General features: G+C 37.9%; 6 protein-coding genes across 11 annotated transcripts in view; 2 read left to right on the top strand and 4 right to left on the bottom strand.

The window, feature by feature from the left end:
• The first annotated feature begins 16,291 nt into the window (after positions 1 to 16,291).
• On the top strand, positions 16,292 to 62,202 carry gabra2b (gamma-aminobutyric acid type A receptor subunit alpha2b). Its single transcript, XM_042493382.2, has 10 exons — positions 16,292 to 16,643; positions 17,070 to 17,175; positions 21,295 to 21,410; positions 33,716 to 33,783; positions 37,373 to 37,593; positions 39,279 to 39,361; positions 40,251 to 40,394; positions 53,892 to 54,044; positions 56,144 to 56,346; positions 58,283 to 62,202. Exons 2-10 carry the CDS (start codon positions 17,105 to 17,107, stop codon positions 58,589 to 58,591), a joined length of 1,368 nt encoding a protein of 455 aa, XP_042349316.1. The 5' UTR covers positions 16,292 to 16,643; positions 17,070 to 17,104; the 3' UTR covers positions 58,592 to 62,202.
• Positions 62,203 to 66,232: 4,030 nt separating this feature from the next.
• On the top strand, positions 66,233 to 84,845 carry guf1 (GTP binding elongation factor GUF1). Its single transcript, XM_042493945.2, has 17 exons — positions 66,233 to 66,692; positions 68,915 to 69,026; positions 70,950 to 71,098; positions 72,350 to 72,430; positions 72,523 to 72,600; positions 72,692 to 72,775; positions 72,872 to 72,936; positions 73,023 to 73,226; positions 73,704 to 73,843; positions 74,136 to 74,259; positions 76,045 to 76,177; positions 80,347 to 80,490; positions 80,955 to 81,088; positions 81,676 to 81,777; positions 84,207 to 84,326; positions 84,463 to 84,499; positions 84,594 to 84,845. The coding sequence occupies exons 1-17, from the start codon at positions 66,507 to 66,509 to the stop codon at positions 84,726 to 84,728; spliced, it is 2,028 nt and encodes a 675-aa protein (XP_042349879.1). The 5' UTR covers positions 66,233 to 66,506; the 3' UTR covers positions 84,729 to 84,845.
• Positions 84,846 to 118,904: 34,059 nt separating this feature from the next.
• Positions 118,905 to 152,128, bottom strand: myot (myotilin). 2 transcript variants are annotated; one of them, XM_042493755.2, is made up of 18 exons: positions 151,970 to 152,128; positions 143,791 to 143,840; positions 142,828 to 142,999; positions 141,646 to 141,708; positions 141,331 to 141,472; positions 139,847 to 139,870; positions 139,091 to 139,210; positions 138,771 to 138,975; positions 131,484 to 131,703; positions 129,949 to 130,967; positions 129,573 to 129,723; positions 129,220 to 129,321; positions 128,387 to 128,424; positions 126,903 to 127,038; positions 125,724 to 125,931; positions 125,394 to 125,559; positions 123,926 to 124,059; positions 118,905 to 120,982 (listed from the first exon to the last, which is right to left on the bottom strand). In XM_042493755.2, the coding sequence occupies exons 2-18, from the start codon at positions 143,796 to 143,798 to the stop codon at positions 120,840 to 120,842; spliced, it is 3,051 nt and encodes a 1,016-aa protein (XP_042349689.2). In that variant the 5' UTR covers positions 143,799 to 143,840; positions 151,970 to 152,128; the 3' UTR covers positions 118,905 to 120,839. The 2 variants fall into 2 exon arrangements, with proteins under 2 accessions (XP_042349689.2, XP_042349691.2); XM_042493757.2 differs by lacking the exon at positions 129,220 to 129,321.
• Positions 152,129 to 154,227: 2,099 nt separating this feature from the next.
• On the bottom strand, positions 154,228 to 241,298 carry LOC121947856 (mitogen-activated protein kinase kinase kinase kinase 4). 2 transcript variants are annotated; one of them, XM_042493011.2, is made up of 33 exons: positions 241,101 to 241,298; positions 239,436 to 239,501; positions 225,668 to 225,724; positions 219,852 to 219,977; positions 215,796 to 215,906; positions 214,531 to 214,621; positions 214,225 to 214,355; positions 211,213 to 211,267; positions 210,922 to 211,000; positions 207,908 to 208,080; positions 202,311 to 202,383; positions 200,519 to 200,642; positions 199,182 to 199,298; positions 198,111 to 198,245; positions 193,278 to 193,346; positions 186,281 to 186,604; positions 184,193 to 184,327; positions 183,866 to 184,000; positions 181,292 to 181,362; positions 179,198 to 179,277; positions 176,495 to 176,577; positions 176,047 to 176,141; positions 174,260 to 174,344; positions 173,796 to 173,963; positions 172,622 to 172,730; positions 171,574 to 171,729; positions 171,175 to 171,318; positions 169,965 to 170,099; positions 169,694 to 169,794; positions 168,721 to 168,870; positions 162,222 to 162,381; positions 161,445 to 161,584; positions 154,228 to 161,311 (listed from the first exon to the last, which is right to left on the bottom strand). In XM_042493011.2, the coding sequence occupies exons 1-33, from the start codon at positions 241,155 to 241,157 to the stop codon at positions 161,228 to 161,230; spliced, it is 3,819 nt and encodes a 1,272-aa protein (XP_042348945.2). In that variant the 5' UTR covers positions 241,158 to 241,298; the 3' UTR covers positions 154,228 to 161,227. The 2 variants fall into 2 exon arrangements, with proteins under 2 accessions (XP_042348945.2, XP_042348946.2); XM_042493012.2 differs by lacking the exon at positions 186,281 to 186,604 and having other exon boundaries at positions 241,101 to 241,297.
• A 9,512-nt stretch (positions 241,299 to 250,810) lies between these two features.
• Positions 250,811 to 258,226, bottom strand: LOC121948453 (beta-1,3-galactosyltransferase 2-like). Its single transcript, XM_042493849.2, has 5 exons — positions 258,130 to 258,226; positions 257,364 to 257,574; positions 255,127 to 255,295; positions 254,138 to 254,407; positions 250,811 to 253,207 (listed from the first exon to the last, which is right to left on the bottom strand). The coding sequence occupies exons 2-5, from the start codon at positions 257,387 to 257,389 to the stop codon at positions 252,602 to 252,604; spliced, it is 1,071 nt and encodes a 356-aa protein (XP_042349783.2). The 5' UTR covers positions 257,390 to 257,574; positions 258,130 to 258,226; the 3' UTR covers positions 250,811 to 252,601.
• Positions 258,227 to 261,729: 3,503 nt separating this feature from the next.
• The window catches only part of il1rapl2 (interleukin 1 receptor accessory protein-like 2), a 487,999-nt gene continuing 474,989 nt past the window's right edge, over positions 261,730 to 274,739 (bottom strand). For 3 of the 4 annotated variants that reach the window (XM_088081369.1, XM_088081370.1, XM_088081372.1), the window contains 7 exons: positions 270,119 to 270,264; positions 269,425 to 269,502; positions 269,216 to 269,332; positions 266,056 to 266,178; positions 264,442 to 264,681; positions 264,253 to 264,283; positions 261,730 to 264,003 (listed from right to left, as the gene is read on the bottom strand). In XM_088081369.1, coding sequence (XP_087937495.1) covers positions 263,915 to 264,003; positions 264,253 to 264,283; positions 264,442 to 264,681; positions 266,056 to 266,178; positions 269,216 to 269,332; positions 269,425 to 269,502; positions 270,119 to 270,264 — 824 coding nt within the window. In that variant the 3' untranslated portion in view covers positions 261,730 to 263,914. The remainder of the gene's footprint in view (positions 264,004 to 264,252; positions 264,284 to 264,441; positions 264,682 to 266,055; positions 266,179 to 269,215; positions 269,333 to 269,424; positions 269,503 to 270,118; positions 270,265 to 274,739) is intronic. The other variant, XM_088081371.1, reaches the window with a different exon arrangement.

The following is a 274,739-nucleotide window of genomic DNA, read 5'->3' as shown; positions in this document are numbered from 1 at the left end:
ATAGACTACTTAACAAATATAAACATGACTTTAGACATATTAAACAGATACAAAAAACGGAAATAACAGTATTGTCTATAAAAAAAAGTAATGTATGTAAAAGTCATGCCTGATCAAACTATAAATCGCAATAACGTAAATATAGGGTTTCAAGAAACATTAAAGTTTCACAAAGACATACCTAAGCTGTTAGCACGGACATAACGTTATGTGTATTTACTTGCTATGACTGTCTGATCCACGTGAGAGCAGCTGAAGACGTGAATACTGGGCGATACAGCTTTAACAGGCTGCGCGCGCTCCCGCGCACGGTAATCAGTTACTGGCAGACCACTTTTTTGGCACGACACCGGTACCGATACCTATTATTAGTACTTAATGAGACCTATAACCGATATTTGGAATCCATGTGCATTTGCAATAAAAATGAAAACATTTCTGTCGAAATTTAGAATTTGGACTATAACAAACTCCAACACAAAACTTTGTTTAAATGCCTTTAGTAAATGTCTAATCCATACTTACACTTTCAACATCATACACAGCAAGTTCCCTATAGCTTTTTTTGTCAAGTTCAGTGAAAATTTGCATAAAAAAAATGAATAAACAAAAATTGCTCCTTAAAGATTTTTGAAGTAAAAATCCTCCAATGTTGACACTTTCTTTGCATGTATTGCAGACTGCCTTCCCTGGTGCTGTTGAGTGTAATATGAAATAATGTTTTCTTTTTATGATCAAATTATTTTTTATTGTTTTATGTTTACACAAAAAAGTAACAGACAGAAAATAAAACATATAAACATATTCATCCACAGTATAACAAAACTAAAAAGGAGCAAAACAGCCAAAACAAACAATAATGCACAGACCACATACCACATAAATCAACAAGAAAAGAGAAAAAAAAAAGACAGATAATACGCAAAATATATGTTAACTTCAGTACAATAATAATACACAGTTACTGGAAAGCTTAGTTGTCTACTATTGTTAAATGCCACTAAAGTGAAAAAATGAATCAATTGTGGTCCATATGCACACTTTTTCATTAATTAATTTTATCAGCAGTCATTAAAATAAACGCACTGGGGTCCATCCTCACTAACTTACACCTCTACAATAGCAGTATTTTTCTAAGACTGTTAGCCTATAGAATTATGAAGAAAAACTATAAAACCAAAATTACAAAATATTACCATCATAACGTTGGAGCTTTCCAGAAATTTCCACTTACAAGGTTGTGAATGTAACAACGGGCGAACTCTTATCGTGAATACAGTAAACACAACTTTTTGATGCTTTCGTCTTTGCGGTTTCGTCACTTGAAGCAGCACCTTCAACATTAGGCCTGCATAATGACACAATGTTTCTATACATTTATTGCTTTGTTCAGCTTTAAAGTTGAGCACCTGAGCTAGTTTCATAACAGGTCATCATTAAAAACTATTTTTCAATAAGCTTGACAGAAATACAGCAAATATCGACCCTATAAGTCTCTGTTCTGCTGCTTTCAAAACTTACAGTAATGTCTCAGCAGAAAAGTAGCCATGTTGTCGGTAAATGTGGCAGCAAAGTAGCAGAGACAGCTGGAAGCTCCATGTCATGATATAGTGATTACATTAAACTATTTTCTGGCAAAGAACGTCGGATAAGCTGCGTGCTGCATTTAGCTAAAAGCATGCGGGCTCGATAGAGGGCTGATCTGATAAGCGTGTGTAGGGAAGACCAAGTGCAGATGTTGACCGAGTTAACAGGAAATACATTTAAAAAAATTGATTGCCTGACTCAGGTCTTGTTAGCGTTAACAGGGGAGGCTTGAGCCTGTAAGCAAGACATGTATTATGCAATTCAGAGGTTGATTGTGGACTTCTCCATTCAAAAATAATGATTGCTTTATGTTGGAAAAATGTAGAACCACCATCACTTGGAATATGGAAAAAGGCGTTGATTATGTGTCTTGGGCTGGAGAGGTTGACTTATATAGCTGAAGGTAAACAGAAGGAGTTTGTTTGTGTTTGGGACTCATTCTCAAGAAAGTTTTTTTTTTAAATCTCATTTTATTTAATTAATTTGATGTTTGTTACATTACTTACTATTCTTTTTTAAAATTAAATGTATTTTTATTTCTATTTAATTATTATTTTATTTATTTATCATAATATATAATCCAATTCATTTATGCATTTCAGATGATTTATAATCTTATTATTATTGTAATTATTGTCATTGTCATTGTTTATTTTATTTTATTTTATTTTATTTTATTGTCTGAGGGTGTGGCTGAGAGGGGATGTATAGTTGTACATTGATGTGCATATTTTTCTTTTATGTGCATTTGAAACCAATAAAAAATATTGTTATAAAATTCAGAGGTTGGACATATAGGGGCTAAATTTCACTGGACTGCAGGTATTTTGCCTGTTTTCTCAGTTTATCAACAGAGGTCTAAGAAATAACAGTTTTCTGTAGTATTAAGTTGTTCATAATGTCACTGCAAACTGCAAAAGTGGATAACAAGACCAGTAGAGGAGACAGAGCCAAAAGCCTCGCGTTCCCCTCCCCGTGTCCATGGAAAAGAGCAGCTGGTGGGATCGCTTGCCAGTTTTTTGTCACAGCTCATCACATGTGAGGCTGGTGACTACTTCTGGCATCCTGCCACCAAAAACTGAGGAAAAATGGCATAATGACAAAGCTCGCTTTATCTCTTGACAAATGGTCATGCTAATTATAGATCCACTTAATATACATATTAGACTCAAAGTGCAGGTCCATCTCTCTGTCCACTGATTCACACAGACAATTAAAGCTAAACTAATCAATATATTTATATTAGAACTGGATTTTGAAATGCCACCGCTTTGACAGTGCTTTCAGTGTACAATCCCAACGCCAAAACACTTCTGTCGCTTGCACTTAATACGCCACAAGACAGCATCAGGTTGAAATGCTGCCGGCAACAATGTAATATAAGGAGCGACAGGGCACCAATAAGGCAGGAGGGGAGGTTGAAGGTTAAAAAAGAACGGACTTTCACGCAGGAGTCTACTGCTTTTTGTCTGAATATGATGCTTTTTTCCCCCACACTTTACCATGCGCCTTCTTCCCCAAATCCTAACCATCCGAGCCAGCATGTGCGTTTGTTGACGTTCTGGTGTTGGTTGCCATGAGCCTTTGTTGCCTAAATAAAAACACAGGCCATGTCATCCCATGTCAACATCACGGTAGCGGCATCCTGGAACATAAACAGCAGATGCAGAAGGATACTTTAAACATAATATGTAGACACGGAAGTGCAGTGCAGAGCGGCAACATGTGAGAACGTGTCACATGTGAAGGAGAGGAAAAATGTAATCTTACTGTTTTAGTTTACTCCGAGTCCTCTTATTAACTTCTGGCAGCAGTTTTTTAGTGAAACATTTCTGATAAACCTACTGTGCACTACTGGCTAATCATCAAACAGCAGACAGACAAAGTTAGTGACTAGCTGGTGAACATAGAGGAGCATTTGGCATTGGGTGGAGACCAAGCCAGAGTTAAAAGAAGTATGATATTGGGCGCACATTGCAGCCTAAATAAGCAACTGCTTGTACGTTGATGAGTAAGATGCAGTCTAAAGTGGCTTTTTAAGTATGTAGTTATTACTGAGTAAGAATCACATATGGATATGTTTGTATTTTTTAAATAATACAGTCAAGTGATTTTCACAGGGGCTCATATACATAATGAGATGCAGATGCAGATGTTTTCTCCACCAGCACAGGTGTTGAAACTAAACAGGCAGAAGTGAAACAGTCGGACTGTTCGACTTTCAGGCTTTTAAGTAAACAACAGAACTCATTAAGGCAAATACAAATGTGTTTTCTGGTTGAGAGAAATTGAAGTGGAACGATAAAAGCAGTACTTAAGATCTGATAAATAACAGTCAAGCACAGTAAGCTGTAATTCTCAAATAATGGACATGTCATGCACAGACTGTAACAATAGTATAAAACATTAATAGATTTTTTCCCCCTCTCACAGCATTTTACATTAAAAGTTGACCACACGGTTGCTTTTATTTCCCACCAGTTTGCTTAAACATTTCATGATTAAGAGGGATCTATGAACACAAAGCTATATTTACAAAACACTAATCATTTTTTCTGTGCAATAAGGAGAGAAAAACAATTGTACAGCTGGCAGAGAAATATGAAAAGCTGCAAAGAGAGAAATGACTTCAATAAAAGGATGTCACAGGAGGCATATTAGGAGGAACTGATCTCCCTTAACAAGAACCCTAATGACTGTTGAAATCAGAGATGGATGATGAAGACCACAAAAATCAAAATAATTACAATAAAAATAAAAAATAAAAACCCATTTAGGATGTTCTTAATTAAAATACATTTATCCTTGGAGTGTACCCACTGGTTTAGGAGCGCAGAACAGAATGAAAGAGTTAAACCTTCAGTGCCATCTAGTGGCTGATAGAGTTGTAGTGGCTGGATTGTACAGCAGAAAGTGGAAATCTACATATCACCTATTCTTTACTATTACTACTTCATAATTCATCATCATTACCCTGTATAAGTACATTTCAAATGCTGTATAAAGAGTGAAGTATTGCTGTAGAAAAGGTCATGAGTCCAAGGCTGCCTGTGCAAACTATTATTCGGATATTTTATATTAAATTAATTAATAAGTCTTAAGTTCTATGTGTTGAACAAAAAAGGCCCAAGCATATTTATATTACAAAAAGTAATTTATCATATAAGCAATAATATTGACACCCAGGCCTAGTTCTTTATTGATTTTTTTGTTGGCCGTAAAGTTGTCACATTCAAGTATATTTAGTACATCTAAGGGACTGTTTGTTATTTATATTAGGGGAGAGGGTGGTGCAAAACAGGGGAAGCACTTCAAATAACTTTTTAAGCACTGGGGAGGGAGTATTCCTTCATATTTAAATACCCCAGTCACTCAGGGGGGCTCAAAGAAAATATTTGAAGCTCCCAGAGGGATCATGATATTTAAACAATAAAACATATGCATATATATATATATATATATACCCCCCCCATACTCTAAGAAATGAAGTATAGTCCCTAAATACATAGGAATAACCCTGTGAAATCCATATTTTTTTGTAGTGTGTAACTGTAAAGCTCCTTTCCCATTGGACAAATAATAATAATAATAATAATAATACAGACTAATATCTGGACTTGTCTTCAGTTGGAATGGTTACAGTCAGCTTTCATTCCTGCAACCAATAACTCTGCAGCAGTCACAGGTATTAACCAGCTCCAGCTCCATTCAGCAGAGATGGAAACATGACACCTCATGCTCATTTTTGCCCCTTTTCTGGTGTAAAGCTATGATGTTTCAGTCAGTAACCTCTGTGAGTCTTTATCATCACAGCCACAAATTCTATCCGTCTCTAACCAAGCAGCACTCAAACATCGTCCCAAATTAGTCTGCACTAAGTTTGAGATAGATAGTGTTGGCCGTTTTTCTGTGGTTTCCAGGCTGAATGACATATTTCTTGAAATGGTGTGAAGTGGCATGCAACGGCCTTTGAGATATATTTACTCTCGTTTGCTGTCAGAGGTGTTACCCAATCAGCATACGTATAAATATATACAACTAAATATCTAGATATTTACTTACTGTACTTCTAAATAGTCTCTAGGCAAAAGCATAGGAGTTGTGTTTTTTGTGTGTTTATTTCAATGTGTTTTCCAGTGTTCAAAAAATTCTGCATAAACATGCTAATTGTATTGAGAAAAGGGTAAAGATACAAACCCCACGGGTGTTTAAAATTCTTGATTTTTCATAAATAAAAAAGGGGACATCACTTCAGTGTCCTCATAGTTATGCATCATCTGAGCTATGGTTCGGTTCATACTGTTCAATGGACTGAAATTCAAAAGTTTACATAATTTTTTCTCAGGTTAACTTTTAAATCACAAAGAGAGGGAAGTTAAAAATTTTTAAAAAATATGAATGTGTAATGTTAATGTCTGTGCACAGATGTGTGCAGTTAATGTGTACAGAATACATTTTAAAAATGTATTATACATGTCAAAAAAATGTATTCTGCCACCACTGCCACAATTTCAAGCTTTTTCCTCAGTATTTTTCAGTATCATGCCAATACATGTTTTCCCCAAAAACAAGTGATGACTCATTATGCACCATGGTACAGCTTACAACATGAATGTACCTCTGTCACTTTGGTTATTTGAAAGATGTGCTGGCACTCATCTTCTTATATCATTCATAAGGTAAATAAAATATACTCCCGTAAATACACCAAACAATAGTGCTTTATCAGCTTTTTTCTATTTTAATAACGATGTGAAAAACTGCACACCTACAGGTTCCAAATCTAAAATCTCATTTCAGATAGTAATGTTCCAGATTGTGTGTGTCTTCTGTATCGTGACTGATCCTGAGCTGTGACAGCGTGCAGTTAGAAACCAGGTGTGAGAGCCCACGTTTAGCTCTCTGCTGTTTGTACACAGGCTCGGCAGTTAAATTTAGCCGTGGATAAAAAGAGAATTATTGTAGAAACTCTGCAGCTGAAGATGGCAGACGCAATATGACCAGCAAAACACTGAGGACTGTTGAATTGCACTCGCTTTAGTTTCCTTGGTAACCTGAGGGAAATTAGCAACAGTGAGTGCAGAATACTCCCGCTTCATAAATAGAATCGGCAAGGTCATGAGAGTGACCTTTTAATTTTTAGAAGCTAAATATGCCTGTGATTCATCTATTGAGTTATATAAGATACAAGAGGAGGTCAAAAGCAGGAGATGTAGCCATCGCGCGGTGTAACGGTGAGATCATCTGGCAGCCGATAGCATGAACTCTGAGTGAACTTTTATCTGTCTCCATCTGTGGAGCTCAGCGCCTCGAGCTGAGGTGTTTCTGCACCGCACCTGTCAATCAAACACTCCGGCGCTTTACTTCCTGCTGACCACTTTGAAGCTTCTGTGTGATTCTTTTTTTTTTTTTTTTTACTGAATTGTAACACATTGTACACACTTTATTTGAACAAACTCAAATCGTTTAGATCCAGTTTAGATGCATCCATACACTTTACACACTTTGTGTTTTTGTCTTGATGTTTGTTTGGTCTATCTGACATTTTGTCAGTTATTAAATAATAAAAATAAAGAAAAGAATTTTATCTGATAATCTATTAATAAGAGTGTATTTGCCTCTGGTTTTTAAGATTTTTATGTTATCTAACATTAAGCTGAATTTTTTTTACCAATTTGTTCAGAATTTATTTGAATCTTACAAAGAGAAGAGGGAATTTTATGCTAAAAATACTTTAACTTTAGAAGATACTCACTTAAATTGTGTAAATAAGGGGGGCCTGTTGGCTCAGTGGATAGAGAGTGGACAGAGTGAAATTGTAAATGTATAGAGGCTGTGTCCTCGCTGCAGTGGCCACGAGTTCGATTCCGGCCTCGGCCCTTTGCTGTATGTCATCCCCTCTCTCTCTCTCCCCCCTCTCCTTCATACTTGTGCTTTCCTGACAATTACAGGCAAAAACACCCAAAAAATATCTTTAAATTGTAAAAATGAGACTGCTGAAGCTTCAGAATAACTTCACATACATTTGTGAATACACACATTTTACTGACTGAGGACTGGGGATTTTGTCCCTCATCACTTTGTTGAAAAAATGTGAACCTGTCCTTCAATAGCTGCATTCCATTCTAGATGTTTCAGTGCAAGCCTCCAGGACAGGAACAGGGCTGTGAAGCCACAATTGATGGATCATATGACACGCATCAGCCCTAAAAAAAACCTTTTTCCTGTACACAATAATGACAGAAAAATGGCTGTAAAACAGTAAATCCATCTAATGATAAATAAATATTTGTCACAAATACCTCCAAAAGACTCTTTATATCTTTATATTATCAGAATTAATTTAGTCCAATGAAATCTGAGAATCTGTGTTATTCCCCTGTCTTAATTCATCCATGGGTTTTATCAACATGTCATTGACTCAGGCTGTATTCAAAGTAATACGTATTTCTTTTAAACACATAACCATTGCTAGGCTTACGTCCCGCCTTCACAGTACTTTAGTGTTTTGCTCTATAAAACGGAAACCTTTGAAAATGCTGCAGAGATTATTTCATTATTATTTCAAACTTCATGGTGGCATTTTCTATTGATGGCCATAAATGGAAACTTTAAAAAAATGATGGCACACTCATATTCACTTCCCAATTAGTTCTTATCAGTCATGACATGTCAAGCCAAACAATAGCTAATAATTGTGTAAGAGGTTGTCATACCTGTTGTGATTTCATCCTTGATGTGTGGGTTGGCCACTCTTTTCTCATGTTCGTGGCTTTCTGCGGCGATAGATAATGCTTTTGGCTGGTACCGCTCTGGCATGTTGCTGTATTTGCTTTGCAACAACTCTCAGTCTGTTTGACACTGCAGCATGTTTCTTTGGTGAACATTTTCACCAAAATCTCTCATTACTTTTCGCCATCTCCATGATTTTTTCTGTAACTAATGTCAGGCAACCAACTGCATCGTGTTTACATCAGCATGCGCATGCTCAGTGTGCCTGAGTGGTCATGTGATGCATTTTCAGACATGTTAGTATGGCCAGAGAGGATTTCTGAAGTGGTGTCAAACATCTGTGAGTGTGCAGAGATAATTTCTGTTTTAAAACAGCATATTAAAATAAAAAACTTAGAGTGGGTGTTGCCTCATTAGCGCACCAAAGGGCACACCCACACATGCAAATGCAGGCGAGTGACGATCGCTTCTCACTCAAAACTGTCACTTAGTGAAGATGAGAAATACAAATTGTTTATTTAAACCTTCTTTTTGCATCTCTCTTGCTTCTTTTGTGCTTAGGGTTTCAGTAAAATTAACTGTGACTGATTTGTAGAGAATCTTACTAAGCTAGCCATGTGTGTAGCATGTCCATAATGACAAAAGTTTAAACATATACCAGCATCTGATCTAAGCAACTAATTAATGTTATCTCCAGTGGATAGTTTACAACCCAGAACTTTTTATACAAGTTCTTTGAATGTATAAAATGGTTACTTGGCCTCTAATTGAGACATGCATTTTTTTGTCAAAATGTGTTGCCACGGGGCGGCTGTGGCTCTGAGGAAGAGTGGGTTGTCCTCTAATGGTAAGGTCTGTGGTTCGATCCCCGGCTCCTCCAGGCAACATGTCGAAGTATCCTTGGGCAAGATACTGAACCCGGAATTGCTTCCGATGCTGCGTCATCAAAGTGTGCGTGTGTGTGAATGATTACTGAGTAGCAGGTGGCACCTTGGACAGTAGCCAGTGTGTGAATGTGTGTGTGAATGTGACAATGTAGTGTGAAAGTGCTTTGAGTGGTCAATAACACGCGCTGTATAAGTACCGCCCATTTACCATTTTACCACACCCTGCTAGTTAAAGGGACTGAATGTATAAGTAGGACTAGGCTTATATTTGAACTTTTACGGTATAGTTACAGGAAAATAATGATGTTAAAGGTAAATTTTTTATATTCTTACCACCAAAGTTGAACTCCATGTAAAGATGCAAATTGGCTTTGCCACCGGAAATCAGTGGTTGCATTTATTTGAAGTGACCAAGAGGCTAATATTTGCCATTTTTAATTTCAGCCATGTTAACCGTTCCCTGTCTGTAACAGAGTTAATGTAATAGCTCATCACGTACTTCTTAGTATGCTCCTCCTCCGTATATTAATCCACTCCGTAACATATTCTGAATACAGATAATGTACCCTCAAAGTATGAATATTTAATTTGACAGGATGAATTAAGGCCACCATAGAATGATGGTACTGTAAGTTTAGTGAGCCTTTATTAAGAAGAATAATAAAGTGAGGGGAACATAACAGTTAATGTCAGGATGGTTAAATATTGCTCTCTCTCTCTCTCTCTCTGTGTGTGTGTGTGTGTGTGTGTGTGTGTGTGTGTGTGTGTGTGTGTGTGTGTGTGTGTGTGTGTGTGTCTGTCTGTGCTTTGTATACAGTAAAAGGATTTTTTGAGGGTGACCTATCACTTTAAGAGTGTCAGAGCTCCTCGATGGGCTCCTCATCTTTTTTCTCTCACAACATCGTTCTTCTGCCATGCATGGCTTGTTGCCGAGGTAACAGTCCTGAGACTGGTTTAGCATTTCCAGCATTGCCTGGTGAATCAACTCATGCTGACATGCAACTGACAAAAACACGCTGCATGACTGGCTCAGGTATTTTCTCTCTTCCATCCCCAAAAAATATCAGCAGAGTCAACAACCACCTGGTGCTCTGCTCTTATATCAGGACGGTATCAAAGGCTGCATGTTATGTTTAGCTGCTCGGTGTGATGACAAATAGAGCAAGCTGGGCTGTGTGTGACAAGCTGAAAATCAAACCTGGTCATGGAAAGGTCCTTGTGTGCTTTTTCCCACATCTGTTTCCAGGTCTGTGTGCAGTGAGTTCTTGTGTTTCTCCAGCAGAGGACACTGTGTGTGTGTGTGTGTGTGTGTGTGTGCGTGTTTACGCGTGTCTACGTGGACACTTGTGTGCATGCATGTGCGTCATATCACCCTCACGGCCATTAAGCATTTCATTCTGTTGTATTTCATTCCATAACAAGCAAACACGTTTGCTCAGACAGCCATCACTGACTGTATTTAATCTTCTCATTTTGTAGTTATTCTGACAAAGCAAACATTTCAGTCAGCTTGTTTAAATGCATCGCAGGAGCTGCACACTTTTCTGTTATCTGTTTTTTTTTTCTTTTGATCGATCAGATCATTATTGAGCTGCTCCCCCACTGACTCAAAGCACATCAGTCAATCACTGCCTGTCTGACTGCATTTGTATTGCTCCCATGGTGTTCTGGCTCTTTACAGGTAATCCGTCTGTTGGAAATCAAACGGCTGCAGAAACTAACAAATGGTTAACAAAGTATGTTACTGACAAAAAGGACAGATTGGAGTTACTCAGCCCTTCATTAATCACACTAATGATGAATAACTTTGCATATTTGAACGGCACTGTTCAGATTTATTGTGCGACTTTAATCAAAGTGACACGAATCACTGTATTGTGTGTTATAAAATCAGGAAGATTTTCACATATTTCACAACAATCCTGAAACACTGACAGTGATAAAAGGAGGACATTTTCATTTTAATCAAATATTTACAGCTACCGTTCAACGTGGAATCATTTGCTTACCTTCCTCCACATGGACCTGATCGATATGCATTGTCACTCATTGTGCCCGACTGGGACACACTCAGGCCTGGCAACAGGCTGAGCATGATGCAACGTGGTGCAATAAACAATGTGCTGTAAGAGTGTGTAACACAGCGGCTAGCAGCGCGAGGAAAGCCCCGAGTTTAGAGGAAAAACATGGAGACACATGCAAACACAGTTTAACACAACAAAGGAGGAGGGTTTGTTTCTTTTGTCCTCCATGCTCCTTGCGTTTCCCCTGCTGGCTGTTTCCTACCTGCCTGCTTTGTCAGACTTGATGGCGAGCCAGAGGGTCGCCGTTATTGAGATGACCTGCCTCATCGATCACCTGTCACAGGTATGGATTAGAGCAGAGATCAATGGGACAGCCTTCTAGTCTGAAGTATAGCAAAGGAAGGCAGAGACTGTTTGATAATGGTCCGACCCTGAGGTCCAGTGGTGTGTGTGTGTGTGTGTGTGTGTGTGTGTGTGTGTGTGTGTGTGCGCATGCATGCACGTGTGTGTGAGTGAGTGAGAGCAAATACGCACTTTCTTTCCTGTCTCTTGAATCAATGGCGTTATCAGTCTCCAGGTCTCTTTTATGCTCTCTTGTCCTTTTTCCAGCCTGTCTCAGTATCTGCCACAGTTACCTGATATACAGCACGATTTGTTTGATACACAGCATGTTTTTTTAGCTGTAGATTTCTGAACTCAAAGGATTCATGGCCGGATTAACCCATTAGGAAGCTCTGGGGTAAAAAGTGTCTACTGTGCCTATCGATCCCCCTGATCTAAAATATTTAAAAATAAGCACTATCAGAGCATAATGTAAAGTAATGAATTATATTAAGGCATATTTTCACTCAGGACCCACCCTGCAAATTACAAAAAAACACAAAAACAAAACCTGGAGCAAAACCAAGTGACATGCAGTGAACAAGTGGAATTTTGGCAACCCAGTCGCTGGACTGAATGTTGGCACTGTGCATTTGGGCAAACCAATGCTTTCTTACATTTGTACCTTATTATGTAGTGGGTACATTGAAACTATGCTTCTTTATGTTTACACAACACTCTGATTGAAGTATTTGGGCACAAAATCCACTTGTTTATTATTTAGAAAAGAGCAAATGCTACAATGTCTTAGTAAAAAAAACAAAACAAAACAAAAAACATCAGTTTTTCATCGCACCCAATTGGATTTTATGTAGCAATGTCTCAGTAAAAAACAACCAATTTTTTTGGGCACTATCCTGGCAGAAAACATAGTGATGTCTTTATTAAAGAACACCTGTTTTTCATGTTTTTTCAAAGCCTTTCGTTGCACTATTGTGGTTGAAAACACAGTGATGTATCCGTAAAAAACAGCCACATTTCGTGGCATTATCTCGACAGGAAATTCAACAATGTCTCTGTAAAAAAAAAACCCTGCTTTTTTGTTTCACCATCCCCAGTGGAAACACAACAATTGTTCTCTAAATATCATCCACATTTGGGTGGTTAAAAGCTATGATGATGACTTGGAGCAAAATAACCGGTTTTGTTGAATGTTAGTCTTGAATAGTGGTCTACAGCTTGCTCACTTTGGTGACACGCCATCAACCATCTCCTCCACTTCTCAATGATAAAGTCAGCTCATATACTATGTCATTTTAGAAACAGTGATATGATATGTTTGAAATGTAGAAATGTAACATATCTGTGAGTTGTCAACATTTTCTTCTGATGACTGAGCTGTTTTTTGGATCTCGGGGAGGCTGGGGCCACAGACCAATTGCCCTTTTTACCCAGTTGGTATCCAGTCATAATCAACTTCATTTTCCATGTACGAAACATATTCTCATGATGATTAAACATGTTCTCTGCAACAATTAATTAACATGTTTTGTGCTTGGTTCAGTGTCTATTTCTCCGGACTGACATCTCCCATTGTGTTTTATAGAATGAATGAATAATAGAGTCTGTAACTATCACTATTTTGTGCCTTTTTTGTCTTTTTGCAACAGTTTTCCAGAGAGGGTGTTTGCATTGTACATAGATATTTGGTTTTACAAGGATCACAAACTGTGGTCTCTTGGGTGAAAGTCTGACCCATCATCCTCCTCCCCTCACTGGGTTTACGTTGGAGTTAGCTGAAAGCTCAGTGTGTCTCATAAAGATGCTAATGGGCCTTTGACATCAATATCATATGCCAACGGGCGTGACAAAGCATTGGTATTTAATGACAATTAGAAAGCAGGGCCTCCATGGGCTCTCCCAAGAGCTTATTATGGGCAGCCCTAGGTCAATTTATATAAAATAAATATAAACATTATATTCAGAAATATAGTTACACAGAGAAAAAGCAGTTACATGTTAGATGGAGTTACATTTCTCTGACAAGAGACATGTCCATCTGTCTGCAGCGTGTGGTGCTGAAAGGACAGCTCCTAAAGCTCCACATGGAGGATCAAACACAATTCAAAAGCAGCAATGGGAAAGTATTTGAGGTTATAATGATGTTTTTTTATTTTGGATTTATTTTATTTTTCAGTTTCTGATTCGGATCCATCCAGAGAAATGAGCCCACATGCTGTAAAACACTGCAACTGCAATAAATGTTTGAAAAGGCCGACTATTTCTACCACAATACACAGTCCCAGCAACAGCAAAGTGTCAAGAGGGCCATCTATTCTCTCGGTCTCCCACACACACACACACACACACACACACACACTAATGCAACAAAGAAAAACTCCTTTTAACAAATCCAGTTAATGTTTGGACTGATATTTTGGTTTTCTGATTCTGTACATAAGATTGACTGTTGCCATTTCTTTGCACTTTACATATTGGCACAGCAGTGTCCAGAGTGACCACACATATACAAGTTAACAAGGTTTTTTATTTTATTTTTTTTGCAATGACTTAATGAATCCTTAATCAGGCAGGGTTTGACTTTGCACTCAGTTATTAAAACTGCTACAGCTTTAAGGTGCTGCTTATCCGTTAAACACAATCATTAATCATTATTTCAGTGGTGACTGTGTCCCATGGTTTAATTGCTGTGTTAAAGGCTTTTCCATTCCAGTTAATATGAGAGTTGGGAATCACTTGAGGCCCCATAATACAATATCATCACAACACTTTGAACACAATACAATATCAATGCATCTATAAATGTTTTGCAGTATGTTTAGTATTGCAATAACAGGAATGCATTATAAAGTTATATTTTGGGATATCTTGAAGTTTATTATCTTTTTTCAATAGTGAACAGTTATGTCCCAAAAGGAAAAATGTATCAGCATCTGTTTTATCTCAACAAAGAGTTTACACATCAAGTTACTCACTTCAACGTATTCTCATTGAAGGGGTCTTATGGTATTTTACGAACATGCATACACAACAGTTCCTATGATTTCATATGAATTAGCACCCCAGGAATGATGTCAAATTCTTCATGTACAGTTATTAATGTACAGTCACAGAGGTTAGGTTTAGGCTAGTAAAGTACACCACCAGATGACCAGATGGCACCTGCCATGTCTGCATGATACATGCATGGACGTTGTCACTTGATAACGTGGCTGCACAACAACTGTAGAGTCCGCATGAAATGTGGCAGAACCCTCATCAAGTTGCCGGTAACAGTGAAATCTATGGAGTGCAAGCCAACAGGGCAGGTGGAAGGGGTAGTGGATGGGTCCAAAAAACCCCAGACTTTGATGTGGGAGTTAAGTGTTCACTTCTAGTCTGAATGTGATGTTTATTTCTACACACTACCATATGTCTTCTACCTACCTAGCAGCTACCTAGCATGTGCATGTGCTGCCATGTGCTTTTGTTGTCCGAACATAACCATGTGCCCCATCATCTCACCATGTGCATTTGTTGACATCATTTGTTGGCAGTGTCATCCCGGAATGTAAATATGCAGAAGGATACAGTAGATGTAATATGTTGACTGGGAAGTCCACTGCAAAGTGGCAACATGTGATGATTTGGGACGAGAACGTGTTGAGTTAGGTTTAGATTTACATCAGTGCATTAGTCACGTGATCGCAGCCTTTCAAAATATGTGGGATATATATGAATTCGGGTGTGTTACTTTTTTGTAGGAAAACATAGACAACGAACAGTTTGTGAGAACAGAATGCCGACTTCAGTTTTTTTTATTGCAACAAAATGTATCTAGTGGACTGAAAAAGCAAAAGAAAAAAGAAATTTATACCTGATATCGCCATGTAAAATATCGTAATACGTAGGCCTAATGTTTTCGACCCCCCCCCCACACACACCCCTTGTAAATATTATAACATATATATATATATATATATATATATATATATATATATATATATATGTATATATGTATAATATTGTTTAAAAAAAAGAAGGAAATGGCTTGAAAAGAGTTCTAAAAATTTAAATGCAATTCATTTAAAAAATATGCAAGTCTAATAATTATGCTTTTATATGTTTTATCTGTTGCAGTCTTTTTAATGTCTTCTTGTAAATTAAAATTCATTTATACATGTATTTATAATAATTTTCAGTTCATTTTCTTGGCAGCTTTTCCCCAATTGCTTAAAATCTGCAGGCCATCTCTAGCCAAGTTGCTTGTTTCCTTTTTTAACCAAAAGAAATCCATTTGCTGCAGGTTTAAATGTTTAAATTTTTACACTGTTGTCAATGTAACACAAGCATCTAATGTCGATCCAGGTTTCAAAGAGTTGAGCCTGAAAATTCAAAGAAAATCAAGTCTGCTGAGTATTGACACACAAATCCAAAAACATGACCTATGTATCTTACCCAAAATGAACTCCAATTCCAAACATCTCCATCACAAGGATGCAAGGACGCCTAGCTGCTCTGCATAATCAATATGGTGGCAGCCTGTAAATATATCGGCTGTAAGTGGAAACAACATAAATTAAAAGCCTCACATTCCAAGATATGCTGAGCTGCGGGCTGCGGAGCATACCACTCTGCCTCTAGGACCCAGTGCTGCTCCTCCTCAGCCTTTGTAGTTTTTGTGTGGAGATGAGGGAGACTGAGATGTGCTTCTTGCTTATCACGATTCACATCGAGCTTTTTTTTTTTTTTTTAAACCAGCTGAGGAGGGGGTGCTGAACAGGACAACTTGAAGCCAGCATCACCTCCCATAACTGCCGGTTTTTTTTAATACATATTTTTTAAATTTCATTTGTGTCTTTTAAATTTTTTATTTTTATTTTTTAAATTTGGGGACACGATGAAATCCAATGCATTTCGGTTGCATTCCTGCTGCTGCCTGGGACTATGATTTATCAATGCTCGCAGCTTTGTTCTCATGACACACTTGCACTCATTCAGTCTCATCCAAACAGGAGCGAGCGGTGATTTGTCTTTAACTTTCTTGCATCTTCGACGATTCCAGCTGCAGCAGGTACTTTCTGCACTTGAGGTGAGTCTGATTTTTTTTGTTTTGTTTTAAACCTCCCAAGCTCAGACACAAAGGTTCATTTTATTATTATTATTATTTATTATTATGAGGGGAGATGCTGGAAAAGCGTGGGAGAGGAGCACGATGGCACATTTGCTGTCATATTATTTGGTTATTTTGCGCATTTAATGATTTGCTTTATCGTCTAAAATTGGTGCTAGAGCTTTTAGATCGGTGTACAATATTTTTGGTAACAGTAATATTCAGTGAGTGGAGGCGTGGGACGTGTCAGTGAATACTAATTGCTGCTATTCTTCTTCGTCTATTTTTTTTTCGCGTGCTGAAGGGAATCCCACAGAAATAAGTGATGGACATAATGACATTACGGGTCACATATAAATCCACAGGCATGTCAAGCCGGTTAAATAGATGCTCTGTTCATTCCAGCGGCGGTCCTGCTGTGTGTAGGTGTTGAAGCAGCCATGTGGAGCAGAGAGAGCGCTCCTCTACTCCTCGTCTGCCTGCTGGCGCTCACAGCTCTCTGGAAAACCAGGTGAGTTTTCTTTTTTGAATGAGGGGGAGACGCCTCGAAGCGATGATAGTGCACGAGCTGTATAGGATCACTCACTGTGTCTCCGGGGACGCACTGGAGGTCTCCATTTATCAAGTTTTTATCACACAGGAGTCATTATCAGTGGACAGACAGCGCGCAGGAGGAGAGGAGCTTTTCAGTCTGACCATAAAAATAACCCGGAGGGCATGTGTGGGGGTAATTATCCAGCCTATTGCAGCTGGGGTACAATTTCCAATGCAGGCCTGCATGAACAACACTGGCTTCCAAGGTTATTTGACATTACAGATTCCATAGAGCAGTTTTATTAGCCTATCAATATCACAGGTTATTAATTTTAGTTTTAATAGCCTATTATAATTTAGGATAATAGCTGCATCCGATATTAACCTTGAAATCAAGGCTGTAGCCATGGAGTCAAAATCAGGGGGGACCAAAATCTGGAGGGTCCCCCACCCCACAAAAAAAAAAAAAAAAAAAAAAATCCTGTTATATTACTAAGCAAGTATACCCAGCTGGCAGGGAATGTTCCCACAACATTGACTAATGTTGCCTACAAGTTGCAATAATGTTTTGAAGAAAACATTTTAATCTAATGGTAAAATAATGTTTTAAGGATGTTTATCATTTCAAATAATGTTCCTATGAGGTTAAATGCTGACTGAGATGTAAAGTTTTAACTGCAACATTCTGAGGATGTTTTGGTGATGTTGAGAGGTGACAGATTGTAGAATGCTCTTTTTATAAAATGTTCTCATGTTACATGGGAACAAAGGAAGAACATTTTCAAAGCAACATTCAGCACATGTCATTAAGGACTGAGATTACAGACCTTTTTTTTTTAAAAAATGAAAATGTAATGTAATGTAATATGTTAACAAAAAAACCCCAAAACATTTTAGAATTTTTTGATATTTATAGAGAATGGAAAAGGAAACTTGCTGCTGACAACATTACTAAAACATTGCATTGTACCATTCTCAGTTTTAGAATGATTTTAGAACCAAAACTTGCTAGCTGGGTAAACAGTATACTGTATGAACATGCAATACGCCAGTGCAATGGTTCCCAACTGGTGGGTCCTGGGCCACAAATGGGCTGCTTGTCAATTCTAAATGGACCATGACTTGAGTACATGTCAAGTTTGTAGAAAACGCACATTATTTTGAAGTACATTTAATTTTCTGGCACAGACCCTTTATTTTGAAGCGCCCTTTCTGTTCATTCTTGTAATATGTTTGATTTATTTGTGTTCAAAAACAACGCGTTGTTTACGTTTTGTGAAATAAACATGTGGTAATTCATCTAATGTGTGGATCTTGAATTAATGACTAGGGTAAAATCAAGACCCTGTGACTGGACCAGTTGAGAACCATTGCACTAGTACACTATTATAAAATGCCCCAGGGATGACGTTTCCCTGTAGGCTGACGCAAAAATCAGTGTTGCCCTGGTTCCCTTCAAAAGTCGAATTGAATTTTAGATTATTGCAGAAAAAACTGCAGTAAAAAAACATTTATAATACTTTAGAAATTTTGTTCAGTGAAATAATCCTCACAAATGAACACCACTTTAGGGATTTTTGAAGCCTAAATGCAATCGCCAGAAGTAAAAACAAATGTTAGCAACCATCTTTTTAAAGACTCATAAAAGCTTCAAAGTTTGCGAATGGGGTATTTACTGACATATTTTATGTTGTGGAAAAAACATGAAAGTCTCTTAAGCAAGTGTTAACGATGGACCTTCAGGCATCTAATCACAAACACACTGACTTCAAGACGAGGGAACCAGAGGTGCTGAAATGCAAACTAATTTTGGGGTTTTAGGACTAATTATTGAAGTTCTCTTTAGGTAATAATAATTATAGCAATTTGTTACATTTATCTATGACTACATGTGCTAATTAATTTTGAAAACTGCGCTGCAGGGTTACCTGACGTATATTTATTATCAACATATTGGAGGGGACATTTCAAGTGTATTTGAATATTAGGGGAGATATGTCCCCCTCAGTATATCATAATTACGGCATTGCTTGAAATTCAAATTTGTAGCCAACAAGTCTTTTTTTAGAAGAAGAAGAATACAGCTACTGATAATGTTAAAAATGTGTATATATTTTATTTATGTGGCATTATTGCTTCAAATTATTATGTCTGAAAATATAACCTAACCTGCTTTGCCCCTTCATTTTATCCAAGGCTGGGCCCCCACTCTTTCATCAAAGGACATCTCACATTATCACAGGTGTAAAGGTGTCTTTTGACAGTTTAGGGTCGTTTGAGTGCTCACATTAGAGGACAGTTGAGAAAAGACAGAAACAGACAATTGCAGAAGCATGAGAGGCAATTAAAAAAAGGCTCCTGTGCTAAAACTTCATGCAAATGTGAAACTCTGCAATTTGGGTATTGTCAAAATTCCCCAATTTCCCACTCGTAGTAACAGCTATGGAGGGCCGGTCATGTACTCATAACTCTTTTTTTAATGATATTAGTAAGACATAGTTTTCTACTATGACAAGTGAAATAATGTGTAGAACGGGTAAACCTCACAACAATCTAGAATTGTTAAGAAGTAAAACATGGAAACATATTATGTTGCCTTTCTTGAATTAGCTAAATTGGCTTTATTGGTAAAAAATGGGTTTTTTTTTTTTTTTTTTTACATTATTTTATTTTTTAAGCTATAACTGCCAGCAATTGTGGCTTTGCAACCATTTGGGTTTACTGGTTTGGTTTACTGTAACTTAAGTAGGTGGCGTCTTCAACGGTGAGCTAGCTTTCAGAAATTCCTGATATTTCCAAATTTACAGCCAGGTGCCTGGAGGTCTGTACAATATTACATGAACATAACATACTGAGTACTAAAAAAATGCACGAGTTTCTTTAATAGTTATGTGTAAGTTAATATTATTGGAAAAATATCCTCAGAAAACCAGCGCAGTAACTTTAGCTGCTTTTTTTTAAGCTAACATTGCTAACAGGCTAACCAAGCAAGCCTTAAAAACTAGCTATCTTTTTAGACAGCTAACATTAGCAGCTAATGTTAGCACAAAATAATAAATATAAGCTGAGTGAACCTTGATTTAGAGATAATTTAGTTTTGTGAGTATTTAACTTAAAATTTCTTTTCACCCAAGGTTTCCTACACATGCTAACAAAGATTTGATTATGATTTGATGTATCCTCAGTCTGATGAGGCTAATGCTAACAGAGCCTAAAGATATGCTGGGTGTTTGAAACTGTGGCAATAAAGCACTATAGTTATGCTAGAGAACATACTGTAATTGTAAATAAAAAATAAAAATATAAACTGATGGTAAATAATAATATTGATGATAATAAACTGTATTTGTATAGCACCTTTCATACATGAAATGCAGCCCAACGTGCTTTATGTCAAAGAAATTGCATGCACAAGTGCTTTACATGACACAGAGGACAAACACACAATAAAACCTACATGTAAAAAAATAAGATGGTAGTGGTAATAAAAGTAAGAGAAAAATAAGGATAGAAATATTTAAAAAATATATAGTGCACAGTATACATAATCAAGATGGAAAAAAATAATATTAATGAAGAAATTAAAAAAAATAATAATAATAAAAATGAGAGAAACATTGTCCAAATAGAAAATGCCCAGATGTGAAAAATGATTAATATTGTATAGACTTTAGCTGCTTGTTTATCCTAAAATATGCCCATAACCTGTGGCTGTTCCACCAGAGCTGTCGACAGCGGTGAATATGTCGAGCTTTAATGTAGGACCTTATCTGAATTTATTTACCATGAATCTCTAGCTCTGATTACATTTGCATATTCAGTTGTGTTTTGGCTCCAAGATCAGATGGCTCACAAATGTTCTGCCTTGAACTGGGTCATCCGTGTGGATGAGAAACAATGTGTATTTGTGTGTGCGTCTGTGTGGGCATGTATAAAGTCTCTGCCAGATCATAACGACCCCCTTTTTTTCATAAATCAAGCCTCTGTGGAAAACACAGTTATGAGTCTAAATATAATTAAAATTTAATCAAACAAATTCCTGTTGGTTGAAGTGTCCCATAGCTGGTCATGCTGTTATTGTGTGTCTGTCGACTAGGTCAGTGAATGCCGATGCCGCATCTGATGCCTTTAAAACCAACATCACGTTGTTCACACGGATCCTGGACAGCCTGCTGGATGGATATGACAACCGTCTACGACCAGGTCTCGGGGGTAAGGAAATGATCTGCTATCCTTAGCTATGCAGAAGTTGATTCTTTAATATCTGTACTTTTTAGATGATTCTATCTAACTTCCTAATTGAATGTTTTCTGCTCCAATTTATTATGATGTAGCACATGTGTCTTCTTTAAACGCTTGATGGCTCATTTGGAGTGAGAACACTTCATTTAACATCGGATCTGTGGTACTGATAACCTTTGGCAACAATCCCCTCAAGAATAAACTGACAAGCACACTCTGTGCACAAAACATTTAGGTTATATAACCCTCACTCCACTTCCTGGAAAGACACAACAGCCAAACTGGCCACATTTAACCCTGCAGAGGGCTATATTCTCGCTGAGTTTTTCCAGAAAATGCCCATTGGATTTGTCAGATAATGTAGGAAACAAAGTTGTTTGCTTGTGCTGCGTGGTTACAATGCTAGTGTGATTGTGTGGACATCGGTCTATACATTCCTTCTTAGATTACATATTCTTCAAGGAGCAGTTTGAGTAAAATGCAACATTAAAGGTGAATTATTTCATATGACCAGGAACGACCAGACCCCAAATTCCAATATTTGGAGTAGGTCCTGGAGATGTTTGCACTTTGAGGTGCACAGCCTGAAAGCCTTAGCCTGTTTGTCATAAGTGTTGATTCAGTGGAAATCTACCAAATCACCACAACACTTTGAATGGTCAGAGAATGTTATGCCATATCTCAGGCTTGAAAAACTAAAATTCTTCAAGAGGTCAACTATGAGAAAGCTTTGTTTATATACATGTATTTGTTTAGTAGTGATCGTACATTGGGAATAATTGGGTATAAAAAAACAAATGCAGGGAAGTACCAGAGGTAAACAAGTCCCAATCACTGCAATGGCATCGCCTTCCAATACACATGCATTTGAATGCAAGCTGTCATATCAGGGATTTTGGTTTGAAAAGTGAGTTTTAAGCAACTTCTGACTCTCAGCCGAATGCGTCCGTGGTCGCTTGTAGTAACAGCAGCTGTTAAAAAAACACAAGCAGAACATGTAGGTGTCCTCATGAAAGCTTTCACGTTGATTTAAACAATTTTGAATGTACACTAATTTGTTAATAATCTGCACCAGCAATAAATATAAGTTACTACAAGAAACCAGGGACACCTTCAACTGAAAGTCACCTATTGGACTAAAACACCGGCCGTTCTATGTTCAGTGAATTTTTTTTTTTTAACAGTGGAAAATTGAATTGTTACTTGGCTGACAGTCAATAATGTGTACTTTTTTATCGATTTATTTTTTAAAAAGTTTTTGCCTCAATTAGCTAAGATCATTAAGAAAATCTACAACCTTTGCTGCTGTCACTGTTGGCAGGCAAGGGTCATCAGATTTCGTGTATAATCGCTGTCTGGAAGTTGTGATGTGTGTTGTTACGTAGGCACGGCTGCTTTTAGTCATTTCTGTGTCAGCTCAGCCAAATATGCGCTAAATTTAGGCTCTTACGCCCATTTTGCAAGTCTTGGCGGTGGTGGTGTGTGGTTGCAAAACACTCACTGGCATGTGGAAATGAACTTGCTGGTCTGTAAAGTCTTCTGCCGACTTCTAGCTAGCTAGCTGCCAGCCAACCAGGTTGAGGTTTTCAGATGTAAATATCAGTTAACACTGAGGAGAAATGAAGAATGGGCACTAGCTGACTTAGCATCCTGCTAGCATTGTCAGGCATTAGATAATAAATTGGACAACCTCCAAGCCAAATCCAATGGGTTATCAGGAACTGTAATATCCTTTCATTCAGCGAAAACTTTGCTAAATACTGTACAGCACCATTCAAACAGGCGACTTTTTTTATTTGCTGATCGGGCAGAGTAGAGGGCTCAGGAGGCATGTGCTTCACGTTGAATAAGTATTGGTGTGATGGTGGAAATGTGAGTTGCTATCCTTTTGCTGCTGCGAATCAATGCTATAATGTTATGAAATTCAGAAGCAGAGTTGAGTATCTGTTTTTGGGAGGAGCAGCCATGTGGCTGTTGAGCTCAGGATGTATGGACAGTTAAATCAGTCCACAACCAGAAGCCATGGATTACCAGAGCCACCTGGCAACATGGACAATTATGAAGCAGCAGCCAACAATTTAAGGGGATGCAAAAAATGACTAAATTACAGTGCAGTAAGTTATGTGGGATCAAATTTCATTGGAATTGTACCTTGCCTAAATCCATGTGACAAAATAAATAAGTAATTAATTGATCGATGTCATTTTGCACTGTGAGTTATTAATCTTCTTATTGGGAAAAGCTCAACAAAGATTTAAACAAAAAATCTTATTATAAAAGTTATAAATGTGGTGTGCAATAGATAGGGTAATGTATTTTATGTTAAAATATTTAAAATTCAGCCATTAAAAAGGGATTCTCCTAAGCTTTGAGGTTTGACACAGTGAATTTTCAGCTTCACAATCATGATAGGCTTCAGTATTTTCCACTCTCTTCAGAGGACACTCCCTGCATTCTGTGAGTCGATGAGAGTCACGTCTGTGGCCTCAGTGCACCACAGTGCTTCCCTCTCCATCCTCACCTCTCCCATCATCCTCCATGTTTGGCATCTCATTTCCAGCTGGCCCCTCACCCCAAAGCTGAGCTCCTCCCTCAGGATTTGGTTCCATTTGAAATTCAAATTCCTGGGGCCATCAGCCCAGTCCAGGAGCTGCCATATGGGGAACAGACCTCCTTTAGCTTGGCAGCGCTCAGCCTGTACAACTGGACCTACAGTAATGGTGCTGCTAGCTTATTTACTGTGCAGGAAAAGAATACATGTTGGCCTATTGCAACACTGTGGCTTAATATCTCACTTTTAGACCCTTCATTATCATATTTCATGGAATTTTCCATCAAACATGGTTTATGCACCAAAATGTATGATTAATGCATCCCTAGAATTATGAAATATATATTTGGACCTGGAATTTTTAGCAAGATGTTGTTTAGACCGTTGGAGATTAATAGGATTGAATTATTAAATCCATTGATTTTGACTACATTAACTCATGACTCTCCAACAGACAGCTCTGGAGAAGTGAAAGTGTTAAAAGCAGACATGGAGGAAATCAGCGACCTGAAATAAAACATATAAATAAAACATTCAAACATAAATTGAGTACTTTCGTCCAATGTTTCGTATAGTACTACGAGCTCATACATTATATCAGATTCGTCTCCAGTGGGAGTAAAACTCCCAACACTCTAGATGCAGTACCACACTGTAACCATTAACGTACATGAGGGCTACATCGTGGAGCAGAATTCAGTCTAGGAGGAGAGAAATGACCTCAGATGGAGTTTTCCACACTGTAGACACATTAGATCTTTATGTCTCATCTGTGGCAAAAACATGTTAACGCTTCACTGAGCCTTGCTTTGTAACACGTTTGTAATGGCTGAAAAAGGGTCTCATCACAGCTGCACGAGTGTGTTCACTCAGACATACAGTGTACTCTGGGATACAGAGTCAGTCCCTTTCACAGTTTTTATGTTCAAGTAGTTTTCACCCAAAAAAGGAGCCTGAATCCCAATATATCTAATATTCATACTGTATGTAATCTCGGTTTTTATAAATATCCAAATATTCAGTCATTTATTTACCGCATCATTACACATGAGTTGACACATGCAGAGCTTTACAAAATGTATTTTGCTTTATTGTCCTACATCTTTATATTTTACTCTGTTGCATTTGAATTTAAAGACATTTTTTCAATGCCAATGAAGATAGGCATAGGGTTGGGTGATACATATGAAACGTGCACTTGGGGGTCCTTCTCGAGAAAAAATTGAGTGTCTAATACTTGATTTCCTGCATTCTGGTGAATTTGTGCAATTTGTGCAAAAACACTGCTAAAAAAACACTGGGAGGGGGCAAATGTATATTTTTTGAATATTGAGGGGCATTTGGATCTTGCGACCCCCCTCAAAATCTATGCTTATGACAAGACAACAAACTGCAGCCTTAAGAAATAATTCTAGCACTTCTCAGACTAACCTATCTTCATACAATGGTTCATATGATTTTTTACGAAAATGCACAACTGTCTATATGATAGCTAACAAATTTGCACCCAATAAATGCTGTAGTCACATTACGTATTTAATATAAAGTTACATAGGTTAGGTTTGGGGAAGTAAAGCCATGTATTAGGTTTAGGAAGGGAAGCATTGTAACAATGTGCTTAAAAAATGACTCAAAGTTCACTGCTGTTTTTTTTTACTGTTTTAAACGTTTCTGAACACCAATCACCTGGGAGAATGTCCTGCATTAGTTTGAAACGCACAATGGTTATACAGACAATGGTCTGTTTGATGTTGCACAAAAATGCACATTGAATGTACCTTTGACAGACAAAGCAAAGGCAGCAACTCAGGGAATAATAACATAAACATCAACAAACATGCCAAACAGAGAAAGGTCTAAACAGTCCAACAAAAAGGCAAGAACACAATGGGAATACAAAAGATCAACAAGAATAAAGCAAATAAAAGGAATAAAAGTAATAAAACAAGCAGATCTCAAAAGGCAGTTAAAGTACGAAATAGAGTTTGAGAAAATATAAGAATAAATGCAATAAAAGAGGATAAAAATAATACAGGGAATAATATAAAAAGACAATGTCGCATTAGTGGGGATAAAACCAAAGTAGCATGCCATAAATAGAGTCGTCAGGCTATGTACTTTATGTAAAGTTGTATATGGCCTGCTCAGACACAATTTCAGTCATGTTAAATCCACTGCAGGGCTGTTACTATAGATTACATTAGATTGTACAAAAAATAGTGTAATTTTACATCAAGGTGGAGTGTTGAGTTAGTGTTTAGGTGTTTTTTTTTCCAAAGGTGTGCGACATTTAACTCCATCCTGTTGAGCTCTCTGCTGGGTCTTATTGCAGCTAACAAGAGATGTGAGTTGAAACATTTTACAGCTCTCGCTGATAATCAAATGATAAGATGGAAAAGATGAATCTAGGGCAGAGGTTTTCAAGATGAACCCACGTGTCCCCTTGGGGCTACTAGAAGGTTTCAGGGGGGAGAGAAAAAAAAACAACATCCGTAATCGTTTCAACAATGAATAAATTGGTGTGTGGGTTTAGGCTGCATATTTTTCTTGAATTTATTTATAGAAAATGCAATATAACCACAGCCATGTGATGGCTTAACAGGCCTATTGCTCTCAGAATCTAAAATGGCTATTTTTCTCCAATACAAAGCCTGTAATGTAACTACTGTGGACTAAATTGAAGCCCTAACTGGTTTAATCCAGCATTTATTTTTTATACTTGTCCTCTGTTTCGAGTGTTGAAGCAATACCAAGCTCTTTTAAAATGCAGCAATTGGTTTCTGTCACTTTCACTAAAATCAAGCCAGGCTGCGGAGAGCGAATCCAGAAAGCACAGTTGCTCCCACATCATCATTAGTGTGACTGCGAGGCAGCTCACTTCTGTTCATATTCACACTTCTGCTACTAATTTTTTTTCCACCCCCAAAATTTGTCATTTAACTAGGACTCCACACTCAGAGCTATACATTATGTTCCGGCTTAAAAGCAGGATTTTGATATTAAAATCCAAAAGATGCTGTTGATTTGTCAAGAAAACGAAAATATTTTTTTATTTTGGTGGTTAAGGTTACTTCACCAACAGGAGAGGGTTAAGAGGAAAATATGCACAAACACTAGGGTAGCCTCTCATATGTCTTGACTGTCTAGGTTAGTGAATATCCATTTATGCATGTGTTTAAAGAAGAATTAAAAGTTCAAACCACGACAAAAAAATCTTTAAAGCAGCAGTAGTCAATATTAGTTTATTGACATTTGGTCATATATGACAACTATGACCCTGTGTTCTGTGAAAATCCAGACAGGTATCTCCCAACTCTTCAGTTCCATGGGCTGTTTAAGCATCTTTCAGCTAATTATTTTGGTTTTACCGCCTGCAACTTTGCTTGGCTCGCTTTAATATTGCACACACATATCGCTCTGCGTGCAAAATGCGCATTTCAAAATCAAACTTTAAATAACATACATTCATATTATTTTCATATTCATATTATTTTATACTTTCATTGATTTATTTTATTTTAACTAACATCAGTCCTAATCATAAAAATCAAATATTTGAAATATAATTTTCAGTTTTTTGTCATGATGCTGTCATGATGCTACTATGTTTTTAAATGAAAAAAAAAGAGACTATTTTCAATATGGCTTAGGGTTAGGGTTTTATGTATTTGTTTTTTGATTATCATAGCCTGGGATATGTCATTGATTTTCAGCAACATTGACTGTGACAGTGCACCTAATGGAAATAGCATGTATTTTCTCCATATGCCACATATGGTGAAAATTATGTAATCATAATCAAAGCCCAGAATGACACCCAGGAATAATGCAATGCATATTTTTATGCTTTGATGGCTGTGGGATCAAAAATTGCATTTTTAATGAGTTTCAATGGTGCATTTTTGCACTTAACAGTATGAATGCAACTATTTTATTTTCACTGTGTATTTTAGATTTGTTGTAGGAGCTGAGCAGGAAATTCCAAAATTAAAGAAAAACACACATCTTGCCAGAATTAATAATATCTGCATGAACACAGCCAAAATTAAGAAGACGGCAGTGGCTGGGATATATTTTGGCTTAATTTTTGTTCAGTGGGAGTAAATGGAAATGCATCGTCCATCTTTTTATAAAGTCTGTGTTTAATGCCAAAGAAAATTATGCTGTTTGCACACTCAGAATCTTCTTTTGTATTTTACGTGTAGTTGATGTTGCCTTTATTGCCACCTACTGGCCCAGCAAGCATCATTTTTGTCCTGGTGTGGAAAACAAAGGTCATATGGACATTTTTTAATGGGAATAATATCAGTTTTCAGAAATATCAGTACATGTCAAGTCAAGTCAAGTCAAGTCAATTTTATTTATAGAGCCCATTATCACAAAACATGGTTTGCCTGAGTGGGCTTTTCAGTTTACGACATCCCTCTGCCCTTAGACCCTCACATCACCCAAGGAAAAACTCTCGAAAAAGAACTCCTGTAACGGGGAAAAAAAGGAAGAAAACTCAGGAAGAGTGGTAGAGGACGATGAGGGATCCCTCTCCCAGGACGGACAGACGAGCAATAGATGTCGTAAATAACAAATGAAATACAATCATGGCCAAAAAGGAAAGAGAAAGAGAGAGGGGAGGAGAGGGGGAGAGAGGTTGAGAGAGGGGGAGAGAGGCACAGCAATAGTAGAAACAGATGCATGTCATATTACAATAATGATAGGTGTGAAATCATTAATAGCACTCTATGATGATGTAGAGGGTAATGATAAGAGTCTCATGCACATGTTGATAGAGACATGTAGACAGTACCTAAATGGATGTTGCTGAACATTTGTGTTGTTTGCACTGTGGGCGATATTGTGATATGTTTTGGTTGGATTCTAGTAGATTGCTTGGTTGGTTGCTTCTTTAGGTGACAATTTTGGTTTTAAGAAGGTAACTATTGCTGCTTGTGCAACTATAAGAACCATAATATCTACTCAATCAGCTTAAAAATCTTGGATTGCTATTGCTAACACATAAACATTTAACATAGCCTATCACCGACAGTCCAAGACATCAGGTGCTAAAGACATTTAATCTGGACACATGTCATTCTGATCCATCCAGCCATACAACACTGGTTTTTTTGCTGATGCTCTTTATCCAAACTGGCAAGAGTTAAGATGACATTTGGATAGTTGCACGGCGGGATGCACTGTCCCCTAACACAGACAGGTTTTGTCTGACCGATTAAACATGGTTCAGCTGGCCCATCTGCACTACGTGATTCAGATTATATGAAAAGCACATGTTTCTGACTGCTCTTGCTGAATAAATGAACTTTAGGTATTGTCCTTGTTCCTATAAATAAGTGTCCTGATGTCCTCCGGCATTAAATGCACTCTGGATATTTTTAAATAGTAGACACGTATTTTCCCTGAGGGCTGTGCTTTTCAAGGTTTGCTACTGTGAGGATGCATCATTTGGTCAAATATGGTTAGTTTTGCTTGTGAATTTGCTCCACTCATGCAATGCAAGTGGACTGGAGCTATCATTTGGTGGTGTATTTTGGTTTTCTTCAAACTCTGTTTATTTTTTATTCGTCTGGGTTTTTTGCAGCAGGGTTGTAATTTTTCTTTTTTTCGTAACATACAAAAAATGATTGCAGGACCATTGTCTGCACTGTCCATAAGACATGCAAAGGCTTTTAAAATGAATTGAACACACACCAAATACAAATGTTTTAATAATTTTCTTCATAATTTCAACAAACTCAAAACAAGACTAAAATATTATCAACAATTAATAAATTAATATCCTGAAAGAGCAAACAGCATTTCCTAAAAGATGTCAATTCTTATATGAATATGCAGAATTAATAAATAATAATAATAAAAAACAACAAACCAACCAGCCAAACTAACAAGCATACAAAAAAACCCCAGAATAAATATAATAGAATTATGTCAACACTACAAATGGTGAAGAATGCTTTTGAACACACAAAATATCTAAAGAAAATGTAGCTTATCATGTTGACATAAGTTAATAATTTTGTGAAAACGCACAATACATGCATAGAAAATGCTCCCGGTAGGACAAAGCAAACTCCAAAAAAAAAATTCTTTATACAAAAAGCATGACAGCCTATTAAAAAAACGAACAAAAACTGTCATGCCACCTTGTTGTTATTGTTTAGAAAGGGCCGCAGACATGTTGACACTGTTGTGTTACATGTCAGCCATTCACGCCTCTTTAACTTCCATGTTGCCGGCATGCTGTCTAAAAGGCATGAAGAAGGGACTTTGTAGCTGTTCTATAGTGTGAGCTTTGTGTAAAAAAGGCTAGAGAGACAGGCTACTTACTTCCAGATGATATTGTTTGAATACAGTCATGCAAATATTGTTTCACATAGAAAAAGCAAATCAGAATGTTTCTGTAAACGGGAGAGATGTTAAAAAAACAATGACTGGTCTTTTTATTTAATTTATCGGTTGTGCCTGTCACCTCTCTCTATACTGTGGACAGAATTTATAAAGGACTAAATATTATGTCTAATGGCACTCATGTCATGTAAATTTATCTTTTTGCTATCGTCATAATGCATGATTGTAGCTGGCTCTTGGATAGGTTTGCAGAAACAGACGGGGGCGCACCACACACGCCATTCTAAAAAAGGCCTACCTAAAAAAAGGCACAGCCATTGAGAAGTTCACTGTATTAAAGCTAGGGTAGGAAGAAATCTGAAAAGGCACGTAAAAAAGTCCTGGCAGAATTTAAAAATACACCCTCCTCCCGCAGCTCCTCCTCTCTGTCTTAAGCCCCTCCCATCAGACCACCATGGGCATATGCGCGTCATACAGTAACCCAGTGCTTCCCTTACATTGATTCATGACACTTTATTTCATTGCCTACAGCACATTTACTCAGCTCCCTTTTGCCCCTCTTTCTCTCTCTCTCTGTTTATTAGATGACAAAAGAGAAAAGAACTAGCTAGGTAGCCACCTCACGGTTTGTCTGCCTCACTCCCCGCCCCTGTAGACTGTTTCGCTTGGAGGAGAGCAGGAGGGCAGCTTGGGTGATGGACCTTGTGTCGGCGGCCATAGAAGCACGGGGTATCACAGCAGGCTGGTGGCTTGCGGTAAAATCCAGTGCAAAAGTCCCTCAGGCTTTTTGACGAAGAAACCAGGGCTTCCGTGTCAGCCAACAGAAAAATGTTATCCCTGGGGCACTCTATAAGAATGCCCTCTCTAAAACTTAACTGTGATTGGCCAATCTCATGTCACGTTCTAGGTTTTCTAATGCCTGAAAACAGAGCCAATAGGGGGTGTAGAAGTCTGTTTTTCACCAGACTGCTTGAATTACAATGTGCTAAAAGTTGATTATGGCCCCAATAAAACTACTTACCCCTTAAAGCTACAGCACGCCCCGATGATAAGATGCGCCATAGTGTATCTTTTTACAAGAAGTAGCAGTGCAGTACAGCTTAGTGTCAAGCATGGTTTTTACTGAGATGGTGTTTCGTGTGAGGCTCCACAAAGAGCATTTCTCTTTAAATAAATCAACCTAATGGAGGCCTCTGAGAGCCACAGTAAAAACCTGATCATTTTAAATCAGCCTTTATTAGATACAAAGGCCTGGTTTACATAAATAAATGCACCCCACCGTATGTCATGCTAAATGGATTGCACCTATTACCCAGCAACCTGCCACTTCCCCTTGATTTACATTACCTTATAAATAAGAAAGCATTTTCATAATACGTCCTGTTAGAGGGACTTGAATGGCGGCTCGCCTTGCCATGCATGAGGGCACTTTACTGAGGAGTAATGATCTCTTTAGATTGTATGTGAGATGCTGTTTGCTGTGTAGTACAGAGTGTAGAGTAAAACGTGAAAGCTTTTTGAATTGAGCGAGCATGAGAGATGGAGCTTCAGTAATTATTGAAAGAGACAGAGTGTAGAGAAAGCAAATGGACCTGATGCAGCAGTGCTGATGCAGTAGCACATTATCACTTGAATAGGGAGCATATGAGAGCTTTGCTCTTCCTATCTGTCACATCAGCGTGAACATTTAGGACAAATTTTATACGCTTAAAATCATAGCTTACATGTTGCTGCGGCTCACCAAATCTAATCTAACAAGAGTTGCTCATGACTTTGCTTGCACAGGTCAGTAAGAGGTGAACTGAGTCTGTACACAATATAGTACCCCCTGATTAGCAAACAAATGACAGTGGACAGTGATAAGATCGATTTATGACGATCAGTGGGGCACAGTAAATTTGCTTATCTTACTAAGGAGAAGCCAGGGTGTTTGTACTCAGTACTATTAAGGTATCAGCTGAAAATAGATATATAAATATAATAATATAATAAGTAACTACGTGTGCAAGCTACCTGTTGCTGCTGTCTCGTAGCCATTCTCCTCAGGCGGTCAGTCATTGTGCGCCTGATAAGCACAATCTAACACAGCATCAGTGGCTTCTACTGAGCCATTAAAAGGTCCCAACAAACTCACACAGACACTGAGATGGCTCAACTCTGTCTTTTGATTGTTGATAGTCATTTGGTAATGTTAGCCATGGAATACGTCCAGTTAGCCCTGTCACTGTGTCTGTGCGGACTCTCACAACAGTCCACGGTGCAGAGCTCACACTCCTGCAGCAGCAGCTACGGGCCATACAGTCTGTGGTGTGGCAAACTCAAGTGTGGTATTGGCTGTTAAGTGTGCCTACATGCTACTCATTCACGCTATGGGTATTGGATGAAGTACTCTATTGATATCTGTATCACTTTAAGGGTACTGGTATTGCAAATCTTTAGATGACCCTATGGAGTTGGAGGTGTGCCGCTGTCACTGCTCTCAATTCCACTTCTTCTACCTGTACTTAACCCTCTCCCAACAATATCAGCCCATTCTCATTCCAAACTCAAAAAATAGCTTTGCTTTGTCAGTGCTTTTGGCATAAGTCAAATAAAAACAAACAAAATAGCCATCACTGACATACCATTTTGTTTTTAACCCAAATTGGCAACCTGGCCTACCTGCAATTACTGCTCACAGCTGTGGGTGCTTTGTGCTAACTTTAGCATTACCTACTGTTAGCTGCTGAACAGCCTGTTGCCACAATGCAATATTCTTACTTTGGCTCACTGTGTGTTTACTGTGCTTCTATAGACTGTGTTTGCTATTGGGTTAGCTGCTAACAAGATTCTGTAGCTGTGTAGCAGTTCTTGGCCTCCGGGTGTGTGTGTGTGTGTGCTGTGTGTTAAGGGGCTAGCTGCTAATTAGAGTCTGTCACTTAGCAGCAGCCTGATCGTCATTTCAGCTCTTTTTAGGGACACACCTCCAACATCTCAGAGCAAAGAGTACTGCTAATTTTTTCACTATTTTGCAATCTAAAATGATATAATTGGCTTTTTTTAATCATTTAAATTTTGCTGGTATTGATAGCACAGTTTTCTGTAGTGTGATAGACTCATTACACATATTTGTTTTTGCTTTACGTAAACTATCGACTCATTGTTTCCTTATGCCAGTCAAAACCTAAAAGATTCCTTATTTGCCGTGGTTTTCTTCTTTAAACAATAAAAAGCTTTTAACATACAGCATCCAGTCAGACAGGCTACTAAAAATCTTTAAAAGTTCAGAGGAAGTAGTTTGTAGAAAATTATGTAAAACATATCCCATATTCACCACTTCCTTGCCTTTTAACCCTTATTTTGTCTCTTGTTGTCTCTTATCCAGACAGGATAACTGAGGTGAAGACAAACATCTACGTCACCAGCTTTGGACCAGTTTCAGACACAGACATGGTGAGAGCAGACATTGGACATCTATTTATCGTGTTTATTATTCACCCAGATCTTTGCTGCTGTATGAACACGTCGAGAACAAAACCATTCTTCCTGTTCATACCGTACTTTCTTTTGCTCTATATCTATTTTCATCACAGCTTTCCCACCTTTCATAATTGCATCGTGTCCTGCTGTTTCCCAACACACAAAGTGACACTGAAGTGGGATGAGTTTCCACAGTGCAGCACGATGTCTATTCATCTGACAATTTTCATCTTATAAATTATTGAAAGTCCTCTTGTTATTCAAGTCACTCCTTTGTTTATCCTGGGCTTTCCTGTTTATCATTCTGAAACATGCGCCCGCCCTCACACCATATCATCAGAGTCCCTCCCATTGTTGAAGACCCATTTTCCAAGTGATTGATCTATTGATTTAGCAGTTATGATGTTGGAGTTCAATGCAGTAGCCTCTGAAAGACATGTAAACTAGAAGGCACTCAGCTGAACATAAAACACCGCTTATGCGGAGCAGGTCTCAGACACAGAATAATAAATTGTTAGGACCAAAAAAATAAATGAAAATCTCATCGCTGAAATCCCAGATCCTGATCAAAACCCACACGATCGGGTAAATTGCCTGAGGATGATCCATCCACTACATTTCAGCCAATGCATTTGTCATGTCTCCTTTAAAAAAATAATTTAAAAATCTTGCAATCAAACAGATGGACAGACAAACAGCTGACAGGGCTGAAAACATCATCTCCTCCAATTTCACAGGCAGAGGTCACTGAGCTTATTGCCCAAGACGTAAACCACTAATATCTCTTTTAAGTCCCACTCAACCGTTTGCACATTTTGAGTTATTATATCAAAAATGTGCTGAATTCATCTCAATCTGACTGAGTCATCTCTACCGTTTGGTTTAGGTATTTTATGTTAAAAAAATCCACTAGATGTTGCTGTGTCTTTAAACAGAGTTCACCTCCTACAGGAAGTTAGAGATAAGAAAAATAGATGTGTTGTATTTTCAGGGGTCTTAATGAACAAATTCAACCTTACACCTTATACAGAAAAAAAAAATCTATTAAGGGTCAAAACTGTTTTTTAAAAACATGTTCTGCTAAACGGTTGATTTGGCCGTCTATGACAAAGGTAGTGAAGCTAAGCTAGTGACTATTTGCATGATATACATGAACTTGTGATCACTCATTGTTGTTAAATGATACATTTAATTTTATCTATTATATATACAGTCAAACAAAAATTAAAATAAAATAGAAAAGTATGATTTTTGACTGTCTAAAAGCATGTTTTACCAAACTTTTGAATTGTCCTTTTATGAATAGAGTAGTGATACTATAGTGATAAATTAGCTTTTTTTTTATGAATTAAAAAAAAAGTGTATGGCTGTCAATGTTAAGGTGTTAATTGTGATGTGATCAAGGTCCATAATGAACACTTAGATTTTTTAAATCAAGATAATTGCTGGCCGACATTCCTATATCTTAGAGGCTTTACTGGGCTGAGTTTTTAAGTTACCTAGTGATGAGACTGGTATCATGTGAAACTAGAAGACTTGCATGGTCATATAACAGGGGTCGTGTGTCCCCTAACCTCAAGAAAAATGACTGAAAATGGGTTCTGTGGGTATCCATAAGTCTCCCCTTCACAGACATGGCCACTTTATCCTAGTCCCATCTAGCTTTTTTGCTGTCATTGGATTTTCTAATCAAGGAAATTTGGTAAGAATTGCTTCACCTTGTCATTGTGGACATCAAAACTGTTTAAAAATGCAAAACACTGAAATCTGAAAACATGGGATTAAAAAATCCAGTTAATTGAGATAAATCATTGATACTCTGCAATTAATGGAGATTAAAAATCAATTATTTGACAGCCTTAAATAATGGATGAATATTTACTATTAATGCCATATATTCAGTTTTAGACAATTATATATTTGATGAAAGCAATCATGTCAGTATGAATCTTTCAACATGTCTGAGGTGTTTTAAAGTGCTTAATGGTAAATATGCAGAGAAAAAAAATACTCGTACTGGCAATACTTCTATGGTCACAAATTGGTATATATTGGTAAACTTACATATTACAAGCATAATAACAGTAAATGATTTGTATTTTTTATTTTTTTATTTCAGTTATACGATTACCATGAATAGCAATCTCAGTCATTTGGCAGGGGCCTGCATTTCAAAAACTGTGGAGTCTGTTAAAAAAAAAAAAAGAAGATTTTTTTATTGCAGCCCCAAGGACAAAATAAAAATGCAAAGAATGTTTTTATTTCATAGCTGTTTGTCTGGACTTTAAAGTGATATGGGAGAACTGAAAACAATGGGTAAAATAATTTCAGTGTATATTCTGGTTTGCAAAAGTATCTTTATTCATTAGTAAAACAGTATAGTGAAATAAAGCACAAAGCTGAACAGATGTGATTTATTGCAGGTTGTGGTCTGGCACTGACTGAAACATATTCTCCTCTGACCTGATTGATTTATTCAGATACTGCCGAGCAATTCAGCTGATTGCTGAGGTGGCCCGTCTTGATTTGATTTATAGAACTTCACGAGGTCCACTGACAGCGCAAGCTGAAAAATGAAAGGGAAGTAATTAGCAGAGGAAGAAGAAAAGGAAAATGTATTATTCGTTTTCATTGGTTGCAGTTTTATAATCATAATTTCTAAATGAGATTTTAGTGAAATGCATTAGTTAGCAAGTGAAATAGCAAATAATGGATTTTTGCAAGTAAAACGTTCCCTGATTTAATTAAATTAGATTACCTGGTCAATTAATCATATTGATTACAAAACAGAAATATATCTCAATATTTTGTTTGCCTGGGTTTCACCCCCCACCACCACCTCCTGATGTCAAAGTCAGCTCATATGCTCCAGGTCAAATGTTATCATAGCTGATACTAAAATGGGCCAAAACTACAATAAATGAGACCCAGACTGAGAAAAAAAAACTTTGGCTGTAATTCACTGTAAGAGCTGCTGGACCCTAAAAGAAAGTCATCACTTTTGTTTTCAGTGTCAGTGTCCCACGATCGAAATGTCAGAGGCCTTTCAACTATGACAGGAAAAAACACTCTGGAGGAATTTATCTCCCTCTCACTCTCACATTCTGTCTGTGTGAATCACACAAACACACACGCTCGCTCTCACACGTACACACATTTCACTGCGCAGTGCTTTCTGCCCTAAATCCTTCCTTGTGTGCGCTTTCTTTTTTGACAGCAGAGGATTGTAGGTCAAGGGGTTGTCATGGCCTCAGAGCCAGTTTAGGAAAACACCGGCTCAGGGAGCTGAGAGGTACACGGAGTGCGAGGGACTCACCTTGATGGAGCTTTGAAAAATAGAGAAAGCCATTCAGTGCCCGGGTTTTAAAGTGGCAGGTGAAGTCAGTCGTGAAGAGCTGCTGCTCGTAGACTCTGATAAAACAGGGCAGCGGAAAGTGCCCTGTGTTATATTTGCCTTTTTTATCGACAGAAATTAGACTCATTTTCATATATCTGAAAGCTTAAGCAGAAAAGAGTCCTATCACAGTTTGATCATTTGCTCGGTTATCGTCTCTGCCCGCAGGAGTACACCATAGACGTTTTCTTCCGGCAAAGCTGGAAGGATGAGAGGTTGAAATTTCATGGACCCATGAATATTTTGCCTCTGAACAACCTGATGGCAAGTAAAATCTGGACTCCAGACACCTTCTTCCACAATGGAAAAAAGTCTGTGGCTCATAACATGACCATGCCGAATAAACTGCTGAGGATCAAAGATGATGGGACGCTGCTGTACACCATGAGGTAATTCAAGTCCAAGGAGCATGTCTGAAGACAAAGTCACAATGTAGTGTTTATGTTTAATGTGCTGTAATAGATTTAAAGGCATAGTTTAACATTGTAGAGGACCCCTCATGTCTTGTCATAATCTTAAAGAGATAGCTAAGAACTTCAGAAGTTTCACGTGGTACTTATCCATAGCAGACAGGAGTGCTGACACAGAAGCTAAGCAATGTACTGCTGTGGAGAAAAGCAAAATGGATTTTAGCCACCTAAAAAGTTTTTAACACTTTAAGTGAGATAGATGTAGATATAGATATAGTTATAGATATAGATATAGGTATATATAGATTGATAGATAGATACACATACAGTATATAGATACATATAGATATAGATATATTGCTGTCTTTAAAGCCTGACTCCATTCAGAAAAACAATAATTTAACAGCACTAAACCTGGAAACTGTTTACTGCTGCCATGATCTGTTAGTTTGCGTCATTGTGTGTCTTTGGCATTTAAAAAGGTTATTTCAGATTCACCAAAGTCACGAAATAACACAAGAAAACATACCAATAAGGCAGTGGTGGACCTGCAACTCAGCTGTTTTTCTAAGAGGAGTCTATTTTTTGTAAAAGAAGTCTCTTTTTTCTGAAAATGAGTCTAGTTTTTCTAAAAAGGAGACTAGTTTTTCTAAAAGGGGACTGGTGGATCACCGAGGGCAAAGATGGGGATCTGAAGCTGTTCATGGCTTTCCCATCGAAATGAGCTGTAAAGCTGTGAAAATCGTCTCAATAATGTGTACTTATTGAATTAGAGAATGATAATAATAGTATTAATAATAATGATAATAACAATAATAACTTTGTTTATAAAGCAACTTTGAAAAAAGAGTTTACAAAGTGCCTTGACAAACAATCAAGATAAAACTAGGGTAGAGTTAGGATCATTTTAAACCAGAGGACAAATAGTGCAAGATGCGGGACACGTAATGTCAATATAAAATAACCCAAAGAAATAAATAAAAAACAACAGCAGCAGAAACAATAAAATCAGTAAAACCACATGTAAAAGAAAATAAAACTGGTAAAACAGAAATTAAAATGGTAAAAAAAATAAAAAGACCATGGATAAGTACCTCATACAACCACATTTTAAAAGATCCAAACTAGCCCTTTAATAGTCTTGCACATAAAACCGAACTTGGCTGTCTTACACTTATATTATACCTGACTAAAGCATGTGATAGAAGGACGTCCAAGAGCAAAACAGATTCAGTGATCAAATACATACTTCATGCATTTTTTTTTATGCAACTTGGCATCTTTCTGTCAACATGCCTTTCAACGAAAACAGTTTGAATGTTAAGTATTTTAGGTTATTTTCACAGTGGTTGAATAATGTTGTACAATAGCAGGGATGCAAACAATGCAGTTTCTTATCAAAGAACTAACCTACAATCTCATCTAGTCTCACATTCATGTCTAGATTCCTGCTGCTCTCTGCAGCACCTTGTTTACTTTGCTCTGCTGATTACACTTACGATGAATTATTTTTGTTTCAAGGCATTACAGATGGGAAGCGTCTTGAATAGTGCATGAGGCTTGTGAGGTTTTTTCTTTCTTTCTTTTGAGACCGTGCCTAATCTGTGCTGTTTACTTTTCATGCATTTGCAAAGTCTCCTTAATTTTCTGTGAATTGGATGCAGGTTAACTGTGCATGCAGAGTGCCCAATGCATCTGGAGGATTTCCCCATGGACTTTCATTCCTGTCCGCTAAAATTTGGCAGCTGTGAGTAACTCTGATGATGATAGTGCCTGAGGGACTTTAAAGTAAAATGCTATTTTATTTTACTTTTTTTTTTTTAATCTCACTGGTTCTTTGGTAAGAGAGCAGCCTAAGAACCGAGTGAAGCTGGAATGCATGGCTCACTTCAAATTTGAATGCAGCAATTAAAACTGATAACTATTGACTAACTGACAGATGAGAGGAAATGTCACTGGGACATATGGGGAAGAGGATTTAAACTCATCCAAATGTTTTATTTTGTAAATTTAAATCAGTTTTAATCACAATTTTATTGCCATGGCTTCTTTACATTTGGATGAAGAATTTTTGATTTGAGCTGCTTTTAAGATATTGGTTTAAAACCAAGGGATTAGGAAGTATCCGAGCATCAGTACATGGTGTCTGAAATGCCTTGACTTCTCGCATCAATGAGTCTACTTTGAATGCATTGGTGTGGTGAGCTACAGTATTTCACATGAGGCTCATTTGTCGCAGCAATCTGTAGCATGACATGATTGGCAGAACATTTCAGTAACTGTATACTGAGGGAAAAATCTGTTTTCTGTTCCATCAGACATTCATAGATTCGCTTTCAAATTTCATATTCAGTGTACTCTGTGACTGATTGAAAAGGGCAAATGTCACTGTGCATCAATTGCTTGTTGGCGTTTTTATGAATTCCATCTCCAGCCACTGAGAGATTTTCTCTCTCTACAGTATTCTCTCTTTTTTCTCTCTCTAGAAACCCAGCTTCAAACACAATGTAGTGGGGGGCTTTTCATTTGGGTCACTGAAATAATTTCTCGTAAAAATCATCAATAGCTGCGGCTGCCCCAGATTTATCCCCTATGGGTTTATCCTCGTCTTTTTCTTTTTTTTTTCCTTCTTTTAGATGCCTACACAATCTCTGAAGTGACTTACGCTTGGACTCGAAATGCCTCTGACTCTGTGGTGGTGGAAGGAGAAAGCTCCCGTCTGAACCAGTATGACCTGCTTGGACAAACGGTCGGACAGGAGACGATCAAATCAAGTACAGGTAGGCTTAAGTGGAGGTCTGAATGAATCAAAGGTCCCATATTATGCTCATTGTCAGGATAAAACTTGTATTTTGGGTTTGAACTAGAACATGTTTACATGCGTTGATGGTCTAAATACACTATTTTTTTGTCAAACAGTGGGTGCTAGAACACCTTTATTCACACTGTCTCTTTAAGCCCCCCTCCAGAAAACATCCAATCTACTCTAATTGGTCAGAATTTCTTCCGTATCGGTAGCTTTCGTATCTCAGCATCTTTATACTCACATTGCAACCACGGGAATGATTGTAGCAGCACTTTTTATCTTCATTTCCGTTTTAATAGAGTTGCATGGCTTGGCTTCAGCTTGGGTATATGCTGCTTCTGGATGTTGTTTGAAAGTTTAAATGAAACAAGCCAAACAAGGAGTTTTTCGAGTCCAACAATGTTTGTTGTCCCAGCAAATCTTCAGAATCCAGTTCTTATGACTTTTTAAGAAGAGTGGTAAGAAAACTGTCCACCTGATTTTTAACATTTTCGAGACTGATTCTCGTTTGTTTTACTGCTAAAGCCATTGCCTGCTTTCCATGCATTAGAGTGACGTCAGCATAGCCTGACTTTTCAGCTGTTGTCATTCAGATACACTGCAAAATATTCCAACGGGACATACAAAGGGACCCATGAATAAAGTTTGTCTCATGTTTGAAATGGTCTATTTACTGAACAACAATCACTTCCAGGTAGAAATAAAAAGGGAGGTATTGTAGATAATGATTTTGATTTGTTATATTAAGTAGAGTTGTTGTGACATCACACCTTCATGAAAGTCCGGACAGCTTGTTTAAAGGCACAATTTCTAAATTTGGACTGTGTGCATTGCTCTGTTGATTAAGCGTTTCGATATTTTCACACTATATATAGCACCTATAGCACCTACCTGCATCATACTGAAAACACCTGGCAGTCTGATTTATGTACAATATGGGACCTTTAAATCCAGCTCATGATTCCTCCTACTGACCTCCATCATCTGCAGTAAATTTTTCAACTGCTTAGACAGTGTCTGATAAATAGTGAGGAAACCTCATATTTGGTATTTTCACATATTTCAGAAATTATGAAGCCACACGACTGAAATATTCCAGATTTTGCTCGATAGTTGCCAGTTAGCATGCAGCAGCAACATGCTGATATTTAATTTAGTTTCTAACACACCCTTTAGAAACCAAACCTGTGCAAACACAACCGGAAAGCTGTGGGGACATCTGTGGCTCCAACCTGCCGCATTTTTTGGATTCATGGTCCTAAATTTCTGTATTAACGCAGTTCCAAAGTGTGTTACTGTGAAAATCAAGCTGTGAAAATTTTGTGCTTGTTTGGGTGGATGTTGAACTTGTCCACCTCCTACATGTTGCAGGAGGCGGCCACAGCTTGCTGTGAAGCGCTTGCTAAGTTTTGTCTTTTTGTTACTCACTTCATTTGGCCTGAAAAATGCAGAGAAACATTTGTTCTAGCTTCCTCTGCATGACAAAGATTCAACAAAACAGGGATTTGGCAGTCATGCATCTCGAATTCCCAAATTTGCTCTGTGTTTGGTTAATCTGCATTTAGAATGGCCTGGAGACCCAAAACGCAGTATGACAGGTGAGCTGCTGCTGCGACAAGCCTTTCCACTTTATAACCCCCCACCCCCCACCCCCCAACACCAACCACCCTTTGGAGGACAAAGATGTGCAGACATTGAAATGCAGTGTAGGCTTTGGAGAGACTTAAAATGAGAAATCAAACATTAAAAAAAATAGATGACAGATGCAGTGTTAGATATAAGGGAGCGCATCTGTCTGTTGTAGCTGTCAGAGGCACTAACAAAGGAGCTCCAGGAGAAAAGAAAAGCTACTGTGTTCAGTGATTTAAGTGTCTTGCGTTGGTGCCCAAAGACACAGGAATGTCTCACAAAGGTGCAGTGAAGCGTGAAATGACAAAGGAAATCTATGTTCTGGGCCCTGAAACTGAATAACTCAGTTTGCATGGAAAATGTGGCATTTCACTCAAATGGACCTGCATTAGCAAGTGAATCCAACACTGACAGTCATTAGTATCAGGAAAATTGAGTCTCTTAAAATATGGAGAAAAATACAGGAGATAATAAGAAAAATGTTTGAAAAAAATGTTTTGAAGGCTTTGAAAACATTCTTGTAGTCCCTCAAACAGCAATTTTCCAGTCAAAACTTAACAAGTGAATTCAGTTCATCACAGCAAAAATGTCCAAATTTAAAGAGGGTACACAGAATAATAAAAAAAAGGACACACTTGGACCCGCTAGCAAACTTGCTAAATTGTTAGCCTCTGTGGCTTCTAAATGCTTAGAATTGCATCTATGTTGCTGTTGTCGAGCAGTGATGCTCTCAAGACTTAACCACTTAAGATAAGATAAGATAAGATAAGATACTCCTTTATTATTCCCACGGTGGGGAAATGTGTATTGTTGCAGCAGCTATGAATACCAAACATACACAGCTTCTCATGTGGTAAATAACAGCTAATGAGTTCCATTTGAAGCCAGCAATGGAGCTAACATGCTAATACCAGTGGAAAAATCTGCCCCTGTTGTTATTGCCAACTGCATATATGCAGGCATGACAGGTATACCAGCAGTGACTAAAGGGAAGGTCTTGGCAAACAGTCAGTACTACCTCTTTCAAGTTTCCTTTTTACATCCTATTTCTTAGAAATTGTGTGGGATAAAAACATGTTTTGGCTAATTTTAAATGCACTAGCAGTAACCAAATCCACACTGTTCTGTTTTCCTGAAGCTCTTTTGGCTCCATCAGGGGTCTGTACAGAAATAGAAATATGCTCTATCCAAGACAAAAAGTTGTCACGTTTAATTTATTTATGAAACACTTTCAACAAGCATATTTTTCACAAAGTGACTACAGGAATACAAATACAGAGAAAAACGCCTATAGTATAAAGAAAAGACATAATGAGGGCTAAAAATAGAGCTCACACATTTTGTGAAAACACACTAACAGATGCCAAGAAACAGGGCCAGAACCTGAGTGTGCATACACAAATCTATACGCCCGTCTGTGTGAAGATGACAGGGACACCATGTCTGTCCGGGGAGTAGACAGCAGACAGTGAGGAGGAAAAGCTTGAAAGATGAGATCAGGATTTGAATGGAAGTTGTGGTAAATAAACGGGCATTGACTCTGAACTTGAAGCTTCTTCTCGAGAGATGAGAGACGGTAAGCAGCTGATTTCCTTTACATGCGTGAGTGACAAGGAATGTGACACTCAGTGACTGGAGATTATCCGATGGCAGAAGGCAAATCACTGATGAAGGCTGTGTAACACAATGTAAGTTAGAAATAAATTCACGCACTTACAGGGAGCCATGGAGGAGAAAATGTGATCAGACTGCAGAGGGATGCGTTCTGGTTTTCTCTTTGTGAAAAAAAGGAAATAAAGATTATGAAGATGATAGGAAAACAAGTCTGGTTTAAAGGGATAGCTCCATTTTTTTTAAAAAAATAGGGTTGTATGAGGTACTTATCCTTAGACAGTGTATTGCAAATAGTAGATGTCAGTTGGCATGCCCCCAGTTTGGAGAAGCAGGCAGGAGTCCAACATGGAAGCTAAGCAATCTACCGCTGTGGATGGGAGTCAGCAACAAAACAGATTTTAGCACTTGAAAAAGCTCCCACCTAAAAAAATCAACATCAGTTCAAGTGTATGCTATATTGAAAGTATTTTTTTACAGCATTACCTTAGTCTCAGACAGTGATTTCCAACGGAAAATGAAGCTGTAATATTGCTCTCTTCAAAGCCAGCCTACATTTAGAAAAACAGCAATGTAATATTACTGAACACAGAGCTGCTGGTCTACCAATGTCTCGATCAGTTACTTTGTTTTTGTTTTTGTTTGATTTTGGAGTTTAAGAGGGTCAGTTCGGATGTCACACACTAACACAAACCAACTATCTGATTGAAGCAGAGGTAGATCAACAGCTCCTTTGTTCAGTGAGCGAAAATTAATAATTTTGTTAATGGAGTCTGGTGGCTTTGGTGAGAGCATAAATAATAAAAGTAATAATAATAATAATAGTAGTAATGATAATAATAATAATAATAATAATAAGCTTAATTTACATAACACCTTTCATACAAGAAATGCAGCTCAAATTGCTTAACAGTCAAAACAGGCAATCAAGGCAATTCAGCATAAGAGGACATTTATAAACAGTTTAAAACGAAAATTAGCTCTTTGATTCATACAATCATTAAAAAACAACAACAATTAAGATAAAAAAAATTGAAAAAAAATGCATATATGGGGAACTCAAGCTGCTATTGACTAAAAGACAATTCATTACTGACCCCATCCGCAGCAGTGTGTTGCTTAGTCTCTTTGTCCAGCCCGTTCTGATTCCCAAGTTGTCAAAATGCCAAAAGCCACTTTTCACATTCGTATGATACGCTGTTTGATGGCATCAGGTGAAAATGCAGTCACACAGTACTGGTCACAGTATTATTAAATGCCGGCAGATGGCCAGACGGCTCCTGCCGGACGGCTGCCACACCTGTAAGTTACGCGCCAGTGTCAAGTTGAAAAGATGACAAATATAAAGAGCGCGAGTGCGGAGTTGATGGGTCCAAAAACCCCTGGACTTGAGTTAATATGTGCAGCCCTTTATCTCTGAGGTTAAAGAAATACATGTCATTTCGTTATTATGGATGATAATAATGTGAGTGGAACAAGTGACTCTCATGCGAAAGTCTAGAGTTTGCTTCCCGTCTGAATGTGATGGATTTTTTATTTTTATACCTTACCGTATGCCTCCTTCCCCTGATCCTAACCATCAGTGCAAGCGTGTGCGTTGTTGACATCCCTGGTTGCCATGTGCTTTTGTTGCCTAAACATAATCATGTGCAGCGTAATCCCACCATGTGCTTGTGTTGATATCATGGTAGCGGCATCTCGGTACGTCAACAGCAGACGGAGACGGATACCTAGAGCTTAATACTTATACGGGGAAGTCCACTGCAAAGTGGCAATATGTGACGACTTGGGATGAGAATGTGTTATTATGTCGGACTCCAGCCTGTTTCTCCAAACCGGGGGACGTGCTGGTTGCCATCTACTGTTTACCATCATACTGTTTATGGATAAGTACCTCATAAAACCCCACTTTAAAAAAAAAACCCAAACTACCTCTTTAAAGATACTGTATGTGTTGAGATCATTTGAGGTGCAGGGTTTGAAATAAAACACATATCTAATATGTGAGGTCTTTACTGCTTAGGAAAATAAATGTATTGTCTACCTTGTGTTGTTCAGCATTCATTTCTCATGTTTTAAGCTTCATTCTGTCGGGAACCATCATGTCACATAGCAAATAAAAATGGAAATGACTCTGCAACATGGCTCTCCTCTCAGTAAGGCTCCCTGCTGTGGCAGTACGTCGTAGCAGAATGAAATACTTAGCACAGTGATAAATAACATGCAGGGACCATTGCAAATAATCCCCCAATGGTTATTAACTTAGAAATAAACACCCTCCGGGGTGCGCACAAACAGAGCAGAACCAAAGCAGGTGGAGGCTGGGTGGAGTGGAGCAGCAGTAACAGCAGCAAGCACACGTCAGCATGCAGAGGGAATGTGAATGTGAGGGGCTTTAAATAGGCCGCCAGAGCAATGCAGCGAGATGTAATTGCTGCGGTTGTGGTTGGTTAACAGCAGAGGATGACTCCTGACTATGTCATGTTAGAAGCAACTCACTTTCACTGAGGTCAAAGCAAAATACATGTTATGTCATTATTATGGATGGTAATAATATGAGTGTAAGGAGTATCTCAGTGAACCATAAGGACCTTAGAATACACCTGACATATGAGCTAAATTCAACACACAATTTATTACAGGGTATGTTGCCATGTTAACATGGGAATACACTTATCATCCAGTACGTAAAAGGACAGTTCCTCTACAAAATCACGAACACTCATATTTCTTCTCTGACCTGTATTACTTTTTATCAGTCTCTATTGTTTCAGTTCGTTGTTGAGTGTTGGAGGTATCAGTGGTAGAGATGTCTGCCTTCTCTACAGTATAATGGAACCAAATGGCACTTGGCTTGTGCTCAAAGTGCCACAAGTATGTTTCTTGCTTCCTGTGAAAATGGAAACATATTTTGAAAAGACACAATGCATGCAACAAGACACCCTGTACCTGCATGTCCAAACACTGACACATGGGGCGTTTCCATTACAGATCTGTACAAAACTTACATACGATATTTTTGATTAAACTCAGCTGCAAGATGACTGCATTTCCATTGAGTGATGTTATGTGACTTCTCTTGCAATAACGTTCCAAGAAGCATGGCGATGGATGTTCAAAGCATTAGCAGGTTTACTTCTATTGCAGCCACTACACTAGCCGTCATTATTTCCAATTGAAGGTACCGTTGGCATGTTATGCAAACAAAAATGGAAAGGCAAGCCCCTTATACATGGGAGAAGCCACGTATGAGGGATTTCCTGTTTGATTGTCCACGATTTCACAGAAGAATTGTGGATTCAAAACTTTCGAATGATCAGCTCAACTTTTGAGGAGTTATGTGATGCAGTAACACTTCTTGTAGCGCCTGCTGCATCATGCCCGAGGAAGCCAGTTCCCACTGACGAGTGCATAGTCATATCATCATGTTTTGCGAAATATGTCTTTTTCGCCCGAAATACCACCTCATGCGAGCGTAAAAACTTTTTGTGACAAATGGGAGATTTTTCTAAATCAATGTGTTTTCATTAGACGTATTTTATATTCCCAATTTCAATTTGTGCAATTTATAGCAAGCAGAAAGACCTTAATGTGCCTTAAAACCAGTGGAATCAAGAAAAAAAGTATTAAAGTGACTGGCAGCAGACCAGGCTGAGGATGTCTGAGTAATCATACCCAAAAAATAGTAACATTAATTGTAAAATCCTTGCTGCAGTATTTTACACAGTCTGGAACAATTCCACCATTTAAGTTAAGTAAAAAAAAAAAAAAAAAAAGGTGTTGTGGGTGAAGGTGGTGAGAAGATCTGACAGCATGTTCTCTGTTTCACTGACAACACTGATCTAATTTTAGCATTACTACTTATTAAGGAAACCATGATAACAGGAGCTCTTATAATATAGTTCTGGGAGGCATTGATCATAACAATGGTGAGAAATGTGTAGGTGTGCTATAATTACTGGGAAACAAGTGAGTTGTTTTTTTTTTTGCATTTTTTGTCCACTGTGTTGAAATGATGTTGTAAACATAACATTGTTGTAAACAATCTTTTACATCTAACTAACATTATTTAATTGCTATACGAGTTCCTTAACTTGACTTGGGGTTGTATGAGGAACTTTTTCATAGACAGGATGTCAGTCGGCATGCCTCCAGTTTGGAGAAGCAGGTTGGAGTCTGACAGGGAAGCTGCTGCGGATGGGGTCAGCAACAAAACGTATTTTAGCCACCTTAAAAAAAAATCAGTATTAGTTTAGGTGTACGCTATATTGAAAGTATTTTGAATGCTAATAAATAAATGTTATTTCTGACATCCAAAATAAATCGGTAATATTTCTCTCTTCAAAGGCAGACTCCACTGAGAAAAACAGTGATTTCATATCGCTGAACACAGGAGCTGCTGGTTTTTGTTACTGTGTGACTTTGGTATTCATGACCCTTTGAAACATGGATTGTCATCACCTTTCTTTAGCTGCACTTACACGCCTTTCACAAGTATTCAAACCTTTGAACCCTGTGTAATTGGTTTAATTTCTTTCAGAAACATGGCAGAAAAGGCAGTGAGCGACTTGACAAGAATTTTCCTGCAATTTGCAATATTTTTTTTAGATTTATAAAATTATTATGTTTTTTATGAGCTAGGATAAAATGTCAAGAGAACTCTATTGTGAATCATCACATTTAACTATTCAAGATTGTTTTACAGAATTATTAGAATATTTCAGCACTTTTTTATGTAATTTCCTTGCTTTTTTTGTTATTTTTGTTTGTGTTTGTGTGTTTTTTTTTAACTTCCCTGTGTTTTTTGGGGGGTTTTTTATGTGTGTTTTAGGGTTTTCAGGTAATTTTTTGTACTTTTTACAAATTTCTTGCTTATTTCTGTGTCATTTCTTCTTAAGTTGCATAGAACACAATACAAATTGTAAAGGAAAAAAAGTATATATATATATAGATATACATATTCAGTGTTTGGGGCATGCTGACTATATAATATACACACTATATACTGTATATAATACACTGACTCTAATCCACACAACCACACAAAAAAAACAAAGCACTACTTCTTGAAATACAGTCAATTTTGTCAGTTTGCGTATAAAAATTCAGCTCGCAGAAACTTGAAATCTGCTTTGGAAAAAACTCACTAGAACATAACGTTTGTACTAAATAGGCTGCAAAATTCAAAACTACAGGTATAACTACAGGTAGAGGAGCGGAGGGAGTCGGGTCTGTGGTGAAAATGTGAATAATGAGCATCATGGCTCAGGATAACATAAAGAAGGAGTTAGATTTGATGATGGTGGAAGAGTTGGAGAAGTTAGTTCCTGGTGAAGGATATTGACCCTGGGGGTCTTCGCCTCCAGACTTGAGCTGCAGAGTGGAGGGAGGTGTGGGCGGTTTGCGAAGCCTGGCTGTGGAGTTAGTCTTTAAAGTCTTGTTTTTGTGCCTGAGCGTGCACAGCGAGTCCTCTTCCTCGCAAGCTGCTCCAATTTTCATTCTGGGAACTTTTTTTTTATGCTGAAGTAGGTATTTCAGGGTGGTGTGGGCGGACGCTTCGGAAACACGTCAAAATCTTGACCCGCTTTCTTCTATCACAATTGTGTGATATCTCTGTAGCATCAATGTGATCTTTATTCCAATTTTAGAGTTATTGAAGAGGTTTACCAAATTTTACAATTACACGCAGAAGATGCAATGACTGTAAAAGTGTGTCCCTGTGCCAAGTACTCTATCACTACTCCCTATAAGTATCAATTACCAGTATAAAGTATTTCCCCAGTGACTGCATTCCGCTATCAAGGGAATCCCTGCTTCAGTTTCATTGAGTAAGAATATCCTTTCATGCACTAAATGCTCCTATCTAGGTTAAGTGGTGTATGATGCGGCGGTAGAAGGCAGAATGCCTGCCAGTGCCTGTTTTCCTGTTTAACTAGTCACTCCACATTATCTGATTGGCTGACTTTAAATTAATCATTCATTACTAGTGTGTCAGTGTTTGGTGTAGCGTACTCGCAAACTAGGTCATTTGGCACGAACGAATGTGCTCTCAGGCTTCGCAGGGACGGACATCTTGCATAAGCCTGTGAACACATCAACACGCTGTTACAAAAGTCCCGCTATTCAGCCATACATTGATGTGTCACACAGTCATGTTACTTTAAAGCGCTTGCTGTTTCAGTGGTCATGAATCTCACTTGTTGTGTTTGCTGTTAAAAAACATTTTTTTGTGTGTGTAACTCCATGCATTATACATAAAGTGAACTGAACTGAATGTTTGACTTCATTCACAGTGTAAAATGTATGATCTTCCTGCAGTAATCTCGCTGTAGATTTAATGTAGATATAGTGTTTATGTACTGTGTATATTTGTTTTAAAAATCCGCAATAACTGATTTTTATGGTGGAGTGGAGGCAGCTACAACAAGCTGTAAACACCGAGGGCGTTTACATGCACAAAATAGTCCAGTTTTTGCCCTTATTCTCATAAAGACAATACTCCTACTGAACTATATTCATGTCGAATGAAAATTAATATTTCACTAACACTCTAGTTTACATACAGCTGCGCATGTAACGTGGCCTAACATATCGCTTATCATATATATGGAGAAGTAAACAACCTGCTGCTCTTTTGACCTCCCCCACTGAGCATCGAAAAGATGTGTAACAAATGTCTGTTATACATCTGTTTGTCTTTAGACGTCCGGTTTTTGGCAATTCAAGTTGAAAAAAAAAACTTTTAGAATGTAAACATGGGGTGTGCAGTACTTTTGTTAATTATTTTTTTTGATATATTTAATGATGATTTTAAAATATGGTCCAAAATGCTACTATATGTAGCTGACAAATCCTGGTTTATAACAGGGCTAAAGCTCGGAGACGATGATTAAATGACATCTGTTGCTCAGTGCGTCGAGATGATAATGTTGCTTTGTGTCTGATGGACATGTCTGTCCAAAAACTTTACTGGTGGCTACAAGTCTGTAAGCTTGTCTTGGTTTTATTGTCCTCTATTGGCCTGAAATGTATCAATCCAGCTTTAAGTTTTTTGGCTGTAAAAGGTGGGATTCAAAAATGTCTTAATAAATTCTGTGAAAATAATCCGGGTGATGCCATCAAGGTCTTGGCATGGTTTTCAAAGGCTAAATATTTGTGACAGCAACTTATAGATTGGGAGCACAATTTTTTGCAGTTTTTACCAGCCAGAGAAGGTCTAATGTAAGATGCTATGGAGATGCATTGTGGGAAATATCTCAGTCTCTGCTGTATATTATAAGTCCCCAGCTTTATGGGAGTGCAATATTAAACCACTTGTGGTTTCCCTTTAACCTTTAGGGACTGTTTGACACATTTTACATGCTTTGCATTCTTTATAATGTTGTCTGTGTTGATGCATATAGTATAAATTTGAGATTGTGTATTTTTGTCCAATCTTGTAATTTTCAGTTCAGCTCCTGCAATAAGTCTAAAATATACTGTGGCAACAAATTTGTTACATTCATACTGTTAAGTGCAAAAACTGCACCATTGAAACCCAGTCAAACTACAGTTTTTAATCCCACAGCCATCAAAGCATAAAAACATGCACTGTATTATTTCTGGGTGTCATTCTGCGCTTTTGCCTTGCAATGAGTCATTTTTTTTTTTTTTTACTATTTTCCACCAGATGACGGCTTTTTAAAAAAAATGTATTTCTTTATTTTTATACCATTTTTGGCATATGGATAAAACACAAATATTTCCACGAGGTGCACTGTCACAATCAATGTTGCTGTGACATGTTGCTATGATTAGGACTGATGTTGATTTAAACAATAACTCAGTGAAAGTAGAAAGTAATATTAATGTATGCTTTTTAAAGCTTGATTTTGAAAGGTGCATTTTGCATGCAGAGCGCTTCGAGTGTGTGTGATATTAAAGCGGACCTTAAGGGTTAATCTAGCTTTCCTAAAAAGGCCTGTATTTACAAGTTAACCATTCTTACTTAGTTTAATTGGTGTTGTTTATATTTTATAGACAGCAGTTGACATTAACAGATATCTCTTAGTGATTAATTTCAGTGAAGTCTTTATCTGCAGAGCTTGTTGTCTCCTGTGTGAGTCAGTGCCCTCTGTTGGACGGCTGACACTGTGCAGTGCGTCCTGAGTGACTGAGTGAGTGAGTGAAGTATTCCCGTGGTGTCAGCAGGAGCTATGTTTCCTGGATCTGTAGGAAACATGATGCGATTATCATCTCCGTGCTATAATTACAGTCTTCCCTCTGAGTGAAGCAATCACAGGCTCCTCTGGAGAAAATACAGTCACATTACTTGCTTGTTCGTCCTCTTCCTCCCCCTTCCACAACACAGGCATCGGGGCTGGCATGCAAATTAAATTACAGAAGATATAGAGCTCCATAGGGTACTGAGAGTGCACTCAATACCACTAAATTCCAGCGCCTGGTTAAATGTGTGTGTTTGTGAGTGCATGTGGTGAAAAAGAGAGAATTAGTCCTCACATAACTGCTGGAAACGCAGGCGATACAACTACAGAGCTATATATATATTAAAAAAAAAGAGGGAATAAAAAATCTTTTGGGATTAGTCCTTGGAATTGACACCCCCTCCCCCCTTCCCACTGCTGAAAGGGACTTTCCTCTTGCCAAGTGGCAGTGTGTATCAAGGCCTTCATTTCAGCATCGCAGCAAATGAGCTATGTTTCTCTGTTCTGTTGCCATGGGTAACACATCTTTTTCTTCTCATGTCTAATCTTGGCTTCTCTTTGAGATATCTTCCATTTGGAAGGTCTGCCTGCTGCTGCAGCATTGGCACTGTTTCACGGCCTTGTCAGCTATTAGGCTTTGCTCGGCGGAGAGGAAATCATACTGCCTACTTTTCTATGTGTGGATGGATTATTTGATCAAATGTGAACTGTTAACAGCTGAAGTAGGCTGTATAATCTACGTCTAAGGCTGCTTTGGCATCTCAAAGCTGCATTCTCTGCAAACTGCGCATCAAAACATAATGTTCTGCACACAGTGTGGAGCACAAAGGGAGGTGTGGGGTTGCACTTGTGTTGTTTAATATGTCAGTTTCCAACAGTTTACTCATGCACTCAACTATCAATGATGACCAGCTTCTTTTTTCCTGCATTTTTACTAGCATGTTTTCACATCTAAATGAGTGTATTAGTGGTTTACCTACCAAACCAGAGATAGTGATTGTTGACACAGTGGTGAAATCAATCAGGTTTTTCTTTTTTTTTGTTGTTGTTTCTGTCAACTATTAATGAAGTGCGTTTTAAGATCAGTTTAAGTTTCTGTTAATTTAAATGGAGTCTGGTGGAATTGACAATAGTTCTTACTTTTGAACCAAAAGGTCCGTCTCAGAGAGATCCTTTCGATAATCTTTTCAAACACTTAATAATCTGAGCCTGTCCATAGCAAAAGTAAGCACTTTTAGTGGATGTTAGTTGACCATGCAAACATTACATGCAGCTCACACTCACTGCTCAACCAGTTTAAACACATATTGTTCCCATCAGTCACTTAGACACAACAATATGGGAACAATAGGGTCCAGGTTCAAATATACCATTAAACTCCGGATTTTTATGTTTATTTGACATGTAGAAAGAAATGTAGCAACTTGTCAGCACGCTAGCAAATGTTTTATTTTCTCCTTTGTTGTCAAAGGATGTGACATTTTGTAGGCTCTCCCATAAATACTGACCATATCTATTCTTTTTTTTGTGGTATAGTATGGGAGCATAATGCAGGGGGGTTTGCCTTACTAAAGTGAGCTAAACATAATGCAGAACATTTTTAAAAAGTAGGATTTTTATAATAATATGAACTTTACAACCATATGAAACCCTAGTCATTACCTTCAACTTTAAAAAAAAAGAAGCAGATTTGCAGTAATAAAGTTTGATAATCTCTTCTTCAGCGTGTTATGAACGGGCTACAAACCAGAGTTCATGTTAAAGTGTAACAAAAAGAAGGCTTCTTTTTCCTTAAAAAATCATATTGAATATTAGTATCCTTAATGCACAGGTGTTTTTTGGAAAAATGCAAAACAAATTAAAGCCATCTGATACCTACATATATTAAATGAGCAGAGTTTACTGTATGAGTGCAGTTATTAATTCCATAAAGTGAAGTGAAAGTCCCCAAATGTCACATTATAAATGGTAGTAAAAGGTAGTTGCAGCGGAGGTGCTTAAACATGACCTGATTCTTGTCTCCACAGGTGAATACACGGTGATGACAGCTCATTTCCATCTGAAGAGGAAGATTGGTTACTTTGTCATCCAGACGTACCTCCCGTGCATCATGACCGTCATTCTTTCCCAAGTGTCGTTCTGGCTGAATAGAGAATCAGTGCCAGCTCGGACTGTGTTTGGTAGGTGTCTGCCTTAGTCAATGACCACATTGTGTGCTATTTAAAGATTCATTTTAAAATGGGCAATAAATGTGTATCTTAACCTGGCATTAAAGGGACAGATCACCCCTAAATCAAAAATACTTATTTTCCATCTTCCTGTAGTGCTATTTTTTTTATATCGATAGTTTCAGTGTTAGTGTTGGAGATATCAGCGATAGAGATGTCTGTATTCTCTACAATAAACAGAACTAGATAATATTTTCTTGCGATGCTCAAAGCACCAAAAATACATGATGAATCTACCGCTAGCGTACCTAGCACCACTGAACTAACTAACATTACAGCTTAGCCAAGGAGGACGCCATTAATGTTCATATCTCGCACTGTCATGAATATGAGTCTGTCATGAGTACATGCACACTTCCTTTTATTCGGTGATACATTTGGAAGGTGTATCCTAGTAGAAAGAAAATCGTTCCTACATAAAACTGCTCACAGCAAGGTCTGTAGATTATCTTCAGTAACTGGGTCATGATTTCTGGAAAGAAACATTGCTGTTCAAATATATATATATATAGTTTTTCAAATATATATATATATAGTTTTTCAAATATATATATATATAGTTTTTCAAATATATATATATATATATATATATATATATATATATATATATATATATATATATATATCTTTTTAAAAGAAATATTTCTTTTGCGCTTTGAGCACCAAAAGCCGAGTGCCATCTAGTTCCATTGTGTCTCGAAAAGGCAGACATCTCTATGGCTGATATCTCCAACACTCAGCAACTCACACCAAAACACAAAAATAGATTGATAAAAAGCATTACAGGTAAGACAACAAGTAAGTCTCAAGTCTTTGCACACAAGTCCTGAGTCAAGTCACATGTCAAGACTGCCATCTCCCAATTCCTAAACTTTGAGTTTTGAGTCCTGAACATGTGATAATGCATTCCTAACCAGATATAATGCAATTTAAAAACCAGAATAATAACATATAACATTTACCAAAAAAAGATTTCTTTATTTTTTTAAAATTTATTTGTTAAAACAAGTAATCTGTAATCTGTAATTTTCTACTTGTTCGTTTTACGTAGTGCATTTTGTTTTTTTATTTACTACTGCGTTGTTTATCTTTTGTGTCATGTTTTTCAATCTGGCACGAAATAACGTAACATTAGTTCTTCATGGTTCTTTCCTGCAAATTGATTGGATGCTGTTGGATCGATTCAAACAGAGTGGATCTGGAGTATTAAGGGTCGAATTGCTGGGGCTGAATTGCCCTTATGTTAGTCGATCTGGGAAATGACAGGAAATTAATTGATCAATGGAACCCCTTTTACGTAACATGCATTTGAATTATTTTCAAGTATTTTCAAGTCAAAATGCCTAAGTCCAAGTGAAATCACAAGTCATTTGGTGTTGAAGTCCAAGTCAAGTTGCAAGTCTTCGATTTTCTCAAACGGAGTTTAAAATCATCAAATCTGTGACTCAAGTCTGACTCAAGTCATTTGAATTGAGTATAATTGATTTTGGGCTGAACTGTCCCTTTAATTTAATTAAGATTTATGAATGTTGGATCTCACACATGGTGGCATCAGAATTTAACTCTTGTTTGGTGAAAATCACCTTTGTCAGCTTGAGGGAATGAATACAGCCAATAAAAGTTGCTGACAAATGGTGACAACAGGAGAAAACAGGATCAAGAGGAGAGAGGAGAGCCTCAGTGTTTCTTCAATCCAGTTGGACAGGCTGCTGTTGGTGTTTGTAAGCCAAGTGGAACTAATAACAATGACCTAAGACTGGTTAGCTCAAAGAGAGAAAAACAAGGTACAGGAGTCAAGAACATGCAGTGTCCTTTGGCCAAAGAACCTGCTGAGCAGTTAGAGCATTACTGAAGGTCAGTGGTTTTTAGGGTAGAGTGGGCTAATAGTGACCTTCTACTGTAAAGGTACAAAGTGACTAAAGCTTGTTCTGAAAAGGTTAAAACAGTAGTTACAGTGTAATGTATATATGTGTGTGTTACATAAAACAATGCCTTTCTAATGAATTTCATAAAACTATAAAAAGAAATTTTTTTTGTGTGTGTATTGTCAGGTGTAACCACTGTCCTCACCATGACAACACTGAGTATCAGTGCGAGGAACTCTCTTCCCAAGGTAGCCTACGCCACTGCCATGGACTGGTTCATCGCCGTCTGCTACGCCTTCGTCTTCTCCGCTTTGATTGAGTTTGCCACTGTCAATTACTTCACAAAGCGTGGCTGGGCTTGGGATGGAAAGAGTGTTGTGACTGACAAGGTAATGAGGAAAAGAGTGGTTTTTTTTGACAGGCTCCATTTTCAAAGAGAATTCATTAGCAATGCAACTGTCTGTTGAAGACGGCAACGCTTGCAGGTTTGCGACTGGAGCTCTAAAAACATTGTGTGAGGCAGAGGGAAACGGCGATAATGGCTGTGTAAACCCTCCACAAAGGTGCATAAGTGCTACAACTGTTTCTGAGCGCTAATTAGCTGAGAAATGACATGAGACATCAGTGAGCTATATGCATTCTGTGACATGATGAAACTCAATATAGACAGAACAGGCATAAATATAGAATTTGTAGTACGTAAAAAGCAAGGGGCAAGAATAAGCTATAAATTCATCCACTTTTGTTTCCAGTTGGTATCAGCGTTGTTGCTGCTAGTGCAGACAATCAGAGCAGACAATTCCTTGACCACTTGACCTGCAGCAACACAATTTTTGGGGGGCACAAAGGCTACATGCAAGGGAATCAAGGCCCTAAAACTGTTAAAAACTGTAATTTTGATTTCACTAAACCCTTTTATACTTGAGTAGATTGACTTGATTTCTTTTGGAAAAATATGGGAAGAGGGCAATGAGCAACTTCACAAGAAAGGGCCCAGAGTGTAGCAGGAAATAAGTTAAAAATTAAATGAAAGAAAGAAAAAGGGAAAACAGTAAAAACAAAACAAAAAGCCTAGAAAATGACCTCAAGAAATTCTGCATCAATATTTTTTTCTGTTAAATAATTTTAAGTATATAATTAAGAGAATTAGAAATATAGTTTTTCAGATATTTTACCGTGTTTTAAATATTATCTAATATTCCCCCTCAGTTAATATTCCAGTCATCTCTTTTTCACCTTTTACTAATTTTGGGCAGTTTGTGGGACATTTCTTGTAAAGTTTCTCATTATGTTTTTATCTGTTTTTAAAGAAACCAACTAATTTTCTCAAGATTGAGAGTTTTAAATGCTAGTGACAGGCGTCGTAATGCAGCACAAGAAAACTGATGTCAATCCAGGTGTTAAAGGGTTAGGTAGACAATGCATTTCTATAGGAATAAACACAGTTTTAGCAAAATAATGTTTATTTTGCAACGTTTTTAAGACTTTCAAAGCTTGTTTGAATGTATTGTGGGTGTAGTCTGATGGTGTTTATGATGAGTGTATGTTGTGACTCATTACATCACAGTTATAAGCATATATGTATGAGAAAAACATATACACTGTATGTAGTCTACATATTGGGTCATATATTACATTTATGTACAGGATTGTTCCATATGGAGATATAGTCAATAACATTAATTAATAAGATTCTACATAAAAGACATTGTTTTTCGAGACCTGATGATGGAAGTAGGTATGACTAAGCCATCTCGCTTCCTTCTCATCTCTATTTCATCTTCTGTTTAGAGTTGCACATGTGCAGTACCAATCGGCCAATCAGAAACTTCAAAATAAGAGCTCTTTTTTTTTTTGCAAAATTGATAATTCTACATAGAAATTACAACAGATAACTATCAGCGACGAAATAGGTGTTGATTACGTCACCAAATCAATACCTATGGCCTTAGATGAGCCAGGTCCTTTAAAATAAAAGCCCCTTGGATCCCGCTGTAATTTATTTCATTATCAAAATACTTTCAAAATTGCATTGTACAAGTACATTATTTAACTTCCTTATGACAGTGGTGTAATAAATTTTTTGATATGACAGTAGCTACTTCACTTGACTTAATTGTAATCGCAGTTCATTCAGTAATTTTGTATTTTAGTAGTTTACACTAGTTGGACATTAAAATATTGAGATATATATTGTGTATTGTCATATCCCTTCAAATATCGCAATATTATTTTAAAGCCATGTCGCCCAGCCCTATTTTGAATTTGGGGATAGACAGTGACGAGTTTTAGTGTTTGTATCTAATCCTTGTGGTCTTTCAACAGAAAAAAGAAAGGGCGTCTGTCGTCAAGAAGAATAACGCCTACGCTGTAGCAGTGGCCAACTACGCGCCCAACATCACCAAGGACTCCAGCACACTCCCAACTATTGCCAAAGGTGGCGCTTCGGATCCTAACAAGCCCAAAGCAGATGGCAAAGCCCAGGACAGCAAGAAGACATTCAACAGCGTCAGCAAAATTGACAGGATGTCAAGGATTTTGTTTCCGGTTCTCTTTGGCAGCTTCAACCTTGTCTACTGGGCAACCTACCTAAACAGAGAACCTGTTATAAAGGACATGGTCCCCTCTAATTAGAGACCAGTTTTTATCGGGTTCTGGTCTGGGGACTAAGAGACGAACCAAATACCTCCAGCAACTGTGTACACATACCTTTGCAGAGTTGAAGTCCTGGATTGCAGTGTGATCCTCTATCTCCGCCTGTTTTCTACACCGTCTGCAGCACTTTTGAAAAGCCCGGCTTTTGTAAATGTGTATGTATATTTATATTCATGGTTTCATGGTGACATATTGTGTGATTACTTCGATTAGAGTGCATATTTCCTTGAAAGTATGTTTCCAGTTACAGTATGTGGCCACTGTACATACAAATCAAATGAAGAGTAAACACATGAACACATGCATTTTATTTAAGATTTCTTCTAAATGTGTTGAATTTTGCTGGTAATGCCCACTCTTGATATTACGGTATATATTTTTGTTTTGAGTGAAAGGGACTGATTTTATCATATTTTTAACTTTCTTTGCCATCTAAGACTGGCCTGATTTTTTTTCTCCTGTCCAAGCCGATGCAAAAACACACTTGTAAAATATTGTTACCATGTAAAAGTTGTTTATTATCTGTGACTGCAGGTATGGGGCTGCAATCAAACACTGACCTCCAGAATTACTGACACACTCTGAGCCAAAAGGTGGTAAAAAATACAGCAGAAACTGCATCATTAGTGCGCTTGTGCATGTAATACTGTTTAGTGCTGCCGATTTCAAGTTTACACTGGAACCATTTGGAAATACAGGAAAATATATATATGAAAAATAACAAGAACACATTAAATTCAGAGGGAAAGAAAAAAAGAAGAGAAAGAATTGGAAAAGATGCTTACAGTGTGTGTTTAAAGACAATCCATATCCATAAATGCTTTACACATTTAAAAGACGTTAACATTGTTTTTATTCATGATGTATGGAAAAAAAAACCTATTTTCATACTGAATTGGACTTAGCTTTGAATGGTATGTTTATATGTGTATGCTGTCTATACTGTTTGCTTGTAATAGTTAAGTTTTGGGGGGGAAAAACATAAAAAGAACCAGCATATGTACAGCATATGTTGATACGTTTTTTTTCCGTTATATGTGAGGGATTAGACAGATACAAAGTGAAATCACCAGTAAGTTAACATGTTTGAAAATGCATTTTTCAGTTTTCTGCCATTTACAGGGCAGAAAAGAAACACCAAACAGTGCTGACAGACACACGGCCCTGACCAAATGTTGTCTGTTAATGTTTTGGGCTGACATATTATCATCACGTTTCACCTGACAAATGTAAGTCCAGTAATCACTCTTCTTTTAACTTTGTTTTGGTCTCCACTAACTCCTGAGGGAATTTTATGACTATACCAGACTTTCTGAGCCTGTCTGTACCTGGTGTTCACACACGTCTTTGGTTATTCGGTCACGGTGTACTAACGCTTTATAATGTCGTTGTTTCTTAAGTAGCAATGATGTGTAGTTGATGAAGGAACCGCCGCTGACACCGACTTGGTTGCATAAGAATTAATTTATTACAACAAAGTTCAGCATCCACCAGGCACCATGGTCTGCCTGGGAGAGGATTCAGGACCAATGTGAATCTCTCCCTTACAACTCATGCATGTCTCTTATATAGGTACAAGCATCTACACATTCATCAGTGAACATTCCTCACCTATTGTATTTAATCACAAAAATAACCCCCAAGGGCCACAGTCCATGTCATGTAAGCCTAGTATCAATATTCTACTCATCTGACTCCGAGACGTAATCATCCCTAGACCTCTGATCTCAAGATAAGACCCATACAAACAGAGCATAATACACCTCAATAACTCACCCATTTCACTACAAGTCGGACTTAGTGTTGTGTAACCGTCCGACAGTGACGTCCTGCAATCCAGGACTTCACTACCTTGCTGTTTTGACGGTTTTGAAATCTGCTAACAACAAATCTCCAGCCATTGTGACAAGGCTGCGAACATCACTAGCGAGCATGCTAGCGAGCAGCTAGCAGGAGTGTGGGCCCTTTGACCATTTAGCATAAGTAACAAGTAGAGGTTGTGAGTAATGGCATCTAAACACAAGCAGTCAGTTGGAGTTGCATGATTGACACAGGTGATCAAATCACCAAAACACATGTATGCCAAGTATGAATAGGTTCTTAGCCTGTTTTTGTTTACTTTCCAGCTAAATTGCTAACTGTTAACTTTTCCTACCACTTAGTACTGGGTATTTAGAGCACAGTCGTTTTGAAGCATACAGTAAATGTAACGCTTTACAACTAAAAAAGCGACCTTCAATAGGTATAAAAGCGACTTCGAGCTTCAGAGTGAGGTGATCATTTTCATTATGAGTGCCTTTTCACTGAAGCATGCATGTATTGATAAGTGATTTAAAACATATGGCCGCATCAATAACAAAAGTACAACAAATGGAATTTATGCTTAAATGTACAAAGAATGTATGAGATGTCAATTTAGAAAAAGGAAAGCATTATGGAGATCACGATGATGCACAAGCACACTTTAGTTATTTTGTACATTTTAATTTTATACAGTATGTTTATTTTAACAAGGTTTAAAGGTTTGTATGTTAATAATGGTTTAAATTCACACAAACTCAATCCACATATAAACATTATGTGAAAACATGTTTTAAAATGTGTATATTACAGCTTTTCATTGGCTTTTCTATGGCGGCAGTAACTCTGGAGGACAGTGTGGATTTGTTGGTGTAGACTGAAACACCATGTGGCAGTTCTAATCAGCATATCTGCCATAAACAATTTTCAGTGATTATTCATATCCAGTGTCTGGTTATTCACATCACATTTCATGATCCCAAGAGCTATTTCGAACTCATCAAAGATATGAAAGGGATAGAACTGCAAACACAGGACTGCTTTGTGCCATTATGAACTCCAGTGAATCATGTGTGGATGATAGTAACATTTCTCTGCCAGCAATTCTTCTGTGTAACAGGCCTAAAATGAGAGGATGCAGCCAGGGTTTGGCACTTAATTCATGTGTTTTTTCTATCATGAAATTGTCATAGAGTTGTAGTTTTATGTCATATTTGTCTGCAGATTGATTGTTGTTTACAGTAAAACTATGGACCAACTCAGAAGCCATATACAGTCATCATGTCATCCAATTATATTTGCAACCTTATAACAGGGACAACTAATGATTGTATTTTAAGAGCATGTGGCACTGTGGTAAAAAAAAATGTATAAACCTATTTTGAAGCAGATAAGGATGCTCTAACATATCACTCATCGACGCTGTATATCGAGAAGACAGATCATGTTCAGCCCCATATCAGTAGCCATATATGGTACTCTGCTGTGTCATGATTTTTCATACAGTGATATGATTTTGCTTCACGTCAATATTTGAAGTTAATTTCACTTTATTTGATTGTTGAATCAAACTTTGCATGAAGATGAAATCTAACCTTTTTGTTCCTTTTTCTTTTTTTTTCTTATTTGACAAGTTATGTTGTCGGATATAAATTATTTTTAATTGAATTTTTCTCTAATACAACGTCCTGATAGAATCTTAAACATTCCGGATAAAATGATTGTTCACAAGGTGGATGCTTGATTCGGTGCACAGTTTCTAATAAAACACATATCAATTCAGTTCTTTATATCAAGTTTGTGCCATGTTTTTGCATTGTAGTCTGATTTATGCTGGATTTTTGAAGCTGATATTTGAGAGTTATATACAGTAATGATACATTGGCAAATATTTTTGTTTTTATATTTAAAGGTCACATATTATAAAAAGTCAGGTTTTCATGTCTTTTTATTATTATTATTATAAAACATGTAAGTGCCAAATAAATACTGTTAAAAGTTTTTAAAAAATGCTCAATTGACAGAAATGTACACAGTCAATATTCAGAAATTTTGCTTTAAAATGAGCTGTCAGAAAATCGGTGAAGTTGTGATGTCACAACTATGCTATGTCAGTTTTGGTTAAGTTTTCTTTCAATTGGCCAACACCCATTAACCAGTAACTAACCAGTTATTTTTTAAGAAAAGAAAAAGACGTAAATTTTGGCAATCAACTGTTAATGCTGCCCCAGTGCCAAAACGCTCAATTCTGGTCTCCGCCGGAGGTTGCCCTGGTGATAGTAAGCTGCTACATTTTTACCACAATACCGTTTTAGCATTGTTTACTTTGTTAGCACCTCTAGCCATGCTGACGCTAATAACAGTGCTAAAAGAGCTGATAGTGATAACATGGTCACCAATGTTAAATCTGTTTTACAGCTCAAAATTGAGACACTTACTCACTGGGGCAAGCCAGAAGGTGGGCACAATGTTTCTACAGCAACTGTGTCGGGTCAAGATGGCATTATTAGTGGTGATTGCCAAATGAGCGACACTTACTCACTGGGGCGAGCCAGAAGGTGGGCACAATGTTTCTACAGCAACTGTGTCGGGTCAAGATGGCATTATTAGTGGTGATTGCCAAATGAGCGACTATTTTTGACTATTTTTGACCATTGACATCCTAATGTTATATAAGGGTAGACACTGCTGCTATGGTACCGTTACAGTCATTCCTCGGCTACAAGGGTAGCCATGACCGCAGATGAGGATGACCCGCAAACACTGACCTTAAAGAGACAGGCTCTGAGATGGAACGTTTCAGACAGAGAGTGAACACAGGTATATTTAGACAGACAGTCTGACAAAAATTAAGTGTTTTTTGAGCATTAAAGTCTGCCATGTTCAAGTAGAATCAAAAAATACAAGTATGAACCTGGAAATTAGTTTAATGTGTGACCTTTAAACCCCTCATTTAAACAATCTTTTTATTTTGGTTACTTGACTCATGCGTATGAGTTGCGGTGTTCATAAAGCTGCAATTTCTCGCTTGAAATACAAATAACCACATAAATTCCCAACAGGCCAGTGAGATCATGGGACCGTGAGTGAGGCCGCTCAGCCCCTCTTCAGCAGGAGAGGATGCTGTCAAGCAATGCTTCAACGCTGCCAGGGACTATCATTACCAGTGTGTCGGTAAAACCCACAAAAAGCCCTGTGGCACTGAGCTATAATGCAAAGCTCGCTGAAGTTTCATTTTCTGCCCTGATCTTTCCACCACTCAAGCGCTGCGCTGCACAGACTCCAGTATGAGGTCTCCTCTTCTCTGAGCTCCATCGCCTCAATCCACAGCCGACCCTGTTCATCCGCTCAAAGGCTGCAGCCTGACAGAAATCAATAGTGATGGATGTGAGGTGTCCTGCAGGACGCCATAGCAGGATGGTTTACATGCATGTAATCTTCATAATTGAAGATCTTTTTACTTTTTTATTATTATATGTTGCACCTTGTTTTTTAATATCTTTTTTTTCTATTTTTCTTTTTCTAATTTTTTTTTTTTAACTATTTTAATTGTTCTTTTTCTAGCTGCTGTAACAACGAAAATTTCCCCACTGTGGGACTAATAAAGGATTATCCTATTTTACTAACAATGCATTCGAAGTGTCAGATTGTAGCACTTAAAGACAAATCACAGACTGCATTTCTGCACAGATTTCAGGACAGTTGACCTCAACTGTTGAATGAAAGTCTTAAGAGAATCTGTGATAATTTCAAGCCACTGCTTTAAATTGGACAGTGACGAAATATCTGACATCTAATTTAGATTAATTTGTGTGCAGTAAGAGGTGAGCAGACCAGTGCACTCCAGTAGAATTATCCTGGGAATAATTGTACTAAGCCTGTATACGGGATCAATATACATGATTTGGGCCAAAGGGTCTTTACTGAAACCTGATCTAGAATTGTGTCTCTTGGCAATTATTGGTTCACTGTGAAAAGCACATAAAGCTACAAAAACTAAATATCAAGAAATGTCTTTTAAGGTTCTGTATGCAGCATTCACATTAATATAGCACATTGGGTCTCATGCAAGAAACTATATACCAACAAATTTTCTCTTATTTTTGCTTGTATCCAGGATTTGTTCTATTTCGTTACCACTCATTGAATTTGGGGATTTACCTATGTTTTCTTATTTTTGCTTTTTTCTCAGGTAAGAGAAAATTTTTGTGTGTTTTGAGTGGCCAAGATAAGAGAAAAAAATCTTGCTTTTGTAGTACACAAATTGTTGTCCAAAACAAGAAAAAATAAGGTTTATATTTGAGGAACATTTAAAAATGCACAAATATGTTCTAGAGCAAATATAATGACTGGATAATTACATTTCAGGCGTAAAGGGATGCTACTTTACTTGGTGAATTGATCTCAATTACTGTAATTTCAGTTACCGTGAGTCCCTCTGCTGACCAGACCTGGAATGTAACTAAATACATTTACTCGAGTACAGTGCCAAAGTACAAATCTGAGTTTACTTTTACATTACTTGATTAATCTCATGCCACCTTCCACTTCTTCTCCACTGCACTTCAGAGGGAAATATTGGACTTTTTACTCCACCACTATTATTAGATAACTACTTTACGATTTAAGATTTGTTTCCATACAGACCAAAAATGTGAAAATATACAAGCAAATCTGAAACAATTAGCTGATTAAATAGAAAAAGTAATTTCTTTTGTGTAAATAAATTTTAATGCAAAAGGGCTTTTCCTTTTCTTTTTCCGTTATATAGACGCTCTGGCATAAGGTATTGTCGAGGCACACGCTGTAAAAACAAACATAATAGCCGGAATCAATAAATCTTCACAGTGAACTTTGTACACAAGAATCACCCAAATTGAGAGTTTAATTATCTGGTTTATCTATTTAACGTCATGCGATGTTATTTAATATTTTCCCAAACACATTCATATTGTCTTGAATCATAAACAAGCAGTCTTTTCTGGCTGCCATGGCTGTTAAGGAAACAGAACGGGTAAAGAATTTACAGTCTTCTATAATTTTCAGGAGAAGCTGGATGTTGGTTATTATGGAAACCAGTTTTATTGACCCGTGAGATTATTAGGGAATGGCTTGTCTTTAAAAAAACAGATGCTGAGGTGTTTGACTCGAATGCAATCCTCAGTGTAAAATTCTCAGTAAAAATAAAAAATAAGGAGGATTACATGACAGGCAGAAACTGGGGCTGATAGAGGTTTATTATCTCTGGTTGCACAAAGAAGAGAAGCAGTAATCTATTCTTGTGCAAGAGGTAGCTTCGTTGTCATAGCAACTGATATCCATTTTTATCCTTCATCTGACAGGTTGAGTGGGCGGGACTTCCGATTTAGCCAGGCATTTACAAAGATAACAGTATGTCAAGATAGTCATCCTCCTGTGATGCTTTCATGTGTTATTGTGTTCAAGTGTTTAAATGTTGATTTTTGCAAATTATTACATTATTACAAATGTGGTGTGTTAGGCTATTGACTCCTAAGTGGATAAAAAGTCTACTACACTAAAAAGCAGACACGCACTGCTGCAATATCTAGTCATATGATTAAAAAAAATGGACAGATCGATAGAAAAGCAGTTAGCTTAAGATACGCTCGTTAGCACTACAGTTACATTTCATACACTACACAACGAAAGTGTAACAGTTTATCACAGTATCATTTTGAAGGAAAGCTTCGACGGTGTAATCGCGTGCTCTTGCTGGCATAAAAGAAAACGGAAGTCAGAGCAGGTAGTCATCTTGCTTCTTTTTTATAATCTCTGGTTTGAAAAAAAAGTCAACAGCATTTCCCAGAAGTCTTTGCAGTTGAACTATCACCCAAAATGTCAGCACCCCTAGAACTCACGCACCGGGGTTATTACAGGACTATTTACTTTAAAGACAACGTTAGGTGTATTTGTTTTACCGTGGTGACAGTCCACTAGCTTAATGTTGCAATAGCCTACATTACATTAATGTTAGTGCGGAGGTATTCCACAGCGAGCTAGCTAGCTAGCTAACGTTAGCCAAAAGTTTATCCTTCATGCTGGTAGGTGTCTGAGTCGGTACCTTAACGGAAACATGTCGTTGTCTCTAGTGAAACGATGGTGTGAAACACCTTTAATAAGACGTGTTTTACAGTTTAAAGTGTACAGAAGGAAAATACAAAGCTATAACATGAGCTACACGCAGCTGAGACACCGCTGGATGAAAAGGCTGCCCGTGTTCACCAGCAGCTTCAACATGGTCAGCACACAAACAGACAAGGTAAAGAAAACATGCAGCACAACTAAGTTTGACTCCATCACTGGGAAACATGAGCTCTCTGTTATATGTTTGCCGTTCATTATCAATAGAGCATTATTTTATATGAATTAATATTATCACAGCTTTACAGATGGAAGCTGAAAGCTCTTAGTTTGAATGGGAGACTGAATGACCAAATACAAATATTAATATATATATTATTATATTATATGCAATAGAATACATTTACTCAAGCACTGTAGTCCGACTGATTATAGAGATATGCTACATTTGTCTCAGAACTGTTTGTGTGAACAAATCAACAATCCACGTGTTAATGCGAAATCTAAAACACCTTTAACAAATACCAAAAAATAAAAAAGATTTGTTAAATCTCAAAAATACATTGTATTCACAAATGCTCTTTAAATTATTTGAGTGTATTCAAAGACATATGTATTTTTATTTGTAGATTTTGTTTTTTGTATTTGCAGAACCTTTATATTTGCAAAATATTTATGAGTTCAGAAATCTTTTTTTGTATTTGTGGAAGGTGCTTTATATTTACAGATTTCTTTTTTATATATACTTATTTTTTCCCATCTCTCTCTCTCTCTATACATATATATATATCTTAAAAGACAAAAAAACCAATATCTCTGCCAAAGAAAGAAAGAAAGAAAAAAAAGGAAAAGTTTAAGACATGCAGACAATTTAATAGAGGTAACGACTACCTGATTTTAGTTAGTTATACACTGTACGCATTTGTATACATAAAATTAAATTACAGTTACAGTTCCCCATCTTCCAAAATCCACTTTTTCTCAAATACAGCTTCCATATTCCTTATTTTGTGAGTCATGTTTTCCATGAAATTTAAACATGTCTTCCCTCAACCTTAATACTTCCAACCAAAAGGTATATAATACTTTGCATGAATAAAAAAATCTGTAAATAATTGGCATTATTTTCTCCACAACTACTCCAGCACTGCGAACATAATCTTTTATATTTTGATATCATTGTTGTTGTCAAGATGAATCTCATATTTATTTTCCAAGCGATATTTACAGTCATATACTTACAGATTGCACAGTAATAGATTGGTTGTCGATCTGTTTATACAACTAGCACTGAGACAAATATTTTTTTAAAAAATCCCCAAACTTATATTCATATGTGTACATTTAATTTACTTGAGTATTCCCATTTTATGCAGCTTTATACTTCTACTCCACTACATTTGTCTGACAGCTTTAGTTTAGCAGCATTTTACCCCTTATCTTTGATGAAAACTATGCATCTCCAAATTTAGATTCTACATGTGAGTTTGTCTGATTAACTGTTGCATTAAGTGTTTATGAGTTAAGACAATTCTACTTTTAAAGCTAAACATAACACACTATTTACTTTTTGTTTTTGAAGAATTACTACTTTTACTTTTGGCACTTGGTGATAATACATACTTATACTTAAGTATGGTTTTGAATGCAGGACTTGCGTTGAAGTAATTTAACAGTGTGGTAGTTCTTGCTTCTTTTAATGAGGTAAAAACCTTGAACAGACACATAGCTGAGCAGTAGTGGTAGAAGAACTAAGTACGTTAACCCAAGTACTGTTCTCCTGTACAAATTTGAGGTTCTTCTACTTTATTTGGGTATTTAAATCTCATGCTATTTTCTACTAGGACGATAGTGTACTTTTTACTCCACCAGAGTAATAACTTTAGTTTCTAGTTAGTCGTTTAAGTCATTTTTCATGTAAAACATTTCACGGTTCCAGACTCCCAAATATGAGGACTTGTTGCTTTTCCTTTCAATTCAATATTTTAATTATTTTGATTCACTGAGTTGATTTCAATTTTTCTGCATTGAGTGCATCTGTTTTCAGTACTATACACTAAATTTATAGCACTAAATATCCCTGATTGTACCTGATTGTACATATTTCATTAAGAATCATTTTCTATGCAGAACTTTTAGTAGTGACAAAGTACTTTTACATAAATAAAGGATCTGAATACATCCTCCACCATTGCTGCTGAAGGGCACACTTAAACTAAAGGGGTTAGAAGTGCTGAGAAACTCAAGCTCATAAAGCTGTTCACTCCGCTTGTGGTTCAGCACAGATATAGAAAAAATAATCTGTCCAAATTTTTTCTTCCAGAGGGGTTATTGTAATAATCTGCAGTTGCTGAGTGACTTACATAATAATTCGCAGGTGTGTCTCCTTTTGTTTTTGAGGACACTGTTGACCTGTCGAAGTTCCCTGTGGACAGAATCAGGAATTTCTGCATCGTCGCTCACATTGACCATGGAAAGAGCACTCTGGCTGACAGGCTGCTGGAGATGACAGGTATGTTTTCTCATCACACTGAACATCAGCTTTTTTGCACCTCATTGTGGCATTACACCAAACGACTTTTTAAGGGACATGAAAAAGAAGTCATGAGAGTTTAAATTCCCTCGGTGTGCACTAACGTGATCTCCATTATTTGGTTAAAGGTGGTCCTAAAACTCAGTCCGAGCTGTCTGCAGTCAGTGTTTTCCCATCTTGGCTTTTCAACAAAATCAAACATGTTAAATATCATCCAAGTTTTCAGTCTTTGCTCATGCAAAAAGTGAAGTTCAGTGACATGAAAAAAACTGGATAGTCAGCAAACATGGTGGAAAAGGAGGAGAAACAGTTGTGGAGTGAACAAGAGTCAGTGTTTATTTTGGCGTGTATCTGATCCACCAACAAGTGCTTATTTAAGTGAAAATTCATAAATTTAGAAACGGTTTGCCTCTCATTCCCACGGTCTCCTCCTACTAAAATAACACAACTAACCAACAGAGGCTGGCAGCAAGTTGAGGTCACAAAATCCCAAAACATTTGTATGCAAAAAGTTTGTATGCAAATACAGTTTACCTGTATGGATTACGTGAATGCTGAAATGACAAGAACACTGTAGATGTTCAGCCTTTTGTCCTGTGTTTGTAGTGTAATGTGTTTTTGAGGGCACGTTATTAATGTGTCATATTTCTAGAAGTGACTTTGGTGTAATATTTTCCACCAGAAGCAGAATGGGAAATAATCTCAGAGTGAATTTAGTCGTAGTCTCGCAAATAGTGACCCCTCAAAATCTCCAGTCTGTGAAATCTGTGTGACTAAAAGCTAACATTGTCTTTAGTCTTTAGTCTTTTTAAAATCTTTCTTAAGTCCTCTCTCATATTGTCCGCGTAATCAACAGTTTTTCCTGAAGAATTATCAGAATTTTGGGTTTAGGTGTGAACACATACGGATATTGATTATGTGAAAATTGAGTGTTAGAATCAGTAAATATATTGTACACTCCCTGCATTAACCCTTAGTGACTGTTTACACACTTTTCATTCTCCATTTTATGATAATGTTGGCTGTATTCATGCATATGGCATACATTTTGGCAAGATTGTTTATTTATTTATTTATTTTTATCTTGGAATTTCTGGCTCAGCTCCCACAGTAAGTCTAAAATACACAAACAAAACTGCTACATTCATAGTATTAAGTGCAAAAATGCATCATTGAAACACATGAAACACCTTGGAATTTGTAGTTTTTACTGTTTTCCACCTGATGACTTCAGTTTTACCATATATTTGCATATGGAGGAAATACATTAGGTGCACTGTCACAATCAATGTTGCCACACATCATTTACAACTCCCAGGCTGTGATTAATACAAAAAACAAAAAATGTTCTGTTGAAAATAATTCATTTTTTTGTGGGTTTTTTTTTGTTTTTTACCATCGATAAACACAGTGATGTCATGAAAAAAACCCTGGCATTTTTAGGGTTGAAATTCTGAACATTAATGAATATTTGATATTTATGATTAGGGCTGATGTTGGTTTAAAAAATGAAAGTAGAAAATCATATTTATTTATAATATTTTTTATAGCCTGATTTTGAAAAGCACATCTTGTGTGCAGAGTGGTATGAGTGTGAGTTTTGGACACTGCACAAAAATTAATAATTTATAGAAATCAGTGTTGCTGCTAATCATTGATATATCCCAGTCTGTGATATTCAGAAAAAAACATAGTGGCATTCTGACAAAAAGCTGGCATTTAAAGGGTTCAATTTCTAAAAATGGATGATATTTGATATTTCTGAAGAGGACTGACACTCACATTGTCAACCATTGAATCACTTATGAGGTTCAGACTAGATTTTTTTCGTATCACAAAAGCTGTTTATAACATCATTAGAAGTAACACACTGTGTTATTAATGGGTGTCATTGACCATCAGGTGCCATAGCAAAGACTGAGAAGAACAAGCAGGTGTTGGACAAGCTTCAGGTAGAGCGAGAGAGAGGGATAACGGTGAAGGCTCAGACGGCCTCGTTATTCTACAGCCACCAGGGACAGCAGTACCTCCTGAACCTCATCGACACGCCCGTAAGTGATCAGCTCAGTGTGATGTCAGGAAGAAGAACTGCTTCCTTTTCTCATCCTTCATGGTTGCTGCATCTTCTCAGCAAAGAGAAAGTGAAGAGTGAAAGATTGAAAGATTTTATGTGTTCCATAATTTCCCTACAATAACTGAAAATGCAATCAAAACAAATAGATGGGATTTTAACCCTAAATCCCTTAGGAACCCAGATCACCAAAAACTGTCTTAATAGGTAATTTAGAGTCTTACATGCATAATAAAACACATATAAATGCTCAATCCAAAATAGTAACATTGTCATTTTAGTTTTTTCACAGTTTCCTGAAGCTGTATTGATTTGGGCGTGGTTATCCCCGATTAATATCATGTAATCTGGATAAAGCCAATCAAAAATTTAATGTCAGGGTGCATTCAGAAACACTCACTCTGAGTGCCGGAGCCACTCTGGCACAAACTGAACCGTGGTTAAATTCGGAGCGCTTTTGGAATGTACCGCTCGATTATCCAGAGCAATGCACTCTGGGAGTGTCAGAGCGACTCTGGGCACTCTGTCTGGGAAGAAGGAGCAGCAAAGCACTGAACGAAGTGAATGTGTGATGAACTTAATTGTTGGTTAATTCATAGAGAAGCAGAACGCTCCGCGACTTTGAACAGCTCTCTCATTTTAGTGCAGAGCCTCAGATTGGATTCAGGAACGCAGTCAGAGTCAGAGGGACGAACAGATCGAGCTGTAGCACGTGGACTCTGCTTAGCTCCGTGGCTGTTGTCGTGGAGACGAGACAGCCGACAAAGGTGGGATTCAGGGAGCTGTCACTCAAAACGCGATCTGCCCCGCCCACAGAGTCTGGAGAAATACTGTTATCCTCAAAATGAGCTGTTTTCAGCTCAGTTTTCTAAATAGCTGGCAACATTTATTTTCACTCAGACTTTTGTAGATTCGAAATGAGACTCTCAACTTTGATATAATATGTTCATTCTCACTATTTCAAGCCATGTTTCAGGAGGCTTTAAGATGGATTGATAATGTGGAACTTCTACAATTTTTAATTTACAGATTTCAACTACAGCATGAGCTCTCTTGTCCAAAGTACTGATTCCAGTTACCTCAGACAAAACTGGCCTCTCACTGCAAGAGCGAAAAAAAAACCCTTCAAAAAAAAATCTGTCACTTAAGTTGTCCATTAATAGAGATATGAAAATAAGTCTACAACTCTTTTGTCATTATCATGTCTAACTGTTTTTTAAATCTGCTGCAGGGTCACGTTGACTTCAGTTATGAAGTGTCTCGATCGATTTCTGCGTGTCAAGGTGTCCTGCTGATTGTTGATGCCAATCAGGTACAAAGCTAGTTCCACTGCTCCCATTGTTCTCAGAGAGTTCTTGTGGATGTATGTAATGTAGTTGTTAATATTTTTGCTGTCATGTGAAGGGGGTTCAAGCGCAGACGGTGGCCAACTTCTACCTGGCTTTTGAAGCTCAGCTGGCAATCATTCCTGTCATCAACAAGGTACCAAGAGACCTATTTTTTTTGGTTTAATCTCATTTTTCTACTTGACTGCTGTTCAGCGTGCCTTTCTAATTTGTCGTTTCTCCCGTAGATTGATTTAAAAAATGCAGATCCAGAGAGAGTTGAGTCACAGATTGAAAAGGTGTTTGATATTCCGCATGAAGAATGCATCAGGGTGAGTGGGAGCACATGAAAGCTGCCTTTTAGTTTTCAGTAACACTTATTAAAAAAAAAAAAAAAAAAGCTTTATTTGTGATTTAATCTATTTCAGATTTCAGCTAAACTTGGAACAAATGTTGAAAAGGTTCTCCAAGCGATCGTGGACAGAATTCCACCGTAAGAAGATTTATTTGGTTTAATTTCTCACATTAAAACATGTGTGATGCATTAAAGTGACTTTTTTTTTTTTAAAATATTCTCAGGCCTGTGGCGAATATCAATGACCCATTCAGAGCCCTAGTGTTCGACTCCAATTTCGATCACTATAGAGGAGTGGTAGCCAACATTGCTGTGTTTGGAGGACGGGTCCGGAAAGGGGACCGGATCGTGTCGGCACATCTTGGCAAAACTTATGAAGTTAACGAGCTGGGGCTTCTCCGGCCAGACGAGCACCCAACCCAGAAACTGTACGTGTCATTCTTCCTCCTCTGGTCTCATTTCTCCTACCTGTTATCTCATCCAATGCAACTGGTATTGGGATTAGAGCTAGAACATTTAGCGAACAATTAAAAAATGTATTATTTAAGAGAGGTCTTATTTAAGTGTTTTTTATTACTTAAGAGAAGAGGAAAGTAAGAATACATTTGTGAACCCAGAAATCAGTGGGTGCTAAAAACAAATTGCAGATACAAAAACAAAATTAGAGTAAATGTGTTTATATATATATATATCGCTTCCTGCTTGAGGCTCATTGTGTGAAATCAGACTCTGTATTCCTGCAGCTACCTGTGATTAACAATCCAGCCTGCTGTGCTGTATGTGCACAGTTTTATTAGTGATAATCAATGTTGATAATCACAGGAATTTGTTGAGCATTCGTCCAACTGTCCGCTAACGTGTTTGATTGCATTGCATTAGCGTAACTCTCCTCAACTGCTGTGCAGGTTTGCAGGCCAGGTGGGCTACATCATAGCAGGGATGAAGGATGTGAAGGAGGCCCAGATCGGCGACACACTCTACCTCCAGGAGCAGCCGGTGGAAGCTCTTCCAGGGTTTAAACCCGCCAAAGCCATGGTCTTTGCTGGTAACAAAGTTTTGTTTCCTCCGCAGCAAATAAAATTACTGAATATTTGGAATAAGAAGCGGGACTGATGACACTGTTCTTTTAAACACCACATGCACTGATGGAATTATTCAGCACATAAAAATATTGTCCCTAAATATCCCAGTATCACTGGACATGTAGTGAAACCCCCTCCGTGCATGTTGTGTCCTCTAGCTGGTACAGTAAGTGCGCTCAGCACTTTCCACAGTAAATGAAAAGAGTTCTTTTTTGCTGATGATGTGCACTCTGTCTCTTGTTTTCTGTCCCTCAGGCATGTATCCGATGGACCAGTCAGAGTACCCGGGACTTCGCAGCGCCATTGAGAGGCTGACCCTGAATGACTCGAGTGTCACACTGCAGAGAGACAGCAGTCTGGCCCTGGGAGCAGGCTGGAGGTGAGGACGGCTCCTTTGAATGAGAATGAAAACTGTTTTTATTCCCTGTCACATCGCATGTAGTGATCCGTTCCAATGTTAGTTTCTTAAAAGCGGAGTGTGGACACTGAGCAGTGCAACCAGGGAAGTTTTGACCCCTAAAGCAATCAGAATGCTTGGAGGTTTTTCAAGTAATTTGTTGTTGCAGAAACACTCTCCACTTTTCTTCAAAAGACACCACATTTAGAAGATCTTTCACCAGTTTCTACACAAACCTGGACATCATTTAATATAATTAACCCTTAGGGATGCATTGTTTGACGCATTTTACATGCTTTTCATTCTTCGTTTCTTTATAATTTTGGGTGTGTTCGTGCATGTGGCATAGCTTTCGTATTTTTTTGTATTTTTATTTAATATTGGAATTTCCAGCTCAGCTCCTACACAAAGTCTAAGTTACACTGTGGAAACAAAGTTGTTACATTCAGACTGTTCAGCACAAAAAAATGCACCATTGAAACCCATTCAAACTGCAGTTTTTGATCCCACAGCCATCAAAACATAAAAACACACATTGTATTATTTCTGGGTGTCATTCAGGGCTTTTGCTTTGGAATTTGTCATTTTTACTATTTTCTACCTGATGACTTTTTATCGTATCTGGAATATGGAGAAAATGCGTCCTATTTCCACTAGGTGCACTGTCACAATCAATGTTGCTGCTAGTCATCAACATATCCCAGGCTGTGATAATCAAAAAGAACCCCAGAAAAACATTTTTTTTGTCTGTTTTTCTTTTTCATCTAAAAACATAATGGCATTATGACAAACAACTGGCATTTAAAGGGTTAAATAACTCAATGTAAGTAGCAAATGATATTAATGCACAATATTTTTTTACGCTTGATATTGAAAAGTTCATTTTGTGCGCAGAGCGATACGAGTGTGTGTAATATTAAAACGGGCCCTGAGGGTTAATAAGGTGGGTGAACCACTTTTGTTGGGACATAGCATATGTTGCCATACTTCACTGCCAAGTTAGAGTTTATTTGACATCGTTGGTCATATACGTTTAGATGATGAAATTGTAATTGATTCCATTAGTGGAAGTGATTTAACTTTGAAGATGCAATTTAATATCAATCAATCATTTATTTATCTAGCAGACGTGAGACATGTGGAGCTGCAGACACATTTGTAGCGTACACAACATACCCCAACAAACCTCACCCACCACCAGTACAAGACAAGCCCTGCTACAATGCTACTGTAGTAAATAATTATGAGAACAAATTTGGCTATAACGCACTTCATAATTCATAATACATGAAGACTCTATTACTTTTATTTGTAACAAGATGTAACCTTTGCTAATCACAAAAAAAATAAAAATTTCGTCAAGACTTATACTTCTTGGCAACCAGTAAAGGGGGCTGATTGTTGACAGACGTGTAGATACGATGGGCGAGTCATGCAGCGAGAGGGCAGCTCTCATGGCTGCTTCAGCTTAGCATCAGCATAAGGAGAGTTTGCAGGCTGGTGAGTTGATGTTGTCATTGTGATGAGTCAAGCCGCTATTGTCCAAAGCCAACCACAAAAAGCTCCACCAAGATTTGAAAAATAGACATAAAAGCCTAACTTTAGCACAAATTTAGCAGACAGACAGAGAGACTGCTGGAAACGTCTGTGCCTACAGCGAGTCTTGCTCAAGGATAAAGTCTTTCTAAACAGGATTTTTGTAATGAAAAGCATGAATATCAATTCTAAACTTTGAGTGACCCTGTGCACCTCTCTGTGCCCCTGCAGACTCGGCTTCCTGGGTCTTCTCCATATGGAGGTGTTCAATCAGAGGCTGGAGCAGGAATACAATGCCTCTGTCATAATAACAGCACCCACCGTGCCCTACAAGGCCATCCTCACTTCACCCAAACTCATCAAGGTAAGAGCCACTTCCTGCTTCTATATTTTCTGTTCTTATAGTAGAGGTGGGCTTCTGCTTTTCTGTCAGCATTTTTTTAATTGTGTTTGAAAAGGTGGTTGCTATTAAAAATACAGAACTTTCAGTGGAGCTTTAAACCCAAAATCTAATGAGCACATCCCAAATTTCCAAGTAAAGGAGGACAAAATGCTTGCGTTTCACTTGTTTAATAAGCTCACATCACAACAGAAATCCGTCAAAGAGCCTTCATTAGAGCATTTCAGGTATTCAGATTCAGTTCAGTAATATGAATAACTGAATATGTCCAGTAATATATTCTGCATAGATGGGAGTTGCAACCAGTTATTGTTTGACCAATCACATTTCTTTTCTAATCTCTCTGGTGTCGTTAGCTTAGACTTAAACCCCGTTACATACAAGACGGGGCTTTACGGAACACTGTGGCCGTCATTGACTGACTATCACAACCAAACACTAGATGGCGTGATGGCATGATACTCATGATACACTAAAAGCACATCAAGCACAAAACACATAAGACAAAGTTACACACAATAGCGCATCACAAATGAATGCTTGTCAAATTAAATTAATTTATAAAATCTAGATTTCATGGTCAGTGAGTACAGCTGAGCTGAGCAGCTGTTAACCATATTTTAAAGGTGGTTTTGAAAGACCTGATAGAGCTGCTGCTCCTCATACCATCAGGCAGAGAGCTCCACTGATTTGTAGCTTTTACAGAAAAGCTGACTGCCCAAATGCAGTGCGACAATACAGTATGTTACAGTCTCGTACAGCAGATAATGTTAACCATCTAACAGAACTTACTGAGTGAGTGTGTACATAGAGTAAAGTAAACGTCAAAGGCAACTTTATTGTCAAATCTGCTCTGTGTGTTAGACATAAAAAATCAGATTCTCTCCATACCCACAGTGCAAAGAAAAGCGTTCAAAGAGAAAATAAAGAACAAAAAATATGTACATAGAATTAAATAACTACCAAAGACATAAGAAAAAAATGTGCATAAAGTAAATATGTACCAAGAGCAGCACTAAAGATGTACCTGAATTATAGTGGAGGAGGGGTCAAACTATTTAGATTTTAATCAACCAGGCATACATTTGAAAATGATCTAAACTTCTCAAAGCTCAGTAAACAAGAACAGACTTTGAATGACTTTGAACTTGCCTCTACATGGCTTATAACAAATAACATGTAACATATAACATGTAGAGATATGCCTGCTGCAACAATATAGCAAATACAAATTATCCCCGCACTTGGAAGAAAATTCCACTTCAGGAATGTATTCAAATTTAAAATGATTCATGTAATTTATATATTTTATTATGTCCGTCATGGTGCAGCATATGTTGGACACACCAAATGGCAAAAATATCAGAGCACAAAACTGCAATTAGTACAGGCAACATGGACGATACAATTCCTAAACTTAATGCTAAAGAAAACCACAGTTTACCCTCTTCATTAAGGTGCTGTGTATCGAGAAAATCATGGTCCCCTCTAGAGGAGGAGATGTTTTAAGGAAACTGTCCCAGAGAGTAATGTTTTGGATATAATGTACACACTCAACTCTGACACCAAACAGACTTAATGATGGCTTTTGCTTAAAATGCTCTTTATGTTATGACTATTTGTAATCATTTCAAACCCAAACTTTGAATGTGACCACTGGAAGATCAGCTGAAATGAATGTTTATTCATTCACATGTGCCTTTACTGCCATCTAGTGTTGTAACAGTGACTCAGTGATGGCCACAGTGTTCTGTGAAGCCTCATATGGTCTATAATGGGGTCGAAATCGGATTGAACTGCACTTGAGATTGGTCCCTGTCTGGCATATCATGTTAAAGAAACAATGTATGTAATAATCTGTGTCCTTTAACATATCACTGAACTGAATCTGTTTCCCTGAAACATGTTGATGAAAGCTCTGCGCTGAAGCACGTAAGCATATTTATGATCCGATGTGAGCCAGTTAAACAAGTATAATATGAGTATTTTTCCTCCTTTACTTGGAAATTTGAGATATGCTACCTTTTAACACATTTTAAAAAATACTCTCAAAGTTGTAACTTAACTTGGAATTAATGATAAACGGAGGCTCTCAAGGTTTAGCTGGCGCTTGGCTGTATAACAACATACGGGAGAAATTTCATGTGAAGTGTTTGAGAGGGCAAATAAACTCTACTATTGCCAAGGGGAGATCACAGCATGATGCATCATGTATGTAAGTTGAGTTTTTTTGGAAAAGCATTTTTCTCATCTCATTGGCAGCAACTTGGAAACTTTTAATCATAAGTTACAGTTTACACCAGTGGAAGTATGATAAAAGTATATGGTCAAGCAGGTAACTTTTCACAGCCATATTTTAAGGCTGTTGGCTGGGCGATATGGCCCTAAAAAAATATAATGATATTTTATTTTGGCAATGATGATATGACAAAATACTGAAAAATATTTTATCATTCATTTCAAGAACTTAAAACAGCAACATATGAAGTGGTATAATTTTTATAGGTCATATATATAAACATATTTCTCCAAAAGCCAACTTCTTATCCTTTGTTCTCTTTGGAAGATCCAAAAAGATTAAGTTGTTTTTTCGGTCACTTGGAACTGTATGCTCTGCATTTTCCGCTCTACTTTCCCGCTGTAACTTGAGGCACACAGCACTGACCACACACACACACACACACACACACACACACACACACACACACACACACACACACACACACACACACACACACAGAAACCTTCTATTTTAACAGGCTGTTATGCTGCGATGACTATCCCACATTCACACATTAGTTTTTTTTAAGCTTCATGTAGGCTTACATTACAACAGGCTTATGACAAAATGACCTGGTGATGTTAACTCCTGAATGCACGCAGCGAGACATCGTGCTGCTGCCAGAGGAGCCGCAAACTGAGTTTATTCTGAACAACTAATCGCCAAAAGGGTTTGAAAACTCCAGGGCTCTTCATAAAACATTTGCGACTGTAGCTCAGGCTCCTGGGCTAATGAAGACATTGATTCACACTTCTGAAGTCGTTTCCCTTTTTCAACTTAGCTTTTCCACCGTTGGACAGCTAGCAATTTCGCTTTTAGCCACCCTTGTTGTTGCCGTGTGTGTAACAGTATGATGTCATTATGTCAACAAGTCGGAATATTGCCATCATCACCATAGGAGTTTTAAAAAATCATTTTATATAGGTATCACCATGAGGGATGTGATATGGCACACAGCTACTGGAGTGTTTTGGGTTTTTATTTTTTGACTGGACTATCACTTTTTTAAAAACTTTTTATTTAGTATTATTATTTTATTTACATAACTTTCAACTCCAAAGGATGTTGCAGGATTTAGTGACAAATTTTGATTTCATTTTTTAAACTACATTTAAAAAATGACAAATAAATCTACCTTATACCTTATTATACAAAACATAGAACACATAACACAGAGGAGATGTTTATAATGATTTCTCATACTTATACTTTTGGCCTTTCTCGTGTCTATCTTCAAACTACTAAGTACATTTTCAATGGTAATATTAACAGAATGTACTGTTTATTTGGCATATACCTCGTACTTTCCCATTTCCATTCTAATGAAAAGAGCACAAGAAATATACAAGTATGACAAAACAGTACTAATAACAATAAAATAAAAACTAAAGTTAATAACAAAAAAATAAACAGAAAGAGAAACAAACAACTAAAAACAAACAAAAAACAAAGCAAAAACAAGAAAAGAAAGAGGTAGCTAGATTTTTGGCCCTGCCTGTGTTAATGGAGACCATTAATATTAAACCTGTCCATTTTCAGCTGTAACCTTGCTGTTATTTTTTTATATTAAACACACTCCTCACCCTCTTTCTCCACTGGTTTATACTAGGGGCTGTGGCTTAGGTAGGAGGCCATTATGATTTTTATTTATTTATTTTTGTCATCCTTGTTGTTGCTGTGTCTATAAGTATGATGTCATTATGCCACCATGTCGAAATATTGCCATCATAACCATATAAATAAATAAAACATGTTATATAGGTATTATTGTGAATGATGTGGTATGGCACACACCTACAGCAGATGTGTGAGTTTTATTTGAAAGGATAAATCTTGTTGGTGGTTGTTGCAGGAACACGGCAGTGAGGAGATAACCATCGTGAACCCTGCTCAGTTCCCAGACAGATCAGTGGTTTCAGAGTATCTGGAGCCGGTGGTACTGGGGACCATCCTCGCTCCAGACACTTACATCGGCAAGATCATGACTCTCTGCTTGGTAAGAGGAAAATAGCCAGTACAACTGAAATCAATGAAAAATTGTCGTCTAAACTTTTTTACCTGAATGTGTTCTTTCTGCGCCATTTGGGGATACATTTTTATTTACCTCTGACACATGTATCTGTCTTTTAATCATCTTGTTTCAAGTGTAGATCTCTTTCTATTAAATCAGAGAAAGAGCTCACAGTGCATTCGTCCTACCGATTATTGGGAAATGCAGTTTGACATGAGATATTAGATTGCATCATTGCTTTTTACTGAATTGATGAATTGGTTGGGAGCCAAACATAAAACAATGCTTGGAAAAATAAGACAAGAACATTTTTTTGTTTTTTTTGAAAATGTTTGTCACATGTTTAGGAGATTTTCCACATTAAAAGAAGTGTATCCACGTCCTTCTTAGGTTATTGAGACTGTAAATTGATGCAAAAATACTGAATTCATGTCATTGTGGTCTTACAGAATCGCAGAGGCATCCAGAAGAACATGGTGTACATAGACGACCAGCGCGTCATGATGAAGTATCTCTTCCCTTTAAACGAGATTGTTGTGGATTTTTATGACCTCCTCAAATCGCTGTCCTCTGGATATGCCAGGTAAAATAAAGCAAGTATGACACACATAAATACACACAGTTAATCAGAAACACTTACTGAAAATGACCTTTTTTTACCTGTTTCAATTCTCGGGTCTCTTTGTTTTGGAGAGGAAGAAATCTTTTCGGATAATTTGGCACAGGTGTGATTCTTGCAAAAGAAACACCACAAGAAGGAGAAACATGATTTTTTTTTGTTTATGTGTGAATAAAGTGGCAAATTCATTAAATGTGACAAAAAAATGTTTTCATAAGAGTTACCAGCTGTTGCTTTAATATGTATATTGGAGCTTGTTTATACTTACATGGTGGAAAGTTACCCACTTGTAGCCTTGAAATACCAGTATATTAAAATGCTAAAAAAATAGAATTTTTCTTAGTTTTTTAGTCATCCTGAAACTTTATGTGCTTCAATGAATCCAGTAAATGAAACCGTCACAAAGCAAGAAGTCTTTTCCTTTCATTTTTCTCTCTCCTGTTCACCTGTCTTCCATTCTTACATTTAACAATGTTGCATGAGTCTTTCTATGAAATACTGTATCACTGTTGACCGACTCTGCAAGCATCCCATGATATAATCTCCTGTAGCTTTGACTATGAGAACGCAGGCTACCAGGCTGCTGATTTGATAAAGATGAATTTTCTGCTGAATGGGCAACCTGTGGAAGAACTCACCACTATTGTACACAGGTACTGTATGTTTCACATCCTAACTGAAGTCACATGCTGTGAGTTTTTCAATTTTCCTGAGGTGTAACTGTGATGCTGCTTAAAAGAGCCTTATTTTCTTCGTCACAGCTGCCCTCATGGTTTAATTATTGTCACTGGCAGATTTCTTTATGAGTTTACATCATTCCAAGGTTATACAGTGCTTCACCACCACAGTGATTCTTCTGAGCCTGTGGAGCATGAAATTAATTCAACACCCAAGATTTAAAGAATGGTCTCTTGGCAGCTAGTCTTGACATTATCTGTTAAAAAAGACTTTACAGCAAAGACGGATTTCATTCCGTTTGCGACAAGGACAATAGAGTGACTTCACAGGTGAAAAGTGATGACACACCCGATCTGTACTCATGTACTTAATACCAAAGCCTGTAAAAACTCTGGTAATTAAAGGGCACTACGCTTCACCAACAATGGCTGCTCTCACCATTTATACACTTTAGCCTTGGAGCCAGGCCTAGTGCAGCTTAGGAAGTCCTTACTCATTAGTTTAAGTACCTTATAGTATGACAAGGGCACACAGTTGTGTGGTGGAGCTCAAGTATTTGCATTACCTATCAAAGGAATAGGTCAGTGTTTTGGGAGATGTACATATTCATTTTCATGCATATCCGTCTCTGTTATACAGTCTATGGTTTGGAGCCAAAGCTAAGAGGTGATTAGCAAAGCTTAACATAAAAAAAATGCAAGGCTGGCTCTGTCCAAAGTTAAAAATTCTTCTACCAACTTGTCTAAGAGCTCATTTTTGCTCAACATTACACACGTAGACGGATGGAACCTTCTGCGTCCATTCTGGCCATATTTGTGCACTTTTTTTTGAAAACTTTCGGATATGGAAGAAACAGATCAGTACCACTGTGGAGGCAGAGATCTTGAAGGCAGTGGCTTGTAGTTCTATTTAGACATGCCTGTAAGAGGAAGAAATTTAAATAATGGCGGAACAGAACAAATTAGTCATGTGATAATTTCTAGTGAAAAAAATTCTCTGTCCACATATTGGAGTGTATTTAACAGCCTTAAAGACCACCACCATCTAAAACGCTGCCTCTGTTTAAAGGTACGATTTCCTCCTCCATCGCTTCATTTGGTGTTATGAAAAACTTTTGACTCTGCCCTCTAGTGCCATCTGCTGGCTGTATCCATGCCATCATAAATACTGTATGGAAGCATGAGGGCAATGACATACATGTGCGAAACCGAGTTAGTTACAGGCTTAGCTGCTTTGAGAGCACCATGGCAAAACTTACCGGGCAAAACGACGTGGTGCACCTGTGGAGAAGGGTATGCAACCAGGCAACCAAATGTTATTAATGAAAAAACAAACTAATCTCTTGTTATCTCCCCCATGCTTCCTCTTACATCTCGCATCTCTCTCTTCATGAAACTGTAACGACACAAGGTATAAATTACTCCTTCATTCTCACACACTCTGTAGCTCTCTCACAGTTAAACAGCTTTCTAGTTTATCAGCATAATAAATGGCATTATATTCACCAGAGCGATTCAGCCGACTGCTCATGCAAACTCAGTGCATGGGTTTTGGCAATTAGTATCTGAATACTGGGCTGACCTTCATAGTCATCAAATACAACTGATATCAACCTTTTGTCTGCATCTGCCATCGCCCCACTGGTCCCAAAAAACAAAAGTGAAGGCCGCCTCTCGCTTGATCTGATTGGCTGCCTGGGAAAATGTGACAGTGACGAGTGGAGCCTTGCGCTAAAATTTTAAGAATAGCACATCAAAAAATAACTAGAACAAAACAACAGATGCACCTTGCCCTTGGTAAGTTATGTTTTCAGCACTGTCGCTGTTTTTATTTTTTAACATTGGACAGAGCCACGCTAGTTGTTTTCGTCTGTTTCTATTCTTTATGCTAAGCTAGGCCAACTCCCTCAAAAAGGGCGTTTCTAGGATTTGTGGACATTTGGGGCTTAGCCCAGACCTCTGTAGGGGGTTCCAGGGAGGATCCTTGCCTGGTAAAGCTTTTTAAATTAAGCTCTGTATTTTTAATGCACTGTGGAACCTTAATTTTAAAAAACGTTTAACTTTCTCGATTAATTATGAATTATGAATTATGATGTTAAAGATGTTAGTAGTGCTGCTATCATTACAGTTGATGGAAAAATAGTATTATGTATACATGTATGAATGTAACTAAGTATATTTACTCAAGTACAAGTATGAACGTAATGACAGATTGTTTGATCCGCACTTTTTTCATTATTAGCCTTATGTATTTAGATCAAGGGCTATTTATAAAATATTATGATGCTAAGACCTAACACCATTTCGTCTTCTGGCTGTAGCTACATACACTATTTAATGTGCTACCTGCAGTTAGATTTTATGTATTGTATTCTTTTGGCTCTAATAGTTGTGTTTTATTGCAGAGAGCGTGCGTACAGCTCAGGAAAGGCCATGTGTGAGCGACTCAAAGACTCCATCCCGAGGCAGATGTTTGAGATCGCTGTACAAGCTTCTATTGGAAGTAAAATCATTGCAAGGGAAACGTAAGTACAACATCAGCAGCAGGATAAAGTTTTTGTTCAAATAATATGAGAGGCAAATATTGTTTTTGTGCAGGAAATGTGCTAAGGAGATTTTAACCTGTCTGAAAAATGTGACATGATTTTATTTGCCTTTCAGAATTAAGGCGTACAGAAAAAATGTTCTCGCTAAATGTGTAAGTAAAGATTATTACTTGCTCTCAACACTTCCTGAATATACAAATGTACTACAAACAGTCTGAATTCTCTCTTTATGTGTTGGCTCTGTAGTACGGAGGTGACATAACCCGGAAGATGAAGCTGCTGAAGAAACAGGCTGAGGGTAAAAAGAAAATGAGACGGATCGGCAGCGTGGAAGTTCCTAAAGACGCCTTCATTAATGTACTGAAGAGAAAAGATAAATAAAATGCAACATAATTAGTATCTTCTTATGTAATAATGTCATTAATATATGCGACAGGTCATTATTATAAAAGGTTCTTCCAGACTTCCTCTCAATAAATTGCTTATTGATGCTGCAAACTGCTACAAGTGTGATCTATGATTGTGAAATTGATTTCCACAATACGCATCATTGCTTCCTCTCTCTGACGTTCAGCTCATAATTTGCCAGGAGAATTTTTTTATGTAAAGATTACATGTTGGTCTAAATCAGTGTCGGTTAAAACCTTCAAATCTTGCTTTCACTTATCCCCAAATATTCAAATGCTTTATTCACACTTCTGCTTGTGACGGTGATTTCCATCTATCATACGACATAAATTTGCTCTTTAAGTTATTAAACAGAGGTATGTCGAGCCTAATTTTATGTTCAGAAAATGATAATTTATCTTACATCAATGACTGTGCTTTTTTAGTGTAGATAATTCTGTGATTGCATTCTGATAAGTTCATCAGTCTTTTTTGTTTTTGGTCGACAAATTGATAGCTGTGATCATTGGTTAACCATTTAGGTCATTTCTTCATTTCTTCCTCCTCCAATGGGAGGCGCCCGGGAGACATCCTGATCAGATTCCCGAACCACCTCAACTGGCCCCTTTCAACGCGAAAGGAGCAGCAGCTCCATCTCCGAGCTCCTCCCTGATGTCCGAGCTCCTCACCCTATCTCTAAGGCTGATCCCAGCCACCCTGCGGAGGAAACTCATTTCGGCCATTTGTATCGGCGAGCTCATTCTTTCAGTGACTACCCAGAGCTCATGACCATAGGTGAAGGTTGGAACCTAGATGGACTGGTAAATCGAGAGCTTTGCCTTCTGGCTCAGCTCCTTGTTCACCACATCGGTCCGATGGAGAGCCCACATCACTGCAGAAGCTGCACAATACCACCTGTCCATCTCATGCTCTATTCTACCCTCTATCCTTGAGATATTTGAACTCCTTCGCTTGGGGCAGCATCTCCCTCCCCACCCAGAGGGGACAGTCCACCATTTTCTGGCAGAGGACCATGGCCTCAGATTTGGAGGTGCTGACTCTCATCCCGACCGCTTCAGACTTGGCTGCAAAGTGCACCAATGCATGCTGGAGGTCACAGTGTGATTGTCCGCAAAAACGAGAGATGCAATTTTGAGGTCCCCAAACTGGACCCCTTCAACCGTCCTGCTCTGCTTTGAGATACTCTCCATGAGTATCACAAACCCTCTACAACCCTGGTAGAGGCCAACACCAACTGGGAACGTGTTTGCTTTATGCTGCGTATGCAGACACAGCTCTCACTTTGGTTATACAGGGACCGGATGGCTCGCACCAGCGACCCCAGTATCCCAGGACTCCCAGAGGGACATGGTTTTAAGCCTTCCCCAGGTCCACAAAACACATGTAGACCTGATGAGCAAACACCCACGACCCTCCAGTAGCCTCGCAAGGGTAAAGAGCTGATCCGTTGTTCCCGGACCAGGACTGAAACCCGCATTGTTCCTCCTGCATCCGAGATTCGACTGTCGGCCGGAGCCTCCTTTCCAGCACCCTAGAGTGAAGTTTGCCAGGGAGGCTGAGTAGTGTGATACCCCTATGATTGGAGCACACCCTCAGGTCCCCTTTTTTAAAAATAGGAACCATTACTCTGGTCTGCCACTCCACAGTCACCATGCCTGATCTCCATTCGCCATTGAACAGGCATGTCAGCCAAGACAGCCCAAAAATGTCCAGAGCCTTCAGCATCTCATCCACACCAGCCGCCTTGCCGCTGAGGAGCTTCTTGACTACCTCAGTGATCTCTGCCAGGGATATGGACGATGGTTCCCCTGAGTCCTCAGACTCTGCCTCCTCTACGGAGGATGTGACGGCTGGGTTCAGGAGCTCCTCAAAGTGCTCCTTCCACCGCTTGACAATATCTCCAGTCTGGGTCAGCAGGTCTCCTCCCTTGCTGAGCACAGCCTGAGACAAGCCCTGCTTTCCTTTCTGGAGATGTCTTACAGTTTGCCAGAACTTCCCTGAGGCCAACCAAAAGTCCTCCTCCATGGCCTCCCTGAACTCCTCACACACCTGAGTTTTTGCTGCCTCAGCTGCAGCTCTTCTAGTACTAGTACTAGTACTTGTCTGCTGCTTCAGGAGATCTCTGAACCAATAAAGCCCAAAAGGCCTCCTTTTTCAGCCAGACGGCCTCCTTCGCTGCTGGCATCCACCAGCAGGTTCTTTGCTTGCCGCCATGACAGGCACCGACAACCTTCTGACCACAACTTCTAGCAGCTGCTTACAATGGAGGTTTTGAACAAGGACCACTTGGATTCCATGTCCCCAACCTCCCCCGGGATGCATAAAATGTTCTTCCAGAGGTGTGAGTTGAAGACCTGGCGGACAGGGGCCTCCAGCAGATGTTCCCAGTTCACCCTCACTAGACATGTCTGTTTACTGGGTCTGTCCGGGAGCCTCCCCTGCCACCTGATCCAACTCATCACTAGGCGGTGATCAGTTCACAGCTCTGCTCCTTTCTTCACCTGAGCGTCCAAGAGGTATGGCTGCTGATCTGATGATACAAAAACAAAGCTGATCATCCTTCTTTGGCCTAGGGAGCTCTTTTGCCATGTACACCTATGAACATCCCTATGCTCGAGGCTAAATCGTAGTGATGGAAATTCTGCACATAATGCTGAATGAAAAGACAGTAACAGCATGGACGAAGATATGGGGCTGAGGTTCCTCAGTCTTCGTATCGATCTGTAAAGTGGTCTTTGATAATCATCAGTTTATATCAGATTTACAAATATTCATATTGAGTAAGTTTTTGCGAACACTCCTACACTCGCTTGCTGCTGCAGGGGTGCAGGGAGCAAAATACTTGATCACTACCAGCTCTTCATTTGTTGCTGGTCTGACCTCCAGAGAGAGTGAGAGAAAATTGAGTAGTTACTAAACTAGGTAATGCATATTTGTAGAAAATGCAGTATGAATGCAGACAGCTGAAATGCACTTCAAAGCATTGCTGGGAAACTGGAGTTAATAATAACAATAATAATGTTATTTATATAGCTTCTTTTGAAACAGAGTTACAAATTGCTTTTTGGTAATGTTGTAAGGTGTGTAAGACACTGAGCAGTGCAGTTTAACATGATGAAGTTTCCTTTATTTTGGGCATTTGCTGCTGCTGTATAACTTTTTACTGTCTTTCTTGGTGAATTATCAGGATGTGGCAGAAAACTCAGCTGATCAGGGAATTAAACCCAGGTCTTTGTGTAACAGTCAGAGGTGCTACCTGTTCGCTGCTCGTCATGGCAGAATTGTGATCCATTGTAACATTGAAATACTAAAGACTGCCGTCATTGTGATTTCACAAAATCTCTACCCCCTAAAAACATGATCAGGAACCATGGAAATCATGAGCACAAATTAACCCTAATTCCTATTTTACTCCACAAAGACATACAATTAATCAGAAAGACTACACACGAGGAAATTCATGAACAGAAAAGCTTTTTTTATATGTCACTTCTAGACTCTGTCCAAAATCTATCTTCCAAGTATTTTGTAACACAGCAGACTACGATTGTAAAAAGTTTATAATTTTTAAGAGAACAGATACAGATTCAGTTTAATTCTGAGCCATAAAGCTTCAGGCAGGCAGAGGAATACACCCAGATTTTGTTCTTTATTTTGATTCTGGGCCGTATGTTGTGGCCTGTAAAGGCCTTAAAATCATCTGTAGTATCAATGTTACATCTCAGTTTCTAAGCTGAATTTAACAGAAATCATGTATTAACCGATGTGAAGAGACAGTTAAGATAATACCATAAATGGCAAAATATATTCTAAACACACTTACAAAACTTAAGGTTAATCACTTTCAATCAACATCATAAGTAATAATCAGACAGATCAACACCTGCACAACAGGGCATAAAATTGTACATCTTTTATGAAGTCACATAAATTTTCGACAACATGTTACCTCACTCTCACTCCAGCAGATGAGCAATGTGCAGCTTAAAGTATATGTTTGCATCAAGTCATTAAGGTTTGTGACTGCATCTTGTACACTCTTGGCATTATCACATTGACAAAATTCTTTTCACACACAGACAAACACCTGCAAAATACTCAAAACTGTTTTTGCGGTAGTTCCTGCTACAATAGATGTTCCCAGGACCACCTTTTGCCATGATAACACATGCATGCACAACTCACAAGGTTAAAACAAAACCAGCCGTTGCGACACTGTTAACTGGTTATCATTTTAAAATCCAGAATAATAATAGAATGATACAGTGCTTCAGTTACCTGTATGCACATATAGGTGTACAACAGAACAGGTTGTGCAGGTTTCTGAACACTTGCTGCCTGCCAGCTCACTTACTGCAACAGTATTGTCATGCTTTCAAATGTGTCACCACAAGACAGCTCCAGATACAACTCCTTCTCATATTTCTGTATACATTTATAATAGAAAATAAAATCTGTGGCAAGCAGACATTTATAACACTTACACGTTTTATTCAGCAAGATAATCTGTGAGTTGTACTTAAGTAGAAAATACAACAATGGAGAATGAAAGCTCAAGACAGTGGTCAAATGCAGAGGTTATCTGTCTTTTAAGTCTTTGGGGTGAAGAAACTGTTCAGGCGAAAATACAGGTTTCATGTGGAAACAAGGGGAAGTGTGTACATTTTAGTTGTGCATATGCATTGTTTCAAGCATAAGTAGGTATGCATGCAGACATGCATGAGTCACTTTGGCAAGTAGATGTAAGCAGGCGGGCATCAAGGCAAGCAGGTATCAAGACTTGTAGTATAAATCCAGTCTTAATGTTGCCACAGCAACAAGACTGTAAGTTGGGTTTGTCATGATGACATTCTGTAGCAACCGCATTTTTTAAGAAACATAAAAGCTTCAAAATTCACAGTGTGGTATACACTGACGTCACTGATATTTTAGGTTGTGAATAAGAGGTGAAAGTCTCTTCAGCTTGTGTTAAGCACAGACCTCATTTCAAGCTTCTAATCAAAAAACGCATTGACTTTGTGCCAAACTGATTTCTGGGTTTTAAGACTCATTCGTGTGGCTCTCTATTGCAAGTTTCAAACTAACTTCTCTGGTTTCAGGCTTTGATTTTCACAGATATTGGTTACAATTTTCCAAGGACGTGGGAATCACATATTGGAATTGTTAATTTTATGTAATTTAAAAAATCAGAATTTTGGCTTGTTCTTAATATGTTTTCTTAAAGTCATTTGTACTCATGCGACAAATGAGGAAGTGTGTTGAATAGTCACAACACTGATCTCAACAAGATGTTCATCCAGTTCCTCCCAGTTTTTCACTTGGTGTTCCTCAGCAATAGAGTCAAACCTGTGTGTTAACACAGTCATAAAATGAATAAATAAACACAGGAATACAAAGTCAACACTGTTTTCTAATTCAAGCCATGTCACAGCTCACAGAGGCAGTCCTACCTCTAATGACTACTGACAATGAGTGCACTGAAAAAGAGTTAGCCAACAACACTTGTTGAATTACTCAAGAGTTTAATGCAGCAGGAATGAGTAGAAAGTTTTAGAAAACCTTCCCAGAAGACTGAAATTACTATCTCATGGTTGTACGACTCTGCAAATCAGTCAAGCTGCAGTTATAGTTTACATTCATGTCTGTGAAAATTAAATGTTTGCCAATGTGTGCCAAATTTGAACAAACTCCCTCAAGGCCTTCTTCAGATATTCCGTTCACAAGAATGAGACAGACAACCATTACTTATTGACATGACTTGCAATCCTTTTTTTGCATATCTATATATATATATGACTTTCCTACACTGGTATCACTGCCACTATCACAGTGAACGTTTGTCACAGGAAAAGCAGGAAAGAGTTAATTGCAGTGCTGTCATTTTGATATTTTGAAAAGAGGCAGACAGAGGAGTGGCACCTTGAAGGGAGGGTGTGCCAACCTCTCGATAAAAAGATTTGTCTCTGCACGCTCTGCTGAAATCCCTCCAACTATCTCATCTTAACCTACACAACTTTTCACACAGTTGTGGTAAGTGGAAATATGTTTTTAAAATCATTTTAATACAGCATTAAACATTTTGGAAGTAGGTGGTACTTGCAGAATTATGTGGCATGAGATGCATTGATGTGGCTCTGGGTGAGGTATATGTGCTATGCAGCAGGGAGTTTAAAGTTTTAATAAATTTTAACAAGTTTTATTTTTGCTATTTTGAGAGAGAATATGAATAAAAGTTGTTAACAAAATTGGCATTAACAACAAAGTGACAGAGTGTGTTGTTGACAATCTTCGAAGGCTCAGACGGGGAAAAGCCCCTTGTTGTACCATGCAAAGACATTTTGGGGGGCAGGTGCATGAGCAAAAATTCATTCCTCTTTTAATTCTTTTAATTCCTCATAATTCATTTTTTAAAAATAAGAGGTATTATGGTCTTTAGCATTCACAAGAATAAGCAGCAACAAACAATGTCATATAGTGCATGCTTTAGTGGTCTCTAATATCACCGTTCAAAATCAACAAATCTTTACACAAAATTGGAAAATGCCGTTCTCTGAATAAATAAAATTAAAAAAAACAATCAACCCCCGAAACTACAGAGTAGGTCTGTGTTCAGTTGCAACAGTTGGGCGTGGTGCGTTCTGCTCCCTTCTCCTCTCCACACCTCAGACGGTTATTTCTCACCACCAGCTGCTATGCTGTGGTGAAACGTAACTAAGTATTCATGTACAGCTTATGCACTTGTACTTTCCTAAGAACTGTCATTTATTTTCTTTATACTTTCACTCAACTACATCTTAGAGGTAAATAAACACTTTTTGCTCCACTACAATTATTTGAAAACTTTGTTTTCTTTACAGATTCGGATTAATAAAACAGAGAAAATTCAAAAAATATTGCCCAACATTTGCAGGGGTGTGTGATCCTTAATGTTCGTAGACACATGGCATAAATGGAAAAAAGAAAAATTAACAAATTTTTGTTTTACACATTAACTTTATGTTTAATTGCAGTAACATTGTGTAATTTTTCAATTAATATATATTTTTTTAATTGCTTTGCACAGCTGTGCAAAAAAAATAAATAAATAAAAATAAACACCTTCTCCTTCCAGCCAACATGGCTAAACAAGGGCTGCAGTTGCTTGAGGCCTGCTTCAACCAACAGGCTAAAGAAAAGGATCACAAAAGAGTGTTGACCAAGAAAGAACTTGCTGAGCTGCTCCACAAAGAGTTTGACGAGGAAGTAAGTAGAACAGATGTAACAAAATCCCAACAGAAAGCTGCGAATGCCTTTTTGACATTAAAAAAACAAAGTTCTTCTCCTTCTGTTTTTTTCCTTAGGGGCCAAACAAAGCCGAGATGGAGGAGTTCTACAGAAAGCTGGATAAAGATGGCAATGGTGTTGTTACTTTCAAGGAGTATGTCAATTACATAATGACCATCAGTGACATTCTTGGTGCAATGAGAAATAATTAATTTGGGTGCAGGGCCTCAGCCTTTCTTGCCTTGTTTAATTTGAAAGTGAGTAATACATTTTGCAGCAGCATTTCAGTCACAGCCGTAGAAAATACATGTCATTATTACATGTTTGGAGAAGGACAACTTTGTTAATAACAGATAAACCATAGATTTGCTGTTTGGTAGGCTTAAGAGACTTGATGTGTGCTGATTTTGAGTATTTCACTGACTGTGACATACACTATATGGACAAAAGTTTTGGGCCACACCTTTTAATCATTGAATTCAGGTGTGTCATTCAGTTGCATTGCCACAGGTCTATAAAATCTGGATGAATGGGCAAAAATTCCCACACTTTTTCCAGACACTGAAAAATCTTGCAGAAAGCCTTCCCAGAAGACTGAAAGCTGTTATATAGCCACCATTTGTATTTCTATTTTCAACACAATTAAATAGGATAGATAGGTTTTTATTTTCACATTTGTTTTCATCAGATAAGTTCAACAGCTCTGGGTTTTCTTGTTTTTGTTGTATTCATGTCTTTGATTTTCAGCAGCCACCGCAAGCCCTTCCTGTTGTAGTTTTGCCTCACCCTTTTGTTGTCAAATTAATCCTAATTTCCTGGTTAAGAAATATCTTTAATTTACCAAAAATAATTGGTTTTACATTGCATTGCTTTAAAAGGATTCTTCTTTAAAACTGTTGTATCTTTGAATAAAGTATGTTTAAAAATGACAGAAAAACATCTTAAATGAACTTTAAAAAACCTTTACTACCCAACAGCTTTGGGGGGCAGGGGAGTGTGAATCATTTTAAAATACGTCCTGACTTTACACAGTGTCTCATCAAGGTGGTACAATAATGATGATAATAAATTAACTCTTTAGCAAAGTTTAAATGGCAATCACAAAATAAATATATTTAAAACAGTTAAAATGATTTCATAAAAAATGATTACGTCTTGAGGCAATTGTGAAATTCACATTTAATTTTATGATACGAAGAACAAACCCTCAAATTGTTTACGAGAAAAGTGATGTATAATTTGTTGATAAAACTAAAACAGAAAAAGTAAAGAATATCTAAAAAAAATGCAAACAAGTATGTATGAATGTTTGTAATATAGTGTGTCATAAGTATAAAGACATAGCATAGCATGTCAAAGGATAGTATGCATGAAAATGTAAGAGAGAGAGGGAGAGAGCTCCAGTGTAATCAGCATTAGTTGTGTGTGTACTCTTGCTTTGTTTGTCTCCTGCAGAGAGGAACATGTGGGAGAGAAGTTTGCATCAATCTTCAGACAATCACAGAGATGCAGTTGGTATGTACATGATCTTATATGTTTGTTGAACAGTAAAGTAAATAATGCTGCAAATTATTTATGCATTTAGTATGCTAGCAGTGTTGTTACGCAAGTGATTGCAACGATCCATTCATTCATGCCATTTAATTCATGTGATTTGCTGAACAGTTTGGATCACTCACTTTGGCATTTAATGCTGTAATCTGATCTGAGTTGTTATTTATAAGAATTGGTTCAATGGAATGATTTAAAGGACTGGGCAATGATTTCAGTTTATCTATACAAATATGTGATTTAAGTGATGAAGTGATTCATTAATGTGGTTTATGATCATGAGTCATTAACACCGATTGATTTTGCTTGACAGTGAAAGTTATAGGTTAAAATTAATGTACCAATTATTGCGAACATTAATAAAAGAGAGCATAAATATAATTTGAAACAAAGCATAAATGTTATGTAATGTATAAACTGTAGAAGTACAGTATAACTTCCAAAAAATAATGTAAAGCTTCTTGTCCAAATAGTGAGGTGTAGTATGTCAGTCAAAAAAATGAAACGTCATGGTATCTTATGCCCTCAGAAAAATGCTAAAAATGTCATAGTAAGTATGTGCTCCAAAAATAATTCCTAGCATAGTATGTCTTTCAAAAAATGTTAAAAACATTAAACTGTATAGTATGTTCAAAAAAATTATCAAAATGTCATAGTATAACATGTTGTTCAGAAAAATGATAAAAACTGTAGAGTATAATATGAAGTTCAAAAAAATGAAAAAAAGACCACCATACTATAGTATGAAACTTCATAGATTAGTATCTTGTTTAAAAAATTATAACATCATCATAGTACATATAGTGTATGTCGTCTAAAAAATTATAAAATCAGGTCATTGTATGACTTTCAGAAATCATAAAAAAATTCATTGTATGTTGTCCAAAAAAAAAGTCAGTGTAGTATATTATTGAAAAAAAATATATAAATGTCATAGTACAGGGTGTTGTCTAAAAAATGCTAAAAATGTTATACTATAACATGTAAAAAAAAAATCGAAGAAACATCACAGTATAGTAAAATATGTTGTTCAGTAAACTGACAAAACCTTATAGTATAGTATATCGTCCAAAAAATGATCAACACGTCATAGTAGAGTATGTAGTTCATAAATATCATAAAACATAATAGTATATGTCATTCCAAAAATGCTGAAAAACATCATACTGTAATATGTCATTTAAAACAATCATGTCACAGTATACTATGTCATCTTAGAACTAATTAAAAACGTGATAGTATAGTACGCTATTCAGAAAATCATAACATCACAGTATATTATGTAGTCCAAAAAATCATACAACATCATACTGGAGAATGTGGTTAAAAAATGGTTAAAACATCATGGTAACTGTCTCCCAAGAAATGCTAAAAAATGTCACATTATAATATGTAGTCAAAAAAAGGATAAGACTGGCATAATATTGGGTGTCGTCTAAGAATGCTATAAGCATCATACTATAGTATGCCGACAAAAAAAGGTTAAAACCATTGTATTTTAGTATTTTGTTAAAAAAAATGATGAAAATGTCATAGTATAGTTTGTTGTTAAAAAAAACAGATAAAAAAAAGTTCATGTATATTATGTTGTTCACAAAATCATAAAAACATTGTATGATATAAAAAATCATAAAAATGTCAAACATCATAGTAAAGTATGGCACGCAAAAAATTGTAAATTGTCATTTTATAATTTGTTGTCCTAAAAATGATTAAAATGTCATAGTCATGTATGTCATCCAAAAAGGCTAAAAAAACATCATAGTATACTATGTTGTTAAAAAAAAACATGAAAATGACATAGTATAGTATGTGTTCATTAAGTGCTAAAAATGCCTAATCTGGAAAAAAAAACAACAAAAAAAGTCACACTAAAGTTTGTCGTCAGAATGTTAGAAACATCCAAAAACTGTTTAAAACATCATAATATAGTATGTCAACCACAAAATGCTAAAAAAAAACATCATAGCATAGGATGTCGTCCAAAAAAGCTATAACCATATCAAAGTATATTATGTTGTCCAAGAAATCATGAAAATGTCATTATAAAGTATGTCATTCAAGAAATGACAAAATCATCATACAATAGTATGTCATCCAAAAAACAAACAAATAAACGTCATATTATACTATATCGTTCAGAAAATCTTTAAAATGTCATGGTATAGTATGTCATACACATAAAAAATAAAAAAATGCTATACTATAGTATGCATTCCAAACATGTTGAAAAAATCCTATTTGATGTTGTCGAAATATATGTTGTAATGTGTTTTTTCCAAAATGTAATAAAAATGTCATATTATTGAATGTCGCTCGAAAAATGACAAAAACTTAATAGTTTACTATGCCATCCAAAATACTCAAAAATGTCATAGTAGAGTATGTCATCAAAAAAATGATAGAAACGTCATACTAAAGAATGCCATCCAAAAATGATTTTTAAAAAAACACAATAGTACATTATGTCATCAATAAATCTCAAAGACATTGTATAGTATGTCCTCCAAGTTTATGAAAAAAGGATATAGTATAGTATGTTGTCCAAAAATCATGAAAAAACGACATAATATAGTATGTTGTTAAAATGTCCTAAAAAAGGACATAGTATTATGTGTCTTCCAAAATAACAAACAACAAACAAAAAAATATATATATATACGTATAGTATTTTGTCCAAAAATCATGAAAAACAACATAGTGTAGCATGATGTCCAAAATTCAGAAACAATGAAATAGAATGTCATACAAAAATGATAATATAACAACATAGTATAGTATGTCGTCAAAAAACAGGTAAAATGACATAGTATAGTATGTTGTCGAAAAATCAATAAAAACAACATACTACAGTAAGTTCTTTTAAAAATATGATACTATGATATGATATTTCTCAATCTATTCTCACTTATTCACCGCTAAACAATTAACTGTAGTAAGGACCCTAACTAAAAACTAAATCAAAACATCTTGAAAATGCATTTCCTCAGTAGGTGGAGGTGCTGCTGTGCTTTTATGTATACAGAGTCAGTGTATTGTGCAAAGGACAGGCAGATGTCTTTAAATAGCATGTTAAGGCTGTATACAGTATAGCCTGTTGAAAAAAATAGTCTAAAAGTCAATATTTTGAGCGTTTTAGGCCAAAGTTTATTTCTGTTCCCAGGTATTCCCAGGTAAGGACTGAACCTGCTCCACCAGCTGACCCTAATACTGAGTGGTTTGAGGTGATGGGTTTTAACTACAGCACAGGGAAAATGGGTCAGAAAAATGATTGATCCAAATTCTTAAAAAAGTTAGAGAACAGCATGTTTAGGCTGTTTATAGTAAAGTCCGTTGAAAAAACAGTCTAAGAAGGCAATATTTTGAGCGTTTTAGGCCAAGGTTTGGTATGGCAAAAAAAAGCCATAGTATAGCCCAGGGAAATTGGTCAAAAAAGTGATCTCTCCAAATGCTTAAAAAGTCATAAAATAGCATGTTAAGGCTGTTTATACTATAGTGTTTTGAAAAAACGGTTTAAAAAGTCAATATTTTGAGCTTTTTAGGACAAAGTTTAGTATGGCAAAAAACCCCATACTATAGCCCAGGGAAAATGATCAAAAAAGTGATCTCTCCAAATGCTGAAAAAAGTTATTAAATAGCATGTGAAGGCTGTATACAGTATAGCCTGTTGAAAAAACGTAAAAATTCATAGAACAGAATGTTGAGTTATTTTATAGTACATTCTGTTGAAAAAATGGTTTGAAAAAGTCAATATTTTGAGCATTTTCGACTTAATTTAGTATGGCAAAAAAAGCCATAGTATAGCCCAGGGAAAATGGTCAAAAAAGTGATCTCTCAAAATCCCCCAAAAAAGTCATAGAACAGTATGTTGAGGCTGTTTACACTATAGTCTGAAGAAAAAACGTTTTAAAAAGTTAATATTTTGAGGAATTTAGACCAAAGTTTAGTATGGCAAAAAAAGCCATACCATAGCCCAGGGAAAAATGGTCAAAAAAGTGATCTCTCCAAATGCTTAAAAAAGTCATTAAATAGCATGTTAAGGCTGTATACACTATAGCCTGTTTAAAAAACGGACTAAAAAGTCAATATTTGTTGCGTTTTAGACCAAAGTATATTGTGGGGAAAAAAGCCATACTATAACCCATGGAAAAATGGTCAAAAAAGTGATCACTCCAAATGCAGAAAATAGTCATAGAACAGCATGTTGAGGCTCTTTATATAGTCTGAAGAAAAAACGGTTTAAAAAGTTAATATTTTGAGCATTTTCGACCAAAGTTTAGCATGGCAAAAAAAGCCATGGCCAAAACAGTGATCTCTCCAAATGCTGAAAAAAGTTATTAAATAGCATGATAGGCTATTTATAGCATAGCCTGTTGACAAAACGGTCTAAAAAGTCATCATTTTCAGATTTTTAAGCAAAAGTTTCGTATGGCAAAAAAAGCCATACTATAGCCCGTGTAAAAATGCTCAAAAAAGTGATCGCTCCAAATGCTGAAAAAGTCATAGAACAGCATGTTGAGGCTGTTTATACTATACTCTGTAGAAAAAATGGTTTAAAAAGTTAATATTTTACGCATTTTTGACCAAAGTTTATTATGGCAAAAAAAGCCATACCATAGCCCAGGGAAAAATGGTCAAAAAAGTGATCTCTCCAAATGCTGAAAAAAGTTATTAAATAGCATGTTAAGGCTATTTATAGCATAGCCTGTTGAAAAAAACGGACTAAAAGGTCAATGTTTGTGAGTTTTAGACCAAAGTATATCGTGGCAAAAAAAGCCATACTATAGCCCAGGGAAAAATGGTCAAAAAGGTGATCTCCCCAAAAGCTTAAAAAAGTCACTAAATATCATGTTGAGGCTTTACACAGTATACCCTGTTGAAAAAACGGTCTAAAAAGTCATCATTTTGAGATTTTTAGGCCAAAGTTTAGTATGGCCAAAAAAGCCATACTATAGCCCAGGGAAAAATGGTCAAAAAAGTAATCTCTCAAAATCCCCCAAAAAAACCATAGAACAGCATGTTGAGGCTGTTTATACTATAGTCTTTTGAAAAAATGGTTTGAAAAGTCAATATTTTGAGCATTTTCGACCTAAGTTTAGTATGGCAAAAAAAGCCATACTATAGCCCAGGGAAAAATGGTCAAAAAAGTGATCTCTCCAAATGCTGAAAAAAGTTATTAAATAGCATGTTAAGGCTGTTTATAGTACATTCTGTTGAAAAAACGCTTTAAAAAGTCAATATTTTGAGCATTTTTGACCAAAGTTCAGTATGGCAAAAAAAGCCATACTATAGCCCAGGGAAAAATGGTCAAAAAGTGATCTCTCAAATGCTGAAAAAGTTATTAAATAGCATGTTAAGGCTGTTTATAGTACATTCTGTTGAAAAACGGTTTAAAAGTAAATATTTTGAGCATTTTTGACCAAAGTTTAGTATGGCAAAAAAAGCCATACTATAGCCCAGGGAAAAATGGTCAAAAAAGTGATCTCTCCAAATGCTGAAAAAAGTTATTAAATAGCATGTTAAGGCTATTTATAGCATAACCTGTTGAAAAAACGGACTAAAAGGTCAATATTTGTGAGTTTTAGACCAAAGTATATCGTGGCAAAAAAAGCCATACTATAGCCCAGGGGAAAATGGTCAAAAAAGTAATCTCTCAAAATCCCCCCAAAAAGCCATAGAACAGCATGTTGAGGCTGTTTATACTATAGTCTTTTGAAAAAATGGTTTGAAAAGTTAATATTTTGAGCATTTTCAACCTAAGTTTAGTATGGCAAAAAAAGCCATACTATAGCCCATGGAAAAATGGTCAAAAAAGTGATCTCTCCAAATGCTTAAAAAAGTTATTAAATAGCATGTTAAGGCTGTTTATAGTACATTCTGTTGAAAAAACGGTTTAAAAAGTCAATATTTTGAGCATTTTTGACCAAAGTTTAGTATGGCAAAAAAAAGCCATACTATAGCCCAGGGAAAAATGGTCAAAAAAGTGATCTCTCCAAATGCTGAAAAAAGTTATTAAATAGCATGTTAAGGCTATTTATAGCATAGCCTGTTGAAAAAAACGGACTAAAAGGTCAATATTTGTGAGTTTTAGACCAAAGTATATCGTGGCAAAAAAAGCCATACTATAGCCCAGGGGAAAATGGTCAAAAAAGTAATCTCTCAAAATCCCCCCAAAAAGCCATAGAACAGCATGTTGAGGCTGTTTATACTATAGTCTTTTGAAAAAATGGTTTGAAAAGTCAATATTTTGAGCATTTTCAACCTAAGTTTAGTATGGCAAAAAAAGCCATACTATAGCCCAGGGAAAAATGGTCAAAAAAGTGATCTCTCCAAATGCTGAAAAAAGTTATTAAATAGCATGTTAAGGCTGTTTATAGTACATTCTGTTGAAAAAACGGTTTTCAAAAGTCAATTTTTTTAACATTTTTGACCAAAGTTTAGTATGGCAAAAAAAGGCCATACTATAGCCCAGGGAAAAATGGTCAAAAAAGTGATCTCCCCAAAAGCTTAAAAAAGTCACTAAATATCATGTTGAGGCTGTTTATAGTACATTCTGTTTAAAAAAACGGTTTAAAAAGTCAATTTTTTGAACATTTTTGACCAAAGTTTAGTATGGCAAAAAAAAGCCATACTATAGCCCATGGAAAAATGGTCAAAAAGTGATTGCTCCAAATGCTTAAAAAAGTCATAGAACAGCATGTTGAGGCTGTTTATACTATAGTCTTTTGAAAAAATGGTTTGAAAAGTCAATATTTTGAGCATTTTCAACCTAAGTTTAGTATGGCAAAAAAGCCATACTATAGCCCAGGAAAAATGGTCAAAAAAGTGATCTCTCCAAATGCTGAAAAAAATTATTAAATAGCATGTTAAGGCTATTTATAGCATAGCCTGTTGAAAAAAACGGACTAAAAGGTCAATATTTGTTGAGTTTTAGACCAAAGTATATCGTGGCAAAAAAAGCCATACTATAACCCATGGAAAAATGGTCAAAAAAGTGATCTCTCCAAATGCTGAAAAAAGTTATTAAATAGCATGTTAAGGCTGTTTATAGTACATTCTGTTGAAAAAACGGTTTAAAAAGTCAATATTTTGAGCATTTTTGACCAAAGTTTAGTATGGCAAAAAAAGCCATACTATAGCCCAGGGGAAAATGGTCAAAAAAGTAATCTCTCAAAATCCCCCCAAAAAGCCATAGAACAGCATGTTGAGGCTGTTTATACTATAGTCTTTTGAAAAAATGGTTTGAAAAGTTAATATTTTGAGCATTTTCAACCTAAGTTTAGTATGGCAAAAAAATATACTATAGCCCAGGGAAAAATGGTCAAAAAGTGATCTCTCAAATGCTGAAAAAAGTTATTAAATAGCATGTTAAGGCTGTTTATAGTACATTCTGTTTAAAAAAACGGTTTAAAAAGTCAATTTTTTGAACATTTTTGACCAAAGTTTAGTATGGCAAAAAAAGCCATACTATAGCCCAGGGAAAAATGGTCAAAAAGTGATTGCTCCAAATGCTTAAGAAAGTCATAGAACAGCATGTTGAGGCTGTTTATACTATAGTCTTTTGAAAAAATGGTTTGAAAAGTCAATATTTTGAGCATTTTCAACCTAAGTTTAGTATGGCAAAAAAAGCCATACTATAGCCCAGGGAAAAATGGTCAAAAAAGTGATCTCTCCAAATGCTGAAAAAGTTATTAAATAGCATGTTAAGGCTATTTATAGCATAACCTGTTGAAAAAACGGACTAAAAGGTCAATATTTGTTGAGTTTTAGACCAAAGTATATCGTGGCAAAAAAGCCATACTATAACCCATGGAAAAATGGTCAAAAAGTGATCTCTCAAATGCTGAAAAAAGTTATTAAATAGCATGTTAAGGCTATTTATAGCATAACCTATTGAAAAAACGGACTAAAAGGTCAATATTTGTTGAGTTTTAGACCAAAGTATATCGTGGCAAAAAAAGCCATACTATAACCCATGGAAAAATGGTCAAAAAAGTGATCTCTCCAAATGCTGAAAAAAGTTATTAAATAGCATGTTAAGGCTGTTTATAGTACATTCTGTCGAAAAAATGTTTTGAAAAGTCAATATTTTGAGCATTTTTGACCAAAGTTTAGTATGGCAAAAAAAGCCATACTATAGCCCAGGGAAAAATGGTCAAAAAAGTGATCTCTCCAAATGCTGAAAAAAGTTATTAAATAGCATGTTAAGGCTGTTTATAGTACATTCTGTTGAAAAAACGGTTTAAAAAGTCAATATTTTGAGCATTTTTGACCAAAGTTTAGTATGGCAAAAAAAAGCCATACTATAGCCCAGGGAAAATGATCAAAAAAGTGATCTCTCAAATGCTGAAAAAAGTTATTAAATAGCATGTTAAGGCTGTTTATAGTACATTCTGTTGAAAAACGGTTTAAAAGTCAATTTTTGAACATTTTGACCAAAGTTTAGTATGGCAAAAAAAGCCATACTATAGCCCAGGGAAAAATGGTCAAAAAAGTGATCTCTCCAAATGCTGAAAAAAGTTATTAAATAGCATGTTAAGGCTATTTATAGCATAGCCTGTTGAAAAAAACGGACTAAAAGGTCAATATTTGTTGAGTTTTAGACCAAAGTATATCGTGGCAAAAAAAGCCATACTATAACCCATGGAAAAATGGTCAAAAAAGTGATCTCTCCAAATGCTGAAAAAAGTTATTAAATAGCATGTTAAGGCTGTTTATAGTACATTGTGTTGAAAAAACGGTTTAAAAAGTCAATATTTTGAGTATTTTTGACCAAAGTTTAGTATGGCAAAAAAAGCCATACTATAGCCCAGGGAAAAATGGTCAAAAAAGTGATCTCTCCAAATGCTTAAAAAAGTTATTAAATAGCATGTTAAGGCTATTTATAGCATAACCTGTTGAAAAAACGGACTAAAAGGTCAATATTTGTTGAGTTTTAGACCAAAGTATATCGTGGCAAAAAAAGCCATACTATAACCCATGGAAAAATGGTCAAAAAAGTGATCTCTCCAAATGCTGAAAAAAGTTATTAAATAGCATGTTAAGGCTGTTTATAGTACATTCTGTTGAAAAAACGGTTTAAAAAGTCAATATTTTGAGCATTTTTGACCAAAGTTTAGTATGGCAAAAAAAGCCATACTATAGCCCAGGGGAAAATGGTCAAAAAAGTAATCTCTCAAAATCCCCCCAAAAAGCCATAGAACAGCATGTTGAGGCTGTTTATACTATAGTCTTTTGAAAAAATGGTTTGAAAAGTTAATATTTTGAGCATTTTCAACCTAAGTTTAGTATGGCAAAAAAAGCCATACTATAGCCCATGGAAAAATGGTCAAAAAAGTGATCACTCCAAATGCTGAAAAAAGTCATAGAACAGCATGTTGAGGCTGTTTATAGTACATTCTGTTTAAAAAACGGTTTAAAAAGTCATTTTTTTTTAACATTTTCGACCAAAGTTTAGTATGGCAAAAAAAGCCATACTATAGCCCAGGGAAAAATGGTCAAAAAAGTGATCGCTCCAAATGCTGAAAAAAGTCATAGAACAGCATGTTGAGGCTGTTTATACTATAGTCTTTTGAAAAAAAATGGTTTGAAAAGTCAATATTTTGAGCATTTTTGACCAAAGTTTAGTATGGCAAAAAAAGCCATACTATAGCCCAGGGAAAAATGGTCAAAAAAGTGATCTCTCCAAATGCTGAAAAAAGTTATTAAATAGCATGTTAAGGCTATTTATAGCATAGCCTGTTGAAAAAAACGGACTAAAAGGTCAATATTTGTTGAGTTTTAGACCAAAGTATATCGTGGCAAAAAAGCCATACTATAACCCATGGAAAAATGGTCAAAAAAGTGATCTCTCCAAATGCTGAAAAAAGTTATTAAATAGCATGTTAAGGCTATTTATAGCATAACCTATTGAAAAAACGGACTAAAAGGTCAATATTTGTTGAGTTTTAGACCAAAGTATATCGTGGCAAAAAAGCCATACTATAACCCATGGAAAAATGGTCAAAAAGTGATCTCTCCAAATGCTGAAAAAAGTTATTAAATAGCATGTTAAGGCTGTTTATAGTACATTCTGTTGAAAAACGGTTTAAAAAGTCAATATTTTGAGCATTTTGACCAAAGTTTAGTATGGCAAAAAAAGCCATACTATAGCCCAGGGAAAAATGGTCAAAAAAGTGATCTCTCCAAATGCTGAAAAAAGTTATTAAATAGCATGTTAAGGCTGTTTATAGTACATTCTGTTGAAAAAACGGTTTAAAAAGTCAATATTTTGAGCATTTTTGACCAAAGTTTAGTATGGCAAAAAAAGCCATACTATAGCCCAGGGGAAAATGATCAAAAAAGTGATCTCTCCAAATGCTGAAAAAAGTTATTAAATAGCATGTTAAGGCTGTTTATAGTACATTCTGTTGAAAAAACGGTTTAAAAGTCAATTTTTGAACATTTTTGACCAAAGTTTAGTATGGCAAAAAAGCCATACTATAGCCCAGGGAAAATGGTCAAAAAGTGATCTCTCAAATGCTGAAAAAGTTATTAAATAGCATGTTAAGGCTATTTATAGCATAGCCTGTTGAAAAAAACGGACTAAAAGGTCAATATTTGTTGAGTTTTAGACCAAAGTATATCGTGGCAAAAAAAGCCATACTATAACCCATGGAAAAATGGTCAAAAAAGTGATCTCTCCAAATGCTGAAAAAAGTTATTAAATAGCATGTTAAGGCTGTTTATAGTACATTCTGTTGAAAAAATGGTTTAAAAAGTCAATATTTTGAGTATTTTTGACCAAAGTTTAGTATGGCAAAAAAAGCCATACTATAGCCCAGGGAAAAATGGTCAAAAAAGTGATCTCTCCAAATGCTGAAAAAAATTATTAAATAGCATGTTAAGGCTATTTATAGCATAGTCTGTTGAAAAAAACGGACTAAAAGGTCAACATTTGTTGAGTTTTAGACCAAAGTATATCGTGGCAAAAACAGCCATACTATAACCCATGGAAAAATGGTCAAAAAAGTGATCTCTCCAAATGCTGAAAAAAGTTATTAAATAGCATGTTGAGGCTGTTTATAGTACATTCTGTTTAAAAAACAGTCTAAGAAGTCATCATTTTGAGATTTTTAGGCCAAAGTTTAGTATGGCAAAAAAAAAGCCATACTATAGCCCAGGGAAAAATGGTCAAAAAAGTAATCTCGCAAAATCCCCCCAAAAAGTCATAGAACAGCATGTTGGGTAGTTTATACTATAGTCTTTTGAAAAAATGGTTTGAAAAGTCAATATTTTGAGCATTTTCGACCAAAGTTTAGTATGGCAAAAAAAGCCATACTATAGCCCAGGGAAAAATGGTCAAAAAAGTGATCTCTCCAAATGCTGAAAAAAGTTATTAAATAGCATGTTAAGGCTATTTATAGCATAGCCTGTTGGAAAAAACGGACTAAAAGAACAATATTTGTGAGTTTTAGACCAAAGTATATAAATGGCAAAAAAAGCCATACTATAGCCCAGGGAAAAATGGTCAAATAAGTGATTGCTCCAAATGCTTAAAAACTTCACAGAACAGCATGTTGAGGCTGTTTATACTATAGTCTGAAAAAAAAAACGGTTTAAAAAGTTCATATTTTCAGCATTTTCGACCAAAGTTTAGTATGGCAAAAAAAAGCCATACTATAGCCCAGGGAAAAATGGTCAAAAGGTGATCCCCTAAAAGCTTAAAAAGTCACTAAATATCATGTTGAGGCTTTACACAGTATACCCTGTTGAAAAACGGTCTAAAAAGTCATCATTTTTGAGATTTTTAGGCCAAAGTTTAATATGGCCAAAAAAGCCATACTATAGCCCAGGGAAAATGGTCAAAAAGTAATCTCTCAAAATCCCCCCAAAAAGTCGTAGAACAGCATGTTGAGGCTGTTTATACTATAGTCTTTTGAAAAAATGGTTTGAAAAGTCAATATTTTGAGCATTTTCGACCTAAGTTTAGTATGGCAAAAAAAGCCATACTATAGCCCAGGGAAAAATGGTCAAAAAAAGTGATCTTTCCAAATGCTTAAAAAAGTTATTAAATCGCATGTTAAGGCTGTTTAAAGTACATTCTGTCGAAAAATGGTTTAAAAGTCAATATTTTGAGTATTTTGACCAAAGTTTAGTATGGCAAAAAAGCCATACTATAGCCCAGGAAAAATGGTCAAAAAGTGATCTCTCAAATGCTGAAAAAAGTTATTAAATAGCATGTTAAGGCTATTTATAGCATAGCCTGTTGAAAAAAACGGACTAAAAGGTCAATATTTGTTGAGTTTTAGACCAAAGTATATCGTGGCAAAAAAAGCCATACTATAACCCATGGAAAAATGGTCAAAAAAGTGATCTCTCCAAATGCTGAAAAAAGTTATTAAATAGCATGTTAAGGCTGTTTATAGTACATTCTGTTGAAAAAACGGTTTAAAAAGTCAATATTTTGAGCATTTTTGACCAAAGTTTAGTATGGCAAAAAAAAAGCCATACTATAGCCCAGGGAAAAATGGTCAAAAAAGTGATCTCTCCAAATGCTTAAAAAAGTTATTAAATAGCATGTTGAGGCTGTTTATAGTACATTCTGTTTAAAAAACAGTCTAAAAAGTCATCATTTTGAGATTTTTAGGCCAAACTTTAGTATGGCCAAAAAAGCCATACTATAGCCCAGGGAAAAATGGTCAAAAAAGTAATCTCTCAAAATCCCCCAAAAAAGCCATAGAACAGCATGTTGAGGCTGTTTATACTATAGTCTTTTGAAAAAATGATTTGAAAAGTCAATATTTTGAGCATTTTTGACCTAAGTTTAGTATGGCAAAAAAAGCCATACTATAGCCCAGGGAAAAATGGTCAAAAAAGTGATCTCTCCAAATGCTCAAAAAAGTTATTAAATAGCATGTTAAGGCTATTTATAGCATAGCCTGTTGAAAAAAACGGACTAAAAGGTCAATATTTGTTGAGTTTTAGACCAAAGAATATCGTGGCAAAAAAAAGCCATACTATAACCCATGGAAAAATGGTCAAAAAAGTGATCTCTCCAAATGCTTAAAAAAGTTATTAAATAGCATGTTAAGGCTGTTTATAGTACATTCTGTTGAAAAAACGGTTTAAAAAGTCAATATTTTGAGTATTTTTGACCAAAGTTTAGTATGGCAAAAAAAGCCATACTATAGCCCAGGGAAAAATGGTCAAAAAAGTGATCTCTCCAAATGCTTAAAAAAGTTATTAAATAGCATGTTAAGGCTGTTTATAGTACATTCTGTTGAAAAAAACGGTTTAAAAAGTCAGTTTTTTGAACATTTTTGACCAAAGTTTAGTATGGCAAAAAAAGCCATACTATAGCCCAGGGAAAAATGGTCAAAAAAGTGATCTCTCCAAATGCTTAAAAAAGTTATTAAATAGCATGTTAAGGCTGTTTATAGTACATTCTGTTGAAAAAATGTTTTGAAAAGTCAATATTTTGAGCATTTTCAACCTAAGTTTAGTATGGCAAAAAAAGCCATACTATAGCCCAGGGAAAAATGGTCAAAAAGTGATCTCTCCAAATGCTGAAAAAAGTTATTAAATAGCATGTTAAGGCTATTTATAGCATAGCCTGTTGAAAAAAACGGACTAAAAGGTCAATATTTGTTGAGTTTTAGACCAAAGTATATCGTGGCAAAAAAAGCCATACTATAACCCATGGAAAAATGGTCAAAAAAGTGATCTCTCCAAATGCTGAAAAAAGTTATTAAATAGCATGTTAAGGCTGTTTATAGTACATTCTGTTGAAAAAACGGTTTAAAAAGTCAATATTTTGAGTATTTTCGACCAAAGTTTAGTATGGTCAAAAAAGCCATACTATAGCCCAGGGAAAAATGGTCAAAAAAGTGATCTCTCCAAATGCTTAAAAAGTCATAGAACAGCATGTTGAGGCTGTTTATAGCATAGCCTGTTGAAAAAAACGGACTAAAAGGTCAATATTTGTTGAGTTTTAGACCAAAGTATATCGTGGCAAAAAAAGCCATACTATAACCCATGGAAAAATGGTCAAAAAAGTGATCTCTCCAAATGCTGAAAAAAGTTATTAAATAGCATGTTAAGGCTGTTTATAGTACATTCTGTTGAAAAAACGGTTTAAAAAGTCATCATTTTGAGATTTTTAGGCCAAAGTTTAGTATGGCCAAAAAAGCCATACTATAGCCCAGGGGAAAATGGTCAAAAAAGTAATCTCTCAAAATCCCCCAAAAAAGCCATAGAATAGCATGTTGAGGCTGTTTATACTATAGTCTTTTGAAAAAATGGTTTGAAAAGTCAATATTTTGAGCATTTTCGACCTAAGTTTAGTATGGCAAAAAAAGCCATACTACAGCCCAGGGAAAAATGGTCAAAAAAGTGATCTCTCCAAATGCTGAAAAAAGTTATTAAATAGCATGTTAAGGCTATTTATAGCATAGCCTGTTGAAAAAAACGGACTAAAAGGTCAATATTTGTGAGTTTTAGACCAAAGTATATCGTGGCAAAAAAAGCCATACTATAGCCCAGGGAAAAATGGTCAAAAATTGATTGCTCCAAATGCTTAAAAAAGTCATAGAACAGCATGTTGAGGCTGTTTATACTATAGTCTGAAGAAAAAACGGTTTAAAAAGTTAATATTTTCAGCATTTTCGACCAAAGTTTAGTATGGCAAAAAAAGCCATACTATAGCCCAGGGAAAAATGGTCAAAAAGGTGATCCCCCCTAAAAGCTTAAAAAAGTCACTAAATATCATGTTGAGGCTTTACACAGTATACCCTGTTGAAAAAACGGTCTAAAAAGTCATCATTTTTGAGATTTTTAGGCCAAAGTTTAGTATGGCCAAAAAAGCCATACTATAGCCCAGGGGAAAATGGTCAAAAAAGTAATCTCTCAAAATCCCCCCAAAAAGCCATAGAACAGCATGTTGAGGCTGTTTATACTATAGTCTTTTGAAAAAATGGTTTGAAAAGTCAATATTTTGAGCATTTTCGACCTAAGTTTAGTATGGCAAAAAAAGCCATACTATAGCCCAGGGAAAAATGGTCAAAAAAGTGATCTCTCCAAATGCTGAAAAAAGTTATTAAATAGCATGTTAAGGCTGTTTATAGTACATTCTGTTGAAAAAACGGTTTAAAAAGTCAATTTTTTGAACATTTTTGACCAAAGTTTAGTATGGCAAAAAAAAGCCATACTATAGCCCATGGAAAAATGGTCAAAAATGTGATCTCTCCAAATGCTTGAAAAAGTTATTAAATAGCATGTTGAGGCTGTTTATAGTACATTCTGTTGAAAAAATGTTTTGAAAAGTCAATATTTTGAGCATTTTTGACCAAAGTTTGGTATGGCAAAAAAAGCCATACTATAGCCCAGGGAAAAATGGTCAAAAAAGTGATCTCTCCAAATGCTTAAAAAAGTTATTAAATAGCATGTTAAGGCTATTTATAGTACATTCTGTTGAAAAAACGGTTTAAAAAGTCAATTTTTTTGAACATTTTTGACCAAAGTTTAGTATGGCAAAAAAAGGCCATACTATAGCCCAGGGAAAAATGGTCAAAAAAGTGATCTCTCCAAATGCTGAAAAAAGTTATTAAATAGCATGTTAAGGCTGTTTATAGTACATTCTGTTGAAAAATGGTTTAAAAGTCAATATTTTGAGTATTTTTGACCAAAGTTTAGTATGGCAAAAAAAGCCATACTATAGCCCAGGGAAAAATGGTCAAAAAAGTGATCTCTCCAAATGCTGAAAAAAGTTATTAAATAGCATGTTAAGGCTATTTATAGCATAGCCTGTTGAAAAAAACGGACTAAAAGGTCAATATTTGTTGAGTTTTAGACCAAAGTATATCGTGGCAAAAAAAGCCATACTATAACCCATGGAAAAATGGTCAAAAAGTGATCTCTCCAAATGCTGAAAAAGTTATTAAATAGCATGTTAAGGCTGTTTATAGTACATTCTGTTGAAAAACGGTTTAAAAGTCAATTTTTGAACATTTTTGACCAAAGTTTAGTATGGCCAAAACAGCCATACTATAGCCCAGGGAAAAATGGTCAAAAAAGTGATCTCTCCAAATGCTTAAAAAAGTTATTAAATAGCATGTTAAGGCTGTTTATAGTACATTCTGTTGAAAAAATGTTTTGAAAAGTCAATATTTTGAGTATTTTCGACCAAAGTTTAGTATGGTCAAAAAAGCCATACTATAGCCCAGGGAAAAATGGTCAAAAAGTGATTGCTCCAAATGCTTAAAAAGTTATTCAATAGCATGTTAAGGCTATTTATGGCATAGCCTGTTGAAAAAAACGGACTAAAAGGTCAATATTTGTTGAGTCTTAGACCAAAAGTATATTGTGGCAAAAAAAGCCATACTATAACCCATGGAAAAATGGTCAAAAAAGTGATCGCTCCAAATGCTGAAAAAAGTCATAGAACAGCATGTTGAGGCTGTTTATAGTACATTGTGTTGAAAAACGGTTTAAAAGTCAATATTTTGAGTATTTTTGACCAAAGTTTAGTATGGCAAAAAAGCCATACTATAGCCCAGGGAAAAATGGTCAAAAAGTGATCTCTCCAAATGCTGAAAAAAGTTATTAAATAGCATGTTAAGGCTATTTATAGCATAACCTGTTGAAAAAACGGACTAAAAGGTCAATATTTGTTGAGTTTTAGACCAAAGTATATCGTGGCAAAAAAAAAGCCATACTATAGCCCATGGAAAAATGGTCAAAAAAGTGATCTCTCCAAATGCTTAAAAAAGTTATTAAATAGCATGTTAAGGCTGTTTATAGTACATTCTGTTGAAAAACGGTTTAAAAGTCAATATTTTGAGCATTTTTGACCAAAGTTTAGTATGGCAAAAAAAAGCCATACTATAGCCCAGGAAAAATGGTCAAAAAGTGATCTCTCCAAATGCTGAAAAAGTTATTAAATAGCATGTTAAGGCTGTTTATAGTACATTCTGTTGAAAAAACGGTTTAAAAAGTCATCATTTTGAGATTTTTAGGCCAAAGTTTAGTATGGCCAAAAAAGCCATACTATAGCCCAGGGGAAAATGGTCAAAAAAAGTAATCTCTCAAAATCCCCCAAAAAAGCCATAGAACAGCATGTTGAGGCTGTTTATACTATAGTCTTTTGAAAAAATGATTTGAAAAGTCAATATTTTGAGCATTTTTGACCTAAGTTTAGTATGGCAAAAAAAGCCATACTATAGCCCAGGAAAAATGGTCAAAAAGTGATCTCTCAAATGCTGAAAAAGTTATTAAATAGCATGTTAAGGCTATTTATAGCATAGCCTGTTGAAAAAAACGGACTAAAAGGTCAATATTTGTTGAGTTTTAGACCAAAGAATATCGTGGCAAAAAAAAGCCATACTATAGCCCATGGAAAAATGGTCAAAAAAGTGATCTCTCCAAATGCTTAAAAAAGTTATTAAATAGCATGTTAAGGCTGTTTATAGTACATTCTGTTGAAAAAATGTTTTGAAAAGTCAATATTTTGAGTATTTTCGACCAAAGTTTAGTATGGTCAAAAAAGCCATACTATAGCCCAGGGAAAAATGGTCAAAAAAGTGATCTCTCCAAATGCTGAAAAAAGTTATTAAATAGCATGTTAAGGCTATTTATAGCATAGCCTGTTGAAAAAAACGGACTAAAAGGTCAATATTTGTTGAGTTTTAGACCAAAGAATATCGTGGCAAAAAAAGCCATACTATAACCCATGGAAAAATGGTCAAAAAAGTGATCTCTCCAAATGCTGAAAAAAGTTATTAAATAGCATGTTAAGGCTGTTTATAATACATTCTGTTGAAAAAACGGTTTAAAAAGTCAATTTTTTGAACATTTTTGACCAAAGTTTAGTATGGCAAAAAAAAAAAGCCATACTATAGCCCAGGGAAAAATGGTCAAAAAGGTGATCTCCCCAAAAGCTTAAAAAAGTCATAGAACAGCATGTTGAGGCTGTTTATACTATAGTCTGAAGAAAAAACGGTTTAAAAAGTTAATATTTTCAGCATTTTCGACCAAAGTTTAGTATGGCAAAAAAAGCCATACTATAGCCCAGGGAAAAATGGTCAAAAAGGTGATCTCCCCAAAAGCTTAAAAAAGTCACTAAATATCATGTTGAGGCTTTATACAGTATACCCTGTTGAAAAAACGGTCTAAAAAGTCATCATTTTGAGATTTTTAGGCCAAAGTTTAGTATGGCCAAAAAAAGCCATACTATAGCCCAGGGAAAAATGGTCAAAAAAGTAATCTCTCAAAATCCCCCAAAAAAGTCATAGAACAGCATGTTGAGGCTGTTTATACTATAGTCTTTTGAAAAAATGGTTTTAAAAAGTCAATATTTTGAGCATTTTCGACCTAAGTTTAATATGGCAAAAAAAAGCCATACTATAACCCATGGAAAAATGGTCAAAAAAGTGATCGCTCCAAATGCTGAAAAAAGTCATAGAACAGCATGTTGAGGCTGTTTATAGTACATTCTGTTTAAAAAACGGTTTAAAAAGTCAATTTTTTGAACATTTTTGACCAAAGTTTAGTATGGCAAAAAAAAGCCATACTATAGCCCAGGGAAAAATGGTCAAAAAAGTGATCTCTCCAAATGCTTTAAAAAGTTATTAAATAGCATGTTAAGGCTGTTTATAGTACATTCTGTTGAAAAAATGTTTTGAAAAGTCAATATTTTGAGCATTTTTGACCAAAGTTTAGAATGGCAAAAAAAGCCATACTTTTGCCCAGGGAAAAATGGTCAAAAAGTGATTGCTCCAAATGCTTAAAAAAGTCATAGAACAGCATGTTGAGGCTGTTTATACTATAGTCTGAAGAAAAAACGGTTTAAAAAGTTAATATTTTCAGCATTTTTGACCAAAGTTTAGTATGGCAAAAAAAGCCATACTATAGCCCAGGGAAAAATGGTCAAAAAGGTGATCTCCCCAAAAGCTTAAAAAAGTCACTAAATATCATGTTGAGGCTTTATACAGTATACCCTGTTGAAAAAACGGTCTAAAAAGTCATCATTTTGAGATTTTTAGGCCAAAGTTTAGTATGGCCAAAAAAGCCATACTATAGCCCAGGGAAAAATGGTCAAAAAAGTAATCTCTCAAAATCCCCCAAAAAAGTCATAGAACAGCATGTTGAGGCTGTTTATACTATAGTCTTTTGAAAAAATGGTTTGAAAACTCAATATTTTGAGCATTTTCAACCTAAGTTTAGTATGGCAAAAAAAGCCATACTAGAGCCCAGGGAAAAATGGTCAAAAAAGTGATTTCTCCAAATGCTGAAAAAAGTTATTAAATAGCATGTTGAGGCTGTTTATACTATAGTGTTTTGAAAAAACGTTTTAAAAAGTCAATATTTTGAGCTGTTTAGGCCAAAGTTTAGTATGGCAAAAAAACCCCATACTATAGCCCAGGGAAAATGGTCAAAAAAGTGATTGCTCCAAATGCTGAAAAAAATTATTAAATAGCATGTTGAGGCTGTTTATAGCATAGCCTGTTGAAAAAACGGTCTAAAAGGTCATCATTTTGAGATTTTTAGGCCAGAGTTTAGTATGGCAAAAAAAGCCATACTATAGCCCAGGGAAAAATGGTCAAAAAAGTGATCGCTCCAAATGCTGAAAAAAGTCATAGAACAGGATGTTGAGGCTGTCTATACTATAGTCTGAAGAAAAAACGGTCTAAAAAAAAGTTTTTCAACATTTGGAGCCATCACTTTTTGACCAATTTTCGACATGCTATTCAATGACGATTGTCGACTTGTTATACTGGGTTTTCAAAACGCTTTAAATATTCACTTTTTGGTCTGTTTTTCAACATGTTATGCTAAAAACTACTTAACCATGCTACACTATGACTCTTTTGGACATTCGGAAACATGACTTTTTTGACCATTTTTTCACGTTATAGTATGGCGTTTTTCGACATAGTATACAATGACTTTAAAACATTGCAAATATTAACTTTTTGGATAGTTTATTAACATGCCATGCTAAAAAAATACTTAAACACGCTGTACTATGCATCAGCAGAACTTGGCCGTATTACAAACGACGGTGAGAGTTAACTTATACAGAGGAGCAATAGAAAGCATACTGACTGGAAACATCACCAACTGGCATGGTTCATGCACGGCCCAGGACAGGAAGGCTCTACAGCGGGTGATTAAAACTGCCCGGTACATCACTGGTTCCCATCTACATCTACAGAGCATCAGTGACCTTGGTGAAGTGAGGTGTCTGCGCAGTGCCCAAAGGATACTGAAAGACAGCAGCCACCCCAGCCACAGTCTGTTCACCCTGCTGCTATCTGGAAAAAGATACAAAAGTATCCGCTGCTGAACCACCTTCTTTTCCCAGGCTCTGACACTCTTCAACTCCTCCTTTGACACCAAAAAGATGTAGCAGGATTTGAGACTCAATTTTAATTTAGTCTTCTTAAACCACATTTAAGAAAACAATAAATCTACTCTTTACCTTGTACTATAGTATGGCGTTCAAAAATCACCAAAAATCCCCCAAAATGACATAGTATAGAATGTTGTCTAAAAATCATGAAAAACTACATAGGCCAAATATCACAAAAAAACAACAGTGTTGTATGTCATCCAAAAATCACCACAAAGGACAAAGTATTGTATGGCCTACAAAAATCATAAAAAACAACATGTCCAAAAATCACAAATGCGACATAGTATATTATGGCTTCCTAAAATCATGAAAAGTGACATAGTGTATTATGTAGTCCAAAAATCACAAAAAGCCACATAAAATTGTATGTTGTCCAGAATTCACGAAAAACAACATAGTACTATGTTGTCCAAAAATCACGTAAATCAGCACATTATACAGGAGTTAGTTCTGACCAAGCAATTTGATTGGTCGAGAGGCATTCCATGAGTGCTGATATAGGAGTACAACCCAGTACAACACCACTAGGACTGTTAACTCTGCATGTGTGACTCCTCACAGCTTTTCAAAATCCATTAGGACAGGAAGGACAGGAATTTTTAGTGTGTCTTGAGCTGACTGTAAATGCACTGGAGTTACTAAAAGTGATGAGGAAGCTGTGAGGGACGGGTTTTTGGTAAACCACCGTTCACTAGGGGTGAACCAGCTGTTACAGATGTTACAAGGATGTGCAGTGAGACAGAGACACACTCTTCTGACACTATCCACAGCCTGAGAGACAACGACATACACACACACACACACACATGCTGTCTGATACGGGACTCGAGGTGACGGAGGTAACAGCAGTGAGTGGACACACACTGCAGAGACTGAGAACTGTCTGATCAAACTAGCTCATCTGAATCACACAGGCCACCAAGTTGTCTGTTAACAGACTCTGATTTCACTGAAAACACACAGATGAATGTTCACTTAGCAGTTGCTCTGTGCAAAACACGAAGACCGAGCTAATGCAGATTAGCAAGCAGCATGCAGGATGTGTTGCTAGGCAACTGTTGACACGTCCAGCGGTTGTGGAACAAATCGTAATCTGTTGTTGCATGTTACTAATAACACATGAAAGACGCTTGTAGAACTGTTGTGTAAAAGCAATATCACACTCGAGGTCATGCGTTGTGCTGTATATCATCACTCCCTTTTGTGTGATATTGCTTAAGTGTAGTATGTCGTCTAAAAATAATGAAAAATGACATAGAATGGCATCCAGAAATTATGAAAGTATTATCAAGTATTGTTTGGCGTCCAAAAATCCCAAAAATGACTCAGTATAGTGTGGCCTCCAAAAATCCTAATAAATGAAATAGTATAGTATGTTTTTGAAGAAATTATTAAAACGCCATACTAAAGTATGTCGTCCAAATAATGGTAAAATGTTTATAGTAGAGTATGCTGTCCAAAAAACCTGATAAATTGCCATAGTATGTCCTCCAAAAAAATGTAAAAATGTCAGTGTATAGTATGTCCTTCAAAATATAATAAAACATCATACTAAATGACTGAAGAAAAGACAACTGACTGGTTTGCTCTGTGGATCACAGTCAAATGTAGGTCACGAAGTAGTATCGGGTGCTAATGGAAGACGGGAAAAATAAGGTGAGAGGGAGATCCAGGCACTCCAAAAGTATGCTAATGTGAAAAACAAGGAGGATTTACATTAAAAATCCTTTATTATAGTGGCTAAAACATTAAAAAAGCCAACATGTCTCGACCAAACACTGGCCTTCGTCAGAGCTTTAAAAACATATGCATTTTGGATGTAGCCCCGCCTATATAGTGGCAGGATTGTCCAAAAAATTATAAAAACTTCATTGTATAGTAGCCATGAAAAATGTTATAGTATGGTATGTTATCCAAAAATTGCTAAAAACATCAAACTATAGTAGTTGGTCCAAAAAATGTCATAGTATAGTATGCCGCTCAAAATGGAAAAAACATCATACTAAAATATGTCGTCTAAAAAAGAATAACATGATATTATATGATGTTATCCAAAAAATGAAAAAAAAAATAATAAATCATCATACTAAAGTATGTCATCCAAAACATGATTAAAAACATCATGGTATAGTATGGTGTCCAAAAATGATAAAAAAATGTCATACTAAAGTATGCTGTCCAAAAATGATAAAAACGTCATACTAAAGTATGTATTTTACAAAAACCTCATGGTATAGAATGCCATCCAAAAAATTATGTTAACGTCATATTATACCGTTTTTCAAAAAAATCATAAAAACATAGTTTAGTATGTCATCCAAAAACTGATGACATGCAAAATGGCATAGTACATAATCCAAAATAAAAAGATTAAAAAAAGTCATAGTATCATATGTCGTCCAAAAAACACTGAAAAACCTCACAGTGTAGTAAAAAGTTCAACAAAACATAAATACATAATAGTATTATATGTCAAAAAATCATAAAAACTTCATAGTATATTGTTCAAAAATCATGACAAATTGAGTATAGTATGTTGTTCAAAAAAATAAATAAAAGTCATAGTACAGTATGTCATTCAGAAAGTCATGAAAACATCATAATATAGAATGCTGCTCAAAAAATCATGACTAAAATATCATAGCATGTAGTTAAAAAAATAATAAAAATGTCATTGTATAGAATACCTTTCAAGAAGTCATTTTAAGGTCATAGTTTATGTCATCCAAAAAAATCATCAAACGATTATAGTGCAGTAAGTCTTCAAAAATATTATAAAACATCAAACCATGTAACCAAATCATGAAAAAAACTAGTATGTTATTCAAAAAATGATAAAGATGTCATAGAGCAATAGCTCATGAAAAGATATAATCAAAATATAACCATGTAGTGCACTGCTCACATAATCAAAAACAGTATAGTATGTAAAAAAAGGTCATAGTATCGTATGTACAAAAAAAGGCATAGTATCTCATGTCAAAAAAAGTCATAGTATATGGAGAAAAAATGTCTTTGTATTCTCAGCTGCAAAAAAAACTGTTATGTATGTTAAAAAAACTCATTGTTTAGTATGTTTAAAAATGTTGAAAACAAATGTATACAATAGCATGTCCAAAAAGTCATAGTGTAGTATGTAAAAAAAGTCATAATATAGCAAGTCAAAAAAGTCATTGTGTAATGTGCTAAAAAAAAAGTGAAAGTCATAAAATAACATAGAATATAGTTTGTCTGGAAAAAAGTCATCGTATAGTATGTTGATATATAAAATTAAAGTGTGGCATGTTGAAACAAAATTATAGCATTACATTTTGAAAAAAATAGTATAGCATGTCAATAAAATGTCATAGTACAGCATGTTAAACAAAGGTTACAGTGTACTATGTTTAAAAAAAATCATATAGCATGTCTGAAAATAAGTCATTGTATAGTGTGTTGAATAAAAAGTCATATTATAGTATGGCTGAAAAATCTTCATCGCACAGTATGTCAAAGAAAATCATAGTACAGAATGTTGTAAAAAAATTATAAAATAGCATGTTGAAAAAAGTAATAAGTCAAAAAAAATTATAGTATGTTGAAAACATGTCATAGAACAGTTTGTCAAAAAAAATCCTAGTATTGTATGTCTACAGAAAGTTATATTATAGTATGTCAAAATAAATTTAAAGCATAAAATCGCCAAAGTGTAGTACTGTAAGAAAAAAATCACAGTATGGCGTGTAAAAAAGTCATAGTGCAGTCCATCGACAAATAGTCATTGTATAGTATGTCAAAAAAGTATAGTATGGTATGTGGAAAAAGTAAGTAAGTAAAAAAAAGTCAGTTTAAAATGTTGAAAAAAAAATCCTAGTTTGTCATGTCAAACAAAGGTCATAACATGTCATCATGAAGCATATTAAAAACTTCCAAAAAGGTCACAGTACAGCATGTAACAAAGCATAGTATACCATGTCAAAAAAAAATCATAGTAAAGCATATCAAAATAAGTGAATAGTATCCTAGTATATTATTGCAAGATAATGTCAGACAAAAGCATGTCGAGTAAAGCATGTTGAAAAGTTGTCATAGTATATCATGTTGAAAAAATATATTTAAAAAACAGTATAGTTTTCCTAAAAAAAGTCATAGTATATAGTATGCCATAACATGTCGGAGTATAGGATGTAAAAAAAATTGTCACAGTATAGCATGTGAAAATCAAAAGCTCATTGTATATCTTGATTTCTTTTTTTAAGCGTAGTATGTCAAAAAAGTTGAGTAAAATATTAATAGAAAAGCATGTCAAAAATATATAAATGCCAGTTTTATATGTGATTGAAAAGTATTATAGGTCATCAAAATATGAAAAGGTCCTAATATAATTTTCAGACAAAGTAAAAAATCATAATAAAGTATGTTGAAAAAATATTTCAAAAACTAGAATAATATAGTATGTCGTAAAAATAAAGTCATGGTATAGCATGTCAAATACACTGAAAAAAAATGTCTTCGTATAGTTATAAAGTGCAGTTATATAGTATGTCATACAAATAAGAAAAATCATTATATTGTATGCCATTAAAGTAAGTCATAATATAGTATTTCATGAAATGAAAAAAGTCATAGCATATAATAAGTCACATAAAAGCACAAAGAATGGTACACACAGACGGTACATGAAAACATAACGGCTCTGGCCACAGCTATCGCCAGCACAGAGGCATAACCATAGTATTCTCTTGTATGTTGCTGGCAGTGAGTTGTGTCTCTAACACTGAGCTGATGTTCCCCCTACTAAAGGCAGACCAACAGGGTTTAAACACTAACCACCAGAGGGCGACATGAGGGCATATTAACAAAAATCATTTTGGACGAAGTAGACAGAGTCAGCATTTTGCTTACTGACACGACAGCTCGCCAAAAAACAAATGACAATAAAATAAACACACCAAGAGGCAAAGTCAAGGTCACATAAACTTTATTCCTCATTCATCCAGTGATATGTAGAACTTACACAACAAACAATAATTGGGGAGTATACACACCACTACCTGCAGTTTAAAATCATAACAGAGGGGGCCAAAGTTACCAAAACTCTTCTGGTGCTTTAAGCAAATCCAGTGTTTAACCCTGTTTGATCCGAACATCTGGACAAACTGTAGAAATGCATTATCTAGACCCATTCGTTCTGAGTAAAAGGCAGTTTAAATATTTAAATGAAGCCCAACTAGAATTTGAGGCAGAAAATGTAATATTTATTCTGACTTTCATCTTGTGACCTAAATCTCAGGAATATAGGGGCATCAGAGTGAACTGTGGCTACACAGGGTTAAATACCGGATTTTCTGTTTGCATGCAGATCAAGCCAAAAAGTACCAGTTTTCTTTTTTTTGTGCTTCTTTGCTGGCAATAACAAGCAGAGTGAAAATAACAGGCAGATCAAGGCTCTATTTGACGGCTCTTTCTATGCAAGGCTCTGGTCACAAATGAAGAGCGTGGCAGATAGCCACGGCTGACATACTGATACTGTCTTTTCAACTGAACGTGCAGAATCAACGATGCATGCCTGCACTGAAGGAGAAAAAAAGCTTTTCTCCTCTTGAATAAATTGTAAAAACACGTCTTATCTGCACTGCAGATGTGATAAAATGTAAACTTTTCAGAGTGAGTTAGTTCTGAGTGTACCTTTGAGTGCAGATGAGGTTTTGTGTTCAGTCGTAGATGCTGGGTATCAGAATGGCAGCCCGTTGCTCTTTGCCCAACTCACTGATATGATATACCTCTGGTTGCAGCCTTTTGCAGACCAGGAGAGGGGCGACTGCAAACCCCAACACTGATAACTAATAACTTCAGTTCAAATAAATAGCTTCATTCACATACGCTGTATATTAGAAACCAACTTTAAAAACACATATTAGACTGAATTTATACCACAGCAGAGAATCTGAGCAGTAACCAGCTGTGACATCTGAGATCACAATCTATTCCAGTACACGGAGCTTTACAGACACACACGTCATCAGAAGCAACAGCAGCTGTAGTTCAAGGACAACAACTTCAATTTGGAGGCTCAAACACAAAAACATTATAGCAACAAAGTGGAGGAAAGAAGAGCCGGAGACTGAATTAAAGTGCAGTGTTGGATGTTGGCAGTGTTGGATTGTGGGTACTGGAGTTAATTTTGTGTTTGCAATATTGTAGTGGGCTGCTAAGATAAAACTGACCGACTCTGCTGTGCCGTATCCAGGTCTATTAATACATCCGTGACCGAGACACCATTCTGAGAGCGGAGCAGACAGGCAGATGAAGACAGGCTTACAGGCATGGATCAAACATCAGCTCTGCAGCCTTAGACAACAAGCAGACAGAGAAAGGACAGGCACAGCGGTGACAAACGGCAGCAGATGGACAGTATGAGGTGTGATTATTTTAGCTTAGAAGGCACTTGACTATGGAAACATTTCTCTCCAAGAAGCAACCGACTGCTCCTTATGCTTAGGGTTGTTGTTTCTGTAACACGTAACCTCTAATGGATGAAAGGAGGGTTGCTTTGAGTGTATTTGCAAGATAAATCTAAAGTTTTTCCAATTAACTACCATATCATAGTGTAATTAAAACATTCTCCTGTAAATACACTTTAATCTTAAAAATGTGGCTGCTCTTTGAGAAATTTGAAATTAGATTGTAGAGTTTATCAGCCTTGTAAATGTTGGTTGTTTAAATAACTTGATCTGGATTAGCCTCAAATTTCAGTGTCCTGTTCTGCTGGGATGCTGTAAATCTGAACCAAAGCATGATTAGTAGCCAGGTCTGCCTTAAAATGACAGTAAATACAGACTGCGGTCCAGTTTTACACCTCTGAGTTGTGCTATCGTTATCTGAGGATCAGTGTGGCTCTACAGCTCTTCGCTCTCGTACAGGGGGGCCGTGTGCTGGGCGGGGCTCTCCACAGTCAGAGAAGGCACGTGGCTCAGAGAGGACAGAAGCTTCAAAGTCTTTGAGCCAGGAGGCGCCGTTTTCATGGCCGGGGCTGTGCGAGCTGATAGAAAGAGAGAGGAATTTGTTATTGATCAACAACAGATGCACTCAATTTGTATTGTTTTGTTGCTTGACAAACAAAAACGTATTAAACCTGCAAAAACCTAATTTGGAACAGTTCTATTAGAGGAGGGCTAGTAAGAGTAACCAATGCTAATATATAATATTATTTACTCATTTATGATAATATTATTGTACTATAACCCTACCTCAAGTGCGAGTTCATTAATTGTCATTCCATTCATATCTGTAAGAACACATATAGTAAAGCGAAATAACGTTTCCCCGGACCAATGTGCAAAATAACACGTAAAAACAGACAGTTAAAAGACACTGCGCAGCAGTTGAAAGACACAAGTGCAATTAATAATAAAGTGCAACCAAGTGAGTGATTTAAACCTCTCTATAATTTTATAAATGTGAAATTTCAAAAACTTGGAAAAACTTACCTATATGTATTATAGTCTTTGCCACTGGAGCCAAATTGTCTGATAGCAGTTATTCAGTTTAAAAGCAATGCCTGCAGTTGTGATCCATGACGTTAGAGTTTTACATGCATAACTGATTAACTTCACGTGTAAATCTGAGGTTTTACCACAGACCTGTAATGCCTTGTTTATTTATTTTTATAACAGGAGTAACACCACTGGTGTCACCCACCGCAGCAACAGACTTTACTGCTGGACGACTGGCTAAACATTCCTGTCATGCCCGCTGTCTGAAAATAACTCTTCTGCCCTGTACACCAGAGAACAGGACAGCGCGTCATGGCTCAGTGCCAGGTATGGAATGAGCACACATTCGGAAAGACAATGGGTGCTCTCAATGTTTCACCTTCAGCTGTTAAACTCACAAAACGATTCACAAGTGATTTTACAGTTTCATTCATCTGAGAGCTGATGTGTTTGTATGTGTGCACACGCCCTCTCCAGCAACTCATTGTTCATAGTTAGAATGGATCAAACCATATCATGCAGAAAATCATGAAATATTAGTACGTCATACAAAAAAATCATGAAGACGTCACAGTGTAATATGTCATGAAAAGATATAATTAAAATGTAATTGTAGAGTATAATGCTCACACAACATTTATACAACAGCATGTCTGAAAACTTCACAGTATAGAATTTCAAAAAATGTCATAGTATAGCAAGTCAAAAAAGTCACTGCATAATATGCCAAAAAAGTAATAGTCAAAAAAGAACTTACTGGAAAAAAGTCAGTATAGTATGTCGATAAAAAATTATAAAGTGTAGCATGTTGAAACAAAGTTGAAGTATGACATTTTAAAAAAAAGTCATAGTATAGCATGTTGATAAAAACGTCATAGTTCAGTATGTTAAAAGTCACAGTGTACTGTTTAAAAAAATTCATAGTATCGCAAGTCAAAAAAATGTCAAACCATAGCATGTTGAAAAAGTAAAACAATATCATGTTGAAAAAAAGTCATTGTATAGTATGTCAAAAAAGTATGGTATGTATGTGGAAAAAGTCATCACATGTTATGTCAAAAAAAGTCATAGTTTAGAATGTTGAAAAAAAGTCATGGTCTATCATGTCAAACAAAGGTCAAAACATGTCAAAAAAAAGTCATGTAGCATGTTAGAAACTGCTATGACTTTTTTGACAGAAAAAGTATCTGGATTGGCCATGGCCTAAACAAGAGTTTGAACCTCAGTGCACTTTTGTGCCTTCGAAGTTCACCGTTGTGCTGGAAATGAATGTAAAATGATGCAAAATTCAAAAGCCTGCTATTAAAATAGTCTGAATCTACACATAATTGGGTGGGACAATTTGTTCTGAAGTGTACTGTGACTGCATCTCAGATTTTAACCATCACTGCCCCTCTCACACAGGTAATACTGACAAGCAGCCTTCTGCCAATAGCTGTGACAAGACTTCAACAGTCACCTTTTCTCCCTACAAATACTTGCAAAGATCAAACTGATCAATGTTGGAATTGTCCCTGGTGCTAATTTACTGAGATGTGTATGTACACAGAAACCTGTTGTGGTTATAAGAGGAAACTCAGCAGTGATAACATACAAAACTGTATAATAATTTAACTGCAGTGATTTTAGAGCAAGAGTCTATGTTACCTCCAACTCACACACATGCACAATAAAATCCTCTGTAGCGTCAAGCCGCACAGAGCGGATTTTACTGTCAAAAAAAGACTCGATGCATAATCTCGGCAGAGCGGGGAGCTGCGTCTAGCACGCTGCTTAGACGCGCCAAGGCACGCCTGGTAGAATCATGAGCATCGTCTGAAACATCTGCAATCAGCTGCAAAGGCCGTGATGTAGCGTTGATGGGCCCGGTGGAATTTAGCCATCAGTCAAGTTTAAGATTTAAGATGAAACTCTTGCACACAGTTAAGCTCCCTGTAAAACCTCTGTCTGTTATAAGTTCCTGTTAAACGACGATATCTGAGTCCTGATAAAAAGATAAAGTGGTCGGGTTTGCTGATCAGGTACACAGTCTAGCTCATGTGTAACAAAGGGTCAGGTAGCTGTCTGTGTGGCCTTTGTCAGTCCTCTTACTCAGCTCGCTCTCCACAAAGCAGATGCTGTGTTATGTGATAGAGCAGAAACCTAATAGCTGTGTTGCATTTTCCTCCAGTGAGCTCTCTCATCACTGGATGCCCTCCACACTTATCGCTCTGACTCTGTGATTATGCAGTATTCTCTAGGAAAGCGGAACAGCTCAATGCCGCGTGCGTTCATCAAGTTTCTGCTCGATCATGTAACACAGCCTTTGTTTGACGCGCAGAGCTGGATTCGCTGTAGCGTGGAGCACGCAACATTCTCCATCTGCTGTTTAATTTTACAGCCTGGGCTACTATGGCAACTCTCTCAGCTATCTCATACAAGAGATAGCTGAGATGGGCCCTTTAAAGTAAATTTGCATAGAGAGATGAACACACACAAGGTGGACTTACTGCCGACATCCAGCCTGGCGTTGCATGTGGACATTCCAGCTTCATTGATGGCAGAAAGAGTGTACCAACCAGCATCAGACTTCATCACTCTCTCTATCAACAAGCACTGCCGGCCTGAACCGTCCTGATACAGACTGTGGACAAACAAAAAAAGACACAAATGTTCATTTCAACACGAAGTTAGCACATGATAGTCAAAGCATCCTGATGCAGGCTGAGCATTTCAAAGAGCTAAACACATAAATTATTTAGTCATTCATTATCTGTAACCTCTTATCCTGGTACAATATCAAATATTGATTTAACGTATTTGACACGTATGTCAATTTTGCTTTGTACGCCCAAGAGGATAAAGCAGGATAAACTTTGTATATGTGCAGTTTTTTTTAAATTAAAAATATAGTTTCAATTTTCCATCACAAACCACAACTACACAATAAATAAACCTCTTCATTCTCATGTTTTTATAACATTGACGCTCACTGTGCACATTGTTTTACCTGTGCAGAGTACTTTTTTTAACACTGGCATGTCCCTAGAGATTATTTTTCATGGCAAACAGACCTACTTTTATGTTTGCCTGTGTTTACAAAAAAGTAAATATTTTTTAATGCTTTTTAATGCTCAAAACGCTATAAATAAATTACAGCAAAGAAAGTGACAAACTGTACAAATGCGGCACCATTGGCCCATCAGTAAATCAGCAATAGCTGAGTCATTTGGCCACATGGGGGCAGCAGAAACAAATTTTGAAGACAACACTGAACTATTATCTTCTTTTAAGTTGATTTGTGAAAACAATTGTTGTCTACACATTCGCAAGAGAACACATATTGCTCTATTCGCTTTCTTTTAGCTATGCTTTTAGTGTCTGTGTCAATTCCTGAGGAAAAATATCTGACTCTTTAGCTGCTCAACTATGTTACATAAACTAGGTGCTAACTGTGTCTGTCTGTCATTTGGTGCTGGGCAGGTAGTGAAGAGCAGCTTTTTAAAGCAGCTTTTTTTTCCACTGACAACAGCTGCCAACTCTGGTTGAAAAAGGTGCTGATAATAGTGGCAATAGCGAATCAAACAGTGACATAGCAGGCCCTAAAACCAAAATAACCTGAAAGTCACTGTAAAGCTGTGGAGCTCAGGGGAACCCCAGGGGGCTGCTTTGGGTTCATTGCTATGAACATCATCTTTCTTTTGCTGATTTTTTGAATTTTTGCCTATTTTAGAATTTGACAGTGAACATTAACAGGCTACAAAAAAGTGAAAAGAGTGATGGGTGCGACATGCATTGATCTTATTAAGGAAATATTTAATCATCCTATTCTCAAGCAAATGTGAACAAAATCAACAGGAATGAGGCAGAAAACTAAATACGCATGTACCTTCAGTATTATCTACTGAGTTTCAGGTGCAGTAGTGGAGAGGAGTAGAGGAAGAATAAAGGTGAAATGTACTACTTCAACTGACCCACCTCATTCTGTTTGGGTCAATCCGCAGCATGTCTTTATCCTTCTTCCAGAAGAGCTGCGGAGGAGGTGAAGCGTCGACTTTGCACTCTAACCTGACAGTGTCGCCCTCTAAAGCTCTGGAGTTCGACATCTTCTGGGCAAAGGTGGGAGGACGGAGAGCCTCCTGGGCTGCAGAGAGGAGCACAGCACAAGTGATTAAACTATCCCCTACCCTGAACAAGATCCTTGCAATGTAGGACTGGTACACATGAATAAACCAATTGTTATTAAGGTGCACAGTGATGTTAATTCTATTAAAGAGACAGCATTTCCAGCCAAAATGACATTTTTACCTAATACATCGAGCCTCATGGTGAATCTGCTCTCCCCTGCTCGGTTCCTAGCCACACACTCATAAACGCCGGCATGGTGCACAGTGACGATCTCTATGATGAATGAGTGCATCCCTTTCTCACACACCAGCATCTTATGGTAGTCATCTGGACGAATGGCTTTACCGTCCAGGTACCAGCAGACATCTGGAGTAGGCAGTCCTCCGACCTGGATTGTTAACAGAGAGAAGTTTCCACGTTAATTACCTTTGTATGACTGCACAATTATTTGCACTGATATTTATATTAGTTGTAAAAGGGAGCCTTTGAACTGAGATTAATATGGACTTGAGTATATTTGTGAAAAGGTTCTCAATACCTTTTTACATACCCAGATCCCCTACAGCAGTCACTAGGTGGGTTTCCATTACAGATTTGCACAAAACTTAAGTGATATTTTCCAAATTTCAATAAAACACAATTGCAAGATGACTGTGTTTCCACTTCGTGGTGCTATGCGACTCTTCTCTCGCGATAACATTCCAAGAAGCGTCGCAAAGGATGTTCAAAACATTAGCAGGTTTCTATTGCAGCCACTCAATACAGCCAATTTAATATCGCCGTAATTTCTTTGTCCCTACAAAAGAGTACATAAGTACATAAGAGTTAAGATCTCGGTCTCTTCCTCCGTACACATGTTTTGTAGAACGTCACGTGACTTTGTTGTACTTTTTCTTCTTCCTTCAGTTAAATGGTGGTTGGCATCCATAAAGTCGCATTACCGCCACCCAGTGTTACACATCATATGAGCTGTAAAAGCGATGACAGTGTTTCCACTGCAGTGTTGCGAAATATGGCTTTTAACTTTATAAATGGGAGTTTTTCGAAATTGATCTATTTCCATTAGGCGTATTTTGTATTCGCAATTTTAATTTGTGAAATTTGAGGGTTAATGGAAACCTGCCAACTGTCAGCAGGCTTGATTAGGCCACTTGTACCTTGTTAGTCAGAGTGAAGTCATCAATTAGGTGTCTGATCTCAACAGTTACAAATGAAATGTCTTTCAAAACAGGTTTTTCATAAACTAGGTTTGTGTGTTTGTGTTTGTTTTTTGTCTTAACCTGGTTTATTGGTGGTAGGGATGAAAACATGAAGCCTTTGATAGTAATGCATGCATGTGTGTGTGAATGAGTGATTCACCTTGAAGTCAATCCTACAGAAGCGTCCCTCCTCTACAGTGAGGTCTGAAGGGATCTGCAGAAAGCGAGGAGCGTAACATTTCTCCTGGATAGCTGAGCCCTCATTTCCCCTATCTGTCCCTGAGTGGCGCCTCCCCCTGCAGGGAGAGAGGGATTATTTATTCAGAACTTTACTCTAACTCACTTTCAATTACTTCATTTTACAATCCAATGACAACACACACACAAGTTTCCTGCTCTGTCTCCGTCCTCAGACAGCGTGGCTGCTGTCAGCAATGATGTGATCCTACTTCCATGGAAATAGGATAGATAAAAACTGTTAGCCGTGGTCATTTGACATTTTGGCCTACTGCTGCCTTTTACATAATCAATGGTATTGATGTCTTTGCACGGTGAATACATGTATTTAATATTGGCATCCTCAGGGGTGACATGTTACAAAATGAGAACTCGGATTACTTTTTTATTGTAAAAAGTAGCTGCATTTGTTTTGCTATTAATCAGTTATTTAGTTACACTGTAAAATAAGCAATCCATTACTTTAATTAAATTTTGTTGCTATTAATTGTATAATTGTTGAAACATAATGAAATGTAGGTAAATGGGAATGTCAGTTCTAGTCTCATTCTATTTCTATGGCCATTTTTCCCTCCTGACAAACAGTTGGAGTTATGTGACATGAGAAATATTCATGGCATAACACAATGTGGAGATGACGTAAACACAGGCTATAAGTAGAGATGAAACTAAAATGACCACCTTGTAGTTGTATGCCTGTCACTTACAGTTTACATCCATGTCTGTGAAAACATGAATGCTTCACACATGCTTCAAGGTGGACACTCGAGATTGGTGTCACCAATTGAGTATCTGGCTAAATGTCTCCCCTTCTGCTCCTGAGTTCTGACACTGAATAGTGGCCTGTTTTGCAGAACATTATGATGTCACAGTGAAGCTGGCCTTTGACCTTTTGGATATGAAATGTCATCACTTCATTGTTATATCCTATGAGACATTTGAGTGACATTTTGTCATAATTAGTGGTAGAATTCTTGAGTTATGGCCAAAAACATGTTTTGTGAGGTCACAGTGACCTTTGACCTTCAACCACCAAAATCTAACCAACTCATCATTGGGTCCAAGTGGATGTTTGTGCCAAATTTGAAGGAATCCCCTCATGGAGACATTGCTTTCACGAGAATGAGATGGATGCACATACATACGGATGGACAGACATCCCGAAAACATAATGCCTCCTGCCTCTGCATTTGCTGGCATGGAGGCATAAAAGTACTTTGCTGTAAATGTTTGATTCTTATGTATAAAATCCTCCTATTTCTACTGCAAAGACTGATTATGATGAAGAACTGCATGGAGTGAGTGTATACTGCCACTCTAGATGAGAATCTCAAAAGAAAAAAAATCACCAATACAATTCTGGAATTCTGAGTTAATAATATTGATATATAAATCATTTTTATTTACCATAGTCCACCTGTGTGTCTTCCTTCTGGTGACTCTGGCTGTAACAGAAAATAGACCAATATAAGCAGAGGTAATCACAGGTTTTAACTTTGAAAATGAACCGTACTGGTCAACAGCTTGACAAAAAGCCAGGAGGGTAACTCTGTGTGTGTGTGTGTGTGTGTGTGTGTGTGTGTGTGTGTGTGTGTGTGTGTGTGTGTGTGTGTGTGTGGATTCTGACACAATAGTCCTGTTGTTACCAGAGAATGAAAGGGGCTCGTTCTCAGAAAGCAGGCAAGAAATAGCCGCTGACAAATGTGTGTCTGTGTGTGTGTATATGCATGTGTTGTGTGTGAAAGTGAAGAGAGGCAGAGGGAGAGAGAGAAAGAGAAAGAGAGAGAGAGAGAATAGATGGTGCAAAGCCCTGTGAGCGACAGAAGCTTTTTGACAGAACAATCCTGTGCGTGCACAAACACCACACACACACGTGCACACACACACACACACACACACACAGTGAAAATTGGTCAAAATGACAGCATGAGACAGCTCACTGGGGCTGCTGATTATACTGCCAGGCTTTTTCAACTTTGGGCTCAGAGGCCCTTAGAGGGAAACTGGCTCCCTGTGCAGCCATTCAAACCCAAATGACTGTAATAATGTGTGGTCTTTACTTAATAGCAAAATGAAAGCTAATGGGCTTTGGACCAGAGCCAACATAAATGTGTGTGCAGCACAGTCAGCGCTGCAACACACATCAGTATAATCAGGAACACGCTGTTAGAAATGATGAGATTAAGCGATTTTTTATGGATTAAGATGTCCACTCACTGAGTAAAAGTTTGTTATCGTACCTGGTCGAGTTGTGAGTCTGAAAGACCGTCTTGGTCAAACATGTAGTTGGCGTTGTCTGGACCCAGCAGCCTACGAGCCATACGCTCCTCATAGGACAGTTTCTGTTCGAAAATGAAGCTTTATACTGTTAACTGTAGTTTTTCACGCTGACAGAGAGCGTGTTGTGACTTGTTTTGGTAAACTTCTGTAGTTGTGCATTGTTTTTCAAAAAGGCACACATTGTGTTAAGTGTGAATAGGCTGGAGTTTGCGTGTTGGTTGGGGGAATGTTTTTTGACAAATAAAATGTAGGATTTTTGAACTTCCAACACCGTTTGCATGACACACAAACATGCACACACAAACACACAAACCTGGTTGCTTCTCCTCCGGGCCTCCTTTGAGCGCAGCTTCTTTTCCAGATCCTGAATGAGGGCGTCTTTGGAGCCCTGAATGTCTTCATCTGTGGAGCGAGCAGAAGAAGGCCGAGGAGTAACAGACTTCTTCAGGATGGGTTTGGGAAGGCTGGTGATAGGGAGAGAGAAGAGGGAGGAGCAGAGGTTAAACAGAGAACAACAAGAGAGAAAAGACCATGAAGAGAAGACTAGCTGAATGCTGCAACAAGCTTTATCTAAAACTTCAGGAAATAAACGTTTGTCATTAGCTGACTCGTGGAAAAGTGCTATGACCTATATACAGTACAGGTTGTTGTGTGAGAAATTTTCCCTTGTCTGTAAACATGTGACTCACATGCTTGGTCCTCCCTTGTAGCTGGCGGGCAGAGAGACCACAGCAGGCGGCACTCTGTTCTGACCATTGGGAGTGTTTGGCTGTGGGAGAGAGGAGGAGGAGGAGGAAGGAGAGAGAGGGGAGTGAGGGAGGGAAGGGGACACAGGCAGAGGCTGCTGAGGGAGGGATGAAGGAGAAGAGGAGGTCCTGATGGGGAGGAGAGGGCTGGAGGGGGCAAGTGGGGAGCGGGAGGGGGAGGGGGAGGTGGAGGGCTGGAGACGGTTGGAGTTGGGAGACAGCTTGGAGGAAGAAAAAGGGGAGAAGGCGGACTGGGAGGGCAGCACGGAGCAGAGGTAGGCAGCAGGTGCTGACATGGTGTCCTGATTGGCTGGCAGGGTGGCGCTACCAAGGCCGGTGGCACTGGGGATGCTGGGGGTAAGGGTGATGGTGGAACGCATGGTGGTGCGGGGGAGAGAGGATGAGGAGGCAGGGGAAGAGGAGGAAGAGGCGGTGGTGGCAGAGGGACTAAGCAAGGGGGCAGCGGAGGAGAGAGGAGGTGCAGAAGAGGAAGCCGGGGTGGAGATCGGAGAGCTGAGACTTGATGAGGAGGGAGAGGACTTGGCTGTGCCGTTGGCCTGGGTCTGGATCTGGATCTGACTCTGGATCTGCGGCTGCGGGGCAGACTGGGTTTGGTTCTGATTGAGGCTTAGTGTTTGAAACTGAGACTGGGTCTGTGACAAGGACCTGGACATGGACTGAGTTTGAGAGAAGGACTGGCTTTGTGCAGACCTCATTTTAGCTTGACTCTGTGTCTCCATAACATTGGGACTATTTTGGAAGCTACTGAGGTTCTGTTGGGAGTTATTCTGGTTCTCCTGGGCCTCTTTCAGAACACTTTCATAGCTGGGTGCCTGGAAGGCCGGCTGTGATTGGATGAAATGCCTCGGTCGCTCATAGTTAAAGGCACTGGGAGGGAAGACGCTGGGAGTGAAGGTGGGCAGGTCTGATAAGTTCATGTTGTTGCCTCCTGACTGGGAGGACTGGAAGAGAAAAGACAAACACATATACAAAAACTGAATAAAGGTGGAAATTGTAACATTTCTTCGAGTCTAGTGTAAAACATTCTAAGGACGTCTTTTTCATATTTATATTCGCTGGGTTAATTAACATGCTTCTTGAATACCAAATGTTAAGAATATTCAAGGTGGAGTGAAAAATGCTGGGAGGTTTTTGTTCTTGACAAATAATGTCTGATATATTTTCCTGCTGTTCAAAACGCAAACATAAGACAGGCTCTTTAGGATATTCACATGAAAAATTTATCAGCTACACACCCTAAATAAACATCTATGTATAAGCAGGAAGGAAAAAAAATAGGCATACTGTATATTGCAGACTAACTTGGCAGCATACAGTATGGATGCATTTACTCAATTATGATCTAGTGTTTCTCTCTTTAGTCTGTGTAAATAATAATTTCTCATTTAACCTTTTAAACTTGACATAATAGAAAAAAGCTTCTAAAAGGTCATAAAACATGTAAGAAATGTTCTTACAGTGAAACTGAGCTTGCTTGGGGTGAACAGCTTGGGTGTTTGGGTTTTCTCCTGCACTTGGGCTGGTGGTGGTAGTGAGGGTGGAGGGGGAGGGCTGGGCGTACAGGAAAGGACAGTGACCTCTGGTGACCTTTGGTCCTCTGAGCTCAGGGCACTTCCCTCCTTGCTGCCACCGTAGGGGTCCTCAGAGGAGTGGTTGGCCGGCTGCGGCTCTGGAAGACTGACAGACAAAATACAGCATGCATGTAAAGATCTGAACATATTTATGAAAACCACAGGTTCTGGGACTGGAGGCAAGCACAGTATCAGGGGAGTTGACGGGTGAGATTAGGGTTGGGAAAGGTCAATTTGTGTGTGTGTGTGTGTGTGTGTGTGTGTGTGTGTGTGTGTGTGTGTGTGTGTGTGTATGTGTGTATATATGTGGTTGCAGTGGTTGTCATGTTGGCATCACACTCATCTGATGCTGATTCTGAAGCAGCTGATGCTGGTAGTCATCTCACCATAATTTTTCAGCAGAAAACTTTGTGACTCAACCTTTATTACTATGAAGGGCTGAGATTTTCACTATCAAGACCATTATGTCAACTGCTGCACAACATTAAACATCATCTTAAACTACAGAATATATGCTCCAGTAATGCTGCAACGGTACTACTGGGACTGTCTAATGAGAGTACCAGATATCAATGGTTCTACTCCCATTTCAGCCCACTCAGTAGTTTTCTTCCTGGCTGGTCTTCTACTTTTATTCTAGGAAAGAATGTTGTTCCCATGACTACCACGTAGTCTGGGCTACGCAGGAGCATAATGACAATAGCAGTCTCTCTGATCGCTCTCTCTCAACACACTCATTTACTTACACACACTTGCTCAGTGTTTTTTCTGCAGTTCTCCTGGTCCCCTGAGGGCACAAGACAGTTTTGGCCAGCAATCATTAGCTAAGTCTAAAAAATACACTGATGAATGGTCATGTTTTGTACACTGTGTATTTCTAAATCCTGATTATGAGTGGACGGATACAAGTTAAACCAAGTAGTCCAGACAATAAGAATCCTGATTCTGTACCTTGCAATAATGAGCAAAATTTTGAGTTTGAGTGTCTAAAGTCACTTTTTTGGAAGTTTCATGAACTAAAAGAAAAATGGAAACATAAAAGTTCCTTGGTTTGGGCTGTAACTGTTGTGTATTTGTACCGAACTGTCACGGTTCAAAGGTCACAGTCCGGTGCAGGCAGCCACACGCAATATAAATACATGGTGTGTAGATCGATACACGTAATGCAGAACCTACGCTTACAAGTGCAAATTCCGCCCTAACACTTTCAGCTTTAGGGCAGTTTCAACATGAGGTTAGTAAAAGAGAGCCAGTTAAATTATGATGAGCCTAAATACAACACTGGTGCCAGAAGAAGGGCCTGCAGGTTCTTGGTCAGCCACAAAAGCACTGTAGGGATTTACGTATAAGACGAGGACATTGTGTCGGTGTTGCTCCACTGTTCTGGGATGAGAGTGGACACATCCAACATGCTAATGCACATAATAACATCATGCAGATGTGCCAGTCACCGGGTTGAGGAAAAAGCCACCTATATTTTGTATTTTCAATGTAATAGCATAAGTTATGCCTCAGATAACCTGTTGTGACCTAATGCATTTTGGCAAAGTGTTCAGTTTTCATACAGAAGTGTATGAAATGTTCCTTACTTTGCTAAGGTAAATAATTTACCTAAGCAGTCAGCGGGAAAAATGTTACTTCAGTCCTCTGCAGGAGAACTGTCTGTCTTTGACACTTGCACTACTGGTCTGATATAGATAAATTTAAAAATATATCCTTATGCATTTGGTTGTTTTTTGTTACGCTGTGTTGAAGTCACACCTGACTATGACTTCTAATCCAGGGTATGAAACGAGTGATGACTTCTGTGTATTGATACACACCTATTCGTGGAGGATGCTTTCTATAATCTGACTTGTACTTTTTGTGATAGAGAGTTGATGTTGGCTAGAGTGACCAGACATTCTGAAAAATTTGGAATAGTCCCAATTTACGCACAGCTGTACCAGATCTAAAAATCGTGTACTGTCTGACCGTTGAGGCAATAATAATGGATATAAAGCACACCCTAAAACAAAAGCTGTCTGCATGCTGCAAGACTGGACTGGACTTGAGATTTGAAGGTAAAAATGCTGAGGAGACCTGACTTTGTGACTTCGTATTTTGAATTAAAAACAGAGATACATGCAGCACACTACAACAATCTACTTCTGTCACCACAACAGAGAAGACTCTGAATTCAAGTAAGATATTTTATCATTATATTAACAATTAGTTTAAATTAATTAGTAGATCAATTTTATGATTCCTTAAACCATTCTGATTACATCACTTATATAGGCTTTAATTTGTGCTTTTAATTATTAAAAATACTGTCCTGTTCATTTTTCTAGAATAGACCTCTGCAAGGGTATTATTTATGTTTTTCACCTTGTCTTTTGCACTTGTAAGGCTGTTAATAATAACAGATAATAACAAGTTTAGACCAGGCAACGACATTTGGTTGGAAAATTGTCAGAAAAATATCTTTTAAAAAATGCATTTGTGCTCCTACGGCTTAAAGACAATCTTAGCTGATGAATATTTGTTTATATTGACAGTATTATACCTGTGCATAATTGTTCATGCATCTTGTGAACACAGCCAGGAGGACACTGAGCTTCATCTCCTAACATTTATGAAACAGATTATTAACACACAGTTATATAACTTAATCATTGGGCTTAGTTTTCCTCATGCCGACAGCTGACTTCATGTAAAAGAAATTCAGTGTTGAGTTTAGACTTTCACATGTTTAACTGTTGATGACACTGATGTGCTGGGGGCCACGCGCACTGTGGTCACGTGACCATAGCATGTGTTTTACTTTCTTTAAATGATACTTTGTGAGAGTAATCATGTGCGTGTGTTTGTGATTTAATACCCTGATGGTATACAGTATGCATGTGTGTGCGCGCACACATTTGTATGTGTATTTGTGTTTGTGTGATTAGGTAGGCAAAGTTATATTGGTCTTGGAATTCGGACATCAGCTGGCAGGTGCAGACGCTCTACTGGTGACCCAACCCCTTCAAAACACACACACATACACACACACACACAGTGCATGGCATTGTGGGTAGGAAAATGCGACGATGACCCAAGTCCTCTGTATGACCGGCGACAACAGAGAAACGACAATATGAACACTGAAGAGGTTGATAAGATAGAACAGATTTACATAATTTGGTAAACTTTCTGGAAAATAAAATTCTCTCCTGGATTCTCAAATACATCAACACTGTACTGAGATGCAATATTTATATTGGGTGGTAAGGGATAAAATAAATAATTCTCAATGAAAAAGATGTTGTGAATGAGCATCATTTTTCTGCATTAATTAAATTTTTCCATCTAACGTTGATTGAATGAAGCATCTCTATCAACCGAACAAGGTTATATAAACCGACTGTAGTAATTAACCTTCAGCTCAGCCTAAGGGCTCATTTACACTGCATTTTCATGCAAAAAGAGATAAATCTGTTTCAACCTTTGTGAATGTCACTGCCCTCATACTCTCATGCATCCTTTGTGATAGCATAGATACAGAAAATAGATGGCACTAGAGGGCAGAGTCAAAAGTTTCACCTGACAACAAACAAGGCAACGGTGAAGGAAGCTTAAATTATGCTACACTGCCCCCATGATTTCCAGTGGCACTGCTCAGTTTCATCCCTAAGCTTTATACAAACGTGCACAACTACAGACAAAATGAACGCAGCGTATGGACAGAAGGCTTTGTCTGTCTACATATCTAACGTTAAGCATAAATGAGCCCCGAGTGAGAGTGATGTCACAAAACTGTTATTTCTAACTGCCATTTTCAATATTATGAGGAAAATTGACATACAATTGTTTTGTTTTGGGTTTTCTTTCTCTTAAATGATAAATATCAGAAGACTATAACATGACAACTTTTTTTCTTGGTTAGTAGTAGAAAACAGCACAAACACTGTAGTAAACATTAGGCTAATGATTACAAAAACAGAGCTCAGCTGGTATTGGTGTATTGTTACTGCAGAAAATGTTACTGTGCATTGAAAATGTGTCAAACATTCAGATCAGATATGTATTGATACAAATGTATAGTTTTGCTAAGGACCAAATAAACTGTCCAATCATAGCTCTTCCTTTACATATTTGACCATTCTATCTTTTAATAGAGTTTGTCTAGTAAAAACATTTTGGTGTTCAATAGATGAATAATTTCAAACATTTCACATTAAAATGTTATTAGTTAGTCAGAGTTAATTCCAAAACATAAAACATTACACAGTCACTCTTAGATATGCTATGATGCAGAAGATCTCAAAGCAAAAGGACAATTTGTTTTTAAAGCTGAAAGTAATCTTTATCCAACCATTATAACTTCAAGTTCTCATCATTTATCAGAGCATTATTTTACTAGAAAAAAGTCAAAATCAACAGTAGCTCCAGACACCATATATAATATATTTGCCTAATCAAATAAATCAATGCAACAATTACATAAACCTCTGGTTGGCCAGAGAACCTCAACATGACCTTAAAAGCCAGACTGCTGCCAAAAGCTTATGAACAACTGTTGTTGTGTGAAGCACTGCGGAGGGGTGGGGGTGGGGGGTTTTGAAGGACACGGACGCCATGTCTGCACTTCACATTACAGATGAGATCATAGCCCTGGACTCTGATATAGAGTGGACACATTACACTCCAGCCAAACATATTTCACACCATGAAATACACACTGGGTATGAATATGAACCAAAAGATCAAGTCAAAGTTACCAAACTGAATCAAACATCAATGAAACAAAATCTCAAAAGCTAAAACACTACTTTATACATCACTAAATTACATCTGCTCTGTGGTCGGCTTCTTCCCTGCGGTATTTTTCATCTGCAGCGATATTACTGAACTTTATGTGGCATATCTATATCCGGTATTTCTTAAAAGTTGAGAATATATTTGTGGTGCAATATTAAAAACTGCAAAAACAATTGTATTTACAAGCTAGTGTCTAAAGGATGAGACTAATTTCCACACTTTGAGCGCACATCAATGCACCATCCCAACAGACATGTTAATCAGTCACTTCAGTCCTCGCAGTGTTTTTAGTATTTCCTCAAGCCTACTAAAGAAAGTAAATAAAATCATGAGTAGGGCACCCATGGAACCATAAAATAAAATCAATAAATGAGACACACTACTAGTAACTGCCTCACATTTGATAAAATAAATCACAGTGCCATATGTTCACCAATATGAGCTTCAGTATGACTGCAGGTGAAGGGTTAAGTCTGAAGGACACACAGCCCATATCACCACTCAACAGATGAGCTCATAGCATATTCTAAGGTACCACTTGGCTAAAGTATGGGCTGTCTGGCAGACAGCAAACACAACTCAATAGCACAATGAAGACCAACATTTAAGGTGCTTCCCTAAGTGGATCCCTGAGGCAGCTCCAGATGATTTCCAGGAAAGTGACAGTTATTTCAGACAGAATTTCAGTTCACTAAAGTAGATATGTAGCCGATGTGGAGATTTCTACAACTCCAACATCATCTGCAATTACTGTGTTTTGGGGTTGTTCAGCTACAATTTAAAAGACAAGTGTTGAGAGGATTATACACCACATTTGCAGAGGAGACCTCTAGCCAGCAGTGATTTTTATTGAGAATGACGTCGATGGATAGCTTAATTGAAATTACCTGACGGCTATCTCCCCTTACCCTGTTTGAAAGAGCTCTAAGCCAGATGACACAAAGCCCCCAAAATAGACTAAAGTCCACTTTCCAAGTGCTCCCAACATAGTTTGACCTTTTCAGGAGGACACAGCGCACACACAGGACGTTTCCATGAAATAAACAAGGAAGGAAAATTAGCTTGTTTAAAGATTAACGCAGATGCAGAGATACATTAACGTAGAATTAAGATGTTTAAACGGCGACGCCACGGTTGAAAAGCAGCTGCCAACTGTTTAAAGACGAAGAGGACGTTTTCTTACCTCGTTAAAGTTTCTGCACTACCGTCCCTAAACTTCACCAACGTGAATTTACCGTCTGAATGAAACTGGACTTTCCCTGCGTGAGGGGGGATCCACACTCAGCAGCGGGAGGCTGGACTGCAACAGGTGACACCGCGCGCTCACGGGAGGGGGGGCAGACGGGTCGCGCGGGTGCAGCTGATTGGTTCAGTTTCCCAAACGCTCAGCATCGTCATCACTGCATCCATTCAACCTCGCTTAATATAGAACCATTTTTACCACTTGTATTCCACATTTATACTTGAATCTTTCAGATATATTGATAAATACCGGGGAGGGTTTTTTTTTGTGGTGACACCTTATGTTTTGCATATGTTCAGTTTGAGAATTGTAAATAAATAAATAAATGAATAGTCTAATATACGTATAGAGCATCCCATCTGACTGAAAGGATGCCCTTTTTAAAAATGTTATTTTCTGTTTATTCATGTTCTTTTTAAAATTAGTTAGTGTTTTACAGCCTCTCTCAAAAGCTGTGTTCTTTGTTATTATGTCATCATCATTCCTATTAGGTAAGTCGTTTGAAGACCGAAAGGAAGAAAGAAAGAAAGAAAAAGAAAGAAAGAAAAAGAAAGAAAGAAAAAGAAAGAAAGAAAAAGGGATCTAGGTGTTGCTGCTTGATTTTTAGAGTTTTAGATAATTTTAGAATATACAACAGCGACCTCATGTGGAGCCATGGAAGAACTACAACAATGTAAATGACCTTTTGTTAAGCATTTGCTGCTCTTAAACAACTTAATTTGAAGAAATGTGCTCAATTCTAACAATAAAAAAATACATTTTTGTGACTGACAACTACTTGCAGGAAGAATAACAGTGCAAGTTGATTTAAGTTCTACATAAACTGTGTTGCAAGAAGCTAAAATTATAAGGTCAAGGGTCAAAGAGGATTCCTGCCTGTGCAAGAGTGCAAGAAAAATAAGGATTGTGACTGTTACTCCAAAATAAAACCATTTCATGGAATGAACAGGGTACAGTTCTACATCCTGCTCCAACCTCTGGACATACAATAACACCTGGATCCAGAGTCTAAATCCACACTATAAGCTCTGAGGCTCTGAGACACTGTAATGCTCACTGTAAATAAAATGAGAGACACCTAAACCAAAGAAAGTCACTGACTAATGCTGGTGTGTGTTTGGTGTGTGTGTGTACCATCCACTCACTCTGCAGTAGGGACGTTATCCTCCACAGAGCTGTCCGGCCACTCAGGCGGGGGGAGGGTCATGGATTCAGGCAGCTCAGATGGAAAGTCTTCGCTGCTCTCTCTGAAGGAGGAAGTCTCCTGTTGGAACGCCGCCTCCTTTTGCTGTTGGGCAGAAACCGCTTCCTGCTGACAAACAGCCTCCACCTCCAGCTGCTCCTCCAGGTCTGCAAGAGATGAGTAACTCTAAATTCAAGACTGATGGTTTATACGGTATCACTGAATTCAACAGGTGACCTTTTATTAGATACATTTTGGTGCTGTATAAATGGACTGTCTGACCATTGTAAACTTCCAGCATTGCTGAGCAGGAGACTGTGCCGAAGGGGTTGTGGGCCACACATTTAAACAGGCCGGAGTCTTCTGGAAAGGCCTCTGTGATCACCAATGTACACAGCTCCTCTGAGAGGGTGACAGAACAACGTTAATGCAGTTTTTCATGAAATCAAAAGTGACGTTTATACACATGATTAAAGCTGCACTGTGTAAAGACCAAATAAAGTACTCTTACTGAGTATAGAGGTGACTAATCAAAATACAAATTCTCGAGAAAGCACTGAATGAACAAGAGCATGTTACATTTATTACTTAATACGTCTAATTAACAACATATTACATGATTGCACCATTTAAGTTCAAAACAATTACAAGTACACCCTGCTGACAGCAGTTCTGAGCACTACATTTGAAATATAATGTGAAATATAAAACCATATGTCAGTCCAATAGCTTTAACCTCTGTGGCTTGTGACCCCTTATAGTGAAGCTAATCCCTCATCACAGGCGTGGCCTTACCCTGGACATCCAACCAAAAGAGTCATTTTCATGGAGGATTTGTTCCATTATGAATGCCATCAGGGGACCAAAGAAGTGAAACTATTCAGTTTTTCACAGAAATAAAACTTAAGTTGGTTGTTTTTTTTAAATGAGAAAAAATAAAGTATTTTCTGTATCAGATTGACCCTGAGACTCCCCACCCCCTCACTTTGAGAACCAAGTCTTTAAACCATTATTATATAACCAATAGTTTGTACCTACCGGGCACAGATGCTGAGCTGGCCTCTGGGAAAACAGGAAGAGACAAGAGTTATTTCTTATAAATCATCAGCTGCTGCTACACATCTGAAAATATTCATTTAGCAGCTCAACAGTGCAGTGTATGTTAGAGAGGAATAAACTTCACTTTTATGTAATAATACTGCCAGACAGAGGACCAGTAATAATATATATGCTAATGCTGAGGTTATCTGTTAATGCAGCAGTGGCGCCCCAGAAATTTTTTCACAGGGCTGATAAGATGGGGCAACTAAAAATCTTGAGGTGACACACCAAAACCGAAAAACACAACTGAATTTGAGGAATTCTTTTATGCTGTTTAAGCATATAGACTAGTTGAAAACTATGTAAATACCTGTTACTTATTATCTTTTTATCTGATGTGCGCAGACTAATACAGTTAACATTTTGAGTTTTACAACAATCCTGTCTGACTGCGCTGGTATGTTTTAGGAGATTCATTGTTCTTTACAAAAGCTGGTCGTGCTTTTCCTTAAAAAGACAAATATACAGCTTTAATTTGAAGTAATGCATTTTGATAGTAAGAAACAAAACACTGACAGGGAACAAGCCTTCCCTTGTTTAGGGGAGAACGGTGGGTACACATTTCATTCAGACAGCTTGAGCTGAGAGTTTAAGGGTCCTCTTGAAATGGCCATGCCAGTTGTTCCCTCACCAAAATTAACCCTAATTTTGGAGTATTTATATCACCCCATTCCCAGCAAGCTAGTACAAGGTTTTCATTAGGGTCGCAAGTTGTCTTTATTTGATCATTGGTAACATAAACAATAAACTAACTAATTATTTGTGATTTAAAAAAAACCAAACAAAAAACAACTTTGCTTCATCCAAATATTACCAAATGCATTTTTTTCCTCAATCGAAGCTCAAACCAACATATTGCATATTTGCTGACAGCACTGCAAAGCCTATGAAACATTAAAATATATAAATAGATAAATGAAACACACTGAATATAACTAAATGATGCTTTGCCCGCCTTGTCATTGAACAGTTATATTGCATCTTTTGTTTGCTAATGTTAGTCATTGAAAGTCATTGCTTTTAAAATACACTGTTCAACTGACTATAAGGTAATAGGAGATTTTACATTGTTTATGTTTAAGAATCAAATCTTTATTTGATTGATTATATTTCACATGTTCAATCGAAATTCTTGATGAGCAATTAATCAATCACTGATTCATCGCTATTATCCCTGGTTTATACCAGTTAATGTGTTAGGTTGTCTAATTTCACAAGTTGCCAAAATACCTTTATGCCATCTAAATAAATGAGCGTGCTACAGCCTCCTAAAGACAGTAATGTCAGCCTCCAGTATTTTTGCAAGGGGTGGGGGGGCAATCAGGGGGCAAAAATGATTTTGGTCACTGTAACTAGAATCTGAAGTCAAATTTGTGACTCATGTCTGCGTCGTCATATGACCCCAGCCCACTGCCACTCACTCTTGCGTAGTATCCTGAAATCATCCGAGTCCAGCACTTGCTCGTCCTCTCTGTACCACAGGACCTGCAGGGGAGGAGTCCCCCTCAGTCTGCACTCCAGGACCACCAGCTGGCCGTTCACCGTGGAGACATCGTGGAGGCACTGGCAGAGGCCATGATGACGGATGGAGAAATGGAGAAAGGACAGACAAAGAGGAATATCATAAAATATTATTGAAATCAGTCATACAAATTTTTTCCAGATTTTTTTGTTAAATAATTTAGTTTTAAACTGATTTACAGTACAGATACAGCAAGCAGTGGAAAGTGTTTTACCTTGACAAACGTAGGGGGCACTCCATTCCCTGAGTACTGTTGATTGTAGAGGGGACTCTGAGTCTGGAAATGGAAAATAATATATTTAAATCAACATTCCACTATTTTAATTATTAAGCTACCATCACTTCTAATAGTATCTGTTGATGTCCCAGCATATTACATTAACCCACTCAGAACCAAACAAACAAACACACAAAAAATATTTCAGTGATGGTTTTCTACTATAAATGCACTCTTAAATCAGAATTTTTTTTTTTTGGATTGGAATGCCTTAATATATGTTTTTTTTCTTCTGTCCATTCCAGTGAACTAAGAATCTTAATGCAGAAAACAGTTTAAAAACAAAAGGCCTAACAGTTAAAATGACAACAAAACTGAGAGATTATCTATTTTTCACGAATAATTATCTTAAATCAGTGAATAAAGTGATGCTTTAAAACACAATACATACATTTTCTTTCTATTGTTTTTGTCATTGTGACTCAAAATATCCATAATTCATTAAGTATTTCATAAAAACAGTATGTGAAAAATCTCCAGAGATGAATATTCTTTTAACATAATCAATGACGTGCATTAAAAGCTGATTGTGTCAATATTTCCCTGTTTAAAATACATTTTTCTATTCGTTTTCCGGTGACGCACAAATCCACAGCTCATTCCACAGGACAGATATTTTTGTAAAAATCCTGAGTAAATGCTATAAATCTCTCATATGTTTTTTTTTTTGACATGTGCAAGTAATATTGAATCTCATGTTTATTTTTAAAGCTGTTTAAACACAAACAATGTATTTTTACTATATGATTAATAGACCGAAACATTCCTGGCTCTTCCAACTTTCCTCACGGTCAGCCACGCTTGCTCAAAAAGGGGGCATCTCTCTACTGCAGTTGACTTTAGATGATGTAAGACGCTGTGATTGGCTTATAGACATCTCATCAAATAAGTAAATATAAGTGGAGCCAGATGACAGTAATCATAGATCCAGACGTCCTAGAAAAGTAATGTCTGTTGGAATGGACAGGGGATCTGAATGGGTTAATTATACTTCATATTCCACATCTGAAATTCAGAAGTAAAGGACAATAATGCGACGTTCAGCTCCTCAGGAGTTTCATTTAGAATACTTAGTTTACTATATACAGTGAGGGGATTGATGTGAACGGATGTAGCTACCCTCTGAGGGCTGACACTGAGCGGCTGCACCAGGCTAGAGTGTCTCTGAGCGAGGACGGTGGAGGAGGAGCAGGCGGTGGAGGAGTAGGAGGAGAGCTCTCGAGAGGAGGATGACGAGGAGGAGGAGATGGTCAGGGACATGGTGCTGGTCTTCTTCTGCACGCTCTGGATTCTACACAGACACAGCAATATTAGGAGAATATTACATCTGCGTGTGTTTCTTTTCTTGATTGTTTACATGGTGCATTTTACCTGGTAACGCTTTAACCCTTTAAAACCTGGAGTGACATCACTTTTCTTATGCTGCATTCAGACACCTTCCACAAATATTTAAACATCGGCACCCTTGAAAGCAAACTGATTGAACTGATTTCTTTCAAAAACATGGGGAAAAATGCAATGAGCAACTTGGTAGAAAAGTCATGCAAATCGCAAGAAATTAGTAAAGACCTTAGAAAAATTATTTTTTTAAAAGCTTGGGAATTTTTTTTAATCATAATTATTAATTTAAAGATATTTTACACAATTATCATAATTTATAATAATAAATGAATAATTGATCATTTTAAATGAAAATTCCAGATAATTTTCCTGCCCAACATTCCATTTTTTTGTTTTTTCATTGTTTTGCTAATGTCTTGCTTATTTCTGCATCATTTTATCTTAAGTTGGTCCTGCTGCCTGAAATCTGTCCAGGTCTCAAACTGCTAATATGTATTACTGACTATTGCAATTTGGTGCAAACTGTTTTAATATGAACTGAGCAATCTTCCAATGTCATTATTTATAATTATACATCTTTACACCTCTTTATACCTGAACCTCTTTTTGGGGTTTTAAAGTTTGTTACAAAATCACAAAAGTTTTTCTACATTCAGATTAAACGCAGTTTAAGTGTGTGTGTGTGTGTGTGTGTGTGTGTGTGTGTGTGTGTGTGTGTGTGTGTGTGTGTGTCTAACTTACTGAGCCATGTTTCAGGCGTACCAGGGGGCAGTGACAGAGGTTGTTTTACTCTGCAAAGACAGATGCAGAGTGTCAGACATGTTACACTTTCTCCAAACACAGCTTATATAGCAGTTATCACTGATATACAAACCTGCCTGTTACTGCCAGCACCAAGGGGTGAAGACATTTAGCTCTATAAACAATAAGCAATGCAATGCAAGGGCCAGAAAAAAACCTTCTTGGATACTAAGCAGTTTTTTTTAGTAATGTTGGGACATACAGTAGCAGCTGGGTAAAGTGTTCTGCTCAGTGAGGAAAGACAGTTCAAATCTAAGCTTACTTACATGCATTTATAGTAGCAAAATGCTGGCTTCTGCATAAACAAAAACTGTAAGGGCAGTCTTGATGAAAGAGTCAGATCTTGATTCATTGTAATCTGTTTCACTGATGGGGGAAAATACATTTAAAAAAGCTTGGGAAACTGATCCTCATTTTCCTGCATTGTTTACAGATGGGGAAAAAAACTAAATGAAAAATTAGAACAACAATTATATCTCTGAGCTTCTGCAGGATAGGTATCGTCTAAGAAGGCGCTTGCATGTGTTATTCCCTAAAAAATCCCTGAGAGAAAAAACACAAACACATTACCTTGAGGAAACACAAAGTGTTGGATTCAATTTGACCCTGTCCACATAAACCACATACATGTAACACATTTGTCCAGATATTCATGAAACACACTCAAAGCAGGAGAAGAAGAAGAAAATCAAAACATCAAACAGATTCAATCCATTACAGACACAAGGGAACAAAACATATGAAATAAAATTTAAAAAAATAAAACATAAAAGAAGAAGACAGAAGTCAGTCCCTTTTTTCAGAGGTTTAAATGTTGTGTGAAAATGTTAAAATGTTAAGTGAAAGGCATCTTAATGCGTCTCAAAAAATGTATGTGGATCCAGCCTTTAAAGGGTCAACACATGTTCAGTCATATATTTTCATATCTAATGTTGTAACGTGACAGACAGTGAACCTCATCAACTCTCGTATGACCACAGAATTACCACACACACACACACACACACACACACACACACACACACGAATATGAATACCAATGTGTGCTTAAACACACATGCACAGACACAATATGGCATACTTATGTCAATTTTCAGATCTGTAGTGAACAATTCAAATCTAAATGTGCAATTTGCAACAGATCTTGTCGATAACACTGTCCTGCCTGTTGAGTGTCTTTCACTGTCGGGCCAACACATGCATCACTTCCTACATCACAAAGTGTCCATCGTGGTCTCACTTTGTTTAGCAAAAGTGTTGGTGTGTTGCAGCTAATCATTCATTTCACACCCAAAAAGCCCCCCACAGACCGCAGCCTGCTGCCCTCTGTGGCTGTGTCCTGGGCCCAGAGAAGGAGCTGACAGAGGACGCTGAGGTTCAGGTTTCCGGGCTAAATTAAACTCCTGCCACCTCCCGAGCACAGCAGAGACTCTCTGACCTGAGATAAATCTCTGTGTCTCCATTAACGAGACACATACAGACAAACAGTGGAGGGTAAAACTCTCCTCCACACCACATCTTCACCCCTGTTCCTTCTTTAACCCTTTAAACCTGAATACTTTTTTTGAAAAACATTGGGAGAAGCTAATAAGCAACCTGACAAGAAGTTACGCAAAATTAGCATGATTTTTTTTTAAAGGTTAATGACCTGAAGATTAGCACAAATAAGATTAAAAAGAATAAAATAAAAAGACTTGACCTGAAAAAAGTTCTAATATACAAACACATGCACATATTTCCACGACATAAGTTAAACACGTAAATATTATTATTACATTTTCTAAAAATTTCCCGTTTCTTTTTTTTAATACACAATTCACAATTCACACTACAGAATTTTATCTCTCCTTTAAAAAAAAAACAAACAGATTTTCAGGTCATTTTTTTGTAATATTTTCTTAATTTCTTGCAGTTTGCAGGGGCACCTCATGCCAAGTTGCTCATTACTTTTGTCCCAAGTTTTTTTAAGAAACCAATTTTTTTCAGAGGTTTTAATGCTTGTAAAAGGCGTCTGAATGCAACACAAGAAAACTGATGCCAGTTCAGGTGTTAAAGGGTTAACCCCCTCCATATGAGTTTCTCCTCTCTGACTGCCCGCCGGTGGAAGTGCTAGATAGAGATCTCAGCATTGACATCCACGTACACTAAACACCTTCAAGACCAGAGGATCACAGTTTAAGAATAAATAGCCGCAGCATGTACAACATCCATGTGTGCATGCAGTTTTCCCCTCAGATAAACTCCCAGCAGGTGTGTTTGTGTGTCTGTGTGTACCTTGGTTAAAGCCTCATGTTGATGAAACAACAGCTGCTGCTCAACCCCTCGTATCAATTGTCTCTTGGTTACATAAGCGAAGGATTTATAGCAGTGGCAACAAGCTGCATTCACACATCACCACTAATCTGCTGCTGGCGAGCAAGAGATGGACACACACACGCAGGAAGTGGTGGACAAGTTCAATGATGACCTGAACAAGCACATAATAGTCATAAAATCAAGGTGCAGTAAATGTTCAATTTTAAAGGGTTACTTTATAGATTTTGTATTGCATTTCTATAAAGTTTGGGATTTAATTTGGGACAGATTAAAAAAACAATCTACACAATCAAAGCAGCACCAGACAAAAATTCCCAACTTTTAGTCTTTATCACTATGATGTAATATGTGAGAATTCACACACTGCAATGTCCTCACTGATTATGTTTCACAGTGGGGTGAATTATATATCTTGTGATATATAAACCACAAAAATATTACTGTACAATATTACACGTGTGGAATCTCATGAGGAATTACCATAGAAATATTATCAATTAAGATTTACTTAATTTAATATATAACAATGTGTTGGTCGATTCAGAGGTGAATAATATTGGCTGAACAACATTTGATATTTTTAAGGTCTCAAATAATGCACATTTTCAGGTTAATATTTCGGGTTTTTACTGGAAAACTTGTTGCCAACCTATGGTATATGTACCACTGGTGTTACATGAGCTCCCTCCAGTGGTGTGCAGAGGAATCTCCGAAATACTTAGCAAATAGGCTTGCTTTCTTTCAAAACAGAAGGTGAAGAAGGCAGTGAGCATTAAAATAAGAAATGACTCAAAAGTTAGCATGATTTTTTAAAACAGACAAAAAAAAATTAAAAAACAAGGAGATGACCTTGTAAATCGTAATTATGCTGTAACATAATTTTAAATATGGAAATATGATAACTATAAATATTTTTTCCCTAGCTCTTTTCAAATAAATTTCTAAATCTAATTTTTTTTTTTATTGCTAATTTCTTGTAATTAGTGGAACAAGTTGTTTATTGAAAGAAATCAAACCTATTTGCTCAAGGTTCAAAGGTTTAAATATTTGTAAAAGGCGTCTGAAAGCAGCACTTGAAAAGTGATGTCGCTCCAGGTTTCAATGGGTCAATACATTTATCTTAACATATATAATGCTTATAATGCAGTTATTGATTTTGGGTATATATCTGCAAGTTCTGTCAAAAATAAATAAAAACAATTGGTCAAAAAACAGTATTCTATAAGTAAACTGACATAATGCTGCATCAGTTGGAGCCCACTCTGCTCCTGTGGGGACCAAATGAGGTTCCTGTAGTCGCTGACTGACCCAATAAACTCCACTCGTGACCTTGAGTCATGTTTGAAGCTTCAGGCTACTTTTGGATCTTGATCCATAATTTAAGAAACACATTGTACCAACAGATTACTCCCCAAATAGCTCACAACAAACTGGCCTGCAGGATGTTTGCCTGTGTGGTTACAGTAGCTGAACTGCTGCAATATAATCTGCTGCGTATGTGAATTAACCAGTGTTGGACCTCTATGTTGTTGTTTGCATGTCGCACTGTTTAAGCCTTCAAAACCTGGATCAGCATCACTTTTCTTGCGCTGCGTTAAGATGCCTTCATGAGGATTTAAGACTTCGAAATCTGAGCAAACTGGTTTGCTTTTATTGAGAACATGGGGGGAAAAAAGGCAATCAGCAACCTGGCAAGAACTGTTTTGCAAAATACAAGAAATTAGTGCATTTGGAAAATTAATTTTAAAAAAGCTTACAATAATTAGAGATTTTTTATTGGATTATTTATATTCTTTTACACATCTTTTAAGTCATTTCCTTGTTTGTTTGTTTGGTAATATTAATTGGCAATTTTGTTGTGCTTTTTATATTATTTTTGTGCTAATTTCTGGGTAATTTCTTCTTAAGTTGCTCATTGCCTTTTTCCCAAGTTTATATAATAAATCAAGTTGTTTTCTGAGGTTTTAAAAGAGTTAGTATTCATCAGACTTTTCAAAAATTAGCTTTCAAAAATTTTGAATTATCAATTCAATTCAAAATTTTGGCCTAATTTTTAAATATTACGCATGTCTGTAAAGGTAAATTCAGCATATACAGCTACACAGCACAACACAACACAACACAACAAACACACTATCTATTGTAGTGGAGCATTTTGACCTAAGGTACACACTGTGGACTTTATGTGTCAATAAAAAATAACTGCTGGTATTTTTAACACCGTGTATCCTGCTGTGTTAATCATCATGTTCATCATCCCAGCTGTTCATAGGACAGAGTGGCTGCACTTTCTCTGATGTTCAGAGCTGTGTCTTACTGTGTTTTTGAAGACAGAGCCACCTGTTCTCACCAGACCAGAGAGAGTTAGACGTTTCGGATGAGTCATGGTGAAGAACTCTGTCACACAGCTTCCTACATGCACAGTAAAGTGCTCAGAGTCTGGCAGTATAGATATAGGATTCGAGGGAAACACTGCAAGGTGATTCATTTTTCAGCTGTTTGTTGCCATAGATACTATATCCTCTGGTTGGCATCATTATGTAACTGATTCCATACATTAACCCTTTGAAACCTGTAGCAATGCCACTATGCTGCTTTCAGACTTCTGTAACAGCTATTTAAACCTTTAAACCCAGAGCAAATTAGTGCAATGTCCTTAAACCAAAAAAAAAAAAAAGCAAAAAAAAAGCAAAGAGCAATTTGGAAAGAAATGTTCAACAAATTGCAAGAAATTACTGGATTTAGCACATTATTTTAAAAAAGCTAAGGAGAATGTCTAAGGAAAAATATATTTATAATTATCATGAATACACATTAAAATAATTTAAGATCATTATTAAAACTTTGGAGCATTTTTTCCAAGTCTTCTTTGCTTTGTTTTTTTTGTTTTTTTTAAATTTTTATTTGTTTGTTTTTTATTTTAATTAATTTTCAGGTAATTTACTAATATCTTGCTAATTTGGGGGTAATTTCCCCTTTCGTTGCTCATTTTCTTCTTCCCATGTCTTTGAAAAAAAAAAACTCATTTGCTGAGGTTTCAAAGAGTTAACTGTATATCAATTCCCTGTTTTTTAAACAATCTACAAATTGCAACTCAAACCATGCACTGCGCTTCTTAATCAGATGGCTTTATCGTTATTATTCAATCAAGGGAAATGAGCTGTTCTGGATTCCGGCAGATTCTGACAGAGATTCTGGTTAATGAAGTTAAGCTTTCAGGAGGAAAAATGAGGACACCAGCACCAACACCTACCCACAACCCCTTGTTAAATTTAAACAAACCACCCACTACGTAATTCCACACCTGCGCACAACACTATGAAGCCATGAAACACCCAGCAGCTCTCAGCTGTGGACCGATTTAGCGCAGCAGCATATTCTCACAGCAGAGCTGGATGAGTGTGAAAATCTACCAGTGAACAATCGTTACATAAGTCTGTGGGCTCATCTCTGACTGACAAGGCTTCGAAATTCAAGGAACAATAACACCACACACTGCAAGAGACTTTCATCCAGTGCCCAAACGACAACCAAAAACACAATTCATACACACCAACAGTGAGAAACTCTGAAGCCTTCACGCATCAGTGTGAATCAAAGATACACTTTCTTGGCACTTTATTACTTGCTTTTTCTATCTCCTATCTCTCTTTGTTTGCACCTGACAGAGAGTCACTGTAGATAATTTCATTGTATGTTTACATATAATGACAAAAATCTGATTCTGATTACAGGATTAACAGGATTCATCCTCTGGGTAATATGATCATCTTAACCAAATCTGAAGGCGATCCATAACTGTTGAGATGCTTTTGTCTGGACCAGAGTGATGGACAGACAGACTGACGTTGCCACCGTGAGATCTTGAGACAAATTCCTAGAGCGGCCATAAAGACGATACTATGAAAATAATAATAATTCCAGTGGATAACTTTAATGTAATATTTGAAAGGAGCTTCTGTCCATCAATAGAATTATATCTGTGTGAACAATTTTATCTCATTTAACCACTTGAAAACAGAGCAAATTGGCTTAATCTCTTTTAAAACCACAGTAGGGAGGCAATGAGCAACTTCACAAATTCAAATTCACAAATTATTAAAATGTTATAAGAAAACCTTCCTAACCTAACTGTTAGCACGCAAGAAAAGAAAAGAAAGAAAGAAAGAATCAATCAAACAAGGAAATGGCTTAAAAGTGCTTGAAATGAAAATGTAATTAACTTTAAAAGTCTAATTATAATTAAATAATTATTTTCTAATATTTCTCTGTCTATCTCTTTTAACTATTTTGTCTATTTCATTTTCTTGTCAGCTTTCCTTAATTTCTTGCAATTGTGCAGCATCTCTTGCCAAGTTGGTCATTGACCCCCCCAAGTTTAAAAAAATAATCCTTTTTTTCTTTTAGGTTTCAGAGGTTTTAATCCTTGAAAAAGGCATCTGAACGCAGCAAAACAAAATGGATGTAGATTCATGTTTCAAAGGGTTAATGGGGACGTAAAACCCTGACTTTACAGGCCCCGCATTGGGATGAGAAATAAGAATCTTGCCTTGTTCAGCATCAAGTTCTGGGTCTGAATGTGATTTCAAAACTATGCTGGGATGTAAAGCTACTATTGGTGAAGAGGAGGAATCCCTCTTCTTGCTGAATCTTCTCAGTTGCATCACTCTGATGAAAGCTCTTAACCCTCCACCTCCATCTCCAACTCTCCAATTCTCCTAACTCCTCAACTTGTCTGCTAGCGGTACCGATTTAGCCCAGACTGGGTCACCTGATCTCCCTGTCCACCAACCACAGCTCAGCAGCTCAATACTGCGTCATGCAGGCATGCTGGGCTTGCACTGTGACCCCCCCCCACACACACACACACTCTGCCACCCACTCAGCTTTGGCTGGTATGTCTTGTGTTGCCTCACCCTGCAGACTATATAACTGACACACTTTTTTTTTTTTTTTTACTTCTACCCTTTAAACTCCACAACGGATGTAACAGATTGACAGATAGAGACGCATATAGACAGATGGAATGATAGATAGATTTAGAGATGTAGATAGAGATACAGATATAGATATATAGGTCGACAGATAGATAGCCTATAGATATATTGAGATATAGATATATAGATAGATTTAGAGATGTAGATAGATAGATAGGTAGAGATATAGATAGATAGATATAGAAACATAGATAGAGAGACAGATAGCCTATAGATAGAGATATAGACAGATAGATAGAGAGATAAAGAGACAGATAGAGAGATAGATATAGAGGTATAAAGGTATAGAGGTATAGATAGATAGATAGATAGATAGATAGATAAGCAGGTGGGCATATGGGCACATGACACAGCATATAAATTTAGCTGCAGACAGATCATCCAGCTGTCCTCTTCTTTCTGACTGCAAACTCATTCACCACATTCAGTCCAGCGCTGCCCACAGTATCAATAACATGCAGTCCCACGCAGGGACCTTGTGGCCCTTGACCAAGTGAATTACAGCATTTGATCATCTGATTACCGGAGCAGTATCTATCATGACACAGAGCTATGCATGAACCATGACACTGAGCTTTGCTGGATTTACACCCTTGATAGAATTTGTAGCTTGTTCTACAGCTCATATATGTGAAACAAATGTCAAACACCAGAGAGCTGGCCTCACCCTGTGAGGGGATCTTGGTGTGATTTAGTTATGTTGCACTTCTAGTGTTGACCCAACCATGCACATGCGAAACAGGCCCAGCTGCACCTTTTACACAGTGCTTTATCCCAAACTCTAACCAAATTATTCTCCTCCTTACCTGTCAGTCCTTTTCCCAGCAGGCTAAAGAAAACAACAAATGTATTGATCCAGCAGGAAGTGTCAATGATCCAAATGCTAAATGCTAAACTGCTATGTGACTGTGTGGCTGCCAGTCATGGCTTGGTCGCCGGACGCTCCCAGCTCTGAGCGAGCTGACACACACATTTACACACAAACACACAGAAAGGGGTGTGTGTGTGTTGAGGGGGGTTGTGGTGGTGGAATGGGGTTAGGAGGGAATCTGAGGCTGGTGAGGGGGCGGAGGGGGGATGAGAGGAGGGCAGAGGGTGAGGTACTAAAGGGGCAAATTTAGAGCGGAGTGTAGTGTTCGTCAACAGTGATGAACTCACCGCAGGGCAGAACTCAAACCAGTCAGTCACCTGTCTCTGTGTTAGCTAATGTTAGCAGCTAACATCAATCCAAACCAACACTCAGAGAGAGATCGACTGTTGCAATCATACAGGGTCACCAAAAACTAAAAAAAAGGCTCAAACAATTTCAAAAGATGAAAATGTGTGTGATGTGTAGCAGCTGGAGGCTGTATGACCTGACTTCATCCGAGCGTGTGAGATTGGAGCCAGGAAACCTGCGACCGGTGCCAGTGAGTCTTCAGAGGATACATGAGATGAGTCCTCTGGAACTGAGAGTGAGAGATAGAGACTTCTTTCAAACCCAATCTTAAACAGAGAACCACGCTAACAGAAGACAAGGGTGTACTGGAAGGTAACAGTGTCAATAGCAAAGTTAGTAGTATTTAAAGATCAGCCACCTTTTTATTTAACCCTATCCTGACCCAGACCTTAAAGCGGACAAATTATGCTTATTTTTAGATTCATACTTGTATTTAAGGTTTCAACTAAAACATGTTTACATGGTTTAACCCTTTGAAACCTGAGCAAATTGGCTTAATTTCTTTCTTCATGAGAGGATGGCAATAAGCAACAAAGAAAAAATGACCTAAACATTTGCAAGAAATTAGTAAGTACAAAAAATACCTGAAAATTAGTTTTTAAAAAAAAATAAAATAATAAAGCTTTTTCCCCCCTAGACATTTTCCATTTCCTTTGCATTTTTCAAAATAAGTTTTCTTTTTGTGAAACAAAGTTGTTCATTGCCTTCTTCCCCATGTTTGCCAAGGTAATTGCACCAGGTTGGTCAGGTTTAGAGGTTTAAATACTTGTGAAAGGCATCTGAAAGCAGTACAAGAAAAGTAAAGGGAAAAGGCTTCAAGGGTCAATATTCCAGAAACACTTTATTTTCTAAAAACTGTCTCTGCTGGAACACCTGTGTACACCCTCTGTCTCACACACTTCATTTTAGCGTCTGTGTCTTTAAGCCTCCCTCCTGAAAAACCACAGTCTGCTTTGATTGGTCAGACTTTAAGGGTCATCAGTGTCTTTGTGTCTATATTTTACTTGAATTTACTGAAATTATTTCTCAGATCTGATGTCAAGGCTTAACATAACATCCTGGGATCCTTAAATCCATCTCTGCTCTTAGCCCATTGAAAGATGAAAAAATGTTCCTTACCGCATCCTGCCAAACATGTCATCCACCTCATCAACTTCTTGAGATTTCGCTCTTCTGATGTGTTTGAGATTGCTCTGTCTGAGTGGGTCTCCATGTGCCTCCCGTATGTGCACACAAAATGCTGACCAAACATCCACTGAAAATTTCAACTGCAGCCTTCATATTTCTCGACCCAGACAGAAAATGATGTGCAGAAAAATGGAAATATGGTAGGTAATTTGCCCTACAATTGTTACTTTACAAATTACAGACATGGCTGATTCACATTGGATTACAATAATAGACGTCCTCCACTATTATTACAAATTACTGGAGGTCCTCACATAATATTCACTACAATTTCCACAGAAAAATCCCAAACAATAATTATCATAGCAAAAGAAAAGTTGTATTATATGCCTTTTTCCTAGCAGGATGTAATGTTATGTTTGTATTGCTGGGATGATTAACAGGCGTCTTTGAATAGATCATTTAAATTAAAAAGACAAAGGCATCAAGAGATTATGCCATCATAAGGAAATCAAAATAACAAATGCTTCTGTTGACGCTGTTGTACCAACAAGGACGCGCTTCTGTCACCATGACAGATGCGGCGTGTTCGGCAGACAGAACTGTTTGTCAGCGTTTCAGAAGTGGCTGAAAGGTTTCTCATGAGTCAGTGTTAAAGTAAAGCTGTGGGCAGATTACAAAATCATGTCAGGACAACTTTCAAAGCAAACAACAACACACCACTTAACATATTTATTGTTGTCTCACTGTCTTTTGCGTCTTTACATGGAAACACAAGTTAGCGTGTATTGGTCTCTAAGCAGGAGGGGTACAGTATATTATGCATCAAACATAGGTCCAGTGCAAAAAAATATAAAACAAGGTATCAGCTTTATAATGGAAAAGAGATGAAATGGTTGAGGGGAATATATATTCTTAAATATATATCTATATAATATTTGGTATCTTTAATTTAAATTTACAATGTAAAAGAACACAACTGCCCTGTGTCTCTAATGAAAAAAATCAAACATATTGCAAACAGTTTCTTTTTCTAAGAGTTGGGTAACTTTATAAAGTCCATAATATAAACTATTGGCTAAATCTCAACTTTGGGAAATTTCACTCATCAACAGACAATGCCAGCTTCACATATTTCATTATGAGCCTATAGCTCTATCAGGACGATTACTTGGCCAATGAATGGAACAAAGGTATAAATCTTCACTTTAAAAAGTTGTAGTCAGTAGGCTTGTTTCCATTAACCCTCAAAGTGAAATTGTGAATACAAAACACGCCTAATGGAAACACGTCAATTAAAAATTAATCCAAAAAAGCCCCCATTTAATTAAAGAAAAACCAACTCCCCTTTATTGCGAAAAGGTTTTTATGCTTGCATGAGGTGGTATTTCAGGTGATCTGAAAAAGCCTTTAGATTTCACGTTTATAGGTCACATAACGTACAATAAAGATTGAAAGAGTCGCTACAAGAGGTGTAGTTGCATCACATAGCTCTTCAAAAGTTAAGCAGACCATCCGGACATTTTGAAACCAACTATCACCTCTCAGAAATCCCTCATACATGGACACTCTTACGTTTCGGGGCTTGCCTTTCCGTTATTGCTGCCATAACACGCCTATGTCACCTTTGCTTGGAAATAATGACGGTTAGTGTGGTGGCTGCAATAGAAATAAACCTGCTAATGTTTTGAACATCCGTCGAGATGCTTCTTGGAATGAGAGAAGTTGCAAAACATCACTCGATAGAAATGCAGTCATCTCGGAATTTGTGCTTTATCGACGTCTTGAAAGTATCTCTTAAGTTTTGTGCAAATCTGTAGTGGAAACCCAACTACTGTCTTTGTCCTCCTTACCTTAACCTTCATCATCTATACATATTCAGCTTTTCTATTTAGCGCCCTGTGTTAAAATGCTGGCCCTATTATTGGCTATATTGATTCTTAAATTGAGTTTTTCATTTGAATATTGTAGCCAACAGCAACATGTTTTTAAGCAACATCCATGTTCCTTCTGTTTAACTGACACCTGACTCAAACCACCAACCACCTCCTCTGACTCTGTCCTCCCTTCCCTCGCAGACTGAATTCCTGCTTACCGAACACCTGTTCCTATCTACATCACACCCTCCTACACAACACACACACACTACACTTTCTTTAGAACTGCACCGCTCATCCACAGATTTCTGCTCATGCACAGGCTTGAAAATAACTGTTGTAGCCTAAAACGATATAACCTTCTGACGAAGAAAAAACACATTATTTTTCTAATTAATCAGCAATAAATTGCACCCTTGATGCCTAAAACATACTCAGCTGTTTCTCAAATTCCTGATCTTAGATTTATAGTTTCTTCTCTAACAATATAGATGCAATATATAGATGAAAAAAATACATGAGCAGCGGCTCAGAAATAATAGAGAAACGTGACAAAGAATGCATTGATAAGGTCGATCTGTTTTGAAATCAAATGTTCACACTTTATAATACAAGTGAATTTTGTAAAGTGTGGTCTAACAAAATAAAACTTTTCCTAATTTGGCTCAAGAGTCCTTCAACCAGGCTGGGGGAGGATGGAGAGAGCTGACACGAAAGAAACAATGGAAAAGAAGGAGACAATGGAAAGCTACAGAGAGATTAAGCCATCAGGATAAAGAGATAATGGTGAATGGTGTTAGAGAGGCCGTGGATGGATTGAGGAAAGAGTTAAGCACAAGACACAGAGGGAATTAAAGGCTGCGGCGAGGAAAGACGAGTTGACAGAGTGAGAGGAAAAGAGTTGGTGGGAGAGTTGGAGATGTGAGTCACTGCGGGCCTGAAACAGAATCTATCATCATCTTAAGCAGTGGAAGGTGTAGGCGGAAGTGCACTGATCTCTCTCTCTCTTATTAGTGCAGCTAGACTCAAATGTTTAGCACAGGAAGACAAGAGGAGACAGAGAAGTTTGTTTCTGATAAGCCACAAACATGTTCTCATTGTGTCTTGAAACAAACTGCGTCTTTAGATGACAAATGCATTAACGCACATATATAACACATCATTAGGTGTGACTCTGCCTCTGGACAGCTTGAGGCAGAATATTTCTGAAAGCAGGATGAAGAATGACGCAGATCATGACGATGTTCAATGCAATTTAGGCACATTTAGAGGAATGGCTTTAAGGGGGACCAAGGTGGAGAAAATAAACTTCTCTCAGAGACCAAACAAGATAACCTTCTGCGAAGCTATAACTCGATGCTAGAGGGACGGCAACCTGTTTTTCCAAAATAGATATACCTCCATGAATAACTCATTACAAGCCTGAATTAAAAAAATTTGATCAAATCTGTCATGGTAACATGACTGAATAAAATTAATAAATCAGTGGTACTCAAGCAGTTACATTATTGCTTTAAAAGGTAAGAATGTGAAATCACACTGTAATTGCATTCTCACAAATTTTTAGTTTGTAATGAAGAATTTAAGAGTCAAGTTAAAAAGGCCGGTTGATGAAAGGACTCATTTTGTTACTTATCCTCACGAGCTTCAAGTGTACAATTGATAACCAGACATCTAAGAAAGAGCATGTTGGCTAATGAAAGACCGCACATACAGGCTAGCTACTTTAAATTGTTTGTATTGTCTATGTAAATATAAGGTGTAGCTGATAGAACCACTACAGAAGTTAAGGACTAGCTCTGGTCTAGTCTCCTGTACTGTTTGGACTCTAATGGCCAGGGTCTTGCTCAGGAACCTGGCCAAACCGGCCGGTACTGTGCCGGCCACAAAGTAACAACTGACCAGACCTGACCACAAGCTAGCACAGTTCTAAGTATGACACGTCATTCACATATACAGGAGATATCAATGTATTTATGTCAAGATTTCAGGATAAAAGTTGTGACATTTAAAGCCTTATGACATTCACTCAAAAATGCATATTTTGTGCTAAAAATATATCGACTCCAAGCTATTTTATTGCTGTTGTGAGCTGCACATGGGAATAAATGTATTTCAAAATATTTTTTGAAGTAATTTTTGGGAAAATGTGTTTTTCAAATTTTATTTATTTTGAACTACAGCGTGTAAAATATAGTTGCCAAATTATTTTTAACATGTGGCGTCTGTACACAGCTATGTACAAAGAGGAAAAAGGCATATTGTGCTGCTGCTAGCCAAACCTCTGCAATATCATAGCTATTTGTTACCTATCAATGCATGCTAGAAAATCGACTGCAAGCTAGCTTGGCTTAGCTTCAGCCCCTGTTAGCTAGCAATTTGGGGTCTGTTAGCATGTTAAGATTAGTATTCACTCCTGTATTTCCATGCACTGTAGCCACTTTGGCTAGCCATCTGGTGTGGTGTTTCAGTTTCCCTCTGAAACAAATGCTATATGAAATTTGGTCACTTAGCAATGACACAATTATTATTAGAAAGTGAGATATTTTGTTGCTGCTAGCTAAACGTCTGGACTATCTTCGCCATATGTTAACTAGAAACTTTACAGCAAGCTAGCTTGCTGAGCTCTAAAAACTTTAGCCTGTTAGCTAGCATTTCTGCATCTGTTAGCCTGATAAAATTAAGTTTACACAACTGTTTTTCCATGCACTGTAGACATGTCAGCTAGCTGTCTCATCTGGCGTCTCAGTTTCTCACTGAAACAAACACTGTATGAAATTTGGTAACAACTTAGCAATGAGACAGTTATTATCAGACAGTTCATTCTCCAGTTCAAAATATTCTCACAGAACCAGCTGCAATATTTACATCAAGTCCATTATAAAAACTAAAACTCAAAGTATCACTGAAATTAAAATATTTGGTACATATTTTGATAGCCTCAACATTCAAGAGGGAATATAATATAGAGGATGATGTAACACAAAAGATAACTAAGTTATCCATTTATGCAAAAATCTGATGAAGGAGAAAATGGTATAACTAAAAATGGTCAAAAATGGACAAATTGCAAATTCACATTTGAAGGTAAAAACCAATTATTTCTTCACTATTAGAAAATTTAGCAGTGTCTAAAGCATACATGTAAGCTATTAAATATATGAACACCAGCAATATTAAATTGCATATATTTTGTTGCGTATTAGCAAGACAGTTTCTGCAGGATTTTTGCAGATGAATCTGGTATGTTGGTCTAGTTGGTCTATTCTTGTACGGTACATAATAATAAACAAACTATAAATTTTGAAAATATAGATGATCATTCAAAATTAAATAGTCAGTTTTGATTTGTTAATTATCTTACACAGTTTAATTCAATGACGCCAATTGATCAAAGCCTTCATCTTTGGTCTCTTGCTTTGAAGCTCACTATTGGTTCTGACCAAAAAAATCAAGGAAACGAGAGCTATATATATATTATACATCAGGCCCAGCTCATTGCATCTCATCACATCCAGGCTCAATAAAAAATCTCAAGGTGACCCATCAAAAACAGGTGTGCGTCCCATGTTGGGTAGTGTAAGAAATACTGATCCAAGTACTTCAGTTATATCTTCAATACTGACTACGGAATGGCTTTAAATGTTCTTAAAATTTCCACTTTGAAACAAAAGATTTCAAAGGAGGATATATTTCAAAAAAGCATGTACAAGGTGGCCATTGTGCAAAGAGCCGTGACTTCTACATGTTAGTAGAACATCAACCGCAGAACAGAATTCACATGATTTGATCTTGAAAACTTCAACCAGGTTTGTGAACCCAAACAGGAGCCTTCAAGTTCACTGTCAGGAGCTCTTGTTCATGTTCACAAACTCTGGACTTTGGAAGACCATGGAAATATCATGTACGGACTCTGCTCTGGGATGGAATTTCACATTCATAAGCCTATAATCCTGTACACATACATAAAGATGGCTTGTCAATTACAAAATATTTAGAAAACAGTGCATCTTACAAGATATTTACATCCTAAGCTGTACAAGACAGATGCAGAAAATAATTCTAAGCCTGATACTGTGGCCTTGTTTTAGATCTCTACTACTGTAAAGTAAAAGGCTCTTAAGGTCCTTATTATGGAATAATAAAACTAAAATGACATGGTCCAGATGGGTGATGGAGGGCATGCTCAAACTGGAACCTAAGAGGACTGGTGAGGTACTGCATTAAGACTGACTAAGAAACAAAAGCACTACTGAACTTATTTTGATGCAAAGTGTGCAATGACGCAAGTATCCCAAGAGATAATTGTTGTCTAATTGGCAACAGATTACAAACTAGGAAAATTTGACTTCGAACTCATAATAAGGGTTGACCTAATGAATAGTCTTAAGTTCGTGAACTATGTCTTCATGACAGTAATTCAGTTCTGACATTTTGTGTTATTATTAGGTCCATGGACAGTATATTTACAGCTATGAATACAGTTAAACATAAGTGATGATATCTATGGGTGTTACTGTCACCTCATACAACAAAAAAGGAAACTCTTTTTTTCAATAATATAACATTTGATAGTGCATAATGTAATACTGTCTAAAAATTAGATATTAAAATCAATAGAATAAGGATTCAATACAGTAACTGACTTATTTGTTTGGGTTCTTGATCTATGCTTATAGCACTGAAGAGAAAAAAACAGTACTAAAGGCCTTCATAAATAACACTGCTGAGGTACTGCAGATGGATCCTGGATCTGGGAAGATTACAGAAGATTATTGGGGGAAAAATTTGGCAAGCAACAGCAAAAAAATGTGGAATGACATACAGTAGTTTGTCCTACTGAATTCACATTTTGACTCCAACCCAGTCTTTGACATTTTCAGCGGATGTCAAAAAAGGACTTCTGTTCTTCTGGTTTCTCTTCCTTTAACAAATACTTGCATGAAGACAGACCAGAGACCAGCTCAACACCAGAGAAGGAAATAATCCTGTCCGGGTCTGTACTAGGAGGGTTATTACCCAGGAATGAATACTTGACTTCATCAGATGGAAAGGAAGCAGTCGATCCAGCATTACACCACAGCGACAAATTGCTAAAGCAAGTAGTGAAAAACTGATCGAAGCATAATAAGCCGAGTAGCTGGTCCGACAGAGTCCTTTAGAGATAGAAAATAAGGTTAGTTGATCCAGGAGCGATGTGAACTGATGAAGAAAAAACTGCTGTGGTCTTCAGTGCTGACAGATGACAGGACAGACGTCATTTTGAGGCCAGACGTTCACTGATGATCTGGTCTTGTTTGACGTCACCACACAATCAACTGAATCAAGCCATCGGTTTTGCTTCCAGGTAGATTTGGATAAAAAAAAAAAGGACAGAATCTTGATTTCTGCCACACCGGTGCTGTGATGGTTTGCAGCCTTAATCCCACTGGGAAAGACTTCAGGTAACTGTGGAGTTCAGATATGACAACAGGCTGTGTGCAGATGCTGACGCTGCTCGTTGAACCTTCTGTGGATAGGTGAGGTGGCAGTGAAGAAAAGCTAATTTTTTGCTTGAATTTCAGGTGCTGATATTTGTGTCACTTCAGCTGATTCAGGCTTCGGTATTTAAGGAAGGAGTCGGGATTCAAGCAGTTATGATCAACTCAGCTGTGAATCCACAGACATTTACACGAATACTGGACAAGACGGAGTGACGGATCAGGGGGTATTCCGTTGGTCTCTGTACTGTCTCCGCTATCCACAGAGATGAACATAAGTCAGCACAAATAGAAAAAAGGCATCACCAGCAAAATGAAGGCAGACACCACCAGTTGATCCCAGAGTAATGTGTCCAGTCATTACCAGCTGAACAGTGAGTTCTGTCCTAGAGTCATGAAGTAAATCTGACTGCTGCCTCCGGACTGCACCGAGGCAAAGAAGACCTGCAACAGGAGAGAGACACAACACAGGAATTATGTTGCCAGCTTACAATAATTTCATCAATACAGCTTACTGTGTGACTTTCAGATTTGAGCAGATGTTTTAAAGTAAATCAAAACAGACTTGGACTCGTACCTTGTCATTCCTTTCACAGAGGAACTTGAGTTTTTGGGCCTTTTTGTGCATGAAAACTCCCTCCAGGTTCCCTGTGTTGGCCGACCTCAGCTCGATGGCCTTTTCCCCCCAACCCATCACCTGGTTAGACTGAAGGTAGGCTGGGTGGATAGATAGATAGATAGATAGATAGACAGACAGACAGATAGACAGATAGACTTAAGGGGAGACTTCTTATGCTAGAATAATGACTAGTAGACCCAGTGTGCGCACATGTACACACACACACACACACACACACACACACACACACACACACAGTCACTACCATCTTATTTTTAGCTGACTCTGTCCCTAATCTGTCTTCAGAATCTGGTTCAGGGTAAATTCTTGGTGCTCAGGACAGCTTCTGATCTGCAACCAGTGAGTCAGACAGAAGTAACTTAAAGGTATACTGTGCAGGAAAGTCTGTTACTATTTGTAAACCCACTCAACACCAAAAGTGAAAATAAAAGCCAACCCCAGATTCATGCTTACTTGGCGTTTCTCCTCGCTATATTTGCATATAACCTAACCTGAGCACTGTGGAGGTACACACCAAAAACATCTTGGACACATAAAATAATAAAATACAGGCAGAGGGCAGAGTCTCTACAGGAAAATACACGAACACACGCTGCTAGTAGGTCACAAGTGATGATTGAGCGGGATCACCAACACTGGTTTTTGTTTCAGGAAAATACTGTCTAGTATATCTTTGAGGGTACAATCTGATTGTTGTTCAAGAGTGAAACTTACCGACCGACGCAGGCATCTCCCCCCACTGCAGCACTGTATCCTTGGTGATGCGGCCGTAGGTGTCGATGTAGACGCCTTCGTCTTCGTAGCAGACCAGGACCTCTGTTCCAGCACTGTTTGGCAAAATGATAATGGCGTGGGGACGAATGGAGCCCTGGATCTATTAAACAAACACACAAAATAAACACTAGTTTTTACAGATTCATGAAAAAAGTGAGTCAAATTACTCACAGTACAGCAAACCCAAAAATGTGACTCTGCTCCAATGTTTGAACATGTCATACATAAACCATAAAAGCACATTTCTACTACAAATAATACACAAACTCAACAACAGCAACAGCATCCTGTCTCTTCAAAGTTATGAGTAATGACTTTGAGCTGCAGAACTAAAAAATAAAGTTAAATTATTAGGTGACAACCATTAGAACCTAACAAAGTTGAGACAGTGGTAGAAAGGAGGTACAAGTGTATAGAAAATGTAAAAAAAAAAAAAGAAAGAAAGAAAGAAATCATGTGTTGAGAAAAGAAATACAAAAAAGTGCAGAGAACAGGTGGGATTTTTTATATAAAGGCAATGGGACACAACTCTTTGAGGGGAAAGATAATGTGATATGTTTGAACAATTGAAGAACCTGACTAAAGTACAAAGAATAATTCAATATAAACTTTGGCATTGAGCTGGAGGTGACTTATAACTCTTCTGGTAAAATCTTCTTGACATTTTAACAGTTCAACAAGACTTTTACATAAAGCACTTCTGCAGCACTCATCTAACAAACATTTCATCCAGCAACTAATTTTTTAAGTTCAGTAACATCTAACCAGTACAGAAACACATTTCTAACCAAAAAAGAAACATCTCTGTAACCAGTTCAATAACATTCCTTAAACCAGTTCAGAGATATTTCTTAAACCGGGTCAAAATTATCTATCTAACAAGTGCAGAAACATCTAACCAGGTCAGAGCCATGCATCAGACTAGTTCAATAAAATGTATTGAACCAGTTCACATATGATTCTCAAACAAAACAGTTACCCTACTAGTTGAGAAACATTTCTCTTACCAGTTCAAAAGCATCTAATCAGGTCAGCACCATCTATCTAACCAGTTCAGAACACTCGATGAAGCCATTACAGAAACATTTATCTAAACTGTTCAGAAACATTTATTAAACCACTTTAGAAATATTTATCAAATCAGTTTAGAAACATCAAAACACTTCTGAAACATCTATGAAACCAGTACAGAAACATTTATCTAAACAGTTCAGAAACATTTATCAAACTAGTTCAGACACATTTTATGAAACCAGCACAGAAACAGTTCACTTACCAGTTGAAAAAACATTTTTCTAACCAGTTAAGAAACATCTTTCAAGCCAGTCCAAAAACATCTTTCTAACCAGTTTGGGAACGCACAACAAAACACCACCTCTAAACTAATCGGGTATCCCTGTAGCAACAAAGCTCCTCCAGGAAAAACACATTTTGCCATCTAACAAAAAAGTGTGTCAGAATAGTTTAAGTGTGTTTGATACGTTACCAGAGTCTGAGCCACCACAATCCTGAGCATCAGAACAGGCATCCACAGACGCAACGCAATCTTAATCCTCTGCCTCGGAATCAGCATTGTTACATAGTTTGCAGGCAACAGTGGAAGATTTTGTGTGTGTGTGTGTGTGTGTGTGTGTGTGTGTGTGTCTCTTTAAGTGGGTGAGTGGTGCATTGTGTGTGTAAGTGAGCGTTTGTGGCTCAAGCTCGTATCTGTGAAGAGGTGAATTGCTTTGAGCAGTGATTAGGAAATAGAAATCAGTGTGGCGAATGAATATGTTTCACTGTTGATGCAGGTGGGTGTGTGTGGAAAGATGCGCTCATACAGTAAGAAGAGAAGGTGTGTGTGTCTCAGAGTACAGCTATGGAGGGAGCCCGGGAGTGTGAAGTGTCCTCAAGAGTACTCACAGAAAGTGAACTCTGAGGATATCTGAATGTAAGTGAGTGGGTTTAAAAGAGCTCTGCAGCTGAGTGTGTGTGTGCGCGTGTGTGTGTATAAGAAAGAGTGTTGAGAGCTTGACTGTATATGTAAGAGAGAAAAGGAAAAAAGGAAAAAAAGCAAGGTGGGAGAGGTGAAATGATAACGCAGCAGCAAGCAGAAGCAGTATAAGGCACCGGTGTAGTGGGGAGCTGTGTGCACACTGGCTTAATATACCCGAGGAGCAGTGAGAGAAAAAAAACTCTCAACAGGAGCAAGAACAGGTCAGGACACACACAGTTAATGATCGCGAGAGAAGGAGGACAGGAAGGATGTATTTTTAGAGCTTATTTCTCTCTTCGTATGTATGCCTCTACCTCTCCCTGCTCAATCTCCCCATGCAGAGAGAAAGTAGCACACATTAAGGGTGGCTGGGGCAGTGTGTGTGTGAGTGTGTGTGTGTGTGTGTGTGTGTGTGAGTGTGTGTGTGTGTGTGTGTGTGTGCGTGCGTGCGTGCATGCGTGCGCGCGCGCACATGCATGTGCATGTGTGTGCATGTGTGTGAATGAGCAAGAGGATGGTGTTGTGGACATGAATGGGAGACAGAGAGGGCAAAAAGCCCTACGGAATATTTCAAAATTATTGGAGTACACTGTCACTTTAAGAGGGGCGCTAAGCTTGGGAGGTATGAAGATATTATGGTATACCAAGGTATTTAAAAATTCCTGGAGGTATGAATCTTTTAATACAGTCAAAACCGGATGCTCCATTTTCTATTAACCCTTTGACACCAAAGCAAATTGGCTTGATTTCATTCAAATAACATGAGAAGAGTGCGACAAAAAACTTGACATAAAATGGCCAAAAAATTGCAATAAATTTGTTAAAAGAAAGTTACAAGAAAATTACCTGAAAATAAAGCAATAAATAAATACATTTTTTTTTATTTTGCAGGACTTTTCTTGCCATTGTTTTTTTCCCTGTGTTTTGGCAAGAAATTAAACAAATAGTGGTAACAATGACACAAATGCCTCTGCCCCTGTTTTGCCAAACTAAACTTTATCTGGAAACGTATTTCTGCTAAAAAGTAGTTTATTAGCTACATGATTTTATTAAATAGATAGATAGTAATGACTAGATAGGATGTCAGTGGGCTGAGTGAAGACGATGTATTTAATACAGCCCACTGACATCCTATCTAGTCATTACTCCATGTGCCTGAAATATTTAAACCCAGCAAGACTTGTGATAGAAGACTGATTGCATGTTAAGAACACAGTATTGTAAGTAAGACAATGACATACATGTTACAACGACATCTATCACCACAAGCTCAGCATTTACTTTTCTTTTAAAAACACAAATACCGTCGTATACTGTGTACCATGGTAAAATGTCGAGAAGGTATTAGGGTATAAAAACGTAGATATCACCTGATATGCACATGTTCACAAATCTAGTCAGCTGACTGAATCACAATTAGTCCCTAAACATCACTGTAGTCTTTCTTTAGTGTTATTTTATCAACTATCCAGTCAAAAAAAACTTGAACTGTATCAAAATCCAAACTGAGAAATTGGCTTCATCGCCACAATATCACAAAATGAGTGCAAAATGAAAAGAAATCTCCACATATATCATTAAACCATTGGAATCAGAGGAACCTTGTTCCATGCTTCAGCCACCTACTCAACACCATATGTATGCACAGCACTATATATAGTATATATGCTGCAGAGACAGTATATCAAACGAGACACCTTATAACTGACGACCTCAGAAATGCTGGTTACACAGTTCATACTGCTGGAGAGAATAGGTTAAGGAAGTGTTTTAAATTTAAATATTTTTTCATACCCTGAACCTCAGACCCCTTTAGTTTGGTCTAAAAACGTATTTAATGAGATGTGTCAGAATGTGAATGTGAATATGACTAACCAGAGGCTACAGCAACATTTACATGCCCACATACAGAAGAGGAGATGGGAAAAAAAACGACCTGCTCTATCTCTAATTGCACCAGCAGTGGGCGATTTGTTCACATTTGAAGAGACAACCTCATCTGCACAAACCCTTTTGGATATGGAAAAGGCTTTACACACTTCCATAAGTCATTATAACTAGAGGAAATCTGAAACATGCAACAACAGCTGAACCGGCATTTGTCATTATGAGATATTCCAGCAAATAAAGCCTGAGAGAGGCCTCTATCAGCAACCTGCGATGATCTACAACCATCACTTTATCTACTGAAGATCAGAATGTAGGTAAAAGCATCTTTTTGGCTTCACTCAATCAATCTCTGCAATTTTAAATGAAATTTCAAACGCCATTATAAAAAAGACAATGTCTGAATGGAATTGTGAGCATGAGTCACAACATTATGCCGTCAGCTTTACCTGCCCACGGACAGAACAGAGACAGAGAGAGAGAGAGAGAGAGAGAGAGAGAGAGAGAGAGAGAGAGAGAGAGAGAGAGAGAGATTGAGAGCTAGAGTGATGATTGTTTGGTAAATGAAGCCAAGGAGAAGATAAAAATGAGGGGAAAATGAGCAAATGAACAAAGCCACATCAGATGACAGAGTGGGCGGAAAGAAGAGAAAAATAAAAAAAGAGGAAAAGTGTTTGACAGCTATAGACTGAGTAGGAGGAGAGAGGAGGGAAGAGAAAGGAGTAAACCGGAGAAATACAGAAGAGCATTGACTGACATCTGCAGACTGTGAGTGGGAGGAGGAGGAGGAGGAGGAGGAGGAGGAGGAGGAGGAGGAGTCCATCCTGAGAGACTGAGAGAAGTGAGGTGATATGGTTATATAGAAAGTTAACAGCTGGTGATAGAGAGACAAAGAGTCAGGTACATATTCTGTTTAAATATTCTGAATAAGGCCATGCTTCGAACTTTACATTTTCGAATTAAGACGTGGGATATGCTGGTATTATTCGGGGTTTTAGGACTATTATTTAGACATGTGTACAGGCAATTTGGAACATGAGTCTCAACAGGGGTTTTGACTACAGTTGGCGTTACACGGCCTCTTGTCTGTATAGTCGGCTCTGTGCGTTGTCATGGATATGCCAACAAACCAACTCACCAACAAAGCTGTGGGGTTGAGTTGCATGCCAAAGAAAACACTCCTGCTTTTAAAACTTTCTGAAAGTCTTGGATATCTACATTTTTTTGGATATATGCAAATTTTGCAGCAACGACCTTCTCAAGAAGCTGAAGTAAAGAAAGACAGAGGTTAACAACTCCACCACTAGGGAACTGTGAGAAAAAATCCTATTTTGATGCCAAGAAGCAAAATGACAAGCAGCTCCAGCTGTTTCACTTTTCCGTATATTTATGTGACAAGCAACATATTAGGGCACTCTATTCGGAGTATGCAAACGCTGCATGTAAACTAGAGTGTTAGCGTAAAAAAATTCATTTACATTAGACATGTTACCAGCTTAGTAGGAATAATGCTTTTTTTTGGAATAATGGCAAAAATTGGACTATTTTGTGCATGTTAACAAACTTAATACAAAAACTATTAACAGTTTATAAGACAAGTTCTATTTGTGAAGTGTCGCCATGATATAGTCTTGTCTTTTAAAACACGAGATTCCAGGACTAATTTACCAATCTTGATCTTTTTAGAAATAGCCTAAAAATAGAATTACGGCCTTGCATTTGATTGCCTCGGTGACCCTGTAAAGTTGTATTTTCAGTACAGTTTCCATCCATGAGAAATCACGGATGCTTAGTGTCACAAATTCAGTATCTAACCAAAATTCTCCCTTTCTGTTGTTGAGAAATGATGTTGAATAATGACAAGGAAAAGTCACCACCCATCATCACCCTATTAAACATTCGTTTGAAATGTTATCCTAATTACCATATGAACTGAGTTGTGGCCAAAAAGATGTTTTGTAAGGTCACAGGGACCTTAACCTTTTACTTTCGATCACCAAATTCTAACCAGTTTATTCATGAGTCTATATGGACATTTGTGCCAAATTTTATGATATACCCTCAAGGCCTTCTTAAGATACCACATTCACAAGTATAAGGAGGGCGCAAGGAGGTCACAATGACATTTGACAACCAAATTCAGTCAGTTCATCATTAAGTTCAAGTGGATGTTTGTATCAAATTTGGAGAAATTCCCTTGAGCTGTTCTTGAGGTACTGCATTCACAAGAATCTGACAGACAAGGTCACACTGACCTTGACTGATCTCAAATTCAAATTCTTACAAGTTCAGAAGTTTGTGCTAAAAGAATGAGATAGATGCTAGATCTATGGCTATAAAAGTCTAATCAGATCATCACTGAGTCCAAGTGGACATTTGTACCAAATTTAAAGAAATATCTTCAAGGTGTTCTTGAGATATTGTGTTCAAGATCACACATCATCGGATAGACAGACAACCTGACACATTATCGGCCATTGCTGTCGCAGACAAGGAGACATAAAAATATTTTTTAGACAGATAACCAGACAACAGAGCAAGTGCATGGAGCATAAAGAATATTAATGATATTCTTACATGTGTGGGCAGGTAGAGGTCATAAGGTGTTCCAGAGTCGACATCAATGGCATGGAAACCAGACAAGGAGCCATAGATGACCTTTAACCTCTGACCTTCCTCCACTGTCAGGTCAACAGACAGTGGTTTTTGAGGCAGAGACCTGAATGACTGGGTAGACATTCACACAAAGACAAACACACACATCATCATCCAGCGCTTATAAGGATGAATAATAATTTCGTAATCTAACTGGAACTGCTCCATCAATTATTATTCAGCAATGACTTTGACAATTTGGAGAGCAGTTGCATAAAAATGGCCATCCTAAGATAGTGGTGCTATTATTTCTACATGGTAGTATATTTTTGGCCTTTTCTGCAGAAAGAGGGTTAAACTATGTTGAAGAAAAAGTAGCTCAGGCCACAAAGGATGCAAAGAAATGGGCCATGGCTCTGCTCCGAATCTGTGTGTGTGAGTCTGATAGCCTGGATGTGTCATGTCTGCGTGTATGTGCATGTGTATGTGTCTGGCTGTGGTAGTGACCCTATTACATTTTTTTGTCCATGTCTGTTAGTCCAGTTTTGTCCCAGATATGCAGAGATATGGTAAGGACTGAAAAGGACAATGGAGGACAGTATTGTTAACCTGCTGGTGGTGGTACTTTAGAGATCTTCGTCAAGCATGAAACTGAAGGATACTATGTGAGCAGGTTGAATTTTGCAAATAATTCCATATGCTTGGTTAGGATTTATTATTTTAGGGACCATGTAAGTGTGTACCAAATGTCATGGTAATCCATCAAGTATTTCAGATATTTCACTGGTGCTGACATCGCCAGTCTTCAAGCCCTGCAGCTAATGTGTCTAAAAGAAGATCATTGTGTAATTTAAACTGTTGTTTTCACATTATGTTGTTTACAATGTGTTTCCTTAATCTATTCTTTCAGACTGACGACACAGATATGTTTCTATACTATTTAAATGTTACCAACCTTAAAGGCCATGAATTTGTGGTAGGGTTTTGGGGCCCAGGCGTACACCTCCACTGCATTCTTCAAAGCAATCACTAAGAACTTTATCTTCTCGTAACGCACTGAAGAAACAAGACAGACAAAAAGACCCTAAGAAGTCAATTCCAGATTACTCTGACAAATGCAGCTGTCATAGATCTTTTCTAACACAATACTGGTTTGCATTTCTCTAGTTTGTAGCTTGGAAAATAAAAATGTACCATTCGTTGTGCCCTTCACAGTGTGTACTTACCCACTTTATAGTGTACACAGCCTTCCAAGTCACCTACTGAGGTCCAACCCTGTCTCTTCTCCACCTCTGGGTCATTGTGCAGGATTTTATTCCTTAACCAGGACAGGTAGTACAGACGGAGCTTGTTCTTTTTACCTACAGACGCACACAGAGAGATGGAGAAACGAGTGAGGGTGAACTCTGTTTAGATGACACTTGAATGTGAATGTGTGTTACTCAGTTGCATTGTAGCGTGACTGAGTAAACATGAATAGAACATGAACAGAAAGCCACGTACTTCTTCTAGGACTATAATCGTTTGTGCTGCTCCACAGCACCAAGGTACTATGGTACGGGGGTTTGTGATTTGGTGCATTCAGCTGCACTAAGAATACATGTTCACAAGCACAAGTTCTTGCTGGAAATCTTTTACTGTATACTATAAGAAAAAGATTCTGAAATTAGCACAACATGCTGATTGGCATGTGTCAGTCACTCTATGGCCTGTGCAAATGAACCTTGTAGCTGGAATACCCATTTATTTATTTTTATTTTACGAAAATAGTTTATCAAAGTTGCAAGCAGTAGAATTTTGTCTCTATGACACTTGCACTACTGTCTGTTATGAATAAATAAAAAGAAATGTATCCTTATGCAGAGCGATCTTTTTTGAAATTGTACCAGACTTGCACCAAACTGTGACCCCTAAACTGGGATATGATGCAAACCATGAGTCCTGTAACATTACACACTGACCTCCTTCACATTCATCCAGGTACAGTTGTAACGTGGAATATTTGGATTAGTAAAATAATTTGCTAAAGGGCAACTTGACACAAGAATTAATGGTGAAAGGAAGGTAATTCATTCCTCGATTTAGGTTGGGACTTCATACTGGAGTGACTCTAGCATTAGCTTTAGAGTCAACATGAGCCAAACAGAGGGCCAACCTGGAGGAAATAAAAAGCTAAAGGAAATTAAGTTGTTCTTGGCTAAAACAAATAAAAAACCTTACAGTAATGTTAGATATTTCGGTATTGAAGCAAGGCTGGAGGCTGAATGACAAAGTGTCTGCATCACTGTATGGGGCAAGTCAAATATAGTAACTGTGTGAAAGCAGTCATTTGAGAGTTCTGCTGTTTCTAGATAAGTTTCTGTATATGAAGGCTGAGTACTGTATGCATGCATCTGTGCCGCATGTTTTGTATATTTGAAGCTACAGTAAGTGTACCTGATATAGTGATCAGGACATTGAGTCCCTCCAACACATCCATCTGCTGGAACCTTCGTCTGCTGATGAGGGAGTAGACTTTCCCCTGACCGCTTCGATCCAGCAGCCAAAGACCGTTCTCTGTCCCCACCAACAGATTCACACCTGCAGATCAAAACATACACAAACATCAGTAAATCTGTGTATTCGTGTAAATTCCAAAATAATCATATGAAGTCTGTACGCTGTCAAAAAAAGGGTCAATAAAGTTTGTTTGAGTAGAAAAACAAAGTGAAAGCCTCACATTTGTTCCCTTCTTAACACATCTATGATATCCACGCAGAGGTAACAGACACATATAACACTCCTCATCCTAAAAACTGAAAAGTAAAAAGTAAAAATCAATATAAAATCACAAACCCCACAGTCCAGCACAGAGAACCTCAGTGTTGAATTTCTTCTTGTACTTGCGGATCTCTGGGGTGTCGCTCTGCGGTCGAATGTTGGTTGGGTTCACGTTCACCACAGAGCCTTTCCTGTGGTTCTCTCTCTTGATTTGCTCACCTTTACTGCCCACTACATGGGGACAAAAACAATGTGTGGTGTCATTAGAGGAGTACAGTGTCTGACAGGGCCCAATAGTAAAGCTGAGTTTGCCCATCATTTTCTCACATGTGAACTACTGTTTGTAAAAACAGCTACTAAATGCAAAATACAGTGCAAGAAAGCAAGAAAATAAATAATTTCATTAGATGTATACATGAATGCCTGTATTTACTAACAGATGAATATGTAAGTATGCAAGCAGTCATGTACCCACACCTAATTTAAGGCATATTTTTTAAACCAGGGATCCTGCATCTTAAGGGAAAGTAGATTAAAAACTTCTTTAAGACTTTTTTAATGCCACACAGAATTGTGTTTAAGACCAATTTTCTAATAACCAAAATTAAAGAAGGAAAATTTTATTTTGCCCAAATATTTATTGCAGCATAAATCTTGACTTTTGAAAAGGAAAAGTTAGATGATCTATGTTAAATGTTGAAAAAAAAGAAGATTTTTTTAGAGTGGAAGGCAATGAACACATTATATTATTCCACCATTCGAATACCCATCATGGCATATTTAAATAAAGGAATTCATCAAATTATCAAACAAAAAATAGATGCTGCTGATCATTTTGAGATTTTACAATGCAACGTCAGAAAACAAGGATTCATTAGATCTTACATCCCATGTTTTTGAGATGTTTGAAAGTTTAATTTAAGTCAATTTAATACCTTAAGGCCTTATTATTAGATTAAAGAATCCAATGCCTTTTAAGATTTTTTTATGGATCCACAGGAACCCTGTTTTAAAGCCAGGTGTGAGTGTGTTATAGTGAGTTTTAGTCAAGTAGGAAAGGGGTTTTGGTGTATTGTGTGTGAGTGAATGTGTGCTGCATCCATGTGTCTGTAAATGTACTCACCAGGGCTCTGTGGTGGCGATGACATGGGGATCAGTCTTGGATCAATGAATGACAGGAAGGAGGAAGAGGAAGATGAGGAGGTGTTTTTACCAGTGGGACTGCTGACAGCCTGATGATGTACAACAACAAGAAAAACTGTTTATTCCTCACCATGTTTTTTATTGTTTGATTTTGGTTCTCATAGGTTTGACTCCAAATGCTATATCACTAATCCTATGCATGGCTGTTAGGTTCAACACCTCTAAGGATGTCTTTCAAGCTTCATTTTACTTCCCTTTCTCAACATTATTACTACAAATGCATTCTGAGTTCTGAACTTGGTGTCTTTGCACCAAAATTGTGCCACCACCCCCCTCTGGTGGACAAATGTAACTAATAATTTTAAGTACAACATCCTTAACACACACAATCCGTACAATGCTTTCAAATGCTCCCAAATAATGCTTGTATCAAGAACTTTCTTGACTCTGTTTAGGTTATTTAGCCTGCTCCATCAAAATGATATGGCTTGATCATTTCTGGACAATATTCTTTTATGGTCCTATATTATGATTATTTTTTTGTTCATACTTATTTTGGGTTTCTACAAGAAAATGTTTACATACTTAAATGTTAAAAAAACAAACAAACAAAAAAACACATACTGTCTCATACTGTCTGCCTGAATATACCTGTATTCACACTCATGTCTCATATACTCAGTTTTAGCACCTGTGTCTTTCAGTCCCCCCCACCAAAAAAGCTTGTTATGTTCTGATTGGTATTTTCGAATCTTCCACTCCTGCGCCCTTGGTGTCTTTGCACCGTCAATGCTTTTGAGAAATGACTATAACAGCACTGTAGCAGTACTTTTTACCTTCTTTTAGTATAGCTGTGACATCAATACCTCATAAAAGTCCTGAAGGCTCGATTAAAGGCAAAGTTTCTGAACACTAGCAGTGTATATTTCTCTGTGAATTGAGCACTTTGATACTTTCATGGTATTTATATAGCACCTATTCAAACTTCATGATTAAAAAAGACATGGAAATCAAAATTTTACTAAATGGGACCTTTAAAATAGCAGCGAAATTTGCTTGTACTTTTTAAACCTTTATCAATACAAGAATCTAGAACATCCTACTTTTAAACATGCTGATGACTTTGAACAATACATTCCTTTACATAAACTCACATGTAAGTCCTGGTTTGAGGTGGATCGAGGGGCTGTGGGTGACTGTGAGTAGTTGAGTTCGCGTGTTCGCTGTTGCTGTCCCAGTGCATTGTGGGTAGGACTGGAGGAGGAGGTTTTCTGCAGAAGGTCTGGTAGCAGGTAGGTATCATCTGAACCTGTCCGAGAAATCTGCAGGACACAGTGAGAGACAAAGTATGGAGTGAGGGGGGCTGTTGTGATAGATGATGTAGCTGTCATCCAGGTGACATTGACCCACACAGGTTTTAATGTCTGTGACTCGACCAGTCCATGCAACAGAGTATATGTTTATCACTCCACCATCTACATCAGTTATCTTCATTTCACAGTTAGGATGTTGCACCCTCTAGCTGCTCAACATGAAAATGCAAAGAGTTTATAAGCAGAGTTTGTTAGAGAAACATGGGAGCAGTGTGCGATTTTGAGTGTGTATGTGTGCAGGGTACCTGGTTAAGATTGTGATGAGGTTGTAGTACGATGCCATCAGGTATTCCTCTAAAGTATTTCCCCTTTCCGTTGGACAGGCCAGACCTTGAAACATACAGACAGGTCGAGATTGTACACCAGAGCCTGACTTCAGGTACTGCATTCATTAGTTAGAAACAAGATCAATACATCCTCAAGATCAATAGCAAGGAAAAAAATATAAGGCTGATTAAGGTCCTGGGATCAAAAGTGAAACCAGAGGAGAAATAATTCCTGTCAAAAATAATAAACAGTGGAATCTATTTGCCCTCGCCATTAGCAGAAATAAATGCATTGTATCGCATTAACACTACAATTTACTTTAATGGCATGTCTGTGAGAATGTAAAATGCAAACTGATGACAAATTTAACTTGTCCCAGTTTGATTTTCAAGGTTTAGATGGTCCAATAAATTCTGAATGAAGCCGTGGGATTTTAATCCTGCACTTGGGCGTGTGCAGATTTGAAAATTTTTCAATTTAATTTGTGTTTTGGGTTTAACAGCCTTGGCAGTCAGAGGAAACATTTCCACATACAGAGTTTCAAAGTAGATGCGGCAGAATTCTGAGTAAACATACACCTTTTGGCTCAAACTGATGGTTCTGATTCTTAGCACTGGATTCACAATTGGTACATTACATCTTGCAAAAGGCCATTTTCATAACTCTGTTGTTTGGAAACACTAAAAGAATGAATGAGTTCTATGTAACAACTGTTAGTCCTTGGCCATCTGATTTTGGAATCTTTGAAAGAGATAGTTCAGATTCTTTAAAGTGGGGTAGTATGAGGTACTTTTCCATAGTCAGTGTTTTAGCTCCAGTAGATAGTGATCAGCATGCCTCCAGTTTGGGGAGGAGGACAGGAGTACCGCTACAGAAGCTAAAGCTTTATAAATTTTACAGTTATATATTTAAAATAATTCAGAGAAAAAAAATTTTTTTTTAGCTCTTTCTTACTTTAATTTTCTTGTTGGTTTTTGTTTTTTGGGGTTTTATTGTGCTTATTTTAAGGTCATTTTCTTGTAACTTTTTACTAATTTCTTGTAAGGTTTTAACCATTTCTTTTTCATTGCTCAGTACCTTCTATACATGTTTTTGAAAGATATCAAGCCAATGTGCTTAGGTTTCAAAGGGTTAAAACACCAAAGTCACACATTGGCAAAGACAAGGTAACTGATCGAGGCAGAGGTAGACCTGCAACTCCCATATTTGAGCCCTGAGCAAATTGTTTTGATTTATTTTATAAAAATGGGGTAAAAAGGCAATGACGAATCTGTTGAGGATTGTCCAACACAATGGAAAAAAATTTGTAGATAATATTTATCTATATTAATAATATTTTTAAAAACGCCAGGAACAAATTTCCAAAGATTTATATCTGAAATTACCATAATTATATATATATATTCAACTAAATTATTATAATTTCTAAGCAAGTTTTAAGGTAATTTCTTTTTTTAATTACATTTTTCTTTTTACTTTCTCATTTTTATCAATTTTTTTGTTTGTTTGTTTGGCATATTTGGAGGGATGTTTCTTTTTCATATTTCAGGAAATGTTCTTGTTCTTTTTTTTTAATTTCCTGCTAATCTCTGGTTCACTTCTTCTGAAGTTGCTCATTGCCTTCTTGAAATAAATCAAGCCAATTTGCCCAGGTTTCAAAGGTTTAACAGGAAAGATGGGGTGAAATGCATCGTGTGCTGAAATCCGGAAAGGTTTTAACAATATAATAAACACAATGCAATTACTATATCGATGAACATTTCACCTGCTCCTCTCCTCTTCATCACTGCTGCCGACCTCGTCACTGGAAGAGGAGTACTCTGTGGCCTTGTTAAGTCGACCCTGAGCAGATCTCACACCCTGCATCAGAGACGTGAGAAACAATATGAGTAAATGAGGTCAGAGGAGTCAGAGGATCAAAGTAAGAGTGGAGAGACAAAAACAAAAGAAACCAAACACTTTTGTTAAATGTGGTATTGATGACACAAAGCTACTGGTACATCTAAAGAAAAGGGACTTAGAGAGAGAGGAGGTCTCTTCACATCAAATGTAGAAGGGAAACGTTGTGTGTTTTGTAATATAATCAAGATCGCGCAGATTTTTCTGTTAATATTACTGTATTGCCTGCTCATGAAAGCATGTGGATCTGCAGGTATACAGTTTAAAGTAGGGCAGTGTAATTTGTTCATAGCTGTGAAAATGTCTTCATTTACTTGTCCACTGGTTATGTTTTCCTGTGTCCTCCGGTGCTGCTGTTGACGGTGCTGTAGAAGAGGACTCTCCAGCTTGAAGTAGCCTATGATACACAAACACACTCATTAGTTACATTACATTAGCAGCAGTTATGCAGTGTGAAAACAGAAGCAGGGTGGTGTAAAGCAAACCGCTGAACCAAAACCAGATTAACATCAGCGGTGAGAGGTTTAATTACCATGGACAAATGAGGACATTGTCAAAAACAGAGCTGCCTTTGCTGGCCTCTACATGGAGTCGAACACTGTGTATCACTGGGCTGGAGAGCTTTACTGTAATTGTGAAAGCAGGTGAACTATGAATGAATCACAGACTGTAAGAAAGAAGTGGACGTAGCCATCATGACATCGCCCATTTGTTTTTTGACTCTCATTCTGAAACCTTCAATTTACACATCCAGCAGACACATATTATCAGTGATTTAGAGTTGTGCGTCTGTTCACCAGATAAATTTAAGTTCAAAACTCACTCTCTTTTTAGCTCTCACCTGGTTTCCATAAACTGGTAAGGGAAATATCTGGTTTTTAGTTGCTAAATGGTTCTCAAAGTTTCACAGCATGTTGCTACTGCAGTTGTCTATCTGCTGTTTGGTGCTAAGCAGGTAGTGTACGGTGGGTTTTTTAAAGCTTTTTCAGTCCAGTAAAGTTGGAGCCAGGAAAACAAAAATAATGAGATAAAAGACTATAAAAGACTTCACATTGCAGTGCAATGTGTTGACAAATGGTGGTCATATTAATGGATTTTCAAGCCGTTCCAGAGCTGGCCATCGGATGGTACTAGAATAACTGTCTCTGTTGTTGTAACTGCACTGGCTGAAAAAACTCTGCTGAGGTTATGAGCACATAAATGATTGTTTTATGGTACAAAATAGGGAAAGGCCACTCTTCCTGCAACAGACCGAGGCTACCAATACCTGGTCTACCTTCCAGCTGTTTGATTTAAATTGTTTTTTATGGCATTAAACTGAGGTATAATAGTTCATTCATAAATTATACACAGATCAGCTACAATATTAAAATCACAGGTGAATAACATTGTATCATTCTGTGTCCCCTCTCTAAATTTCAAGGTTTTTGTGGGTTTCTGAATGCAGCGCAGGCGGAGCTCTCCTTGAGATGTTTTTTTCCTTGGCGGCAGTTTGTGACTTGTTGGGTTGATAATTGATCTGTTGAAAGCTGATCAGATCAGATTGATGGATGAGAGGAGAAGCTGCTGAGTGAATGCAAACTTTTACACCCACCAGAATGACTGCTTAAGTTTCAGTTTCAATGCGCTTGATATTCTACTGCTCCATGTCTACCCCGAGTGCTCTCTGCGCTCTGAGGCAGCGTTAAGATGAAAATGGCCCAACTAAAAACAGAAAAGTCTTTCCTTTGCGTTTAAAAAAAAATCTTTGTTCATATGAAAACATTGTGAAAATGATCCTCGTGTACATGGATCTGCAAACAACAAAAAAAGCTGATGTTTTAATCATAGAAGGGTGCCTCACATTAATGAATGCGTGAGAAACCCTGGGTTCACGGCGTTGATGGTGGATCCTTTGAATCCTATGGGTGGTGAGGTGGGGTAACACCATGTCCCACAGATGCACAATCAAATTGGGACCTGGGGAATGAGGAGGCCAGGTTGGTGCCTTTAGTTCCTCAGTTCCTGAGCAGTTTTTGCAGTGTGGCACTGTGTATTGTCTGGCTGGGGGGTTGATGTTGCCATGTGGCGGTGTACTTGGTCTGCAGTGGTATTTAGGTGGGTTGTGTGCATCAGGTGGCATGCACATGAATGCCAGCATCCGAGATTTCCAAACATAACACTACATTTTAACAAGATGATCAATGTTATTCACTTCACCAGTAGGTGGTTTCAGCGTTGAGGCTGATCGGTGCATATTTCAATGCCACAAACACCCTTTCCAACAACAGCATAGTTCAAAGAGGAAAGCAGCTTTTTCTCAGTTATATCATGAGCAGATAAAAAGCTTTTCACCACAGTAAAGCTGTATGAGTCTCTAGGAGAATCTCTGATCTGTGGCTCCAAACAAAGAAGGCCGAGGCCCGCAGCCAAACTGAGTGGGAGGCATCAAAAGCTGTTTCCTCCCTACTACACACAGAGGGAAACTTTGAAATACTAAACATATTCTCCCCATCTTTCTCTCTTCTTTCTGTCTGTTACAGTCACAACAAGAGCTTCCGTGCTGCTGTGCAGAGAACACAGGGAGCAGAGCTTTGAAAGAGATGAGTTGTTTCTGTCTCTCTAGACACACAGGTAGAGGGCAGGCTTTGAGCTGGTTATACAGTGCAGTGCAGCCTCGCGGCTTTTTAAGTATATGTAGTGTAAGTTGAATCTGTGGTGGGCTGTGGTGGGTTTTGGTGTGGCTGCATATATCCTGTGTGTGTGTGTGTTTGTCTGTTTATGAGGTTTTTATTTAGGAAGTGGGGCATATGAGTATGTGAACTGACTTGGCATATTCCTATCACATAGGAACCCATGCTTAAAAATAAGTCCCATCAAATTAAAACATTATTTCAGGAGCTACCAAAGATGACAGAACTATCTATTTTATATCTATGAACAGAGTTTAAGAACCTATATCTTTAAGGTTTTAGTTTTATTGCTCGTACAGCAGATGACAGTGTGTGTTGAGCTTGGTGAGCTCAAGTGACACAGACCTGAGTGATTGCTGCTGCTCGACGAAACTCCATGAGACACAGAGCGTCCGCTCTTATCAGCCACAGACACTGGACTGCCACTAGATGGAGAAAGAGACACATGCACACAAAGTGACACAGATGGAGAGAGAATTGCGATCATCATTATCCACTTCTATATGTTCTCATCTTGAGTATATCCTTCATGCTGCTGCTGCAATGACCTAATTTCCTCGCCATTAGTTTCATGTAATCGAAAATAATCATCCAAGCTAAACTAATCTGATGTACCCATGACCGATTCTTCTCTAATAGTATGCGCCTGTATGCTGGATTGTAGTGTGACAGACACCCTCACAGTAAATAAGGGGCACCGTGGCTGAAAGGATAACTGAGGAAAAAATGCTACCCTGCTCATAGCATAGTTGCAATACCAAAGATTATAAATATGTGTTTATTCACATTCTATTTAAGACTTAGACTTCTCTTGTGTCGAGTTTAGGGACAGACACACACATTGTATCTTTATGCTGCTAAGCATTGCTCACATATTTGCTGCTTAAGGCAACCAGCTCAGCTGACACTTAGAGCTAAACTAGCTTGTGGGTGCTCCCAATGTTAATACACATGCCACTTTTACACCTCTATTTTGTGCATTACACTGTTACATCAAGGCTCAACAATGTTAGTAGCTGCGATTCTCCTGTTTTGGAGGAAAAAATTGAAAAATGAAAAAAGAAAAATGTTGGTGTGTAAACCCTCTATAAAAATTGCCTGTGGAATAAAGAATACAAGATAAATTCTTTTACGTGCATTTTTTTCTTGAGGGCATATGATTCAAGTAAGCCAGAGAAATTTAAATCTTACTGAGGGGGGATATTTGATACCCCCTTTGTCATGGAGACATGTGTAACATCTAACTTACAATGGAATTATAGACATTAAACCACAATACTTTCAATTTAAAAAAAAATCTATACAAAATCTGGCCAATGAGAAAAATTCCTTTTATTTGGGGGTTGGAAGAGGATCAAAACTGTCACTTCTTTAAAACTGAAACTTAAGACATGCTGTCTTTTTTTGTCCACATATGGTGATGTTTTGGATGACCCTGAAAGAATGGCTAGCTTCACAGTCCCTATTGTTAATGTGCCATAAAACAAAAATACTTACAAAATGGATGTCCAAGTATTTTAAATACAGTTACTTTAATGGGTAAGAGATGCATTTTTGGGCTAAAAGAAAAAGACCGTTTGACATTCCCTAATTCTCTCTCCTTTTTGAAACATAATTTTAAGGTCAGAGGGCATTATTGCAAATAGACAGGGAACAAGTTAGGGCTCTTTGTTTTGTCATTAAGGTTTGTTATTGTGATATAGTTCTGTTTTACCTCTCATTTCATCATCTGGGTCATATGATGACTTACTACTGGTTCTTGGCGCTATAACAGTGGGGCTTTATCTATATGGCACGTGTTGCCAGCAACTTTTTTATAAAGTCAAGTCAAAATGTAAATAAAAAATGAATAAATAAAAATAGCTCCCTGAGGTTTTACAAATTAAAAGTTCCTCCCATGCTGACACTTTCTTTGTACTTTTTCATTTACAAATTTTTACTGGCAACCATTGAAATAAAACGGCAATACAGATAATCAGCAAAATGCCAAATATCAGCTCCAATAATCGGTCAGGCCAACAATCTGTCAACCCTTAGAGGAAACAGAACTAAACTTTTAGTTTCTAAAATAATCAAGGAAGTTACACTGCTCCTCATGCCAAAATGTGTACATTGTCTCTCTTGATGGAGAGTTGGACTCCAGCTCTGCTCTCTAATACGTTCACATTTTAGAAAATCTAAGTAACATTTTCCCCATTAAGGATGTGTTTTTTCAAGCAGCCTGCAACCCATCCACACATCCCTGTGTGTGTGTGTGTGTGTGTGTGTGTGTGTGTGTGTGTGTGTGTGTGTAAAAAGCAGAGGGCACACATGTTGTGAACCTGCCTATGTAGACACATCTTACTATCAGAATAACAGCAGCAGCATAAAATAGAAGAAAAATCCTCAATTTGCAATTCTGACGTTAGACTGTGTGCATACAGTGTAGATGTGGTCTACCTTGAAGCGGTCCTCTTGTGCCCCATCACCAGCTCTCGACAGTAGAACTTAGAGGTAGTGCGTTCGGGGACCTGGAATTTACACAAGACAGAGAGCAGAAGAAGAATCAGCTGAACTGACTTGACAAAAACACACAGTGAGTATATACACAAAAATGGTAGTCTCCTGGTGGTCCTAAATTGCTTGTTTCACTTTTCATAGGTTTGAGACAGCTCTTTACAAGAAACTCACGTCTAGCCAAGCAGGGTTTAAGCTAATCATTGGAAGGTTTCTGCGGTTATGAAACCTTTATGTACAACAACTTCTACAGTGCCTGAAAGGGTGCAGAGCGTAGTGCAATAAAATCTTTAATAACCCACCGGGAAATATTTATTACTGAGAATCTAATGAGACCACTTGGCTCTGCTCTTTCTTAACATTTCAGTGTTGTTCCTTTTAAACAACACAAAGCCATGTCCAAATCTCCCATGATGGTGTGGAAATATTGTCTGACTCAGGTTTATTTCTTAACGTTTTGGTTTTTTTTTCTTCAGCAGTGTTGCAGTCAGTGCTGTCTTTTCAACTGAATCTTTCAACATTTCATTCGGCTCAAATTCAAACAGTCAGAGTACCAACCAGCTGGTGACTTTTTGACCTCTCATCTCCTGGGTCACATGGCCTAGTTACAGAGAGGAAGACACACCCAGCTCTGCAGGAAGTGAACTGTGGGAATACCTATCATCCTTCTGACAAGTTGCCCACATCCTGCATCTGGCTCACCCTGAACACGCACACGACAATGCTGAACTCTGTTTCCTGTCTTCTATTGCGGCACACATGACATTACAATATTAGCTTTTTGAGTGTTTTGAAACTGAATTATCAAAGAGCCCTCAGCATAAGACCATTCAAAAATTATATTATATTATTTGAATTCAGAGGGTTGTAAAAATAATCAAACGTCTGTCTTTGATACAGCACTTTACTAGCACACAGTATGGTGTTGTCCACCCCCAAAAGTTGGAAAGCCACAGCAGTGCTTTCAAGATTTTGGGTTTCTACTAGAACATGCTTAAATAGTTTAATTTTCAAAAAATGCTTTGTTTTCCTCATAATGTCTGTACTGAAACACCTGTGTTCACCCTCTGCTGTATTAGCATCTATCTCTTTAAGCCCCCACGTTTTCCTGACGTTAGCATGTATCTACATGTAGCAGTGTACTTGGAGCTGGAAAATGACTATGTAAAGTGGCACTTCTTCTCAACAAAATGTTCCAGCAGGAATATGATCCAAAATCTGTAAGAAATTTACATCATTACCCACATTTCCCAAGTTTCCCTGACGTTAATATGTAGCTAGATGTAGCAGTGTACTTGTAGCCGGAAAATGACTCCCATCACAATGTTCCAGCAGGAATATGATCCCAAGTTGGGGAGAAAATAGCTACACTGGCAACCAAGCTACATGTTTTTTTTCTGATTTAGCATGTAGCTAGATGTAGCAGTGAACTTGCAGCCAGAGACTGCCTGTGTAAAGTGGCACTTTGTCCCAATGAAATTTACCAATAAAGGCTTCTAAACACAAACAGACATTTTCCAAGAGGAATATGATCCGAGGTTAGGGAGAAACTAACATTGGCAACCAAAAACTTAACCTGACATTAGTATGTAGCTCCACGTGGCAATGTAGGCTACGTAATGTAAACACTTGCAGAAGTGTGCCTGGAGCAGATGATTATACAAATCTATCAAACTCTGACATCAGCTTGTCAGAACAATCTGAAGCCCAAGGTTTTTGCTAACTAATTACTTTTACATTCATTTACCTCATTATTTGAAACTTTGGCCACTTTTAATATGGACGTCCGACGATATATATGTGACAAAAAATAAGGGAAAACAGGTTCTCTTTAAAGCAGCTCCAGCAACCTCAGTGCAATCACAGGAGAGAGCAGAGTTATTAACTGCTCTACCGACTCCATATGGCCTCCTGTTAGTTCAACAACATAACATAGCAAACAGACAGCTTTATTGGGCCCCCCTCCTCTCTCTGTAGTAGTTATTAGTTGTTCTATCAACTCCATATGGTGTTCTGTTAGTAAATACACCTAACAGCATATTCTGTTCGTGTAACACCCAGTGGGGGAGCAGTGATATTGGACAGAATGCGACAGAGAAAGAGAGTGAAGGTGAATGTTGTGCTTTTAAGTAAGTATGGTGTGTTTATCACAGAGAGGTTTTTTTTTATTAAAAGACACTTCATAAAAAGCCTTGAGGTAAAGCTCAAGCCCTCTCTTCTTACAAGCATACACAAAAACACACACTTTCCCTGAAACACAAACACAGTGTGCCAACCTCGTGCTGTATGCATCACTTCCTTAGCTAAATATGATCCCAATACAGGATGCTTAGCACACACAAACACATTATGCCCAACTCATGTGATACAGACTGCATACCACGCCTGGCATGACCATAACAGCAACTTCCCCTTTTGATTGGTTCAATTATTTTCCCCGTTTGCTGTAAGTCATCAAACCTGCAAGCATATATTCTGATATGTCATCCAGCAGCTGATGGGAGAGTCGTTGCTCACCTTAGGTGGCGTCCCGGAGTCCCAGAAGACATCATCAGTTGGGGACAGGGGGGAGAAAGGGGACAATGGGGAGATGGCCATATCTGACATAGAGCTGCTGTGAGGGGTGTCTCTACTGGACCGCAGATTGGCATTCTGGGAAAATAAAAGGTTCACCCATCATTACATGTTCCCAAAAGTAGGATCATGTGTATAAAAACATTCTTACACACTTCAGTCAAGCATGGAACAGAAAGGAACAGACTAAACATTATTTAATATCGCAAAGAGGAGAGCAGGATACAATAAATCCAAAGAAAACACGTTATTTGATGTAACAGTGAATACCTGGTTAATGTGAGCTCTCTGCATGGCTGGAGTACAGGGACTAGAGCTGCTCCCGGAGCCCAGCCTCGAGGGCACCTGGCTGGGCAGACCAGCAGCCAAAAGCAGCCTGGCAAGGTTTGATTCTTGGAAATCCATCTAAAACACACAAAAAAACATGTAACACAAGGGTTCTACACATGAATACATAAATGCACTTTATATGTACTGTATATCAAATAGATATAATGTGGGACACAAGGAATGGTAATGGCGAGTTGTGCATGAAACTGTAATGATTGATGTGATGCAGCTGTGACACAGTCACCTCTGGAGGCCCACTATCAGCTGATTCAGTGCTTTAGTATTATGGGCAGACATGACTGTCGCCATATTATGCAACACTTTGGAGTCACTGCAGTCAGCACTTTAGAATCCCTCTTAAAAACTGTGTTAAAAGTTATTTTCAGTCACTTTATATAAAGCCTCTCTGTCTGACTTTAACCAATTTATATCAAATTTCTCCTAGGTTAAAGTTTAGGAATGTTCTGAGGACTATTTTATGAACATTGGCCCAAACATAAAAAGGTGCCACTAATCAGTGTCACATTAACAAATATTACAGCTCTGTGTTTTTCTTGGTAGTTCCTAATTCCGTACCGTAGAATTGCTGCAAAGTCAGGCATGAAAATACTCAGCTTAAAAAGGGTTTCATGCTGATCAATTGAGAGCTTCCACTGGAAGAAAAGTAACCAGGGACGAAAGATGGGAAATACTGATAACCATGTACAGTAACAGCCAATCTACAGTAAAAGTGTTTTGAGAAGCATTGTTAACATTCGTGACTCTCACGGCTCACGGAACAGATTTTACTCTATTCAATGTGTGCATCTCAGGGGGACCCCTTGTATAACCTTATGCTTCTTATCCTTTTTAGTGAAGCGTAATCTGCACAGACAGCTGTTACAATCATTCAAATATCCTGCTGCATATGTGTTTTGAACTTATTAGACTGATCAAGAATCTCAGGCCAAGTTTTGACGAGAATGGCCCTGCTAAAAATGGGAATGTCTTTCCTTTTGCTAAAGTTGTGACCCCAGAGGAAAAAAGGTGTATGGCAATTGGGAGGACATTACGAGGGTTTTAATAGGTTGCGTTTTCAGGCCCCCAAAATGCTGTTTTCATGTGAACAAAAAGCCAAACCACAACAAAAGATTAACGCTTCATGTAAGAACTGCTGCTGTGTAAACAGCTCCTCAATCTGGGGTGGGAGCTCTAATTAAAAACACTTTCGATTTCCCTTCCAAAATGCCAACATTAAAGCTATTTGGGTTTTGCAAATTTTGCTGTCAGGAAGCTTGGTGAAGGCAGGTAAGGCTGTAGCTGTCCACTCAGCGCCCCACGAGATGTTGGATAAAAGAATGCTTTTGCGCCACTAATGTTTCACTTACATCTCCCTTCCAAAGGAGATTCTCTGTAAGTATAACCTGTTTTGCTAAACTGAACCGAGTTCTGTGTCAAGTAATGAATAAATAAAACCTAACATTTTAAGAAAATCCTTATTCAGCCGTTTGACTGTTGGCTGTTTAAAAATACCTTCCTCTGAAAAAGGCACCTTTGATCTGCTTCCTGTTAAGTTCCACGTGTGGTTTGGCCACTAAGCTAAGAATAAAGGCTACGAACCACATGTTGTCTCTATACTCAGCCAGCATATGCCACCATGCATAGACATGAAAAAATGAATGCTTTCAACTGAGTGTTTTTTTTGTTATCACACCTAAGCCAACAGGCAGAAAAGTGACTGCTGGCAGCATCATCACACAGCTGAGCACCGATTCAAGGTTCACTTCTTCCTCGGGGAAATGTTTTGGTCTGAGCTGTGTCTACCTAATGTGACAACATTGTATACAGGAGTCAGCCTACTTTCTCCAGACCTTTGTGTAAAAATGAACTAGACAGAGTAAAACTAAACAAAATTTTAAAAAATGTGAGAAAACAAAGAAATAAATCATCAAACTCAATGAAAGTGAGGGACAGAGAGAGACGGACTGACAGATGTGGGACGTAGAGGTGACAAAGGGTGCCAGACAGCTGAGGGAGGCAGGCGTTTACCGCTGAGCGCTGGCTGTTTGTGGGGCGGCTGGGCGAGGAAGCGGCAGTGGCAGCAGCAGTAGCAGCAGCTGCGTTCCCACTATTAGCTGTTAGCTTCTGGAGCGCTGCCACAGGCTTCTCTCTCTGCCTCTCTCTCTCCCTGTGTCTGTGGTCGTGCTGCAGCGACAGGAGCTGGGTTTGGTCCTTGGGCAGGGTGCGGTGGGATCTCCTGCCTGCTGACGGCTGCTGATGCTGAGCCAGAGGCTGGGGCTTGGCTTGCAGCTGTAGCTGAGGCTGGGAGAGCTGGGCCTTATGCTGAAGCAGCTGGTTTGGAGCCACAGCTCTCTATGTAGCAAACATGAAAAGCACACATAGAAAGTGACAGAGCCTGGGAGTGTCCATGTGAAATAACATATATGTTATGCTGTTTTGTGAGGCTAACATGTCTGTGCAAATTTCAGCAAGCAAGAGGAGGAAAGCTTGTGACCTGTCACTGCTAGTCAAGAAAATAAGGCAACCGATACCTGTATTTGTTGACCTAATTTACGTCATTTGGTGGGGTTTCTTTGGCTGTTGGGGCTGTTGCTCTAGCTACAGGTTGTACTTTTGCACTTTCATATTTCATATTGTCACCAAGGACACAAAGAGTAAACAGCTGATTAAGACACCTACCCGCCCCTCGCTCCGACTCTCAAACTCAGACCAAAAACCCAATCAACTGGTAATATCTTTTTTGAATATGCTCTTGGCATGTGAAAACCGATGGATATCAACAAATAATATAACAGCAATTAAAGATTATGTAATATTATATGACTCAATGTTTTCTATATATGAATGCGTACTTGGGCCTTTTTCTCCCTGTTTTTTTTTAAACTTTCTTTTATTATTTTGTTCTGTTTCACATGCTGTACATATGCGTGCGTGTATGGGTGTATGTTTGTCAGAGTTGATTGCAATGTATCATTTTACTTTATTTGTTGAAAGATAATGTTACTGCACTGCCTATTTCTGACCATAAATGTTTTCAGAAGGATATTTTAGTGCCCTGTTTTGTGTCATGGTGAGTCTGTGCACAGATAAAACGGTAAAACTTAGCAGCACTGATTATATATAAATCAAGATTCTGTTTCTTATTTGAATATTTTTTGCCTCAAATGTTTTCAGAAACTTGTTTCAGCTTACCGTTACACACTCACACAAGATTCAGCTAGCCACCATTGCCTTAAAATGGATGAGGTTGCATTACCTCATTCACCAGCAGGAGCGTTTATTTGTGCGATGCATTCTGGTAGTCGTAGGTATTCTACCATTTGAGCAAAAGCCAGTGCCGTAGTCCTTTCTCAATTCAGTTCAAAGAGGCTGTATTGGCAGGACACTAATCAAACAGTATTTCTCTCTGTTCTCTCTGGTCATGTAGCACATATTTCAAAAGTATCTGCATCTTTCTACTGCATAGACAGCTTTGTTTTATATGGTGTCTCGTCTTATTGGTGAAATACTTCTTTAATTCAGAGAGGTATTATTGGTCTTCAAATTTAGATCATTTTAGACTTTTTTTTCCATATTTTTTCATGATAGTACCTGGGGCATACAATGAATACACTGTCTCTTTTTAAGAGTTGTCTTTTTGAATTTGCAATTCCTTATTCATCTCATTAGCTAGTTCAACATGAACAAACTGGCAACACATGCAAGATTATAAAACACGAGTGTCATTTTCAACTGATTTCAGCTCCTCTTGCCAAGATTAGCTGATTCAGATTTAATTAACTTTTCCACATTTTTGTTGAATGACAACATTCTCTACTAGCATACACACTGATATGGTAGAACAGTCCAATTCCCTAATCAAATTTGACTTCAGAAGCAAAAAATCACTTTAGATACAAATCACAAGGAATAATAATATTATGATTGCGCTTCAGTCTTCAGTGAGTTAGATGTTCTAATTAAAGAACAACTGACAGCGACAATGAGAGCTAATACTTCTGTGGTGAATATGCAGACCGGAGGAATAATACATACCCTGAGTTTGTGTAGGATTTATGCTTCATGTAAATTATTAAACGTACACAAATCTATTTGTAAGTTTTCACTATAAATCGAGTGAATGTTGTGTATGTGTACATACTACTGTAGTTCTGAACACAATAAAGACTCCCAGGTTCTGCAGAGACTGACAAGACCAGCCACAGTTGATGCATAAACAACTCATAAAACACATATCATCAAGCTTGTTTTGACACACAGACACACACACGCTCGAAGAAGAACATAAAAAAGATTTGATTCACTTATTTGGTGTAAAACCAAAATATGTGAGCACACATTCATAAAATAGCAATCAGTCCAGCGCTGGCATTGAAGCTTGGACATATGATGGCAGCTGCTTCTCTGGCAGGAGAATCAGATTTGCAAGCACAACTTTCTCCAGAGGAAATGCAATAAAAGCACAAGTAAAGAATCAATATCATCAACCACATCTCACAGCTCTGATTTTTTTAGGGTTGCAGTTTAAAGTTTCAAGTTACACATCCTTTTGGATGGTTTGCGCTGCTGTTAGCCACATAAATATGAAAAACATATAAATGCAAAGCACAGCATATTTAAGTATGTCACAGTAGAGAAACAGAGGCAAAATGTTGGAAGCAGTGTGTAAACTATGTGTATTGTACACACACACACACACACACATTGACTCCTCAAGGAAGTCCATAGAGAGACACACATACTCCAGTGCATCACTTCTGCTGAAAGAAACTCCACTAGAACCAAGAGAAACACTCGGTGTGACATCCTTCTGACCACTTAAGACGTGAACATTTCTGCCACATGCCAGCTGAATAAGATTTGCTGTCATAGAGGGGGAAACCACCACAAATTTAATGCTGTTTTTTCAGAATGAGAGACACACAGTCAGAATACCCAACATACCAAACTAACCATATTCCACTAACAACAGCACTTGAGCATTAATAACACGACAGCTTTCTTGGTCCCTGGGAGCAGAGCCTATTTTCAAAACTATATTACAAAACTCTCCATGAAAGCTATTTGAAGTGTACCACCCAAATTACCACGAAAGAATGGTGACTTGCATAAGAATGCATGGTTGCTCTGTTTGGCAATATATACTGCGATAAAAAACAGTGAAAGACAGAAAAGTATGTGCTAATACTCAAATTAGGCCATCTGATATGCTTATCATGTGACACACTGATATTAAAGCTGTTTATCCTCTATACATAATAAGGTATGAATGTCAGTTATTAAAATTCAAATGTAGAGCCCATGGTGTATGTTGTAAGATAGCTGTCAAAAAGATGTATCCATAATTAATCATTCTTATTTGTAATTTTAACAATTTCTATGTCAAAAAAGTTGTTTTACACAAAATTCTGCTGTCATATACGTATATCTGTGAAATTGGGTTTGAGTTTGGATTGTTTTTATATGAGTATGAGTGTAAAATCTGTGAGTGCGAGTCTTATGAATACAACTCATGTTTCTACTACTACAAAGTCTTCACTGTGAGAACGAATCCAGTACAAATGGAAAAGTGCAGAAATGACGTCACTGAGGTCACAGTCAGTTTGCAAGGAGAGTAATCGATCCACGATTCCTCCAATTGCGCATGTGCATGCCCAGAGGCAAACATGGGGGGCAACAGCGTACCGAGTAGTAGCAGCTCTGGAGAAACATCACAGGTAATGTCAATCATAACGTGCATCGCATAGCCATTATTTATTTTATAAAATTGAACCATTATGTATAATATATGTTTCTTGGAGTCACAAACTTATTGGTTTAACTTGCAAGCTAAAGACGTTTACATGCCGATGATGGTATCTTAGTGCTATGGTTACTGGGATTAGAAGTTGACCAGTGCAGTTATTTTAGCTAGTTAGCACTGAACTGCATGATATGAAACATAACGTTACCCAAAACATAATGCACTGTCCCTATATGTTCATCACCACAGCATTAACAATCATGCCACATTTGGGATGAGTTAACTTGAACCAATAACTTTGTGATAACATGGAAGGAGTGAGAAGGTTGATATGGAGAAATAAACCCCGACATGGCGAAATGTCCCACTTATTACGCGGGTTACATTTAGCGAAATTATCAATTTGAGACATCATGTCGATCAAAATATGAATTTTATCGATTTATATTTGCGTTATTTGGCGTATAAATCTGCCCATTGTATAGATCCGGTCACTTTCCCAGTGTTTTGCTCACCCTCCTAACCCTCATAATTTCAACAAAGCCTTTGAAAAAATCAACTCGTGGAACAGTGGATTATCATAGCTAAATACACATTAAGATGTGTGTAGTTATTTGTGTAGTCTTTGCCTTCATTTACAAGAGATTATGGTACGGGGCGGGAGACACTAATCATTCAGCCCAGAGCCCAGAGTTACTGTAGTGGGAAGGGAGCCTCAACTCTCCATGTAACAACTTGCAAGTCATTTATCTAACTTCACAATTAGTCCAAGCTGGTTAAATACGGCAAAAACTAACTAGGAAAATATCCAGCATAGGTTCTCTTGAAAAAACAATGGCTGCGGTTTAAAATTCGTATTATTTACTCTGTATTTTTGAAGCAATCGGTTTCCAAGATTACTTTAAGTAAGATGAACTTACAGATTTTACAGCGTGCAAGCTTGCCCAGGCTCAACACTCAACACTCACTGTGGAAGTGTTTTCAAAAGTAAGGTTTTAATGAAAATGAATGCGTTTAGGAGGTACTGAGTGTACAACAGGATAAATTGGACTTGGATTATATTGTATGTGTTGTGTGAGAGTTTTGAAAAGGATTTTTTGATATAGTTTTTCTGTTGTTCAAGGCAGACCCATTTTAGTGTAGCTCATCCAGAAAATCTCAGTTTGTTGATTCTTTGTTCAGGGGAGGCACGCATGAAAAACAAAGTATTCTTCATGAATTCAATGTAACTCAGGCTGAGTAACTGGTATGCAAATGATCATTTTGTGGTCTAAGTATTCCTCTAAGTTACAGTCGCTGACTAGAAATATTGCATATTAGAGATGAAAGGTGTGTAGGATTGCAGGGGGCTGGAGAGATGGAAAAGAAGCCCTAAAATAAACACGTTTTGTTTCACTTGTTTAATTTTATGTTTCGTGTCTTTAATTGTATGAATCTACAGGCTATGGAGTAATAATCAAGAGCAACTCTCATTATACCAAACAATCGTAACAACATCAGGGCAGGATTGGTCAGACAGAAGAGAAGAAGGGAGGTGAGCATGCCAGAAAGTGTTTCACAAAGAACAGAGACGTGTTTGGTGAATTTGTATGTCTGAAACCCCACTGAGATTTGATAGTCACATTTCGGAAGGAAAACAGAGAGACGAGTGGAAAGAGAGATGATAAAAATGAAAAAGGTTACATGCTGCGAACGACGGAGGGAGGGATGAAGGGAGGAAATGAGTGAGGAAAGGAGAGAGAAGGCATGCCGGGATCAGTAGAGAGAGAGAGAGAGAGAGAGAGAGAGAGAGAGAGAGAGAGAGAGAGAGAGAGAGAGAGAGAGATGGAGGGGGCAGGCTTTCAAACAAAAGTGATATCATGCTGTGATAAGCACTGGCTTAAAAGCTTGTCAAGATCTGACACTGCTGGTACAGTGCAGTATATGTCACTGTTATCCCTCTGAATTCCAGACAAACTGAGAATTAAAAACTCCAATCTTTCACACATGAACGAGAACTTCAAAATGATGTACTTCCTCAGAACCACCAGGGGTGTCAGGCAGCCGGAGCATGACTCAAACACACAGTCGCTCTCTGTCTCTTCAACACATGTACAGTATGAAGACACTCAGAGACTGTTTATTTTACTTTCTCTTTTCTGTTCTTCCTGCTGCATTGCAGTGTCTTAAAATCCTTTCCTCCTCGCCTACCCTTTACTCTTTCAGTTCCTTTCATCTTAATAGGAGCCAGTGACACAGTCAACAGCAGCAAAGTCATCTCTCTTTTTTTCTTTCTTTCTCTTACACAAACTATTCCTCTTGGATTTCAGTCCTTGGATTAAAGCCTATTCTTTCTTCAGCTTAACAACATCATCTTCTCATATCATCAAAGTGGGAACATTACTACATCAGAAGTCACCTTAATCATTTGATCTATTAAATATTATAAAATAATACAAAAATGCCCATCTCAAGGTCTAAAAGCCACACATGATGTCTTTCAATGTATTGTTTTACACAACCAAGAGTCCAAAATGCAAATATACTTTGTTTACTACCACGAAAGACCAAAAAAAAGCAGCAAATTCTCACAACTGGGAAGGTAGAACAAAAAAGGGTTTGGCATTTTGCTTGGAAAAATATAATTTTAAAAATTGTTCCAGATACCTCTTGTCAATTGAGCAATCAGTTTTTCAACAAATTCGTCATTGTACTTGCATGTACCTTTTCTGCCAATATGACAATGCAACCATACCAAGTAGGAAATTATATGAAAAACAAAAACATTGGAAGATGTGGAAAATCTTCAAAAAGTAAATAAGATACAATAAAATAAAAGGAGAGAATAACATAAGAGACAGGCACATTTAAAGACTTGCAGGAACAATGATAGAAGAAAAAAGGAAGAAAGGAAGAAAGACATGTAGGAGAAAAGAAAGAAACATAGAAATAAGGAAACTGGGGGGGGGATAAAGAAAAAAAGGCAAAAAAAAAAAGAAAAATTGTAGAAAGAAAGACATGTAGAAATAAAGACTTGTTGAAATAAAGAAAGAAAAAGAAATAAATGTAGAAAGAAAGAAAGAAAGAATTGACATCCACCTGAAAGGTTAGCAGCATAATCTCAAGACCACTAAACATACCGCTGACACCCACACAATGTGTGTTACTGACCAAAACCACCAGCAGCATCAAGACTCAGCACATACTCAGAAGATTTCAAAAGAAATTCCACCTGCCCTCACTCATGTGAAAAACAGAGCAATTAATGACAAGTAAGTAAAATACAGAGTGAAGGTTTGTTACCTGCTCTGCGGCGGAGTCCGGAGGCCTCACTGTCACATCTGCACTCCGCTGCCTGCCTGCCTGCTCCTGCTGAGGATGGGGACGGACACACACACACACACACACAGACACACACACACACACACACACACACACACACACACACACACACACACACACACACACACACACACACACACGAACAGATAGCCACATGGTTAACTTAAGGTATCTGACAGTACGCTCCTTGACTTTGATTACTTTTTGTTTAACCCAAACAACTAAATTTTTATCTTAATTAAAATTCTAAAATCCTCTTGTTTCACATTATTGTGCTCTTGTTCGGTCCTCACAAGAATAGCAACAGACTGGCACAACAACCACACGCAGGCACGTACACACACGCAGGCACATGCACACGCACACACACACACTTTAATTAGGGTGTACTAAGGTCTTGAGCAGAATTCTGAGAGGTGGGAACTAAAATATTCAGAGTGTGCAAGATGGCGTGGAGCTTTTAGCCAACGCCCTCAACTCTAAATATTTCATTATGACCTCTTTTTGAATTTCTCCTGGAAAATCCTGGTATGTCCAATTAGTCCAAGCTGGATATTTTCTCACATTTATAATGTTTAATTAAATCTACTCTGTTTGAATATTTGCACTGGCTGCACCGTTGCCTTTAAATTGTGTTTATTTGTTTTGGATCAGATTCAGCAGAGATTAACGCTGAAACTGCAGCTTAACTTCAAAACTTCCAACTTTGATGAACTTTGTACATTTAATAATAAACTTTACTGCCCTTTGAGCCATAATCCAAGGTGAGCATGCATACAGAGGGTCAGTCTAGTATTAACAAGAATGACAGGAATAGTAGGCGCTGTGTTACCATAGCCTGTTAACAGCAAGCCCCTAAACAGTTTGCAGGGTCAGATGCCAATTAGACATGGTGTTCAAACTGTGTAACTACAACTTCCAGGTCCATCACATGATGCCATGGGACCCAAAAGACTTATTCCTATAGACCTACACTGGGAGAGACACGTCTGTATATCAATGGATACAGTTTTGAGCGTCTCACAAAAATGACTTGTTTCACTGTCGGGATTTGATTAATTCAGTCGTCAGTTAGCCGTTCGGCCGGTGAAAGTCTTTAATGCAAATGCTCTATCAGTCCAAAAATGAGAAAGATCTGGGTTACTTTAAACCCAGGAAATTGAACTTTTTGGCTTAATGCGCCATTAAGAAACTTTCAATGAAATGAACGGGACCTTGCCTTCAACACTGTATCCAGTTCTCTTGATATACTGTAAAACTTCAAATAAAAGCCTAGTCCCAATTAAACGTCCAGTCCCTTTTACAAACTGGGTGTGACTACGCATTTTGACAAATAAAGGCCTGGCTATATAAGCAGCCTGGTCTGGTTGCGATGCAGTTCATTTTTATAGAAGGTCTTTGGATGTATGAAACCTAATTGTTGGCTACCTGTTGGATTTAAGTAAGTCTGATGCTTAGAACACGAATACAGTGTGTATACAGTACTGAGCAAAAGTCTTCAGTCACCTTAAACTTTGATATTTTAGCAAGGTTACAATGATCACACATATTTATTTGTCAGTAGTCTCATTACTAAAATACGGCAGAACATACAGGAAATATGCACACATATAAAAAATGCAAATATTTCAGAATAAAACAACTTCAACGGACTTAAATTTTGTTTGACCTCCATTTCCACTTAGCATGTCTTGAACTCTCTTAAGCAGACAATATGAGATTCACAATACTAATCTTCTGGTGTATTTAAACCAGGCTGCATTCTGTTGCAAGACGTGTCCAAAGCTCAATATTGATTGCTTGAGCTACCTTTTGTTATGATTGTATGATTCCATGTTCCCCACTAAATATTGACTTTACTCTGAAGAAGCCATTTTGTCCTGACTTTTTGGGTATTATAATGCATTGTACATGTTCACTGTATTTTTTTGTATGTATTTTAATATAGAGACTGAGAAAAAAATATTTATATATCCTCATTAAAACTTTGCTAAAACAACAAATCTGTGGTGGCCTAGGACTTTTGCACAGTACTGTATATCTTTCAATGTTTGTCAATATGGACACACTACTCACAATGTTAGCTTGGTATGATTCTCAGTTCAGTCACTCAGTTAATTTTACTGACACTGTGAGCACCAAAGAAGACAGTATTACTGGAATAGTAAACAAGAAAGATGCAAAAAAAAGAGATGTTAAAGACTATTTTTTTAAAAAGCTACGGAAAATTGTCCAATGAACTATATTCATAATTGTCAGAATTATTCATTTAAAATTATTTTACAGAATAAATTTTTTTAATCTTTATTTTTAGGTCATTCTTTGCTTTGTATTTTTTTTGTTTTACTTTCTCTTTTGTGTTTCCTTTTTTGTTGTTGTTTTTTTCTTCTTTAGGTTGGCAGATTTTCCAGTAATTTTCTTGTATGTAGCTCTAAAGACACTGCAAGTCATATTACTGTCAAACTACTTCTTTACTCATTTATCTTGTTTAGGGTCACAGGGGACAGGAGCATCTCCCAGCATGCACTGAGGCAGGGTAGACCATAAACTGGTTCTTCCTCTGTTTAGGGGAAGTTCTACAACCCATCTTACATCTGATAATGACGCAGCTGAGGGAGCAGGGTTTTTGAGTTTCAACACAGTTGATCAGTCACTGTCCCCGCGCAGTGTGGCGATTCACACCCTTCACTCGGCCACTTCGCTCATATTAAAGCCACAGACACACCGCTGAAATACATTATGTGATGCTTGCCAAATCAATCAATGTGTGAAATGATTGGAACCACGGCGCCAAGGCAAGCTCTTCATCTGACAAAATACAACACATCACATCACACACTCACTGAACCTGTCACATAATTAAATGCAGATGCATTAAAACTTAATGAAGCATCAGATAGATCCATCAAGCACGCTGAACTTAATGACTTCATGGCAATCTGTGTAATCAGAACCTAATACGTACAGATCGCTCTCTGCCACACACACATAAGCACACCAAATAGACATATAATATAACCAGACAGATATTAATAGCATTGAAATACAGTGTCTTCTACATGAAGAAATCAAAGTTCCTAACCTGCTCCTTGGTTTTAATATACACCTATTGAAACTCACTGGTGTGTGGGATCGATTCATTACACGTGTTAAAATTAATGACTAAAAAAGGAATCTCTGATAAAGCACAGAGAGCTATGTGTCTTTCTTTAAAATGACTGGAATTGGCAGAGACATTTTCACACGTCCTCACATGCAGTCACTTTGTAACATTTTCTCACAGTAAAAGGTGATTTTTATTTTCATACAGATTTATATGATGTTAGAAATGAACTTTTAATGAGATAAAAGATATTTCTGTAGCAACTTTGTGGAAGTGAATGACCTTCCCTGAACAGGAAACTGCAGAAGTGAAGCAAAACAAAGGATTTTTGAAACATATTCATCCTCCAGCTAATTTACAAAACCTTTTGAAAGTGCTGTGAAATGAGATTTCTTTATATATATGGGCTATGTCTTTTATTCATATTTAATTCCTCAAGATTTGATTAAAGCAGCACCTGCATACTGCCAGATTTATATTAAAAAATAGATAAGAAGGTTCCTGTTTTTTATATTGTGATGGTATTTAAGTTGATAGAAATGTGTCCAAAAGGTGATTTCTCATCTCATAAAGTTTTGTTTGTTCCACAGTAATTATGAAACGATGAATTATAAGATCTCTTCTTCTGGCCCGCCGCGTCGAGGACGGAGTGTTTTTATCACCTGGGTGACAGAGGCTGACAGGTGCAACCACTGCCTCAGTGCTGCGTGCATCAAACGCACCTTGAGCTCAGCGTTTCGGAGCAAAACAAGTTCAAGTGTTCACTCACTGCAGCATCAAATATACACAGACCTAAACACACTTACACACAGCCCAAGTGTTTCTCACACTCACCTGCCACAAGGTATTCCTTCTGACAGGTAACTTGGCTTTTTTGTAAAAACAAACATTATGTAACGTTGGTTTTACATTTAACTTCACATCCTAATTAATGTGAATAAGGACTGTTTTATTTATTTGTAGCCAACATGTGACTGACCATGACAGTTGTGGCACAAAGGTCAGATACAGGCTTCGTATTATTCATTCTGTATATTTTAATTCTTATGACAGCTTTAAGAAAGTGTTAAAGAAACAGAGGTTAAGGACATCCAACAGAGTCAATCTATTACGATGAAATTCCATAAAAAGGTAACTCAATACTTAAGAGCTTCACTAATTCATCTTTTTTATTTGGGTGAAATGACTCTTTTGGTTTTACAACCCGCAATGATAAGTGTTTTGGTTCACTCTTACTGCTCCGAGTGTCAGTTCCAGACGCAGCAGGCTGCTGCTTTCAGTGCAAATGCTCTGACAAACCCACTGTACACTACCTGCTTAGCACTGACCTGCAGACAGAGTTAGAGATTGTATGGTGAACAAAGTGGAGCATTTAGCAGCTTTAGCAGCCCATAGCGCTGTTTACGACTACATGTCAGGCTGCTTCATGTGTAAATAGTAAAGTTGTTGCACAGCTCCTACACTGTTAAATCTGACAAGTTGATTTTTCTTTTAAAAAAAATCTAGGAAAATGATTGCCTAGAAAAATGTAATTACATGCTTCGCACACAAGAGAAAAATGACCATCACTCCTTACTAATGAAATAAACAAAAAAAACTACCAGAGACAGAAGAGATCACTAATGCTACGCTTCCCAGTCATCACGTTGAGGTATATAGTGACAAGTACATATGCCAAAGTTGATCTTTACCTGTCTCCTGTCACTCCTTTTGTTTCTCTCATCTAGTAAGATTCTGTTGTCATGCAGATCAGACTCCTCCCCAAGCAAGATCTCTTGAAGCTCCGCCCACTGGAAGGCACAGTCCGCCAGCTGCCGTCTCTGCTGCTGCAAACAGCAAACACACAACCGTCATCACAAAACCATGCACACCAACAACAGTACAATCAACATCATTTACAAAACTGTTTTTAGGCAAGTGTTAATGATATTGTTCTATTTTTTGTACACTTCATCGCAATATATGAATTTTATATTAATAAGCATTTAGATGGCATTCTTAACCCTTTGGAGCCTGGATCCACATCACTTTTTTTGTGCTGCATTCAGACACCTTTTGCAAGTATTTAAACTTTTCATTTTTGGAAACATGTAAAAAAAAATGGCAATGAGCAACTTGGCAAGAAATGTCCTGCAAATTGCAAGATTTTGTAGATTTCAATTTTTTTTTACTATTATTATTTTTTTTAAAGCAAGGGAAAAATGTCAAGAAAACTATAACTATTTAAAATGATCATTACTACATATTGAAAATTATGTTTTGAAATTATTTTTAGGCACTTTTTAGGTCATTTTCTTGTTTGTTTTTTAATTTTCTTTTTTTCTTTCTTTTTTTGCTAATTTTCAGGTAATTTTTTTGTAACTTCTTTTTTTCTTACTAATTTTTGGGTGCTTTCTTCTTAAACAGGTAATTGCCTTTTCCCCCATGTTTTTTTTAAGAAATCAAGCCAGTTTGCTCTGGTTTCAAAGGGTTAAGAAGTACAACCTACAGTAAAACTACAGCTCTCACATCATTAAAATGACACATGCTTGCACAGATGCTGGTTATTGTGAGGTCACATGATATATAAATAAATGCTTCTGAGACTGAAGGTGTGGGAGCAGTTAGTGAGAGTCAGGATGTGACTCATCAGGTGACACTGGTGCTTCTTGTAAAAGATGTTTCTGATAAAAACTGGTGGATCAAGTTATTTTCTCTTCCCCTGAAATGTTTTACTGCCTGCTAACTATAAATGTGAAGAAAAGTGAAGAAACGATACTTACATCCTCTAACTTTTGCCGCTGCTCATGTTGCTGTTGGATCCTCTTCTGTCTGTCAGCCAGCAGTTGCTGCTTGTATCGTTCCTGCTCTGCCAACTGCTGCCTGTGCTGCTGTAATGCCTGGACAAGAATCATAAGATCTTTATAGCTAAAATAAAATTAAGAAAATGCCAGAGTTGGCTTTCCACACTTTGTAGTCTTTGATTTGAAGGTTAAATAGATTGGGTTAACTTGGCTCTGCGCTTGTAAAACCAAAACTGAATTATGTTTGACTTTGATCAGGGGGTCAAATTGCCTGCTGTATCAGCTGTGATATGAGGCAGTGACATCTAAAACTTTAACAAGACTAAAGGTTAATTGCTGAGTGTGAAATCCGATTACAGCTCAGAGTGGACATTTTGGTCACCACACTTTTTCAGCTAACATCATGACTTTTTGAACAGAGGTGTTTTACGCTTTTCCTGTGTGATAACGAGCTAAACTGAATGAACTCAAATAATGAACCTGAACTTGCAATACTGAAAGCACCCTCCGAAAACTACCTCTGTTACTACTATAAGAACTACTCCTAATGATAAGAGCTGAAACTAACAATTACTAACATCATTACTGATTGGTCCAGTGCCAGTTATTTTCTCAATTAACTGACAATGATTTAGTGAATAAAATGTTAAAAAATAGTGATTTGATTTGCTTGTTTTGGCCAAAACCCAAAGACACTCCACTTAATGTCATATATGACAAAACATCATGGCACAACTGGCAGAATTATGATAGTTTTGTATTTTTAAGTAGTTTTTTAAAAATTTATTTTAAGTTCAATTAAGTTCCAGATGGTTTCCAGAGTGGGTTTGCTCATTTCAGTTCAGTTTATATTGTTTCTTTTCTTTTTTTGTTTAAGTTTTTATTAGATTTAGTAATAAGGCCTTTTCACAGTGGGAAAGTGATGAAGTAAAGAGACAAAAATGCAAAACACTTGCTTTAGCACGAAACAACTGATATCAGCAGCGATGCAAATTTGCAACAACTACTGGGATCCAGTTAAACAATGAGCAGCACTTGACAGTTTATCAGAGGTGAATTCTTACAAACTTACATCGATGTACATGGGTTGTAGCCTGCAATTTAGTAAGTGATGTCATCATACAGTCTGCATTCATCAAAAATGATGTCGCACACAAGTTTATTAGATCCACGTCACACAGTGCAGCTGCACTAAACTTACAAGATTGCAAAAATCTGTCTGCAGGAGGCTTTAAATGAGCAATGACTGCATCATTATAACTTCATGTATATTTCTACAATATGAATAAAAGGTTGCGTATAGACTCAACACCTACCTGTTGTCTTTGCTGACCCCCACCTCCACCGTGGCCTCCTTCTCTGCCCCCGTCACGATCCTCTGTCTGTAAACGGAGAAACTCTCGCCGTAACGTCCACTCCCCGGGAACGTTTACTATGGAGCTGAAAGAGATGATAGGGAGGACACCAATGTAAGGGATAAAAACTGTGCCTTTTATGTAGTGGAGTACACTTGGGGAGGAAGAGGAAAAAATTCTAAATCGCTGTTAATTCACCAATCAGATCATCACGGGCTCAGTTACACACATGCACACACTTAAAGCTCATCCTGGGAGAAAGTGCTCTATTTGTAGTGCCATCTGCTGTTAGACGTCCAGGGACAGCAACAGAGAGGATAGTGCATCTGTGCATGGACGTACAAACACACACATGCCCTGTGGTGCTTCATTGGCTCTGTATGTGAGGAGCACTTAAGCAGAGGGAGAGTTCATAAGTGAGTGTTAATCTACACATAAGCGCTGATAATGATGATTAAATTCCCCAAATCTTTGAGAAATTGTTTGTTTATATCAGGGTTCCTACAGCTACATGCAAGATGGATTTAAGACTTTTTAAGACTTTTTAAAAGCCACTTGGGTTTTAAGTTTAAGACCAATTTTCTAATATACCCAAATTGAAGAGGGAAAATGTTGCCGAAATGTTTATTGTAACATAAAATGTGATTTTTTTTTTTTTGTCCAGTGAAAAACTTAGATTATCCATGTCAAATGTTGAAAAAAAACCAACCCTTTTTAGAGTGGAACACGTGGAAGACAATGAACATATTATGTTCTCATTAAAGTATCTAATTGGTTTACCAAAAGAAGTGGGAACATCTGGCATTTCTGGCTGTTTTCTTTGGGCAATTTCGTGTTTCTCAATATGCATGTGAAATTTCACTGCTTGGATTTCCACCATGACGAGATTAAGAAAAGGAATTCACTCATTTTTTTCACAAAAAAATAGATGTTACAAAATATGCTGAGATCTTACAGTGCAACTTCCCATGTCTGAGCATTTTAAGACTTTTGAAAGATTAATTTATGTCAATTTAATAGCAATTAAGGCTTTATTTTTAGATTAATGAATTCAATGCCTTTAAAGACTTTTTAAGGATTCACAGGAACCCTGTGTATTCTTACTCAGATTCATTAAGTGTGTCCGCCTGATGCCATATCTCCTCTGCATTAGAGGTAAGATCTTAAGCCCGAGCTCGAGTCCGAGCCCGAAATTCGGGCCGGGTCAGGCCCAAAATATCAATTATTACGTTCGGGTTGGGTCGGGCCGGGCTTCTCTCTCGCTAAAGATATAAATGTTTATTGAATATGCATCCTACAGTCTTGTTTAACTGGGAGAATTCGTTACAAAAGACAGGCTTTAATTTGTTATCATTATGCACAGGCATCGTCACAAATGTGATCACACAAATCGCAACCAGTCCCTTTTCCCGGAGCAGTGCTCTGTCCGGGTCTGACTGACGCATCCCCTCCCTTTCCTCCTCCTCCTGAGTCCTCACAAATAAAATATAAAATTTCGGGTTTGTTTCGGGCTCGGGCCTGCAAATCAAGTTAATTGATTGGGCTCGGGCTGGGTCGGGCTATAATACCCGCAGGCCCGGGTTGGGTCGGGCTGGATTTTTTAGGCCCGATCTTACCTCTACTCTGCATATGGAAATCTGCAACAGCTACTGCGCTTCTTAATTGCCTCTCTGCTGCACAAGCATGTAATCTTTTATCACACACTCTTTGATCAATTTCCTCAACAATATTCATAGTGTAAAAAGGCTTTTACCTGGGTTCTCCCTCCTCCTCTGTTACTTCATCATCCTCTTCTTCACTGCCACTGTACTCGTACTCTGGACCCTCTGAAAGACAAATACAGAACATTAGTAATTCACTAGGTTAATATTAGGTCATTTAAATCAAAAACTCCCATATCTCCTTCTAAGGATCTATGGAAATGAAACAATTAGCTGTCCCTTTTCTTAAAGATATACTATGTGGGATTGCACGTGTTGTGAAATGTGAAAACAAATGACCAGAGTGATGTCACTTCACACAGGAAATTTTCATGTTCACATAAAAAAGTTGATGTTTAAAACTCGTCTTTTACTACATGTGAAATCACAACATCACATGTGAAATGTTGCAGCTCACATGTGAAATGAACTTTTCACATGTTAAATTACAGTCACATGTTTAGCTAAAAATCTGTTGTCTTTTATCACATGAATATGAAGCGACGTCACAACTTGGTTTCACATTTTAAATCTGTAATTCACAGGAAATGTTTTGGGCCCCCTTTGTGAAACTGTCATTTCAAGTGTTGTGGTTTGCATCACGTGTAAAGTTAAAATGTGTTGTCTTTTAATTTTAAGACAAACATGTCATTCCCAAATGTGAAATTGCATCACATATTAAGTGCTTAAGTTCATAGGTGAAACTTTCCAAGTTCACATCCAAAGGATAACAGTTCACATTAAAACAGACTTTCCACATTTTGAGATTCACATTAAATGTTAAGTTAAAAAAGTGTCACTGATTCATTCCCCAATGTGAAATCCCAACAGTGCGTGAAATGTTTCAGTTCTCGTCAAATGACGTTTTACATGTTAAAGTTTGCATCACATGTAAAGTTAAATACACGTTGTCTCTTGTTACATGTCAATTTTAAAATAAACATGTCATTTCCAGAGGTGAAATCACAGTTTCACATGTGAAATGTTTCAGTTTACATGTGAAACTGACTTTCCACTGTGAGAATTAGCATCAAATGTAAAGTTCTAAACATGTTCTCTCTTACCACGTTAACTTCAGCATAAACACAAATCATAACATGAGGTGAAAATGTTTCCCTTCATATGTGAAATTAACCTTTTCAAGTGTGAAACACTGCAGTTCAAGTGTGTTTTTTTGGTAGGGTAGGGTATTGATAATGTAAATGGAAATATCTAAGTGGATCACAGAGAAGCCAATATGAAAAAAGAAAAACAAACACAAAAACACCAGCTGCAGAGCACTTGTGGAATGTGTCCTGCTTCACTCTGCTGTCCATGTTAACACCAGCCGCATGCTGGAGCGTGAACCTGGCAGCTTCTCTACTGTAAAATGATGCGTTCAGTGTTTGTCAGAAATGAGGTTCGGCTGTGGGTGGTGCTTGGAGTGAAGGCCTCTGATGTATTTGCACTGGTGTGGGGATTCTTTTCTGGTGCACAGCACTGCGTCTCTGGCTTTCTGAGGCAGCCACTGTTTCATTAAAAATTCCTCCATGCCTGCCGTCTCCTTCTTTCATCGTCTGCTGGCACTAGCAATTTAGTCATTATCAAAGCCACACTAAAGTATAGTGTGGGCAAACTTGGGCAACAAGAAAGTAAATGAGAATCTTGTTTAGTGGAAGACATATGGGACAGTGTTGTTACACCATGGCTCCCAAACAGCACTGCTGAATCATCTCAATCCTGACCCAGTGTGAAAAAAGTCTTCTCTCTCTTTCACATGCTTCTCCTACAATGGGACCCATAACACTTATGAATCTGCCCACAGTGTTATGGTCCTGTTGTTTCTGTACAAATGTATATTGGACCTATTAGTTTGGTTATTAGAAAATGATCAAGCATTTCTGAGACTTAAATCACTGCACAGGCTGACACTGTTCCAGAGGGCTCACTGTCCAAAGGCCAGGAAGATGGGCCAGCCAGCTTAGCAGAACAACATTTGGCCAACATATGGTGTGAAAGTAGCTCGGGCTAACTTGAACATTTACTTGACACGCCATATGTTGCCATTAACACACTGAAAGGTGTGCTTGTTTGAGCCACAAACAAGGAAGAAGACCGAAACATTCCACTTTTGCAGTGGTTGGAGGGAATCTCTGCTCCATTGCTGTGATGTCATGTTTGAAAGTTTTGGCTCATGTCATCTCTTTCTGAGCCAAAGCTGCAGGAGAGAAGAGCAATTTGAGGGTTAATGCCTACTTTTGCCGACTGGGAAGGTTTTTTTTTTCTTTCAAGTGATTCATCTTCCAAAACATAAACCATCTTTGGCCCTAAATACACTCTTGGGTATGCTGAAAATGACACATCCTTTTTGCATCATGTCCGCAGCATTGATTTTTTTTTTTTTTTCATGCGGCAGTGACTTTTTCCCACACACACTTAGACTCCCGGCATTTCATTACTCTGGAGGGGCACAGGGGCACAGGGGCACACACACACACACACACACACACACACACACAAACACATGCAGCACGCAGAAAGTCTACCAGTCATTAGTGTGTTTTTATAAGCTAGGAGAAGATTAGAACCAGATGGCCATTCTGTTTCCTCCTTCCTTCCCCTCTCAGCTTCTCTCTCGCTCTCTCTCTCAGTTCTGTTTCTGTGTCTCTCTTTCTTTCTCTCTGTTGTTATCACTGTCTCTTTCTGTCTCTCATCCCCCTGCCTGCCTTTCAGTTGCCCAAATGAAGATGAATAAACCTAATGGACAGTACAGGGATTTCTTACACAGCTTGAATATCAACGCGAGAACAAAAGAGGAGCGAAGTCGTAAATATCTTTGTCTTCTCTTCCCCTCCCCTAACTCCTGTGCTCCTAGTTTGACTGCCGTCACATATTCGGCACGTGCAGCTCATCCAGAGTATAATTTATTTTTGGGACAGGATGAGGATAAATCCCCCCCCCCCTTTATATTTCTAATTTGTCTCATTTCTGTGTCTCTACATCCCTCTTTTTTCTCTCCTCTCCATCTCTGTTACTGAACACAGTGGTGAAGTAAAGGTCAGCCGTGTACTCTGCAGCCTTTTGGCCCGACCCAACATTCTCCCTCTTTCGCTCTCTCGCTCATTTTGTCTGGCCGTCTCGCTGTCGCCCTTCCTCTGTATTCAGCTCAATTAAAATATCTGGCATGACTGACACAGTTCAACTTGGCACTGGAAAGAAACCTGTTGTCCAGACAGTAGTAGTGTATGAATCATAATCACATGCATGTATCAACAAACTAGAATTAATAGTTCATGGTTGTATGCCAACCACTTCAACTGCACTCACAGTTAACATCCACGTCTTAAACACATGGATGCTTTAAACACAGAAATTCAGTATCTGACAAAATGCCTCATAGATATGATGCTGAGTTACGACCAGAAAAGTGTTTTTGCCGAACATTATGATGTCATTATGATGTCACAGTGAAGCTGATCTTTGACCTTTTTGGTATAAAAAATCATTTTTTTAAAATCTCTTTTGAAAACTTATTTTTCTCGAAAAGCATTCCTATAATTTCTCTTTAAAGGATTATTATTATTAAACTTTACCCTACCCCTGACATTGCACTGTCTTGCACTGCTCTGTTTGATTTTAAATTCATGCATTCTTTTAATATTTTTATTTTGTGATTTAGCATATTAATTCTTAAGTTATGGCAGAAAACATGTTTTGTGTGGTAACAGTTCCCTTGACTTTTCACCACCAAATTGTGAATCCAAGAGGACGTTTGTGTCAAATTTGGAGAAATCCCCTCAAGGTGATATTGTGTCGCGAGAATGCAACAGACAGGGTCACAGTGACCTCTGACCACCAAGGTTCAGTTCAGTTCATCCTTGACACAAAGTGGACGCTTGGTGCCATATAGTGTCACATTCACAAGAATGAGATGAATGCAAGGTCACAGTAACCTTAAACTCTGACCAATTAATTCTCATCAGTTCATTGAATCCAAGTGGATGTTTGTGCCAAATTAGAGTAAATCCCCACAGGGCATTCTTGAGATATCGTGTCACGGGAATCGTACAAACCAGGTTAAAACAATCTTGATTTTTGACCAAAATCTAATCAGGTTATCCTTCAGTCAAAGTTTACAAGGCTAGGGCGGAGGAAGAGACAAAAAAACAATAAAACGCTTTTGGCAATGGCTATCGCCAGCACAGAGGAATAAAAGCCCTCACTCCTTCTTTCCCTTAATCTAAAGTGTTTGTGTGAAAGTGTGTGTTTGTGTAAAGTGGACAGGTTCAGGTGTTATTAAGTATAGGTGCACTCTAGCAAAATATATGAAGATACAGCAATGTGTAATATATGCACAAGGAGTTGTGTAAACTGTTGGTTACACTGGCAACCTAATGAAACATTTCCATAAACAGCATGCTATAAATTAGCAGAAACGCAGTGTTTTTAACAGCCTGAGCAGAGCAGATGCTGTGCCATTAGTGCAGCTGGTGCACTATCTCAGCTTAAGTGTGTCGGTAGGTCTTATTCCACTACAAGCGGCCTGAAAACCACCTAATGCAGTGAATTAGTAAGACATAATAGAAATTCTACTCTGTGAAATGGCCTATTTGTGAAGTGTTCTAAAATTTCAGTAGTTATCTGAAGAATTTATCAAATTCCTTGGCTGTCACTGTCTGAGAATCACCTCTTCAAACTCAAGCAAATTGGTTTGATTTCTGTCAAAAACATGGAAAGAAGGCAATGTGCAACTTAATTGGACATGGCCCACAGATTAAGAAGAAATCAGTTAGAAGGAATAGGAAAATTACCTGAAAATAACAACAAAAACAGGAAATTACCTAAAAATGCTTAAAAATGAAACAATAAATACAAATAAAAGTAGACGGATAAATATATTTTTCTGTAACCTAATTTTAAATGTGCAATTGTAATAGTTATAGATATTTTCCCTTTTATTTGATAATTTTCAAATGATTATTTTAAGCTAATTATCAGGCCATTTTCTTGTCCCCTTTGACATTATTTTAAAATCTGTGCAACATTTCTTGCCAAGTTGCTTATTGCCTTTTTTTTGCATGATTTAGAAATAAAAAAAGCTCAAATTTTGCACAGGGCTCAAATGGTTAAACATCAAAATGATTCTAACAATGCAGGACAGAGAGGATGACTTCTATCTATAAATGTGGGTGTTAAATGAGAACAACTCCTGACAAACACAAGGCATGAAATAGAAAATACTATCCACACAGGTTCTACTTTAGGACACCAGCCCATGGCAATATTCCCTAGGATCATCATTATAACTGTAAGTCATCCTATATACGCACATCAGCTGAATAATTCAGTAGTAAATACAGAGCTGAATCATAACCAACTCACTGGAATCAATTCAAGTGAGTCAGTTTTGCTGCTGTGATGTTCGAATAAAAGAACTCAGGAAATCCTGGAGAAAAAAATCTGGCCACATTTCAGGTTATGGCCCTATAAAACTAACACAGCAACTATAACAGCAGACTGCATTTAAAATTCTGTGCATTCATCCATCTACTGTACCTGCGAGTCCCTCTAGGCATCCCTCTGTGTCACTTGTTTGTTTTGTTTTTGTAGCCTGTCACACATCTTTCACACATCTGCTACTGGTTCATCTGTTCCATCCATTTCCTCTCACCTTTTTCTCTTTTCTTCCTGGTTCTATCCAGGTGATCTTTGAGCATGATGCGCACTTGTCTCTCATTAGCCAGGTCTCGGATGAAAGCGTGTCTGAGCAGGGCGTCCGTGGTGGGTCGCTGCAGATGGTTTTTGACCAGACAGCTATCAGCAAATGACAAGAAACGCTTTGACCTGTGAAAGACAGAGAGAGACAGCCGAAGAAGGAGGACGGAGGGAAGGGGAAACAAAACATGTTACAGGGACAAAAAGATCAAGAAAGTTGTACAAACCTAAAACTTCAATCTGATTAAAAGGAAAACTTACCACCCCAAGAAATTATCCTTTGTATATTAATGACTTACCCAGTGTATATCCAAAGCAGAGGCATGAAATATGGAATCCAAAAACATGTAAAATGTTTGATTAACTGAAATAAAAGGGGACTGCATATAATGACAGCAACACTGTAGAAAAATACTTTTTACAAATTTGGACACCATTTACTCCAATTCATCATTACGTTTTTGGATTCTTTATTCACAGAGATATAGTTCTCTTCATGAAGTCAACATAACACAGGGTGAGCAATTGATATACAAATAATATTTTTGGGGGGTAAAGTATTTCTTTAAAATGCCCTAACAAATGGAAATGTTTTTTTTGTGTTGTTAATGTCAGGTATAGGTTACATGCCTGATCAGAAGCCTTTACACAACACAGTAATATCAATGTGATTCTTAGCTCTTAAATCCAAATTAATTTATTTAAAATGCCGATACCATACTTCACTTTAAGATGCGGTTTACACTCACTTCTTTATCGTCATGTTAGGTCAGATTTGCGATAGATGGATAAAATGGCCTGCTTAGAGCAGTCTATAAATAAACTTGAATTGACAAATGGGAAGTGGTTTAACTGAGTAGAAATCTGAAACACATGTAACCTATACCTGTTCTACATTAGTTAAATAGGTTGAGGCATTTTTATTGACTTAAGTCCTTCTCATGAGAGTGAGAGCAATGCATACTTTATGCACTCAAAAAACTACTTTGTTTTAAACGTATACTTTAATCAATATTGGTCGCTTTCACTTAAATGATCTCTTTATCATGGGAATGTTTGCATAAAGAGAATCATAAATCATAAAAGAAAATAATTGCAATCCAAAGGCACGTACTGTGTATAAAGTAGGAGCAAAATAATTGGTAAGAATTTTACAATTTGTATATCAATATGTAGTCAAAATGACACTAAAAGACAGAGCAAGGAAAAGCTTTCCAGCATAGAAATGCAACACACAGAACAATATAAAAACCGTCAGGTTCATGAGTCTAACATAATTCAAACAATGTCAGCCTCTAAAACATGCCACAAAATTCTTAAATGTTTGTTTAAACTCACCTAATGTATGAAAGTTATCACTTGTTGGATTATTACAGAGGAAAATCCTGTCAATAATGATGAGTTGAAGTTTTGCTCAGGAAATATCTGCGAACTGAACCACTCCTAAAATTTAAGAGATGTCTTACCCGTGCTCTGAACCCACAGAAAACAGGGATGGAATATGTGTTGCTGCTTAGTTTTTGGTTTGCTTGCCGCCTTTGGGAGGCCCTGAGGTAAAAGGACTGGAAGGGCTGTTGGAGCTATTAAAAGCTGTCCTGAGAAATAGTGTTTTTGATGACATTAATACTGAATGAGAGACAGCATGAGTTCAACCACCAGTTCCATCTGAAGAGCTTATCTATTATATATGGAAGTGAAGGAGACAGGATGGCAGGAGCGTGAAAGAGAGAGGGGTTAATAATGACTCATGATTTAAAATGGCAGCAACAACTTTGTGTCCATTCTCATAAAAGCCAAATGTATGACAGGTTGTGAGTTTTATCCAAGCAGCAACCTTTGTGGCTGAAAAAAAAACCAAACATAAAGTGCCAAAAACTGTAGTTCCTCTAATGGCCACATGAGGCTGGTTCCAGAAGTGAGTCAATCTCCAAAAAACCCTTGTGTTGAAATTCCTGACTTAATAGCTAAATCAACAACTTTTCCAACCTGGTACAAAAAACAGTTTTGGTCTCAATAGCTAAACTCAACATTCATGAAAACTGTACTAGGAACACATTTTTATATAACTCTATTGTTTACATTTGAATGAGGCTTAAAGTTGCACATTTCCTCTTACTGTGTAGATGTGGTTGAAGAGATCTGATAAATAATCTGCTTAGAACTTGCTTGTAATTTTAGGGTAATTTTGCGGGCAAATGTGCTGACTGAATTGAAAAAGCAGCCATTTCCTGGTTATTGCTTGTAATATTTGTAATAAATATCTGTCCTGAGTAAGAAGTCTCAAATAAGGTCTGAATGGATAGAAATAGTTAAGAAAATGCATGTAATGGAAGAAGTGGCTTTTGCTCTAAAACATGCCACTGAAAAAAGTGAAAAATATTGGAAAAAGTGGAAATCCTATTTGAATTTGAAGTGACTTTTATTTTATGTGCTTATCATGTTTGGAGAACCGTGTTTTAAAATAAACAGAATTGACTTATTGAGTTATTAATAAGTGGAAGACTGCCCCCTCTATACAAAAACAAAAAAAAAACTGGCTCTTCATGAATCAGGGTCATGGATTGCAACACAAGGACCTTTTAGGATGTTGAAGGATAATCACAGAGGATGCACAGTCCTTGATACTGTTATGTATCCATGCTACTTTTAATCTCTCCTCATTCTCTCCTCTTTTTTTACATGATCTCAAGCATTTCATTTAGCCTATGATAATCCTATCTGTTGTTTCTTGTCTTGTCTTTTATGTTCTTAACAAAAAAAGAATTAAAAATATTTAAAATGAAAAACTTGAGGCTTCAAAACAGGTGTCCACAAACCAACGGGTGTTGTCATGTCCATAATTTTGTTGTCCGAGGCATGAAACCCACAATAAAGACCACTTTCAGCCCCTGCTTTGAGGGGAGAAAACCTAAACACTGAGCTTCACGTCCTGTTGTGTGTGTATGTATTTGTGTGTGTTGGCAGGCTTACCATTTCTTTGACTTAAGTTTGGGTGGAGGGTTTCTTGGAATCAAAAACAGCGCTCTCATCGGATGCATGTCACACAGAGCTACAAATAAAAATAGAGAGCAAGAGAGGGAACAAGAGAGTGGTGGTGACAGTGAAAAAAAGAAAGGACCAGATAGGGCCAGGATAATCAAAGGAGGGGGGAAATTAAATCAATCCGGAGTGCAGCTACAAAAACATATAAAAAAGCAAACTGTTTGATATCAATATTATCAGTCAACAATGTGTGTATTTGCAGGTGTGTTTTTAACTTACGAGGGGCTCCTTCAGCCATTTCCAAAGCAGTGATGCCCAAAGACCAGAGGTCACTCTGAAAACAAGAGACCCAGAAAAAGGTTAAGAGTAATTCACACACAATACTTAGCTCGACTTTTGATCACTTCCTTTAAACTTTGGATTTTCTCTTTGTATTCAAACTATAAATCAGTGTGTGTGCACAGTGTGAGCACAGATCCAGGAATTAGACAATTTCCAAAACTTGGAGCCAAACTTCTGGCATTTAAAAAAAGAGAAAAATCAGTGGATTCTTTCAATGATGTCCTGGATTTCGGAAGTCGCTGTCTAATTACTTCCAGAAAAGCATAAAATTAGCTGAGACTCCAAAGAAGGATGTCTGCAAACGATGATACATCTAATCAGGAAGAGTGGATGGAAACTTAATGGTCAAAAGTTTAGCTGGAGTTTGCTCGGCATCACATAAGACTTTTGAGCCTCACTTGAAAGATTTTCTGTCAGTTATAAAATTCTGTTATGAATAGCGATGGAAACTCTTCTGCTGAATTTAATATGTAGGCTTGGACCCCATTAACACCTAAATGCATCTTGGGCAGAACAAATAGTTATCAGATAAAAAAAAAAATTCAAGTAAGTGTATCTAAGGAGCATTTGAGACTGACTGAAATCCAATTACATGCATAAACGTTACTCCTCCCACATGAAACTGTGTCAGTTAACTGTGTGTCCCATACAGCTACTGTCGCCTCCAGTCATAATGTTAGCTCAAGTTACACTTAATCAGCCGAAAATCTCTCTGTTTCACTAACAAAACAAATGAAAACAGCTTCAGTCATTTGAACACATAAAATCATACAGACTGTGCGTTTATCTGATCCCTTAATCGATACAGCTGTTGATACAGGGTCACGCCCCTCCCACTGTCTTGCGGCTGGCCACCTCAGCAGGAAACAGGCTGGTGTTGAAGGGTTGTCAGTTGATCTACTTCACCTGAAGCCTTCAGGCTATAACATAGTTGTTTACTGTCTTCCTTCCTACAGCTGACATCTTGACTCCATCTTTTTTTTGGTTTTGCACCTTCAACACCGTCACAGCACACATGACACACATCAATACACTGCTATCTATGCTATGCTTTCCTATATTGTTGACCTGAAGTGTATCGTTTGGGTGGACTACACAATGCACGGCCAGCACTATAAACAAGAAAGTCTGTGAGTGAGTGAGTGAGTGAGTGAGTGAGTGAGTGAGTGAGTGAGTGAGTGAGTGAGTGAGTGAGTGAGTGAGTTAGTGAGTGAGTGAGTGAGTGAGTGAGTGAGTGGGTAATAAAGTTAGACCATTGGTCGGAGTGAGTGATGTTGGAACACTGGCTCTTTCAAAATAAATTGGTGCTGACATAGCTGTGGACACTGACAGTCAGTATTACTGTAGTTTCTGTAACCATGGTGAAATTAGCAAGCTAGATAGCAAACAAGCGAGCAGCTAAATAATTAAAGCTAAATAACTTTAATGCTTTGCCCACCATTTGTCACAGCATATTGCTATTATCAGGTGAGTAGCAATTTTGTCCCACTCAAGTTCTGTAACCACTGTTAGGTTAGCATAAAAGCATGGTGGAAAAAGCAAGCTCGCTGACAAATTAGACTGCCACAGTTGAAACAGCAGTTTTGGATGGAGGAAAGTGAGCATCACCTCATTAATGTGTTTGGAGAACAGCAAGCAATAAAATGTATGCATTATACATACATTTTATTACTATTACATGTTAGTGTCAGAACAGGTGGCACCACTGTTATGAGAAGGTGGAAATAAGACAAAAACTGAAATTGAAGTGAATATTATATGTTGCAATGTTGGAAAGGATGCCGCAAAAAATGACTAAATTCTCAGTTTTTAGAGGTTGACCAATTACAAATTTTACAGTTATATTATCAGCGAAACTTGGTTCTGATAGCGGCTGATGTCTGCACAGCCTCAACCAGTCACATGACCACTTACATACCAGAGCTGAGGAGCAGAGGGCTGCGTTAAAAGATCAGTGGGTCCAGCTCTACAACTGAGGGAAGTCTGCCACTTTCTTTTTTAAATTAAAAGTCCTTATTCCAAATTAAAAGTCTCCTAGCGTTTTATCAATGGTCCAGCCATACACTAGGATTTGATCTAGTCATGTTATACTATAAGTCAACAACAGTAAATGTGTGTTGATTGCAGAGCAAAGCCAAAAGGTGCGGCCTTCGTTTGTTCTGACTGCACTGCAATTCATCCCAATCTCTGCTGTATGTGCTGTTGTATGTGGTTGATTAATCCCCTGAAACCCCAGCAAAGTGGCTTGAGTTCTCCTTTAAAAAACATGGGAGGAAGGTAACAAGCACCAAAAGAAATGGCCCAAAAATAAGCAAGAAATTAGTGAAAAGTAAAAGAGAATTACCTGGAATTTAGAAAAAAAGAAAAAGGGAAAAGAAAGTTCTAGAAAAAAAAAATGAAATGACCTATGAACGTGCTTATAAATTAAAACAATTTTGTAAAATAATTTCAAAAATCTAATTATGATGATTATAAATATGATTTTTTTCTCTGGCTTTTTTCTTTTTATCTTAGACATTTTCCACTGGATTTTTTTACAATGCTGCTAATTGCCTTTTCACCCATGTTTCTGAAAGAAATTGCACCAGTTTGCTCGGAGTTCAACGTTAAATTCTTGTGAAATGCGTCTGAAAGAAGCACAAGAAAAGCGATGTCGCCTCAGGTTTCAAAGGGTTAAACTGCTACATACACACATTGCTATACAAAACTTACCATTTATATGTCTTGGGTTTTACCTTCAAACAACATTACATACACCCCGCATTCCAGTAGCCCATAGTAATGGACATACTTTTCACAGAAATTGAAAAGTATGTCCTGAATTTTTCAAAAAGGCTCTCCATTTTTCTGTTGATGTCCTACTTATACTTTCATGAAAAGATGAAACATGATGATGAAAATGTGCGTTAAGTGGGCCAGAAACACAACTATCTCTGTTAAACTAAGTACCCTGTAGTCATATGTGGCCTCTGGGTTCTCATCACAGGCAATGACTTCCGGAGCCATCCAATAGGGAGTACCGATGAAGGTGTTCCTTCGACCGATCGTCTTATCCAGCTGTGCCGACACTCCAAAGTCAACTGAAACATAAAAAATGTGGGACAATTTTACGTCTCAAAGCAACCACAATCTCCACTCCTTTATGAGCTGTATGATTTATGTATGTATGTAAGACAGTGTGATTGTTTCCCAGTTTTGCCCGCAGGCTTGTGGATTTGCTTGAGAAACCACAGTGCATGTGTCGATGTGTCATACCCAGTTTGACTTCAGCATTCTCTGTGAGCAAAACATTTTGCCCCTTAATGTCTCTGTGAATCACATGATGGGAGTGAAGATGGGAAAGACCCTGGAAGACAAATATACACACACATAAACACATAGATACACAAAGAGTCAGATGACCACTAATCATGAAGCCGCACACTCTCCTCTCAGATAGTTGAAGCATTATGTGTTAATTTTGAAGAAATACTCCACAAAGAGTAGAATTTATTCCAGCTGTGCTTCCCTTCTTTTCCCTTCCAGGAAACCTCCAAATATCCTTGCTTAAGGTAGCAGAATGACCTAGCAGCAGAGGCTACCATTCAGTGGCACGGTTTGAATGTGTTCGCTTGTGTGTGTGTGTGTGTGTGTGTGTTTGTGTGTGTGTGTTTGTACTCTCGCTTCTTCAAAGGAGGTTAAATAAACAGAGGAAGTGAGTCTTATTTCAGACAATGACTTCACCATGCTTTGCCGAGTGTCTGTGTGTGTTTGTGTGTGTGCTTGTGTGTGTGCTGTGATGTTGAAACAATGAAGAGACAGCATGGCTGACAGCAGCAGGGAAAACACTGGCGGCAGTCCAGAGTGCTTTGTTTCTCAAGTTTGTTTTTTTTTTTACTATTGAAAAATCTCACTTTCATTCTGTCCTTGATAACGTTGCATAAAGGCCAGATATGTTGGAACTGAGCTGATAAATGCTCATGTACTGCTTGTGTATGTGTAGGTTTGTAACTAAAGCCATAAGCACGCACACACACACACACACACACACACACACACACACACACACACACAGACACACACACCCCAACACAGAAAGCAGCGCAAACATCCCCAAGTCTTTCTCATGACCTTGTGATCTCCCATAATGATAACCATAACATCTTACAGACATGTGTTTTAAACTGGCCTTTTAAGTATACAAATAAAAAAATAAATCAATTATTCACTCGGAGTCACAATGGGAAAACATGAAAGAGATACTGAGCATCAGTTTGACTAATTCTCTTTGATGTTTTCCAAAAAATCCAACAATAAATGCAGTATGATGTTTCTTAGACAACAGTAACAAGTCGCTCAGCCTTTAGTTTGCATCCACACACAAATTACTACCTCTGTTTTCACCAGCACTAAAAAGGGCCTCTACCAAAACAACACCTCAGAAACAGAGCTCCATTGTTGGCTCTACTATACAGCTGTGTGGTGTGTATGTATGCTGTGGTGAGAGCGTGTTGCTGTGCGTTATGTTATGTTGACCGTACCCTGAGCACTTCTCGGCAGATGTAAGCTATCCAGTCCTCCTTCAGACAGTTCCCCTTGGTCTTCTTCACCAAGTCTGTCACAGAGCCGGCTCCACAGTACTCCATCACCAGCTAGATGGACACATAAAAGAATGTCAAACGCACAGGTACCATCTTAAACAACTGTGACTATTATGAAAATGATCTTGAAAGAATAACATTTTTTTAAAAAAAATAATATGACAGAAAGATGATGATTTCAAGAGAAAAGTAGCAGCTAATTTAGCAGCCCCTCCCTGAGCTACCATCTTATCGTGGTGGAGGGGTTTGCGTGTCCCAGTGATCCTAGGAGCTCAGTTGTTGGGGGCTTCATGCCCCTGGTATGGTCACCCATGGCAAACAGGTCCTAGGGGAGGGACCAGACAAAGTGTAGCTCACAAGACCCTTATGATGACGACAACCAATGGTCCGGAGTTCCCCTCGCCCGGACGCGGGTCACCGGGGCCCCCCCCTGGAGCCAGGCCTGGGGGTGGGGCTCGATGGCGAGCGCCTGGTGGCCGGGCTTTTACCCATGGGGCCCGGCCGGGCACAGCCCGAAGAGGTGACATGGGACCTCCTTCCTGTGGGCTCACCACCTGTAGGAGGGGCCGTAGGGGTCGGGTGCAATGTGAGCTGGGCGGCAGCCGAAGGCGAGGATCTTGGCGGTCCGATCCTCAGCTGCAGAAGCTAGCTCTGGGGACGTGGAATGTCACCTCTCTGGTGGGGAAGGAGCCTGAGCTGGTGCGCGAGGTTGAGAAGTTCCGACTAGATATAGTCGGCCTCACCTCGACGCACGGCTTGGGCTCCGGAACCAGTCTTCTTGAGAGGGGATGGACTCTCTTCCACTCTGGAGTTGCCACTGGTGAGAGGCACCGGGCAGGGGTGGCAATACTTATTGCCCCCCGGCTCGGTGCCTGTACGTTGGAGTTTACCCCAGTGAATGAGAGGGTAGCCTCCCTCCGCCTTCGGGTTGGGGGACGGATCCTGACTGTTGTTTGTGCCTATGGTCCAAACAGCAGTTCAGAGTATCCACCCTTTTTGGAGTCCTTAGAGGGGGTGCTGGAGAGTGCTCCCTCTGGGGACTCCCTCGTTCTGCTGGAGGACTTCAACGCTCACGTTGGCAACGACAGTGAGACCTGGAGGGGCGTGATCGGGAGGAATGCCCCCCCCAATCTGAACCCGAGTGGTGTTTTGTTATTGGACTTCTGTGCTTGCCACAGATTGTCCGTAATGAACACCATGTTCAAGCATAAGGGTGTCCATATGCGCACTTGGCATCAGGACACCCTAGGCCGCAGTTCAATGATCGACTTTGTAGTCGTATCGTTGGACTTGCGGCCGTATGTCTTGGACACTCGGGTGAAGAGAGGGGCAGAGCTGTCAACCGACCACCACCTGGTGGTGAGTTGGCTCCGATGGTGGGGGAGGACGCCGGTCAGACCTGGCAGATCCAAACGCATTGTGAGGGTCTGCTGGGAACGTCTGGCAGAGTCTCCCGTCAGAAGGAGCTTCAACTCCCACCTCCGGGAGAGCTTCGATCATGTCCCGGGGGAGGCTGGGGACATTGAGTCCGAGTGGGCCATGTTCCGTGCCTCCATTGCTGAGGCGGCCGACCGGTGCTGTGGCCGTAAGGTGGTCGGTGCCTGTCGGGGCGGCAACACCCGAACCCGCTGGTGGACACCAGCGGTAAGGGGTGCCGTCAAGCTGAAGAAGGAGTCCTATCGGGCCTTCTTGGCCTGTGGGACTCTGGAGGCAGCAGACAGGTACCAACAGGCCAAGCGGAGTGCGGCAGCGGCGGTCGCCGAGGCAAAAACCCGGGCGTGGGAGGAGTTCGGCGAGGCCATGGAAAACGACTTCCGGACGGCTTCGAAGAGGTTCTGGACCACCATCCGGCGTCTTAGGAGGGGGAAGCAGTGCTCCATCAACACTGTGTATGGTGGCGACGGGGCGCTGCTGACCTCGACTCGGGACGTTGTGGATCGGTGGAAGGAATACTTCGAAGACCTCCTCAATCCCACCGACACGCCTTCCGTTGGGGAAGCAGGGCCTGAGGACTCGGGGGTGGGCTCCTCTATCTCTGGGGCTGAGGTTACCGAGGTGGTCAAAAAGCTCCTCGGTGGCAGGGCCCCGGGGGTGGACGAGGTCCGCCCAGAGTTCCTCAAGGCCCTGGATGTTGTGGGGCTGTCGTGGCTGACGCGACTCTGCAACATTGCGTGGACATCGGGGCAGTGCCCTTGGACTGGCAGACTGGGGTGGTAGTCCCTCTTTAAGAAGGGGACCGGAGGGTGTGTTCCAACTACAGGGGATCACACTCCTCAGCCTCCCGGGTAAGGGCTATTCGGGGGTACTAGAGAGGAGGGTCCGCCGGCTAGTCGAACCCCGGATTCAGGAGGAGCAATGCGGTTTTCGCCCCGGTCGTGGAACTGTGGACCAGCTCTGGACCCTTGGCAGGATCCTTGAGGGTGCGTGGGAGTTTGCCCAACCAGTCCACATGTGCTTTGTGGACTTGGAGAAGGCATTCGACCGTGTCCCTCGGGGAGTCCTGTGGGGGGTTCTCCGGGAATATGGGGTTTCGGACTCCCTGATACGGGCTGTCCGTTCCCTGTATGACCGGTGCCAGAGCTTGGTCCGCATTGCCGGCAGTAAGTCAAACTCGTTTCCAGGGTTGGACTCCGCCAGGGCTGCCCTTTGTCACCGATTCTGTTCATAACTTTTATGGACAGAATTTCTAGGCACAGCCAGGGTGTTGAGGGGGTCCGGTTTGGTGACCTCAGGATTGGGTCTCTGCTCTTTGCAGATGATGTGGTCCTGTTGGCTTCATCGGGCCGTGACCTTCAGCTCTCACTGGATCGGTTCGCAGCCGAGTGTGAAGCGGCTGGGATGAGAATCAGCACCTCCAAATCCGAGACCATGGTTCTCAGCCGGAAAAGGGTGGCGTGCCCCCTCCGGATCGGGGACGAAGTCCTGCCCCAAGTGGAGGAGTTTAAGTACCTCGGGGTCTTGTTCACGAGTGAGGGAAGGATGGAGCGGGAGATCGACAGGCGGATTGGTGCGGCGTCTGCAGTAATGCGGACTCTGCACTGGTCTGTCGTGGTGAAGAGGGAGCTGAGCCGAAAGGCAAAGCTCTCGATTTACCGGTCGATCTTCGTTCCTACCCTCACCTATGGTCACGAGCTTTGGGTAGTGACCGAAACAACGAGATCGTGGGTACAAGCGGCCGAAATGAGTTTCCTCTGTAGGGTGGCTGGGCTCTCCCTTAGAGATAGGGTGAGAAGCTCGGTCATCCGGGAGGAGCTCGGAGTAGAGCCGCTGCTCCTCCGCGTTGAGAAGAGCCAGATGAGGTGGCTCGGGCATCTAATTAGGATGCCTCCAGGACGCCTCCCTGGTGAGGTGTTCAGGGCACGTCCCACCGGTAGGAGGCCCCGGGGAAGACCCAGGACACGCTGGAGAGACTATGTCTCACAGCTGGCCTGGGAACGCCTCGGGGTCCCCCGGGAAGAGCTGGACGAAGTGGCCGGGGAGGGGGAAGTCTGGGTTTCCCTGCTTAGGCTGCTGGCCCCGCGACCCAACCCCGGATAAGCGGAAGAAAATGGATGGATGGATAATATGACAGAAAGATGATGATTTCAAGAGAAGAGTAGCAGCTAATTTAGGGATTCAAAACAACATTTTCATTTCAGTCAGAAAACGCTTGGCTCTCCTGCTTACTCACACCCGTATTAACAGAGCCATCTAGCAGCAATTTAACAGAGCCAATAAACACAGTTATTCATTTTAGAAAGTCAATTTAATTTTTGAAAAAGGATACTAATTCGTTTAATCTGATGAATGACTTTTATTCAAATTGAAGATTTAGAGCAAGGGTTTTATTTTGTTTTGATGGTGTGATGATGATATCATATACGGACATTTGAAGGTTCATTCGGCAACCTCATTAAAAGCTTGAAATGTAAGAAAAAAAATCTGTACAGCCCTAACCTATTTCAGTTCATTATCTTATTTTTTTACTGAAAGGCAATAACAGAGTTGTTTACAAACCCAGAGCTGGTGGTCCTGTCCAGCAGGACCCTTCTTAATAAAAGCTCCATAATATGTGGCAATGTTTCTGTGGTGGGAATAACTCTTCAACATGTTGATCTCCAGTTTTATCTCCTCTTCTTCCTCCTACACAGAACAACAGACACAGTACAAATCAAACTCCATGTACAATATTATTTAAATGATAAAAACAATGTTAGACTGACTGATGGGCATTTAAAGTTTATGCTTGGTAGAAAGAAGACATGTTTACTGTTGAGATACCTCAAAGAGTATGTCACACACTAAGACATATAGTTCTAAAGAGAGTAATACTAAGGCCACGTTTAGATGAGAACAGCTCGACTAAAAACAGAGAAGCCTTTCCTTTGCATTAAAAAAATAAAATTAAAAAATCCACATTTATATGATAACACTGTAAGAAACGATCCTTGTGTTCTCATGGATCAGTAAAGACAACCAAAACACTGTGGTATGCATGCAAAGCCAGTAGTTGGTGGTGTAACTTTGTAATGACACACCATAGAAGAACAACAAGTGTATGCACAAAGTGCAGCCGTGACATCACCGTTCTCACAGGATCTTCCAGTATACGTGGAGACAGAGGGGTTGCATTTTTAAACGAGTATATCATGGAACCCGTTTTCAAGTTAGCATTTTCAGGCCAGATTTCAGGTTTGCATTGTCGTGTGAAAGAAAGGCCAAACTGCAGCAGAAGTTTAACGTTCCATGCAAGAACTGCTGTCGTGTAAACAGCCTCTAAGTGTCATACTTCTACTTTAAGAGCTAGTCCTCCAGATCTCCATCCACTTCTTGTTTTTTCTTCCCTTGAGAATTACATTTAACTATCATGACATGTTTAAAGCTGCCTACACTGAGGTCCATCTACAAAGGTTGAAAGGTTGCCCTGTGATACATACATTGATAATTTTTAATATATATATTTATATCTTTATCTTTCTTTCTTTGTCTTTAGTTGTCAAATGTTTTGGTTTATCTTTGTTCACCCTTGTTTAAGTTATTTTAGCTGTACGACTGTTTCTGCATATGTACAGTGAGCGCACAAAAGGCAGTCACATTCCATGTATGTGTACACGCTTGAACATAAAAGCTGACTCTGATTCTTTTTATAAACCATCTTATTTCCATTTCCATAGCGCCATACAACAGAAACACGTACACATCCAGACAGATAGCATCTACAATCAGGCTGTTGCAAAACCTCTAAATAGCCTTTCACCCAGCCATTTGGCCTTAATTCAACTACTGCTGTTTCTCACCAAAACAACTAAGGTTGGTCAGTGTTATGAGACACAAGGACCAAAAAAGAGGGAGCGGAGGACACATGGTGCAGTGGTTTTTGTTTGCTCGCTATAAATCCTAGAAATGACTTGTGACTTCTCCAATTCACTGAACCCCTAAATCTACAATGGACTGGTTGAGAGGTGAAGAAGAGAAGAGGAGAGGCGGAGGAGGAAGGAGAGTGGAGCTCAATGAGCTGGATGTGGCTGCTGTTAATCAGAAAAGAGGAAACAACGGAGAGCTTCTCCTAGTCACTGACCTCCTTTAAATCTCCACAGGACAGGAGGGGAGAAAATGACAAGGCAGAGTTTGAACTTTCACCTCCATCTGAAACACAAAGCCTCCTGCTTGTGTCTGCTCCCTCTGTGTGTGTCTGTGTATGTGTGTGAGTGTGTGTGTGTGTGTGTGTGTGTGTGTGTGTGTGTGTGTGTGTGTGTGTGTGTGTGTGTGTGTGTGTGTGTGTGCATGTGTGAAAGGAGATAATAGCCAAGCATTTCCTGCTAAAGAGTTTGTCTGCAACACAGAAGACCCAGAATATCATCAACAGGAAATAACCAGTGCGGAGAGTTCTGAACGTAGCAGATTTGTGGCAAAGAGGAGTCCAGAATGTGTAATTCATTTTTCTGACAAGATAAAAACTGAGCAGAATCTACTAAACCAGTGTCGGTATTTTTTTTCTAAGTTAATTAATTAATTATTTGGTATGACAGATAGAAGAATATCGGTGAAAATGACTATCACATCTTCCTATAGCCCAAAGTCCAAAATCAAAATACATAATGTTTACTAACCACATACAACAAATATATCAACAAACCTACCTAAACAAACCTGCCAGTTAAGTTTAACTTTTTTTTTTTTAGAAAATAAATTCCTAAAAGTCTTCTATTTGATGCCACTATTTTTTTAATTTCAGAAGTTTTTTTTATATTATTATAGCATAATATTATTTTTTTAATTATCACAGCCTGCAATTTGTCCATGATTTGCTGCAACATTGATCCTGACAGTGTACCTAGTGGACATAACTTGTATTTTCTCTTTATGCTAAATATTCCAAAATGACGGCATCAGGTGGAAAGGAGTAACAATTTACAAATTCCAAGACAAGATTTCTGAATGTAGAAATAATACAATGCATGTTTTTATGCTTTGATGGCTGTGGGATCAGAACTTGCAGTTTGAATGGGTTTCAATGGTGCATTTTTGGGCTTAAAGTATGAATGTAACAATTTAGTTTACTCAGTGTATTTTAGACTTATTGAAAGAGCTGAGCTGCAAATTCAAAGATCAAACAAAAATATACAATCATGCCAATATTTATGTCATATGCATGACCACAGCCAAAATTATCAACAAATGAAGGGTCCCTAAGGGTTAATAAAGTTCATTGCAAGTAATAGGACAGTGTGAGTAAACTCTGATTTCTTCATCTATGGATAATAACCTCTTGCGCACGTGTCTACAAGGTTGTGAAGGTGTGCATGAGCCTCTACCTTAAAGTTGAAAGAATTTCAGTATGGACTAAAGCGGTGGATTGACCAACCCAACAACTGTCAGACCAAGAGTGTTGCAGAGTGCCTAAAATGTACTTAAAGGAATACTTGACCCAAACAGTGTCCATTTCTTTATCAATTACTCACTGCTCTGTCCCTTGAATTCTTGAAGAAAACTATGTTTTTTGCGCATGCCTTCATGAATGGAGAATCAAAAATAGGCAAACATTTGTCATGAACTTAAGTAAATGGGATTCCCAGTCAGCTCCATTTGTGCCAAAATATCCATTGATGAACTCTCACACAACTTGTACAGTACAATACAGGTCACATGTATCCAGTTGTATGCTCACTTCCATTACACATGCATTTTTGTTATAGGATTACTATTTAAAACACTTCCCTCCACAAGTACTGACATGTTTTAAATCTAACATTTTATCAAAAATTGTTTGGAAAAAACTGAGCATACAACTGGATAAATGAGACATGGGTTACACTGCACAAGTTGTGAGAGTTTGTTCACAAATTTGTTTTATATAGTTTTTCCGTTAAAAGCCATCTTTGTTTACTTAAATTCATGAAGAATGTTTACCTTTTTTGGATTCTCAGGTCACCATGGAGACAGGTGAAATAAACTTTTTTAAAAAAATGAATTCAAGGTAACACACAGTGATTAATATAAAATGGTCATTTTGTGGGTCATGTACTCCTTTAAATAATTAAACAATCAACAACACTGTGTACTGAATGAAAGAATGAATGAATTTTCTGTTGATCTAGTAGTCAATTTATCAACTAATTGTTTCAGCTCTACAACACAAACGGACAATAACCTACTGTATCTGTTGGCATATTCCTGAGAGAATTTCTCAGTGAACAGTGAACGGGTTCAGCCATCAGAAAACAATGGGATCAAACGGTGCTTTGCTACATTATGGCCAGCCTGCCTCAAACAACCTGCTGCAGCGTTCTTTTATTTGCAACACATTCAGCCCCATTCTGCTGGAGCTCTACATTTATAAACCACCAGCAGTATTCAATAAAACTTCAACACCTCCCTATTTGTCCTCTTGTACAGCTATAGGACCACAAGGTAGAGAGTCACATCAACTTTGCCTTAACACCCAAACTGAGAGTTAGAGGTGTAATCCCTGATTCATATAGAACTGTGAGGCTGACCTCATCACTGGAATTTAAAATCCAGCATCAGAGAGATTTTGTTTCATCCTGAAATTGATTTACAGTGTGATAAGTTTTATTAATATTTTATATCACCAAAACTATACAAGACTGCAGCTTCAAAAGTTAACAGAACTTTAATATCAAAGAAATTCCCCGAGAATCTAATACAAAACTACTTCTGGGTCAAAGCAGAAATATTGGTGGGACTCAGAGAACTGTAAGAAAAACAAGAGGCCGTTTCATGTAATTTAATTTAGTCAGGCTAGCGCTATATTAAAGTAGATTTTTGTTTCATCCTCCTTGTGTGTCTGTGCTTTGGGGAGGGAGTTAGAAGGGGTTGTCAAATGCATTGTAAAAATTCCATCGTTTCAATTACCTGCATGAGCGGAGAGAGTATTGAATTGGGAAAAAGACAAAAGAGAGACAAACTGCAAAGACTACTCATTTGGTCCAATAATGGAGGTTTAAAATCTTTTCACATGTGCAAACGCCTGCAAATGTAGTGATATTGTTTCATTTGTCTCCTGGGGAAATTGCTGAAAGGAAATACTCAAATCAAATAATATCTTATATTCTGTCTCGTTAAGGGATAATGTGACTTGAAAGACAAAAACTGCAATGCAACAAAAAGAGAAACAGAGAGGAACAATTCAAACAACTCTGTCTGCTACTCTTGGTGCCTTAAAACTAACAAACTAATTACACTCATTCCTGGGTGGATCATGACAGTTTCCTTCTCTCTAATCCTCTCTCTCTTTTTATTTGATATTTTACAGCTCTGTTGATTCATTTTTGCTATGTTCATGAACAAACTGCAACACTACGTTAGCAGAGTTTCTAAAAACACAATCATTGTCTTATGAAAGATTTTACAGATACTGGAAATTAATTAGTGTCCTGCCTGTGTTTGATTTGTCTTCTACATCACAGTTAGATAACTAACAATGTGTCGAGGTACATGCACCTGTGTGAGCCCGAAACATATTAATTTTATTTTCTTCTTTTTGGATGCTTCAATTTTTTCAAAAGGAAGGATACAGGAAATTCGGTTTGGACTAAGGGCAGATCTATACCAGAAATAAAAACACAATTTAAAGAAGAACTCCAGCAGTTCAGTGTTGCACTTCCATAAAGTTCGGACATTCACAAGAGACAGATTAAAGAAGAATGGTGGAAATCAATGCAGCAGAGTCTGAGATATCTTGACTTTTAGTCCCTCCAAGTGATTCAGACTCGAAAAATGCTGGTTCCTACATTTCCCATCATTCAACTTAATAGCGCCTTTCATTAGACCCCCTGCCTCCTAAATGTTTTTTTCAAAACCCTCGACTCCAGTTCGTGATGCAGACTTTTCTTTTACACATTTTAAGCCTCAAGACCAATCCTAGATAACATCATCAGGGCTTTTGTTTTTTAGACTCTCCTTCCAGACACAGAAGGTGTTATAAAACTATTTTTACAGATTAATACACTGTGCTTTATGTGTTTAATAAGTGAAATGGATCTACTGGCCCTGTCTTTTTTTAAAGACATTTGAGGATTTATGGGTAGTTTATATGAATATTTAAGCCCATAAGAAATGCCCATGTAAAAGGATTCATGTATCTCCTACATGCAATACAACCGGGTCAGCTTGTGTTAACATTCTTATGTGTGGATCATGTGGGAACAAAGAGTTCTGTCAAGTACAATTTACTTTGACTATCTGTGACATGATCATCTGATGGTTCTGGCAATTCACATTTTTAACAAGGATGAAAAACGAGAAGACGATGGTGGCTAAAGATAGCGGGAAAGAGAGTGAGTGTGTAATTTCAAGGGATGCATTCTTACCTCTGTGACTTCCATGACTTTGATAGCTGCCAGTTGGCCTGTCTTGACATGACGTCCCTGGAGAAATACATGAAGAAGAAGTTCAGGCAAAAACAGACTGGATAAAAACTCAACACTCTATTGAAATACACAGATTGCTTAAGACTTGACATGCAGAAAAGTACTGTGAGAGTACTGTGTTCTAAAGTTATGGATCACAGTCGTGCCAATAGCAAGCCGCAACTTCTGAGGCTGAAAAATGAAGCAAATGCAGAAGTGCCAAACCTGCAGTTTACTAAATGTCCATTTGAGGCTGACTCAAAAACAGTCAATACAATACAGTCAAGACAATAGAAAGATCTCCATGTTAAAATGCCCAACTTTAAAGCAGAAATAAACATGTTTACAACCTTGGTATTTGGTCTTTGTGGCTAATTTAAACATTCATGACGAGCAGGGGTAAAAACCAAGATGGCAACTGCTGAAAAGCCAAACTCAATGCTTCAGAACAGCATCCATATATTTTTTATTGTGAACTAATTTCTGAAGGGGGAGCTGAACTAAACTCTGCATGAACTTGATTTCACAAAAAATATTCCTGCATCCTAACTCCAGAAATAAAAATCAAACCTTTTTAAACAAATCACCAAACATGAACTATTTTGTGCACAGAATTTACAAGATTGCCTCCCCAGGTATAAGTGAAAGCAAGACTAATGTCGTGATATGACACAAAGTCATCACACGCTGGGAGGCTCATGGCAATATTCTTAATAGATTTGTATTTATTAAATCACAGATGCAAGCATTTGAAGTAATACTGATGGGAACAATGGGGAGATCAAAATGTAAAACACCATAATTCAGAAAAAACGAACACTTGGTCCGATTAGTGTTGATGTTAACATTACAACTATAATCAGACCAACAACTGTAACTTTACACAAACACATGCACGCACACACGCACACGCACACGCACACGCACACACACACACACACACACACACACACACACACACACACACACACACACGCGCACACACGCACGCGCAGGAATGTACGCACAAACACACACACATTGTACAACACTTGTGAATACTTGGATTGTTATATCATTTTCAGCACTGGACACGGCTATGTCTACATAATTTCATTTTCTCATGAGAGGCGCAGTCAGAAAGAACAAGACAAGGGGCGAATGAGAGAGGGAGCAAGCCAGCACACAGAGCCAGAGCTGTAAAGTGCAGTCAGGTGAAAAGGGGAAAATTGAAAACCTTGTCATGAGTCAGAAAGCTGACAAGATACTAGAGTAGCTACTCTATAAGCCTTTAAGCTGTGATGTATGACAGGGCTCTGAGCGAGTGTGTTTGTGTGTGTGTATGAAATAGACCGGAGGGCATGACAAACCCCACTATACTCAATCAGTCAGCTAATACACAGGTACAGACAGAGAGATGCAGAGAATCAGAGAAACGCTGTGAGGCAAATATAGATGGAGAGCTTGAAAATAAAAACTCTATTCTCAATATTTGCCTATTTGTGTTTTATTTTCTCTGCAGCTAAACCTTTGAAAGTCTCCCCATCCCTTTCCAAAGAAATATCACTCACAGGGCCAATTTTAGTTTTATGTGGTGGGCAATGGAGGATAGCAGGGGGTTGAAACCTGTGTCTAAATCAAGTCAGTCCATGTTGGAGTCTTCAAGAGTTTTCCAAGAATTGATACTGAGCAGTTCAAACACATCAGCCATAAAGCATATAAGTGGATTCAGTGTACGTGTTAATATCTTGATGTATTTTGTACCACTGTGTGAGGGGGTCTATATTCACAGTAAGTCTGTCTTCCTCCATGATTATTAAGGGTGCTACGATTTGGATTCTAAATTAAAACAATCAGCTGAAATGAACTTGTCTTTCACCTAAATCATAGATCATCAAAACCAAAGCAGTCACTTGGAGACAAAAACATGGGAAAATAGTTGATAACAAGTTGAAAAATACAAAGTTTCTCCTCAGTCTGTTCAGTTGAAATTATTTATTACATTTGAAAGAAATTATTGAAATGTAACCATTTGGCCTAAGTATGGCACATTCAGAAATATATGGCAGTTGATACTGTCTTTTCAAAGAAGTATTTAAAAACCTACATTACAAAGATATCAACACTCACAACCTGTGATCTGTTGATCTTTATGCATCAAGAATCAAAAATTTAACAATGGCATAGCCTTCAGTGCTGGAAAAAAACAATGTTTAAAATAAAACTGATGGTTTTGGAGAATTTCAACACTCCTGTTGATTAAATATAGGGTGACTGACACTGGGAGGAGCTGAGCACGGTGTCATGGAGCAAAGCTCCCTATGAAGTATTGCATACTGTTTCATCACTGTATGAACTCTTGTAACAGGGACTAGAGCCTTTTAGTTGGAGAAGCTTATGCTAATTAACTCAACTGACTGGTAAAGCCAGAAAACTTTTTTTGGCACTGTTTGTTCCTGCAAACCACAGAAATGTTACATTTGCATGTTATTATGTAGTAGATACGATATATATGTAGTAGAAGTTAATGATTTTAAAGCAATGATTTTTTTTTCTTTTTTGTAATGATTGATTGATTGATTGAAGAATTAATTAATTAATCTATTTAAAATAAAACGACATAACTTGTTATTCTAAGACTGCCGGGGTGGGGAGGGTTAGAAAAAATGTTAAATTTCCTTTTGGAGTATCGATACCCGCAAAATTAGAAAACATATGGATAATATGGATAAGATGTGGATATGTTTATATGATTAATTAATTAATTAAACTATATAAAAAATTGCTTCACAAAAAACAACAAAACTGTGGTAAAGATATGGTTAGATTTAGAATCAAAATCAAAAAACTTGATTGTGGTTAGGACAAGTTTTGACTTAAAACAGCAAATTTTTGTACCACAATTTTTCTTTTGGTGGATAAACAACAAACACAATGGGCTGCTAGTAAAATACCAATGTTTGGTGGCCCCAAAGCCACGAGGAACACAGCAATGACTCAGTAGAAATGGGTTTTGTTGTTGATCTCAGATAGTGGTCTACAGTGGTCTGCAACCTGGCAAGCATCTTATCACGCCATCCTCTCCACCTCTCATTGAAAAAGCTTAAATGCTATGCCACTTCAGAAATACATATATATATATACACACGTATATGACACCTATGAAACATACAACTGTCTGATGGCTGTTTGAGAGCAGATGGTTGGTCCTCACTCCCCCCGTACACTGCATGGCAAACAACACCAGACAAAGCTGAAGTTTGGCCCTACTCTAAAATGAGCCATGTAGTTAAAAAACTGGTTAAAAAGCACTTTAAAATGGTACAGTGTAAACTTGGTTTAAAGGGTAGAAAAAAATCTAACATCCTAACATTTCATGTTAAACATGCCTAAAAAGTTTATTTAAAGTGTTGCTGAACCAGCAGACCTTACCAGACTCCTTGTAAGATAACAGCCTGGCTGATATTTTCTTCTATATGTTACGCTTTTATATTGGATGTAAGATGTGTCAGGCTCACTGACCTCTTTTCATTCTGGCCTTGATTCTGTCCCCAAGCAGAGGACACTGTCCCCATAATTGCAAAGGATTGTGGCATACAAGCAGCCACTGGCCCGACTGTGATAAATAAGGAAATGGCCTTCATGTCCCCTCAGACTGGATGGTGTCTGCTGGCTGTGCTGCCACCGCTACTTACAAATGTGAAATGTTCCGACTCTCATCTGAGCGTCTTATTAACAATATGCAGCACTGACACACACACACATACTCTACACTCAAAGGGCTCTCTGCTCTGCACAAAAATTAATTGGAAGAAGCTTGTTCACTTTTTGACATTGAGGTCCAATGAATAACACACCCTGGGCTCAGGCACGCACACAAACACACACATTATGATGCTGTACAGTGCTGGGACTCAAACACATGCACAAATAAATCCTGATACAAATGCCTTCTCCATATCAGTCTGTCACTTGTTCTCTGACAGACACACACTTATACACAAACACATGCATTGGCAGAATAAGTGAGCACTACAGATATTGTGTCAGTGAAAAGGTTACTGTAATATATCCATAAATATGCTAATTAGAAACAAGAGACATTTATAATGCGGACAGCAAGGGGACAAATGAGAGAAATGCTTTAACTGTATCCCTCTGCTCCACTCCAACTTTGTCTAATCTTTCTATCTGTGTAATATTCCTCGTCTGTCTCTCGCTCGTCTCCCTCTTCTGCATCTTTCTATCTGTCCCCTACAGAACACTCTGTTACTGCACATACATATGTGTACTTCGTGCTTGGATGGACTGCATCACTGATCAGCTCTCCTCTACAGACTGCATGTAGTGATGGTGCTATATGAGTGTGTGCATGTGTGGGTGCATGCGTATGTGTGCGTGCACGCTGTGTCTGAATGTGCACGTTTTGCTAGAGAAACAACCCATTTTTCCCATTCCTCTCACATGGAGCCTTCACTGGCTGGCACAACAGGCTCAAAAAGACTGGACTGGTTTGACATTATATTGAGTATAATGCTGCTAAAAGCCCATTCTGTCCCACTGTCATATGAAAAGAACTGGGAAAATGAAGTGGGTCCCCTCTGTGTTTTTGTGTGTGTGAATGTGTGTAACTGTCAGCCGGCAAAAAGCATTTACCAGTTTGGCTCAGGGAGGAACCATCTTGTTTGTCGTAATATATCTATTATATTTTATCACTAAGAAATTTTATCTGACTAGTTGAGGTGGGCTGATTTACAGCAAAATATGGACTACAACATTTTAAAAAAAACAGATTTAACTTGTATTTAATAGAGATTGTATAGACTATAAAATTCAACCTTCATTTTCAGATGGTTTTCTTAAAAACAGTGAACAAATAATGAATGTTACGCTGTCAAAAGCAAAACTAACCAAAACTGACCCACAGAAATGAAACTAAAGATTTTCATTATCGATTAATCTATTTTCTTGATTAATCATTTTAACAATAAAATGTCAGAAAATAATGAAAAAATACCCTGTGTAATGCCCCAGAGTCAAAAGTGATGTCTTGAAATGGTATGTTTTATCAGACAAACAGTTTAGAAATTCCAAGCTATTTAGTCCATTATGTAAGACAAAGAAAAATGTTTAGGAAGCATGGAACCAGCCATTTTTGGCTTTTTTTTCTTTAACTACATGACTGATCACAGCAGCTCTAAATGAATGTGGCTTTAAAAGTTGCAAATTGTAAGCAATTTCCTTAGTCAATCACTGATAAAATTAACGATTGATTAGGTTATAATTGTTATTTTTTTAAAAACATGAAAAAGTGTAGCTTTTTTTCAACAATCAAAGCTTACAGCAACACATTGCATATACTATAATAGCACTGCATAGCTTATCGATTCATTGATTAAATTTGACATGTTCAATTAAATTCTTAAAAATTGATTAATCGACCAAAGTTTAACTGTTTTCAAACCTAGTTTGCACTACAAAAACGGGGGGAGGAGTTTGAGGAAGGGGCATTAATGAGACAGCCAGGGTCTTAATAGAAGACACTACATGCATCTAGTTACTTTTTGGGAATTGTAAGGTTCAGCTGTTTTCCAGCTTGACCCATACTGGGGACTGACGATCTGTATATCTCAGCCTCTGCTGCACTGACATTTGACCATTCTCTTTTTTCATCTGATTTTTTCCATTCCCCCAACTTTATGTAAGTGCAGTACTGACTCTCTGGTGTACTTTTAATTACAGTTTTGGCATTTAGAAAGTACAGTAAGAAGTCACTTCTGAGGATATTCTAACTAGTAGACTTCCCCCATATTCCCACAACTCTGGGTCACACAGAAATACACACATGAGTAATCAGCACAAAGCATAGCTCCAAACCTCACGGGGGGCTACTTTCCTCTTCTCTCTCTCTAATTTTCATCTGTCTCTCTCCCTCTTCCTTCCTCCCCGCCTCTGTCTCTCTGCCTTTCACCTCTGCCTTCCTTCCTTTAGCCCTCTCTCGCTCTCTCACTTTCCTCTCTTTCCTTCCTCTCCTTTTTCCCCCTTGTCTCTCTCCCACTCTTTTTCTTTTACCTCTAACAAGCACAAACACAGTTCGACAACTCTACAGTATGTTGGAGGATGTTTCCTGTCTCTCTGTGTCTCTTCTTTTTATCCCTCAGCTCAAACCCCCGCACAACATTTGGAACAAAGACTTTTATTTTAAAACAAGATATTATTCATTTCAATGTTCCACATTTTAAAGAATGTGTAGTAGTGTAAAACTGTGCAATAGTGTTATGGGGGAATACTTCGGCAACTGAGCTGTCTATTACTTAATATGAAAAAGAAACTTAATATTCTTAACACAAAGAATCTCTGTAATTTATGAAAGGTTGGTGATTTTCAAAATCCAACTTTTCCAATGGCTTGTGCTGCAGCTGTTGTGCTGTAGTCACTTAAGTGACGGGTTGAATTTGTTTGCATCTGCAAGTTGCTTTAAATCTACATTTGGACATTTGTTAGACTTTGGTCAGCAGATCAGTGCACATGAGTAAGATAGGACTGATGATATGTGGGTCAAAGAAAGGGAAGTGACGCGATTGAAACCAGAAAAATTTAAGGAAGTGTAAGTGACTCACTCTGGGAGTTGTATTGCAGCCAGCTGTTTTATGGCTGTGCACAATCTGTGATGTTTCAACACGATGTCACTGGGGTTTACTGACATACATCCACAATGCCCTGGAGCAAATTTGTTTTATTTAAACAAGCTTGACTTAAATACTTTATTTTAAGTCCTTACAAATGCATGTCAAATTTATGTTTTGATGTTTTTATAAACATGTATTATGAACATGATTTTACCATGCAAGTTAGTTATACACAGTCTGTGGTCTGACTAAACAAAATATTGTAATTTAGTGTAATTTAATTTAGTCCAAGTGACCGTTTGCAACAATTTGGTCCTGGAACAATTCACAAGTTCCAGCTTTACTAAGAGCAACACAGTGTTGCATCAGCAGTCATCGTAGCACTTAGCTTTAGTGAAGTTTGACATTTTCAGAATTTTAACACATGCACACACACACACACACACACACACACACACACACACAGATGACTATACAGTCGTGGCTTGCAATGAAGGGAAGTTCCTTCTGCAAACAGGGAAACGCCCTGTGCGTGTGTGTGTGTGTGTGTGTGTGTGTGTGTGTGTGTGTCTGTGTCTGTGTGTGTGTGTGTATGTGAATGATGACTCGATGGTGAGTGAAAGGAGCATGCACAGTTTGTGCATAGTGATGCAGAGCTAAGAATGTCCAATAAAGCCACTTTATTGCCTTTAAATTCATGTTTGTTTTCAAAATTTAACAGCTGAAGTTACTACTGTGTGTCAATGTTTAGAAACCACATGCCACTCTTTGCCATTTAGCTTTAAAGAAACAAATGAGGCTACTTTAAATTAGGGCCTGGCAATAATTAAATTTAATAATTAAAAAAAAAACTTTTCTGTTAAGTCGTGTACTCACTTTTCTAAAGAGGCAAGACTCTCAGACTCTTAGATTGTCACTGATATCTTAGTCCAGGGGCCACAAAACTACTGCAGGCATACTACCACCATGTGACTACTACTGCACATAATATATCCTTTAATACTAATGTGCATGTGAGTGTTCTGCATCTGTTTGATACAAATGATTCTGCTCTTGTGTGCATGTGCTTAGAACATCAAAAAAACAAAGAAGTTAACAGTAAGTGGAATCTGTGCATGATAAAAGGGTTTAAAGGAAAAGCATAAAACAACCAGTACCCTGTCCTGATTCAGAAAAGTCGAGTCAGACCTTGCTCTTCAAAGTCAGTGATTCCTTTTGTTTTCCATAGAGCATTTTAAAGTTTGAACGGTTTCAGCAGGATGTTCAGTGTGACAGTGGCATTCACTTAACATTGTAAAAAAAGCTTGCAGCGCTTACAACAGGGTGCAGATGTGTTACTATTTTTTGCTGATACTAGATATCAAAAAAAAAAGAAGAAAAAAAAAGCCAGAGATTATATCATATTAAGTGGCTGTGAGGTGTCTCCTCTCTCCTCCTAACTGCGGCTGCCTGCATGTCCTCATCTCTCTGGGGCAAAGAGTAGCATGAAAGTCAAGTAAGTCAAGTGAAAGTCAAGATTTTGCTGCTTAGTCTGCAGCAAAATCTGGGGACCAACATATCCCCAGAACTACACGGCACAGCACGCTGACTAGCAAAAAACAACAAAAACGACTGCTCCATCTGAAGCAAGACTGAGGGTGGTGATTCCAGTCTCCGACTTTCAAGTGGCAGCTCTAACAATCAGGAAAAGAGAGGCGAGGAATTTGGTTGAGAATAATGAAAAGAGAAATTAGAGGAGAAAAGAATGATATGGGTCTGTGTTTTGGAAGCTAGACCACTTCCCCTTTTGACCGCAGGAACTTTTCCAGGAACTTTTCAAGGGTCTATGAACTTCACCTGCTTTTATACTGTAGGAACCTAGATCTAGTTTTGTCCTCAAAATCTCCCTGCTACCATGGCACTGCCAAAAACTATACGGGTGGAGTTTGCAGCATTAAATGTCACAGACAGGTCAAACACAGGTTTCATTACCAATACATACTAAAGCACACAAATAACCGGAACAGAACTCTGATTATATCCTATCCACTTAAGGTCTTGCCTTTCGCTTTCTAACCTCCCTCCACATCGGCACTTCTCTTTTCCAAATTCTATTTAAACATCGCTCACATACAACAATGATGACATTGTGAAGTCTTGTTTTTCATGCACCTTCATGGTGGCTTTTTAATCTGTTATTGATCTAATTTATTTCGTCATCTGAATTTTTAAGATGCGGTGGAAAAGCAATAAACAAGTGTGCACTTAAGTTTCTTTGAGTTCCCGACTTTTCAGTTCCTGGGGCAATTTGGCTGAAAAGGCCTGATTGTTTTCTCCAGCTCCTTCTCTACTCTCCATCTGACTCTCTATTACTTCTAATTGTGCCTGTCTCAGCATGTCAGAAAACCCTGTCTGCTGACCAGGAGGCCGTTCCGCTGAATTAAAATGAAAATGAGGCTAATGGGGCTCACTTTCTTCCAGTGTCAGTTCCCACTGACACTGGCTTTTGGTTGACATGATATCTGACTACTAACTGGCAATTAGTGGATCAAAACATGAGTCATGGTAAAATGTAGCAATCACTACAATCAACTCGGGATGCTAGACGCAGGTCAGTTGTAAGGCTTCAAATTAGAGCGGAGCTAACTGGCAACAGAACCTAAGCTGAACTACAAACTCTTTCACCAAACAACAGGCAGTAGATCAGTGTGGTTTACAGCAGACACTACAACAAACTGCACATTACTGTGCACATATAAACATCTTGCTCCATCTCCCTCCTCCGCCTCTCCATCCTTAACTCTTTCTTTCTCCAAGTTCCAGTCTTTTTTCTTTTTTTTTTCATTTTCCACATTCTGTCATATTTCCTCTGCCCACTGGCCTTCGTTTCTTAGCTTTGCTCTTCTAGGGATCACCTGCCTGTTTGCAATTGCATAACATGGAATACATAGAGGACAGCTTTTTCCACTTCACATTTGCCAGAGAGTTAAAGATGTATCTCGCTGATGTAAAGAAGGCCCTCACATAAAACTAGGCCATCTATGCAGCAGACAGACACTAATACTTTTGTAATTGGTGTTAAATGGCCAGAGAAAACAGAGAAAGAGAATGCTTTGTGCCTTATCAGACTAATAAATGGTCCTGCTGGCTGGCAACATAATGTGAAATGGCACGTGCGAAACAATGGTGGTAAACTAAAACATGTTTCTTAAAACATTTGATGTAGGAAATTGCAAATGCGTCACAGAATTTGTGTTTATATTTGATCAGCCCTGCATCTGCCTACGGTCTGCCTTGTATTGACCAATCACATTTGAGTGTCCAGGTTAACAGTACATGTAGTGAGAAAGAGGCTGAGCGCATTAGGCGAACCCATCAGCTCTTATCTGATGATGTTTTAGCTTTTTATTGGCTTGTTTAAAAATATATCTGGACCCAGATGCAGATATCTGTTTATAGAGATAAACGGGGCTTTTGTCTACCAAAGAAACTGAAATTCTACCTATTCTTCAAACAATCAATTGGTCAATGGGGAAAAAAATCTGCTAGTTATCCTTTGGTAAACTTAATGGGTTTTTTTTGGTCACTAGGAATTGAAACAACAACTTGGGCCAAAGAGCTGCAGTCATCACTGTCACTTTTTAACCAGCCACCCAGTCACACTGGAGGAGGGGCGGGATAAATCCCATAAAGAACAACCATCACATTGTGTACAAATGCTAAACAACAACAACAAAGGGGAGGATTAATGAAGGGGAAATTAATACTATTTGGGGTACTTAATGTACAAAAAAAGTGATCAGAGTAAGATCAGAGTATGAGTTGCTGAATGTTGTGTTCTTGTTACATTTATTTACTTTATTGTTCATTTTTGCAGAGACAGCGCACAATTAAAAGTAACGGCGTGAGTTAGTGATAACTACTAATGCGAAGAATTGTCCCTGGGCAGGTAAACAAAAAAGAAACAAAAAAAGGGCCGAAGAGCTATACATGTCATAAAACAGCATGATACATAACAGTCAATCAGTGTGAGATAGAATCAGTGTGATAAATATGGAAAAATGACTAAATTCTAAGACTACAATGAATGAAAATGCAACACGCATTTAAATAAACAAAGGAAAAGACCTATGCTTTGTCAGCATCTCCTGCATTCACGTCAATCCACAACAAAGTGTTTTCTTAAGGGGCCTTGTGTGTGAGTGTGTGTGTGTGTGTGTGTGTGTGCAGCAAGTCATTGTTCTAAAGGCCCTATTCTTGTCCTGGTTTCCCATGATGGGACTCACTGGCTGAAAACACAGCCACACAGCACATGCAACACGCAACACACACACACACACGCACACACGCGCACACACACACACACACACACACACACACACACACACACACACACACGCACACACACACGGTACTTTCTAAGGCTGGCCCACACTAAATGATTCTTCAGGTCTTAACAGAGATGTTGGTCCCAAACATAACGACTCATAATGATAAATTTCAGTTTCGTTCCCTAACAAGTGAGGAGAGCATCAGTTTGGCCAAAGCAGTACAACACTTACAAACAGATCCCATTTATAAACAACCAGAGTTAAGACTCTCAAAACCAGAAATCGCACAGATCTCTTGCAGTCAAACATGACTTTTAGAGTAAACAAACATGGCGGACAACAGGCAGTTAGCACTAGCTGTTAGTTTTTGCACTTCTTTTTACAGAAAAGTCACAAAGGAAGAAGATTCCCTCCTCACAACAGGATATCAGATTGTTACTATTCTACAGGTTGAATGTTTGAAATCTGTGTGGCCAGGATGGACTTGGGAGCGGATTGGGGGATGTTTGACAGTCTTTACATACCTCACATTACAGGAAGAAGATCTTTAGAGCCATTCATAATGGAGGCTTTGCTGACAATTGTTTGGAGAGGACCATCGAACCTAATCAACTGGGCAACCCAGCATTAGAAAGCCTCTGTATGTGGGCATGAAACAGATCCACTTTGTCCACATTAAGGTCCATTAAATTACCTGTTAGCATTACATGATGTCATATACTTTGCCTATTCCTGTAGAAATTCCCATTTTTATGTCTGCCACTTCATTTATTTGTTGATAAAAAATAAAAATTCTCTCTAATTTTACACCTTTTCAAGTGGTCTGTGGTCTATATCCAGGGTTCCAACAAAGTTTCCTTGACAAATAACTACTATACTATAATACTTTTTTTTCTCTTGCCCAACTTGCCTGGTACTTTTCAAACATATTAGATTCAAACTCTCTTCCCATATAATTTCAGCTGGCTGGCAAACATGACAGGAAAGAGGAAAGGAGAAGAAGAAATCTATGTGACAGTAAAATTTAAAATATCAACAGCACACATGGACAGCTACCGAAAATACATTAACATTATATTACATTACGTGCAAGGTTTTACATGAAAGATGCCTGTATCTATTTACACCCTACACAATTCCATGACTTTTCCAAAACTTTAGAAGATTTTTACTGACTCCAGAACTTTTCCAGCCCTGGAAAATCTGATTATGACATTCTATGACTTTAACCGGTTTTCCACAATCATGGGGACCCTGTATATAGCTTTGTTCATGGGATCTTGATATGAAAAACATCAGAAAAAGCCTCCCACAACAAGACTGTTCACCCTTCATCCATATTAGGAGGTTTCCCCTTGTTAAAACATCCATCAGTGTGAGTCATTGGATGAAATTTGTGATTTTCTTCCCCTGTCTAAAAGCATCCTGTGTGTAAGTAAAGGCCCAACACAGGCCTTACTGTCCTGTGCATCTCTTGCAACATTTCCTCTTTCAGGAAATCAAGTGGCAATCGAGGCACACACCCACTTTCTGTCTCTCTCTCACACACACACACACACACACACACACGCACATGCACACGCACACACATACACACACACACACACACACTTGTGAGAACCAACCATGGCCCTCACTTATTCTTGAACTCTAAACTTTTAACCTCTGCCTTAATTTGTAATTACACATTTTTGGGGAAACCATGCCAAAGTAATATTTTCTAAAAAATTTTTATAGCTTTTTTACTGTAGCAGTCATTGTTAGTAGTAATAAACTGCATGTGTGTCACACTGATTAGCCACAAAGCAGTGCGTGTTTAAATGTGCACTGGGCCTGACCTGAATTTGCACCTACATGTCTTGTGCTTCTGGTATAATAACAAAGATACTTACACAACTTATTCCTCTTCCATAACATATTGTGGATTAAAGCAAAATGACATCATCTTCCGTATAAACATGTATTTGTCTTTTCTTTGCCATGTGGCAGGTAGGAGGAATATCTTACTATGGCAGTCCAATGGCACTTACATTTGAAACCGCTGATGATACTACAAACAACTGTAGTCTTCTGACCTGATGGAAACTGGAACACACAGCTAAAATTGACCCTGAAGTATTGGCCTTATGTAGATCTCTTTTTCAGTGCTCAAAACTGAAAGTGTTCCATACAGGGATAAAAATACAAGGTTTGTGGTGTTGCAGAAGCACTTTAGCATCATTTGCACCGAGGGCACAACCATCTGCACGGACCTAAATAAGACTAAACGCCTCCTGCAACCACAAACCACTCATACACAAACAGATATTGCGATAAGGAAATGAGCCCCACCCAGGGCCTTTAAAAGTTGCTGCAGATGCTGGTGTATGTGTGTGCATGTGTGCATGTGTGTGTGTGTGTGTGTGTGTGTGTGTGTGTGTGTGTGTGTGAGTGTGTGTGTGTGTGTGTGAGAGAGAGTGTGTGTTTGGTTTGTAACACCTACAGGATATTTCAGTCAGCTGAGAATCTCTTCTTTTTCCTTTTAACTAACTAGAAGTAAAGTAGCTAAAGAATGATTTACCAGAAGTGACGTGTTAGTGTAATAAACTGTGTCTGCAGATGTCAAGACTGCTGGAGGATTTCCGTGTGCAGCCTTTGATACATTTTTGACTGACTATCATGTAAACAATGTTTAAATTGAAACATAACAAGGTGCAAATGTTTGTATGATTGTCACAGTTTGCAGCAGTGTTAATGTTCTTCCATGCATGCAACTAACACCAAGTAAAATGGTAAAAATGGACAGAAAAGCATCACGATGGGAGTACTCACCTTGTACACCTGACCGTACGTTCCATTGCCAACCACCTCCACCAACTCAAAGATACCTGCTGGATCCTAGACAAAAAAGATAACTTGGTTAAGACAAAGAAAACAGGACTGAGGAGTAGTGATGCTATGCGTAATGGTAGAAGAGCTGAGTCAAAAACAGAGAACAAAGTTGAGCAGACAGAACTACAGGCAAAAATAACAGTGTACAACTGACAGTACAGAACACACGTCTTCAACATTTGTCAGGCCAAGGACTGATTCACTGAAAGATAGACAGTGCTACTACATGTGTTACTGGGTTACATAATTAACTGTGCCTACCACGTTGTGTAGGGTGTCCCAAAATGCCATATCAAAATGTAATTATTTATGATGCATACAATACTAAGCTATTAAAGTAAAAGTTATTGCCAGATTCATATATCTATATATCATGTTCATTTCTGATGTGGAAAGTATTTCACAGTCTTGCACAAAAAGTTATGAAATCCATTGTGGCTCACAGGAGTGTCTGTAGTATAATAATACAGTAATTGGCCAATATGTGTCAATAGTACGTAACTGTTACCTAACAAGTGCTGCACGGTGATTTAGTATTAACTGGTTAACATGACTGCACAAGAATTCACAGCAACAGTTAGCCTTAGATCAATCAGTAAATAACATGTTTTTATTTTTTAATGAATAGACTGATTTGTCTATTCTTCTGATATGTTGAAGTAACTCTGAGGACTCCCTAGGGGTCATGGACCACCAGTAGAGGACGCAGGGTATAGAAAATGGTCAATTTCAACAAAGTTATAATGCAACGGGTTCATGCCAAGCAAAACTGTGTATATACTCAGGACTGTGTGCAAATAGAGAAGAACAATGCAATGTTATGCTGGGATGGAGACTGAGGAAGTGGGACTGCAAATGTGGATAACATTGTGAGCTACAAGGAATAAAATTACAGCTTGAAAATCACTGAAAATGTCATTTAATTGGTCTTTGCTTCACTGAATATAGAAATATTATAACCCAAAGACTATGTCATCTAAAATCACTTAACATGACAACAAACATACTTAAGTCAGCCAGGCATATTGTAATTTCCTACAGGATTAGTAATATTATAAGAATGTATGATAAATGTAGTGTTAATAACCAACAAAAGTAGACAAAGACATTTTCCATAAACTAGCATGAAATCACAGTACACTAGCTATTAAGTGTGAGAATTGTGGAAACTGGGTTAAAACAATAAAGTGCCACTAACTACAATGCATTTTCTAAGTTTTCTGTCAATACAAAGTTCCTTTTGTTGGACTTTCACTTGTTGCATGTCAACTTTTCAGCAGGGCAGCCAAAGCAAAAGCCTGTGTGTAAACACTGTAGCTTGTAAAGTTACACCAAACAGGACACAGAGCAGACAGAAAGCATTACGTTACAGGGTATAAGGCTCTCTACACATTACACGCAGAGTTAGGAGACGATATATGTTTCTTTTAAAGTACATAAAGCGAGAGCCGACCGTCAGACAACAGAAAACAAAACCGCTCAAGTTACGTTAAGTTGCTGCTTGAAACTTAACGTAACCGTTAAGTTTGAAGCAACACCCACCACATCCTCCAATGTTTACTCAAACAATTCATTAAAACGCCAAGACAACATTTTTCAACTTACTCTTAAAGCAGCGAGGTCTATACTGTCCAAACTTCGAGTGGTGTTTTCTCTCGACATTGCTGTCAATTAGTTTGTCAGCGTGTTGATATTTGTTGACGAGACATGGACGGTTACAGTTTCTCCTCTACAAACTAGCGGGTTTGTCTGTTGTCGGGTTCATTCTGAAGTTTGGCTAGCAGCGTGAAGCGAGTTAGCTTCAAACACACCACTTCCGGAAACACCTTTCAAAATAATGGCCTCTACTACCGGGTCAGTGCAATATTGAAGATTTGCGGTTGTATTTCTATTTTATCGAAGAGACGAGATGAGACAACTTTTTTTTCTTTTTTTTTTTTTTTTCAAAACATAGTAATGCATTATCATCTATAACGCCTGGTTTTGAATGTTATTTGTCTATAAATATATGCTTTTAAATGCATGTTCGGAACTTCACTATAGTACATCCATGGTTTGGAAGTTGGTTAGACTTGTGAAAGTTTCGCTTCCGTTTCCGTTGAATGAGGGTTTTTGTAACGCACATTATTCATTTGTTTCTTAGTTTTTGTTTTGCCTCATGCTTAAAAATTACAATTAAACATATATGCTTAACTGTGAAATTTGCATGTCTCTTTTTACCCTAACTTCATTTTACTTGACACTTTTGAGTTTTGCTCATGAGAATTGATTTTTTTCCCCCTAAAGCCACTCAGATAACTTGACATCCAAAGACTCCAGAAAAACGATAAGGAAGAACTCTTGCTTCACTTACCCCCTAGAGATACCCTCCATAAGCAGCTAACTGAAAAAAATTGAACAAATTTAGAATTTATGCAATCTCTCTACATGTAACTCCACAAATGTGTGCTTTTAGAATAGAATAGAATATTCCTTTATTGATCCCCCATTGGGGGAAATTCCAAATGTTACAGCAGCATGAAAAAAGAAAAGTGAAATGTAACAAAGAAAATAACAATAACAAATAACAATAAATAAGTAATAAAATAAGTATGTATATAGAGGAAAATAAGGTATGTACACATAATAATAAGTAAGTAATAGAATAGTATGTACACAAAAGATGGATTAGAAAATAGTACAAAAAATTTGTTGTGCAAATTACTCTGGGATGAATTTTGGATGAAGCCAGTTTTGTTCCCATCAGCCAGTGATGCTGATGTTATAGAGTCTTATTGCAGATGGGATGAATGACCTGCGGTAGCGCTCCTTCTTACAGGGTGGATGTCTCACTCTGTTGCGGGGGGAAAGTTCAGTTCTCACTCAGAACACAGTCATCACTCTACCCTAAATATCACTGAAGGAAGCCATGCCATGAAAGTCAGTGGTAAGTAAATAATATTAAAGAATATTAATATAATTAAAAAATGATGATTCACCTTCACCTTCTTCTCCACTTAGCCGAGGTCTGGTCGCGGGACAGCTGCCTAAGCAGGAAAGCCCAGACTTCCCTCTCCCCAGCCACTTCGTCCAGCTCTTCCCGGGGGGATCCCGAGGTGTTCCCAGGCCAGCCAATGATTATTTAAGACTGAAATTAACTGACAGAAAACTGCACACACATTAGTACACATTTCTCTTACAGTAACTAACTACACTAAACACACTGCCCTGACATCCATTATCACTTAATAGCTTACCCAGAGCCCTTAGTGGACATTTTGCAGGTGATTGTCTCATAGCTATTCCAGTATCCCCATTATGAAAGGATGGATTACTGAATGGGCCTACCAGACACAGGCCCAGGGGCACAAAGTGCCTGGGTTCCCCAGAGGCTTCACCTCTGCACCTGCAAATTGTCACTCAAATTAATATGCGCTGACCAGGGAAAAGCTGAAAATTACCACAAAGGGATGCAAAGGAACTAAAAAGTCACAAAAATCACAAAATAACCTCAAAAACAGGCAAAATGACCACAAAGTGATACTGACCAAAAAAAAAAAGACACACAATTACCTCAGAGACACACATTGACCCCAAAGAGACTCAAAACAACCAGTAGGGGACACAAAATGAAAACAAAACAGAGACAAAACCAATACATGCATGACAACTAGAGAGGGACACAAACCCCACACAAATAAGAGGCAAAAACACCACAAGGTGTTGCTCCTGTGTAGTAGAGGTGGTGGGGCCTTTTGTGTACAGGGGCCCATTAGTCTAGTAATCTGCCAATGCCTTCATGTTGTAAGTCATTCATTTTACTTCATTAGCTTACTCCAGTAAGTAGCCCCCACCATATGTGTTACATTTGACCATCTTCATGTGCTGACTACTTCACTTACAGCTAGGCTATGTTTTTGTGGGACCATTTTGTTGGAATAACTGCTCATCACACAATACTCATTACCACTGTGATCCAAATTACCCTGCAAATTCAAGTAAAATTACCACATTGCTTCATGACTTACTCATTATTTTACCCATAAATAATTAACTTTACTGCACTAGTTGATAAAAACACAGGTTCTGCTGCATTTTGGTCCTGAGATTTAGCCAATTTGAGCTAGTTAATGTCATTGTTAACTGGATTGTGTAATTTAAAGGGCCAGTGTGTAGAATTTATTGTCATCTAGAGATGAGGTCACAGATTGCAATTCATTTGCAATGTCATGTCGTGGGGGTTATGACACTCAAAAGAATGTATCCACTGATTTATAGACATCTTTTATGACATTTAAGTCAATGGGATAGAGTTTGTCGGGCTCAGTGGCATCACACAATGGACTCTGGAGTTGAATTCCACTGTTTGGTCACCACCAAAATTAGCTTTAAAGTCCCATGCACTCCCTTGGGGCTTAGATCAGGCCCAGCCTTGCTTCCAATTTTTTACAGTGGGCACTAGTGGTACTGTAGCGAAATAATCCACTGCGGCCCAAGAAGCTATTCTACCACAAACCACCATTATAAACTGTTTACAGGACACCTTGACCCGCAAACAAGTTCAGTTGTGTTTCTTTAAAATTCATTTTTGATCAATGGAGGGTTTATTTTTGTAAAATCTGGATATAAAGAGCTCATTCAAGGGTAAAGAAAACACAACAATCCTCGGTTTCAGATAATTATACACTAATGAAATCCTAATTTTATATCTCTTATCTGCCAATAGATCCACCTAAATCCTACACACTGCTACTTTAAGACTATAAGCACACCCAGTGATGATAGTACCACGTAAACCTTAACATATGTCAGTCAAAGGAATATGTTGTAACAGGGTTGACTCATGTACGTTTGTTGCTGTCACAAATTGCAATGAACCAGAAATGATATTTAATGTGAGAAAACAATGGTCATTGTCAGCATAACACTTGAAAAAATCTAATTGAGGTGATGTAGCCCATCCAGCTCAATTACTTTACAGTCTATTTTTAGTTTACCTGTGTACTTAATTTTCTAAATGTGAAATACATTGAAGTGATCGAGCTTGACATTCCAGTCTCCTGACCGAACCAGTGAGTCACAGTCAGCATGGTGAAATAAGGGTCATTATGTGGTGGGACGAAGTCACTGTGTGTGTGTGTGTGTGTGTGTGTGTGTGTGTGTGTGTGTGTGTGTGTGTGTGTGTGTGTGTGTGTGTGTGTGCATTAGTGTGAGTGTAGGACAATGAGAAGCGATGGCAAATGACTCTCTTGCTCCCTCTGTATGTGTGTTTGTGTGCATAAGTGAATGTGACGAATTAAGAGTGAGAGAGGGGGGTGAGAGGATGGCTGCAAGTGTGTAGTGTGTATGCGTGTGTGTGTGTGTGTGTGTGTATGAGAGAGAGAGAGAGTGTGTGTTTGTGTCACAGTGAAGAATGGTCTCTCTGTGGTCTCACACAGTGGCTCTGTTCACACCAGGGTCAGCTGCCTACACACACACACACACACACACACACACACACACACATACACACGCGCACACACACACACACACACACACACACACACACACACACACTCACACACACTAAAACAGACATTTCTGGATTTGTATCCAACCTAAACAAGACAACATTGAGAAACAATTGAATAAAAAAATTCCAGAGTGACAGAGGCCGTTTGTCTGTCTGTCTCCATCACTCCTTTCTTTCTGTGTGTGTATGAGAGAGTATGTGTGTTTCTGTGTATTTGCAGAGATTTAAAGTATTCTGAAGAAGGTGACATTCCACTTATCTGAACCATTTCCTGAGAGCACTTGCATTCATGCACACACACATACATTCAGGAATAAACAGCAGTGTATACAGCGGTGATAAGAGTCAAATATAAGTTTCAGTTCTTCAGAATCAAAGAGAGGGGGATTTCTTATTTTGCAAGCCAAGGGAAACTTTACTTTACTCTAACTTATAGAATCTAGTTCATAGACAAAAAAGAAAATACAAACTGCAAGGGCACTCGGTGCACAGACCGCTGGCAAGGCCAAATAGTGCAGTCATCTATTTCCAAATCTGTAAACACTATAACTATAAATGAGTGGATATATTTTCTGAAGTCCTAGAATGATTTCAAAATATGGATTTGCTGAGCTGAAGCCTCATCATCTCAGCTTTGCATTTATTATGGACTCCTAAATCTGAAAATATTATACATGACATACATTTGTCAAAACCAGACAACACTTTCTTATCGTGTACATATGTACAAATATCAAATTAAAAAATTAAAGTGAAATAACAATATGAATATGGCAGACTGTTGCAGACTGAATGCTGCTTTTGAAGCATTATTGTTATTGAAAGGCATTCCTATAATATATATAGGATTATTATTATTATTATACTGTACCTATTATTATTATACTGTACCTTACTCCTTATATTGCACTCAAGTCTTGCACTGCTCTGTTTGATTTTAAACTCAACTATAGCTTTTATATTTGTCTTTTGTGTTGTATTTTTGCTTGTTATTTTTTTTCTGTGTTTTATTGTGATTTTATGTGTAAAGCACTTTGTAAAATTGGTTGTTGTTGTTGTTGTTGTTGTTGTTGTTGTTGTTGTTGTTGTTGTTGTTGTTGTTGTTGTTGTTGTTGTTGTTGTTGTTGTTATTATTATTATTATTATTATTATTATTATTATTATTATTACATTTACTGGATATATGGCACTTATTACACAGAGGCCTACTGATTTTATCTCCCAATGTTAACGTATGGGAAAAAATAATTTGTGTATCCTCCCCCTGAATTTCACCTTTAAAAATTTAAGGGGTTAATGGGTTTCCTTGGCTTATGCTACCCCGCGTTCTAACACCAGGTAGCTAAATTGTTCCAGCATGCTGAGTTACTTGACTCTTACAAGACTTGCAATGAATGACTAGATCATCAGTTCAATAGTGGATGCTAACACTGAGCTTAAGTTAAGACTTAGCTAACTGGAGATGACTCTCAGACCAAAAAGGCCCATCCCATAAAAACCTTGTCATGTCCAGTTGTTTGTCCTCCTCAACCAGACACTCAGACTTTAGATCCATCTCTCCTTGAAGAGATCTGTGAAGAGTGGTTGTAAAAGACACAAATGGTCAGAGACAGTGGTGGACTCAGACTGTCTGAAGGTCAGAGGCAAAAAATAAATAAATAAAAAGGGGCACCAGCTGCAGCTTTAAGGCCACTCTAGAGGACGATTTATCATGTTTTTTCTAGTACCATAGGACAGAGTCCTGCATTGAGTTGGGTATCTGGCAGCTGACCCACGAAAAAGGTGATTTGCAGAAAATAAGAGCCGCTTCAGTCAGCTGAGTTACTAACAGGCACATTTACTGGTCCAAAAAGGTTCATTTAGTCTCCTCTGAATCTTATCAAGACAATTCTTTTCTTATCCACACTGTAGTAATGTGGTTATTTTACCTTGACATGTTTTGATTGCTGTCTTCCTGCACTCTTTCTCAGAAGAGTCACATGGTGTTGTGATGCCTCCTGTTTTCCGACAATTTTTTGAGAATGGCTTCACAGGTGTGGGACAACATGTTTGCTCCCTTTACCTGGTTTACTGTCCTTGGGGCCCATTTCTGGATCTCAATGGCCTCTCTGATCCAGCGGCGGTGTTTGTTGCTCTCTGACTGAATGTCTTTGGCTTTTTCCCAGTCCATGATGTGGTCTTCTTTTTTGCGGTAGTCTGATATGGCTGATTTTAAAATCAGACATCTCGTGACTTATCTGAAGAAGACTGTAGGAAGACAGCAGTCACAACATGTCAAGGTAAAAAAAACAAAAAACAAACAAAACACCTCACAAATCTGTGGATAAGAAAGGAATTGGGCACATTTACTGTTGTGATGTGCTGTTCAATATTATGAAACAAAGCAAAAGAATATACATTCAAATTGTATTTTCTGAATTAACTTTGTTGTCAATTGTAATATCTACATTTCACATGTATGAAATGTCCAAAAGGATCGTTTTGAAAGTGTTAACTTACAAAATTATATGAACAGCATCTTGAGGGTAAGACCCATGCAGGACTCTGCCATAAGGTCATCCAAGACCCCCTCCCCTGCCTGAGACCATCAGTGGTCAGAGACTGGCTAGAGGTAGAACTTTAGAAGAGGTTGTGGAGAAGACCAAAACAAGCTTGTTGCAGCCATTGCAAGTGTGTGAAGGAACAGACTGGGTTAGCTGAGGTCGCCCAAGAAGCAGAACAATTTAGCATCGGGCCTGTCAATGTATTTAGCCTCTAAAGCTACACGTCCTCACATTAGATTGTAATTCTCAAGTTGTTTTTTTTTAAATCCATTTGAGAATATTTGTTCTCTCTAAGTATAAAAATTCAAAACACACAACCAGAAGCACACACACCAAGTTAACAACACATCATGCAGATCCTGCAGAGGCATGCTGAAGTGATTCTGACGGCCCGGCTGAGCACATCTCTTTATCTGTCTCTGTCTCTGTCTCTGTCTCTGTCTCTTTATCTCCCTTTTTCTCATGAAGGAGCCCCAGACTGGAGGTTTAAACTCTTATAGGCACATAAATGCATTTCCATTGGAAAAACACACACCATGTGACAGGATTCTTTTTCAGTATGCAGTATAGAGTTATTCACAAGGTCAAAATGGTCATGACATGAACCTGAACACAGACGCTGGTGATTTTATCATCTGGTCATTTTTTAAGGCACCATTAGGTAATATTTAGCGTCACTGTCAAGGAACGTGAAACAGGATCTTATACCTAGTTATCTAAGATATACATTCAGTATTTGGTAGTCATGGTAACAGTCCATAAACATGCAGGATTTTTCCCACAACTGAAAGATCAAAACTTAAGTGTGTTAACCCTTTGAAACCTGAGCAAATTGACTTCTTTCAAAAACATGGCGGGAAGGTAATGAGCAAAGTCACAAGAAATGAACCGAAAAGTACCAACAAATCAGTAAAACATTACAAGAAAATTGGCACAAGAAAAGGAAAGCAAAAGATAAACAAACAAAAACAAGGAAATTACCTGAAATTAAAATGCAAATAATTTAAAAAAATTAATAAATTCTGTAAAATATTTTAAATATATAATTCTAGTAATAATAAATATAGTTTCTGGTCATTTCCCCCTTTAAAAAATCTTGTAATATTCCTCTCTCTCTTCAATTTTTAAACATTTAATTTTCAGGTTGTTATCATCACTTTTTACAAGTTTCATGCTCATTACCTTTTCCCATGTTTTTAAGAGAATTTAATCTTTTTGCTCTGGTTTCAAAGGTTTAAAAACGTGTAAAAGGTGTCTAAAAGCAGCACAAAAAAAACCTGTTGTCCATCCCAGTTTCAAAGGGTTAAACACTACACACTACTGCTGCCACATGTATTTTGGCATTTCCTTATTAAAAGTGAATAAAACTTAATTACTGCTTGACAGAGTTCAAAATCTGTCACTCATAATCTCATTTAATACAACACTTTTTTATTTTTTCACCAGCTGACCACAAGAGAGCGCTGTTGCTCGTGTTTGCGTGTCACTTAAACGCTGTCTGACATGACTTTGATATGAGAGCAGAAACCACAGAGGTGTAAGACAGGGCTGATTTCAAATCTCTGTGAAGTCAGTCATATCAGGAAGTGGTTTCTATAGAAGTGTATGTTTAGGAGGCGACTCTGTTTGTTCTTTCTCTCTGTACATGCATTAGTCTGACCTTCCGTTCTACGAGCTACAGTTTATATAATCAGGTTGAGCTTGAGGGGATTTGCACAAAAACATGAAATTTCACACACCAAACACCATATCTGATTGTCTGTTGTATTCTGATAAGGAAACAGTGAATTCTAATGTTATTTCTGCCTGCTGAGCTGTTCTCAAGAAGAGCAGATTTTTGTCACAACAAGTTTTAAATCTGTAGTACAAACTGCCCACAGTTGTATCAGTCAGCCACAGCGCTGCTGCCTCACTTACTATAGATAACGGCTGATAAAGCGGACCGGAAGAAAAAAGAGGAGACTTTCACCGCAGAAAGACTGTAAGGATGCAAAAAAAAAAATCTCCTTGTGAATCTAATGTAACAACAATTTGAATGTAATTAAACATGCTATCAGTTCACATACAGGACATTCTTTGAAATGTATTGGTTCTCATGCAAGAGAGAGCGAGAAGATGAAAGATCCAGGTGTGAACTTTCCCCCTGCAAACCAAAATCATCTCTGAAATTCAGTCTCGTGTTTTTCAGAGGAGGAAAATACATTTCAGGAAGAGAGGATAAGATGAGTCAGTTTGGAAGTTTATCACAAAATAATAATAAATAATAATAAAAATAGAGTTTAATTCTATAATGCACATGCAAGAAACTTTTGACATGTATAATAGAAGTTAGAGACAGACCCATGGGGGAGGGGTCACATTAGGGTTAAGGAACATTAAAAAGGTATGCAGGTCTATTTTTTGTCACTTCTCTGTATTTGTTACTGTCTTTGTCATACTTTGTCTTTGTCACTGTGAACTCTTGTGAAATTTTAAGATTTTATTGACAGATTAATCACTCATCCTGCAACTGAAACCAAAATATAAATGAATGTTGTTTTTTTTGTAAAGATTATTTATTATTTTTAGCTTGGGAAAAAGGAGTGCCTTGCACGTTATGCTCAGCTGTAAGGTCTAATTAAAGCTGGACAGGGTTAGTGCCTTTACCATGTACAGTACATAAAACATATCCTACCTTTAATCACAAACAAATTTAACTCAATTATATATATTTTTTTCATTCATTATACCATAACCAAAGTATAGTACTTTTTCTTACCTGATCATGATGTTAGATGATGAGCTTAAGGTCCAGTTTGTAGGATTCAGTGGGATCTATTGGCGGAAATGGAATATTATTTTCATAAGTATGTTTTCATTTGTGTATAATAAGTTGAAATAAAGAATTGTTTTTTGTTACCTTAAAATTAGCTCTTCATATCTCCATATGGAGCCCTTCCTCCTCTATGAAGCCTGCCACGTTGCTACCATGTTTCTACAGTAGCCCAAAATGGACAAGACCAGCACTGGCTCTACAGAGAGAACCTACACACTGTTCTTTTTAGGGCCAACCAACATTTGAGAACTCATGGCAATGCTGACTCTTGTGTCCAGTGGTGTAAGGCCTCAGTGCATGCAGTTATGATGAGCCCTCGTGTATGCTAGTTATGGGCCTAAACTAGTTAGAATCTTACCGTCCCAACACATGATCAAATAGAGACTTGATAATGGATAACACCGACATACATGGTACCCTGAAATCATCATTGCATATATGTAGGCTATATGATAAAAATACCAAACAACATAAAAATCAATTTATTTAATTTGTAGCTTATGTAGAATGATCATCTATTTCATAACATATTTTGACATTTTGCAATGATCGCTATTGATTATTTAATTTTAAAAAAATGATGAAAAATATGATGGAGAAGGGTTTGCCTTTTTAAAGGAATACATAGCAAATGGCAATCTTTTCAATTCTTCTTCTCTGAACACGGGCATATCACAAAGGTCATCATCTGAATTAGTACAGTTGCTTGCTTTCTGCTTGACATATTGTTGGAGGGCCCACTCTCTATGGCCCTCCTCACCCAATGGACCCCTGTGGAAGTGCCCTGCCTACACTGTCTATATTTGCGCCCCTGGTTGGTTTGCCTCACAGCAAGTTGCACTTGAACACATTCCAAAGATTGTAACCAATAGCAAACTAGCATTTACGTTCTGTGCCTGCGTGAGAGGAAATAACTCTCCATTCCAGCAGGTGGCGGCACTCTGTATTTGTCATTCAAAGAGTTAAAGCAGAAGACCACAAGATGGATTCGATATGTTAGTTAGTCAGTTAGCACATTAAAACTCAACCAAATGTTGGCAGAACAAATGATATTCACTGTGCCCCAGTGAACAACAACACAAACTACAAACTGTTTGTTAAAGAGCTCAATGGTAAAAACAACAACAAAAAAACATCTAATTTAACAAGTTTGTTTCAGTCTGTTTTCTTTACTCACTTCTGTTTCCCTTCTTTTGCGCTGAGCTGAACTACAAATAGGAGTGATTACTCTCACTGATGGGCTCCACTGTCTCTGACCCACATTCAACATGCTGAATTGGGCAAAAATAACTCACTGACAAGGACCAACTTGTGCCAACAGTACAGGACACACTGCAAAAACTAGGGCGACATTGCTTAATTTCTAATTGCAAATACTCTATAAGCCAATCAGCTTAGTTTCCAGTTTAGTAGGTGCACCTCTCTAAAACAACTGATTCATAATCCTGCAATAAATGCTACTTTAATGAAGGTTTTAATGCTCAGGCTAACTCATCTTTAACAACGGGGATACTACATTTTAGAAACACTTCTCAGTAGTGCAACTCAACAGCACCACAAACTGCAGCCGCCAAAATTACAGTAAATTGAATGAATTTCATGTCCTCTTAAACAGTTTCAACAAAACTTTTTACATTCAGAGTGCACTTTTAGTCAGTTTTGTTTAAGCCTACATGCAAAGATATATTTGCATATACTAGACAGCTGGCTAAAAATATATTGAAAACATTAATTGTATTCTATTTCTAGAAATATTTCAAAGAGAAATACTGTAGATTCTCCACAGAACACTAAGTCAGTGTACAGCATGTAAATGTTTTTAGTTGAAACCTTCATGAGAAACCAGAGCGGTTTATTGCACATCATGTATGGAAACTATTTTTTTGTTTAAAATAATGACATTGTGCTTGCTTACGTCATACTCAGTGATGCAAGCATGTTCCATATGTTTGCTGGTGAATTTTCTGCTACTCTTGACAGTTCAGATTGTTCCACGCGTACAACTATGGCTCTGCAGCAGGCTGCGTGAACCGTCTTAACTTTGTGGTTGTGTATCTTTCAGTTCACCTCACCTTGCAGCTGTAGTGTAAGGTCAACCTCTTCCTCTTGTATGTGATCTTTCTGTGATGAGAGTCAGTTGTGCACATTTGGTGCTAATCAGAAATAAAAAAATATCATCAAAGAGTAACTTGTGATGGAAACAGAGTGGTGTTATACCTGCTGCACCATCATGATGATAGGTATGAGGGTAAAAAAGTCATTGTTTTTGTGTGGCGCAGTCAGAAGTCTGATATACTCGCCATACGTCTGACAGCTTCATTGAGTTCTTCAGTATTGTTGTAATGACAGTGGTCCAGTAACAGTGGCTTCTCCTGGAAGGTATTGATGCCCTAAACAAAACACCACGAGGAGGATCTGTCAGAGGGATTCCCAAATGCCCCATACACAGCCCCACATACACATCTTCAATGTAAACAGCTTTAACGTGTGCTGATGCCGCCACTATCTTTCCGGGTAAATCCAGTGAGAACACGTAGCCCAGACCCATGGCATATGGAGGGTATGTAGGCTCAGGGAAAGCAGAAACCGGCATAAACCATTTTGAGGTAGGGTCTCTATGAACAGCGGCGCCTCTCATCACCATCCCTGTCATGTAGAGATGTCGGGGGGCTTTCAAAAGCATGTCCACCAGGTTGTGGACATTGAGGAACATGTCTGAGTCAACCTTCATGGCGTAGGAGGTTTTGGGGCAATGGGAGCCGAGCCATTCGAACATGAGCATGGTTTTAATGGTGAGATTGTTGTAGCTGTCCAAGAAGTCACTCTGGAGAATGTCATGATATCTTTGGCTTTCTTGTAACACCTGCAGCAGGGAAGATTGGACACTGAGTTTAAAGCAGCACTGAACTGACTTCTTGGTCACCAAGGCAGCAGAAACAAACTAGCAACCAGTTGCTCATTTCAACATCCAGCAGATACGAAGCAACATTAGCAATTCATTGGGGGTTGTGTTTCTGGTGACCTGGCCAATGTAAGTCAAATATTTATTCTCCTTGGCTCATTAGCATTTACTATCTAGATGCTAATGTTGTCTGCCAGTTGTGTCTGATCAGGTACAGTGGGATTATCAGAGCATTTACACCAAAAAGAGCTGCCTCCTGCTGCACAGACAGGTTTCATGAGAAGTGTTAAAACTCAACCAAAGTCACTGGCTGTAAAAACCAAAATGAAATCTGAAAGACACTAAAAAGCATGAATCATCTCTTTCCAAAGTCGTCAATAATCGCCGTTTTTGCAATGATTTTGGTGTAAGATCCAGACGCCAAAAGTCACCCCTCACAGCTGTATGATTCGCTGCTGGGTGGACAAAAAATTTGATTAGTGCAGCTTTAATGTGTATATTGCCTTAAGAGACAGTGCAGAAAGTTATCTAACTCTTTATTATTGTCCTCATGCTGCAGCATAAACAGACACCAGTTTAATCAGCTCTTAATCTTACCCGTAACGCAAAAGCTCTCTTTTGTACGGCTGCAGCAATAAACTGGCATCTCAACCTCCTTTGTTTTCTCTGCTCTGATTACTCTGTGAGTTTTACATTCTCTGAAGCATCTGCTGAAGCTCATTCATGTTGGATTATTCATTTTGCAAACAGCAAGAACAGAAATGCGCTTGGATTTCCCCCCAATGAACCCCTGGAATGTTTTTCCCCTCTTCTGTTTATGTTTTTTTTTTTTAAATGATGAATGGTTTAAATGGATCGAGAAAGAGAATTCAGTAACAATGAGTCACTCACTTGTTTCTTGAAGGCTCCAGTCCCATCTTCCTCTTTGGACAGTCCCAGCAGGAAGTAATGTCTGACCACTTGGCCCAGCACTGTTGTTTCTTTGCCCCACGTGTTGCGGATTGCGTCACGGGCCTCTCGGTTGTGGGGTGAGACTGGGATCATAAGAACCAAGAACGGGCTTTCCTGCCAACATCGATGGGGTTCGTCCAATATGAAACGGTACTGGCGAGGGTATGCCACAAAGTACGGGGAAGGTGGTGAAGGGTCATCTATTGAGATCTGGGCAAGCAGAGGAGGTTAGTGTCCTTTGAGTGTTACAATTCAATAGTACAGGAGTTGTTTTTATGTTGTCTTTTAATCTTGTGAAACCTGGATTGACCTCACTAGGATAAGACTAGAAATTTTAATTAAATTATTGAAAAAATATTCGATATCTTAAATAATTTTAGTACTTTTTTCAGGTCATTACCTTGTTTGTTTGGGTTTCTTTTACTTTTCTATTTGTTTTTGCAAAATTACAGGTTATTTTCTTGATTTTGTTTCACAAATTTCTTACCAATATTTTGGTTCATCTCTTATAAAGTTAATCATTGCCTTCTTTTTTTCCCCCAAAAAAGTCTCAGGCCAATTTGCTCAGGTTTCAAAGGGTTACCATTCTAATATTAGCTTTACATTAAGATAGGAGAAAATCTCCTGTATTGGGTGGTTAGTACACTAAAGAGCAACTGATTAGCATTTATGCATAATTAAATAACTCTAAGTCTCATTTTCCAGGATGAATTTAAATAGCTGAAATTTGACATGAAACTTATCCGATTTGACAAGTAAGTATTGCTTGACTCAAACAGATTTTTATGGTAACAGGAGTGTTAAGAAACATGTTACTGCTGATGACTCATCAAGATGACATTTCTTATGTTCAGATAAACAGAGCCTTTTCTTTGCCTTGGTCACTGTTACAGCTGCTTTTGTTTCAAGATGACACTAAATATACTTACAGTGTTGTCTGAAGTAGTCATATTGTTGTAGGATTTGCCTGACCATGAGCGTGTAGTCCACAAGTTCAAAGGCCGTAAGACTTTGCTGTTCAAATTGTAGATAGTTAACATTCCCATGATGAGGCACAGAATCAAAATACCTCTTGCTCTTGTCCGGGGAGTCTTTTCACTGCCAAAACAAGAATGAGAATTGATATCTTTAATGACTTTTAACTACACCTCTAAAGCACTTTACTATCCATTACTGGATTGGACCCAGGAAGCACTTTGCCTCTTCCTTGACCAGTAGTGTGGCTGTTCCTCATTAGCTGTGATTAATGAGTAAGAGTTTAGAGCAAAGGAAGGAGTCTCCATTAAGATCTGCATCCATCAGAAACAACTGCAACTAAGAGCTGCGCTGGGCTAACTGCCAGCACCACAACATTTGTAGAAAAGAGTGTGATGTATGTTAACACATTGGTGTTTAGCCTTCCATATTAAACATGCTTTACAAGCCTCTCTATAAACTGTGGACATATTCTATTAATGTAGCCTTCAAGGAACATTTACGGCAATCGATCGACAGATTCGAGAAGCTCCACAACCACATAACCTCCAGGCTGACTGTGAAACCCTTACAACTGTCAGCATTTCAATCCAGATGGAAATCATACTTAAAACCTTTTTTTTGGTAAAAGGTACAAACTGTTACTAAACCTGTGTTTTTAAGTTGCTCCACAAGCATTGATTAAATCCACCCAAGACTAATCTCAGTTCATTTAAGTTAGATATTTTACTTTACTTTACTTTTTCAATGAAAAACAACCCCCAAGAAACAAAAAAACAAACCTCTTTTGGAACTCTTCCACTGGCAATTTTGGCCATGTGAAGTCAAATCATGCTGCACCAACGTGCATTTCCTATTTTCAGTTTAAAAATGCTGAACAGCGCCACAGATGGACATTTTCTAGAGTAGGGCCAAAAGGGCACCCAACAGCCTCAAGCAGAAGCAATGACATTTTGCCATCCAAAGCCAACCCCCGAGGACCAGTTCTTCTCCTTAAACAAGCGTGTCTGGAGACTCTACTCACTGCTGTCCGTGCAGGAGACCAGAGAGACAGATGTTTTTAAAAGTCCCTTGTGTTGAGCATTCAGTACTAGTTTAGTTTTTCTCCTGCATCCCTGTTTTTGCTTCAAATATCTGCTTTACAGTTTCATGTTTGCTCTCAGCTGTACAGGTTAAGTTACTGCTGATGAAAACTCAACATTTCCTTATTACAACATTATTAATACAAGTTCTATTTTGAAATTAATTTTCCAGTGCAATGCTTACTATCCTGTCACATGTTGGTCACGCTCTGCTGCTGAGTTTGTGGTGAGTCTCTCAACAGAAGAGTATGTACAAGAGTCCGTTTCACTGGTATGCAAACAATAATTTCTGTTCCATATTTATTAAAACTGAATGCATTGATTCTCACACATAATAATTCAGGAATATGCACATGTGGAATAAAACAATTAATGGAAATATCAATCTACACCTTTAGCTCAAATATCTCATTTCACCCCAACATGGTGTGGTCTTTTGCGTGCATCATTCAAAGAAGTACATGTTTTAAAAAAATACATGTAGCATGTACATGTCCATGTGTGTTACCTGAGGATTCACATGAGAACTTTGTGCCTTTTATCTGAGTCAGTGATGATAAAGTGTTTGATAAATCATGTCATTCTGCATAATTGCACAGATTCAACTTGGGAAAATTATTTTTTAATTTTTTTTTACCATTAATGTAATGTAATAAATAGAAAATGAAAACACGAATATAGCAAAAGTAAATATCACAGAAACCATGTCTGGTTCAGACAAGACACTGTATGTTAAAATAAGTCATTAGAAGTGCTGATATTCCGATTTTTTTATTATTATTTGCCTGTTTCTGTTGTTGAAACCAGAACAAAAGGATTTTGATGGTATTATTCACTATGAGCAACAATTAAGCTCACTTTTCTTGTTGAATCCTTTATTAAAGATAATAGCCATAAAGTTAAACACAATATATAAGGCATTAGTTTAAATGTTTGATGGGAATGTAATCCCTTCCGCAATTATTCGGACTGATCCATTTAAATAATAGCCAGAAAAGATTTCTTGCAGAAGTCTTCATATTTAAGAGGCACATTAAATCCTGGACTTTATTTTCTGATCCTTTAGAGTCAATAGATTTGAAATAAACTGATATAAAATCTGCACTCACCATTTGGAAACAGAGCTCTCCATCATTCTCAAAAGGCAGAGAAATATTTCCGTTCAGACAGATGCAGCGAGCTAGCAGACAGTCAGCACTAAGAAATGAGGATGTTGCTGTACTGTAGATGTATTGCTATCCACATACATTGTGGTTTGTGGTGGGGTGTCAGACATACTCCTAGGGCCTTTTTCTCCGCAAACACAGGCAGCACAATACTCTGAGAAAAAGAAAAAAAAAATCATGCAACGACATAGGTAAAAAAAAGGAATAATATGACAGCTCTTGTTGATTATGCCTTATAATAGTGCTGAATGTGATGAGTGTACACATGGTCAACATGAATAAACATGCTTTGTGATAATTTTGAGAAATTACTGTTACATTGTTTCATTTATCAGAAAACACCACAAACCAACAACACAATTTCTGCAATTGTATTTTTTAACTAATGGTCAACTCAGTTTTTATAAGTTTGCATTTAATATAACTCAGCTGAAACATTATCTGTTTTTTAACAGACACAATATTACCTTAAAATGGTTTATAAACCTCGGTATGTACCTCACTTTAATGTATCAAAGACTGATTTATTGGAAAATGTCGATCAAATAAAGGCTAAAAAAAAATCATTTACATTTATGCCTATATGAGTCACATGATCCATTCCACACTATCATTACTTCAACAACTATTATGACAATATGTTTTTGGTATGTAACATAACAAAAAATAGTGTGGTAAAGGATAAATAATATCACAAAAATTGACTTACATGCTGTAGATTTCCAACCTGTGAAAAGAATGTGAGGGTTAGTGAGAAGGTTTCCACAGTGAAGTTGAAAGTGAAGAGTGTGCGGCTGACTATGAACATGGTGGATGACACAGGCACAGTTGCTTTCTTATAGCTAAAAGAGCTTAAACTAACTTCCTTGTCCCAAACAACCTTGTTCCTCTACTATTTGGCAGTGTTTTGGTGTAGTAAAGTACAGGTAATTCAACTAGTTTATTTACATTATACACTAGCTTGCTAGGTGTTCAACTCATTCATATTTTTATGGTCATTTAAGTAGTTAAATTACTTTTTTTGTAGCCTAACTACTGAAACTACAACCAATTCCGGGCCATAAAAGTAAAGACATTATTTATTTTTATTTTGCCATTTTTTCTCTACTCTAATCAAACCCCAATATACCTAAAGTAGTCAGAGGTATTGAATCTTGCTATTTATTCCTGAAAGTGGAAAGAAATTGTTGCATGCCACTTTAGAAATTACCTGGTGAACTTGGCAATTCTGCCTGGTGCAATCCCCGCATCTGAAGTCTAGTTTCTGGTTAACATCCTCCACCTCCTTATGAATAGTGGAGTATTTCTTTAATTGGTTTATGTATGACTTGTGAACAAGTGGTCGCCTTTTACGATAAACTTTATAGAGTGGTGCAGAAATGAGTCCTAAAACCCAGGTATGAGATCCTCCTGGTCTCTGTGTCTCAGAGTCAGTGGGTTTTTGGTTAGAAGTCTGAAATAAGTCTGTGGTTAAGACAAGCTGAAGAGACTTTCAAATTGTCTTCTACAACATAAAATAACTCAGTAGTTAGCCCACTTGTGGACTTTGAAGCTTTTAGGTCACGTCGAGGCGGCTTTACAGCCTTGTTGTGGTGGCAACGTTAAGTTGTGACTGTAGTGTACTTCGTTAATAGACAAATGGCAGCTTTTTACCTCTGTTGATTGAAAAAATCAACAAAAAATCCTAAAAGTGGTGTTCATTGGTGAAGATTATCTTGCTGAACAAAATGTGTAAGTGTAATAAATATTTGTTTACCACAGAGCTTATTTTCTTATATGATCTAAACTCCAATGGAAAAATCCCACAGACTTTTTTAAGGAGGGAATCAGGGCAAAGCTAACTTCTGCTTCAGCCTACAGACAATATCATGTCTGGGGTATGCGACTAATTGCCATTTTAATTGCTGGCATTTAAGCTTTTATGTAGCTTGGTCAAACAAACTCAATACTTCCATGTTGCTTTCCTGCTGTATAACTTCTTCCAGTGTAAAGTACCTTCACCAACACTGCTACCTGGACTACAAACAGACTACAAATGGAAACCAGAATGCTTTCAATACCAAAATCTCAGAGGAGGTTTGCCTTAGCAAGCAATGGTGAACTAGAGTGAGTTAACTTTTTACAGCATCTGGTATCAGTCTGTGTAATGGAAATACCTGGTTCATGCAGGGTCCAACTCTTTGCTTTGATTGTTGATGGTGGGGTTACACATTGGGAATTTTTTTAGGGGACTTTTTTCTTATCACAGTCATTTTTGACATCAAAGTGATATCTACTACAGCATTACTGATAAGATAAAATATATGCCATTCTCTAGTAGCTTCAGCTGTGTGTGGTTTATAGGTAACATGTTAGTGACTCACTGGATGTAAAGTTATGTGGAGAGAGCTTTGGTTATAAAACTCTTCTAAAGCTGTTGAAACATCTATCCAATCGCCAGTGTATTAGGGACTTTCCATGTAAGTATGTCATCTCTTGTACTGCTGGCTTTGTTTTTCTTCCTGTTGACATTTCACAACTTCAAATATACGTGGCTGAAAGCTACATATAGGCAGTAGTACATGCATCAGGTGAATTTTTTTGTTTGTTTGTTATACTGCATAGTAGTTTGACATGTAATTACAGCATGTTCTTTTTATGCACTAAGATTAAGAAATTTGAAACTGCAGTAAAAAGAATAAACTGTAATACTAACAAAGTAGCTAAGGAATTCTGGAGGAAGAACACATACTCCTAAAGCCCTGTCTTCTACCTACTGTAGGCCTAAAAATTAACCAACAGCAGTTATGTTTTGGCCAGTCAACACCTTTGGTTTTGACTGAAATATTCAACATGTTCTCATCCCAAGTCATCGCATGTTGCCGTTTTGCAGTGGACTTCCACGTCTACATATTATGTTTTAGGTATTCTTCTATGTCTGCTGTTTATGTTGCGGGTGCTACTGTGATGTCAACACAAGCACATGGCAACTAACGCTGGAATGTCAACAAACATGCTGGCACAGATTTACGTTTAGGTAAAAAGAGTACGTGTTAAGGTGCAGAAAAAACTCCAGATCCATGGTCAGCCTAGTTATATAAGCCCCTGAACTGCATGTACCCACCCTCCATTGCAAATTTTTATTTTACATCCCAACATATTCTCTGGGCAGTATTTACCTTACCTTACCTGAATGTAAAATATTACATGAGAGGAAAGTGCACTTTCAGGGTGAAATACTCCAACTCAGCACATTGTTTCCTGACTGCCGTGTGAATATAACAGAGCCAGACAGCTGACCAGACTGTCAAATGACGTGCCAAATCAAGCCTTCACCACAACCCTACACATCAAGTGAAACGGTTAGTGGCTGTGAAAATTCAGCAGAAATGAAACCGATCAATCACCAGCACAAAAGTACTAATGTGTGTTGGAATGTAAATGACAGTGCACACACAACATCTGTGAGACCTGCAGCTATGAACTTGTGAACTCTCTTGTGGTTACTGTCTTTACTTCCTGAAATGCTTTTATTTAACTCAGACGAATGTGGTAATTCCAGACAGACACCACACACACAATGCTGAGCTATTTGTTTTTTGCTACATACATTTATTTTTCTGTGGGATTTGCATTGGAATCACTAATTCAAAGAGTTTATAGAACCAGGTAACCAGGGTAAAGTCATTGCCACGATGTTACTGTATTATTTATTTATAATAATTTGGAAAGACATAATTGTCCTCTGGATATCTTGTTGGGCACATGGCCACAACTGTGTAATGTATACAATAAATCAAATAAATAAATCAACTTTTAAATCAGTGTAATATTTTAGAAATAATGTTTTTAGCTTGCCTAAAATTCTGTAACATCCTAAAGTCAGCTACTGTTAATGCCTATATTTTAAATGTCTTCTTTAATTGTTTTTTATTTACTGCAGCCTTTGGCAATCCCAGCTCTATAAAGCTCAATTCCTATTCAGCTCACTGTACATCAGCTCACTTAGCTCAGATTAGCCCAGCAGAGTGTGAAACTGGTTTTGGTTTGTAACAGCCTGAGTCTATTTCCTCTGATCTGAGCAGAAGGTTTCACAATGCCATCAATACAAGCAGCAGAATTATTAGGGAACCCAAAATGACTGTGGGAAGAGTAAGTGGGCTTGCTGTCGGGCAACTGTTGAAGAGAAGGAGTGTGGGAGGAGCAGGACACAGGTAGGGAGCGGACAGTGGAAGAAATGATGAGGAAACAGTTTTAAGAATCGGGAAAAAAATTGAAATCATACAAGAGGAATGTAGGAAATAAGTAGAAGAAAGAAGAAATAACAGTTGCGTCAGACGACAGGCATCCAAGATGTATAAAACAACTCATATAATTTTTATTTGCTCTCAGTTAAATTATTTCAACCAATATATCCAAAGAATAGTCAAAGAAATGAGCAGAAATCAAAAGACAACCACTATACTGTATATTGCCATCGAATATAACAACTCAAATAATTAATAATTGTATCAAACAATCTCAAATATCCAGAATTCATTGGTTCTAATAAGACAATGACAGTACCTTTGTGTAAATTCAAAACATTATTCACTTTGCTTAAATATTATGGTAATAATCTTGGTTTCTTAAAGCTCACAAAGAAGAATGTGGTCTGGTTCTGCTTGGAGTTCGGCTCTGTATGCAGTGAAACCCCCTGTGGATGACTGGTAGTGGTCTCGATTCCAGAGTGACAGGTTCAAAACATCAGTCCGTTAGCAGGGTTGTACTGCTGTGAGCATCCATCCGTCCATCCTTCCATTCGTCCATCCATCTATCCATCAAGGACAAATTTTAATTTCATTTTTTAAACTTCAAAAAATGACTAATAAATCTACCTTGTACCTTGTCCGTCCACCCATCCATCCATCCATCCATCCATCCATCCATCCATCCATCCACTGATGAATAGAGGAGCAGAATGAAAGCAAGAAGAGGCTCTGGGTCTCACACACAATGTGGGGGTGAACAGAAATTGTAGGAACAAATCACTGCCATGAATAGTTCTATGCATAAGTTATGGAAGCTGTACAGAGATTATTGTAACAAACATTAAAAACAAATCCTGGTGAAAATGCTCACCGACCGTCTAAAGCATAAAATTCTTAAATTAAACAAAAGAAAATTAGAATGTTTTTGGAGGGACACCTCCTTTTTTCCCTTTTTCAGTTTTTATCATCACTTCATGGCCGGACAGAAAACAAACATACCGTATCAACATAAGACGTTTAACCTCCTCCATATTAAAGAGGCTGCGAGAAATGATTGTGTCATTTACTCTTTTATCTATATTTATTTGATTATTATTATTATTTTTTTTATCTAAATGGGTGGTCATGCAAATAGAAAAAGCCAAGTCCCTTATGCTTTTAACTTGGTGGTAAAAGTTGGCAGGTCACCTCTTGGCCAATTCACCCCTTGATGACTTGACTAGTTGCTGATTACTGGGTTACAAGGTGAGCTGGCTGGTTTGCAGTCTCTTGGTGCCTTTTAGCTCAAGAAGTAACAAGCCTTTCAGTCAGCTAGTCTTAACAACTAGCTACATTTTTCCCTATACACCAGCTAACTGTGCCTTCTCAGTATATGTTTAGCAATTGCTTTACACTTCTTATCTTAACAGTCTGGCTGGAGTCCATTTCTTTTAGGTCAACCTTTTCTAAGAACCAAACCAGGTAGCTAGCTAGCTGGCTAGGAATTGTGTTTCAAGAGGTTGACTTGTTGTTTTAAGGTGGACTGGTATTCCAAAAATCATTGCTTGAAGTCTGCCTCATTCACTGACAAGCCACCAAGTCAACAGGTAGATGGATAAACTGACAACTCAGCTAGGTAGAAGACTGACAGGCATTCCGATATTATGCTACTTTTGTTTGTCAATCGATCGATATTTCCTAGTAGTTAAGCAGCTGAGGAATCAAACTGTTTTCCAGCTACACAGCTGGTGTGTGACCAGACCGCAGTCAAGATAACGCTTTTCTGTGCTCTGACGTCCAACTTTGTCGCCTACCTGTCACTGTTTAGGTATCTCAGACCTTTTCATTGACTTTTCCAGTTCATCACATAACCATGTCTGTAACCATCTCCAAACTCTCTGCACCAGTCACGTGTTCATGACCAGTCGTGTTGTATCATAGTGCTCCTTTCCAATGGTCACGGCCACACAGCTTAGATACCAGTTTGTAAATCTGAATCCATTCCTCTGTAAGCAGTCTGCAGCCAGTAAATCCAACCATTGTGAATCCAAGGCTTATACAGTCTGTAAGCAGTCCTTTGTTCACAGCGTGGGATAAAGAGGCCCCAAAACTAGTCTGCAGGCAGTCCTTAAGCAGTCCATTCCAAAAACTAAGGCTGTACACAGTCCAAAAACCCAATAAAAACCAGTCGACCAACCAGTCTACCCCATTTCCAAAGCCAGTGTAAAAGCAGTTTGTGAACCGGTCTGTAATCCAGTACCAGTTGAGGAGTCCCTCTACCAGATGTCAGAGCTTAGTTCTCTGCTGGTTAGTGGTACGAAGGTGCTGTTCAGGTGGAGTTCTGGTTTCTTCCCAAGCGTACTGCTCTGAGGCACCTGGAATAAACAGCGCAACAGGGATCAGCAAACCAAACCACGACTCCAAGCAAAAATCTACAATTGAAAAGAGCAAACATTAAACATATACACACTACTACTGCATGCCAACAGTGCACCATGCCTCAGATATGACAACCATACTTCATAATACAGCTATTTCCCAGTCTGTTAAAATAAATACATATTTTAGGTTGGATAATGTGAAGATACTTTTTTCTTTCTACTTTCTCTTTTATCCAAACAGACCTCTTGTTCCCCAGTGAACTGCTCTGAACCCCTGGGGAGAAAAGAGGGGTTTTATTTTTAATGTGATAAAACTACATGCACAAAAACAACAGCATGGCAATTCAAGAAAAGGATACATTGTGTAGATGTTGGATGCTAGAAACTATCCAAGAACAGCAACCAGACAAGTGGTTCTGTCTTTTCTCCCACCTGTCCATTCAGCAGTGTCATGGGGATGTTGCAATAGACGTGGCGCCCCCCGGGGCCCAGAGTGGAGAACTGCACGGTGGAGGGAGGTGGGAGGGGAGGCGACAGGGAGGAAGGCTGTGGGGGAAGCTGGAACTCGTAGCTGCGGCAGAAATGCCTCATTTGGGCTGCCGTGGCAGTGTGCCCGCCTCCAAGTGGCAATGTCATCTGGTTGTAGTCGGGGATCTCCGTCGCCAAAGCAACCTGTAGTGAGATACAATGACTTTCTGTTAACTTTTAGCACTAAAAATATTATTTAGTATTATTTATTTATCAATACATGAGGCAATTAAACTTTATAAGTTATCAATGCCCACATTGTGAAGAGATTTTCACGTTTAACATGAACTGAGAAAAAAAAGCCAAAACTGGATTTCTTTCAAACCCCTGCTAATTATACATCAAAACAGGCTTAAAACCTGTAGTTTTTTGTGTTTTTGTGTGTTTTTTCTTCATTTAAATACACAACAGCTGGATAATTAATGTGATATTAGGAAAAAAAAGCCCCTTGAAAAGAAATTGATCCTTTGAAAGATGCCCTTTATAAAAAAAATAACAATTTATCATTTATTGAACTATACTGACTCATTATGTATTTATATTTACATTTATTTACATACTCATATTTATTTACTCATTTCTTCATTTCAAAATGTATTTCATAGGCATTATTAATTATTTATTTGTTTTAACATTAACTTAAATTGCAGTGGAGGGATTCATGCACTTATGAAAACTTTATTTAAAGTTTATGTCAAAATAAAGAGAGAAAGAGAAAGAGAGAGAGAGAGAAAGAGAGAGAGAGAGAAAGGGAGAGAGAGAGAGAGAGAGATGAAAAGTGATGTGAATTATAATGAATTATAAGTGAATTATATGCCAATACTAAATTAATTTCACACTTTAAAGGCACAGCAATTGCTCTGTCAACAAATATAGGTCAGAAAAAACATTTGCCTGATTTAATGTGACTTCCTTTAAGAACCACACCCACTTCTGGTCTTCAGTGTGAATCCAGATGCAGACAGATAATGACGTCTCTGTACACCTTTATTAAAATGTAGTTGAATCAACACACTTTTAAATTAGACAACCTATGTGTATCATTGTTCCAAATTCACTTTGAATTACATGCCCCTCGCCTGCATAAATGCCTTTTTTTTTCCGGATACACAGTTGGTGAGTGGGCTATTTTTGGTGGGGTGGGGGTGTTTTCAGATTGGCTGCCAACCTGTTATAAAACCTCTGCTGCATACAGCATGGGGAAACACATCTTTTCAACAAACAACAAAAACACGCTCATGTTTTACAGCTTCAAAATAGGTTATTTAGAGTATTACACTAGATTATGTAAATGAATCTAATTCCATGTCCATGAGTTTCTGTGAAAGCCTGACCTATAAATTCCAAGATGTGTGTGTAGTACTGTGTGTGTACATCTGTGTTTTTGCATGAGTGCGTGTCTTACACATAAAAAAATTGTACACTGGGCTCGTCATTACCACCTGACACCAACGAATGAGAAAACAAGGAGCCGAAGTTAAAACATCACTTTAAAGTAATGCACATGCAACAGCTGACCTGATGGTGTCCATGGCGACTCTCATTAGGGGGCGCCAAGGAGGCAGAGGTGGTTGTCATGGCAATGGTGGAGACTGTGGTCTGTAAGTCACCAAAGAGGCCCTGTTCACCAGAGTCCATCACCTGTTACCATAGAAACACAGTTACATAGCTTGTGCAGATTTATACAAATACAATAAATACTAAAGAAATAAATATAATAAGAAACAAATATAATAGTCTTCAAGGTGATGTAGAAATGATCACAGTGATAGGAACTATACTAGGATACAAGGATTAGGCCAACTCATAAGACTTATGATATTCTGTTTTTCTCATTAACATTGAATTAATTCTACTAAAAAGTGTCGTCTTTCTAGCTAAAGCCTGATCTATCTTATTGTTGTCCAAAAACCATTAAAACCAAAATTTTTCACTGGGTAACATGGTTCTGCAAGTACTCACTACTGCATCAAATGTTAATTAATCTGTAACTGAAAATAGATCCCAACAAAAACACAATTTACTGTTTGAGTAACATTGGATAAAAACTAAACAGCCCGGAATTAAGAAATTATTTGAACTATAGTTTTATTTTTTTTCAGTAGGTTTTTTGGATATAGACAGTTAAAAACTCTTAAGAGACAGCCAAAGGGCCTGTGTCCGCACTGTTTTTTCTTTGTGCCACCATCTTTTTTCAATTGTTCCCAATGAGGAGAGAGTGAATGCAGCTGCATGAGACCGCCTGAAGAAAAAGCTCCATGCCGACCATCTTTTATCGAGTGTTTCTGGTTGAAAATCTCTGATCTTTTTAGAAAGGAGCTGCTATTGTCACAGCTGCTACTTTAGTTACTGTCTATCCTGAACAGTTTGATGTCAGCCGGGGAGGGGAGGGGAAGGTTAAACAAAAGGTTAACTTTTCCATATCAATACCTGCAAAAAATGTTACACATATAGGCACATATGGATGAGATGCGGCTATGTATGGATGATTTATTATTACATCCTGCACAAAAACTATATAAATTTGATCACAAAAAAAACCCCAACTATTTTGTTTAAGTTTATTTTGTTGCATTTATGTATTTAGGACATTTAACAGTGGCCATGTTCAAATTATCTAGGACAGGTGGACAAAGGTCACATGGATTTAGGCAGTCCATAAAATGTCATCCTCCATGGTTTTGGTGGTGTCGAGGGGTGAAAACACACCTGATTGCCATTCAGCGTGAGTCGCCAAACATGATGGATGGCTTGAATTCTTCAGAGTTCTTGTGCAATTTTTCAAGAAGTTAGGAAGTGTGTTCCTTGGCCCATAAATTGAAGAAGTACTTTACCTCTTCTTGGCTATATTGTGTTACACCAAGCTTTCCAAGCATGAATAACTGCAGACCATAAGATGTCAATGTCTATACAGCCACTAAAACTCACAAAGCCCTGAAAGCTGGGGTCGTTTTATGTGCGGTGATTCTTTGGTGCTCTAAGTTACAGTGGCACTGTTCTCAGCCGGACTAATGAAGAAGTAAAGGAGTAAACATCACAATATTTCACTGAAGGACATTAAGAAGAAACTTTCCCATCTATTTTACTTATGGTCAAAAATTAAAATGCAACACTTTTGTTTTTGCTCCCATTTTTCACTGGTTTAAGATAAAGTTCTAAGATTTTTGAATTTCAATCCAAATTTTAATCCATGCACCTGACAGGTGTGGCATATCAAGATGCTGATTAACCCTCTGAAACCTGGATGGATTCTTATTCTTGTGTGCGTCCAGACACCTTTCACAAGCTGTTTGACCCTTTATAACCTGAGCAAATTGTTTTTATTCTTTTGATAAAAACAACTTGACAAGAAATGTCCAATAAATTGTAAGAAATCAGTAAACTGTGACGAAGAAAATGACCTAAAAATAGTTTTAAAAAAAGAGATTTTTTTTCAAAAAACAGGGAAAAAAAAGTCCCAAAAAATATATTTAAGTAATAAGAGTAATTGTATAATTAAAATGTTGTTAAAGAAAAAAATGTATTTCAGCACTTTTTTTAAAAAAAGGTCATATTCTTCTGTATTTGTGTTCCTTTTTTGCATATTTTTAGGTAATTTTCTTGTAACTTTTTTTAGATTTGTTTTCTCATTTTTGGAACATGTTTTAGGTTGCTCATTGCCATCTGCCCAGGTATTTGAAAGAAAAAAACATTTTTTTCAGGTTTTAAAGTGTTAAAGCTTTGTTACTATGGAGGTGTTCCTCAGGATGGTCACAATAAGGGAGCCCTCTAAAATGCTCGGTTTCATTCTGGAAGAAAAGACATTTATTGGGATTTAACAGACTTTTTTTTGTCACCTCCAGAAGCACACCTGTGTAGTAACGATGTTATTAATACAGCATCCTTATATGCCACACCTGTGAGGTGGCTCAATTATCTTGGAAAAGGAAAAATGCTCACTAATACAGATTTGAACAAATTTGCGACCAAAATTTGAGATAAATTATTCTATTCTGTGCATAAAAAAAGTCTTCGATCTTTAACATAAACGGGTGAAAATTGGGAGCAAAAACAAGAGTGCTGTGTTTGATTTTTTTGTTCAGAGCAGTTCACTCAACATTTTGTCTCTCAATCATTATTCTGCAGGGCCGAGCAGCAGGGGAACATCTCTTTGCTAATCAGGGCATACACCACCCGAGGTGTTAACACATGGTAAACATGTACACTTTTTTTCCCGTTGTGATTCCAATTTTCATACATTACCTGTATTTAGCAGACATTTCAAAGGCCATCTGTTTGCTGTGAGTGTACGTGCCGCAGGGGAGTGCAAGGAAATGTGCAGACTGCAATTTCCATAGCTACTTTTTTTCTTTCCAGTCTCCTGAACATGCCATGGGGAAAGTATATTTCTGCCTTTACACCTGTAGCTATACATGATATATATAGCTTGTGATTCTTGGGTTTTCAGTGCATCTTTAAGACGTGCAAGTTCACCCGCTTCTTCAAATTATTGTATACTTATGGACAGTGTCGAGGGTTTAGAAAAAAAAAAGTAATGCTGCAGTTTCCCACTGTAGTATTTATCATAGTAACTACTGTAAAGGATTGCTTTTTACTCATTCAAATAATGCCGGTGTGTAAACAACCATGAAAAACATATGGAAAAACTCATTTTAGACTTTTGTTTATGGCAGCATACCTGGCGTCTGGACAACGTCTCTCTGCGTTTGGCAGGCATCTCGTACACCACCTGTTTCCAAAACTTAGATGACAGCTCATTGCTCTTAGGACCCCTCCACTTGATGATGGATAAAGCCTGAGGAGAGTAGAGGAGATTATTCAGGTGTCTTATTGCTCTTATTCTCCTATTGACACCCTTTAGATCACACCCTTCCTCCTGCTGTTTACCTTGATTGTATGTTTCAGTGCCTCCACCTCTTGGTAGTTGATGACATTCTTCAGGTCTGCACACTCTATCATGATCACCTGGACACACAGAAACACAGAGGTAGAGGTGTTTCTGAAGACAGAACTCTTCATGGATTTAACCCTTGTGTTGTCTTAACTGTCTGTATATTTTACTTGTCCTAAGGGCCAAAAATGATTCACCTTCAATACAATCCCTAAAATAGCAAACAGCAGCTTGATTCAATTTTAAAACCCCAAATCTATTTAGCATGAAAAAACAACCTGTGATTCATCACAAATTTTGTGAATATCTTGGTTTTCCCTCTTCACAATGCAGAAAGATTGCATTTAATCAATGGAATCCACTCTGTTTTATTACACCAGTAAAGTAGAGCTTAATTATTATTATTATTACTAAATGTACTGCATAGGTGTATACAGAATTTTTAGCAAGATATATCACTTGTGTAGCCTAAGAAAGAAAAAGGAATGTGCAAAAAGTAGTTTGAATGCATTTTATTATAAGGAAACATTAACTGTCTTTAGCAACATGTTGAATAAAGATCATTTGGGGGGTTTTCTATACTGTTAAACATAGTGACAGTCAATTTTTGACCCCTAAGACGATGTAAGGGTCAAGGGACCTGCCTGTCACTCAGATTTGTGTATTTCCGGTTTACTTCCCCAGTTGTACCTTAATCTCTCCGGTCACCAGCATAGAGTGGAGGCGTGTCTCTATCTGGAAAATGCTCCACCCTCTTTTGGCCACAAACTCTGGTGTCAAAACGATGATTAAACGTCTGCTCTGCTCCACGCTACGAGCCAAGTCCTCGATGTAGGCTGAGAGACAGAGACATGGGGACAAAGTTAAAAGAAAAGTTCACCCAAAAAATGAAAATTCATTCAATATCTACTCACCCTCATGTTGATGGAAAGTCAGGTAAAGTTTTACAGTCCTCAAAACACTGCTGGACATTACCACCTCACCGCTAGATGCTACTAAATTCTACACAATAAACATTTAATATTTGCTGTGTCCCCAAAAACGTTCATGTAGCTTTCTGTGATGCACAAAATGTGTAAGTGTAATGTTTGACCTGCTTTGTTGGTGGCTTTTTAAAGAAATTGTTCAGCATCTTGGGATATATGGAAATGGTGCTCGTAGGCTTATTTTTTTTTTTACAGACTACCTGTTTCTGTGTTTCTAGCAGTTATGCTAAGCTAATTGCCTCACACATAGTAGCATATTTGAGTGGGTGAGTATTTTGAGCTTGCTTTTTACTCATTCATAATTTTCTATATATGCTATACTTACACATCATCCATGTGCCTAATATACTATGTGCACTTTTTTTTCCTTGTCTGTCTCACATGTATGTATGTTATGTGTACTCTTGGCTATCTCAGTGGAACTTTTCATGGATCACAGAGGAAATCAGCACAATAACTTTTTTTTCTGTCTTAATCATGTCAGGTGGTAGATGGTGGGGGTATAGTGGGCCTTTTGAAGAGATATAAAGAAAATGTTGAGTGTTGGTTGGTGTTACCAACTGTTTTTTGTCCCTGTTATACAAATAATGGGAAAAAAAACACATAAAAGAAAACTATTCCTCTAGTCATGGATTTGTTTTTCAAAAATAGCAAAAAAATATTACATTTAGAGAAAATGTTTCATTTAATATTGATTTTAGGAAAAGAAAAGGAGAGTTTCAAAAGGTAGCAGAAAGAAGAAGTGAACTCCCCTGTATAGTATCTGTGTATTTTCGCTGGCGGCATCCTTCAGCTCATTTTGTTGAGAAATGACTGGGCTGAGTGACAGGAGGATATAGCAGAGTGACAGAAATGCTTGTGCAGGAGTTTTGGCTCTGACAGGCGGCAGTGGAATCAGCTCTTAAATGGGGATCAGAGTTGTGCTGATACGCCACCATCAGCTTTTACTTAGAACTCAGGGAGGGAAAAGTGAACTGGAGGAGGTGAATAGGCAGGCGATGAGATGTTGAAAAGGAGGTAGAGCGACCTTAAGCATCAATATACGAGGCAATGGAGCCAAAAGAGTTTACCACACTTTCAAATGCTTCTTCTCATTCTCACTGTGGTGCTGCTGCTTCGTACCAGGCTGTGTGCAAACACATCTTCTCAAACTGTCTCATTTCCAGTTTCTTGTTTGTGACATTCTTAGTGTTCTTCTGGAACGTGCGTCACCGAAATTGCTCATTATTTCTCAAAATTTGTAGTTACCGAAAACGTCTGAAAGCCACGGGTTGTGTGAAAAACAGATTACCCCTCTCTGTGTGTCTGCCTCCTTCTACCATCTCTTCACTTGCTAACTAAATTAATGGCAGGGACTCTTCAACAACACATTGCAATTTCACGCTCAATTTAAGGGGCACAAATAGTCCAGAACACCCCAAAATTCAGTCCCTTTCTTTCTCTTCTCTGCTCTTCCATCTCTCTTCGTCACTCTCTCTCGCTGTACTTCACATTTAACCTCCCCTCCTCTCCCCTGCCCTTTTCTTCTTGTTCCCGCGCTCTATTTTTGAGGATTATGTAAATCAATTAATGAAATAACACAAACCAATGACCCCGTCCCCACCTCTTTCTGCTCCCGTTGTTTATTTCTCGCTCTCTTGTTAATTTCGGAGGGCTAATGGAGTGGATAATTGAATGTTGTATTTTAGGTCGCGTTGCCATGTTGCTCTGTCAATGGCTTTGGTGCGCACTGAAAAGGCACCTCTCTCTGTCTCTGTGAGTCACTCAGTCATTTTCACACTCTGTAACCTTTAGTCAGTATGCAGCTTGGAGAGAGTTGTGTGTGTCGTTATGCACGGTGGACATTTGTTTTTAGGATGTTTTGAGGGCAAAGAGAGGGAGCCTCATTTTTGGATGAAATATGACTGTCTTGACTGTTGCGTGTGTGTTGAAAGAAGGCATAATTTTGGCTGAGGGCAATTCATTGTGAACCATATTTAAGTAAATTTATTTATGTATTTTAAAAGAAAATGTTAAATAGTGCACAGAACCTACTTTCATTTGTTACTTTCTGGCCACATTGTAAAGTTATTTCAGCCTCTACATTCTTTCTGGGTGAGTTTTTTTGACACGTTGAAATGTAATTTTGGGAATAAAATGCTAATGCACAGGGGATAATGGCTCAATATTTCACTTCATGCATTAGTTTGATTTGTGTGTTGAAGTAACCAGGTGCCTCAGGGATTACTGAATGTGTTTTATGATGTTTTTAAAGCAATGAGCAGGTATATTACAGACTCAGTCTCCTGAAGCAGAGTCACATTGTCTAATAACTAGAAAAGAATATCAAAGGAAAAAAATAGACTCAGAAGTTGTCCATTTTTAACTGGACAAAGAAATACAAATATCAACACTGCATACATCATATATAGCTGTGTTTCCAGCAGCAGGTCGGCTCACTGCAGTTCAGTTTGGTTTGCATTTTGTGCGTTTCTATTATGAAAAGATGTGAATGGCACCAATGGAACTGCATCTTACCATCCCCTTTTTTTGTCACCTCTCTGTTGCCGTACGTAACACAGTAATGTGGTACTAAAAAGTGGAGCTACAAACACTGCAGTCAGTTCACTGGTCAGGAGAGAATCAACACTCTGAGCTCAGTGCTGAGCTGCAGCTACTTTATCCACTGTTCATACCTTGACAAGCTTTTTGTAAATTCGTAAACTCTGCAAACTAAACATTTGCAGCCTCTAGCGGCAGCTGTAGACTGAGAAAAAATAATTCAATTCACTAGATGCTCTGATGGCAATTTTTAAGGTGAAACATTTACTTGTAAAGTTACTACGTGCATAAGTTGACCATGTGAATCCATCAACACACCTAAATTTCAATCAGACAACTTTGCCCACTCCATCTGTTTTTATTATCTCTCATGGAAGACAAACTCATTTGGTAATGAGTGAAACTTCAAGGGTTTAAAAATTATATATGAATTTATATATATATATATATATATATATATATAATATAAATACATATTTCATATATTTCAACTAGATTAGTCCTCACTTGGAGAGAGAAAAAGGCGTTGGAGCATCACACCGATATACAACGGCAACACTAAACCCCTGCCTTTGTTCTGAAAATGTCGGTGTGTAGCCCTGTTCTTTGGACAATACACGTAATGCAGACTTCCCCATGATGGAAGCCATGTGATGAACAAGGAAATGCAGCGAGTGCTGCTGGACAGAGCAGCAAGTGACAACAATCCTGCCCAAATACAGAGTACTGTCTGTAGTGGAAACGCTACACAGATCTAGGGTCTAGGTACATGTTTGTAGGAGTTGCTTTTGGTTCTGAAGGCACTAACTGAAAGTTTTTGTTGGAAATGCATCTTATATGTTATTGGGAAAGTCAAGATAGAAAATAACAGTTTTATAATATCTTGGACTTATAACAGGTCATCAGGTTTTCTTCACTGACATAATCTTCACAATGAACACCTCTTTTTGATTTTTGAAGTATGAATGTAATCTCCAGTAGTAAAAATACGACTTTTTATGGCAAGTGAGGTATTTACTGGCAGATTTTATGTCGTAGAACAAAATGTGAGGCTCTCTTAAGCTTGTGTTAACCACAGACCTTATTTCAGGCATCTAACCAAAAGCCCATTGACTTCGGGACGAGGGAACCGGGAATGCTAAAAGGCTTGCGGATATCATTGGTAGGACTCATTCCCGGAGCACTCTGTTTTTTTTGTTAGTATTTAATAGCCACTTTTTGTTATATTTTGACTTCAAAAGTTATGTATGACTTTCAGAGAATCTTTAGTGACACCCCTCTGAGCCTGTCAGGTGAACTGGAGCCAGCATTCTGTTAGCTGAGCTTAAACGTTGTAGCCACGGGTGAGCCCCCGGGCACTGACATAGTTACTTAATCCTTTGTTGATACAACGTTATTGATTATTGCAGTTTGAATGATGCTGCATTTTGTATAAATCACCAGAAAAGCAGTACATATGTCCTTACACATGCATACATTTAATGCATGTGTGAGAATGTTTTGGGAGAATCTTAAAAATGTTTATGTGATAAACAGTTACATGAACCAGATGAACCGCCCTACAGTCCAATCTAAATCTCATCTCCACTCAACATCCTGCAGCAGGCAAGGCCAGAGATGACTTTAACATGATGGATGGGTATATGTGTATATATGTGTGTGTGCGCGCACTGAGAATACTGACAAATCTATATTACAGTATAGCTGCCCTTTTTCCTCATACTCTTATTGCATGTACAGTATATTCCACAATGCCCTGCAAAACTGTGCTAAAGTTTTTTCAT

Source organism: Plectropomus leopardus, chromosome 8, assembly GCF_026936395.1.
Source record: "Plectropomus leopardus strain MGB_pleo_1.0 chromosome 8, ASM2693639v1, whole genome shotgun sequence".
Taxonomy (NCBI): Eukaryota; Metazoa; Chordata; class Actinopteri; order Perciformes; family Serranidae; genus Plectropomus; species Plectropomus leopardus.
The sequence above is the reverse complement of the archived record's forward strand: the minus strand, read 5'-3'. Positions and strand labels throughout refer to the sequence as shown.

Coding starts and splice junctions, on each gene's coding strand:
- LOC121947856 (XM_042493011.2), bottom strand. CDS start 241,157: ATGTCGAGAGAAAACACCACTCGAAGTTTGGACAGTATAGACCTCGCT. Junction 214,622..215,795: donor TCTGCCGAGAAGTGCTCAGG/GTACGGTCAACA, acceptor TTTGTCTTCCAG/GGTCTTTCCCATCTTCACTC. Junction 169,795..169,964: donor CTGTGTACACTATAAAGTGG/GTAAGTACACAC, acceptor TTGTTTCTTCAG/TGCGTTACGAGAAGATAAAG.
- gabra2b (XM_042493382.2), top strand. CDS start 17,105: ATGTGGAGCAGAGAGAGCGCTCCTCTACTCCTCGTCTGCCTGCTGGCG. Junction 54,045..56,143: donor GCCAGCTCGGACTGTGTTTG/GTAGGTGTCTGC, acceptor GTGTATTGTCAG/GTGTAACCACTGTCCTCACC. Junction 56,347..58,282: donor AGAGTGTTGTGACTGACAAG/GTAATGAGGAAA, acceptor GTCTTTCAACAG/AAAAAAGAAAGGGCGTCTGT.
- myot (XM_042493755.2), bottom strand. Junction 141,473..141,645: donor TGCCCCCTACGTTTGTCAAG/GTAAAACACTTT, acceptor GGCCTCTGCCAG/TGCCTCCACGATGTCTCCAC. Junction 139,871..141,330: donor TTTCAGGATACTACGCAAGA/GTGAGTGGCAGT, acceptor CTGTTTTCCCAG/AGGCCAGCTCAGCATCTGTG.
- guf1 (XM_042493945.2), top strand. CDS start 66,507: ATGTCGTTGTCTCTAGTGAAACGATGGTGTGAAACACCTTTAATAAGA. Junction 72,431..72,522: donor TGATTGTTGATGCCAATCAG/GTACAAAGCTAG, acceptor TGTCATGTGAAG/GGGGTTCAAGCGCAGACGGT. Junction 72,937..73,022: donor ATCGTGGACAGAATTCCACC/GTAAGAAGATTT, acceptor AAATATTCTCAG/GCCTGTGGCGAATATCAATG.
- LOC121948453 (XM_042493849.2), bottom strand. CDS start 257,389: ATGATGGAGAGCTCTGTTTCCAAATG. Junction 255,296..257,363: donor GAGAGCTCTGTTTCCAAATG/GTGAGTGCAGAT, acceptor TTGTTTTGGCAG/TGAAAAGACTCCCCGGACAA. Junction 253,208..254,137: donor CTGGAGCCTTCAAGAAACAA/GTGAGTGACTCA, acceptor TCCCTGCTGCAG/GTGTTACAAGAAAGCCAAAG.